This window comes from Camelus bactrianus, chromosome 27 (genome assembly GCF_048773025.1).
Source record: "Camelus bactrianus isolate YW-2024 breed Bactrian camel chromosome 27, ASM4877302v1, whole genome shotgun sequence".
NCBI lineage: Eukaryota > Metazoa > Chordata > Mammalia > Artiodactyla > Camelidae > Camelus > Camelus bactrianus.
This window is the reverse complement of record NC_133565.1, coordinates 25,275,106-25,563,463: the sequence shown is the minus strand read 5'-3', so window position 1 is coordinate 25,563,463 and position 288,358 is coordinate 25,275,106. Positions and strand designations below refer to the sequence as shown.

Sequence of the window (288,358 nt, the reverse complement as noted above, 5' to 3'; positions counted from 1 at the left end):
AAAAGAAGGCAGACAGCCATCACCCAGGCCCTACACAAGAGCGCCCCAATTTCAGAACACCCAGTGCACCAACATCTGAACTTACAAAGGAGATAAATTGGAGGCTGATGATTAGCATCACAAAATGATTATTCTCTTTGTAAAAGGCTTCACTGCAGGACTGCTTTAAATAGTGCATTTAAACCATGATCTGATTTGCTAAATTCGATTTATACACATCTACTGCCTAAGCTGGCGTGCGGCTGTATTTACATGTCTTCCCTTGGCACAGAGGAGGGGAAAGGCCAGCCATTATTTGGGCCCTTTAATCCTTGTAGATAGTAACTAATCTGGGGAGCTGAACCCTGTTTTTCTTCCACAGCTGAGGCTTTAGCTATAAAGTGGCCCTAGCTCTGCACCCTGCTTTTCCTGGGCAAAGCCTGCCCAAAGACAATGGTCAGGATTTGGCCGGGATCTGTTGGGAGTCCTTCTGTCAACAGAGGTTCCTCACCAGGAAGCAGACTCCCCACACACACACAAACAGGGGGTGACAACTTTCCAGTACAAAGTTTCAGAGAATCTGGCCTGTGGCAGGCTCACTAAATTAATTCAGCACGTACAGTTATCATGCCAGGGGTTCAAAGGATACCTTTTGGAAGCCATAGAAATCTGCTAATCTGTGTAAGTTCTGGGGATATGATAAGCCACATTCTGTGATTTGTGCTTAAGCCACATGAACCAAACATAGGCAGGCACAGAGGGCTGGCTCTCCACCCAAAGAGTACAAAAGAATGGGTCCACCAGGTCTCATGGCAGCTGTGCTGGGGTCATTGGTAAACCCTCCTTAGTTCACATAATTGGACCAGCAGGTCTTACTGACAACATCGTCCCTTCAAGAGAGAAATGACTCCTTCTCATTAGGTCCAACAATGTGATAGGTCAGTTAGGAGCTGGAGAACTGCCAAAAGGGGAAATACACTACCCAGTTCACACCATTTGCTAAAAGCGAAAGGTCTAGGGAATCCATGGGCTCAGGAGTATAACATTCAAAAGACAAAGTCCTCCCAGAGAACTGAAACCGGAATTTCTCTCCACCACCATCCCTATCTCTTCAATACCAAAGCCTTTAAGAGAGAACCACTCACTCATTCATCAAATATTTACAGACACCCACAATGATGAGCCCGGCCCAGCACTAGGAATCGGGCAAAGAAAGGAACAAGACAGCTGCAAGTCTGAGGAGTTTATAGTGGGGGATGGAGGGGTCACTAAACACAACTAAATTATTGTTGAGAAGCCTACTAAAGCCTGATCATGAGAGGAGAGAAACTGGATTGGGAATCAGGATCCCTGGGTCCCACTCCGTGGTCTTGGGGAAATTTTCTTAACCTCTATGGGCCAATTCCTCATCTGTGACAAGAGCAGTTAACCTACATAATTATCAAGCTTTATATTTTCTATAAATTTGATGTTTGTAAAAATGTTCATATCTCTAAAAATCCTGATGGACTTCCTTTTTTGAACATCATACTTTCTTCTTTGTCTTGACTGCCAGGAGGCTCAGAACAACCACAGTATTAAATCATAACATCTATTTTAGACCAGAGCTTTAGGTCAGAAGGTTAGGGGTAGGGTAACAGGAGAGCCCTCATATGTGAGCCCTCACATGTGATGTAGGGATGGGGATGTGGGGATGGGATTCAGGACAGGCTTGGTGCTTGTTTGACAGGTAAGACAACTACGATGAATCCCTGTATTTGTTGTATGCAAGCCCGAAGCTTGTGGTTAAGCACTCGGGCTTTGGGGCAGACAGCCCTGAATCCCCATCCTGGCTCTGCCACACCCTAGCTATGGCCAAAATCACAAAAAGGGAATCATCACCCTGTTTATCAAGCTGAGGCTCTAATGCACGTGCAATGCTTAGCACCCGGTCAGGCATAAATCAGGACTCAAATACAATGAACTTTACTGGAGTTTCTTGGTCAGTTTGTACAAACGCATACGCGTGGAACCTGCCTCAGTGCGACGGTGGGTCAACCGGGGCAGTTAGAACCATAGCGACTGAGCTTAAATTATTCAACCAGTTTGGAGGTGCGGCGCGCAGAAGAGCCACACTCTGACGTTTGGGCGGAGGCCTGGAGGGGCGAGATCAAAGTTGCTGCTCCATCGGGCCAGCGGAGGAAGCAACGGACCCAAAGCAGCCCGAGATGATGCAAACGGAGCCTCCAGGCCCGACCTCAGCCCCTAGCCACACCAGCGACGCAGAGGCCCTCGCCAGGCTGCCGCCTGCCTCGGCGGCGGGGCCCTCTGCTCCTTGGCCCGGACTATGACTGCGCTCTGGACCACCCGCGGTCCCGGGAAGGGTGGCCTCGGCCTTCGACACTCAGGCCTCGCGGTTTCAAGAAAAAGCGGGCGTTAGCCACGCGCCTGGCATTCTCCGGAAACAAGAGTGCGAAGCGCCCGAGGTTCCCGGCTCCAAAATAACAGTATTCCTTCCGGCCGGCTCAGGCCTGGTAGCGCCCGCTCGGCCAGGAGAAGGCCGTCTCTGCCCTAGCCTGATGCAGGTAAGTGAGGCGGGCTCAGCCCAGACGCCTCTCTTTCCGCAGCAGCCGCGACGAGCACCTCCCTGGCCCGCGGCTCCGGCCGGAATCGCACGTAGCGGCCCGGGGACGCGGGCAGCCGCGACGGAGGGTCCGTGGGGTTAGGTGAGAAGGAGGACAGCGGCGTTCTCTCGCAAGGCCCTGTAGGTTAACGAATACCAGGAGGGCCTGCCCGGCGCGAGCGCTGGCCGAGACACCGTGGAGCCGGGCGCGCTCGACTCGCGTTCCGCTTCTGTGGGCCCGCGGCGCAGCGAAAGCTAGGAGCGGCTCGGCGGGGCCCGGCGGCGCCGCGACCTACCTCGTGCCCACGCAGCCATCTTGCTGCCGCTCCTCGCGCTCTCAAAATGGCCTCCCGGCCCCGCGCCTTCCCCGAGCCGCGGCGCAGGCCGGGGGGGTCACGGCGGTGGGCCTGCCGCCGCCCTTCCCGCAGCCCTTGGCCAGCGCCTTTCCTTGGCCCGGCGTCTCGTTTGTGCGCCCCCGCTCCCTCGCTCTGGGGCCTGCGGGCGCTTCTGGTTACGAAGGCCGTAGGCCCAGGCAGTTCCCTGGTGTACACGACGTGTGACTACCTAAAACGGATTCTGGCTTTGCTTAGACTCTCGCCCCGCTACGGACCCCGACTCTGTACCGGTTACTACCTTTTCTGCAGCCTGGGGAGTGGGGGTGCGGGCACAGGCCCCAGCCCTTCCGGGGCCAGCCAGACGCCGGGCGGGCGGCAGACAGCCGCCGCGCATCCCCTGGCGGAGGGGTAAGGCTCTGCCGACTGCTCGGTTTGGAATCCTGCGGTAAACCGACGAGGAGAGCCCGGGTGTCTAAGGCTTGTCGGAGGCCGGAACCGCCAGGGCCGCGTTTACCTGGCGCCTACTGTATGCTACACGCCGCGCTCTGCGTCAGCTCTGCCGAATTGTATCCCAAAGCACAACAATCCAGTAAGTGTACTGTTAATGCCATTTCACTGGCGTTGGGGTTGAGGGTGGCATTGGGTCCGGGTTTAGGGAGGAAGGGGCGCCTTTCTGGTGACCCAGGTTAAAACACAGGCGCTGCACCATCTTAATCTTAGAATCGCGCAACCTCCGAACTGCCAGCTGGCGAGCCCGTTCTTGGAGACACTGGGGACACAGTTGGGGTGCAGTTAGACAGCTTCTCCCACATCCTGGCTCTGGTCACTCACCTTTCATCAGGTGCGCCTTGCTACGAGAGAGCCGGTGCCCATGGCTAGTTCGTGCCCGCGAAGAGAGCGCCGGGCACAGGTGGAACAGCGCCTAGGAGGGTAGCGCTTGCTGGAGAATAGCTGTAAAACAGAGCGAAGACATCAGGCGCCCACCCCTCACCCCCGCCCATGCCCGCCCTGCAGCGCGCCCTGGTCCACTGGAAGGTCGGGGCAGGGGGCACATGCGTCTTTCAGGTCATGACCACAGCCCTGGGAGGCTGCTAGGCTTCTCCACACCTCAGTCTCGCCCGCCCAGGACGCGAGAGGGAAGGAAGCCCGGTGGGGTACTGGCTAAGGGGGATTCTGTCCCAGCCCGGAGCTCCTTACTCGCCAGAGGGCCAGGCATCCAGCCACTGTAAGGATGCTGCTGGAGGCCGCCCTCCGGAGCGAACTCCTGCTCTCTCGGAGCTGGAGCTCCGGAAATGGAGAACCGTGAGGTAGGGCACCTTGAGCCCAGCGCATCGCTCAGAACCTGCCAGCGACCACCCCGGGACGAGGGCGACTCTGGCTCCCCATCCCCCAGCAATGTTCATGAATCCTGAGACTTAGAACCTGTCAGAGGAGCGGGGATCCCAGGCGCCAACTGTTAGAAATCCCTAACAAGGACCTTCTGGCGACGCCCTCTTGGTGGAGAAAGTCAATCCCTACCCGCCTCCCTTCAAGTCTATAAAGACACTTATATGTCCTCCGCAGCCAGCCAAACTTGGAACTTTACACGGGTTCCAACACCCCGCCCCAAACGGGGCCCTCCTTGGAGTCCTGTTTCGCTTCGCAATTCAGGGGCCCAATGGGCATGGCAGGCAGTGGTCAGTTCTTTCAGGAGATTCTGGACATCCACCGCTGCTTTCACTCTGTCTCTAGAGGGTGGAGGTTTGAATTTCAGATCTAAACATTCATGTGCACCCCCTGTCCAACCCCAGAGAAAGAGCTATCATTTACTCAGCACCTATTGTATACCAGGCACTTCATTTGGGTATTTTACTTAATTTTCATTTGACCCCTGGAGGTACGGGTATTATTATCCCCCTTTCACAGATGGGGAAATAGAAGTGCAGAGAGGTGATGTAACTTGTCAAGGATACATTGAGTTGTAATGGCTTAAGCATGTCCCAAAACCCTGCCTCACAGGTGTGAGTATCCCTCCCCCACCCCGCAGCTGCTGCTCTTCTGGAATTTGGATTGCTGGTTTATTAACCCTGTCCAGGATAGTCCCGAGTCTTGTACTCTAGTGCCTCAATTTAGGATTGTCACTCCTAGGGTAGAAAAGGCCGTGGAGGAGAGCAAGTCTTCCTGCTAGCCCCATGACTGGTGATGGGGAATTTCTGGGTCCAGAACCTCAAGGGAATCTGGTGAAGCCTCGTGCTGGCCAATAATCCACTGCTGATTTTTAAAATCCCAGTTTACACAGTCAAAGAAGTGGGTGACCTGTATTATGATCAGGATAATTCCAGCAGGAGAAAATGAGATGAAAGGGCAGGGAGGGCATGATATTTTTACACACAACCCCAATGAAGACCTGAGGGGATTCAGGAGCTAAAAAGAGGAGCATTGCGAGGAAATGCCCATCGTCATTGGTTCCCCAGCAAGAGATTTCATCCCAATTGATAATCAGACAGGAAGCTGTAACTCCCCCAGCCTCCAAGCTGAGAGGTGCTTTTTCTTTAAATGACATTAACATGACGTTAATGCTTCTCTTCTTTTAAAGTGAAACTTCTATAAGAGACAATCTCCACTTAAAAAATTATGTCCACTGAGCCAGAGGTGAAAGAAAGAAAAAGCAAAATGGAAAAAAAAAGTTCCGGCTTTTTCAGAAGAGGGCCAGAGAGACAGCCCCCACCTAACTGCCTAACACAGCAAAAATGGCAGCTGAAGGTTGAGATAGGGTGGATGCAACTAGACTTGGGAGACACCAGGAATGGGGGTAATAGATGGGACAAAGGTCTGAAGCCACACTCTTCAGAGGGCAAGGGAGAAAGGTCCTTTTCAAAATAAACCCAAGTCAAAGAGTGTGAGACCAGCCTAGCCTGGGGGAATGGCCATGGTGCCCAACCACCTTTCCAGCTTGCAGTCTATCTCCACTTTAACAAGACAGAGAAGGCTCAAGAAGTGCCACCTGGTACATTCCTGTGACACACAAAGAACCCGGGTTTGGCCAGAGACAGGGGAGAGCAGCTCCACTTACAACACCCCCTAATTCATGGAGGGGAACAAAAACTAGGTTGCAAGCTGTTGGAGGGAAGTGAGGCTGACCATTGAGGGGCTCCAGTGCCTGTGCAGATGGAAATTGAAAGGAAGTTCTAATTAGCACAAAGCCGGCACCTTCCATTAATAGCGCTCCATCAGCTCCTGGATGCCACTGATGGGAGGCAGGTTGGAATATGTGAGCCTCACCTGTCCCCCATCATTAAGAGACTCTTGGGTGAGATCAGGGCTGTCCTGATGGAAGACCACCCCAAGCCAGCCACCCCACCAAAAAAATCTAATTACAGATCTGACTTCTGGGCCCATCCAAGGGAAAAATGTTTAATACAAGCCCAATGCAACTGCAAAAGTGAAATCTAAAAAGTCCTGGCATATAGTCTATGTATATGAAATTCTAGATAGGTCAGAGGAATCCATGATAAGAGATGTCAGAAGGGGATTGGGCAGGGACTGACTGAGAAGAGGCAGGAGGGACTTTTCTGGAGTGAGGGAAATACTATTTTGAGTGTTGGTTACATGGGTATAAATGCATTGGTCAGAACCCATAGATCTGTACACCTATGATCCATTTCTATATGAAAATCATGCTTCTAATAATATATCTATATGAAGGTGTGTAAGTATGTGGCAGTATATCACACACATATACATACAAAGGTCTCAACCCCTGACTGATTTTCCATAGCCTGTGATCTCCTTGATGTAAAGGTTTACACCCTTTTCAAGGGTCACAGTGGAGAAAGGGGCCAGAGCACATGGGGAAATGGGGCTGTGTACATCTCACAAACACACGGACTTGGCTGGCTGGGCAAGGAGGAGGAATGTCTGAATTGAATCAATTAGCTGCAGAAAACTTCAGAAAAGAAGTAAGGCCCTTCATAAAAACAAAGCCCACTCCTTAATCCCCAAAGGCAATCCTCTCCCCCATTCCCATGGCCATTCCTCAGTAAACAAAGAAGTCCCTCCTTCCACATCCACACCTCGATATTCATTATGAGCTGACGTTAGAGACTGCATTCCAGCCTCCCAGAGTACCCTAATGACTGGAAACCCGGGGGCAGATGACTAAGGGTGTTTCCTCTCTTTCTCTCCCTCTGCTTTCTCTCCACATCTCCTCTTCCCTTCCCACCCATGGCAGTCTGTTCTTTCTCTCCTCCCTTTTCTCCTTTCCTCTTCCTTCTTTTCTTTAAATTAGTGAATAAGCAAACCCAAGGCAAGCAAATCAAGGCAAAGACATCACTAACTGTACTTTGTTCATTTATTTTGACAAGTGTAGTTTAATTTTAATTATTTATGATAATACTTCATAGTAGACGAGTAAATGTGCTGGGGTATATTTGGTAACATTAATGAAGTCTGCCTAATAGGAACCTTCACTCCAGCATCCCGCCTGGAGAGCTGCCTGCTGGAGAAGTGGGGTGAGACCGCTGGTCTGTGGTAGGGTTTGCAATTTTTTGTGGGGGCGGGGATGGGGTGGGGAACTTAATGGGTTTGAGGATTAGCAAAGGGAAAATTAACCTGATTCTAGAGAAGAGGCAAATACACAAGCCCATAATCGTGTGTCAATGTGGATTGTGTGTATTTAAACACCGAGAGAGCACACTTTGTGATAAGGAAGCCCAGGCGTGCACACATGCCACATGCATATTTACACATGATTCTCAAATGTGCAAATCAGCAGAGGCCCAAAGAAACTAGGCTCTGGGCAATTAAAAATTGAAATAAAAATGGAAAATGTGATACACAGAGTTCTATATCTCTTCAAAGTACCTTTCTCCTACTTATCAAATGCCTCAAGTGGGCAAACATGGTGCAAAATGTGGAAGATAATGAAAAGGGTAGGGGGTTTCTTTAGCTGGTGATTACTTGGGAATGCTCCCTCCAACACACAATGAACCATGAAAAACAGGTCTCAATCAATGCAACATTTAAAATGGGAGTGAGTGATCTTTTTATAGCACCCCCTCTATCCACCGCCATCCTTAATATAACTGATTGTCATATAATTGTGTGATTCGGTATATAGACCACATATATACAAGAATGGGTATATTATATATTACGAATGTACAGTTATTTGGTTCAAACACATAGATACCTGGTACTCCTCAAGACATATGCTCTAAGGCATTTACATTATTATTATCTACAATAATGATAGGCTTGCCATATTACAATTAATGCTTAATTTTGAATGTAAAGAAATAGTTGACCCTTTACTTTAAAATAATAGTTTTTAAAAAGTCCCTCAAGTTCCCCCGTTTCTCATCTCTACCTTGTTTGCCCATATCCAAGGTGGTTTAGGGATATTTCAAGAGACAGAAATGGGTTATCTTGAGACCAACTGCACCGCCTGCCTCAGGTTAGAGTCCAGGATTCTCCCAGAGTTTACAGGCTAGATGTGGTCCGGCTCTGGGTAAAGAACTAAAACTCAGTAATTGCTGGTTTCTCTTACTGGATGATTCCAGTGGGAAAAAGCAAGGCTGCTACACAACCAAGGTGTGCCAAAGGCTCAGAGAAAGGGCCCCTTTTCTTGCCACAGCCATGTGTATGAGGGAGGGTTAGTAGAATCTGCCTGCACCCATGAGATGCTTGATAACAACTCCCACTCTCCAAGCAGAGAAATGTCTTGGCCATTAGAGCAGGATCATCAGCTGGAGGCACCTGGCTCCCAGCTTTCTCGCCTGGCCCCAAGCTCCTCGAACCCTTCTCCTTAAAGCCGTGACCTGGCTCTGGCGTGGGAAAGGCAGTTTGGAGCTTTTCACAAATCCAGTATCCCCTTGAACCAAAACCAATTAGCTTGGCCCAAGGTCCTGTCATTGAGGCTCTGGCCCTCTTTTCAAACCCCTGCGGCTCAATTGCGGTGAGGGGCTGGCCAGTGAATACCGGGACCACTTAAAGTGGTGCTTAAGCCAGACCGGCCTGGAAGGAAGGAGCCAGCGCTATAGGAGCTGCAGCGGCCCATTCTCAGAGCCACTGACCAAGGTTTTGTTCTAGCCACAGCCCCCACCCTGACTCTATTTTGAAACATCCTCCCTTCCTCTCCAGTTCCCAGCTGTCTGGAAGAGAGATGAAAAGCTAGCTCTAGGGAGCCATGAGACACCCAAATTTGGCTGCCCCAGACAAAAAGGACATCCTCGAGTTCTGAGTTCTATCCCTAATCGTCTTACCCTCCTTGCTAAGGGAGAAGGAGCTCTAACATTGATAGGGCATCCACTGTGCGCTCAGTGCTTTCCATTATGAGCCCATGTTATGGATGAGAAAACTAAGACTCAGAGAGGGGAACTGACTTGCCCAAAATCACAGCACTTAAGAGCAAGGCAATTTGGGAAAAACCACTGAGAGTGCCTGAACACCATCTCTTAGGAAGAGGAAGCTAGAAGAGGATAAGAGATTGACCAAGATGGACCTTTGGGCCAAGATGAGAAAGACAGAGGGGAGTACCACGGCTTGGGGGGAGGGGTGTGGAATGGGAAAACTCCCGAAAGAGCAACTCCCAGGACAAGCTCAGGTCTCTACCAAGACCCTGTCCGCATCATCCATTATCCCCTTGCCTGACCCAAGCTGAACTGATTCTAGGCAGAATGTGGTGGGAGTAGGGATGAGGTGGCACACTCTTCTTCCAACAACTCCCCCTCCCCCAGTCACCACCTTCCTGTCCAGGCGGAGTGAAGACTCGCCCTCCGTGGTGGGCGGCACTGCCAGGGCGCCCTGGCCGTCGCCATGGTGACGCATCCCACCCTAGGCCAGAGCTGATTGGTCACTATCCAGGCTGTTGGAGGAGGGCTAAAGTCTAGCCGGGATAGGGGACCGAGGCACTCCGACACACACGCGAGAAAGGGAGATGCCAAGAGGGAGATGAAGAGTATTAAAATGGCGCCGCGGCCTCTATGGGGCCGCTGGCTGTGGGTGAGCATACCAGGGTTGGAGAAATCCGGGCAGTTTTCTTGACCGAGCCTCGTCACCTGGGTCCTGGAGGGCGCACAAATCCCGCAGGAACTGTCCCGGGTGTCGGGGCTGACCCCTCCCTGCATCTCTCCGATCTAGTCTTACAGGCCAGCACACCCCAGCTGACTGGGCCCGCCCGGCGCGCTGCATGTTCAGGGCCGCCGAGCGCGGGCGGATTAGTACTCAGCCCGCAGACCCGAGGGCGCGGGGCAAACACGTTTGGGGGTGTGAGGGCGGGGCGGCGGCCGCGCCTCTAATCCCGGCGCTGCGTGTGGGAGCGGCCGGATCAGGGAATTAGCGCTGTAACTTCGGATTAGTAACGCTCGCTAAATGAGCGCCTAATTCCGACCCTTCATGCTTTTCAGCGTCGCGGCTTGGCCCTGGGAGGCCTTCTGGCCTCGCTCCCTCCGCGGTCTGGTCCCATTTCCCGGGAGGTCGGCCCGCGGCCGGAGAGCTCCCTGACCAATCTAGATCAGGCTCTCCCCGCGCTGCAGCCTGATTTTCGGCGGCGCCCAGTGATACCAGCTTTTCATTCGCCGGGGCAGAGGCCCTCCGTGTCCCACAGTTGTTCATGGTTGGGAGTTCGTGGACAAGTGAGAAGGAAGCTCTTGATGCCTAACTCACCACGGTGGCTGCCGTTATCCATGCCCCAGCAGTGGCTTGCTGTGTGACCTTTGGCGAGCCACCGGGCCTTATCGAGCTCGCTATTTCTAATTGTCAAATGAAAGTGGTTTAGGTGAAGAGCATCTTTGAGATCCCAATCAACCCGGGCTTCCAAACTGTAGCTTCAATTGCGTTCTCAGGCTCCCTAAAGCCTTTTTGAGTGGGGTGAGGGTAGCAGAAACTTGTGGCAAAAATGAAGCTCAAATATGGGGAGACTAGTGGCTAGAGGAGGCTTGGGGAAAGGCCTCCCTGGGGCATGGGAGGAAGAACTGAGAAGGTCCAAGGCCCAGCCGGCTCCTCCAGGCCCCGGCAAAGCCAGATGAGGTTTGATGGAGTGAGGCACCGATTTTGAGTCTGAGACTCAGGCTTCAAGTGTCCAGAGGGATTTGAACATAGCTTTGCTAGGGGTGGGCACTCATACCTGAAGGCCCAAATCCGGAGGCCCAAAATCCTGCAGGTTTGCCTCTATCCGAGGGCCGATTTTGGTGGGTGTGGGGCAGGGTCTGTGAAATCAGGATTCCAGCGCTCTCTGCCTACTGAAGCCCCGCCGAGATCCTGTGCCTGTCTTGGAGGTTTGCATCAACGAATTTTTCGTAGAAAGCGGAAAGAAAACCACATTCTCCCCCCAGCTCCGACTCCTCCTCCCCACGACTCTGATTTTAGGACTGCGCAGAAGGTTTGGGACACTGGTGTTTAAAATTTTTTAATTAAAAAAAACCTCATTTGAATTGTATAGATACAGTGGTGAGGCAAAAAAGCCACCGGGCTACCGGAAAGACTAGTTCTTCCAAAATATCAAAGGATAAGGATGATGGGAAGGGAAGATGGAAGCCCCAGACCCAGGGCCAGTTGGCTGGGAAAGGAGGCAGGGAGCGCTGCTCTGGTTTCATCCGAAATGGGGTCACGATCAGCGCATAGGCTCCCAGGTGCTCTGAGAAGGGAGGGGCTGCCCAGGGGATGCTGCCTATGGACTACTGGACCCTGAAACAAGATAGTCACTCTTTGCCTGCCCCTTGCCAGGAAAAAGGGAAACTGGCCTTTGAAAATGGGGGAGAGTGGTGTCACACAGGATCCATGAAAACTTCTACCTGGTGGTTATCTCTAGGGAAGAGAACTGGGACAGAGGGAGGGCAACTGGACTTCCCTGCCTGGTCTTTTGTTTTCTTCTCATTTTAATTTTATTTTCAATAGCTAACACATTCACATGGTTCAAAATTCAAAAGGTGATACAGTGAAAAGTCTCCCTCCACCATTCACCTCAGCCTCACAGTTCCTCTCCCCAGGGCCAACGGATTTCCCTTTTGTACTGTTTGAATTTTTGCTTTTTACACATGTAACCTATTTTCAAAAAAAAAAAATTAAGCAAAGGCTAGAATAAAAGGCTTAGAGGAATGACAATGGAAAAAGATTTCTGTTATTAAAAGGGAACTGGGTAGGTCCTGGGTAGGGGCTGGGAAAGATGGACCGTATAAATAACTGAAGGAGAGGCTCTGGAGAATGAAATGGGCAAAGAGGGGAATAAGATCTGGGCCCAGCTCTGTATGTCTGAGCTGTGAGACCCTGGAGGAGTCACTTTAGGCCTCCAGATTTGTTTCCTCATGTATGAAAGGGAAATGGGATGGAGAGTTATGTCAGAGTGGTGGCTTAAGTCCATCCCAGCCTACCTGTCATGGCACTCACACACCTACCTTTCTAGAAAGCCCCCCAACCATCGGGGGTCTGAACCCACACTGGATCCTTTCTTTCCTGAGGCTTGGCAGGGTCCAGGGCTGGGTCTACAGCCACTGATCCCCAGGAGCGCAGGCGGTTCCCCAAGCTTCCAGGGAGCCCTGAGCTTCAAGACAAGTTGAGGCATGAGGGAGGAAAGTGACCTGGAGGCAGATAAGACCTCAAGAGGGACCCCAGTGCTATGTACTGTGGGGGACCCAGATGCCCATGCAGTGAGCAGGGGCTCATCCCACTCCCCACACCCAGCTAAGATGGGCCAGGAGACTGGCCGGGTGTGCTGCATTGGGTTGCCATGGGAACAGAATGCAGATTTCCCTCAATTGCTTTTTTATTTGCTAGACGTTGTAATACATCTTATGTTGCGACGGGGCAGGCAGGGAGTAGGGGGTGGGATGCGGGAGAGTAGGGGGAATGCTCCGGGAGCCTGCATTCACCCTAACCACTCCAGGAAGTTGGGGAGGCATGAGTGGGAATGGCCGAGCCAGGGCTGGTGCAGAGGTGGCGAGGGGTTGAGCTTGGTCCCTCCCGCCCGCTCGCTGGTGCTTGGTTTGTATGCAGGGCAGGGCCGGGCCGTCGGGGAGGGAGGCCCCCGCCCAGGCCCCTAGCCATTGAGCACACTCCTCGCCAGTTCTGCTCCGCTTCACGCTGCACACAGACCCCCCAACTGCACACAAAGGCAGCTGCCAGAGCCCGTGAAAAGTGATCAAATTATCAAGAACTTGACCTCACCGAGGGGCGAGGCTCCGGCAACCCCCAAGCCGTATGCTAATGATGCTCAGGGGCTGACTCGTCGAATAATTCGATAAAGGCCGCATTGTTAGCGGCGGGGCAGCCCCCTGCCCACCCTTTCACTCCCCACTACTCCCACCCCCTACCGGCCGCTGTCTCTCTCCCACCACATTTGCATCCCAAAATCCCCGTCCACAGCTCCGGGAGAGGATTGTTCCAGCCTGATTTATGGGGTGAAGGCGAAGGCTGGCGCCTTCCCCGCCAGCGACCCCTCTGCAACCCCAACCCCCTCCCTTCCCTCGGCCCGCTCCACTTTGGGGTTCCTGCTTCTGCGCTGGGGAATGGGGTGGGGGCGGAGAAAGAGGAGTAGGGGGAAAGCTGGCAAGTTCCTCCAGAGTAGGGAAAGTGTCCCCAGAGAGAGAGCCGAGGTCAGGTACCTGGTCTGGGCGCGGGCGCTCCGCTGGGCTGGAGTCCTCTGGGCCGGCACTGGGCTCCTCTGGGTTCCTCTGGCTCGTGCGGGCCGGGGCGGCCGGCGAGGCGGGCGCTCGCACGTAGAAGTTGTGAGAGTCATTTCTACTTTCGGTTATCTAGCTTTATGACGGCTCTGTGGCACTCATACAGCTAGATAACCAAAGAGAGAAACGGGCCTCCCTTCGCCACCGCCGCTGCCGCGCCGTTGGCCCCACGTGCCGCTGCCCACTAGGCACGGAAACTGGAGCGGGAGCCGCTGTCGGAACCCCGGGCGCACGCGGAGGGCCAAAGAGGACCGACAGACACACAGACACACTGACTCCTACAACCAAGGCCGGCAGCCCCCGCCCAGTTCCCTCCATCCCTCCTTCCTTCGCCCTCCTAGCGCATTCTTCCCCGGTTCCCCATTCTGTGCGTCCGGGCACCAGCGCTGGCTGCCCGCTCCGACGGCGTCCCGGGGCGCACTGAGGGCACCCGCGCGGTGCGCTTCGGCAGCCTCGGGCGCCCCGGCCGCCCCCAGCGCACTGGACTGCCAGCCCTTCTCTTGCAGGCTAATCGCCCCGCGGGGAAGTGACGTAAGTCCAGGGATCCGCCAATCACAGGCTCTCATTCAAATCCCAGCCCCCTTCCCGCGCTCCGCACCACCCAGCCTTACAATGGCCTCGGCATTCACAGCTTCCCCTGCGGGAGGGCAGGGAGCGCCCCCTCTGCTCTCAAAAGCATTAAGGCTGCCCGCCTGGGTGCGCACCGTCTGGCCTTTCCCCCAACTCCTCTGCCTTCCCCTAACCGACAAGGAGGCTGGCAGCCACCGTGGACCATCAGAGTTAGGGAGCTACGATGACAAGGTTTGAGGATGCGCATGGTGGGGCGTGGTAAAAGGCCTCTACAGGGCAGCCAAGTGCGCACTTGGGAGGCCCAGAACAGAGAGTAGAAGCTTTTTCACCTTTAACTTCCCCTTCCGTCTCCACACACCCAGCACCTTGCTGTAGATTCAGCCCACCTACTGAGACAGAGTGAGAAGGGAGGGAAGAATTAAATGTCCTGGTGCGCGTGAGTCGGTGTCCCACCCATTAGTGCCTTCCAGGTACGCAGAGGCTTCCGAGTTATGCTATACTCGGGCCAGGCCCTGGCACTCAGTACCAGGTTGCTGGGTCCCTCTTCTCTCAGCAAGTCTAAGAAGGTACAACCGATTGTGCCTGGCCTCTAGGCCAGAACTGGGATGCCGGTTAAATTCATGTTCCACGGAAAAATAAAAGCACAAAGCCTTGCCTCAGCCCTCCTTCTGGGGCTCTCAGCTCACACCTGGGCTGCTCACTGCAAGTGGCTCAACAGGGGGAAGAGGTTGCCACCCAGGATCTCCCAGAATCACGGCCACCTAAGCCTGACAGCGGACCTGGAGGCCCCATTGCAGCCTTCCAGATGTGAGTGACCCATGTGTGCCTCTTCTAGCTCACCCTAGCCATCACCCCTTTCCTCTTTGATGCTATGGCTACTCTCCAGCCTTAGGTGCTGGGATTCACCTTTCCACACCAGCCATCTCTGGGAGGCAAAAGATTAAATATGAAAAATGTGATATCTTTGCTTCCAGATGCCCCCAGAAAAATTTAGTGCAAGAGCTAGTGAGAGATTCGGCAGTGGAACAGGCAGGTGGATTCCCGGCTTTCAGCAGTCAACACACTGGTTTTCTCCGCCCAGAGACTTTGCCGCTGCTGAGCAGAGGACCTGTGAGGTAGGGCAGAGGTTCCCATCAGTGTTCATGTTAGTGGACCCTCGGGCGCTAAGGCACTCTCAGCCAGGCAAACTTCCAAAGGATGCATTCCAAGGAAGAGAGCGAAAGAGGGTGGCTTGGAAAGGATTTCATGATTTTTCTAAATATCCCTTTCTCTCCTATTCTCTCCTAAGAATGACACGTCTCCATTTTGTTAAGTTCTCAATTTTCTCAAGTGCCTGTTGCCCCACTGCTTGTCTGAGGTTTGTTCTATTTTCACCCTGACCCTAAATCCAAGGCAACCTGCATCCCACTCCCATCCCAGTCAGCTTATGGCAGACCAGGCCTGGCATATGCAGATCCCCTCCAAGTCCCATTTTGCATACACATCCCTTTTTCAGAAGGTGAACGGTGGAGAAAGAGAGGCTGACAGCAGGAAGGAACCACCCGAATTTGGGCCTGAGACAGTTAATTCCAAAGGATTACCATAATTGGGAGGCGCCCCTTGCTTCCCCTCCTCCTGCATCTCCAAGAACCTGCACTGTCTCCCCTTCTTGGTGTGTGTGTGTGGGTGGCCTCCAGAGCCCTAGTCCTTCTGGGCCACCCCGGGTGGGAAGGGTGGAGCTGCGGAGGCAGGAAGGGGTGGAGAAGCACGGTTCACCTGAGAGAGAGGAAGGGGAGAGAGGGAGCGTGGGGGAAGAGAGAGAGAAGAAGGAGCCCCTCGGAGTGTGATTTAAGCAGGATGCTGCACAAAATGGCTCCTCAGCAAGGCTCACGGTAACACAGCGGCGCCGGAGGCCTGACTGGCAAGCTGAGGGCGGGTGGGGGCTCTGGGAGAAGGAATTAAAAGCCTTATTTGGATTGAGTTCAGATGCGAGAGACCACTGTGATCAGGGCCACATTTCTGCTACCCTTTTTGGGAAACTGAGTCCCTTGGTGGGGAGCAGGTGAGGTCAGCCAGCAAGAATCCCACGCCCTGCTTGAGTGGGACTGTCCCAGCATGAGTAACCCCTCCACCTCCACCTCCAGCACCTGGCCATCGTAGCACTACTCCCAGGAAGGAGGTCATAGGAAAATCAGACCTTGAGGACATAGGCTTCGGGGAGGAGGCTGCCCTGGTGGGTCAGGGCTGACTGTAGTCTCCTTGGACCGGTGGCTGGCCTCCATGCACAGCTTAGACTCGGGCCCAGGAAATGATTCATGTGATGCCGGGTGGAGGTGCACTGGGTGGGCCTGGCACTGCCGGCTGAGAGCAGGCTGATTCTAAGCCTAAGTGGGGAGAACTCAATCAGCCCTGGCCCTGAGCACTCTCTCGTCTGCGCACATTGAACTGGGTCTGGGTTCTATGTGCTTTGTCTCATGCCAAGCTCCTGGCCTTGGCCCATGGGCTCCAGCACAGGCCCTAAGGTTACAGGAAAGCATGCACTTGGTCTGACTGAGTGCTGGGTGCTGAGTGGTGGTGGCTGGGCTCTGGCCATGGTGCTGAGAGCCGCCTGCCGGGCCTCTTGTGCCACCACTCCCTTTGCCCCAGACTTCCTCAGCCTCCTCCCCACAGTCCCAAACCAAGTTGCAGGGGTGCCAGTAGCTACCAGAAGAAAAGAACAACTGAAGAGAGAACCCCATTGGCAGGTGGCTCCTCAAGAGGAGGCTTCTCTCCTTGGCATCTCCACTGAGGGCCAGAGACTTGATTTTTCATACCTGAATCTCCACCGAAGGACAGAGAAGCTCCTGCACCCTCCCCTTACACACCTGTATCTACAAAAATGCCCATTTCTGCTGTAGCCACACATGTACCCTGTACACCTTCAGATTCACACAACCTGAAAATCCATCCTCCCACACTTGGCCCAAACACCCATCTAGCAGCCAGCCTAAGGCAGGTGGCAGATACCTTGCCCGTGCATGCACACATGTACACAAGGGTCCTCATACCAATTGGCACCGTCAGTTGTTTGGGCACTGTCTGAGATGGATTTGGGCCAAGTTCCTGTCTCCTCTTAGTGGTTACACAACTCAGTGAAAGGGCCCTAACAACTTGCAGGAGCGTGCCCCCCCCCCACACTTCAGCACACATTGAATTAACAGGTTAAATGGAAGGAGAGTGGGCATTTCTGACCCTAGCCAACAGCCCTATGCAGGGACCCAGTATTCTGCCACCAGACTTGCCTTCGTCCGGAGGCTAGGAGCCTGAAATGGATGGAGCTCCCCAAACTCCAGCCCAGGCAGATGCAGCTATGGGACCTGACATTCAGCCTGGAACTAGTGCTCCTTTCCTGAGCCCCTCTGGGCCTTAATTAGGAGACAGTATCTCTGGCCACAACCTAGGCCAAGTCCAGCATGCCCTTTCCCCACTACCCCCTCCCTCCCTTGCTCCTTCCACAGGGGCAAGCTTGGATTAAGCTGATTTTCCTATTGTCTGGAGTCTGGAAGTCCAGCACTGGACTAGCTCAGATAGACACAGCTTCCTGCGCCCAGGGTCCCCAGGGCCTCCACATCCACTTTCGTGTACATGCGGTCAGCCGGGCTGTAGTGCTCTCCATGGCTCCCACATCCAGCCTCCCTTTCCTCATAAGCTAAGGCTTAGGCATCCAGGTGTGGGCTCTGGAAAGACAGGCTGGTCAGGACCGGGGAAACACCCCTCCAGAAAAGGCTTGGGCACGGCAGCACCCCTCCCTTGGGGTCCCAAGCAGCTGGCATTGCTGATAGAGACTCCTGTGGTGGAACTTTACATGGTACCCCCACCTCAGTGCCCACCTATCCTACCTTCTGGCCTCTGTTCCTTGGTTGAAAGCCAGACCCTCAAATTCCATTCTCTCCTTCCATATAGCTGAAGAAACCACATTCTGCAGCATATGGGGTGCTCAAAAAAGGGGCTCCTTTTCAGCCCCAGCATCTCTATTTCTCTCCAGTCACAAATAATCGACAGTGTATTTCTGGATGCATGCACTGCTCCCATGATCTGACCTGGAGCCACTCCCAGCTACTGCTGGGGGCCAGCCCAGACACCCCTCCCCAGGCTTCTCCCAGAGAAGCCCCGCACCACAGCATCAACCTCCATTGCCATTTTCATTCTTTCCTAGCTCACTGGTGTCTGGTCTGGAGGAGGCTGCAGAGACACCCTCAAACAGATCCAAGAGGCCTGTTTTGGGACATGGAGGGGGGAACAGAGCAGAAAGGATTTCCCAACAACTTCCCATTACAGAGGGGGAAAGCGAGCCATAAATCTTGTCTAGAGTGGGTGCTGTAACGTGTTGCATTATTTCTTAAATTTTTTTTTTTAGGAAGCCACTTTCTGGGTTATTTTTTGTGGGGGAGGGGATAAGAAGAAAGGAGAGGGGGCAGAGGGGAGGTCAGAGGAGGTCGAGGGACTCCAGAGAACCTCACTTCGGAAACATTCTTTCCTTTTTGCTAAACCTGTCTGCCATTCCACAACTTCCATGGTCCTCGCACCCCTCCCCTCTCTGCACACCCAAAGTCCTCATCCCTGGGTACTTCCCACTGCCCCACGACCCTTGACCTTGGCCTTGATTTGTTGGTGATGATGGGTCAGGCCCCAGAGGTTGAGCCTGCCTTCCACCTGCAGTCACAGCGCACCCCTCACCCCGCCCGGCCACAACGGGAAGCCCAGAGCCGCCCGTGCTGCCCAAGGGGGCTGAGCAGGGATGTCCCAGCCCCCTCTCCCAGTCCACACCAGCTCCCTGATGCTGCCCTAGGAGAGGCTACCGCCCTAGTGCCCTAGCCCCCCATCCCCAGCCTCACTGAGACACAGCAGGCAGCGGCACTTACGGACCGGTAAGGGGGCCGGGGGCCCGCAAGGCAGCGGCGGGGGTGGGGCGGCTGCGGGGACAGCGGCTCCGCGGCCACTGATCCGGCGCGTCCCCGGGCTCAGGCCCAGCTCCAGCCGCTCTCCAGGCGCCCCTGCCCCGGCGGACGCATGGCCGAGAGCCGCGGGAGGCGGGCACGGCAGCGGCGGTTCGGGGGCTACTGGCGGTGCGCGGCTTCTCTGGGCTCTGAGCGGCTCTCAGCGCCGCCTTCTCGGGCGGGCACGGCCCGCAGTGACGTCAGCGCGGCTCCCCCCGCCCCCCCTCCCCTCACCCCGACCAGTGCGGAATGGAGGGGGCGGAGGCAAGCTGCGAGGGGCGCTCAGCCCCGCGCCCCAGCGCTTCCTTCCCCCGCCCCGCTTGCCTCCAGCTTTTCCCGGGGAGTCGCGGCGCCATTCGAGCCCTTCATTCCCTCCGCGCCGCCAGGCTTGTCCAGAGACACCAACAACCTGGGAGCAGTGGGTTGGAAGCCTCGCTGGCAGCTCTGAGCTCAGGGATCCGGGGAGAATGCTTTGGGGAGAATGGAGAACTGAGAGGATGGGGGCGTCTACTGTCTGGGCTGAAAGAGGACGTTCTGCCTTTTCCTGAGGGTATGCACGCTGTATTGAACGGTCCCAGAGCCCCCAAGTGAGCTCGGGAAGGATATTTTAGCTCGGGGAAACGTGTCCCGTGCGGAGCTGGGGGTGTCCTCCAGTCTGGATCCTGCTTCTCCAACGCCCGCGCACCCCCCACCCCCCACCCCCGCCTTCTCCGCCCTGGGCTGTGCACCTGCAAACTCCTCGCCCTTGGCCGTCGGCGCCCCAGGGCCGCTGTCCAAATGCTGAACTCGGCCTCCTGAGTCTAGGCTGGCTCCCTACGCCTGGCTCCCCTCAACCAGCATTGCTCACAGAGACCGGCAGGGGGTTCTGGGGCACCCAGCGCGGAGCCCCGGGAAACTTTGGTGCTCCACACTGATGTCAGAAATCTCCAGGGAAGGAGGCGAGCGGTCAAGGAGAGGCGGGAGCCGAGAGGGTATGCAGAGTAGCGCGCCTTGTCGGTAGCCCTGCCATGCCGCCGAACCACTGTCTTGCCCGCGCGCGCTGACCGCTTGCCCCGGGTCCCCTCTGCATGTGTGTTTCTCCCGCCACCACAGCAGGGGAGGTCCCTCCGGCTGAACTTGTCAGCGGGTTTCACCATCCATCACGAGCCAGACAGACAGGCCAAGTTCATGAGCAACGCTGTTAACCCTTTGCAAACCAAGCGCCTCCCATAGGAGGGATACGCCTGGCTGGGGCGCGCTCTCTCCGATTCTGGAAGCATTGCCTCCCAAAAGCAGTGGCCGCCACAGCTCCTTTCTTCTTTCCTACTTTTCTCTTTCCTAAACAACTTGAGGAACATGCTAGAAGAGGGAAAGGATTTGTCTTCCCACCGCACCACCCTCAACGCATTTCCCGACTATTTTTTCCTGTCATTGTATTTATTCTTTTGGTCTCTATAACCTCTCCAGTTTTCCTCTTCTAAATTAGTTTGACATCAGTGTAACTGCTTTCCTAAGTAACTTCCCTTTCTTCCATTTTGTGACAGTTCATTGTGGGAAAATGAGAAAGTTAAAAAAATGAGCTAAAAAATAATTGGCCTTAATTTCTACACTTAGAGGCTTGACATTAAAAGAAAAAAAAAAGAGTATTCTCATTAGAAGAATCTCGATTGCTGGTTGTATGGGGTGGGGTGAGCTGGGTAGGGAGGGCACCCAGCCTTCTTAAAATGGGCAAAGAAAGAAAAAAAAAAAAAACCAAAAAAATCTGTGAAGAAAGGATCAGAGAGGGACACCTGCCCAGAAAGATCCTGCTAGAGGAGCCTCAGAGAGACCCAGTGAGGCAGAGGACTAAGACACAAGGACCCAGAGAGAGAGAGTGCATTTATAATTTTCAGTGGAGAACTAGGGCAGGGCCCAGACACTCCCTCCCCCCTCCCCACCTTTGGGCCCCCATTCTAGCATAAAGCCCAAGAGAAGCTTCTCCTAGCTTCCTCGGGCAGCCCAGCTCCTGAACCTGGCCCAGAGTGGAAGCCTGGGGCAGGGGTCCCTGCCCTGGGCAAAGGCTCGGCCCTGCTGGGGAACCCTAGCCATCTCAAGGAGAACTTTCTCAGCCTCTCCCCACGGTCAGGCAGACCTGGGCCACTCTCCCCTCCCCCCATTTCCTATTGAATTCCTGGCGTCTGGTAGCTGGCGGCGACCTACCAACTTTTCCCCTGGGCATTTTCTCACCCCCTCCACCCCCCAGTGCTTTCTTTTCTTCTCCCTGCACTCTTTTTGAAAGGAGGCACCCAGGCCCAGAACGTGTTCTGCAGTTTAACTACTTCCAAATTCTTTGTTCAGGTCACCCCGGGACTCCATTGTCCGCTATTGAGAGCTGGGGCTGGCGGGCGGGTGCGCCTCTGCCCGGCAAGCCTGAATCCATTAGGCTGCTGCTCTGGCCCCTGCCGCCCATTGAGGCGCCCGCCAAACCCGGGCGCCGACGGCCTCCTCCCGTCCTCTCCACTCCCTCTCTCAGCTGCCCTTTTTGGAGGCCACAGTGGAGTCACAGGATGCTGCAGGTCCACACGGGGCTTTTCTGGGTCTCACCCCGTCTGGAGGGACTGCTCACGAGTGCAGGCCTAGTATAATTCTTGCCAACTCTGTCCCAGCCTGCACACCCTCACCTGAGGGCCTGCCCAAATCCTGTTGCTTGCCAGCTGGGCAGATTTTGAGGTGGCAGTAGCCACAGCTTCAGGAATTTGGGTAGAGGGAACAGCCGGAAGCATACCTCCTCCACTCCTCCACCCTCCCTGCTGTACTCTTGCAGCCTGAATTTCCCCTTCCTCTCTCCTCCAGGGTCCAGTTGGTTCAAGCCTCTCCTGAGTTGAGGGTGTGAAAAAGGTGGTCCAGTTTTAAGGGAAGAAGCACAGTAGGGTGCTCCACCCCTGTCCTGCACCCAGAGTGTGCCACATGTTGCCCTCAAGGGCTGGTCTCCCCAGCATGACGATTCTTCCCCTAGCTCTCTGGGAGAAGGGTAAGAGATGCTCTGGCTTTAGGCATGACTTCCAGGCCTCTAGGATGCCAGGGCTGGTGCCAGGGCTGGCCTCTCTGGGGCCTCACCTCCCCTGCCTCAGGACCTGAGGAGACAGGGAGCGTGTGAGCCCCTCCGGGAACTCAGCTTGGTGGTGCAAGCCTGGGGATCGGGCACCAACGCCTGTGTCATGCCCACCGCCCTGGTGAGCATCCCTCAGGTCCTGTGTGTGTATGTGGGTGTTCCCTCTCTGAACCCCCAAAAGTCTAGGAGAAACTGAGCGTTCAGCTTGAACCCATAGAAAAACATGGAAGTTCCAAACAAGTGCCCAGGAAAAGGTCGGGTGCTGTTAGAATATCTTTTCCCGGCTCCGGAAGGTTCCCTTCGCGCTGTCTTCCTGCCTTCCTAGTTCAGAATTGTGAGGTTACTGAATCCAGGGCGAATATCGACACCCAGCCCTAGACGTCAGTCAGACCTTTGGTCTGACCTGCCCTGTCGAGTTCGAGGATCGGCACCCCTTTCCTGGGAGCAGAAGTCGAGGGGAGAGGATGAGCTCATAGGCAGGGCGGGGGTAGGAGGGCAGAGCCCCTCACGGAGAAACCGGGAGGATAAGGGCGCGAGGCGCAGAGGAAGAGCGCTGGGTGGTGGGCCATGCAGGCCAAGATGGGAGGGAGGGTGGGAGGCCTCCTCTGCACGGTCCCTGCCCCCGAGGCCCCATGACTCGGACCTCCGGGTCTAGACAGCGGGGGAACAGTGTACAGAGACTTCGAGGAACCAACTACGCCTAGATGGGTAGCGGAGGAAGCCAGACTAGCGCCCCTGGCGTCTCTGCTGGAGCTCGCACAAAGCTGCAGGGCCATCCCCCTTGCCACAGGGTTCCAGACCTGAAGCTGGGAAGGCTAAAGCCCACGTACCCCGAAGACCTGGCCGTACATCGTCAGGGCTCTGGAAGGACACAGGAGTTACTGAAGATATCCCAGACTCCCACACCAAGTCCTCATCGTTCTGATCTTTCCATGCATCCTGGGTCCTCTTGTTAACAGTCCTGACCTCTCCACCCTTCGGAGCGCGGCTCCTCGCGCTGTCCAGCAGCGCCCTCTGGCGGAAGTTCTCTGGTAGTACAGGCGCACTGCGGCCAGAGCGGGAAAAGCCTACCTTGTGGTTTAGGGTGAGTAGAGGGATCAGAGATGCAGTAGCCTAACGAGAACTGGGTAGAGAACTTTTCCCAATCCTGGCTCCTCTCAGTCTCTCAACCTGCATGCTGAGCACCCGCACCTGTAAGAAAACCAGCAGTTAGGTAGTGGGGATACCAGTGAGGCAGCCAATCTGCAAGCCTAAATCTCACTTCCGCCCCTACCTGGGACTGGGACCTCTGCTATCCTTGCCTCCTTCGGGTAAGTCCCATGGAGACTGAGGTGGATCGGGCAGGCTCAGGACCTTCCCCAGGGTTCTTGCATCCAGGCAAGCTGTGCCACTTGTCCCCATGGCAGTGTCAGTCCCTTCCCAGCTTTGCCCTCCGCACCTCTGAGCTTCCCTTTCAGTTAGAGCCCCTCTCATACCTGTAGGACCTCAGTAAAGTGAGTTTCTACTACTTTCAGGATAAAAGCCCAGGTTCCTCAGAGGCATACAAGCTCCCCCTGTGACCTGACCTGTGTCCCCATCTGTATGTCTCCCCTGACACTCCCGCCATCTGAGTCTTCATTTCCCCAAGGCCCAGACTCTCACCACTCACTCCCTGCCTCTGTGTGCACCTATAGTTCCTCTGCCTGCAATACTCTTCTCTCTTAAGTATCTTTAAGATTCTAGGCAGATGTCACCTCCTTCCTAAAACCTTGTGACCCAGACATTTCCTCTATGACCTCTTCCTTCAGATAAAAGATGAGACAGGCCTAAGTGGCTATGTTTGCATCTCCTGCATTCTCTCTTCCCACTGACGACCCATTGATTATATCAAGCATGGCCACTGGCCTGCTGGGGCTAATCCCTGGTGCAACCTGAGTCTCTCCCGAGCACTGAAGCGAAACTGAGCTGAGGTCTGCAGTGGGCCCAGTGGAGTCTGTGCTGTGTCAGTCCAGGCGATGAGGGAGCAGAGAAGCTGAGAGCAGAATGGAGCAGATGGAGAGAGAGGCCAGCAGAGAAAAGGCCATGGGGCTCCAGAGAGAGAGTACCTGAGACTTCCTCAGAGGGCTTCTGCCCCTCCCTGGCAGAAGAGTCTTGAAGTAAGCACCTTTCCATTGGCCTGCTTGGAGTACAATTCTGTTCTCTGTCACTGCCAGATCCCTGACCCAAGCCCCTCCTGTCAAGCCTGGCCCTCCTTCCTCGTGCGCCCTCCTACGTAGGCAGCACCTGGCAGTGGGCACATCTCACGGAAGCAACCCTCCTGAGGCGCTGGCAAGATTCACAACTGGCGTAATAGTAGTGTTTCAACTGAGCCAGCTGCAGGGCGCCACCGTGTGGCAACTGGGACAAGCACAGTCTGCAATCCACTCCGTAGCTAGCTTGGAATGATGCGCTAATAGATTAACGTTTAAAATGTTTTAGGATTTGCGTTTTTCAGATTTGTTCACAGAGTGTGAATTTGCTAACAGTTAACTGAGTGGGTATATTGTACCAAACACTGTTCTAAGCACTTAATGATTAATCATCACTGCTGTCCTCCTGCTCCAGCGGCTCTTCTGTCATTCAACAGATACGGAAATCGAGGTATGGGGAGGTTAAGTAATTTGCCCCAAGTCACAGGTAGTCAGTGGCTAAACCAGGATGAGAACCCAGAGTCCAAATTCTTTACCGCTGTATTACACTGCCTCTTAGTAATAGTTTTCCATTGTCCTGTGTCCTGTTTAAATAATCCAAATGTCCATAAAACCAACCAGCCAGCACTTATCAAAGTCTGTTGTAAGTCTCAGCTCATCTATTTCCCCCACATGACTGTGAGCCCAGTGAGGGAAGGAACCGTGTTTTATTCATCTCCACATTCTCAGCTCCTAACACAGAAGATATGGGCAATATCTAATGAAATGAAAAACTACACCCTTCTAGAGATAAGAAGCTGCCAAAATACTGTGCATATTTATGCTTATTTTCATTATTCCCATGGCAAATCCTGGCATCTCTCTTCCAGAGACGGCAACAAAAGTCTTTGAATTATTGCATATAAACATCCTCACACAGTGTGCTCTAGGGCAAGTTTTGGAGGAAAAAAAGAGGGACTTCCTTGTGGACCACAAGCTTCTCATAAACCAACAATTTGGTAGCAGGGGTACTAACAAAAGTCATGAAATGTCAGGTGCTACTGCACAAGCTGGAAAGCCAAAATGACTTTATCCCGACTCCCTTGCAGCTTGTACTCTGGATAGAAGCAATTTTCTAGATGGAAATGAGGCAGAGGCCATCTTCCACTTGCCTCTGAGCAGTGCTGTGGAGATGGGGTACTTTTCCACCAAGATGTTCCAATGTGCAGTCCTCAGCTGCCTGAGGATCTATGGGCATTTTTTCATTGTTGATGGTGGTGACTTTTTGATTCCACAACTCAAGCAGTGTGTCCTTGAAGACAGCAGTTCCATGGGCTACCTCTTAACTTCCTACCTTCCAGACAGTGATGGAAGTGTAGCTCCTCTGGCAGCCCAGCTCTGCCGCATTCTGAGTCATTCGTACCAGTCAGCTTCCAACTGCTTCTCCAGCCCTTCCAACAGTTTTGTAATTGCCTAATTCTCTATATTAAATTCTTTAAAATTTCTTTCCACTTAAAATATCAGAATGGCTTCTGTTTTCTCTGCAGATGCCTGATTGATATCACTTTTGTTCCTTCCTTTGTTAATTTCGCAAATGTTGCTGGCAAACAGGGCACAGATCGGGCAGTGCCATGGTAAAGAAACAGCTCCCGCCTTCAAGGAGCTCCAGCCTCCTGCTAGTCTCCCAGAGCTGTGTGATGACACCACCCTGGGGCACTGTGTTCAGGTGGGCACTGTAGTGGGCGCTGCAGTAGACGCTGTTGAGTCCCCACCCCGATCCCCTCCCATCCTCTTACAGGAGCTGATATTCCAGCCCCCAGCACCTGCAGACTCCTTCGTCAGCCACATGATGAAGAGCTGAAGTGCCTGGGAGTTTATGCCCCACCTCCTCACCAGCTCCAGCCCCAGAGCAGCTTGTAGCCAATGATGTTTTGTGCAGCAGAACGAAAGCCCAGCTCCCTCAAGGACAAGCTGTGAGGTGTAACTCACACCCCTGAGCCTTCTGCAGGAATCGGCTGAGGCTGGGACATCGGAAATCCCATCTTTGCTGGACTTACCTGTCCTGCTTCCCTGACTCCCTTCTCTATCCTCCTGGAGAACTTTGTTAGCCTGCAGATCCTGGCCTTGGGGTCTGCTTTGGAGGAAGCTGACCAAAGATGGCACCTTAACTTAAAAGGAGCATTGACAGAGTGACCAGGCCCCTGGGGACTTTGGTCCCCAGGCTGTGTAAATAGCAAGGCCTGGGGGAAAGTGTTGGCCTAGAAAGAGAAGACCAAGGGGATGTGTGTCCACTGAAGGTCAAGCCTGGGGAGAAAGCAGGCAGGACAGCATGGGAATCCTCTAGAAGCCGAAACTGCCCTGCGATGGTTAATTTTGTGTGTCAGGTTGGCAGGGCCAGGGCGCCCAGCTGTTTGGTCAAACACCAGTCTAGATGCTGCTGTGAAGATAAATATTTTTAAAGATGTGATTAACATTTAAATCAGTGGACTATGGGTAAAGCAAATTATCCTCCATGATTTGAGTGGGCCTTATCCAATCAGTTGAAGGCCTAAAGAGAAAGAAACTGAGGGCCCCCGGAGGGGATGGAATTCTGCCTCCAGACCACCTTGGACTTAAGACTGCAACTTCAGCTCTTCCCTGGATCTCCAGCCTTCCTCCCTTCTCTGTGGATTTCAGACTTGCCAGCCCCCATATCTATATAAAAAGATCTATCTCTCTTCCTCTCTCTCCTTCTCTTCCTCTTTCTCCCCCGTCTCCCTCATATATATGTCTCTCAATATATATATCCTATTGGTTATATTTCTCTGGAGAACTCCAATACATGCCTCAGGCTTTAGGTTGATAGCACTGTGGTGGGGTTTCCCACAGGAAGGCAGGCAGGCCTGGACAGTGCAGGTCCTGGGTGGTGGTAGGGCAGACCAGCACCCCATGGACATGCAGGTCAACGGCAGGAACCAATCTCAAAGGTTCACTGAGGGCAGGACTGCCACCCCACGCCCCAGCTGATAGCTGGGCGGAAGCCCTGGGGCAGTGGAGCAGGGTGGCCAACTCCAGAGCATTTCCTGGCATCACCAGGGAGATGTGTATTGACCTCTCTGGCATCGGCCAAAGAGGGGGCTGGAGCTCCCCAACAGCACAATGGGGCCCCTGAGCCTGAGACCCATGTTCTCGAGATCTCTGCTTTCATCTCCACCCACCACTTATTTGCTGTGGGACTTATGGCAACTGATAACTTTTTTGCACCTGAATTTTCATATCTGTAAAATGGGGCTGTGGTGTTCCTTCCTCGTGGGGGTTATTGGAAGGATTAAAAGGGATCATTGTGAGAAAGCAGTGAGGATAATACTTGAATGTAGGTGATCAATCCATGTTAGCCACCAGCTTTTACTATAGCCACGGCCCCACTCTCCTTCTTAGTGTGGCCTGAGAGACTAGGATTACACAAGTCAGAGATTTCAGTAACTTGATCTACCCAAACAGGAAATGGGCTTCCTGCTGAGGTAGTGAGGTCCCTGTTGTTGGAGGTATGTGAACAGAGCCAAGAGGATGGTGAACCAGACAAGGATGCCCTCAGGCCATAGCTCACCTAGGACTTCAGGAATCACGTTAAAACCTGTGTGTTATGCATCCAGCCTGTGCAGGCCCCTCTTGATTTTAGCTTTTAGTGGGTTGCTGGTTTCCATCTTCTTGCTTTCATGCCCCGATTTTCTCTCTGCCAAGTCCTTATGACTTGGCTGCCTCTCTGTCCCTTTTGATTGTTGAAGTCACCCTCTCACTTAAGGCCAAGGGATGCCAGCCAAGACCTGGATACCTCCCTTAGGACTGAAACAAGGAGTTTTCAGGTCCCTGCTCTGGCTTCAGAAGGAGCCTGGTAGTTACTCTCTCTCCCTCCCTGAAGACATCTCTGCCTGTCTTGGTGACTGCAGTCCCCACACTGTGACAGTCCAGCTTTGACAGCTTGTAAAGCAGAGATTGCCATCTGAGCCAGGGCCACCATGGACAGTTGTGCACATTGGGTACTGCTTTACTCCAGGGGGTGCCATTCATATGTGCCCTGGTCCTTCCTCCCAGGATTGCATATTGCAGAGGGAAGAGAAACATATCAGAACTTTTAGGTGAGGAGGAATGTCATTTTAAAAAATATGTCAAAAATTTGGGAAATAATTTCCTTTTTAGAAAAATGAACTCCTGCATTGTTTAGGCCATACAACTATAGAGAAAGTAAAGGTGGACTAAATCTTCTGATGGGCTGATGGAGAAGATTTTGATTCTCAATGGTGTGTGCAACTGACAGGGTAGAGCAGGAGATGTTTATATCTGTTAAAAGGAGATCAGAGAAAAACATTCAGAAAGTGGGTTGTCCCAAAGAGTGGGCGAGCCTCCTGGCTGCCACCTCTGATTGTCCAGAAGGGGTCGAATGCACAGTGGAGGGCACCAGGCAGGCTTGCTGAGGCCAAAGAGGGTAAAAAGGCAGCAGGCCCCACCACCAAGTAGGAGTGGCAGGCCAAGGGGTGACTTTGGGCCCCACATAATCTCCAACAGTCTTCAGGAGCAAGCGGCCCCAAAGAATACCAATAATCACAATCATATCCCCTGTAAAGAGGGGGAAGAAAACAAAGTGGTCCAGGCCTTTGTGCTGTCGTGGCAATCTGAACATGCACTCTAAGAACAGTGCATTCCCTGGCAGGGACCATGTCCTTTTATTCACGTTGCATCTTCCGTGCACCACACAGTTCCAGGCACGGAGTCGGCACTTAGTAAACCAGGGTTGATTTCTCCCAAGGTCTCTCTCCTTGGCTTGTAGATGGCCATCTCTCCTCCCTGTGTCTTCACATGTCTTCCCTCTGTGCGGTGTCCTAATCCCCTCTTCCTATAAGAGCACCAGTCAGATTGGATTAGAGCCCACTCTAATGACCTTATTTTCACCTAACTACTCCTTTAAAGACCCTGCCTCCAAATACAGACAAATTCTGAGGTCCTCGGGGTTAGGACTTTAACATATTAAATTGGGGTTCAACCCATAACAGAAGAGCTTCATGCCAAGCCCTTCATTTTCCACCTTGGCTGGTGAACTCCAGGCTGCCGGGACCAGTGTGGGCTTGGTGATTGGGTTTTATTTACTTTAATGGAGGTACTGGGGATTGAACCCAGGACCTTGTGCATACTAAGCACACACACTACTGAGCTATACCCTCCCTCCATGGGCTTGAGACCAGAGGGATTATCACAGAGCAAAGGCCGTCCCCATCCATGTCCTAAGGTGTGCGGTCCAGGTCCATAGATCTTACCTGGTGACCAGGTCACCAGACTTTCTTACTCCTTCTCCCCCCATTCCCCACCACCATCCTTTTCTGAAGCCTGATGTGGCCCCTCGCTCCCTGAGGGACCTGCTGTAACTTCCTGATCCACACACACCAGTCCCCACCTCACACATGCTCAGAAAGCTGCCATCAGCTTCTTTCAACCATCAAGTCCCACATTCTCCCTGGAAACTCAGACTGCTGCAGGCTGACATTGGCCTCGATTTAGGCCTGGTTGAGGAGGGAGATGCGATGCTTTTGCATTTCTCCCGTCCTGTCCCTGCTCTGTGGCCAGCCAGGGCCAGCCACGGGCATTGCCTCACTCCACGCTAGAGAGGGTCATAAGGCCCATCTCCCCAAAGGCCTATTTTCATCTGTCCAAAGTCTTTTTGTTCTAGAGGCAGGCTAGTTCTAGATCAGGAGAGATTTTGTGGCATAAACTGGGGCCACGTTGCCAGCAGCCTGTGCAGGTGGCATCTGTGGGTGTTTGTGTCTCAGCTAAATCGAAACGCAGTGATGCCACCCTTCTGTGCCACAGGGGTGGCTCCCAGCCCTGCTAACCAGTGAGTCATTACCTTGGCAGAGCCCACGGATCCACACAAACAATCTGAAGTGAGGAAGGCCAAGTGAAGCGAGAACTCGGTGGAAAACAGCTGAGTGTCCAGGCAGTCACAGATATTCTTGTGTAAATGATTATGTGTGGCCACAGAAAAATAATCACTCCATAGTGTCAGGTGAAAAACAGGGTGTGGGTGCCCTGCATATACTGAAAATTACAAATATAGCATCTTCATAAAGCGCACTCGGCAGAACGTCAGCAGCAATTATCCCTGCGTGATGGGCTATGGAAGGTTTGAATTCTCTTCTTTTTGTTTGTCAGTGGGGGTGGGGGGGTGAGAGCCAGCTTGGGGTTCAAACAGTCTGGGCTGGCCTCATGGACTGTTAGGACTTACAGCCAGAAGGCTATTTTTATGTGACCTTTAGGAACTATGATTCTAGTTCCATAAGCCCACCAACTAGGGTTCTAATCACCGATTCTAATGTGTGTAGGACGTTTCCCCACACCACCAAGCAATTGTCGGACACCAGCTAGGTATCTTATGGTTCAACTCAGTTCTGCCATTATCTCCCCGGAGATAGCATCAGATCCCACAGGTTAAGGGCTCAGTCCCACAAGACCACCCTCCACTTCAGATGCCCATTGCAAGTCCAGATTATTGCCTGGGCTTCTAACCAACTGGCTATAAATCAGAGATTCCCATGGCCCCCTCCTTGGGTTTGATTAATTTGCCAGAGCAGATCACAGAACTCAGGAAATTAGTTTACTTACTAGATTACTGGTGTATTACAAAGGATATTAAAGAATCCATGACCTGATGAAGAGATACACAGGGTAAGGTCCTGAATAAAAGAGCCTTTGTCCCCTTGGAGTTTGGGGAGTTTGGGGCCCGCCATGGTAGTGTATGGAAGGGTCCTGATTCACCAACCCAGAAGCTCCCTGAGCCCTCTCCTTCTGGGTTTTTATGGTGGCTTCATGACATAGGCATGATTGATTAATTCATTGATGATTGGTGACTGATTCAAACTCCAGCCCCTCTCCCCTCCCTGGAAATCAAGGGATGAGACTGAAAGTTCTACCCCTCTATTCAGAGTTGGTTCCTCTGGCAGCCAGCCCCCTATCTTTAGAGGATTTCCAAAAGTCACCTCGTTAACATAAACCCAGTAGTGGTGAAAAGGGGCTTATGAATAATAAGACACCCATTTCATTTTTAGGGCTCTGAAGTGATTTCAGGAACTGAGGACAAAAGACCAAATATTATAACAAAAGATGTTCCCATTGCTTTTATCACTCAGGAAATCCCAAGAGTTCTGGGAGCTGTGAGCCAGGAACCATGGATAAGGACTAAATGTACAGTTCTTATAAATCACAATATCACAGGTACCTTCTGAAAGTTTATAAATTCTCACTTTCATGGTCCTTACAAGGGGTCAGGTATTTGCCAAAAAGTTTGCTTTGATTTTGTTGCATAGGTACCCCGGGTATCCCCATCTTACAGATGAGGAAACTGAGGCCAAGAGAGGTTGATAACTCATCAAAGGTCACACAGTGCTAATAACCCAGCTTTTAACCACTCATTCTGACTACCCTTCAAAGTTCCCTTTGGTCTTGGGGATGACCTCTCTTTTTCTTCCCAATAGAGAAGCCAGCTGCTCAGGGTGCGTGCTGGGGGCCTGCTGACATGCAGACAGGCCCGGGTGGATTGACAAACTGTGTGATGTGTCCCAGAACCCGTGTGAGATGTCCTCAGGGACTCTGAAGAGTACCTAGGGGTGAGGGCTAGGGTCACAGAGGAGGCTGCAGGAGTGAGGATCATTAATCCTCACAGTAATTCCATCTGCACCCACAAAGTGGCGCCACGAGGAGAAAGGGCTTAACTGTTTTTTATTCTGTTGTATGAAACTTTAAAAAAATTACAAAAGTGACACATGCCTCTCATAACAAGGCAGAGGCATGTAAAGAAAAGACTTCATCACCTTCCCCCTCTCTTCCCTCCACCCAGGGAAGCCAGGTTGAATCTCTCCACTCTCTTCTCCAAGTTCCAACAAACTAAAAACACACAGGTGGAGGACTTTTTTTTTTTCTTTTTTTAACTTGGCTTTGTTTATTTTACTTTTTTACAATATGAGATTGTCCTATACTCAGTACTCGGCAACCTTCAGTTTTTATTGGACTGAATATCACAGGCATCCGTCCAGATAAATGAACAGGTGATTCTCATTATTCAGGAGTCACGCTCTATAAAGTCGCGCGAGATCAGGGAAAGTAGCGAATGCTGAACCAGCGCATTTGGGTGGCAGCATCGGGTTAGGTTCCTGCCAGCCTCAGGTCACCGCATTTTTCTCAGTCGATCAATAGGTAACTATATAACCTTGTTTGGGGGATGTTTCTACTTAAAGACATCTTCTTTAATATATATTGTTAGTTCATTAACGTTGCACTCAGGGTCAACAGCACTATGACTCATGCCTGAACTAATCTAACGGCCGTGTTTTCTCCTTAAGGCCCATCGGAGCCAGCTTATACTAAGGAACACCAGACCGCACTTCATTTGTCACTGTGCTTGGCGGGATGGGGGGAGGTTGGGGGGAAGGGAGCATTTAAAAGGGTGAAATCTCCTACAGAAAGCACAAAAATGTGAGGGAAAAAAATGGCCCTGGGTAAACCTCCAAAAAGACACTTGCTTGTAGTCCGAGAACTGGAACATGAGGGCAGAACTCTGGCTTGTCGGACCTCAGCTGGAAACGCCAGCACCCCGCCACTCAAATTTTTCCTGGCTCTGCCCATGTTCAAGAATGACTGTGAAAATCTCTATTGCTATTTAGGGTTACCAAATATATTTTAACTGCCTATTGCTTTTGGGGTTACAAATACATTTTAGAGAATAGGTTAATTCAGAAATACAGAATCCATGAATAATGAGTATGGATTGTATATTGATTAAATATAATTTTCTAAGATTTCTACAATTTATCTGTGGGGGTTTTTTTTTTTGGCAGGGGGAGGGGTGGGTAATGAGACCAAAAAATAATATTGGTTACTTTAAAAACAAAAAAAAGGGCAGGGGTGGCGGGGAGTGGTTGATCTATCGCCTCTCTTGTTAACTCCATTTCCGTCCTGGTCCTCCATGCAGAGTTAAAGTGGAGGCAGCCTAGCTGGTCCCAGGAGGTGGCCCTTGGCATGGGCCATGGCTGGGAGATGTCGGAGGCCACAGCTCTCCCCACCAGCACACAAAACTCTAATGAAGGTGGGGAGCTGAACAGTGTCCTGAGGCTTCTGTACCTGAAGACCCACTTGGTTATGAGGGAGACAAAGGAGGCATTTTTCTTCTGTTTTACAGATGAGTAATGGCAGTTTTCAGCCATCCCTGCCAAGGCCATGTAGTGCTGGGTGTGGCCTGCCACCAGCTCGAGCCTTTCCACCTGATGCTTCATGGTGATATACATATGGAGCCAGTGCTGCTTCAGGGCCCCTGGGGCCCAAGCCCCTGGAAGAGAGTGGATTTTCTCTTCCCTTCTGAGTGGGCCTAGCTAGAGACACTGGAGAGTGTAAGGGGCTGCCCCAAAGAGCAGCAGAGCCTGCAGCATGGTCGTCTCTGAAAGAAGTGAGTTTAAATCCTGACTCCCCCTGTCCAGGCTATGTGACCTTAAGCAAACTATGCTGGATCTCCCTGAGCCTCAGTGTCCTCAGGTCTAGAAGGGGAAAGTCATGGCCTCATAGGGAGCTTGTGAGGTTTAGCTGTGGTGACATGCGCTAATTCCCTACTCAGAGGAGACTTTGGTCATGTGCCCACTTCCCCCAAGCTGGCCAGCCCAGCAGCAGGGCAGGTCGTGGCTGGACAGGGCCAGAGAAGGTGGCCAAATGCCTTTTCTTTATTTGGCCGATCCTCCTGAATGCAGTGTCCCAAGAATGAGCCATTTCATTTGACAGTGAGAGGAATAGTCTATGTCCCATCCAGGCCAGACCCCAGCTCACTCCAGGGCACAGGGGCAGGGGCCTTGGGACCCCAGATACCAAAGCCACCAAGACCCCCACAGCCTGTCGAGCTCTTTATTTTACAGAGGGGAAGGCCAATCACTTAGGACTTTTTTGGCTACAAGCACCAGAAACCTGATTCAAACCAGTTTTGGCAGATAAAGGGAATTTATTGGTTCACACAGCCAAACTGCAGAAAGGGAAGGGACAGCCGGAACCTGACGTCATCAGAGTCTTGCCCGGCACTCCTCTCCTCTCCTCTCTCTGTGGGTCAGACCAGCTTTCCCCACATCACAGGTGCACAGCAGCAGCAGATTTGAGACCTGACCCTCTCTTCTAGCTAGCATTGAAAAAAATCCCAGGCAAAGAGCCTGATGGGCCCCCTTTGGATCACCTGCCACCCTTTGACCAGTCCCTGTGGACAGGGCAGGGCCTTCAGCTCTTTTCAGACCTCCAGTGGGAGGCAGGGTGTGTACATGGAGTGGGTGGGGGGCACTAACACAGCTGATCCTGCCGGAGGAATCACACTGCCCCCTGCAGTCAGGTTGAATGTGTGTCAACCGTGGTAGTGTATTCTGTGTGGAAGGGGAAAATGGCTGATCTTTTTCTTTTTTAAGTTTAGTTTAATGTATTATTTTTGAACAGTAACAAGTTCAAAATTCAAAAGCTACCGCAATATTGAAGTGAAAAGTCTGCCCTTGTCCCTCACCCCCACCCCTCCTGGCAGCATCGATGGTGTTAGGTGTCCTGCATTCCTGGGAAGGCAAAGAGCCTTTGGAGCGCCCCTCAGGACTTCCACGGTGGAGGTGAGGCCACGGAGATGACCAAGAGCCCATGTTTGCCACTCCCATCTGGTCTGAGGGCACCTGCCTCTTGGCGGGCCTGGCCTCCCCTCCCCTTCTCCCCAGCTGAGCCCCGAGAGAAGCACTGGTGACCCTGGGGCCTGGAGTGTGGAGGGTCCCAACTGGGGCCGGAGTGTGTCAGCAGCTTCCACGATGCCCTGCCCTTTCCATCCCCACCTGCTGGGGCTTAGATTCCATTCGGGGATCTGGCCTGATCATGGCCTCCCCCATCCCTAGCTCTTTTCATCAGACCCAGGACTGGCAGGAGGCTGGGGCACCTTGACTGTGGTGGTCAGAGTCTGCCCTCTGCCAGGTATGGGTTGCTGAAGGGACCAGACATACTCTGCCCCACTCAGGAGATGCTGACCAGAACAGCCAAATCCTACCCACCTGAATAGTTGAGGGGTGAGGAGCCCTGTGCCAGTGGGTCAGGGCAGCCATCTTTGCTCTCTGACCCTTGCAGAGGCACAGTTTTCTCCTGGGGTCCTGCCTCTTAGATACCACTTCAGCAGCCTTTGCTCACACCTGGAGTTGCTGAGTCTCCCTGCAAACCCAAAGAGGGCCAGCTGATTCCTGTCTTCTCTTCCTGTGGGTTCCTGGGGTTACATGCCTTGCCTGGGGTCCCTTACACCAGGCCTACCCCTTGTCTGGAGCCACTAGGCTTCCTCAGCAAGGTCCCCAGGGTTCCTCCGTTTGCCTGGTCCAGGCCCGCCCTCCTGCCAGCTTGTGTCCTCTGCTTTCCAAGATGCTGCTGGCCCCTGAACTGAGGTGCTCCAGATCCCAGGCCCTGGCATTCAGCCACTCTCCCCTGCGGTCTCTTAACTTCTGTGAGTAGGGATCAGGTGGCAGTGGTGGTTTGCTTGCAGTTTTTAAAGGTAGCCAGGAAGTCCCTCTCCTGGATCCCCATTCCTGGAAACCCCCAGAAACTGATGGAGAACTTGGCCAGAAACATCAGTGGAGCATTCGGTCTCCTCAGAGCATGGGCCAAGTCCATGGTGATGAAGAAACAGCCCGTGCTCTCAATGCTGGGAGCCAGTGTGTGTTTCCCAGATGCCCTTGTAGCTAGAGTTCTGGTTATGATTTATACTCTGCCTGTGAGGTACACTTGTAAGAGATTTGAGAGGCCAAAGAGAGGCAGGGGCCATCTTCCTGTGGCCTTGGCACAAACTAACACGCTCTGGCTGACAAGACTATTGTCGCAGCCCAACTCAGTGTGTCAAAATCCAGTCACTGGATTTGCATTATGGTGGCAGCAACAGTGGTAGCCGTAGCAACAGTGGCCTCCTTTCCTCTAGAACCTGGCTCCAGATCCCAGCTACAGTGGTGTGACCTTGAAGCAAGTCACCTGCTGACACCCACTCCACCAGCCCTTCCAGCCCTCTTTATTCATGGCGGTGAAGTTCTGTACCACATCTTTTTTTTGCTTGAAATAACCAGTGTTTCCTAGTTCCTGCTTTGAACTCTGGATGATATGATGGGCGTGGGGGTGAAAAAGAATTTGTTCTCACTGGGGAGATTCATTGGTTCATGCAACAAATACTTACTGGGCACCTCCTTCCTGCAGGCACTGTGCTAGGTGCTGGGATGTAAGGGAAACCAGACCCGGTTCTCAGGGAGCTCACAGCTGGGGGTGGGGGGAGAAGCTAAACCACCACGGTCATGTGATTCTTACCACAGGGTGCAGTGGGAGCCCAGAGGATGGTCCTGGCACGTGTCAGGGTTCAGTTTCAGGAAACAGAGATGTTTCCAGATATTTTCATACAAGGGGGACTTAATACAGGGAATTAGATGCTTACAAATCTTTGGAGGGGCTGGAGGTTGGGCTCTCAGCTGGGCCTCCAGAATGACCTCCGGAACTGGCCCTCTAGCAAAGCCACCATCCTACCACAATTACGGCCGTGCCTGGAACTGTTGGCTTTGCATCCATGTAGCGCTCTGAGCAAGCACTGTGGGCCGAGCTGCCTGAGCCTCCCAGGCTGGGATGGCCTGCTTGCCTTGTGGGTGCAATAGTAGCTCTGGTGACCTTGGGCATCTTGTGTTCTCAGATGAGAATGACCATGGCCCCTTCACGCTTCCTGAAAGAGGATGCAGTGGGGATGCTCGGTCACCATCTGGTTTGGATCATTCCTATGGACTAAGCCTCACTTCATTGATGTTTAGTCTCTTTCAAACCTGGCTGGTCTACAGCTACCTTGGCTCAGATACCCACTGGAATCCAGCCAGTTGTGGCCAGGGGAGCACAGTCAGTTTTCTGGGGAGTGGGACTTCGGGCATGGCAGGCCCTTGTGAGCCTCCTGGCAGGACCCTGTGGCCGCTGACCCCACCAGATGCTAACCTGAGCTGCTTCCCCACTTTGTGCTAGGACAGTGATGATTATGTGATCACAACTAACCTCTGCTACCTGAAAGTATTCCTGGAACAAAGCACGAGATAAATAAATAACCAGGACAATCTAAACTGAGTGGCACTTTACAATTACCAGACATGTCCGACATTTCCCATGAAGGAAAAAAGTCAGATTCTTCTCTCAAAGCCCTGACAATTAAATGGAAAGGCAAGATGGACGTTTTCTTCTAGAAGCAGGATGTCGGTGATGGTCCCCTACACGTAAATACCTGCTCTCAGGGAATCTTGTCGTTTTTCCCCCATTGAATGAATGACTTAAACCTTTTTTGGACCCTATGGGGTGGGGTCTGTCCCGTTTTAACAGGAGAGTAAGACTATCTCCACAATAGTTCTTGGTGCTCAGAGTTTAGCCCAACGTACTCCTCCTCAAAGGAAATGTCTCTGCAAGAGAGAAATATGTGTTTATTTTAATCTCATAGCCTATATTTTGAGTTTAAGATCTTTATTGACAAACAAATTGCAAGAAACCCACTTACTGTCTCCACCTGCGGGAGTTGTGGAGTGGCTGCGGTGGATCGAGCCTCTGTGGGCGGTGCTGTGCTCATCCTGCAGGGGGCACTACTGAGCTCATTCCACAGTGGACGCTACTCACCAAGCAGGATCTGGCAGGGATCTAATAGGTTAAGATGTGGGATTCGCAATTTTGCGGCTGGCAACACAAGCCGCTGGGCCCTGGCCAGGGCTTCGAGCCCGTGAACATTTCAGTCCTTCAGGAACTGAGGGTTCTGCTCTTCTCTGTCTGGAAGGACACATTGCAGTGATGACATGTCCCCCAGGATGGATCTTTGTGGGGACTTTTTTTTTCAGTGATTTGTAGAAATGTCACTTTCAGAAGTTGACATTTGTTTAGTATGTGAAGTATGTGTAAGTATGCAAATGTATGTCAGAAAAGGCAGTTCAATTGCCTTTCTGGTGACATACACATGTGGATTGAGATGCTTGGGGCTGATTAACATCAACATTTTTCAAAATGCAATTGTCTTATTGACTGAGAACCTCATCTTTATCTTAAACTAGGATACATTAACTGAATGTTTCCTTATTACATACTGTTCATAACGTTTCATTCTTCCGACAGAGGAACTTATTATCAGCTATGGATTTTTGTAAACTGGTTGAATTTCTTACTGGTGTTTGTTATTTTTAAATTTTACTTGTTAAATTAAATTATATATTGAATGTATATTTAACATATAAATTATGTATTATATAGTTGTATATATTAAAATTTTATTCATGATGTGATAGTTTTCAATTTATGGTAGAAATAATTCAAGTTTTCTTTTGAAATTCTTTTCTGTGTCAGAGGTATCTTGAAGATCATAAACCATTGCGGAGCTAAGGTAAAATTACACAGGTTTGCGAACTGCAAACTCTGCAAATGGAAGAATCTTGTGTATGGCCCGGTCTCATCTCAGTGAAATTTACTTCAGTGAAATTTAGCTAAAGATATTTAAAAAGATCTCAATCATTTGTTCAGCAAATATTTAATGAACACTCAACCCAAGAGAGCTCTTTCCATCACAAGTGACAGGAAATCCAACCCAAATGAGCTAAAGCAAAAAGGGCTCCTGCCATTGGAAATTTCAACACTGGTTGGGTATTTGATGATATGAAGGAAATACTGTTCACTTTTTCCGTGGAATGCCTGATTGGCTTGGCTTCATTAATAAGCTCAGTCCCTCGCCAGGAGTCAGGAAGGGACTATGGGTGGGTTGAAGGTGGAGGGGACTTCAAACGTCCACTTCTATGTGCCAGGGTCTATGCTAGGGACACACATGTGGACAAGGTACAGTCTTTTCCAGTCAGGAAGCTTCTCATCCACAAAAACAACGATTTTCATTTCCATCAATTCTCTTTTTTCCCTTAAGCTACACAGGTTTGACATAACCAGTTATCCCCCTGAAATATGAAGCATATTTTGAAAACAGCCTATGCCTCTCATCCTGAATTTTACACACACTCCAGTTTGATCTCAGATGTAGACGGAGACCGGGCATGGTAGGAGCTGACCTCAAACAAGCCCTCCCTTTCCCATGGGTTTTTGCTAGAAACAGCTCAAAAGAGATTGTTGCCCTCTGCCTTTGGAAACCCAGGAGCATAGGTCTGGTTATTTCAGGGACAAATGCCCTGGAGGTGCTCACAGCGCTGGCACAGCTTTCATGGAGGCACTGACATAAGAATAGTCACCCTTTACATTTTGTGAGCAATTACTCCAGGCCAGGTGCCATTCTCAGTGCTTTACATGGAGGACTCATTTGATCTTCACAGTGACTCTGTGGTGTTGGTGCTATAACGGCTCCACTTTACAGATGAGGAAACGTAGGAACTGCATGGTAAATATTTGGTTAAAAGATTCCCCGATCTTTCTTCATCCTGTTCCTCTTGCTCAATTCCCTTGGGGATCCCATTGGTAAAGCACAAAGGAGGAGTCTCATGAAAAATATAAATAAACTCACATGCTGCTTTCTGACAAGTATCGGCGGGGCAGATGTTAGCGTGACCTGGTGTATTACGCCAATCACTCTGGTGTGGGCCACCAGATGGGGCTTGGCTTTCTGTCTTCTCAAACTTGCTTTCTTGCCATGGGGTGTTTAGTGAGCTCACAGAAATGCCTGGTGGGTTGGAATCATACAGTGCTTGGCTTGAGTCCTAATCCAGGCCCTGCACTCACTGTGTGTTTTTTGGGGTAAGTGAGTCAATCTCATACCTGTTACTGGAGACTTTCTTTTCTCCTTTGTAAAGGGGGATAATAATAGTACCTATGTACCAATAGTACTAACGGGGTTATTGAGAGGATTAAAGGAGATGGTACTCTAAAGCATTTTTCCTGGTTTGTTTGGCAGTGGTAGCTTTTGATAAAGGTTGAACGGAAATATTTTCTCTCAGAGGCAAAAACTGCCGAAGTTGGGCTTGGCAAAAATGACAGAAAATGGTCCATAGGAAGTAAGCTCACTAGAGGGACCCTGGAGGAGCAGGCTGTGACTGGAGAGTCCCTTAGTCAGCATCAGTGATGTACAGTCTGCACCAACCTGCATCCTCAGCACCAGCTTTAGAGCCAGGATCCTCAGCCAGGGTTTAGTGGGTGTTTACTGTGTAATGTGTTACTGAAATCCTTGCTGTTAGAGCAGGTTTCCCTAGGTTCAAATCCCAGGGGAGCCCTACCACTTACCTGCTGTAGGGCTTTAGGGACCCTACTTCATCTCTCTATGCCTCAGTTTCCTCATCAGTAAAAAGGGATGATAACAGTATCTCTATTCTAAGATCAGTGTGAGGATTAATTAATTTAAATACCAGGTTCTGACATCTAATGAGTGCTGGTTGTTATTACCAAGCTCCAGCCAGGCCCTGGAGCAGAGCATCCAATGAGACACAAGGTCAGTCTTCCTGGGAATTTACAGCAGTGGAAGGGGAGATTTTAAAAAATCAGCTTTTGTTGCAACTGAGGTACATCCTTTGCAGGAAAGTACAGAGTGTTTTGATTAGGACGGGGGTTCCTAATGAATGTGTCTCTTGCTATCTGGAAGGAGAGGTCCAGTGAATTGTAGGGAAATGTATGTGGTTTTTCAGGTATTACTAGCAGAAACAGACTTTTCTTGAAGAACACATTCACGAAGGAGCTCCCCAAAAATGCAGGAGGGAAGGTGGAGGAGCTGGGCTCAGAATCCTGGAAATAGTGCAGCTGGGCAGGAGGAGCTTATGCCTCTGGGTGCCCTCCCTCAGCAGGAATCAGTGTCAATCACTTTTGTCTGTGTTGAAGATTCTAATTCCAGGGTACCAGACTGACCTGAAGTAGCCTTCGGGGAGGGGCAGGCATCCGAATGGACATTCCCTGGCACTGAACCTGGGTGGAGGGCTGTTCTCCCAATGGATGTCAGACAGGCCTGGCAACAGCATTTCTGGAAGTGACATTCAGTTAGGCCAGGAGAGCTTAGCTTTTATGTGCTATAGACATCTAAGAATGAGGAAAGCGAGGCTCAGAGAGATTTGGGTTAACTCATTATAGGAGATCTAGTAGTGTCCCAACACTGTTATTTTGAAGTACAGATGAGTATAAACAATATTTTGAAAAATATGCAGCAACTGTAATGTGTTATGGGAGTATCTGTGATTGCTATTGGGGAAAAAGTCTCAGGTATTGTGAATACTACTGTGGCTGGTTGCCTAACCTCATAACTGAGGGAAATGCTAAATTGCATATTAGAAAAATTAATGAAAATGTTTCCCCTACTTAAGAGACTCCCTGGTTTAAGCCGAGAGTCTCTCCTCTTGGCATTTTTGTAAAAATCTCAATGGTTTGAGGTTAAAGGGGAAAAAACCTAGGTTATAAAATGATGAATTTTCAGTTGATTGTATTTTCTTGCCAAAAGAAAGAAACAAGCAAACAAAAACACATTTGTGTCTATACGAAATACACCCAGAACAGTGTTCATACATTTAAAATAAAGGGAAAATGTATGGAAGGAGCTAGTCTCCACGTTACTGTGTGCCCTTCCCAAGCCTTCGTCTGGAGATTCTCTCAGCCTCTCCGGGAGTGATCAGTCCTCAGAATATGCATAAGTGTGTGTTTTCCTGGGTATCTCCAACCCACACCCCTGAAAAATACCGAAGTCAATTTCTCAGGTCAATTCACGTGTCTTGGCACACGCAAGGGCTGAGGGGTGGGGACTGACTTTCACTGAGGCCTGAATTTTGTCCCTAATCAGCTGTGTGTCCTCAGGTCGGTCTCAAATCTCTCTGAGCCTCGCTTTCCTCATCTGTGCAGCTGGGTCTCCAGGATCTAATCCCCAGGCTCTCGTTATCCACAGGGACCTCATTCTGCCAGGCACTTTACAGTTTATCAACCACAGAGCTCAGAAAGCAGAGCTGTTGAGGTACCTGGAGCAACAGAAGGTGGATGCAGAGACAGGAGACCGCGAATCCTAGAAGGCCCCCACTGGTGGCTCCCCAGGCTGGCGGTTGGGGAGCTGGACGCGCTTGGGCTAGGGCTTAATGCCGGTGGGCGGCAGATTCGGGTTCAACGAAAAGCAGCATTTTTACCCATCAGAATTGCCCAGGATGAAGAGAGGGTGGGGGCATCTGTTCAGATGCGAATCTCAATCATTCCCACGTATCAACTGATTTAAAATCAGGGTTTCCACATAGGATGCCCCACTCTTCCGTCACTAGCGTGGGATATGCGCCCGAAGGTGAGCAATTTCGCAAGTAAGTACTGGGTGGGGGCCGTTACTTCCGCAGATCTGGGTGTTGTCTGATTTCAACGTGGGGTGAGCGGTAGCGTTTCCTACTGTCCCAGCACTTAATTTTAGAAAATTCTAAAACGTACACAGCCCTCTGCGACCGCGGCAGGACTCGAACCTGCAATCTTCTGATCCGAAGTCAGACGCCTTATCCATTAGGCCACGCGGCCGCTCGAGAGCTAGTGCTCTTTGGATAATCTAAAAAGTATTATTACCGCCCACTGGTTTGCCTGGGACCAATCCACCTACTTCTTGAGCAGGGGAGGTTGGACCTTGGTTCCCGGAGTTCCGCGGGGAGTGCCCACCCGGAAGTCCCATTCCCCCCCCGCGGGCGGACCGGCCCACTTGTAGCTCTCCTATTGGTCGCGCCGGGAGTCTCCCGCCTGCCTCTCGGGTAGCCGCGGGACTGAGCGGGGAGCAGACGGGAAGTTGCGAGTGCCAGTGAGGCGGACTAGTCCGGTGAAGGCCACAAGCCACCCTGAGGCTGCAGAGGCCGCGCGGAGGGAGACGTCGCGTCGCCAGCTTGGGGTCGGGAAGCGCCGGGCGCACTGAGGTTTCCGGCGGGTTCGGCTGTGGCGGGTAGGCCAGGTTGCTGAGCGGCGGTGCGGCCCCTCCCTTTCCAGTCAGGGAGCGAGGCCCTGAGCTGGGCGGAGGCTCGTCCCAGGACGCACCGCGGCGCCGCCGCCGGGCTTAGGCGAGCGGCCGGGTGGCCGAGAGCGCGGGGCCACTGCCGACGCCCCCTGCAGGGCGCCTTGGGCCCTCTGGGCCGCGACCTGCGAGTGGATGGGGGCCCTGCGGGACGGCGGCGCACCCGGCGTGTTCGAATCTGGGCGCTGACACCTAAAGGCGCTAGGCCTTCTGACCGCGGCGGTCGCGGTGACGGCAGCCACCATTTGCCTAGCACTTGCCGAGGGCCAGGCCGCGCGACACGTTCGCCCTTTGTCACCCAAACAGCAGTCCTGTGTGATAGAATCAGTAACCCCATTTCACAGAGTAGGAAATTGGGCTCTAAGGAGCTTGGCCAAGGTCACACATCTCTTAAGAGTCAGAGCCGGGAATCAAACCCGCGTCGTATTCCAGAGTCTGCACTCTTAACCTTCGCCTTTCATGATGAACCTACGTGAACCTCAGTTTTCTCAGGAGGGTTATTGATGTTTCCCGATTGTTTTATAATTAACTGAGAAAATGTACCTAAAGGCGCCTGGCACGCTGCCTGGGACGCAGTGAGTGCTCAAGAAACGATGGCTGTTAATATGACACGTGTTAACGTGTCTAATAAGTAACACTGTATCATCTATCTCCTTTAGGATTTGTGGGTGGAAGGCAGGCATGGTCAGAACCGTTTCACTGACAGGAAAACAGAGACAGGACCTGTCTCTCTCCACGTCTTTCAACCAGTAAAAGCAGCCAAGCTGGAGTCCAAAGCCAGGTGTCCTGACTCCCAGCGGGGGGCTCCCTGCACCAACCATGAGCCGCCTGCTCTGGAGGAAGGTGGCCGGCGCCACCGTCGGGCCAGGGCCGGTTCCAGCTCCGGGGCGTTGGGTCTCCAGCTCCGCCCCCGGCCCCGGCCCCAGCGACGCGCAGCTGCAGCCGCAGCAGCAGCAAGTGTCATCCTCGGAGGACGGGCAGCTGCGGCACAACCCATTGCACATCCAGATGCTCTCGAGAGGGCTTCACGAGCAAATCTTCGGGCGCGGCGGGGAGATGCCCGGCGAGGCCGCGGTGCGCCGCAGCGTCGAGCACCTACAGAAGCACGGGCTCTGGGGGCAGCCGGCCGCGCCCTTGCCCGACGTGGAGCTGCGCCTGCCGCCCCTCTACGGGGGCAGCCTGGACCAGCACTTCCGCCTCCTGGCCCAGAAGCAGAGCCTGCCCTACCTGGAGGCGGCCAACCTGCTATTGCAGGCCCAGCTGCCCCCCCGGCCCCCGAGCTGGGCCTGGGCGGAGGGCTGGACCCGGTACGGCCCCGCGGGGGAGGCCGAACCCGTGGCCATCCCCGAGGAGCGGGCCCTGGTGTTCGACGTGGAGGTCTGCTTGGCAGAGGGAACTTGCCCCACGTTGGCGGTGGCCATATCCCCCTCGGCCTGGTGAGTAGGGAGTGGGGTCAGGGGATTTTAGCACACGTAGGGGGCCCAGCTTAATAGTTTGGTTCAGTGCACATTTGCTGAGCTCCCACTATGTGTCCGGCCGGTGCTCTTCCAGGGGCCGTAGATTAAGTAATGAACTAAGATAGGCTTGACCCTAGCTTTTACAGAACTTACTTTCTGGTGGGAAGATATGGGTAGTAAACTACACCTAAGCAAATGTCAGGTGGTGATAGGGGCTCTGCAGAGAATCACAGGATAGTGTCGCGCTCGAGACTGACTGGGAGAGGAGCTTGAGATCACCTCGATTTGTGCCTCTACCCCTTCTCCTGATAGCTTTCTGAGGAGTTAGTCCAGGACACTTGAATGGTGTTTCTATTTGGGGATGCTATTGGTTATTTTGGGCAGGAGAATTCTCCCTTTTGCGGGAATGTCCCAGGCAGTGTAAGACACAGCATCCCCAGGCGCTCCCTTAAATGCCAGACCAAATCCACCCCCGCCCTCAACTCCAACCTTTCCAAATCTCAGATAGCAGTCCCCTGACCACACCACCCCCAGCTGAGAAGCACTGCTTCATGCCCCCAGCTTCCCAAGCAGGCATGCAGGCATTTTGGTCCCCAAAAGGTATATCCAATCTCTCTTTTCTTTTAAAATAACTTTCTAAGTGCTACCCAAGTTTCTTTTTCAAACAATGATGGCAGTACTGTTTCTCCCCTTTTTTATTCTTCATTCCAGGATTAAAATACTATTTACAACCTTAATGCTTTCAGGCATGGCCAGCAAAAAAGTTGGCAGTTTCTTTATTCCTATTGGAAGCTACATCTTTGTAAAGAAAGCTGCGAAATGTTAAATATGCAGTTGAAAATGGTGAAAACATGGCTAAATAGATAAGGTAGGCATTAATGGCTGAAAAGAGCAAAACTAGATGATTCTTTGTTGATTTAGTTCCAGTTAAGAGGAGCATCTCAGTGCTTACTCTGTAACTTGATGGTCAATATAGAGGGGATACTGTCCATCATTTGAGAAAGTAAAGTAGGCTGTAGTGGCTGAAAGGAAATTAGGAAACAAGTGACAAGAAAGGCATATTTTGATCTCTTGGTCATTTTTGGCCAATTTACCTGAAGTCCCCCTTTTCTTTTCTCTTCCTCCTTCTTCGTCCTCCTACTTTCCACCTCTTTTTCCTCTCTCTCCCTGTCCTTCCCATCCTCCTCTCATTCTCATTCCATTCTTGCTAGTGGTGTTGGGGACATTGCTCAGTTTGCCAGATGGCAGAAGTCATGCTAAGGCCTGGGCTCCTACTAGGGCCTTCCTTCTGGGAGCCTGGCTGTGGTGGGGGCATGGGTGACCTGAGCACATCCTTGCCATGTGGCTGCATCACATCAGGTACCTGGGTACCTGAGCAGCCTGCAGTTTCCAGTGGGAGGGGGAAGCCTTGGACAGCTCATAGAACAGCTTCCCAAAGGCTGCTGGTAAGGGCTTTGGTCATCAGATCAGGGGAACATTGCACAGGCTGTCACCAGTGATCTAAGATTCACAGGAAAAGTGTAGTGTTAATGGCATTGGTTCTGAGTCATCTTAAATTTGCCAAAGGTGTTTGCATTTTGGTTTTCTTTTTTATCACAACTCAGTTTACCCAGATGGTTCTCATGCATAGCTGCAGACCTGGGCTTTTTACTGCAGCTCAAGCCCCTGTCATCACCTTGGCCTCAGATATTTGACATTCTTTAGCCTTTACTTCTGTGTTGTTTTTAAGGGCTTTGAGGTGCTGAATTGGAAGGGGAGGAGGTTTCAGGTTGAGTCCCTGAACATATTCCCACCATTTGGAGTGTGAGTTAGATTTTACCAGGTTTAAAGCTGGGAACCTCTTTTTGCTGGTTGCCTTCTCCCACAGAGAAACTCATTTTATGTTTGTTGTAACTGTTGTGGCAGATAACCCCTCCTCCCCTCCATAAGGGAAGCAGGGAGCTCCTTCGCAGCTGTGGTGGCCACACATATGGCCTCGTCACTCACTTTGATGCTGAGTGGCCTTGGCCCTTTGGTGTAATCTGTGGTTTGCAAAAGGCTTCTGCTCAGTGGCCATTTTCCCCACACTTAGCCTTATGGGTCTTGAGCAGACTCCAGCCTTGTCCTGAATCAGTGTCAGGCCCCCAACAGGCAGCACACATTCCCTGTCCCTCCTACCCCAACCCCTAGCACATGTGCGTATATTTCCTCCATTCTGGCACTTTCCCTGGTCTCTCACTGAGGGTGGTTGCTCAGAGGCATAGCACCTTCTGTAAGGTGCATGATTTGCTCTTTGTCCTTCAGAGTCTTTTCAGCTGTCAGATGATTCATCCTGTACATGTGTGCAGCATTTGTCTTTTTTTTTTTTTTTTGCCACTTCAATTAAAAAATTCCACTTTGGGTTCTTTTATAATCACCTCTCTCCTTTACTTGTACTTTGAACATTAGCCGTTTTTTGCTTTTGGGCACGAGGAGTTGATACTGTTTATCAAGACACCTCGGAGCCAAGTATAGACTTGGTGAACCCTGGACCTAATAAACCCCTCGGTGGCCCAGGCCGAACGCCTGTCCGGGACTCCTGGTGCTGGGGCACTTAGCTCCACTTCTGTCTATGGAAGCTGAAAAGTAAAGAAGTTTTTGTAACTCCTCCCTGCCCCCAGCCCCACACCCCCAAACCACCCCACCTGAGCTCTAGCTCTGTGAGGGTTAGGAGCACCCCTTGGTCTCACTTGTGTCCCCAGCTGCTAGTGCAGGAGCTGGCATGTGGTGGTAGGTGTGCAGTGGGTGTTGTGGGGCAGAACTTCAGGGCCTCCAAGCTGAATCTGCCTGTCTCTCGCCTCCCTCAGGTATTCCTGGTGCAGCCGGCGGCTGGTGGAAGAGCGTTACTCTTGGACCAGCCAGCTGTCGCCGGCTGACCTCATTCCCCTGGAGGTCCCTGCCAGTGCTGGCGGCCCCACCCAGCGGGATTGGCAGGAGCAGTTAGTGGTGGGGCACAATGTTTGCTTTGACCGAGCACATATCAGGGAGCAGTACCTGATCCAGGTAAGGTTCCTGGGGCCAACTGCAGATTCTGGCGTGGGGTGGGCTAAGAGCCCTGATCTCAGTGGTGAGGGAAGGCATTGCTTTTCCTGGCCAGTACCTCCATTGCCTTTGTAGCAGTGACAGGGCCTTCTGTTGACCAGCCCTGCCTCTGGTCCCTGTGCCAGCTGTTCTGTCATTAGGATCTGCCTGGCACAGGACCTGAGTTGTCACAGTACTAATGGCCCTTATCTCTGTGGCATTTTAGAGCTTAGCATGGGTCTTTGAAGGCTCCGGGACCCACAGCCTGGGCTCACATTTTGCCTCAGCCACTGATGAGCAGCATGAGCTTCTTAACATCCCTGAGCCTCAGTTTCCTTATTTGTAAAATACACTACCTCATAGGTTTGTTGGGAAGGTTTGAACAGTACACATGGCAAACACTCAGAACCATGTCTGGTGTGTAGTTGTGGCAATTCTTAATTTTATGAAAAGTGCTGTAGGAGAAAGGCAGGGCAGCTGAGAGCAGCCTTGGCCTCTAGCTGAGGGTGCTGAGGCTCAGACAGCCTTGGTGACTTGCCCAGGGCCGCCGAGCTTGTGAGTGGCAGGTCTGGGGCTGGGGGCTGAGCCTCATCATTTGGAAGGCTTAGTTTCGGCCACTGTCTTCCCAAGATGCCCCTCAGAGCTGTTGCTAGATGCTGGCAAGGACTTGTGTGTTGGGATTGAGCCAGGCCTGCATCTTCAGGAGTGGCTAGAATTTGAGAAGGCAGGCCTCTCCTGGGTGGAGGGGAGGCCGAGGTAGGGTTGGTGGGCCAAAGCACTGAAGCAGTGGTGGGCTGGCTCTTCAGCCGCAGCCTCTCCCCTCCTCAGGGCTCCCGCATGCGCTTCCTGGACACCATGAGCATGCACATGGCCATCTCAGGGCTAAGCAGCTTCCAGCGCAGCCTGTGGATGGCAGCCAGGCAGGGCAAGCACAAGGCCCGGCACCCTGCACAGCGAGGCCAGAAATCCCAGAGCAAAGCCAATGGCCCAGCGGTGAGAGCACACGGGGAGACTGGAGCAGGGTGCTTGGGACCCTCTCACCAGCCAGACTGTCTGGCTTGAGGCCAAGCTGATCTGCTGTGGCCCTTGCTCTGGCCTCCAGATCTCATCCTGGGACTGGCTGGACATCAGCAGTGTCAATAATCTGGCGGACGTGCACAGTCTCTATGTGGGGGGGTCCCCCTTAGAGAAGGAGCCTCGTGAGCTGTTTGTCAAGGGTAGCATGAAGGACATCCGTGAGAACTTCCAGGTATGGTGGTGGAGAGGGGCTCTGGGGAAGTGGGCCATGGCAGACCTCTAGCGACCCTGGGGAGTACAGCTGACAGACCTGACCCTGAGACCCGGCGGTGGCAGTGGGATGGCTGCCCACCCAGTGCCTTCCTGTCGCCTGTGCCAGGACCTGATGCAGTACTGTGCCCAGGACGTGTGGGCCACCTATGAGGTTTTCCAGCAGCAGCTACCGCTCTTCTTGGAGAGGTGAGGGAAAGCCCCTCTGGGAACCCATGGGGGTCAGTGGGTTCCCGGGACCTGGGCCCACTGTAACCAGGTGGTGACGGGCTTTCTCAGGCTGGGGCCTTAGCCTTTCTGGGCTGAGAGGATGGAGCCTCTGTCCAGTGATGGCTACCTGGACCTTGGACTCTGGGGTTTCTACAGAGGCCCTGGAGGGGAGGACTGAGGCTGTGCTTGTTTCACGTGCATGGTCCTGGTTTGCTAAGCGCCGTTTCTATGCCCACACCCTGAGCTAGGGGCTTCACATCCTTCTTGGTTATGTTTACTAGTGAGACAGTCTTATGATGTGGTCGGAGTCGTAAGCGTCAGCCAGACCTGGTTCCAGTCTTGATAGTATCCAGCTCATTTGACCTTGGGCAAGTTACTTGGTTTCTCTGAGCCTCAGTGTTCTTATCCGTGAAACATACACAGATGTGCCTGACTGCCCCAGATGTGAGGTTCTTGTATGATCTTTTGTGTGTATGGGCTTGTTAGCACAGTGCCTGGCACTTAGTCATTACTCAGTATATGGCAGCCATTTTCATTTTTGTGATCCTAAGGATAGGGTGATATTCCTATTTTATAGATGAAGGAACTGAGGCTCAGAGAGATGAAGTGACTTACCCAGGGTCTTATAGCTGGGAAGTGGTAGAGCTGGGGTTTGAACCCCTGTCTCTTGGACAAGTGAGTGGTTGGGTTGAGGCTTGCCAGGCTGGCTCAGGGAGTGGGTCAAAGCCTTGCCTCCTGTGGTCATTTATGGCAGTCCTGGTGTTTGTCCTCAAGGTGTCCCCACCCGGTGACTCTGGCCGGCATGTTGGAGATGGGTGTCTCCTACCTGCCCGTCAACCAGAACTGGGAGCGTTACCTGGTGGAGGCACAGAGCACCTATGAGGAGCTCCAGAGGGAGATGAAGAAGTCGCTGATGGACCTGGCCAACGATGCCTGCCAGCTGCTCTCAGGAGAGAGGTAGCCAGGCCTTGGGTGGGCAGGATTCCCCTGCAGAGGATGAGCAGGTGGGAGGCCTGGCCTTCAGCTTGGCCTTAGCCCTGCCCTGATGGACTGGCTGTGCAGGTATAAAGAAGATCCCTGGCTCTGGGACCTGGAGTGGGACCTGCAGGAGTTTAAGCAGAAGAAGGCAAAGAAGGTGAAGAGGAAGGAGCCGGCTGCAGCCAGCAAGTTTCCCATCGAGGGGGCTGGGGCCTCTGGGGATCCCAAGGATCAGGAAGGTGGGGAACGTGGGTGGGAGATGGGGCAGGGATGGGCCTGGGAAGGTCCTGGGACCCGGGGATCCCTTGGAAGGGGTCGTTCCAGCCTTCTGGAGTTGAGTAAGCTGGGCAGGTCTTTCCTAGAGACCTTTCACTGGTCCTGATTGTCCTCCCCAACCCTGTGCAGACCCCGGCCCCCCCAGTGAAGAGGAGGAGTTTCAGCGAGATGTCACAGCCCGCGCCTGCTTGGAGCAGCTGAGGGAGACCACAGAGCTCCTGCCCAAGAGGCCCCAGCACCTTCCTGGACACCCCGGGTGAGCCTTGTCCCCCTAACATGTCCAAAGGCCACCCTTACCTCTCCACCGTGGGACACCCCTATTCCGGGCCCAGCACAGTGGATGGCGTGCATTTAGGCCTTTACTAGCTTATTGCCATTTGTTCCTGCCGTTTTCCAATCCTGCTCTCACTTGTTTGCTCTGATCCCTGGGTCACTGGACTTACTCGGAACAAGTGCACTAAGCCTCCCAGCAACCACTGAGGGTGCGAATAGGAATATAACTCCTCCTTTCCAGTAGCTTCTCCCAGAGAGGAGCCAGTTGTGCGGACCAGCCAGCACAGCTGATGTTTATATCTATGGTGAGACAGAAGAGTGATCAGTGTTGACAGCGCCTAACTCTGCCTAGGGAAATCAAGGAAGGCTTCCTTGAGGAGGTGACCCTTCATTCGAGCCCCATGGAGTGGCAGAGTTGTGAAAATAGGGGCAGCCGAGGTGGACAGCAGGGTGCCAACTTTGCATTTGCCCGAGAGTGAGGCCTCCTTAAATTTTGTGCCCTGGGCACCTCACTTGCTGACCCCGGCTTTGGCTTGGTGAACAGCACGTGAGAGATGAGCTCTGATGGCTCTGGTGTGTCTCTGGAGCAGTGGTAGGAGGGCAGATCTACTTGCTCCTCTGGTCAGTTTCCCTGCGTGAAATGGAGCTTGGGAAGGAGTCCAGCCCTGGGCTATGCTTGTGGGTCCTGGCTTCTAAATAGAACAATGGGGCTGACATAGGATCTTTGCTTTTGAGATATTCGAATTATTCTAGGGCACTCCATGGGGGTCCTGGCTGTATCCCAGGGGGAGGGGATGGCAACTGTAGGCTGAGGTCATCAGAAAGCCCTGAGGCCTTGGAGGGTAGATGGGGAATTGTCCTGGTAGAGAGAGCCTTCCCCGCTGTCACATGCTGTTCTCGCCCCACTGCTATGACACTGCTCTCTTCTGGTGGAGCATAGGTGGTATCGGAAGCTCTGTCCCCGGCTAGATGACCCTGCATGGACCCCCGGCCCCAGTCTTCTCAGTCTCCAGATGCGGATCACACCTAAACTCATGGCATTGACCTGGGACGGCTTCCCTCTGCACTACTCGGAGCGGCATGGCTGGGGCTACCTGGTGCCTGGGCGGCGGGACAACCTGGTTAAGGTGCCCACAGGCACTGCCCTAACGTCGACTGAGGTGGCCTGCCCCTACACGTGAGGCTCTGGCTCGGGGAGGAAGGGGTTGGATTCTAGGGACCCCCTCCCCTTGCTGGAGAGACCAAGCCCAGCAGCTTAGACTAGTGGAACAAGCTTGGGTCTGAGAGTCTGGGTTCTCGTTCTTTTTTCATTGGCTGCCCTTTTTCTCTGGGACTCAGAGCCCTGTAGGGGTTGAGGGCGTGGTGCTTGGAGAGGGCAGGACTGAGGTCCTGCTCTTGGACCCAGCAGCACAGCTGCCCCCACAGGAACATGCAGAGAGGGAGGGCTGTTGGAAGACATAAGGGAGATGGGTGTGGTTGCCTTTTTTTGAGTATAATTTATTGAGCACTGATTACATTCTGCATTAATAAACCTTTTACAGTGCTTCCCTCCTCTGTTCCCTAAGCAGCCTCACGAGAAGGATGGTTATCTTCATTTTAGAGTTGGCAAAACAAAGGCCTCGGGAGGTTGGTTGCTTGTCTGAGGTCACAGACCCTGAGCTTTTGACAGACAGGTGTTGGGGAGAAGCCACAGCACTTGAAGCGGCCCAGAATTGAGAGTCCAGGCTCCTCAGAGCAGCCTGAACCACCAGTGGGGCCTTCGGACAAAAGAGGCAGGGATCAGCCCTGCTCCTTTGAGCCGAAGGTTGGATGAGCGGGCAGGAGCCAGCCTGGGGCAGGGCGCGGGCCCTGACTTCCCATTGCTCTGCTCCCAGAGCTTTCCTGGGGAGGTGGTGGCTCTGTGATTAGAGGATTCGAGCTGGCCCAGGCCTCAAACCCAGCCTGCCATCATTGAGCTGCTGTTTTCAGTTTGTCACTCCCTGTCTGTAAACCAGGGAAAGTGCTGTTCCCTTCTGCCTCAGAGCTGACTCTGAGGACTATACAAAGGGAACCGTGGAAGGCCCCCAGCGAGCTACCTGGCCTGGAGGGAGCACCCAGTAATCAGGCTGCTGTTCTCTGCCCAGAGCCATCGAGTCCCTGTACAGGAAGCACTGTCTTGAACAGGGGAAGCAGCAGCTGGAGCCACAGGAGGTGGGCTTGGTGGAGGAGTTCCTGCTCACCGACAGCAGCACCATGTGGCAGACGGTGAGGGTGGGCTCTGAACCTGAGCTCTGGGGAGGGAGCTCTGTTCCCTCAAGGAAGGAGCAGCCTTTTGGGTGGGGGTGGAGCCCTGGATGTGCTAAGTTGCTTACCCCAGGCTGTCCTGGGCTGTCTGCGTGTCGCAGGGAGGGGCTGGTGGATTTGGGCTGACCCAGCCCCCTGCTTCACTCCCTTGGTACCTGGGCCCATCCAGGTGGAAGAAATGGGCTGCTTAGAAGTGGAGGTGGAGGCCAAGATGGAGAACTTGCAAGTGGCGGTGCCAGGTCAACCCCCAGCTCTGGTGAGCTGGGCGCCTGCTCAGGGGTTCTCTGGGTGGGTGCTGGGTGGCAGGGCCCTCCTCTTGTGCCCAAGTAGCTCTTTCCCCCACAGAGAGTTCTGTGGTCTTGGGGGGTTGGGAGTTGCTGCCCTACCCTTGGGTGGCCATACACTTGTTGGAGGCCAAGGAGGAAGCTTGTCCATCCTGTTGTTTCATAGCTTACCTGCTCACCATTTCAGGCCCATTTCCCCACCCTCCTACCCCATGGCCCTCGCTGAATGCAGGTGCTGGAGCAGGGCCTGATCTAGTGTGTGGCCTCCACAGACTGCTGCTGGTGGCCCAAAAGCCAGCCAGCCAGCCTATCACCATGGCAACGGACCTTACAACGATGTGGATATCCCTGGCTGCTGGTTCTTCAAGCTGCCTCACAAGGTGTGTGTCCTGGTTCATGCCCTGTTCCGTGGTGTCCTCGCTGTGCTCAGTACCCACAGTAGGCGTCCTTAGTGACTCAAACCGGGAGACTGCTTTTTTTTTTTACAGCAATGATGGTAGTAAGTAGTGGGGCAGAGTGTGATCTCAGACAGATATCGCCATCTCTCTGAGCCTGTCTTTTCCTTCTGAAAAATGGGTGGTGAGGGGCATGGTGGTGGCAGAGACCAGGTGTACAGGGCATTGGTTCCCCAGCCAGAGGTCTGCCATGTGCCTCTAGCCCCTGCTTCCTTTGCTTTCTTCAGGATGGTAACATCTACAATGTGGGCAGCCCCTTTGCAAAAGACTTCCTGCCGAAGATGGAGGACGGCACCCTGCAGGCTGGCCCAGGAGGTGCCAGTGGGCCTCGGGCTTTGGAAATCAACAAAATGATTTCTTTCTGGAGGAATGCCCATAAACGTATCAGGTGGGCTACCACAGGAGGGCAGAGACATGCTGCTTGTTGGTGCCCCTGGCCAATTACTGCAGTCCTGGGACTCCCTTCCCCTGCCTCCCACCCAGGGGCCCCTGACTCAGCCTGTGCTGAAGTAGAGGGGCAGCCCAGCTGCGATCTGAGGCCAAGCTACTTGTGGTCCTCGTGCCACAGGCAAGTCTCTTTCCCTTTCCAGCTTCAGTTTCCTTGTATGTAAAGAGTTGGTGATGGAGGACCTCAATGGCCCCTCTCAGCTCTTTAAGACCCCTCCCATGAAGGGATAGTAGCCTGTAAGTTCTCTTGGGGGCTGGGAGCTGGATCCTGTGGCTGGGAATGGCAAATGGATCGAAGGCTAGTTCCAAGGCAGTTGCAGCTGCCAGCAGCACACTCTTTGAGTGCTGTGATGGGTTGGTGAAGTCTACCCTGAGCGTGGAAGAGGCATTGGTGGCAGGGCTGGTGTTGGATGCCCCATGGATACTCCAGGATGGGGGCAGAAGCTGCCTCAGATGCCTGGCCAGTTGCCAGATGGCTTAAGCTCCTGCATAGTAGATGCCAGGGCCCACCCTGAGTCAGGTCAGTGGGAAGAGAGTTGATGCCAGGCAAGGAGGGGGCACAGCAGCCCCCAAAGCTGGGCAGATGAGGGCTGTGTTTTGATGGGGAATGGATTCTGCTCCCCATGGCTGTACTGAGCAATCTGTCCCCACAGCTCCCAGATGGTCGTGTGGCTGCCCAGGTCGGCTCTGCCCCGTGCTGTGACCAGGTATGGCATGGCAAGTGGTTGTGGGAACAGGAAAACTGAGTGGGGTGGGTCCTAGGACCCAAGCAAGCTATTGAGACTCATGTTCTTCCACTCCCTCACCCCATCACCCCCACCAGGCACCCAAACTACGATGAGGAAGGCCGCTATGGGGCCATCCTGCCCCAGGTGGTGACTGCCGGCACCATCACCCGACGGGCTGTGGAGCCCACGTGGCTCACTGCCAGCAATGCCCGGGTATGTGTCCTCTGTACCTCTGGTCCCCACCTCTCTTATGTCTCCAGAAACTGGGGTTCTGGAGGGCCTTTACTGAGGAGCATGGAAAGGAACCTTAGTTCTGGGTCAGGCAGAACCCAAGTTCAAGTCTGGCTTCATAACATTTTTTCAGCAAAGGTGTTCTAGGCACCTGCTCCTGGCCAGACATTGACAAGACATGATAGGCACAGCTACTGTGGAGTCTAGACCTGGCCAGGCATGGAGCAGGGACTCTGCCTGTCACTCCCATTGCTGCTAGGCAGCCGCCCCTGGAACTGTGGAGTTGAGTTTGGGGCAGTGCTGTCTGGCCTTCCCTAAAACCAGCCCCTGAGGAAAGGCCCCAGCATTCTGTCTAGTCAGGCTCCAGGAATGGGCGAGAGGAGTCTCACTGGAGTATCTAGGTAGGGCCTGACCTCACTCTTCTTGCAGCCTGACCGAGTAGGCAGTGAGTTGAAGGCCATGGTGCAGGCCCCACCCGGCTACGTCCTCGTGGGTGCTGATGTGGACTCACAGGAGCTGTGGATCGCAGCTGTGCTTGGAGATGCCCACTTTGCCGGCATGCATGGTGAGCAGGAGCCAGGGCTGGAGCAACGTGGAGGCAGCCGGATGCCTCGCTGGGGAGAATATTTCTGAAGCCTCCTTTCTCACTCCTGCCTCGCTCCCCAGGCTGTACGGCCTTTGGATGGATGACACTGCAGGGCAGGAAGAGCAGGGGTACCGATCTGCACAGTAAGACCGCTGCCACGGTGGGCATCAGCCGTGAGCACGCTAAGGTCTTCAACTATGGCCGCATCTACGGGGCAGGGCAGCCCTTTGCTGAGCGCCTGCTGATGCAGTTCAACCACCGGCTCACACGGCAGGAAGCAGCTGAGAAGGCCCAGCAGATGTATGCGGTCACCAAGGGCCTCCGCCGGTGAGTGTGCCTCCCCTGTCCATGTTACCCCCAGGGCCTCAGGCTTGCCTTCCTACCTTTACCACCCTGATCTTTTCTACCTCTTCCCACTACCTGAGCCCTCACCTGGCCCCTCTCCCTCTAGACCTCTGTGACTTAGCTCCAGGATGGTTTGTCCTTGGGTTGCAACATTTGTTTGTTTAATAGTCAAACATTTTTCCTCATAAGGTTAAAACTGTACTTTTGTTATACTGTCACCAAGTGGTAGCAGGCTGACAGCTCTCGCCATGCAGAATAAACAGTAATGTGGGGGTTGCACTCACATGCCTACAGGGAATGAGAGCGAGTGAAGCAGGTGGTTTAGTAAAAGATAGCTGACAGAAGGGCGCTGTGGGAAACCAGAGACTTAAAACTGACTTAGCTGTAGGAGAGCGCCTTACCAGGCTTCCAGTTTGCTTCCTCTGATAGTACCTATTTTATGCTCAGGGCCTTAGCCGGCTCCTAGGAGGGGTCCTGAATCAAGTGTGAGGGAGGAGAGGTACATTGACAACTTGCTTGGGTATAATATAAAGTGCCCACATTTAATTAACGGACCTCCCCATGAAAGACTGAAAGTGAAGGATAATGCGGAAAAGGAGAGCTGAGTGTTGTCCGGAGTAGGTGAGAGGATGCGGTGGGGTTGGGGCGGCGTGCACCGTGGGCAGTGTGTGCTGATGGAGCCGAGGGCAGTGATGGCAGAGGAAGCTGGGCCTTAGTTGTGGAGACATTTGAAGGCCTCACAGAGGAGTCTGGACCGAGACATAATTTGAACAGGTGAGTGAGACGGCTCTGGAACCATTAGGGAATGAGCCTGGTGATGTCTGAAGTTGCACTGAATGAAGCTGGGAGTCTAGGGCAGTGGGAACTGAGAAGGGTCAGCTAGGCCTGGCTGTATGTTGTCTTCTGCTTCTCTAAATGTCCTCTCCCCTTCGAGGAGCAGCCTGTTCTACCCCCTCTCCCCCGCAGTCCGGGGTGGTCCTCCTGGACTCATACATGGCATCTGTTGGTCATTGGGCAGTGCAGTGTCTAAGGCACTAGGACAATAGTAACAGTAATGGCTTTTGTGTTAGGGTCTGTCCTTTATTGGGCTACCACGGTGTAGCCCACAGGTCCTCGGTTCCTATCTGGGCTCCACCTCTTCCTGGCTGTGTGATCCCAGCAAGTCACTTAGCATCTGTGAGCCTGTGTCCCCCTCTGAAGTAGAGCTTGTAGGGGGAGAGGCATGACCCCAAGTAGTTGTGGAAATGGGAGTGAGGTGGTACTGGACACGCCTAGCACAGAGGATGTATTCCCCAGGAATGACCGTTGTTGACACTGCCCCCCAGGTATCGGCTGTCAGATGATGGCGAATGGCTGGTGAGGGAGTTGGACCTTCCCGTGGACAGGACTGAGGATGGCTGGGTTTCCCTGCAGGATCTGCGCAAGATCCAGAAAGAAGCTTCAAGAAAGTGAGAACCTTCTGTGCATTAAGGATGGAGAGGGTCCAGGCTAGCCCCAAGGAGAGCTGGGATGCTTTTATTAACTCTTGAGATGCTGAAAGACAAAAGCTTGAGCTTTGTTTTTGGTCCCCCAGGTCACGATGGAAGAAGTGGGAGGTGGTAGCTGAACGAGCATGGATGGGGGGCACAGAGTCAGAAATGTTCAACAAGCTGGAGAGCATTGCCATGTCCGACACACCACGTACCCCAGTGCTGGGCTGCCGCATCAGCAGAGCCCTGGAGCCGTCTGCCGTCCAGGGGGAGGTATCTTGTTACCTTGGAACATGGGGAGAGGGGTCACAGCGAGAGCCGGGCTCCTGTACAAAAGTGAACTGCTCTGTGGCCTAATCCTTCCTGCCTGTGCCTACCTTCCCTCCAGTTTATGACCAGCCGTGTGAACTGGGTGGTGCAAAGCTCCGCTGTGGACTACTTACACCTCATGCTTGTGGCCATGAAGTGGCTGTTTGAGGAGTTTGCCATCGATGGGCGCTTCTGCATCAGTATCCATGATGAGGTGCGCTACCTGGTGCGGGAGGAGGACCGCTACCGCGCTGCCCTTGCCCTGCAGATCACCAACCTCCTGACCAGGTAGGTGGGGCTACTGGGCTGGCCACAAGCCAGATGTGTGGGGCTTGGACTGGGCTGAGCATGATCTGAGTTTTTAATCTCCCTGGAAATAAATGTTTCTGCTTTTACTTCTAACTTTAAAAAATTGTAGAAGTCTTAAAAAGACTGTTCTCAACATTTAGAAGAGATTTTTTTTGTCATATACTAAGATTAGGTCACTGAGGAGATAGGAGAGGTCAGGGGAAGGTCAGAGTAGTTCGCAAATTGTGCTTCCCTGCAGAACACACCTTCCTGTTTTGAAAATCAAATGAGAGGCTTTTCTCAATTCATAGAAAATCGAGATGTTTTTCTTTCATTTGTAAATGTTAATTAAGTGCCAGAAGTTTGTTATTCTAACAGAAAATGTTATTATTGAGGTAACTCAAATGTGATTTTTAAAGTATTTTACATTTTTTAATATATTGAGTTGCATTTCCTTACATAGTAAAATTCCTAGTTTATATGGTTGGGTTAAATGATATTACAGTTCCATGTTGATCTGCCACTCAGAACCAGTTTGAGAACCGTGATCTGTCCTGATTAATGGGTAAATAATGAATGTTTACAATACTCAACACTGTCTCCACTGCCCTCCTAATCATTTCCTTAACAAAGCTAATGAAAGTCCCTGTATATTCAAACTCTGGCCCAATAACTGGAAGAAATTTTTTACCCCAATAAAGTGTACCAAACTGGGGGAAAAAAGGTGTTTTGAGCCCATAATTGTATGTTATCAGTGGGACGTATTTGGCTGCTGGATAAGGGGCAGTGCTGGCCCTTCAGTTTCTTCTCTAAGTGAACACAGAGTTGGTTGTGTGGAGGCCCTGCCCTAAGGGATACCAAGTAATTTCTCTTGGAGTGACGGGCCTTTTTCACAGAGGACACGACTGAGAGATCGGGTCTCTTTCAGGTGCATGTTTGCCTATAAGCTGGGTCTGAACGACTTGCCCCAGTCAGTCGCCTTTTTCAGTGCAGTCGATATTGACCAGTGCCTCAGGAAGGAAGTGACCATGGATTGTAAAACCCCTTCCAACCCAACTGGGATGGAAAGGAGATATGGGATTCCCCAGGGTAAGCACAACACGTGTGTTGCCTGTTACGTGTGGGATATGAGGTAGTCTAGAAAGTGGTCTTGGACAATAGGAAGCTTGGAGCACCAGAGGAAGAGACGCCCCTTCCTTGTGCTGTGTACGAGGCTATTTCAGTTTATAATGTGCCCTGGGTCCAAAGTGAGTATGATGTGATGTTAAAAATCACAAAAGGATGTGTTTCTAGAAAGCTGTTCATAGTAAAATGAAGAAATATTTGAAACTCTGGCTTCTTGCATCCACAACAGAAATGTTTAAAGGTTTATTGTATAAAGTCAAAGTGTATTCTTAGGTGAAAAAACTGTGCTTTGAATGACAAATCAGAAAACTTATTTTCTATTTAAAGTGTATCTAAGACAAACTTAACCATTCCTGGCAGTTACTCTCAACCCTTCCGTCCTTTTTGACCTTAGCATGAAGCTCCTTTTCTCACTCCTGAGCTCTTAGTTACAGTTCTTATGGAGACATCCTAACTAATTTGCACTATTTTTCAGGTGAAGCGCTGGATATTTACCAGATAATTGAACTCACCAAAGGCTCCTTGGAAAAACGAAGCCAGCCTGGACCATAGCTCTGCCTGGAGGCTCTGTATTTGCTCCCATGGAGCTTCATTGGGGCGGTGCAGGCTCCTAAACTCAGGCTTTCAGCTGTGCTTTTTGCAAAAGGGCTTGCCTAAGGCCAGCCACTTTTCAGTAGCAGGACCTGCCAAGAATGATTGCCTCTAACTAAAGGTGCAGTTGAGTTCAGTGGGTTCAGAACCAAGATGCCAACACTGGTGCAGGCTGTAGGACAACGGGGCATTGTTGCTTGTTGGGTAAAAAGAAAGCAGAAGCCCCAAAGGTCGCATTAACTCAGGCATTTCATTTCTTTTTTTTCTTCTTGGCTGGTTCTTTGTTCTGTCCCTCTTGCTCTGATGCAGTGCCCTAGAAGAGGGAAAAACGTAATGCTCTAATGTGATAAACCTGCTCAGAGGCAGTGGAAATAAAAATCCTTTATCTTCTCATCAGAGCCTGTGTCAGTCATGCTTTCTCCCTTTCCCCACCCACGGGAAGAAATTAATGTTGAGGATGGGGAGACCTCTACAGTAGAGTAAGGTAGTGCTACCTGCTTTCCTTTGGACTTTTGTTACACCTGGGGAGATGGATGGGACACGATGACAGAGAAGGGGCATCAAAATGCTACATAACTCCCCTGAACTCAAGTGCCAAGTAGGCAGAGGGAGTGGATGGGGCCAGGTGCATTATGGCCTGGAGTAATAAACTAAAGAATGTAGGTTCAAAATTTTTGAGATGCTAGCTAGAAAGCTGGGGTGTTTTATGTAAACTTCCAATTTTTGAAATGAGAATGGGCCACTGATTTGGTACTTCTATTTTGGACAAACCAGAGGTGTTAGAAATCTTAAATGCTAGAGGCAAGGAAACACTGGGTCCTGCTTCAGTCGGGTTCACAGTACTACTGTACCTGGTTTGTTCCTCCTCCTCTAGTTTTGCCAGAGGGGGAAAAGGAGGATAGGAAACTGGCATGACTACCTGAGCTAACCATAGAGTGACCCTACTTTGAAGGAGGGAATGATAGAAATGGAAGTAAACTGGTTTCTGAGCCAGAATGTGCGGGCTCATAATTTTCCAGTGGTTCAAAAAGGCACAGAAGACCTGCAGTAAGACCTTGTTTTCGTCAGCCCCTTTCTGGAAATGTCTACCCAAAATGTACAGGCCTGGGCAACTTGATATGGTTCAAGCTTTATAACCGTTCTCTTAAGAATGCTCAGCTTCATCTCTGACCACCTTTTGGCCCTTTCTGAGACTAATGTGTGGCTGCTCCCAGATACACAGGCTACTGACAACCACTTAGAAGGGGTGGCCGGGCTTGCTCCACTCCAGTCAGACGCAGGCACTGACCTCTTCGTTTTCATCCTCCTCATCCTCTCGAAGAACCACGTCCAGGATGTTTCCTTTGATCTTGAAGTCCCGTGAGGTGCTGAGCTTTATGTGCTGCATCAGGTTCACCTGTGGCAGGATCACAAACCGGGCACGTTTCCCTGCTGATAGATCCTGCCCAGGACAGCCTCAGCCATCTCTGACAAGCCCTTCAGTTCCTACTTAAAGTAAGCAACCACCCACTTGACCTTTTCCATCAGTTTCCTCACATGAATGTGGCTTCGGGCCATCAGGTCAGAAATAGCAAAGAAACAGAAAAGAACTGCAATTCTTTGCCCCATTGTAGTTGTGCTGCTTCAGGCCAGGTCCTCTCACAGTGTACACAGAATTGGTAGAAAATAGAGTATGTTTACCTTGGATCTCTTAGAAAGGTGGATGAGAAATTTTTCATACTGTTCAATGGCAAAGATGAGATTAGGGATTGGCTTGGTTTCCCGAAGAACTCTGGCCTACAGGGCAAAGAAGAGAAGACCTAAATTTTGGGTTCAAGGGTTTCTGAAGTCCTCTGAAGCTGTCAGTAACAGAACTGTTCATGGCTTTGGGGGGAAGCTAGTCAGTTTTCCAATCGAATGCAGCTTTACTTATACACCAGTAATGAAGTGGTACTTCACAGTCTCATCAAAGGACCTAAATGCCAGTGGAGATTAGCAAATCCTTCCATTTATTTCCTAAATATTTGTTATCTAGAGACTGGCCAAGGGAAGGACTGTTGTGAGAAATTTGGTTGCCTCTCTGACTTGATATTCTTGTAACAGTGAGCCCATTCTGCACCAGCTCTACTTCCTCTAATTTACATATGAATTTTCACTGCTGGGATTGTATCTCTTTCCCTTCAACTTGAACTGTAACTTGTAGATCCTTCCATACACTTCTTATGAATACAGACATGTTTCTGTATTAAAAAAAAAAACTACAGATGAGGACATTGTTCTCATCTTTTTTTCTTAACATCTTGGAGAGAATTCTGCATCTGAACTTTTAGATTTGTATCTTTCATGTCTGCATAGTATTCTACAGTATAAATGTACTATAAACCCATTTAGCCAGTCCTCTATTAGTAGGTGTCTAAGTTTTCCCAATATTTCATTTTTATATACAACATTGCTAGGACCATTCTATACATAGGCCTTTAAAAAAATTTTATTTATTTTTTAAATGGCCGTTTCTTTCTATTTATTTATGGGGGGTTAGGCTTGCTTATTTTTAATGAAGGTACTGGGGATTGAACCCAGGACCTCGTGCATACCAAGCACGCACTCTACCACTGAGCCATATCCCCCCCACCCCCAAATCCTATATATATAGGCCTTTATAATTTCTATATCCTAAAAGTGGAATTGTTACATTAGAGAGAGAGAGAGAGACATAAACTTTTCCTAAAACCAGTTCCTCCACAATGGTTATCCTAAGCTATTTCTATTTTTAAAGAAAGCTCAAGATTTTCTGGTATTTCCTGAATAAAGCACGTATTTTTTTTTGTTTAGAGAAAGATGTTCCACCTGATCATATAAAATCCATGAGCCGAGAAGCAGCCATGCACAAGCACTTTTCCCCAGCTTTATATAATTCACATACCATACAATTTACCTGTTTACATGGTAGTTTAGTGTTTTTTTGTATATTCACAGAACTGTACAACCATCACTAGAGTCAATTTTAGAACATTTTCACCCTCCCCCAAGAAATCCTGCACCCATTTTAGCAGGCACCTTCCCAGTTTCTCCAGTACCTCACTGCACTCCCCAGTTCTAGGCAACAACTAATTTAATTTGTGTCTTTTCAGATTTTCCTTTTCTGGACATTTTGTATAAATGGACTCATATAATATGTAGTCTTTTTGTGACAGGCTTCTTTCACTTAGCATAGTATTTTCAAGGTTCACCAACAACCACATTTTAATGGTTACTGTCAGCAACTTACCATGACTGTGGCACCAGCAGAGGCTTTCTCTTTTTTCTTTTCTCCTGTATATTTTAGGCTCTTACTCTTCTTGTTCTAAGAAACAGAAACAATTTCTCATTCCTGAAGATTTTTCTGTAGCGCTAGCAGGCTAGTGGTAGTTTTCTAGGAAGGTGATTAAAGAAGAGTGTGGGGACTCATAAAAGAGCCAAGTCTGGGTGAAGAGAGAATCCTGTAGCAGACGCTGGAAGATGGGGAATATTCTGTGACACTTAATAATCCTAAAATAGTTTTCTATTTCTTTTTGTCGTTGGAAGGTTTTACAATCTTGCTCTTAGAAGCACCTGGCAGTTAGGGCAGGACCAACCATTGTTATACCAGGCCAGCCAAGGGACTATTGAGGTACAAAAGGATGGTAAAAATGGGGACTGTCAAGGCAGTAGTAGGAATAGGTAGTTCCCTACTGGGAAGTTAACTAAAAGGGTTGCATAAAGGAGAGGAAGCTGGAGAGGCTGTTCTGAGGCCTGAAGTCTTCGCACTTGGAGGCAATCACCAGGATTATCTTACACGGGTCACAGGGATGCTTATTTCCCTGTTACAGATAAACAGAGAATAAAGAGCTCCTGGATACAGAAAGAACCAATAAGAAAGGGAACCAAGAAGTACAGGATTCTGATAAGGCAGAAGAGAATCAAGACACGAGTCAGGAGAGACTGAGGAGAAAAGCCACCCAAGTATGAGGTACGCAAAGAGGAATCTTTTATCTGAAGGGGGAGTTCTATGCCCTCTAGGAATGAAACTTACCATGCTCCATGGGGTAAGAAAAAGAATTAAAAGGAAACCTGTAAATCAACTAGACTTCAATTAAAAAAAAAAAAAAAAACCACATCATTACCAGTATAATATCTGATGCCTCAAAAAACAGACAAAACAGAGACCTGCACATGAAGAGAAATTATACCATTAGAGCCATGTGAGAAGCAGGAGGCTTGGTCCACAAGCCATGTTCTAGAAAATAAGAAAACGTATGGATTCCAGAGGGGCTGGTGTGCAGAAACCTATTTTGGCCCTGGAAAGCAGGGTAGAGTGTGAAACCTTTTTAAGGGAGGGGCAGAGAAGCAGCCATAGATAGAGCTCATGTGACCAAATGGAAAGTAAGCCACCATCCTAAAGGTTGTACCCAAGATGGGACCTTATTGAAACTCCCTAAATCAACCCCATCTATTGCCCATTTCTGCCAATTCAGGTAGGATTAAAACTGTAGCTGGAAGAGAAGCGTCTTTTAAAGGTACACAGTTCTGAGCAGGATGCTAAAGGTTTTGGAGCAATAGCTTTCATCACTTTCTTCCCACTGAGATCCAAGGCTATGGGAAAAAAGAAGGGGCTAAAAGAGAATAAATAGCTCTCTAAAAGATGCAGCAAATACAATCCAGATTTCTAGATAAAAGTTGGAGTTAATGGAACCATGGGCTCTTGCCCGAGGTCGCTCATCAAGTCCATCTCACAAAGAGAAAAATGTTTGCCTGTGAATCAGCTGACTTGTCCAGTAAGGCTTTATGTCAAACACAGACTGGGAAGGGGGAAAATATCCAGGGAATACATAACTGGTTTTTGTGTAATGTAGAAACAAATGTAACGCAGAACGAGTTTTTGTGTAACGTGGAAAAAAACCAGTCTAGAAGGCGCCTGGTGATATGCAGAAGAAAATGCTTGAGCGTGGAGTCAAACACAAAAACCCAAACCTTCCAACACTTTACATGTCCATGAGTATCAAGTATTAATTCTAGAGCAGGGGCTGGCCAACTACAACCCATAGGCCAAATCTAGCCCACCGCTTGTTTTTGAAAATAAAATTTTATTGAACACAGCCAAGCTCATTCATTTGTATATTGTCTATGGCTATTTTTATGCTACAACAGCACAGTTTAGTTGTGACAGTGACTGTATGGCCTGCAAAACCTAAAAGCAACTTACCATCTGGCCCTTTACAGAAAAATATGCTGGTCCTTGTAGAGTCAAACCACTTGGGTTCAAGCCTCAGCTCTGCCTCTTGCTATCTGTTCTTGGCTTTTTAAATAACTAGTATTACTATTTAGCAGAAGAATGTTCCATAGAGTTCAGCTTGGGAAACAATGCCATAAGACCATATTCATTTTATTAGAGCAGCTAATGTTTAGAGAACACTTGCCTGTGTTGTGTGAAGCGCTTTTCATGCATCATCTCGTTCACTCTCACTACACTTGCTGCTGCTTTACTCACATTCCCAAAGGATGCCCAATGGCACAGATTTGGAATCACCCAGAAGTAAACTAAGTCACCAAGCCCAAGCATGCTTGTTTCTTCCCTGCTCCAGGTATAAGCATATCAAATGCTTTCTCTCTCTAAATCGTTAACATCTTTTTCTTCTTTAAAAATAAAAAGACTTCCTTGCTGTAAAGACTTCAAGCTTTGGTTTGTTCTCAAATAGGCACCTCTGGCTTCTGGTAAGTAGAGAAGAAACTTTATATACACGCAGCTCAGGTGACCTAGCAGTCCCCCAGGAATATAAGGAGTCCTTTCTTACTTGAAGACATATTTTGGTGCAGACTCTGAATAACTTACCTGTACATAAGAAATGAAAGAATAGCACAGAGGGGTCAGATGTGAACCTGAGAGCTTCACCTGCAGCAAAGGAGAAGGAAACCAATGTAACTAGGAATAAGATGCTTCCCCCATTCCTGGGAAAGGCATTCTCAACTCACCAGCTTTTCCATATTTTTTGGGATTCCTCTGGGGCTCTGACACACCTGGAGATACTAACAAAAGAGTTCAAGTTTTAGCATGCCATCCTATATAATTGTCCCATGAAACTACAGGTAGTGACTCAGTGAGCAAATGGAGTGTGACTTACTGCGCTGACTGGGGAGGGAAAAGAAAACAAGCTACTGGATTTATAGAGAATCCTAGACTCAAGGCTTCCTTTTTCCCCTCCTCTGAGTTCCAAAGCTTCCCAGACAACAGGCAATGAAAAGTTTCTGTTTCTGACTTGTTTAGTTTACTGCTTTAAAAGTCCTTCAGGCTGAATAGTTCTTGCATCTAGAAAACTAATGACTTTGCTGTTTTTCCTTTAAAAAAAAGGCAATAAAGATTAGACGTTCTCAGTATTTCTACCACAGAAGCTTAGTAGCCACACCATGTAGTCAGAGCTGCACCTTCTAGCTGCACTGCTGTTTGGGTATATGGTGTGAGCTGGCTCACCATCTTTCTTGGATTGTTGATGCCTTTCTAAGTACTCATGTGGATCATTGGTAGAATCAGAACTAAATTACCTAGTTCCTATCACTCTCTGAATGTCTGCTGATAAACAAAATATTGCCAAGTGCAAAAAGTTTCTAGTTAACAGATACTAAGAAGCATTAACTAAAACTCAGGGCAAGTATACCTTGTATTAAAAAAAAAATAAACTTATTCCCTACCCTAGTACCTGACTTGTAAAGCATTTATCTACTTGTTAAAGGAGCAAATACCTTTCCAGTGTCCAGACTGAAACAGTCTACCTTTTTGTGCAGTTGGAATCAGATTAAGTTCTATGGCTATAGTTTAGATTGAGTCTTAGAAGGTGTTTGAAGAGGCACTCACTCTCAATCAGGTACCACATACTCAAATGCCAAGGAAATAAAGGCCTCTTAAAACAGATGCAGAATTATGCCATCAACTGTTTTTTTCCGGACCAGGAGATACCTGCTACTTACTGATCAACCTATGACTTGCAAAGATGTAGGCAAGAGCTCTGCACAGGAGCATCCTGCAGCAGTGGGTCACATCCTGGCTGGGTGGGGCAGAACAGTGGTGGTGACCCTGATCTTGTCTCCCATACTCACATATCTGACAAGTGCTGTAAGAATGGTGTACATTTTGCAAAGATCCTTTAACAAGGTGTCCACACAGCTGCCAGATGGCAGGGCTGTCTGCACCAGCTCATGGAAAAACGTAAGCAGAGTTCCCAGTTGTATGATGATGGCCTTCTCAATGGGATGATTTGGTAGAGTTGCCTGAGAAGAGGTCTCTTCTGAAGGAAAATGAAATCGGAACATTCAAACCCAACTGGCCTTATTTTCCAGTTGAAGTGCAAGAGATTTAGAAACCAACTAAACATCATTAGCTAAGAAGTTTGTAAGGAAAATGAACATGTAATTCATCATGCAGAGCACATCAATAATCATGCTGTCATAAACCATACTACCTTCTACTTCTTTCATTACATTGGAAATCTAGCACAAACAAATGAACAAACAGCTCAGGGCCTCTGCTTTTATGTAGTAGTCCAATTCAGATTTTGGTTGACTTTGCTTTGATCACAATTCCTGGAACCCCTCCCTCAACTCATCTTACCTGGTATGATTTCTTGGCTCACTTGTCCCTTAAGTCTGGTGATCAGCCAGTCCACTTCTTCTAGGACCTTCTCAGCCTGACTCAGAACAAGTAACTGAAAGAAAAGAATGCCTGACATGGCTCACTGCACACAACTGACTGCTGGTGTAATACATCAACATGGCCACCTGCGGGCAGTTACAGGCCTCAGGACAAGAGCCACTATAATTCACACTTTACAGGCAATAAAATGGAAGATATGACAAGGCTATTTCCCGAGGGGTGGGGATCAACACTTACAGACACAGTAGGGGCAGCTGTTTTCAAATTCACCACTGCAAAGTGGTTTGTTTTCTCCACTTCTACATCCTAGGGAGGGAGGTAAGATGTAATGGCAGTAAGGCTGTTCCCCTGGCCTCTATCTCCAACTCAGGGTGTTGTGTTGAAGGCTTACTCTGGTACCTGGTCTATGTCTCCAAGATGTCCATGGATATCCTGGGACAAGTCACGTAGCAGGATGACAGGACTCTTATACAAAACATGGAGGCTGAAGAGCAAATTCATCAAGCCTTTGCAAAGTGAGGCATCCTCTAGGAGTAGGAAGGAAAGAAACTTAAAAGGTAAGTTATAATCTAGTCAGTCCTTTGGTGGAGAGGGGGGGTGCCTAATTGGAACAAGTAGCTTGTCACGTCTTGGGCACAATATCCCTGCACACACTCCAACCAAGGCATCTCTTCCACAAACGTGCACTTCTACCCCTGGGACCAAAGAAATGTTCTCTATTATTAGTCACAATCACTGTGTTAACTAGCACACAGATCAAGATACAGAACACCAGCAGCACCCAGAAATGCCCCCTCTCCCCCACCAAGGAACCTGTTATTCTGACTTGCAACCTCACATCTAGTTTTGTCTGATTTTGAACCTTATCTAAATGGAATCATACAGTAAGTACTCTCTTTGTGTCTGTCTTCTTTTGTTCAACGTTATGTATGTGAGATTCCTCCATGTTGTGTGTCCGTGTAGTTTGTTCATTCTCATTACATTAGTGGAATACTGTACAGCAATGGTGTGTGTACGGCACAATTCCTTTATCCCTTCTACTGCTGATGAACATTTGGGTTTGGTTTTGCCGATCAGAATACCGCGGCTGTGAGAACTCTTCCACCTATTTTTGCTGGGAGTGACACTGCTGGATCATAAGCATATGTTTATTTTAGTAGTCAGATATTATACCAGCTGACACCTCCAGCAGCAGGAATGAGAGTTCAACTGCTCTATATGCTTACCAACACATAGTATTGGTATTGTGTATTTTTTTCATTTTGGCCACTCTGGTGAATGTGTAATTTTCTAAATGTTTTTGGGTGGTGATGATTTTATATAAAGCCTAAAAGGAAACATGGCAGGAAACTTACCCCAGCTGTTTTCCTTGCAAATCTTAGATGTCCAGGATAACATCTGCACAAACTAAAGATCATTCAGATATTAAAGAAACATGCCAAAAGAGATCTAGGTGATGTCAGACTAAAAGAGCCCATGACCCTTCTGAGCCTAAGGAAAACACCTGCCAAAATATGTGCCTGGATCTAAAGTGGTAATCTACTACAAATAGCAAAAAAATAAGTCCAAAGTTATGAGAAATAGTGATACTTTTCTCAATATAGCACATGACTTAATTCTCAACGTCTATGCCCTCAATAAGGGCCAAAGGTCCTGGGGTCTGGGCTCTTACCTCCCTGAACTTCCTCTACCCCTACCACCATGGTCTAAAGCACCCACCTCCTCTTTTTTTCCTTCTCATGCCCCACACTCTCTGCATTTGAGACATCTTTAAGGAGTAAGCTAATAGAAAGGTGTAGGAGAGAGAGATCCTGGCCATAAAGATAGAAGAATTCGCTTTTAGGAACCAAGAGGCCACAGGAGGTTAGAAGGGAGCAGGAAAACAAACAAACAAACAAAAAAAGGCAAAACCCCAGAGCTTTGAGAAGCTTAAGGTCTTGGGATAGCAGGTCCTACGTTGCCAGATACGCACACAGCTTTCTGCTTCAGCAGTTCTTTGGGATAGACTTACAGGCACAAAGGCACTGAGATGCAGAGATACTTCAATGTAAAATGACCAGTAAGAATTCAGTTTTTGATCTACTGGGGAAAAAGATAAATTCACAGGCTAATAGAAAGTTTTCTGTGAACTGATAGAAAAAGATTTCCAGAATACAGTGTTAAATGTAATAAAGTAATAAAGCAAGAAGCTGAACAAGCTTTTGTGTGAAGACGAGTAGGCTCAGGAATAAGAATCTATATTCACATTTGCTGTACAGGAATAAAGAAACTCTTTACATAAGAAACTAAAAGAAGGTATTTACTTATTTGAGGGAGAAGAAGAACTGAACAGGTGGAGGATATGGATAGGAGGGAGACCATTTACTGTAAATCTTTTTATAATTTCTGTTTTTCAAATCATAGGACTTTATTACTCATTCAAAACTAAATTAAAAAATTTTAAAGACTACCTGAAGTTATGAGGGGGTGGGTGGTGAAAATTAAATTATAAAAATTCCCCGTTTATATTAGCCTTTCCAAATCTATTTATTTTCCCTCAAATGTCCCCATGTTCAAATTTGCTGTCCATGTTTCTTTCCTAGTCCTCCGGTCCTTACAGCAAAAGCAACAATATGAATGAATTAAACTGAAAGTAAAGTGGGATGCGTTGTTTCAATCTAGGATGAAGTAAGTAGCAAAAGGGACTTTTTTCTGGCTACCTGGAACCAGGACAACAGGAAAGTCAGGTCCGCTTCTCAGTGCTCAACTCCATAATGCACCAGGCTACCGTCTGGTCAGCTCTTCCTAAAGCAAGGGCTCACACAGGAGGCTTCAATCTCAGCACTCCACCTTGCCTCCTCACAAACCAGGAAGCAGATGTGGTAGGACCACACAGCCCTAGGCTCTCAGGACACTCTTTACCATCCTGTAGGGAAATTACTCCCGAATATAACAGACCCACAAAATGTGGCCCTTCTCTTATTCTATATGCGTGAGCGCAATTCTATGTATATGTCCTCACACCCATATACATATACCTCAGACCTATCTGGGAGGACTGATTCTGTTTCAGGACTGTAACCATGCTTTCTGACTTATCACCTTTTGTTGAATCTCCACCAAACTCAGGGGCAGCTCAACTTGCTGAGAAAGCCTACTGCTGAATGTCAGCTACTTTCTTGGTAATTAACACACTTTCAGAGTGGAGAAAAACACAGGTTAAGAAGGCTGAAGTCCCCAAAGATAAAATTTTTTTCTATAGTGCTTACAGTTTACTCTTGACAGGTGGCCAAATTAACAAAAGCAGTAATTACGTCATGGTAGAAATCCTATGTAGGGAAGGGGATATCTTATACATCTTGTATTAATTCAGGAACATAACTGAATATATCACTTTAAATAAACCAGACTTCAAGAGGACATACTATTAAGACGTAATACTCCTTGCCTCCTGAGGGATGCTATGAGGGACTGAACAAGTGGTGCTCATACCTGAGGGGAGGAGGGCTCCAGCAGCTTGGACAAGTTGGAGAGAACAGTGATTAGCAGGAGGGCTTCTTTGCTGTTAAAGTCCTCCTCTTGGCTGCTAAGTAAATTCAACATGGACCTCTGAGAAAGGAAAAGTATGTACAGAAACATTAGCAGACATGTTGCTAGCAGGGAGAAGAGACATCTAGCTAGAGACTTCCTAAGGCTGGGACAGAAAGGATTCAAAGCTACTAAAAACCCAAAAGGATAAAATCTGAAAATAAACCTGAATTGAATAGGTAGTTTCCTACCCTGTTTTTTAATTGTAAGTCTGAGAGTTTTCTTAAAAACTATGGACCCCTTCTCCTCCAACCCCCTGCCATCAGAAGCCCGTCTACTGACCTCAGGGGTAGACCACGCCCCAGCGCCAGCATTTCCTACACACTTTCCCTGTTTTCCTTTTCTCAGTTCTTCTCACCATCTGAAACACTTTATATTTTGTCTGTCAGTCTCTTTCCACTATAACATAAGCTCTGCAAGGGTAGGGTTCTGTTTCTTTTATTCCCTGCTGTATCTCCAGTACCTGGGACAGTCCCTGGCACATAACAGGAACTTTAAAATTATTTATTAAACAAATCCTCTGTGATAAAAGAGCCTAATATTGTGACAACTAGTGGTTAGGAACTAATAGGCTTCATTGTCCAGTCTTTATGCAAACTGACAAAGCCAAATTATACTCCATAAAGGACTCCTAGCTATCTCTTTGTATCAACCCAAACAGTGATTCTTATAGGTAATAAATGCTGCAGATTGGGGTGGCTTAATCCACAACCTCCCAAGAATCCTTTTAGATGCATTATCTTTCATTCTAAGGGCTATGTCTTATTGCTTGGATGATGACCCAGAAGATTCCTGTCCTACTTGCTCACTGTCTGCCCATTCTCACCAGCTGGCCCTGCTAATAGACCCTTTCCAGGGACCCTCACAAAGTACGGCAGTTTCCCAGGCATCTCACCTGAAACTGCCGGATCTGGAATGCTGCTCTTTGAGTGACACTGGCTTCTACCTCTTCTTCTTCCTTATCTGTGGCATCTAGGAAAGGAAAAGAACTCTGCCTTCCTTGAAATAGGCTCGGGCTTTTTTGTCTTTTCATAGCTAAAATTTTAGGAGGCCAAAACAGTCTGGAGGCAGATTTAATTATATTCCTAACACTCTACGATTTCTTAATACTATATTCCATTTTCCATTCACTGTGGTTAAATGTAATCCAGTAAGGACCAATTCTGAATCCACTAGATGTCACTACTTAGCAACACTAGGACTGTTCTCAGGTGTCCTCTGGTAGGTTAACAAGTAGAATCGAGGTTTGGTTAAGAAAGAGAAACTCAGATCAAGCCAACTTATCAAAATTGAAATGCCCACCCAGAGCCCTGAGAAACTGATGAATCTTGGGCTGGTAGAACTGCTGCACAACACTGAGTATCTTCTGCAAACCCTCCAAGCACAGCAGCGAGATGCTCTTTCCTTTCTCTTTCTTTCCTGACTCTTCCACTGAAGTAGGAATTGAAGTGTATCTCCAAAGCAAGACCCTGGGAAAAAGTGATATTATTTTCAAAGTCAGGTTCACTGAGGTACAATTTACATGCAGTAAAATTCACACTGTGTAGATGTATAGTTCTAGGAATTCTGACTAACTTACACAGTTGTGTACTCATCCTCACAATCAAGATACATCCATCACCCCAAAAGTTCCCTTGAGCTCCTTCCTTTGTAGTCAATTTTCTCCCCCTGATTTTCCAAGCAACCACTGATCTGTTTCCTGTCTTTATGGTTTTATTTACAAAAATATCACATAAAAATGGTATCATTCATTATGTAGCCTTTAGGGTCTGGCTTTGCGAACAACATACTCTTTTGAGAGTCACCTATGTTGTTGCATGTATTGGTAGTTTGCCCCATTTTATTGCTAAGTAGTATTCCAGGGTAGTATTCCAGGGTATAGATGTACACAGCTTGTCCATTCACTACTTTATCCATCCATTGATGGACTTTTTGGTTGTTTTCAGATTTTACTATTACAGATAGAGCTGCTATACTCAAACGTTTATATGGACATCTGCTTTCACTTCTTTTGGATAAATACCTAAGAGTGGAATGGGTATATCATTATGGTCAGTGTGTGCTTAACTTTTTAAGAAACTGCCCAACTATTTTCCAAAGTGGTTGCACCATTTTATATTTCCATCAATAGTGTGTAAGAGTTCAAATTCCTCCACATTCAGGACAACACTTTAGTATGGTCAGTCTTTTCACTTTTAGGCATTCTAATAGGTGTTCAGTGATATCTCGCTGTGATTTTAATTTGCATTTACCTAATGATTAATTACATTTACCATCATTTTATGTTTTTGCCATCTATATATTCTTCTTTGGTAAAGTGTCTGCTCAAATATTTTACCCATTTTTTAATCCAGTTGTTTTCTTAGCAAGTTCAAGAGTTATTTACATACTCTGGTTACCAGTCTGTCATCAGGCATGTGTTTTTGCAAATATTTTCTCCTAATCTGTGGCTTGTCTTTTTATTTCCTTGAGTGTTTTTCAAAAAACAGAGAGAAACTTTTTAGAAATATTGACTGTGTTTCTGGTATTACATCTAAGAAATTTTTACCTAAAACAAGGTCACAAAGGTTTTTCTGTTTTTTTCTAAATGTTTTACAATATTTAGTTTTTCATTCATGGCTCTGATCCATTTCAAGTTAATTTTTTGTATATGACAAGAGGAATGGATAAAGGTTCATTTTTTCACATACTGCTGTCCAACTGTTCCAAAATCATTTGCTGAAAAAGACTTTTTCTCCATTGCATTACCTTGGCACCTCTGTCAAAAATCAAATGGTCATACTTGTGTGAATCAATGCTGAACCATCTATTTCTGTTCCAATGATTCTGCCAATACTACACTCTCTTAAACACAGCAGTTTTACAGTTAAAACTTGAAATCAATTGTGGGAGTCTTCTTTGTTCTTTTATTTCACATTTTAGTTATTCTAGATCGTTTACTTTTCCACATAAATTTTAGAATCATCCTGTCAGTTCCTACAATAAAGCTTAATAGAATTTTGATTGGAATTGTGTTGACTCTATGGATCAACTTTGGAAGAATTCACACTTTGACAACACTGAATATTCCAATCCCTGGACACTTTATCTTTCCATTTACTTGGGACTCTGTTGGTTTCTCTTAATATTTTGTAGACTTTGTCACATAAATCTTGCATGTTGGTGAGATTTATCACTAAGCAGTTCATGTTTTGTGATGCTACAGTAAATGGTAGTTTTTTAAATTTCAATTTCCAGTTGTTAACTGCCAGTATGTAAATAAAAATACAGTTAAAAAAAACACTGACCCTGTATCCTGCAACCTTGCTAAACTTACTTAATAGATCTAGTGGCTTATAAAAAAATTCTTTGGAATTTTTTATGTAGACAATTATAAAGTCTATAAAGACAGTGTTTTTCTTTCCTTTCCAATCTGGATGTCTTTTATTCCTTCTTCCTGTCTTACTGCACTGGCTAGGACCTCCAGTATGATTTTGCATAGTATATGGTGAAAGCACAGGGCGAGGGAAGTATTTATTGAGTCTTTCTTCATTATGTATGCTGTTAACTGTAGGGTTTTGGTGGATTTCCTTTATTGGATTGAGAAAGTTTTCCTTCAATCCTGGTTTGCTGAGAGATTTTATCAAGATTTATGTTGAATTCTGATTTCCTATATCTACTGGGATAAACATATTTTTTTTTGCTTTTAGTCTGTTGACATGGTGAATGATACACACTGACTTACAAATTTTGAGCCAAACTTGGATCCCTGGGGAAAACTCCACTTAAATATGTTATCCTTCAAATAGCTGGGGTGAATTTTCCAATTTTTTAAACAATTACATTCGTGAGGGAATTTGGTCTGTGGTTTTCTTATAATGTCTTTGGCTGGATTTGGTTTCAAGGTAATTTACACTGGCCTCATAAAACAAGTTGGGACATGCTCCCTCCTCCTCTACTTTCTGGAAGAGTCTATATAAATATTAGTAATACTTCTTAAAATATTTGGTACAATTCACCAGTGGAGACATCTAGGTCTGGAGTTTGTGTCAATGGAAAATTTTGAATCACAAATGCAATTTCTTTAATAAAGATAGGATTACTCAGGTTACCTACTTCTTCCTGAGTGAGCTTTAAAGAATCTGTTCATTTAAGTTACCAAGTTTATTGGCATAAAGTTAACATTCTGTTATTATGAATTTTTAATGTCTGCGGAATCAGTAGTGATGTCTCCTCTTCCTCATAGACCTGATATTTGTAATTTGTGTCTTCTCTCTTTTCCCGATCAGTCTGGCTAAGTTTTATTACATTTATTGATCTCAACAAACTAGCTTTGGTCTCATTCATTTCCTCTATTACTTTCTGTTTTTATTTCAATTATTCTGCTTTTATCTTTATTATTTCCTTCCTTTTGCTTACTTTCATTTTAATCTGCTCTTCTATTTTCTTAATGTGAAAGCCTACATTAAAGATTTTACTTTTTTCTAATATAATCACTATTGTTCTAAATTTCGACCTAGATGCTGCTTTAGCTGGATTACTTAAAATTTGATATGCTGTGTGTTCACTTTCATTCTGTTAAGATACGTTTTAATTTCTGACTTTCTCTTTGACTATGGGTTATTTAGAAATGCATTTAATTTATAAATATATGGGGATTATCCAGATATTTCTGTTACTGCTTTCTTGCTTAGTTCTGTTATGGTGAAAGAACATACTGATCCCTATTTTTAAAATTTGTTGAGTTTGTTTTATGGCCCCAAATATGGTCCATCTTGATGAATGCACCATGAGCACGTGAAAGGTATGTGTATTTTAAAACTGACTGAAAGTTCTATAAATGTCAATTAAGTCAAGCTGGATGATAGTGTTGTTCAAGTCTTCCATGTCCTTCTTCATTTCCTATCTACTAATTCTATTGATTACTGAGAGAAATAGATTATTATTTGTATATTTCTCCTTCAGTTCTATCCATTTTTGCTTCAAGTATTTTGAAGTTCTGTTGTTTGGTGCATGTACATTTAAAATTGTTATGTCTACATGATGAACTATTTAGTCATTATGTAATATTCCTCTTTATTCCTGGTAATAGAGTAACATTTAAAAAAATTCCTTCCCCTCTAGAATAACATTTTATACGTGATTAACAATGCACACCAAAATAAGACTAGGGAAATAACCCAACACTAGTGACTGCCCTTTCACTTTTAGGGCATACCCAACTTCAAACCATCTTCATCGCCACCCTCAACTTCCTCTCTTGGAGACTCCACAGCAAGTGGAACAGTTTTCTAAGGGTAAGTGTAGCTTACCGAGTTATGTCACAGAGGTTCTGAAAGACCTTCTCTGGGTTTTGGCCATCAGGGCCACTCACGTGCCCTGTTTCCATTAGCTGCTGTACCTTCTGCAGAGCTACATTCACTGCATAGCGCATAAACTCATTGCTGGACCTCAGAACAGACAGGCTCTCTTCATGACTTTGGCTACTGTCCCTAGAGAGAGAGAGAAAGAGAAAGATTCCCCTACTGCTATTAGGACATGGAATTAGGTTTTCTGGGCACTGTTCAGAATAGTAGCACCCAGCAAGCACTGAACGATAGACTGACAGATTCTAGGTAGTCCAGGACAGAATCAATGCCATGGCTGCCCTTCTATAAATACCGTTCTCAGTGTTACCTCACCTTCTCCCCGCATTCCCCAATCCTCCTACTTTGATAAAATTTAAATGTCAGTCTTAGTTTTCTTAGTATTTTCTTTGTTATTGTTCTGTTTTATTAATTTGGGTTCTTCTTCTCTTTTTATGCTAGAATGTTTGAGCTACTTAGGGAGACTTTCTCAGAACACATTTTCTTTTCACTCATTAATCTATTGTTTCTGAGTTTTCCTTATAATTCAAGGTACCTCTTTAAGTACCTATGTAGGATCGTTACACTTTCATTTCAAGAAAATTACAGACCTTCTGACTTACTTCCTACTGTACATATGTTAAGAATTGTGAATCCAAACTAGGTAATATCAGTGACCCTGGTAGGTGTTTTTAATTTTCACTGTGCTGCTGTCTTTAAGCACTCTGTTAGAATCTTACCTGAAAAGAGCGGTGAGGAGATCAGATACAAATTTCATGGACAAAAAATTATCATTTGTTTTGTTGGCCATTTTAGTTTTGCTTTTACCAGCTTTTTCATTAAGGATGTCAGACAGTTTCTTGTAACACATAAATAAGCTCAGAACCTCCTCAAACTTATTCTTACTGTGTAAAAGGAAAAAGAGACCACCAAGGACAAGCATCAGAATATTGTGGTTAACTTGCACATACAGTGATAAGGAAATCAAACTGCTTCTTTAGACACCATACTTTCAACCCAGCATTACAAATGAATGGATTTTCATTAACATAGCACTCCCAGGTGATACCTATCTATCTGGGTTATTTCTTTTCTTCTTATTTATACCAGACACTGCAGAGAATGAGTGTTCAATACTACCACCAATCAAAATTTCTCTATTAAAATCAGTTCTTGAGTTTAGGATCTGGGGAATTTTGAATAAATTAAACCCTGCTAGCGGGCCAAAATTCACCAGCCTGTCTGGCATATGCTTTGGTGTTCCTGGTAGAAAGAACAGTTTGGTCTTAGGCTAGATGTCCATCTAAGAGATAGTGTCATCATCTGTGGTCTGTTCGTATCTAGTATATTGCTGGAGTTTAAGAAAAATAAATAAATAAATAAAATGAACTATTCATCAAACTACAAGTAGAGTCACAGCAATACCTTACCTGAAATTACTTATGGAGAAATTATATTCTATTAGAACCTCACAAACTCCCATAACAAGAATAGCGCAGATATTATTTTTGATGCCAATACTAGTGCTCTGAGAAAAATCTGCTGATTTGTCCTATAAGACACAAGATAACAATTAATAAGCTACTAAACAGCTCCATTATTCAACACAGCTGAGACTTGGTAATTACCAGTTCAAAGTCCTCTAGTTCACTCTTAATCATTCTATTAGTAATAGACTCCAACATATCATCTAAGTCTTGGTAGAATCCATCTTCTTCTTCCTCCTCCTCCTCTTCATCCTGACGCAGGGGCATCACTCTACTCTTATACCAGGCCAAACAATGCTGAATACAACATAAAAGATAATCCTGTAGAAGAAAATAATAATTGAACATTCTTGTTAAAGGCTAACCCATGAAGCTGTTAATATAAATAAGAATTACTTGTTGATTAAGGCTAAAGTAAATTATTCATTAGCATTACAAATTAAGTCAATATGGATTAACAAAACTGGGGAAAAAATAATTGAACTAACAGAGGCATTGTTTTCTGACCTTTCCCAAAGGTGATGGCTTCATAAACAGCTGACACCTAAGAATGTAGCATCAGATGTGCTATCTCTGATCTGGTACAAACACCACGGAACCAAGCTGTGAAATTAAATTCTATCTAGCTCCTTTGAGTCCCAGAAGCTATTCTAAAGACAGGAGTTTATCTTGAGGGAATCTCTGGGAAACAAACATACCATCTCTGAGCTAGGCTGAGGACATCTCACTTTTAAGTGACTTGGGATGAAGGAGTTTCAGTTTTTTTCTTTCTTGCTTGTCTTTCTGAGGCTAGACAACTAGAATAGAAAACTAACCTAGTAGGGGAGGGTATGGCTCAGTGGTACAGTGCATGCTTAGCATGCACAAGGTCCTGGGTTCAATCCCCAGTGCCTGTATAAAAATAAGTAAACCTAAAATACTTGGTGGGGTGGGTATAGCTCAAGTGGTAGAGCACATGCTTAGCATGCATGAGTTCCTGGGTTCAATCCCCAGTACCTCCTCCAAGAGTAAGTAAATAAACCTAATTACCCCCCCACCTAAATAAATACTTTAAAAATTAAAAAAAAAAAGAAAAAGAAGAAGAAAAAGAAAAGAAAATCAACCTATCCTAGTTTTTCTCAATGTTAAATAGAATGCCAATTCTAGCTAGCTCAGTCTAAATCATACTCTCCAGACTAACGAAGTAGGTCCCCTGGGTTCATGTACTTCTGGGTGACCTCCTTCTCCCCATTTTAAAGTATATTTATTTAGTATAGGCAATCAAAGAACCATAAACAGGAGATTATGATGCTCCCTGGGAGAAATGATGGATGCCTTGATTTAATAAATTACTGACATGCAGATATTTTACCAATAGAACCAAGGTGATAATGAGTCAGAAATGATAAGCAGGGAAAAGTTAAAAGAGTAAAATTCATTGGGAGTATCAGTAAGAGTTTCACATGGGAAAGTATCTCTTTCTGAACATCAACCATATCAACAGGGCTGATATTTTACTTGAGAGTAAAAATAACTGTTACAGGAGGAAGAAAAAAAGCCTCACCAGTGGTTCCTGTAGAGAGATATGATCTCCTTGGGTCAGAACACAAGCTTCTAATTTCAGAGGAGGTAGCACATCAGGTTCTGGCTCATAGAACTGCTTTAACTGTATATGGTAAAGAAAAAGACACCAGGGCTCATGAAGGCTTTCCACTTTTTTAATTGGTCAAGCTAATGGCACCTTTAATGTCTAATGCTTTCTAAGACATTATTTCCTAACTGTCCAAAGAACATTGCAGCAAAATTTGTGTTGCTCTGGCTCACCCATACCCTTTGCCCTTGCTTCGGGCACTATACTGAGATCTTTCTTATTTCACTTCCATAACCGCTCCTATAAAACATACTCGCACATCAATTCCCAAATTTATATAGGCAATCAACATTTCAGTATGGCCTGATGGTTAAGAATACAGGCTCTAGAGTCAGACTGGCTGAGCACAGAATCCCAGCACTACCACTTATTAACTCAATAAAGGTGTCCACTCCTTGGTTTCTCATATGTGAAATGAGGATTATTACTATATTATAAACATAAAAGTTTGTAAAAGGATTAAACATGCTAACACATGTAAAGAGCTTCAACTCCTATTTGGCACATAAAAGAGATCAAAAAAATGTTAGTCATAGTTTTTTTTTAAACTTTTCAAGTCTGTAGAATTTTAGTCCACACACTAACCTGAGTTGGGAAGTACTGCTCTAAGCTTTCAGTCATAATTTGTGACTCCTGTTAAATGTGCAAATGTAGGTAGACTGATTATGACAGCTTTAAAAGATACAATATAACTAATGGGATATAAATTTTATATAGGACCAGGTCCAAGGCCCATTGAAAAGCTTTTGATGAATAGTACAGGACCTTTCAATAATTTCTATATATCTAGGATCTTATTTTCAAATGGAGCTTTTTCGGCAGAATTATCACAAAGCAATGGCATAAAGCGGGAGATGAAGAGGGAAGAGGGTGGGAAGGAGAGGGGGAGAGAGAGAAGTTCCATTTAGAGCAAAATGGTGGATTAGGGTCTAGAGAAACCTCCTAGTAAAGAATAAAAAATTTTGCATTAAAAATCTTATACAGATGTATTTATTAAATAGACAGTTAAGATAGGAAAGTAAAAAGTATCATGAAATCAAAGACAAAGCCTAGGGCCCTCAGGGGGTGAAGGTTGTACCAGAGACCTTCACATAAAGCTTGAATTCTCAAAAGGGGATATCCTTAGTGGATGAATCTGAAAAATAAATCCACCACATTGAGGAAGATGGTAGAGGGATATGTACCTACCTGACCCTTCACTTTAGGTGAAGGGAGGAAAAAAGTCTCCCCTGGGACTTTCTAACCACAAGCTACTAGAAGTGAACTCTAGCAGATGGGCCTAGAATTCACACTACTTGTGTGGTCTGAAAAATCATAAGCCAAAAATTTCGTTTAAAGAAAGCGTGTAACCTCAAAATAAGTAAGGGAAAAAATGAAATAAGGGAAATAAAGAGACAATTTCAAATTTTATATAAGCCAGATAAAGAGGGAATATTCCCCCAATCATTTTACTACGCTTATACTAAACCAAGGGGGATCAGTATGAGAAATGAAAATTACAGGCTATTCCCTCGTAGAAACAAATATGTAAAAGTCCTAAATGAAAACCAAACCCAGAAATGTATTACCCTGCAAATGCAATGTTGTTTTAAAAGGTCAAGTAATGTAATTCATAAAAATCATATGGTCATAATGACAGACACAAAAATGCATCTGATAAAATTTAACATAATTCAAGAGTAAAATAACAAATCTGAAATGACAGAAGAGTAAGTAAACGTGAAGACATATTATGAGAAAATATCAAATCTGAAGAAAATAGTGTAAAAACATTGAGGAAAAATGAGCCAAGTCTCAGAGATCCACGGGACAACATGAGGCATTCCAACATACATACACCACCGAAGTCCCAGAAGGAAAGGAGAGAGAGAGGAGGAGGAGAAAAAATATTTGATAAAATAATGAGTGGACATTTCTCAAATTTGGTGACAAGCATCAACTTATAGATCCAAGAAACTTAACTCCAAATAGGAGAAACACGTGTTTGGACTCTTGAGCCAGAAGATCTGAGTTCAAATCCCAGATCTTCATCTTAACTGTGTGACCTTGGGCAAATTAAATTACTTAACCTTTCAGAGCCTTAAAATATAAATCTAATCTTGTAATAACCTTTAATGAAAAAAAGAATACGAAAATGAATATACGTATGTATGTGCATGACTGGGACACTGTGCTGTATGCCAGAAACTGACACATTGTAACTGACTGTACTTCAAAAAAAAAAATACATATATATATAAAAATCTGTAAAATGGAGATAACAGTTCTTATTTCACAGAGTTTTGTGAGGACTAAATGAGATCATCTACCATACAGTACTTCATAAATTGCTTGGTCGTCTATAAATGATAAATATTAGGTACTGTTGTTATTACTGTTAGTACATAATAGTATCTTGAACTCTCTCAATATATAAAAAGATTCATATATGAAATATTTAGCCATAAAAAGGAATGAAGTACTGATACATGGTACAACATAGATGAACCCTGAAAACATTGTGTTAAGTGAAAGACGTTAGTCACAAAATGCCACATAATGTATAATTCCATTTATATGAAATGTCCAGAATAGGCAAATCTATACAGAAAGAAGATTAGTGATTGCTTAGGGATAGGAGGCTGGGGAAAGGAAGGGAAAATTAGGGGGTGGTAGCTAGAGGGCATAGGGTTTTTTCCCTGAGATGATGAAATGTTCTAAAATTGACTGTGGTGATGACTGTACAACTCCATGAATATACTAAAAACCAAAGAGCTGTATTCTTTAAATGGGTGTATCTACAATATGTGAAATATATTTCAACAGAACTATTATTAAAATAATTCAAATAAATGCTTAATGAATAAATGTTGAGAGTAAAAGGTCTTATTTATAGCAGATATTTTCCAGCTGAATTCTTCTCCTCTTGATGTCCTTTGAAATATTTTATAAATTAAAACGGAGAAGTACAGAAAATAACCTAATAGACACTCAGGGATATGTCACTCAGATTTAACAAATGTCAGTATTTTGCTGTATTTACTCCAGATCTCCCTTTTTCTTCTTTCAGAAATAAACACAACGGATACAACTGCTGATAGCCTTTGTACAGCTCTTCAAAATGTCCTTCTGACTTAGGATGTAGACTGTTAACTGAGAGGGATAACTGTCACATGATGGCAGTGTGGCAGGTAGATAAGTGGTGGTTAAAATAAAACAACCTGAAATAGCATCACACACCCCAGGCATGTTCACAGTGTACCAGTGTTCTAGTTGGGAATCATTTTATATTTTGAAAAGTATGAAATACGTCCATTGCCTCTTAATGCCTTATTATCTGTTTTTCCTTATATCCATAAAAATATACCCTTTTACCTGTGAGAGCAGAGTTTGCATGACAGAATTAGCCAGCTGAGAATTCCTTCGAAGGACATCATAGAACCCCTAAGAGGAATCAGAGAACAAGTAAGCTCTTTTTCAGAGATACTAGTGATTTGGACAATCATAACTTTAAAAATAAGCCTATTCTCAGTCCTTTGAAAAAGATGGAGACTGTATTTGCTAGAGGGAGAAACAATTCAGAAAGTTTGGGTTATTTGCCTAAGCTAAAGAGATCTCTGATCACTGAGATATGGATTATAAACTGACTACAATCCCCACAATTTTTAGCCACCAGGTCACTTCTGGCTTTAGAGTACTTTTCCCCTTCACAGTCATGGATGTCCTAGGCCCTCATTCTTTTCTCTTATTCTACATTAGCGGACTTCCTTTTTAGGACATTCTTTCCAGTTAGTCTCCAGTGCTTCAAAAGTGCCTCCTGGCCCTAAGCACCACAAAATGTGAATAACTGTGACATTTCTTCCCATACAAAATTTCCCAGGCTCAGTTTAAAACTTCTCAGATTAAAATCCTGGGGAGAATTTTCTTTTGGAACCCAAGAAAGGGATTATATAGTTCATTTGTGAAAAAAGCAAATGAGAACTGATCAAAAAAATAACTTTTTAAAGAAAAAAAAAGGAAGATTAGCTCTATCAAGTATTAAAATATTTTATAAATGTATGATAATAAAAAGACATGGTCTTGGCACAAAAATCTACAGACAAAATAAGGGAATAACATACAAACAGAAAAAGACTTTGTACACATAAAGGAGGCAATAATGTCTGAAAAAAATGGCTAGCCTTAGGGAAAAAAATTAGCTCCTTACACATTATATCAAAAAAATTAAAGATAAATCAAGTAGCTAAACATTAAAAAAAAAAAGAGCATAAAAAAACTAGAAGAAAAATGTTAGTAAATATTCATTGGAAAGATACGGACTCTCTATACATAAAAGTAATAGTAGATATTTCAGAGGTAAAGATTACAACCAAATTGTAAAATCTAACTTTGTAGCTCTAAAAAGATCATAATTTAAAAAAGCAAATGCCAATCTGGCTTGTACTTAGAACAAATATGACAATATCAATAATTCATAAAGAGTTTTTACAAACCAATGACACAGTAAGTCTTTGATGAATAAATGAACATCAATATTCTAACAGATTTAGGTCTATGATCCATTACAAGGTAATTTCTAAAATTTGGAGCTAGATAAGGATTGAATTTTTTTTTTCATATAGATGACTGCAGAAAAGAGTTAACAAATTAAAACATTTAAGTTGTTTCAACTATTCTTTATGATTCCTTACCTTAAACGACTTTTGACTAAGCAGCACTAACTACTGATCCTAACTGCATTAAACAAGAGCATATCTATTATACTTTTATTATCAGAAAAAAAATTATTAAAATAAAAAGGATTACTAGTTGGGGTTGGGGGTGGCTGTGGGTACTATAACCCTTTCACTGTGTTGATTTACCTCATAAAGCATGAGTCGAACATCAGCCTGCTGGCCTAAGCACCTCTTCAAACTATCCATGATCTCAAGGCAAAAGGTTTCATTAGCGACAGAATTGTAACGGCTGTGAACATCCACACAGATCTGAAAGGAAGAGAGGCCATTCTTGTCTATCTTACCAAACTAAGTAGTTTCCATTAAGAGGGTACAATGAACTGATGTTCTTAGTGAAAGAATCTTACACTTAGCTTTCCCTATATGCCAAAACCCAGGTCTGAGGCAGACATTATAATCATTACTAGGCCATGGTAAGTATCGCTCTTATTCTAATTTGGAACAAGAGAAATTTTCAAGCATTTAAAAAAATTAACTATCCTCCATTCCTCAAGGTTTTCCTTGGCAATGTCAGCTGCTTAGGAAGGCACAGGTTATTTCATGCCACTAGGATCCAGTAGTCATAATAAACTTGATTTTACTTAAAAGGTCAAAAAGACTTTCTTAAATGTCTTCAGTAGCTGGAAGAACCAAGTTCTTTTTGGTTCCATGAAATCCTGAGAGGTTTGAAGGTAGGTAGTTTTGTTTGGATCTGGACTTGACAAAGAATAATACTGCTTGTTTGACTTATGAAATGAATCAGCAACTGCAGACTAAGAACTCCTAATCCTTACTACAGGCATCTCAGTGAGGTAGTCAGAACTCACTGAGGTCAAATTCCAGTTCTACTCTTTTTTGGCTATATCATCTTGGACAAGTTATTTAACCTCTCAGTCTCAGTTTTCTTATTCTTAGAATGGAGATAATAACAATACACAAATGATACCCAGTGTTCCTAATACTTAATTTATGCCATATGTTATAAACAAAAGTTTCATATAGTTATACTAGAGCAGTAAAGTAAGGACTCCTAATGAAATTGTTATACAAATATGTCTCTTATTTACAAATCATATAGTACTGAATTTAAAAAGACAATTTCATTACCACAAAGCCCAGATTACCAAGTTACTGTAAAATTTTTGCTTTTTAAAATTACAGGGCTTAATAGATGTTCATGTGCAAGCACAACTACTATTAAAATTGTGGACAGTAACAGTATCTAGCCTCAGAATTGCTGTGAAGATTACATAAGATAATAAATGCAAAGCACTTAGCATAGTGTCTGGTATAGTGCTGTCCAATAGAAACATAATACAAATCACAAATGAGAGCCACATATGTAATATTAAACTTTCTAGTAGCCAAATCAAAAAGGTAAAAAAGAAACTGGTGAGATTAATTTTAATATTTCATCTAACCCAACACATCCAAAATGTTATCAACACGTAATCAACACATTATTAATGAGATATTTTACATTCTTTTATATTACACTAAGTCTTCAAAATCCAGTGTGTATTTTACATGTACAGCACAACTCAATTTGGACTAGCCACATTTCAGTCAATGTTCAGCTCAATAGGGGCTACCATATTGAAGAGCAGTTTAATATACAGCAAATTTGCCATTAATGGTTAGCTGATATCATCATCATCATCATCTTCAGACCCTCAGTTTCAGGATCATTGGTACAACCAGAACAGGAGTAAAGAAAAAAGCCTGCACATCATCAACTCCTGGATCAGTGCACACACTATAAGCTGTTGTGAAAAAACCCTTACCTGGCTAACACCAATAGACTGACTGCACTGAGAAGATGACAAGCTGCCTAAAACTTTAAAGTTCTTCAGGAGCAGCAAAAACCCAGCAACTGCAGATTTTCGGGCATCAAGCTGGCTAGCTCAGGAACAGACAGAGAAGATGTTACCAAACAGTACTGATTTCACAGGAATAGGCTTCTGCGTGAGAAAAATCTAGTTAGTTCTGTACAGAGAAGGACTATGTATAAACAGTGAAGCACAGAGCAAAATAAATTGAATTTATGTACTCAAAATAAGGCATCAGCTGTTCACAGCAATTAGTACAGCAATTCAGCTGGATTTTTCATTATCTCCTTAACCTCAGACACTGTCTATACTTTCTTCTATCCTGCTACTGACACTCACTATGTGGGAAATGAGAGTTAAGAGTGCTGAAAGACTGTACAATGGGTTGATAACTCAAATGTAAGTAGTAAATAGCAAAGGTGATTGTTAGTTTTCCCTGTGTCAGAAGGAGCACTTCCCTTCTTCATAGAGGAAAGCAGTACTTGGTGCCTTGTAAACCCTCCATCCAAAAAAATCATACACTCATCTCACTGAGACTCAATGATTAATTCATGTTACAGATGCTACAATATACAACCTTGCCCTGTCACACATGCCTTTGGGTAAGGAATAACAAAAAACTGTCAATTCTAGAACTGGGATAGTAACACATGGCTACTTACTAGTTGTTCCTCTGAATTTCCATGAGTGTATTATAATTTGGCTAATGTGATATTAATTTGGTATCTTATCCTTAAAGTAACAAATTCTTTCCACAGATTACTTGTCTCATAGTATCTTTAGGAGATGGTATTATCACTTCTAGCTTGGGATAGAAATTTGCATGACTGCTGTGAACAAATTGTACTAGAGATGACAGCAGAGAGGACTTTAAGTAATACTAGAAAGCATCACTTCCTAGGGTCTCATGGGATGCTACATACCTGGCAAACATAGCTTTCCGAAGGACAAGTATCAAGGAGTCTCTCATTGACATGCTGACTTTGAGAAGGGGCTGAAAGAGGAAGAATCAGTAGGTAAAAACAGCAATTTGTTTATTAGCCTTAGCACTTTTCTATTCAATTGTGTTACCATTTGGCTTATATAAGAAAGACTGGCTCTTTTTTATAAATATGTTCTAAAGTTTGGTATATTTAGTAATAAGGACAATTTATACTTCGAAATACTAAATTGAAACTGGTTGTGAATACCTTTAAATCTATTGTCCTCAATTAAAAATTTTCTAAGTCTTTCAGTTACTTCACTAACTTGAAAATGAGTCAAAGGAGAGAGAATAGTACTATGAAGAGGGGATAAGCTTGGGAAGGAGAGTCTAGCTCAGTGCTCCTGCCCTTTTAATACAAAGTTTTGTGTTTTAGAATCAAAGGAAACAAGATTTCTTAGACATACATACATATTAAGAAACACAACAGACTTCCACTAGACAGTTCAACCTCAATTGTGGTAAGCTCTTTAGAAGTCAAAAGATTTACCTGCACTGCTTTCAACAGCCCTTGTACAGTCCGAAGAGGCAGAAAGGACAAATAGTCAAAAGCTTCTATGACTTTAGAGGAACAACTCTGAAGAACTAAGGGTGCACACATGATGATATCTGAAAGCAGGTCTGAAAAACAGAATCTATAATCAGTTGCCTCAAATAACTAAAAAAGTTTCAAATAAGAGGAAAATAAATATGGGGAAAGAAACAGCAAAAAGTTTTTTGTTTCCTTTCTCAAAGAAATTGAGTATACTGCAATATGGATTTCTACTGGTCCTATATAATTTTAAGGTCAATATAACCAGGACACTAAATTTCTTCTGGTGACAGTATAAGACTACAAAAACTAAATTGTATAAGAAAGGAAGAAGCCCATTATAACTGCCTAAACAAGTAGCACACAATGTCCTCATATTTCCTAGTTGAAATAAACCAATAAATATTTATGAACTTTTATTATATACAAGCATAATATAGTCCTATACAAAATAATACAAAAGCATAAAACATGGTCTCTTCCTTCAAGAATGTTTAGTTGGAAGTCAAGAAAAAATATTTTTAAAAAATGAAAAAAAGAAATAACAGAATAATACCAAATACCTAATAATTCCAAACATAGTTTATTGTGTAGCAAATGGTAAAGACAGAGTTTAAACAGGAGTTCAAAGGAAGAGATCATTATGAGTTGGTGTGCTTTAGGAAAGCAAAGCAGAGAAGGTAAAAGATGAGAAACATTTAGATGCACAAAAAACCACTGTAAAGGGAAAAGTATGACTAAAAGTACAGGAAAGCACAACACTGTAAACTGACTATACTTCAATTAAAAAATATTAACAACTTAAAGGCACTTAACCTATGTGTAACTGGATTCCCAGAAGATTGTGTGCATGCATACATGCATGTGTGTATGTGTAAATGAATGTGCTGATGGGGAGGAAGATGACAGAAAAAATTTTTTGAAGACATAGTACCTGAGAATTTTCATACTTAATGAAAACCATAATCTTATGGATCCAAGAAGCTTGACAAACCTCAACCCCAAGAAACATGAAGGAAACTACACTAAAGCACATCATAGTTAAATTGCTTAAAACCACTGATAAAGAGAAAATATAAAAAGAAATGACATTATATAGAGATGAATAAAGATAAGAATAAAAGGAGTGCATATTGTAGAATTCTATTTACACAAAAATTTTTAAATGGCGTTTAATTTATAGTGACAGAAGGCAGACCAGACTAGACATGGGAGGTGGGGAGGAACAGGATGGAGGAACAAATTACAAAGAGGCACCAGGAAACGTGTGTGGGTAATAGATATGTTCATCTTGAATGTGGTGATAGTTTTCGTTTCACAAGTGTATACATATGTCAAAAGTTATCAAACTGTTAATACTCTAAATATGTGGATATTATTACACTTGTATTACACCTCAGTAAAGCTGTAAAGAAAGAAAAAAGTAGAATAAAGTGTCAAGTACGGAGCTTTGCAGAACCCTGAAATTTAAGGATAGAAGAAAAAGGAATCACTAAAAGAGAAAGAAAGACATAGGCAGGATAAGATATAAACTATCAGTTATCAGAGAACCTACCTAAGAAAGTTTCAGGGAAGTTGTAAACAGTGTTGAATGACACAGCAATTAAGAAAGTTGGTGACTAAGAAAAGAATAGGGGATTTAAGCATTAGAAGATACGTATTAAAAGAGCAAAAAATTCAGAGGTCACCAATGAGACGAGTACTGAAGTTAGAATGTCAAAGGTTAAGAGAATGGGAGGTCAGTGAGCGGTAGCTGAAGGACAGCACTCTTTTGAGAAGTAATAAAACAAAAAAAAAGAGAGAAAGTTGATGTAAGATACAAGTTTCACTCATCAGTTATATATTCCTTTCCTTCTTGACAACCACAGACAATATAAATGGATTTACGTTTTACTTGCATCATAATAAAAAATACTACATTATACTACTATATCGTTAAATTTTTTTTCCCAAGACCAAAAGCATTATGACATTTAAATGAAAATAGTCCTGACAATTTTATCCACTCTTTCAAAGTTCAATACCTAGAAAATGACTGATGGGGGAGGATGCTCTGGTAACAACCCTGTTGAGGACTTGCTCCAGAATTTCTTGTCTGATCATCTCATGGATCTAAAAAAGAACAGGAGAACCGATCAAATAGTCCGTGGTGACCTTCAGCTTATAATTGTATCAATGTATGTTAGGAAGAATGAAGAACAGTTCAGTTCAGATATGGGTAAAAATGGACTGTTCATTTCAAAGACAAATATAATGTGAATCATCAGGAAAGAATCACTCAGTTTTACCCTCGTTCTGTGCTCAGATGATTCATTAGCAGGGCAAACTTTTACTAGTCTAAAAGAGATCACATGAAAGTACTGCTACAGATAAGGTCCAGCATCAAACAGGAATAATCCTACCTAGGTATCCATTACACACCAACAACCATATTTCTGACAGCTTGCACAACTTTTATTTTAAAATTTAAAAGCCCACAAAAATTTCTGAAAATCTAGAAAATCTTCACCAGCCCCTTCCTCAGTTTCTAGAAGCATAGCAGGGTTGCCTAAAAAAAGATCTGTTTTGAATTTTCACTTGAATTTTAGTTAAATTTCTTATCTGAATTTGATTACTTTGAAGTACAGAGTAATTTCTTTCAGACCTTAGACTAGTAATTAGATTAGTAAATTACATGTTCTACAGATACCTTGACAAAGCAAACATCTGTGTGAAATGAAGTGGAACTTTCTTAGTTTTAAAAAAGATTAATTTAAAAACAAAAACTAAGTCTCTTATTCTAAGAATGTTTTTAATCAGATTACTGTTAAGGGTCATACGTATCTAACACACTTACAACTCTCAAAGATTTTTATATGGCATTCACTGCGTAGTTCTGAAGCGGACGTTAGACTTACATTTAAGTCGGCCTTCAAATAACATTATCAGCAGACACTTTAGGTGTGCAGATACGTTGAACAATTGAATGTCAAGAAGATGACTCAGAGGAATCACTAGCAAAGCAAATTTGTTTAGACTCACATATAGTCTTTTGTTTTACTTAAAAGGAAACGAGTTTTTGAAAGCTATTTCAGAAATTAAGATTGAGATGACAGTCATTATATGATAAGAAATTAAAATATAAATTCCCAATTTGGTGTTCTTCAATAACAATAAATCAAAAAGCATGATTCTTTAAGCTTAATGTCCTAGAACAACTCTAACAAGATTATTTTTTGTATAAGGGGAAAAAAAAACCCCAAAACTGAGAAATGATTAACGGCTAGAGGAAGAAGAGGAAATCATGAGGAAGCTAGCTTATATTCAAACTTCCAAGAAATGGTCAGAAAGAACAGAAATTAGAGTACATAAAAAACTCATATAAATAAAGAGGTCTTTCACCAAACTGAGTCTGTAATGTTTCAATTACTATCCCAACCTCTGTTCTGGGAATCTAGTACATATGCAAATTGCCCTGTCCCCTAAATTCCCAGGTAGATGCTTTATTTATAGTATAATTTAACAAAATTAAAGAATGGTTGCCAAATAGAGTCTCACCTTGAAAGTTTCCAACAGGATATTAGCTCCCAGTTTGCATGCATGCTGGTTTGGCATTCTAGAAAGACCTGAGCTGGTTTCAATAGTTTTTCCATCAAGAATCTTCTTTGGCCCATAGGAATCCATTAAAATGAAGCCAAGTACTACCAGGCCTTGAGTGACATGATCCCAACTATGAACACTGAAAGAAAACAAAGTTTAGCTAAAAAGAAAACTTAGTAAGATACCTTACCTTTATATTCTTTGCCATGTTACAGATTGCCCAAACTTGACCTGGATAAGCAACACTCCACGTGAACCTTTTCATGTATCTTTATCTGGCAAAATTCTGAATTCCTGGCTGTACAATAATGGGAATGGTAGGCAAGCAATCACCACCTACAGAACACTGGGAAAATCCAGAAACTACAGAATATTCAAAAACTTACAGAAGAAACTGGAATTATTTCAATGTACTGACCATTTGAGATTTCTATTCAAGATTTTGACCAGAAGTTAACTGCTGCTTCTTCTTTCCCCCATGACACTGACAACACTTGTACTATACACATGCTTACAAGTTCGCCTCCATCTCTACACGGAGATTCTCTAGAGAGCACAATGTTGTCCTATTTTCACCCAGAGAGCCTAGCACAAAGGCTAGCATATAGAAGGCACTCAGTAAATACATGCAGTAGAAATATTCATATCATATCATATTTATATTTATAGTATGAAATGATCAATGACTGAGTTTCAAAAGCATGAGTTAAAACTACAGAAAAACTTCTGTAAAGCAGTAGATACCACTTAATGTTACCCATTATAGTGGAAATGATGTTTATAATAACCTTTATATCACTATATCTACTGGCTAAACAGCAACAAATTATAATGCAGCACTAACAAATGAAGGTGATAGTTGTGAATAGATTCTCGTAACATTTTGACAGATTTTATTAATAGTCACCACACTCTGGAGATCGGGAATCAAAATAACAGACTGAGCACAAGCTCCATTCTTCCCACCCCAAATACCTACAAAATGACTGAAAAGATACATACACCTGTGTGTGTATGGCTGTATGTGGTGTGTTTATGCACTACTCTATAATAACATGGAAAAGTAAGAGGTGTTCTTGACTGACTAGAAATTATGCAGACTCCCTAAAAAGTGAAAAGAATATAAAAATGAAAGAGGAAGCCACAGACCCCATATTGCAAAATGAATGGATACTTCCAAAAGCAGATGTCAAGGGCAGATACACTAGCAACTGGAAGGACCCCTGGGACAACTCCTGTGATGACTGGTTGGGATATCCCAGCAGGAATAGTTGGGCAGGCAGAGGCCTTTTTCTCCAAGACCCCACTGTACCTCCAGTTTATGCCAAGAAGTGAACAATCATGAGGCCTGTCCTTAGATGGTATCTGTGTATAGAAGAGCTTGGGCCTGAGAGGCGGAGTAATACTCTGAGAGGATGGCAACATGCTATAGGATCAGGGAGGATCGACACCTAGAAAATCACCCCTTGGTACATCCTGTCACTATCCTCAAATCATAGAGGTAGAATGTGCTAGATATGGCACTCTCAGACAAACTACCAGGGAACATCAAAAACATCACATCTGAAACTAACACAATATTGTAAATCAACTATACTTCAATAAAAGTTTTAAAAAATATATGATGAGACAACAAGTAATCACCAAATATAAGAAAACAATACCACCATGAAAGAGAAGCACCAGACTCAACAAAGAGAACTAACCCCTGAGGGCAAGGTTAATGGAACAAACTGAACATTTAAAAAGTGTAATGAAAATCCTCAGAGAAATAAGAAAGCATATTATAGCATGAAACAAAAAATGAACTGTAATGAGAAAAGAACCAATTGGAAGTTTTGGAAATAAAAAATATGGTGGCTGGAGTGAAAGAAAACTCAACAGACGGACCTAGAATAAAACGGGCAGAGCTTAAGAAATAATTAATGAGATGAGTAAGCTAAGAGATTTTTGTAGAAGCTAACATGAAAAGACAAAAATATGAAGAGCATTAAAAAAAATCAAGATACAGTGCACAGATCAAGAAATTCTAACAGTTATTTGGAGAAAACTGAGAGAAAAAGGGGAGAGAGTGCTCAAAGGAAATAAAAGAAAAACATTAGAGTTAAGGAAAGACATGAATCCTTACAGTAAAAGGGCACACCAATTATCAAGCAGAAATGAATTAAAAAGGAACTTACATAAACATAAATTGTGTTAAATTTCAGAACATCAAGAATAAAAATAAAGTCTTAAAAGTTCCAATGCTGAAAATAAGATTATCTAAAATAATACAAAGAATTACATAATTATCAGACTTTTCACCAGCAAGTCTAGATGCAAAAAGACAATGAAAAATGATCATAAACTTAGAATTTTATATCTGATCCAACTATCATTGTTCAGTTGGGAGAACAAAATAAAGACATTTTCAGATACGAAAAGTTTACTATCTAACAACCATATCAGAATGGATTACTGCAAAAATTATATACTTATGGCATACTTACAAGTGAAAAGTATAAGATTCAAAAGATAGAGGTAAACAAAGAAACCAATAAAATGTATTATTAAGTGTAAATAAATTAAGTATTGTTTACTAGTAATAATCTTAACAAGAAGGAAGTGGAGAAATTGTGTGCTGTGCAATGTTTCTATCTTGAAGGGAGGAGACAGTTATAGTCAGTTTGCTACAAAATGTCTATCTTGTAACATGAAAGAGCTCATATATGATTGGTAAATAGGGGAGTAAGTATAACCTGGAAGTTGTATTGGTTCATAGGTGATTTTTTTCCTAGTACATTAATGTTTTGCACCTCCAAGTATCAGCAGGTAAACACAAAGCATGTCAACAGAGCTGAACAAAGCAAGTAACCGAGACAAACCACTGACAAAGCATGACACATAAAGATTGTCGTAACAGCTAGTGCATGTTCTGAAATTAAAATACCAATCAGGATGGTTACCAGTTTTTCCAATTTGGTTTAAAATGGACTTGCCTAAAACTGCTAGTCAGTTGTCTAAAACTGTTAATTCAATTCCATCCATCAGTCCCAAACTCCAGCAGTCAAAGTAAATAAAACTTTGTTTTTAACTTTCCTAAAAAGCCAATGAAGACTCAGGCCGATAAAGAGTTGTAATAACACGAAAGAAGCAAAGATACTCACTTTAGTTTGTATTCTCATTATCAAGGTGGTCAAGAAATCAAGCCTTGGGATTCAAGGATCTTTTAACATAGGAAAGCTTGCTTGACCAATTTTAAGGGATTTAAACCTTGATATGTGAAGTCAACAGCTGTGGTCATCAGCTTTCTCCGATGGGCCATAAGTATAGTACCACATACATTATCTAACACTAAATACCTTATGAATCTACTAGGGGTATGGTTCATAAACTCACCTATTCTTTACCACTTCCAAGATCATGTTTGAAACACAGTATCTCTGAGGAACCAGATTCTGAAGAAATTTTGAGCCTTGGAGAAGCTGAAGATCCTTAAAGCTTTTTATAACTGAAGACTTTAAAAGGTCAAACACCTAGAATAATGAAAGAAATAGGAAAATGAAGCAAAAAATGGTAGCCCATACTACAGAACCTTAACTGTATAACTCTTCCTACTTGCTACCATACTCATATCCTTATGACAACTGTTGTATTAGATGAGTATGATACAAAAATTATGACTCTCAGTGGGAATTTAAAAGAGTTGAGAACAGGCTAAAAATCAATACTAACATTACCTACTACCAGGGAAACATATATGAGAAAAAAGTGTAAAGGATTTTATATTTTCATCCTCAAAAATAACCTATTCTCCTTAATTTCAACTCAATCAGAAACAATTTCTTAGAAAGCTAGAACATAACACAACTGCTATGAATACCCAGTTAAACTGCCCACTCTTGCTACTTGGACCGTGTGCTATGTTTCCACCTTTATACTCACTTCACCACCTGGCTTAACACACAATATGCAATGCAGGTATAAACCAAGTATCTGAAGAAGTCTTCAAGCAGCCCCCAGGGAATAGTGTGGGCCTACATGTCTTACAGAGGAATTTGCTGCTGGCAGGATGGGAGTGGAATGTTTTGGAGGGTAATTAAAAAAAAAAAAAAAGAACAACAGGCTCTTGTCCTCCTTATCAACTACAGAAGGAACCAAAAAGTCATTTATAAATACCTGTTCCTCAAATCTTTGTATTCTTGTTACAGAGAGCAAGAGAGCAATGCTGAAGGGACATATATTACTACGGAAATCTCCTTGTTGTCCTGCCTAGAACATAGAAGAGATAAACCAAAAAAGGAGTCATTACTTACATCTTAAAAGTATAACATAGCCACTTAAACACAGGTCCTTAAATGGATCAGAAACCTAAACATAAGAGCTGAAACTATAAAACTTTTGAAAGGAAATGCAACAGAAAACCTTTAAGAATTTGGATTGAAGATTTCTTAGATATAATACCAAAAACATAACTTATCTAAGGAAAAAACTGATAAATTGGAGCTCATTAAGAATCAAAACTTTTGTGCTTTTTCACTAAGAAAATGAAAAGACAAGCTGTAGACTGAGAGAAATATTTACTAATTATATACATGATAAAGGACTTATACACAGAATATACAAAGAATTCTTAAAATTCAGTAAGACATGCAATCAAAACATGGACAACAGATTTGAATAGGCGTTTCACCAAAGGTATTAGACAGCTAAATAAGCACATGAAAAGATGTTTACTTATCATCAGTCATTAAGAAGTGAAAAGTAAAACCCCTCTAGAGATACTGTTTCACACCTATTAGAACAAAAATACCTATAACAAAACCTATAACAAAAATACATATAATACAAATGTTGGCCAGGATGTGTATGAACAGGAACCCTCATACAGTACTGGTGGGAACATAAAATGATACATCCACTTTGGAGAACAGTTTGGTAGTTTCTGTAAAATATAAGCATAAATGTATGATACAACTCAGAAATTCCACTTGTAGGAATCTACTCATAAGAAATGAAAACATATGCCCACACAAATATGTGCATGTGAATGTTCATAACAGCATTACTTGTATAGTCAAAAAGTGAAAACAACTCAAATGTCCATCAACTGGTGAATAGCTAAACCAATTGATAAAAGCCATATAATGGAATACTATTCAATAAAAGGGAATAAAATACTGATATATGCTACAACATGAATGAACCTTGAAAACATGTTAAATGAAAGAAGCCATACACAAAAGATCACATATTGTATGATTCCATTTATATGAAATGTCTAGGAATTTAAACCTATAGAAACAGGCATGAGGGATCTTATAAAGTGATGAAAATGTTTTTTATACATATATATATGTACAAAAAACTGAATTATGATGATGGTTGTACAGCTAGGTAAAAATCACTGAATTATACACTTAAAATAGGTGTAATTTTATGTCATGTAAAGTATACCTCAGTAAGTTTAAAAAATAGGTCTTTGAGCCCTAAAAGAAATGATAGCTAAGAAATAAAAGAAAAAAACAAATATAAAATCAAAGATGAATAAAACAGAAAACCAACAGACAAAAATAAGACAGTGGAGTAGATAAACAAATACAAAGCAGGTTTTTTGAGGAAACTTTTTTTTTTTTTTTGAGTAGAAGTACTAGGGATTAAACCCAGGACCTTGTGCATGCTAAGCAAGCACTCTACCACTAAGCTATATCCTCCTCAAAGCTGGTTCTTTGATAAGACCAACAACACAGTTACTATAAACCTAAATAAGAAGAGTGAACAGATAAACATCAAGGTCCTACTGTACAGCACAGGGAGCTATATTCAATAACTTGTAATAACCTACAATGACAAAGAATATGAAAAAGAATATATATAACTGAATCACTATGCTGTACCACAGAAACTAACACAACATTGTAAATCAACTATACTTCAATTTAAAAAAAAAGAAAAAAAAAGTGAACAGATACAGAGAAGATAAAGGAGCTTTAAAGTCTAGCTCCCACATCATGGTCTTTAAATATCCTTTCCTACAAAAGGGACTCAAGGCTCCTTGGAGAAATCAGGGTGAGACAAGGAAAGTACAGATGAGCCTTGGATAGCTTACACCAAAAAAGTGCCTGAAGATTAATGGGGTCATGTCCAAAGGACACATAAGCCAACCTGAAGGATCCAGTTGGCCAAATATAGGTCACTTTCAATGGTGTATACAAGTGCACTGAATTTTTAAAAATTCATGGTTATATAACAATATCCAAAAAAATAGGGAGGGGGAAGTTTTTTTCACAGAGGATGACCAGCTAACAATGTAGAAAAAATGAAAGAATTAAAATTTTCTAATTTTAATTCTACCATTTTGCAGCTCCCAGTATAATTACTGATTTAGGCCAATAATCATGAGCACCAGGGAAAAAAAAATCCACTGTGTGAAAGGCTGATGAGGCCAAATCTAGCCCACCACCTATTTTTGTACCATGTATTTTAGCCCATAAAGTTGGTTTTCACATTTTAATTGTTGAGGGGGAAAAAATCAAAGGAAGAATAATACTTGATGACACATGAAAAACAAATAGAACTCAAATTTTAGTGTCCATATAGTTTCACTGGCACACAGCTGCATTCATTCATTTAAGTGTTGTCTCTAGCTGCCTTCTTGCTACAACAGTAGGGCTAAGCAGCGGTGACAGAGACCATATCACCTGCAAAGCCTAAAATAGTATCTGGCCCTTTAGAGGAAGTTTGCTGACTCCTTCAAGAGAAAGTATACAACATCACTTATGACATATTCTTGCCAAAAATGTTTAACTTGAATCTAATCACGAGGAAACAAATTCATTAATGTGACACACAAGAAAACTGGGCTGGAGGCTTCAAAAAATTTAAATTATTAATCATTATTCTTAGGAGATAGATGTGGAAGTACTCAAGCATTGCAGTGTCATGATTTCTTCTTTTAAATGGTTCAGGAAAAAAATACTTGAGAGAAAGTGAGATAAGGTGAATGTGGCAAAATATTTAAAAACAGTTCAAAACATTTCTAATTTTTACCTTCCTACTTCACAAATATTTAATGATGAGTGACTTAGTTTCATAAAACCCTATAACATCTACTAGAAATAGACAATTTTCCAAATTCACGAATGGTGAAACAGAGGTCAAGATGGAAGCTCATTTAAGATAATGATGGAATTAAGATTAAATTTTGAGTTTCCTGAAGTCTTCATTATTTTTTATCTTTTTAAACACTAGAACATTTAAGATGTGGTTTTAAAAACTTGCTTAAGAATGTAGTGATATCATATATCTTCCACTTTCAAAGTGAAAAAAGAAATCTTCTAAACCCAAGGTCATTCTACAATATTTCTGTATATTTGCTTCCCATCATTAATTGGCATAATAGAGGCTTGAGTTACACCCGTGTTTCATAAAGAGATCCTGGATCACCTTAAGAGTTTGGTGCTACCTTTAAGTGTTTCAGTAGTTCTCTGCCTAGTTCATAGTCCAACTTGATGGCAAACACGATATGTAGAATAACAGTGCCTTCCACATGACGAAGTTCACCCGACGGCGCGGTAACAAGATCCAACAGCCTAAAAGATTCAACAGAAAGGTATAAGCTATAGTTTGAGCAAAAGATAATAGTAGATATAATCAGATTTAAAAAAAAGGAAAACTCAAGCTGAACTAATATGATCACTTGAGGCAGGCAGAAAGTACAAAATCAACTGTCCCATTCTCTGCTCCTTTTTACAAAACTTCTTGAAAGAACTGTCTATAGTCATTATTTCCACTTCTTTACCTCTTCCTAATTAAGTCCAATTCAATTAGGCTTCTGTCCCCTCCCTAACCTTCCTTCCAATGCCATTTGATTATTCTTGCAAGGGTTACAAATGACCTCTACATTGCCAAAACCAATAATCAAGTCCCATCTTAATTAAAGCCTCAGCAGATTTAACACAGTTGACCCCTTCTTTCTTGAAACATTTTCTTCCCTTAGCTTCTGGAGCACTGTCAGTGGTCTCTATTTTTGCTGGCTCATCCTCCCTTTAAAACGGTGGAATGCCTCTGAATTCAGTCTTGGGTTTCTATTATCTTCACAACTGTCTTAGGTGACCTTATCCAGTCCCAAGGCTTTAGCCTCCTCCAATCTGTATCTCCAGTCCTGATTTCTCCCTAAAATCCCAGAGTGCCTGCTCAACGCCTCCATATGGGATACTAATATATATCTCAAACTGACATGGTCAAAATTGAGCTTATTTTCCCCTAAATCTGTTTTGTCAGTCTCTCCTAACTCAGTATATAAGACCACCTTCTAATCAATTGCTCAAGCCACATAACTGTTATTCTAGATTAGAACCATTAGGCTGAAGTAGGATTAACAGCATGAATTCTGCAGCCAAACTGCCTGGATTAAAATCCTAGCTCCATCAATTTATGGCTATATAACCTTGGGATATTCCTTAATTTCTCTGTGTACTGGTTTCTGCATGCATGAAATAAAGGCAAAATTGGGTTGCTGAAAGGTTTAAAGTGCTTAGAACATCACCTTGCACAGAGTCAGCACTCTATAAATATTTGATTTAAAAAATCCTTTTTCTGTCATGCCATGCTGTGTTCTGCCTCTGTACTATTCAAAGTTCTTTTCCCTGATCTGCATATTGTAGCTCTTACCATTCAGGCTTCAGTAAGAATAGCCCCTTCTCAGAGAGCTTTTCCCTGGCCACCCAATCTAAAGTAGCTATGCTGTCACCGTCACATCATCCATTTGAAATATCTACATAGCACCTTCTACTCTAATATTTTTCTTGTTATTTATTTTTTTCTCTTCTAGCTAAAATTTAAGCTCCAGGAAAGGAGGGACCTCGTCTGACTGGTTCATTACTGAAGTCCCAGGGCCAAATAGTTCCAGGCACAGAGCAGGTACTTAATAAATAGCATTTAAGCCTGCAACTCACAGAACAATTATTGCTGTTTTCCTGGAAAGATTAAAATGAAAGAGCTGAAGAAACTGTATTATTTTTTTTTAACATTGTTACTGAGCAGCTAAGAGGACTGGGGAGATTCTGTGCTGAAATGAATGTAGGGACTGAAGGGTTAGATGAAAATGAAGTAAATAAAATACACAATGAAAAGATAAATTTGGAAAAATGATTTTCTTTCTATACTATATTACTCACTCATCACCACTCTGTTCCTCATTGTGTTGTTTATCTAGCTTGTTGAAGAAAGCTATGATTCCTTCCAAAACCCTCTTTCTGCTTCCCTGAAAAAAATACAAAATAAGTAAGTTCTCCCCATAAAGGGCAAGTTGAACTTAAAGTACTTTTCAGCTTAAAGGATTTTCAAGTATGAATTTAAATAGATAGACAAATTATAACCTAGAGTTACACTAAGAATTTATAGAACACTTTCATGCTGAAATTGTGTTTTGAATACATTTTAATGTCAGACTTTAAGGGACCTACAGTCCATCCTTTTCAAAATCTTTAACCCTTTCACTATCACACACTCTCACTCAATGTGGTAGAACAAGAGATAATGTATGTTCACTTTGGCTGGGGACCACCTTTTTACTAATCAAAGTAAAATGAAATGAAAACATCTATGCCTTAGTATGTAAACCATGAGTATGAATAAGCTGAATGGTGCTAACTGATCATCCCACTGGAGTTAAAAAAAAATTTTTTTTATTTATACCTTTGAAGAGAGAACCAGAAGCTGATAGACCAAAGGTGGTATTTCTTGAAGATTCAACTTGGAGAACATCCTCAACACTTTTTCCACCACAAATTCCAGCTCTTCTGCAGTCAGAGGGACATCCCTATGGATCAAAGATTCTAAAGGTCAGAGCCAAATTAGGCTCTGGCCTAATTTGGGAGATATTAGAATATTGTAACTACCCCACTTGATTTTTCTCTAACACATAATCTTAAAGGGGGCAAATAACCGTACCTTATCAAAGTTATCTTGGAAAAGAAAATCATGAAGTTATACTTTAAATAACCAACTAAAGCAAAAAAGAATGGAGGGAAATTCTATAACAGAAAACAGAGGTACCAACACTCTTACTCAGGACTCAGGGGAAGGTGGTATTTAAGCTTGCTAACATTTCACAGCAAGATATGAAGAAAAAAAGGAATGAGGATGCTTACTTGAACATGGAGGTAAGCTGGATTACATGTTGATGATTCCATCTGATCCAAGAAAAAGACAAATAAAGTTTATCTCATTTTAACTTACTCACATATTACTTTGTAAAATTAGTAAGGAGGGAAAAAATTAGGGCCATTTCAAGTTTGATTTGAAACAAGATCAAAGAAATGACATTTAAAACAATGAAATAGCAGCTTTAACCTATCAGACTGGCAAAAATCAAAGGCTGATGATATTCAATGCTAGTGAGATTTTGGGAAACAAACACTTCACATACTATTTTAGAGGATGTACACTGATATAATCCTTCTGGGAAGACAAGTTGGCAATACTACTTATCAACTTTAAAAACGCACAGACCCACCCAACTTACTAGTAGAAATATATTCCATGTACATGCTTATAAAAGATCACCTAGATATATAAGAATGTTCATTGCAACACTTTTTATAAAAGCAAAGAGTCAAATAACCAAATATTATTTAACAGTAAGAAACAAATAACCTAACAATTGGATATTAGCCAAGTAATATAACAGACTACTATGGAACTATTAAAAAGAATGATATAAAGTGATATATGCTCAGAGGACTTTCAAGTATGAATTTAAATAGATAAACAAATTATAACCTAGAGTTGCACTAAGGTAACAGATGTGTTAAATGAAAAATGCAAGGTATATATTGTAATGTGTAATGAATAAACTCTTGTGTAATTAAAAATAAACAAATAAATGGATAAATATACATGTGCTGATTGATATATGCCTAAAATTATTTCTGTAAGAGATCTTATTTAAGGAAACAAAAAAGTGGTGGTTATCTCTGGCTAAGATAATCTTGGGTATTCCCTTCTGGTTCTTTTTAATATACTGAAGTGTAATCACAGTATTATATAACTTAGTATTCTCTTTATTTCACTGACTCTGTATCTGTATCTATATATATAGTGGACTAAAAAAACTTCAGTGATCTAAATTCCTGAAATAAATGGTAATTCTTTTTTCGGTCACTTGTAGTCCTGAGAAAGTTCTACGTATTAATGAGAAAGACTCACCTGCCAGAACAGATGGTGTTAATCAACTGCTTCTTACATTCTTCCCCACTCAGTTCACCTAGAATTATAAAATACATTGAGAAATAAATTCAATTAAGTGAAGAGAGAAAAAGCCACTAAGATTGGAAGAAAATTACCTTTTCCATAAGCCACAGTTTCCTTTTTGGTAGCAAGGGCAGTGAGAATGATGGGTAATAGCTCCAAAGATTTTCCATTTGTTAGGTTGCCCTCCTTGATAGCACCAACAAACTCATTGGCTAATTCAATCAACAATGGTCCTGGAAAACTGTGAACCTAAAAGTTCACAGGATTAAAAAAAAAGTTACACAGAAATCTAAATTTGATATCTCTTTCTAAGAAATGGTCTTTTGCTGAACTAACAAAACTGGCATTGAAACCCAGAACTGGTCCTATAAGTGATCCAAGGAATCATTCTGCTCTGGTATAAAGTTATAACTGTAAAGGAATTCAAAGGTCAGAATCCTCCACCAGTTCCCCCATGTTTTCCAATATGCCAGCTCAAAGAGATACATGTCCATGATACCAGAAATGTAATGTAAACACCTAGGTGATTGCCCATCCACCAACTATTTTGTTTTATAATAGTTCTTATTCATAAATAGGAACTATGCTAGGTTTGGCACACTTAAGTTTTCCTTCCCTCAACAAATTATAACCCCCTCAACAAATTACAACCCCCTCAAAATCCACCCAAAACCAAAAAAAGTTTCTGTTTTCCATCTTACCTCCAACATTAGTAATCCTATGATTTCTGATGCTACTTCTTTGTGCAAATCCCCTGATTCCAACAACTGTATACAACAACTGTATATCTTAAGTCTCCTAAGAGCTCCAGCTTCCTCAGAACAGGGGAAACCTTATTGTTTTAAACAGGTGGTACAGAAACAAAGAAAGAAAAAAAGGAAGAAGTCTTACAAGGTTGAACAGCAAACAGAAAAAAACAAAAAGCTTTGCAGTTGAATATAGGAAAAGAATTATCAAACTATTGATTACTATAGTGTTTAGAACAGCAATATTTAGGAGCTCTGAAAAAGTATTTAGTTTAGACAGAAAATTGAAATATCACCCTTTTCTACTTCGACACATGTCATTAATTTTTTTAAATAATTTCATAGTGCAGAAAAAGGAATACCTTCTAACATATCTTATAGCTTTTCTGGGATGCAGTAACCCAAATTAAGTGTCTTTCACCTCAAAACAGCATCACTGAGTGATGTCAGAAGGAATGGTAGAGTAATAATAAAGACTTTGGAAAATGCTCTCCTCCATAAAAGCAACAAGAACACTGACAAAAATAGTGAAAACCAACATGTTTAGAACTCTGGAAATTAACCAAAGACTTGCAACAATCCAGGAAGAGTTTATTTAAGATAAACAGCTGAACTTCAGTAAGAATAGCAAGCTCTGCAGTGTTTCAACATGCCCTCATCCCCCCCCCCCCAACTTCCTCCACCAGCCCTGTAGTCTTTAAAATCAACAGTTCACACTCATAGTAAAAGCCATCAGCCAGCAGACTCTGGAGGCACCAGAATATGATTGGAGCTCCATCAAAGCCCAATTCCCAGGTAACTAACACTAGCTGACCTGTCTGGCTATTCCCTGGAAATTTTCACTAGCAAGGCCTGTCTTTATTTGACCTAACTTAGAACTTGCCCAGTTCAAGTAGCCTTTTACCAGAGACATTTGTCTAAATCAGTTGCAACTGATTACTATTTCAGCTGCCTTGACAGCAGTTACGGTTGGGCAAGCAACAAGGTGACCAAAAATCTTAAAAGGAAATCCTGGAGAATATGTGCACAGGGGGCTTTAAAACATTCTGATATATTCCTGGAAATCTAGAAAGCCATGTAAATACTTAGGGCTGTCCACATGGACATGCTATGTCTATGGCCAGGCAACACCCAAGAGGACCCTAATTTCTCACATCTGGCTGACCTTGAGGCTCTACACAGAAAGGCTAAGGAGGAGTTATAAACTACCTGTCTAAGAATTAAAGGTGTGCCCCTGACATGCACAGGGCCCCTCAGCAAAGGCTGGGAAACTCACTGGCTCCAGACATTAAAGGAAATCTTTGCCCAGGCATTAGCTGACCACAAAGCTAACCAAACAGAGACTTCAGAGGCCACATAGAACAGTGCCCATACACAACAAACAGCACGTATTTTATAAAATTAATTTAGAAGAGCCACTATAAAAACAAAAGGAACACCAGATCAGCATCAACAGATCTGGGGGAGGGGAATGCTATGATTTCCAGAGTTCCCACAAATATCATTTGAAATGTCTAGTTTTCAACAACAAAAAAATTGTAAGACATGCAGGGAAACAAGAGTATGGCCTATACACAGGAACAAAAGGAATCAATAGCAGCTGTCCCTGAGAGAGCCAAGACATTAGATTTATGAAACAAAGATCCGAAATCAGCTATTTTAAATATGTTCAAAGAACAAAAGAAAACCATGTCTAAAGAACTAAAGGAAAATATAGGAATGATGTCTCACCAAATAGAGAATATCAATAAAAAGAAATTATGAAAAAGAACCAAATAAGAATTCTGGAATTAAAAAGTACAATAATTAAACTGAAAAATCCACTAGAGAGGCTCAATAGATTTGAACTGGTAGAAGAAAGAATCAGAGAACTTGAAGATAGAGTAATTGAAATTATCCAGTCTGAGGGACAGAAACAAACAAACAAAAAGTGACCAGAGCTTCAGAGGCCTGTGAGATACTATCATGAGTACCAACATAGACATAATGAAAGTCTCAGGAGGAGAGGAAAGAGACAAACGGGAAGAAAGAAGAAATAATGTCTGAAAAATTTCCAGTTGTAATGAGAACACTACTCTATACATTCAAGAAGCTTAATGAACTCCAAACAAGATAAACCCAACAGATCCATACCATATCAAACAGACTTGAACAACACACTAGATCTAACATCTATATAGATACACATCTTATATAGAACACTACAGACGACAACAGCAGAAGACACATTCTTCTCAAGTGCAAATGGAGCATTCTTCAGGATAAACCACATTATTAGGTCATAAAAATTCTCAATAAATTTAAAAGGACTATAATCTTACCATTTATGCTCTGTGACCACAGTGGAATGAAACTCAGAAGAAATCTGGAAAACTCACAAATATGTGGAAATTAACATAATCTTAAACATCAATGGGTCAAAGAAGAAAGCACAGAGAAATTAGAAAAATACCCTGAGATGAATGAAAACAAAAACATAAAATTCCAAAAGTTACTGGATGCAGCTAAAGCAGTGCTTAGAGGGAAATCTATAGTTGTAAATGCCTATATTAAACAAGAAAGATCTCAAGTCAATAACCCAATCTTTCACCACAAGAAATTATAAAAAGAACAAACTACACTCAAAGCAAGTGAAAAGAATATAAAAGTAAAGTTAGACATAAATGAAAGAGAGACAAGAACAACAATAGAGAAAAATCAAGGAAAAATACAGTGATGCCCACTTTTGCCACTTCTATTCAATATAATATGGGAAACCAAGTCTTTTTCTTTGAAAAGATCAACAAAATTGAAATACCTTTCAGACTGACCAAGAAAAAGAGAGAAGAATCAAATTACTAAAATCAGAAATGAAAGAGGAAGCATTACTACCAACTTTACAGAAACAGAATAAGGGAATACAATGAATAACTATATACTAATACATTAGATAATTATACAAAATGGATAAATTGCTAGAAAGACATAAACTATCAAAATTGACTCAAAAAGATAATAGAACATCTCAACATACCTATAAATAAAGAAACTGAATTAGCAACCAAAACTCTTCCACAAAGAAAAGCCCAGAACCAGATGGTTTCATTGGTGAATTCACCACACATTTAAAGAATTAACAGCAATCCTTCACAAACTCTTCCAAAAAACAGAAGAGGGAATATTTCCCAACTCTTTTTATGATACCATATTTTATTCATACCGAAACCAAAGACATCCTAAGAAAACTACAGATCAATATCCTTTATGACTATAGATGCAAAAATCCTCAACAAAATACTGGTGAACTGAATGCAGCAACATATAAAAAGGATTATACTCTATAGCCAAACTGGATTTAACTCAAGAATACAAGATTGGTTCAATGTATGAAAATCAATGTAATACACCATATAAATAAAGGATAAAACCCACATGATTATCTCAGTAGACACAGAAAAAACATTTGAAAATTCCAATATCCTTTCATGATAAAAACACTTGACTAAGAATAGACAGGAACTTCCTTAACTTGAAGGAAAAACCCATAGCTAAATCATACTCACTAATAAAAAACAGAAAGATTTCCCCTTAAGATCAGGAACAAGATAAGGATGTTCACTCTCACCATTTCTATTCAACACTGTACTGGAGGTTGCAAATGGGGTAGTTAGGTAGGAAAAATACAGCTCAGAACTCCTGGGCTCAAACAATCCTCCTACCTCAGCCTCCCGAGTAGCTGGGACTACAGGCGCACAGCATGGCACCTGGCTAAAATAACAGTACTTTTCAAATTCATACACAGATTCAAAACAATCCCTACCAAAACCCCAGCTTCCATTTTTGCAGAAATTGACAGGCTGATCTTAAAATTCATATGGTAAATCAAGGGATCCAAAATAACTAAAATCATCCTGAAAAAGAAAAACAAGTTTAGAGGACTCACACTTTCCAGTTTTAAAGCTTACCACTACAAAGCTATTTTAATCAAGATGGTATACTTGGAAGCAACCTAAATGTCCATCAACAAATGACTGAATAAAGAAGTTGTGGTATATACACATACAATGGAATACTACCCAGCCATTAAAAATGAAATGCCATTTTCAGCAATATGAATGGACATAGAGATTATCATATCAAGTAAAGTAAGCCAGAAAATGAAAGACAAATACCATATGATATCACTTGTATGTGGAATCTAAAAAAAGACACAAACAAACTTGTTTACAAAACAGAAACAGACACAGAAAACAAACTTAGGGTTACCAGAAGGGAAAGGTGAGGGAGGGATAAATTGGGAATTTGGGATTTGCAAATACTAACTACTATATATACACAAGAGATAAACAGCAAAGTCCTACTGTATAGCACAGGGAACTGTATTCGGTATCTTGTAGTAATCTCTAATGAAAAAGAAAATATATATATATGTGTGTGTGTGTATATAATTGGATCACTATGCTACAAACCAGAGACTAACGCAACATTGTAAAACATCTATACTTCAATTAAAAAAAAAAAAAAAAAGACGGTGTGGTGCTAACGTAAGGAGAGAAGTATAAATCAAAGGAATAGAACTGTGAGCCCAAAAAATAAACCCTCACATTTACGGGCAACTGATTTTCAATATGGGTGCTATACTACTGAAAATGGGATAAGATGAAGTTGGACTCCTACCTCACACCATATACAAAAATTAAGTGAAAATGGATCAAAGATCTAAATGTAAAAGGTAAGGCTATAAAACTTTGAAAAGAAAGCACAACTATAAATTTTTGTGACTTTGGATTAAGCAATGATGTTTTAGATATAAAACCAAAAGTACAAGCTACAAAAAAAAAGGCATGAAAATTAAAAACTTTTTGCATCAAAGGATACCACCAAAAAAGTGAAAAGACAACCCAGAATGGGAGAAAAATTTTGTGAATCATGTATCTAATAAGGAACATGTATCTAGAATATACAAAGAAATACAACTTAGTGATAAAAAGACGACCCAATTTGTAAAAGGTCAAAGGATGTGAACAGACATTTCTCCAAACAAGATAAACAAATGGCCAGTAAGCACAAGAAAAGATACTCAACAACAGTAGTCATCAAGGAAATGCAAATCAAAACCACAATGATACCAATTCACATTCAACTAGAATAGCCAGAATGAAAAAGACGGACAATAATAAGTGCTGATGAGGATGTGGGAAATTGGCATATTTATTTAGCTTTGGAAAAAAGCTTGGCAGTCCTTAAGTAGTTAAACATAGAGTTATCACATGATTCAACAATTCCAATATTAGATATTTACTAAAGAGAAATAAAAATATGTCTACACAAAAACTTGTAGCAGTATTCATAACTGCCAGAAAGTGTAGACAACCTAAAATGTCCACCAACTCATGAATGGAAAAGCATAATATATTCATACAATGGAATATCATTCAGCAATAAAAAGAAATGAAATACTGATATAAGCTACAATATAGATGAATCTTAGTAACCTTATGGTGAAAGAACCAGTCACAAAGGACCACATGTTGTATGATTCCATTTACATTAAATATCCAGAATAGGCAAATCTATACACAGAAAGTAGATGAATGACTTCTTAGGGCTAGGGTGGATTAGAGTTTAGGGAGGTGACAGCTAAGGGATGCAGTTTCTTCTAGGTTTTATTAAAAAAAAAAAAAAAACTCTAAAACTGATTGTGGTGATAGATGTGCAACTCTGAATATACTAAAAGCCACTGAATTGTATATTTTAAATGGATGAACTGTATGATGTCAACTATATCTCGATTTTTTAAATTGTACACTTTAAAAGTGTGAATTTTTTATGCTCAATATCACTAATTATCAGAGAAATGCAAATCAAAACTACAATGAGGTATCACCTCACACCAGTCAGAATGGCCATCATTCAAAAGCCCACAAATGATAAATGCTGGAGAGGGTGTGGGGAAAAGGGAACCCTCCTACACTATTGGTGGGAATGTAGTTTGGTGCAGCCATTGTGGAAAACAGTATGGAGAGTCATCAAAAAAATTAAAATTGATTTACCATATGACCCAGCAATCCTACTCCTGGGCATATATCCAGAGGAGAGGGATCCTTAATTCAAAAAGACCTGCACCCCAATGTTCATAGCAGCACTATTTACAATAGCCAAGACATGGAAACAGCCTAAATGTCCATCGACAGATGATTGGATAAAGAAGTTGTGATATATTTATACAATGGAATACTACTCAGCCATAAAAAAGAATAAAGCAATGCCATTTGTAGCAACATGGATGGCCCTGGATAATGTCATTCTAAGTGAAGTAAGGCAGACAGAGAAAGAAAAATGTCATATGATATCACTCATATGTAGAATCCTAAAAAAAAAAAAAAAAAGACAAATGAACTTATATATAAAACAGAAACAGACTCACAGACATAGAAAACAAACTTATGGTTATTGGGGGAAGGGGTGGGAAGGGATAAACTGGGAGTTCGAGATTTGCAGATACTGACTGATATATATAAAACAGATAAACAAGTTTATACTGAATAAACTATATTTGGTATCTTGTAGCAGCTTACGGTGAAAAAGAATATGAAAACAAATGTATGTATATTCATGTATGACTGAAACATTGTGCTGTACACCAGAAATTGACACAACATTGTAAACTGACTAGCTTTCAATTTTAAAAAAGGGTGAATTTCTTAGTATGTGGATTATACCTCAGTTTTTAAAAATATCATTAGCTAAATATTGTAACCTTTACACCATCAATTTAACAGGATTAAAACGGTTATAAGGTAGTTTCCACAAATATCTGGTAATTCATACTACTTTTAAACAAGGATTTTCAAATTTATATTTTTAAATAAGGTAAAAATAGGTTAGTTACAGAAGTGGGAGCCATGATAATCTGTTTCAAGTTTGTCTGCCCAAGAAATAAATTACTCATTCCTTTCACTTACTCTTATTCCTTTCACTTAGCATATATATAGGCAGCTGCTTCTAATCTTTCATTATTTTATTTTCTCTGATATTTCTATAAACAGTCATTTAGCAAGTTTCCATAAAGGTTCACTTAACCAATTTTTAGTTTTTTCATGAATAGGAAGATGTGTTTTTGAACCCTTGCAAGCAGAGACACAATTTACTTGAGGGTGTAAGAAAAAGAAACCAAGTTAAAATAACCTGCTAAGAGTCTAAAGCCACTTTTAATTTTTGCTTGTAGAATTTTATTCTACTACAACTTATAAAAGCACTGTGAGTCACAAGCTGCAACAATGCAGAACTGGCCCTTGTTCAAGATATGGAAACAAATATGCCCCACTGGGAATTAAGAATTTCTATATAAGTCACCTAAGATATTCCATTTCATTAAAACCCAGAACTCCCTAGCCTCTTGTTAAGCATGGATTAAGTATTAAACATTGCTACTCTCTTCTCCACAATTTTAAAAACACAAGTAAACCAAAGTGGATTTTATGAAGTGTATCCTTTACAGGCTTCAAAACCAGCAATACAATCTCAGGTAGCCACTTCAACTCCCTTGAGTAAAATTATTTCAGTCCACAGGACAAGAGACTACTGCTTTAGTTGATTCTGTAAAATCCTCAAAACACAGAAAATTCTCAGTGGGGCTTCAAACAGTAAGAGAAGTAGCAATATGTGCCAAAAGTAAACAAATATACCAATGAACCCAGAGAGACAGAAGTGCCATTATCATTACCTTTGAAGATGGCTCTCAGGAGTGCTCCAGCAGCTCTTCCTTTCACTGCCTGATTCTGAACGAGATTAGCCAGCTGCAATCAAAGGAAGAAAACGCTGCAAGTCCCTGGCAACAATTACTCTATCCGAATGACCTAAACTCCCAAAATGAAAAACACTCATCTTTCAGGCCCATATCCTTAGAGACTCCATATCACAAATAACATTTATTTATATATAGCAGGGTAGATCTTAACATGATGCTGGGCTGTCAAGACTGAAATTTATTCATATACTCATTCTACAAACATTTAGTATTTAATCAGCACTAGGTAATGAGCTATGTTCTTGCGGGGTATATACATTCATTCAACAAATATTCTTTGATGTTCTTCTTCCTAGGCATTGGCGACACAAGGATGAATGATAATTTGACTCAGTTTACAGTAGAGCAGGAGGGAAAAGAATGACAGAAAAAAATTTTTTTTTGAATTTGTAAGGGAAACAAATAAAAGACTGAGACAGACAAGAGGAAAGGGAGATAACTTCAGCTAGAGTAGTCAGTGAGAAAGCTTCTCTGAGGTACCAGTAACATTTCCATAGAGACTTGGAGGATGAGAAAGAGCTAGTTATGCAAAGGGGAAAAGGAGGCTATTTTAGATAAAGGTATTGCTATGTGCAAAGGCCTAAGGGAGCAAAAAGCTTGGCATATTAGATAACCTGAAGAAAAAAGAAAAAAAAAAAAGACCAATTTGGCTGAAAAGTAGTAAGGAAGACTTAGACAAGATGAGTTTGGAGAGATGGGCAAGAGCCAGATAAGAATCTCATAGGCCATGGCAGGAAGCTCAGATTTTGTCTAAGTGCAACAGAAGTAACTCATGAGAAAAGAGGAAAATGATAAGATAAATTGCTTGTTTTTTTTTTTTTTAAAGAAATTAGTCTTACTCCTTATGTAGAGAATAGGCTGTGGGAGGGTTTAAGAGTGAAATAGAGAGACCTGTTAGGAGATTGCTACAGTGGTCAAATGAGAGATGATAGTGGCCTACACCAAAGTCACAGCACATGAAATGTTACAAGTTGAATTGTGTCCCCTCCCCACCCCAAATTCATATGTTTAAGTTCTAACCCCCAGTACCTTAGAATGTGATCTTATTCGGAAACAGGGTCATTGTAGGTGTAATTAGTTAAGCTGAGGTCATATGGGTGGGCCCTAATCCAGTATGACTAATGTCTTTATAAAAAGGGACGTTTGGACACAGAAAAATATACACAGTGAGAATGCCATGTGAAGACAAAGGCAGTGATCAGGGCGATACAAGCAAAGGAATGCCAGAGATTGTCCAAGGTCCTGGGTTCAATCCCCAGCACCTCCATTAAAAGAAAAAAAGATGGTTAGCAAACCACCAGAAGCTAGGCAAGAGGCACAGAACAGATTATCACAGCCTTAGTAGGAGCAGGAACCAACAAGGCCTGCACCATGATCCTGGACTTCGAGTCTCCAGAACTTGAAAAACCAATGTCTATTTTTCAGGCTACTTAGTTTGTACTACTTTGTAAGATGAAGAAAAGTATAGTCCCCAACTTATAATGGTTTGACTTAGTGATTTTTTTTTACTTTATAATGGTGTGAAAGTGATATGCATGAAGCATAACGTGTACTCCAAATTTTGATCTTTTCCGGGATTGGCAATCTACTACAAGATCACAAGAATAAACAACACATACATTTACAACCATTCTGTAGCCATATAACCATTGTTTCTTACTTTCAGTATAGTATTCAGTAAATTACATGAGATATTCAACACTTTTTTACAAAATAGGCTTTGCGTTAGATAATTTTGCCAAACTGTAAACTAATGTAAGTGTTCTGAGCACATTTAAGGTAGACTAGGCTAAACTATGTTTGGTAGGTTAGGTGTATTAAATGCATTTTTGACTTACAATATTTTCAATTTAAAATAAGTTTATTGTGATATAACCCCATTGTAAGTTGAGGAAGATCTGTAGACTGAAGATATATTTAAAAGCTTGAATCAACAGGACTTTACTATGGTCTGAATGTTTATATACTATGGAATAAACTTAAAAACAGGAAGAGCTGAAGGAACTTCTATAACATTCATTCAGTGTCTATCGGATGCTTACTGAGTGTCTATTAAATATCAGACGCTTTACATACATTATCTCATTTCATCCTCACAAAAAAGAAGATAGGAATTCTTTTTGTGATAAGCGTGAATCAGATTAGTAATTCATAGCATCTACCACAGATTTTGTTCTAGTTCTTATTGTTGCTTATCTTATTTTATAGTGTAATGTTAAAGTCTCTTCAAATTCCTTTTGGAAGCAGGTAAAATTTAAATTCTAATAAATAAACAAACAAATAAACAGCTGGTTTCAACCAAACTGTCTACAGGATGATACAAGTTAGAATTCATACAATGAGCAGTCTCAAAAAGTGCCACAAAAGCAATTCCTGTATAATTTCAAAGAAAAAAAAAAATCAGAGCACATCCCTACATCAACTTCCAGTTAGCATCAGATAACAAATATTAAGAAGCACCTAGCTTTAATGACCACAAAACTAGCACATAAAAACCTCCTTAAAAACATAATACTCAAGTCTTAACTTGATGATACATATACTAATGTTTAAGGTTAATCTTAAGGAGAGATTTCCATGCAGGGATCTGAATAAGCTGAGATCACTTATTATGGAAAAAGGAGAAGCATATCATACGAGTAAGATTAGAAAGAATAAACAGCCTAACATATAAGGTAATTACTGTCCCATTTTATAATCATACACTTACAGTAAAGATACACCATAAAGTTTGTTGGTTTTTACTTTTACTAATAATTTCAAAATATTTTACTGCTTATAAATTTATCTTCTTTAGGGAAAAACAAAGAAATCTGTCTCACATCAATAATATAATATAGATATTACCTTCAAATAGGATTGTTCTAAAAACTATAAAAGTATACTAATTTGCTTATATATATCCAGTTGTATAAATGTTGTTTAAATGTTATACAGTTGTATAAATGTACACAAATGCCCTTAAGTTGTCCACTTCTTTCTCTCCTCCATTTCTTTACATCTATGAATTGTTTTCAATCAGTTCTTGTTTTCTAAGGAGAGGGGTAAATAAAGTGGCAGAATTAATTTTTCTCTCTAACATGTCCTTTGAATTTGTCATCATGCTCGACATTTGCTTTTGGCAGAACATGCTTTCCAATACTCACATCATCATCTTTCAAGGTTTGAAGAAATTCCCGCAGTTTGTCTGTTGTTTTTTCTGCTGCTAAAGATAAAATTTTCTGGTCCATTGTTGCACTTATCAAGGAACTGTAAGAGAAAAATGTCAGAGCCAGATGAGACCTCCAGAAGTAAACAAGTTTGATTTTTTCCCTTCCTATCTGTTAACTATTTCACACTTAGTACAATGTACACAGTGGGTACTCAACAGGCTAAAGACTATTAAGTAGTATGAGTAGACCAAACCAAAATATTCTTGAGAATTCCCCAGAATGCTCTTATTAGAATGTTGTATCCCCAAAGAAGGTAAGAATATACAATGGAGAAAAGACAGTCTCTTCAATAAGTGGTGCTGGTAAAACTGGACAGCTACATATAAAAGAATGAAATTAGAACATTCTCAAAAGATTCATCACTAGAAGTGAAATAGAATCAGTAATAATATAAAAAAACCAAAAAACCTCCCTGCAAATAAAAGTCCAGAACCAGATGGCTTCACTGGAGAATTCTACCAAACATACAAAGAACTTATACCAAACCTTCTCAAACTCTTCCAAAACACTGAAGAGGAGGGAATACTCCCAAACTCATTCTATGAATCCACCATCCCCTGCTACCAAAACCAGACAAAGACACAACCAAAAAAGAAAATTATAGGCCATTATCGTTGATCAATATAGATGCAAAAATCCTCAAAAAAATTAGCAAACAGAATACAACAACACATAAAAAAGATCATACACTATGATCAAGTTGGATTCATTCCAGGGACACAAAGATGGCTCAACAAATGCAAATCAATATGAGCAAGTATCACATGATCATCTCAACAGATGCAGGAAAAGCATCTGATAAAATTCAACACCCATTTATGATAAAAACTCTTACCAAAGTGAGTATAGAGAGAACATATCTCAACGTAATAAAAGCTATCCATGACAAACCCATAGCCAACATAATATTCAATGGTGAAAAGTTGAAAGCCTTCCTGCTAAAATCTGGAAGAAGATTTTAGGAACAAGACAAGGATGCCCATTCTCACCACTTCTACTCAACACAGTATTGGAAATCCTAGCCATAGTAATCAGGGGAAAAAAATAAAAGGAATCCAAATTGGAAGAGAAGAGGTAAAATTGTCACTATATGCAGATGCCATGATACTATATATAGAAAACCCCAAAGGCTCCACACAGAAACTACTGGAGCTAATAAAAGAATTTGGCAAGGTAGCAGGATATAAGATTAACATACAGAAATCAAAGATTAACATACAGAAATCAGTTACATTTCTCTACACTAACAATGAAATATCAGAAAAGGAAAATTTTAAGAAAATCCCTTTTAAAATTGCATCAAAAAAAATACCTAGGAATAAACCTGACAAAGGAGGTTACAGTTATACACGAAGAACTACAAAACATAAAGGAAATTAAAAATGATTTAAAGAAATGGAAAGATATCCTATGCTCTTGGATTGGGAAAATTAATATTGTTTAAATGGCCATACTACCCAAAACAATCTACAGAATTAATATAAATGCTCCTCCTTTCATCCCCTGCTCACCAATCTTTTGTTAATTAATACAAATCCTTCAGATCTCAGCTCAAGCCACACTTCCTTAGAAGCTCAGTATAGGTTAAACTAGGCAACTTTCAAGGCAACTGTAATGTCTCTTACCATCACCATACTTTTAACATTACATCTGTAATTATTAGATTAAGAACCACATCTCCCACCCTACTAAAAACTCTGCAAGGCAAAGGGCCATGTCTGGTTTTATCACTGAACCTCCAGTACTTAGCACAGTCCCCAGTTCAAAACAGGTACCAAATAAGTACTGGTTGAATAAATGAATTATTGAACCCATACAATGGGCAAGACCCTGGACTTTAACTAGATCCTCACATCAACTCTACCAGGTTGGTGTTATTAACCCCAATTTAGATGAAGATCTTTTGAGACTCAGAGAGATTAAGGAATTTCCCCAAGGTTAGACGGCTAGTAAGTGATAGAGGCAGAACTGAAACCCAAGCCAGTCCAGCTCCGGACCCCAAATCCCGTTACTTCTACCTACCACCTACCTACCACCCGGTTAGGGCCTGGATGACAGTAGAGGATGTAGGGTACACCGACCAAAAAATACGTCCAACCCTAAGGGGAAGATGATGAACTCTATATTTCAGCAGGTACATTTGCTAAATTCGTCCTAAAACCAGAGGTGAGTAACAGACAAGTAAGTGGCTACGAAGTCCCTATGCGCACAGCACATTCCCTGTCAAGACGCTCTGAGATCCGCGAAGCACCAATAAAGTGAAAAGCCGCGCGGGTTTCGGGCGGGGCTCCTGAGAGAGCAAGTAGTAAACACAGTATAACAAATAAACTATAAAATGAGGCGGCTGGTGCTGTGCTCTGTAACTGAGCTACAAAGACGAAACGAGGTTAAGAGAAATTTCTCAGGAGGAGAAACTGAACCTTGACTGAGAGGAAGAATTTAATAGGAGGACTCAGAGAGTAGCACGCCCCGGGAGCAGGGAACTACGAAAGCCAAGTCAAGGGAGGCGGCGGGGCACATCGACCCTTCCGGGCGAAGGAAAACACCAGAACGCCACAACAGAAAGGGGGGTGGCCCTCGTGTTCTTCCAGACCCGCCCTCTCCCGGGGGCAGAGTCTCACCGCCCCTGCCACGCGCGAAGCCACTCTGCACAGAAGGGGCGGTGGCCCTCGTGTCCCCCCAGACCCGCTCCCTCCGGGGGCAGAGTCTCACCGCCACTGCAACGCGCGAAGCCACTCTGCACGGTCACCTCAGCCTCAACGTCGCCACAAACTTCCAAAATGCCCGCTCAACTCAACGCCGCCGTACTTCCGTTACCCGGAGCAACGGGTCCCGCCCCCACACGGCTCACTTCCGCCGCCCAGAAGCTTGCGCGTGGGGCGTACCATTAAGGCAGATGGGGAGGGGGAACCGCCTCCTCGGACGTTCCTACTGTAGGGCGGGGTCGCACACTGCAAACTCGAATTTGGTACTGCAGAGTGAGCATGCGCAGTGTGGACTGAGTGTAGCGGTATCTTCCTCTGTTAAGCTTTCCTTGTGTACTGTTGGGGAAAGAGTCAACGAGAGAGAGCGGATGAGTCAAGTGATGGCTCTGCAAGTCTTTGCATTGGAAGTGACTGGAAGGCAGAAGTAGGTATCCTACTCCTTGTGCTTGTGGAGGTGCCAGTAAAGAAAAAAAGAAAAAAAATGTTGCCTGCCCTTCCAGTTCTACAAGGATCAAGTCCTTAGCCACTGCAATCGCCCATCTCATTATACCTGAGAGGAATTCAGGATGGAGAAAAACACAAAACATTCTGTGCCTTGGATGTACTGACCCTTGGGTAGTTATAACGCATGTCTAAGGAATAATTTCAATGAACCCAGACTCTTGAATTGTCCCATACATAGAAAAGCACTTAAATCATTAATTTGAAATGTATGGGTTTTTGTGATTAGCAGTTATCTTTTGATGTTCGACTAGATGTCCATCCCCACTCCACCCCCAATACACAAAATCTTATATATATCCTGGCTCCCCCCTTAACCTCAGAGCAAATCTTCAAAGCTATCAGAGAGGCTGACTCCTGGGCTACAGTCCTCAGTAAGGTCCTTGGATAAAACTTAACTCACAACTTTTAGGTTGTGTGTTTTTCTTTCAGTCAACAGCCCTAAGATGTAAGTCACATGTGGCCAGCCAGGGAGCTTTTTGCATGGGAAACCTCATCATTTAGAACATAGCCTGGCAAAGCAGTAAATTCTTAGAAAATATTTGTTAAGCGAACAACTGACAATGGAACAAAGAGCAATGGGGGAGGGCTGAGAGTCTGTATTAAGCTGAAGGGGCAGCTTGTACAAAGGGCCTGACAGCAACACGCACTCCAGCCTTTGGCTAGTTCAGCAGGTAAACCTGCTTCGAATGAAGGTGGGAAAGCAGGGGCTTGGAAGTCCTTTTCACATCAGGAGCAGTGGGGAACAGCTGAAGTGGAAGGGCATGATTGTATTCACTTTGTAGAACAGTATTTCTGGCAGGTGAGTGCTACAGAGATTGTTCAAGAGAGATAATGGGGGTAGGGGGATTGAAGCAGGACCTCTTAGGAGGCTATAAATTGTCCTGGACACAAGTGGTGGTGGTCCAAACAGTAGCAATGGGGACAAATGGAAAAGAGTGGACCCCATATGAAAGAGATTAGGAAGTAGAGTGCATTGGCTTGGGGAGAGATGGGAGGAGTTGAGGAGTACTCAGGCTTGAATGACTGGGGTAGGGGGTGGGTTGATACTGCCAGTAGACTGACACATAGGGAAAGGCGCAAGTTTGAGGATGATGATGAGGCCTTCACATTTGAACTTGCCAAATGTGAGGTGCCCTTGGGATGGCAGGTGAAGGAATGCTAATATCAGGGGACATTCAGTTGGGAGCCTGACTCCCAGTTTCCAGGAGTGAAGTGGCTCTAATTCTGGGAGAAATATAACTGCTGGAAGAGAATGATGCCTTTCAGCTGTCTGGGACTGCTACTTGCTTATGATCCCTTCCTTTTCTGATAAGGGCACTAGTCTCGTCATGAGGACCCTACTCTCATGACCTTGTCTAAAGCTAATCATCTGCCAGAAGACCCACCTCCTAACAGCAACAAACTGGGGGTTTTAGGGCTTCAGCATAAGAATTCAGTGGGGGACACACACATTCAGTCCATAGCAAACACACTTTCTTCTTTGGTGGTGGGGACTTAAAGCCAACTTCCCATTTGAGAGCACTCATTTGTTTGTCCTCATATTATTAAACCTACTTAATTCAAAAATACTCTTTGAACAAGCATACTGATTGATTTCATTGTTCTGCTCCTCATTGCTTTCATCTCTGGCTCCTCCCGCTGCCCCACTGCTGTAGTGCAGACTCTTCTTTGTCGACTAAGCGTGCCTCTTGGAGGAACTGGAATTTTTTGGAGCACGAGGTGGCTGCCAGCCCATGCTAGTCAGGGCAGTCTCATTACCACCGTGCAATTTTAAGGAAGGTGCAGTATGTCCCTCAACCTTGGTTTTCCAGTTTCTTAAAGGAGGGTTTGAGGCCCAGGAATTCCTAGGGTCCTCCAGGCCCAGGAGAATTAGGACTGGCCAAGAGGGAATGGCAATGACCAGACTCTTGTCCCCTGAAGCTGCTCTCAAGAAGGTGAAATGATGTCACCTTCCCCAGGAGCCAGGGGCAGGTGTGACTTCCCTGGGCAGCAACATCTGTGTCACTCTCACTTCCGGAGAAGGGGGCAGCCTTGTGTGTTGAATGATGAGAGGGCTTTAGAGTAACCAGGACTCCACTCCGTGCCAGCTGTGTGGCTTTGGGCAGGTCCCCTCACCTCTCTGACTCTGAGTTCTCTGTTCCGTGAAAAGGGGGGATTTACTCTCTACTTCACATCTGAAAAGACTGGATGAGGTAATGCTAGTAAGGCCCCTGCCACAGTAGAGAATAGGGGCACAGTAAACGCAAGCCCCACCGCCCCCTGCCTCCAGCCTGGCAGAGAGAGCCAGGGAGCCCAGAGTGGCTGCCAATGTGGCCAGCACAGGTGTCCCGGCCAATGAGGGCAACTTCCCCCCTCACACAGTGGCACTATTGTTCCAGCCAGAGGAGCTGGGCATGGACGTGACTCCGGGGAGTGGAGAAGGGCAGGGCAGAGGCAGAGAAGGGCTGTGAGCAGAGGATAATGCCTCAGAAGGCTCTGCTCCTTAAACAGGGCCTTGTGGCCTGCCAGCATCCTGAAAATCTCTGTGGACAGCAGCCCACTCCCATCAGGGCTGTGCCATCAATGCAAAAGGTTCCTTGGTGCACAGGAATGTTCTTCTTTGTGCTGGACTCCATGACCCAGCTTTGACAGAGCCTCTTCTGGGGCCTCCATATTTCTTTCCTGTGGTAACCCCCTACCTCCATTATCTCCCATGAACCTTGCACTCTGTGAAGTACCTGGAAAAAAAATTCAACATCCCACCTATATTAGTTTGCTAAAGCTGCCATAACAAAGTGCTACAGACTGAGTGGCTTACACAACAGAAATTCATTTTCTCACAGTTCTGGAGGCTTGAAGTCAAGGTATTGACAGGGCTGGTTTCTTCTGAGACCCCTCCCCTTGGCTTGTAGGTGACACCTCCTTCCTGTGTCTTCATCTCTTCATGCCTCTGTAACTGTGTCCAAATTTCCTCTTCTTATAAGGACAACAGTCATATTGGATAGGGTCTACCCTGATGACCTCAATTACCATAAAGTACCTTTTCCCTTAATTACCTCTCAAAGACCCTACATCCAAATATAGACACACAGGACTTCAAAATATGAATTTAGGGGAAGGGGTACACAATTCATAACACCATTTTACAAGTGTAACAGCTGAGGCCAGAGAGGGTCAATGGCTTGTGGTAGGCAGGGCCAGGCCTAGAATCAGGTCAGGATGCCCTCCCTCTTTGTCCTCCTTTCTCTGCTGCTCACACCCCCAATCAGGTCCCCACTGCCCTGCCCCCAAAAGAAGATGAGGATGGTGGATGAAGGTAGTCCTTAATCTACCTCGCCACCAATCTGCAGAGCTGATGCGAAGTGAGAGGTCAGGCAAGGGGACTGCTGGGCACAGGCAGAAAAGGGAGAGGCCAGAAACTCTCTAGTGCTCTTGGGATTCTTGTTAAAATACAGGTTCTGATTTAGCCTGTCTGGGAAAGGGCCTGGTACTTTGAATTTCTATCAGACTCCAAGGTGATGCTGATGGTAACTTTGAGTGGTAACAAGGTTTAGACCAGCCCTGCCCATTAGAAATATGATAGGAGCCATTAACACTAAATTAAAATTAGAAAATTAAAAATTTTCTAATGACCACATCAAAAAAAGTAAAACAGGTGAAATTAACTCAAATATATTCTAAACCCAATATATCCAAAACATCATTTCAGAACACCAAGCCATATAAAAATTGTTAATGAGAAATTTTTGCACTACATCTTCAAAATCCAGTAGGTATTTCATATTTATAGCACATCTCACTTCAGACTCTAAGTTTTTCTCAAAAGTACTTGATCATAACATTTACAGTTGAAAAGGTAGAATCACACACTTAAGTGTTTCCAAACATACTGAAGAATTTTCCAATAACTTAATCTAGCTATCAGGTTTTAAATTTAAATTTAGTTAAATAAAATTTACAATTCAGTTCTGTCACTTTATCCCATTTCAAGTGCTGAAAATTTGCGTGTAGCCCGTGGCTTCTGTATTGAACAGCACAGGACTAAACTGCCAGGGAGCAGAATGATAGAAATGAGAGATTCCCGAGCTCCAGGGAGGACTTGGGAGAGAAGCAGACCAAGAGCCAGTCAGCACCCAGAGAGGGAGCCCAGGCTGTTGGAAGCAAAGGGCTTCTGGTCAGTCAGCTACATCCCTAGATCCAAGCCCCAGACATCATGATCGGCTCTAGAGGAAGGTGTCTGAAGAGGTAGGGGTGGGGAGAGGTTAGGTGCTGGTCCCAGGGCGCTGCCCATCAAGGGCACTCTCAGCAGCCTAAGGGTATCTGAAGAGGGCACAAGAGGATGAAGAGATCCTAAACCTATCCATTTAGAGATGTGTTGGAAAAGAACTACTTCTGGGGAAAACCTAAAAGCATTTCTGGGGATTCTGGAGAATGCCCCACGCACAGGAGCTTGGCTCTGCCCCCAGGCACCTCTGGGAAGCAAAACCAAGACCAAGGATGACATTATAGATGACTGCTTGGGGCTCTGTCCTTTAGTGGAAACAGGGAACTCTCTGCCTGTGGAATCCTGGAGAGACAATATTAATATTCTAAAGGCATTACCACCACCACCCCTCCATGAGGTAGATTACCAAAACAGTGGCTGGGAAGCCACCTGGGGCTGCAGAGGGGTTTCTTGCTGTGCAGAGAGTTGAATAATATGAGTCCCCTCCACCCAGATGCCTATTGTTTCTCTATTTGGAGTAACTGCCAACATTTACTGCACATTTACATTTACTGAGTGTCAGGCATGAGCTAATTAAGCACTTGGTTGCCATTTCATCCTCACTAAAGCCATGAGCCTGTCCTCTCATTATCTCCAATTTTCAGGGGAGGAAACTGAGTCACTGAGTGGTGAAGTCACTTCTCATAGCTAGAAGGTGCTGGAGTTAGGATTTAAAAATGGGCAGCGTGGTTCCCAAGCAGCCTCCTATCACTTCAGCCTACTGCCTAAAATCAGGTCAGCCTGTCTTGTCCTTTCCCCACTCAGCTTTAAGCAGCTACATTTCCCACCCGGCCCCACTCCTTGGCCCCTACCTTGCCAGGCCCTGCTGGGCTAGGGGGAGGGTGACAGGCCTGGATTCATCACAGCTGCCATTTCATCTACAATCACATTTAAAATTTCCCTCCACCTCGTGCACATCTTACCCTGGGGTGTGCTTTCTCAGACCACCGCGTGATGAGAGAGAGGACAGGGAGAAGGGAATGAGGCTGACCCAGATCCCACCCCTACAGCCCGGCTTCCACATGGCTGAGCAGGAACTCCAGAGCAGACGCACACAAAGGAGGGCTTTGAGGGGCCTCCAGCCAGGCCCAAGCTGATCCCCTCTCCCCCCGGATGCGTCACTTGCCCCAATCTGGGCCTCCCTGTGAGCCCGATTTAACAGGAAACTGTGGGCCATGAGAGGTTCCTTGTGACACACTAATCCCAGCCTGCTGACTGGACCACGCCCCCAGTGGAGGCAACCTCCAGGGTCCTGGAGGACACGGGCAGCAAGTACCCCAAGGAGAAGCTGCTGACTTGACAGGTAAGTCAGTCGCAGGGGACTGGCTGGGCCAGGGAACCCAGGACTGGGGTGAGGAGATGGTGGTGGGGAGACCATGCCCCACGCTGCCCAAAAAACTGAAATCAACTGGCCATTCTCTGGGTTAGGCTAGACCAACCTGATGCCAGATTTAGCAAATAAAAGTATAGGATACCCAGCTAAATATGAATTTCAGATGAACAACAAATACTTTTTGAGTATGAGTAATGTCCCAAATATTGTACAGCCTATCCTTACACTTCAAAAAAAATTTTTTCATTCATCTGAAATTCACTTGTAATTGGGCATTCTGTAGTTTATCTGCAACAGCCTTGACCTGGAATGAGGATGGGTATTTTTTCATTGTAAACAGCTCATAAATCAATATTTTAAAAAAATCACAGTTAGTAGACTGGGCATACTTAAAAAAGAGTTGCTGTACTGGCTTAACCCTCCATTTCTGTGATCTGGGATCTTGACGTGATGATCTGTTTCATTAGCTGGGGGTGTCTAGCCACTGTCTTTCCCATCTGAGCTCCTTTCCTGGGGAGTTCTATCAGCCTCTCCATTTCTGATTCAGCAAAACCCAAGTGACAGCACGGCAGCATTTCAGGCTGTTTTGTATCTATGCCCACATATCTGGAAGTCTACTGCCAGAAAGCTGACTTAGATTTGGTTCCTGTTGGTGGATTACAGCTCTCAGAACTTCCCTTGCTGGGGCTGTGGAGTGGGAGAGGCAGGAAATGGGAGACCCTCAGACATTGCCTGGAATCCACTAAGTCTCTCTGTGCAAGTTGGGATAATGATCAGTATGATGCTAAGAAAGAGAAGAGGAACAATGTTTTAGAGCAAAACACTGTGCTAGGTACCATACAGAAATTATATGATCTTCATCACAACTCTATTTGGTAGGTATGGTTATTATCCCCAATTTGCAGAAGAGGAAACTGAGGCTCAGAAAGGTTAAATAACTTGTCTAAGGTCAGACAGGTGGTAAATGACAAAGCCTGATTCAAACCGGGGTCTCTCTGACCCTAAAGGGTTTTCTGTGACACCAGCTCTTCTAGGGACTTTGTCTGGAGATGTTCTAGGTGTCAAATCAAGTCTTAGTGTCAGGCAGACATAGATTCAAAACCCACCTCTGCCATTTATCAGCAATGAACAGGTGACAACAGGAACCAGGTCAGAGGCAGGAGCAGGGGATGTTTAGGTGGGAGAGGAGAATATCTGGAAACACCTTCAGGGCCACCAGGGGTGCTGCTTTAAAGTGCAGATGTCCAGGCCCCAGACAGACCTCCTGAGTCAGAATCACAGGTGCAGGGCCCAGGCATCTGCATTTCAAACAAATGCTTCACGTGATTCTGCTGCACTCAAAAGTTTGAGATCCATTGTTCTGAGACAATAACAGAACAGCTTCTCCTTGCCACTGCAGCCCTGACTTCCTCTCCTAAGGAGGCTGCCTGGAGAGGCCAGGACAGAAGTGAGGTTCTTTTTCTCAGTACTCCGAGTCTTCCAGAGACAGCATGTCAGAGGGGGTGAGTACCCCTGTGCCCTGGGGCTCCCCTCCTCCTTCCACCTTCCCTCCTTCCTTCTCTCTCTCTCCCATTTCTCCATCATCTGGTCTGCCTGGGGTTATGGGCCCTCATCCCTACAACCTCTCTGTGGTCCCTGACCCCACCCAAAAGGACACAGTTTAACAATGACCTTGGGCAAAAGCACTAGTTTAGGGCCTGAGCAGGCCCATTTGACTGGCTTGCTGAGGCTGATGGGGATTTCTTCCTGTTTTTTCCTGGCTTCTCTCTGCCCAGGCGGGCACATTCCGCTTGGTGCCTGAAGAGGAACAGGAACTCCGTTCCCAACTGGAGCGGCTTACAACCAAAGACCATGGGCCTGTCTTTGGCCAATGCAGCCAGTTGCCCCGCCACACCTTGCAGAAGGTAAGATGGCCCCAGGTATGCAAGGGGGCAGGCTAGGGAGGCAACAAGGAGGAATGTTGACAGCATCCTCTTTCCTGTAGAAAGAACCCAGCACTAGCTCTCCAGGTCATCCTGGACCTAATGGACTGGCTTGTTCTAGGGGCTATCTTGAAGGTCAGAGCCAAGGCAGCAACCAGGGTGAGCAGACATCCAGGCCAGCCTATTCCAAGACTACAGCACCAACAGGGCTCCCTGAAACCAATGCCAGGACCTAGAGCCTCTGAACCAGGGACCATCCTAGACTCAGATGTGAGAAACATTGGTTTGCAAGTGGCTTTGGAGAACAGGGATCCAACTGCTGCCCACAATGGATAGGAAAGGGCCTGAGTTCTAATATCAGATTGACTTCCAACTTGCTGTGTGACCTTGAGCAAACTGCCTTCCCTGTCTTGGTCTTGCCTTCAGTATGAAAGAAAGTTGTTGGACAAGCTCAGAGATTATCAGACTGTGGGCTGGCAGAGAGGTCTTGGGGTTGAGCTGGGCCTGGACTCCTATCCATCTCTGTTCCCTGGGCACCTCAAGGGAAAGGTGCTCTGAGCTCCCCTAGACCTGCTTTCCCCCCTCATGCCAAAGAGAGAATTAGCTGAGGAGTTCTCCAGGCTCAGCCAAGGGGAGGAATGTTAGGCAGAGGGCAAGTTGCCATTTGCCTGGTATCTTTGTTTTTGAAAAGATCAGAAATGAGCCTGGGAGGCAGCAGAGTGAAGTGATTAAGTCCAGCCTGTATAGGAGTCCCAGTTCTACCCATTTTTATCTGGGTGATCTGAGGCAAGAATATCTTGACTTCTATGAGCCTCAGTCTGCTCACCCTGAGAAATGGGGATAGGAATAGCAACCTTACTGTGATGGGTTGTAGCAAAGATTTAATAACATAACATGTTTAAAGGCCTTAGCAGTGTGCTAAGTTAGGGCTCCAGTAAGTGTAGATTTTGGACTATCTCCTGCAAACAAACCCGGGATGAGCATTTTGACTCATTTTCTCCAATGACTGTAATTTGCAATCTGAGATGCTGCCGGTGCTGATGCTGCGCTTGTGGGCAGAGAAGCGATGGCCCCAGCTGCCGCCCCCTCTGCCCCTCAGCGGGTCTGGCACCAGGAGGAGACTTCCACACCAGTGCCTACCTGTGACTTCGTGCCTGCACCCCACTTCTGTTCCAGGCCAAGGACGAGCTGAATGAGACAGAGGACACTCGGGAGGAGGTGGTGCAGGAGCTGCAGGAACTAGTGCAGACAGAGGCAGCCTCTGGGCAGGAGCTGGCAGTGGCTGTGGCCGAGAGGGTGCAGGGAAAGGACAGTGCTTTCTTCCTGCGTTTCATCCGCGCACGCAAGTTCGACGTGGGGCGAGCCTACGAGCTGCTCAGAGGTGAGGCCTGCACTGGAAGGACAGCCCTGGGAAGGCTGAGGGGGGTGGGGAGTGAGGGGGTAAAGGAGGGAGGTCATGAGGATGGTATTGACCCTCACCCAGGAACTGAGGAGATGGACCCCTCCACTTCCATCCAATTCCCTGCCCTGCGCAAGTCACTCTGCGCCTTTTTTATCCTTATCTGTAAAATGGGTGTGTGAGTGAAATAGCCTTCAAGATCTCTTTCAGCTTTGACAATGAATGAATGCGCCTGGCAGGACAAGATTCCTAGAGATCTAGCCCCTCTCTCTCCTCTCTCCGAGTCTGGGGACTCAATAAATAGAACTGAGTCACCCAAATTGTGTGTCCAAGATGAAGGAGTTTCCTTTCCCTTCCCTCCCCTCCCCAACCCATTCAGCCTAGGTTTTGGCTCTGGAGCACTGCAGGGAAGGCGGGTATGAGCCTGACTCCCCGCAGGTACCCAAACGTCATGCAGAGTGGAACTGAAGATGGTGCCAGCCTTGGGAGTGAGCCCCAAGGACAGAACTGCCCTGGCTGTGCCCACTGGATGAAGACAAGTGTCCCAAGGAAATCAAGTTCTTGGGGCCGGTCGAGGGAAGGCGTGTCTGAGCAGGCCCTCTACAGCCTAATGAGTCCCCTTCTTCCTTATTCTTTCTTTCTGTAAATGTTAATTCACTGCTGTGCTCTGCCAACCACTGTTTTAGGCCAAAGGATATATCAGAGAAGAAAGCCGACAAGAACTGCCTGCCCTCGTGGGCCTTATGTTCTAAGGGTGGAAAGAATAAACCAGACAAATAAAATAAAAATGAATAAGACTGTTAGAGAGTAAGAAGGGATAATGATAAAAATAAAGGAGGTGGATATGAAGGACTGAGGGGTTGAAGTTTTAGGTGAAGTGGCTAGGAAGGCCAACTTTTGAAGAAAAATTCAAAGGAAATAAGATACCTGGGGGAAGGGCAGTAGGGCAGAGGGAACAGCCAGGATGAGGGCTGGGTGGAGGGAGCGTGCCCGGAGTGTTGGGGACGAGCAAGGAGGTCAGGGGCTTTCCCTTGGCAAATGCTCCCGGAAGACCTCCTCTGGACCTGGCCCCTCCAGGGTTGGAGTGGAGACAACCGCAGAGGGGCGGGGACCCATTCAGGATGGGCCAGGATGGGGTTAGTGGGTGGTAGAGGTGCAGCTGGAATCAGAAAGGGCCTCTGTGTCCTGCTAGGGGTTTGGATTTTATCTGGGGGTCTTCTCCCCACCCCCACTCAGCTGATCCTGTGTTCAGCTGAGAAACCTGTGCCTCTACCCACAGGAAAGAGAAAAAGAGCAAGTAATCATCGTCCTCAGATTTAGAATCACACCTCTTGTTTGTCCAGTTTACAAACGATGTTCATATCTGAAATCTTTTTTGATTGCCACAGTAATCTGGTGAGAGAGGCTGATATTATCCTCCCACTTTTGGGGAGAGGAAACATGGGGCACAAAAAGGTTGAATATCCTGCTGGGTTACACACAGCAGGTGTGTGGAGGAGCCAGGCAGGAGTCCAAGTCTCTGCACCCCCACCATGTGCCACCCCTGGATGCGCTGGCTCCCTGAGGAGCCTCCTCTGCTCTCCTCTGCCAGGCTACGTGAACTTCCGGCTGCAGTACCCAGAGCTCTTCGACAGCCTGTCCCTGGAGGCCATCCGCTGCACTGTGGAGGCTGGCTACCCTGGTGTCCTCTCCAGTCGGGACAAGTATGGCCGAGTGGTCCTCCTCTTCAATATTGAGAACTGGGACTCTGAAGAAATCACCTTTGATGAGGTCAGCTGGGGCTTGCCTAGCTCCTCCTATCTCCGGGGCTGGGTGCCTTTCCCCAAACCTGGCCTCCATTGGACCTTCATTCCTGGCAGCTGGAAAACCCAGCAGCTCTGTAGGCTGGGCCCACTGGCCAATACATGGCTGCCCCTGGTATCCCTGCCAAGTGGGAGTGACAGCTATGGGCCATGAGCTGGGATCAGCCCTGCCAAATGCTGAAAGCTGTGAGCGACACAGAGAACAGGGCTTAGTGGGCTGGGAGAGATTCTGAAAAACACAAGTTCCAACCTATTAAGCAGCCTGAGTTCTTTGCATTTGTATATGTATGTGATTTCACTTGTCAAGCCCTTAAGAAAGCTGCCCTAGTTGCAGAATTGGGGTTTGTGCCACTAAGCCTTAAAAAAAATACAAACTCATTTTAGAAAATGCTATCTAGTCACAACACCATTTATTTAAAAGTCCATCTTTTCCCCCAGTGACTTGAGATGCCATCTTTATCATATTCTGCATCTTCATATATACGTGGGTCTATTTCTGGATTTTCTACTCTGTGTCATCTCTCTATTCATGCTCCAGTACTGCACTGTTTTCATTATAAAGATGGTATAGAATGTTTAATATCTGTTGGGGTTAGTTCTACCCTTAATGCTCCTCTTTTTCAAGGCTTTTCTAGCTATTCTTGTGTATTTACTTTCCATTATGAATCTTAGAATTAATTTGTTTAGCTCCAGGAGAAATGTTAGGAGTTTTTACTGGGATAACGTTAATGTAAATAACAAACTTGGAGAGAATTAGCATCTTTATGAATGCAACATCCTTGGCCAGTGGTACTATCCAGACAAGGGATGACCTCCCTTTCACATTTTGAGCTTTCAGGAGTGTTTTAAAGCTTTCAAATGTTACGCACATTTGTCATTAAGTTTGTCTTAAGTATTTATTTTATTGTTGTTGCTATAAGTGAGGCTTTCTCAGCCATTATATCTAATTGGTTATTTTTATATCTGTGGAGATTATTGTTTTTGTATGTTAATTTTGTATCCTGGTATTTTACTGAATTCTTTTGTTATTTATGTCAGTTTTATAATTGATGCTCTTGAGTTTTTCAAGAGCACTATCCTATTAACTGTAAATGGAGCTAATTGTTTTTCTTTTCCTTTTCTACTTCTTATGCCCTTTATTTAAAAACAAAATGAAACAAATTTGATTGCATTAGCCAATACTTCCAACACAGAATTGAATTGTGGTGGGGAAAGCGAACATCCTTATCTTGTTCCCGATTGTATTAAGGATGCCTGTAAGTGTTTTCCACTCTGTAAGATATTGGCTTTAGGACTGAGGCATACATATGTATATAAAGAGGAGACTTACAAATATTTTTTACTACATAAGTGATATCTACTCATTTTAGAAAATACCAAAAAAAAAAAATCACGTTTAAAATTATCCACAATTCAGAGAAACCCAGAGATTTCTACCACTAACATCCTTCCAGCCTATGTTTTCTAGAAACCTAAAAACATATGTGCTTGCACATGTGCGTACACACACACACACACACACACACACACCTTTTCTTATAAAAATGGGATCATATTCTACAATAATATACCATGAATGGATATCTTTCTGTACCATTAGTCTTTTTAATGGGGGTGGGTAATTAGGCTTGTTTATTTATTTTTGGAGGACGTACTGGGGATTGAACCCAGGATCTTGTGCATGCTAAGCATGCACTCTTCCACTTGAGCTATACCCACCCCTGTCATTAATCTTATATATCACTGTTCCAGAATACTCCATAGCATGAATATGCCATAATTTCACCAGTCCCTTATTGCTGGGCATTTAGGTTGTTTCACAATTACAAGGGTACGGGGATAAACACTCTGGCATCTTACCATGGGTATGACATTGAAGATTATTTTCTTGGGATACATTCACAGAGGTGGACTGACCCAGCTCAAAGCCTGTGACAAATTACCTCTGGTAAAGAGTATACCAATTAGCTCTCCCCTTGGGACCTTGAGTCTTAACTATCTTTGTGGGTTACAGCCTGTTCATTCTGTGCCCAAGATCTTGCAGGCATATTGTTTCATCCTGGAGAAGCTACTGGAGAATGAGGAAACTCAAATCAATGGCTTCTGCATCATCGAGAACTTCAGGGGCTTTACCATGCAGCAGGCTGCCGGGCTTCGGGCTTCCGATCTCAGGAAGATGGTGGACATGCTCCAGGTGAGGCCTCAGAGCCCTGTCCTTTAGCAGCCTCTCACAGGCGGCGAGGCTGGGAGGCTTGGCCCGGTTTAGCGGTGCTGGCAGGGACCTGAGAAGACAACCACTTAGTGCCAAAAAGAGCAATGACAGTCACAGCCCTGACCACACACACTTTGTAGTGATCGATAGTTTGCCAAGTATTCACATTCATTAATTCATTTACTCCTCAAAAGCATTCTCTCCCTGCTTCCCTGCTTCATTTTACAAACGTAGAAACCTAGACAGAGAGATCTGAGTGACTCCTCAAGGTCACATGCCTGTAAAGTGGCAGAGGTGGGACTTGAACCTACACCTTCTGACCTGGGATCCCATTCTTTGTCCAAATACGTCATGCTGCCTCTCTCTGAAAGTGAATTTATCCTGAGAAAGGGCTATCTCTAACTCCCTTGACAGCTCAGTCCTATATACTGACGTGTCAGAAGTCCTTTCTTAGAGCTAATCTTAAATCTGCTTTCTCTGGGAGAGGAGGGGTGAGAGGTGGGGGTCATGGCAGGGGCTGAAGGCCAGTGAGGCATAACAATAGTGTCCCTCTGGTCTACAATAGTTTTGCAGTCCACTCAGCACGCGAGTGGGTTTGAAAAAGTTCAGTCACCTAAAAACCAAGTAAGATTACCATTTAATTTCTTTACTCCACATGCAGTTACAAGGTGTTATGCATCAGCAGGGAGAGGATTGGGCTGCGTGGCTTCTGGGGTTTCCTTCCTGCAGTTTGGGGCTGCAGTGAAGCCAGAGCGCCCCAGTTGCTGGCACAGATGGAACTTTCCATGGGCAGTCCTCTGGGGCTACAGTGTGAGACAACTCTGTCCTCATGTCATGAGGAGAGGCAGTAGGGGAGTGAGTGGGAACCCGTGAGGTCAGGGTCTTGTGGTGGGGCACTCTCTGTCCCTGCAGGATTCCTTCCCAGCCCGGTTCAAAGCCATTCACTTCATCTACCAGCCGTGGTACTTCACCACAACCTACAACGTGGTCAAGCCCTTCTTGAAGAGCAAATTGCTCCAGCGGGTAAGTGTGTGGCCACATAGGGAAGATGTCCAATGATCGTCTGGTGTGTGTGAGCGAGTGAGTGAATGGGGCTGTAGCAGGAAAGGGTTCATGAGACCAGAGGGATGAGATAGGAAGAAGAGAGGACCCCACCTGAGTCCTCCTCTGACACTGTACCATGGTCCTGAACAGAGTGGATCCCACAGACAGCACAACAAGAAGGACTGTGGAGAAGGACATCACTAGGCAGAGATGGCATATGTGACTTTGTCCTCCTGTCCCTCTTCTTTACCTCCAACTCCCATCCTTAGAGCATCCCCTGCTCAGCTCTGTCTCCCCTGCTTCCCTGCAGGTCTTTGTCCATGGAGAAGACCTCTCCGACTTCTTCCAGGAGTTCGATGAGGACATCCTGCCCTCCGACTTTGGGGGCACACAGCCCAAGTATGACGGCAAGGCTGTTGCCGAGAAGCTCTTTGGTCCCCGGGCCCAAGCCGAGAACACAGCCTTCTGAGAACGTCTCCTGCCATCCAACCTGTAGTTAGTATCCTCGGGCTTCTCCTTAGCTGTCCTGGACCCATAAGGCTGGGGAAAAGACTGCTCAGGGGGACTGTGGTTCCCCTGAACCTCACTAAGCTTGGGTGAGCTCAGGTGTCACCCTCCTCCCAAGTTGGGGAGCAATAAAGCAGGGGAATTCCCTTGAGCAAGAATTGAGGAGAGTTCTATTCCTACCGCCTCTGAAGCTTTAGGACAGACTTGTGTAGGGCTGGGTTTCAAAGACTCTAATCAAGCTTCTCAATGATTTCCTTTGTAATAGAGTTTTGCTATTTAGGGTCTATGAAAATAGGCAAGGAGACTGGCTTAAAAGTCTCTCCCCCAACCCGCCCCCAGTAAAAGTATAAAATAGAAGATAAAAGGGGGAGGAATATAAAAGCAAGTGATCTGGCAGGTACAATATTCTTGGTGGCTGATAGGCAGGCTAAGGGGTTTCCACCTGGAATTCCAGGGTGGAAGCAGCATTGAAGTGGCTCCATTTTGGGTTGGTCTGGTCCCCTTGGTCAGGTGCAGTCTGACATGTGTAGTGATGGTCAGAAGCTTGGACCTCTTTCAAGGGTGGCAGTTGTGTGCCCCTCCTTCCATCCATGGGGGTCTCTCCACCAAAAGCTCCCTCCTCCAGACCCCTTGCCTCAATGGATGGTTTTACTTAGATTGACAGATGGTATCTGTTGCTCTGGTTGAAGGGGACTCAGCAGCATCACCCCAAGAGATCTCCTAGAATATCTGGAGCTAAGAAGTTTAGTGTGAGAGGGCACAAACATGCTGCTGAGGGGGTCAAATGAAAAGAGAATGAAGAGGGACAGTGTATATAGCTCAGTGGTAAAGCATGTGCTTAGCATGCACAAGGTCCTGGATTCAATCCCCAGTGTCTCCATTTAAAAAAAAGAGAGAATGGAGACTTGCATTTGCCAAGACAGAGGGCACTGGTGACCCAACAGCACAGGTTTTGGTAGAGAAGGGGCAGGGATGAGTCTGAGTTAAAGAAATTAAAAGGAAGAGCATTTTTCAAACTTTCAAGATGTACTTCTAGTTGTTTTGTAAGAGTTATGTCCCAAATCTGAGGGAAACAGTGGCTGATCCCTCTTGGATGACTCCCATCTTTCCTGGGCCCCTAATTGCCAAGAGCCTTCCTAGTCCCACCCTCTGATTTGTGGGGGCTCTAATTTATAAATGAGATCAAGATTTGGAGAAAACTGCAGGCAGAGGCTCTTGGGGCAGCTTTGGCTCTTATGCAGATCCAAGTGGGATGCCAGGGTCCCCCCTAAAGACAGCAGGGCTAGCTCTGACAGGAAAGCCGAGGTGCTTTCTGAGGAAGAAGCTGTAAGGTTGGGACACAGTGAGTCAGTCCTGACTGTGGGCTGCCACCGCCCCCTGCTGGCCATGTCCTTGCACTGCCCCTCCATGCCCAGAGACAAACGGCAGGGACAGACTGGGCAGGAGCAGGCTGAGGCTGACCTTGCCAGAATGAGGGTGCCACCTTTGGGAGAATATGCCTGAAGACTATGAATTTTAATGTTAAAATCTGATGTGCTCGGTCTCACAAAATCCGAGCTGCCTGCATGCTGGATTCCTACAAGTGGCCACCACCCCCACATTAATGAGAGCGAGGAAGAGGGACAATAAAATACTCTTGAAAGCCACCAGATATGGGAAGGGAGACAACAAAGCATGACTTTTATGACAACCATTTGCTGAACAGAACACTTCCCTTTCTGGAGACATCTGGGAAGAGGCAGGGTTTCTGTCACGTGAAAGTAATTTGAACAGCAAAAGTTGGGAAGTCACAATGATGCATTTCTGCCATCTTCACGTGGACCTTTGGGGAAACATCGTCTGTTAGAGACAGAAGCACTTATTAAGGTATGGGTGGAGGTCTCAGGAAGGAAATGGGCCACCAGCTTTAGAGACCCTCTGAGCAAGACTGGCCCCTGCTTAGAGGCTTGAGTTTACCAAAGGGGCGCTGGAGGAGGCTAGTGCTGCCTGGTGTCCTGGCAAAGTCTTCCTGGAAGAGGGATGCCCAGGTCTTAAGTCAATCCGAAAAAGAGCTGAAGAGTCACCTTCAGGGTGAATTGGACCTCCTTTCTTCCCACTTTCAATGGTGGGCATGGCTCTGGTGTTGAGGAAGCTCAGCAGTGCAGGGTCTGGAAGCTCACAGGATACCTGGGAGCCTGACTACTCAACGTGTGCTCCCAGGAGGGCGTCTGCCCCACGTGGGAGCTTGCTAGTGATGCAGTATCTTAGGTGCCGCCTCGGATCTGCTGGATCATAATCTGCATTTTGATAAGATCCTCAGGGGACTGCACATTGAAGGACCAATCAGAGAGTCCAAAGCAGTGGCTTGCAACCTCCTTGCAGGTCCTCCTGGGGAGCTTTATGACTATTGAGGCCTTGGCCCCACCCAGAAATTCTCAAGTACTAAAGCTGGGGTGTGACCTGGAGAGCAAGACCTTTCCCAGCTCCCCAGGTAGCTCCAATGTGTACTGCTCCAAGTCATGTGTTTTGACATAGGGAGGAGGTGAGAGTTTAAAGGACCCATAGTTTTAATATTGGATTTAAAGGCAAACTCTGCACTTCGCTCTTCTTGAGCAGAGAGCAGGACTGCAAAATCCCTGTGGGATGGCAGCAGCTTATGCCTGGCTATCTGTCCCAGAATTAGAGCAATGTCCTCCTGGGGCCGTGACCAGAAGTCGCCCTGCCTTCAGGCAGGAAATGTGTAAGTGGGCACATTTAATTTCTCAAGGTAACCATATTAAGGCAGGAAAAGACCATGTCTTCTTTAAGGAGAGATTGAGCAGTTCAAGGCTAGACTGCCTGTAATGTCTTCCCAACCACTCAGCTACATGTAACCTCCTCTAAGGAGGGGATACCAAAGAAAGAAATGAGGAAGGAGGCTGTCCTGCAGATGGAGGGCCATCCAGTTAGATGTCCGGTCCTGCCCATGGGAAAGTACTCCCTGCAGGGCTAGAGCTGAGGGGCCTGTTAATGAAAGGTAACAAAAAATATATCAGCCCCCTTGGGAGAGCGAGTGATTGCAGATAAATGTCACCAAGAACAAACCTGTAAGGAAGCATCAGGAGAGGCACAGCTGTGTGCCAACCACACGGGCAAGCTGCGGGCGTCGACCCAGCTAACACCCTGGACCTGAAGTCTCTCCCAGGTGGTGCTTTTTATAGGTAATATTCTTTGCAAGTTGATTTTCTTAGATCAAAATGGTCTGGCTATTTTATAGGGGATAGGAAGTGGAGGGAGGTGTGGGGAAGAAGCTTGCTCACCTGAAAGGGACGTACTTTGAAATCTGACATTGGGCATTCCTAGGTCATGCTAATGCACATCCTCCAAAACCAATACTCCCCACCCCACTTAGCTTGTCAAAGGTTTCACATGGCCAAGGAGGGAAGAAAACTCCAATTGCAAGGTTCTTGGGGTGGGGGCACATAGACGGGCACAACTCTCCTGGCTGGGCCAGTGACTGACCCTGGGAGACCCTTAGTTTGGATTCTGACAGACACAAAGGAGAAGAAAATGCCACCATTACTCCACCAACCCAATATAATCTTAATTTAGGTCACGTTCACCTAGTCCTTTCAAAGAACACTATTAGAAGAGTATGTGAATCATGCATGGCAACCACCATTTACATCTCACCTTACATTTTGTCTACGTGGTTCACTTTATAGAGCAAGGGATTAAAATGCTGCTTTCTCTGTTATCTCAGGCCTTGGCTTTCTTGCCTGGAGATAATGGCCTTGCAAAGACACCTGTGGCCTGAAAATTTCTTTGGTATTTGCAAGGCTGGGTTAAAATCAATTGTGATGAGAACTTGGTGTTTTGCCCATTTCTTTCAAGCTCATGCTTTGATGAAGACACAGGAAGACCCTTTTAGATCGAAAATCTCCACTAAGAAGGACACACAGCCACAGTACATTTTTAGTCTTTTATTTTTTTAAGTAAAGAAATTCCACTGAATCAAAGATAACAAAATTACAGTTTTTGTTTGTCATGATTTTTGTTTACCACCACACAGAATCAAAATAGAACCGAAAGTAATATGAGAACATAAAATGATCAAGGACACCTTGATTGTTTAGTATCATTTCTTAATAAAGGTAAATATCCTCATATTTAGAAAAAATTGCATTGCTAGTTGCAAATCTTAAACACCTCGGTGCTGGAGGATCCTCTGTTTCCCCCGCGCCCCCGTTAAATCCAGCAGCACGGAGGCTTTCAGAACACAAACTCAAAACTACATCATCTTCAGGGCAGCATTTGAAGTTTCAGAAAATCCCCCAAAACGAAATCAAACAAAACAAACATAAATTAGGAATGTGAAAGTGATGGTTCTCAAAAATCAATCTGCAAGCAGATTTACCAACAGAAGAATGTGGTTAATGGGAGTCTAACCAGGAAAGGGGGAGATGCAAACTGGCCTCCCCCTCCAACGCCCCCCCCAACCCCTGGTGTCGCTAAGGCAGCTGCAGTGGCAGAAGTCAAAAGCTCAGGTACAGTGAAGGTCTTCCTGAGGCAGTGGGAGAGACCCAGATCATCTGAACTGGTGCGGAGAGGTGACAGGATTCTACATGGACTTGTGCTTTAGGATAAACCAAGGAGGCCAAAACAAAAACCAAACAAAACCTAACTCCTACACCCAGGAACTTGGTCCACCCACGCACGCAGCCTGGGAAGCAAGTGGCTGGCGCTGGGACTGAGGGCTCAGCAGTTACTCTGGGTAACTGTGGGTGGTCTGGAAGGAGAATGCCTATGGAGATGAACGGTACTTCTGCAGGTGTTATCAGGGGACTGTCCCCAACTTATGGCGATAGATTTCTTGGCAGATGGGGTCCAGAAGGGGGAGAAGGTAGGTTAACAGATGTCATTACTGATTGGCAGGAGTTGAGTTAAAAGACTTAATCCACTGGTTAGAAATTAACTTCAGCTTATTCATTCATATATGAACATTTTACCCACATACATGCTAGGAAAAATGGTTTAGAAAACATGGTGTGTGGGTGGGCCTGACTCCTTCAAAAGGGGCAGCTGTCTACTGCCTGGGGTCTGAGAATGGCTGGCAAGCTGGGCTCTGCAGCCTGCTTCCGAGGGCCACACGGTGGGGATGCCCAGGCTGCAGCATCCGCAGGCAGTGGCAGCAGCGAGGAGGGAGCTTTCATTGTGGATAGCATTCCAGTTCTCACTGCCAGTAGGGACCAGTTCCCCTGCAAACGCCATTTGGCAAAAGCAATCAGAGTTTACAAAGACAGGGGCACTTCCCTCTGCTAATAGAGGGAGGAGGAAACCTTTCCCTCGACTGCTGGACCTCTAAATGCCACAGGCAGGCCACTTATCATGGCTTTTTGAAGCATCCAATGAATCCAAAGTGGTTTTGAACACAGAATGAGGCCACAAAGGAAGAAAGGCATCAGAGATGAGGTGTTTGGCCAGTTTGGGGTCACTCATATTGTTGAGGGGGTTGAGGGGGTCTAACGTTAACAAGGAGCATACAGGCCACATGAAGGAATTCTCTGGTTTTGCTGTGGCTTTGCCTCAAACATCTACAGTAGAAGAATTGAATTCCAAAGCCACAGTATTGTTGTAATACCAGGGGATACTCTAGAGGCGAGTTAAGGCTTTCTGGGCAAAGAAAACAATTCCAGATGATATTGTGAGCAGATGCTGCAGGGAAATGCTTCTTAATAACTCTCCTGTCCTGCCTTAGAGGACAAAGACCTGAGTTCTTTTAACTCAACGTGATGTTTCAGTGATCTTTACTTTAGCTCCAAGTCAGAACCGGTGCCCAGGGAAAACAAAAGCCTCTCACATCTCAGACATCTGCTTGTCTGGCAAACACAAACAAGAACACATGTATTGTTTCCCCGGAGCTGGCAAGATGGATCTCAAGCCACACAGTGACAAAGAGAGCTCTCATTCAGATGCCAGGCATATAAGCTCAGCTACCCAGAAAGTTCAGCTTTAATGAAGACCATAGTTTTAGAATGAAAGCCTTAGCAGGAAGGATTTCTGCCCTGGGAACTCTCAATGTTTGCCTGAGTCACACAGAAGGATGGGGATATTTGGCTCGTTCCAACGGTCAGCACCTGTCCCAGTCATAAGACCACCCTCGGCACAGAAAGGATACTGAGATGACAGTGGAGGCTCTGAAGAGAAGCCAGTCAGAGACACGGGGCTTTGGGCAAAATCAAGGGTCTTCAGCAACGAAGGCTCAAAGCAGTAACTCCCTCTTCAAGTCCCCTCTCAAGATAAGCCTGAGGCCTTGACATATCTGTTTCCACTTGCAAGAGCTGTAGAAGGCAAGTGGGAATGTTCCGGCAAATGATGTGTAAATAGATGAAGTGGACTAAGAGATGGTCTAAGATGAGGTAACTGGGGCTCAGAGAGGTGAAGGAGGTGAGGTGATTGCCCACAACCCAGTGTGAATTAGAGACAGTTAGGACAAGAACCTGGGTCTCCTGAACCCTGGTTCCATCACACCATGTCAGGAAAGGAATGCTCCCCTTACAGGTATATTCCCACTCTTACAGTGTGTGTAAACACTGCAGCGGGGTTCAAAGAATATAGTGACAGCAAACAACTTTCTGCTTTCATTCTGCTCTGGACTGACCGGTGTAAACTCACAGCAGGAAAGGTAAGAGGTTTTCTTCAAGTCTGTTAAACTCCCTATTAACATAAATGCATCATGGAGACTTGAGACCATTTTTCAAGTCAGATAATCCTCATTTGGGCTCAGCTAATCATCATTGCTTTCATACTGTTTAGAGGCAGGGAGTACAACCCAGAGACATGTTAAAACATGTTCTTCCTGCGATACAATTGTCTAGGCTCCTGCAATTTATATCCTTCATCTGATTTTAAAATATAATGTTCAAATACTCTGACAATTCAGCCTTGTTTGAGCCCAAATAGGACCTTGATTGCAAGAAGAGCTCTCACGTTATCATCAGAAAGGAATGACTTTATGAAGAAAAGCAAAGAAAGCGGGAGGAAGGAAAAAGCTGACCTACATATAAAATGATGCTTCCTTGTTTATTAGGCGAGCTTGCATCTCTGTAAATTCAATGCCTCTGTGCTCCCATTCAGGGACAAACAAGAATTTTCCTGTTAAGATAGCCACAGTTATACTCTCATTGCCATGCCTGAGACCCTGAAGCTTGAACAAAAGGGCTTCAGTTGATTTCATTTGAGCCAAAATGGAATGCAAGGGCCATTCAGACTCACACACTAAAAAGATTTCAGCTGGAACACGGCCCCCACAGTCCTGCGGGGTAAATTCTGGTTGTGGAGCAACAAAAGCTATGCCCTGAGCCCTGCCTCTCCTCCGTGGGCATCAGAACTGCCGTGCAGACCAGGCTCCAAGGACTTCTGCCCCTGCCCTGCCATGTGTGTGACAACAGCACTGTCTTCTTCTCAATGGAGCTGGTACCTGGCCACTACTTTGTCAGAATAGATAAGAGATGAGACCTAAGGCAAATGAAAAGGAGCCTCTTGCCTCCTGGGATGGTGATTCAACCCCACTGAGTTATTGCTTCGTATACCTAATTTCACAAAAAAGTCTCAAGACATGAAGGTAGTAATGGAAATGGGACGATGAATCTTCTAGATTACAGCTGTGGTTGTTGGTTGGAGGGAACAGTAACAGAGGGGAGGGACTAGCTTCCAAATTGAGGGGTAGATGATAAAGTGCCAATTTGTGCCGAAAGAAATGAAAAAGAAATGCACTTGAAAAATAACAACTTAGGGGGGAAGTCACAATGATGAATTTGGTGTGTGTGTGAGAAATTGTACCGAAGCAAAGTGGAGACCACAGAAGTCTCAATCTTTTCAGATAATGGCTGTTTTTGATGTTACTAGTTAGAACGATCTGGTGATTGTCAGAAAACAACTTCTTCGGGTTACAGACATTACTGTCACATGACTTGGACTGATGCCCAAACTACATCCACCTGTGGCCATGAGGGGTGGCCTCCAGGCCCTCAGGTGGCTCCCTTTACCCTTTAGACATGCACACACAGACCCACTATTTATATTCCTGTCTGTCCTAGAGTAAAGGAGAGGAAGCAGGAACAAAAAAAAATTTTTTAAAGTATCTAGGTCATTTCACTCGTAATCCTGCTTAGTTCCAGATAGCTAATTTTTCAAAGTGCCGGGTTTTTAGATATTCAAGTACCACAGAATTGGAGGATAGGAGTACTTGAGACCTGGAGTGACTTTTCATTTGAGAAGACACACTCTGGAAAGCTCTAGCGAACAGACTACAGATATAAGCTATTAAAAATCTGGTTTCAAGATCACACCGTCTTCAGTTGGAAAGATATTTCTCCAAACTCAGATCCAACTTTTGAATTGTTTGGTATCAAAAGCTGGCGTGAGAGAGGTCTGGGTTAAAAAAAGAATAAAATTATAACTGAGTGCTTAAAAAAAAACACCCCAAAACCTCTTTATATGAAGTGAGGGACAAAAAAGAAAAAGAAAAGAAAGGCAAGTGGTGATGTCTACAAGCTTAGAATAGCTCCCAGGGTCCCCTGGAGGGATGTTCTCTCAAACCTCAGTAAACTGAGTTTGTCATTGAACTTTAGAACTGGTAGTGATCTCGGCAATTTACCTGGTCTAAGTCCCCCATTTGACAGGTGAAAAAACTAAACTTCAAAGGGACTTTTCCAGGGTCATATAGCCAGGGAGAAGCAGAGCCTCAGCCCAAAGTCTTCACCGCACCCAGGCCCTTTCTGGGACGTCACACTAAGATCACACTAGGGCAGCTGTGCTCGACAGGCTTTGCTGCTTTGGAGGCTCCTGGGAGCTGAGAGACACCTCCGACCATGAATTTGAATAAAACGAGTTACTGAGATGTTTCTAAAGGCCCCGCACAACCGTGTTTCTCAGATTTGCCTGGTGATGAGAATCACATGGGGCACTTGTCAAAAATTAAAATCCCCAGGCCCCTTCCCAGACCCACTGAATCAGCTTCTTCAAGGGGAGGGACCTGGGAGGCTGAATTTTTAACAAGCACCCCAGGTGACTCATCATCAGCAATGTGTGGGCAAACTGTCTTAGAAAAGAGTGAGGGAGAAACTTGGCTCGTGACTCAAGGGAATCTTCTTTGCCATGTAGGAGGCCACACTCTGGCCCGGGAGGCCAGGGCTTCGGGCTCCCAAGCTGAACCTCATGTACGGCATTGGCTCTTTTTAGGGTCTATGTAAGGACACATATAAACCACCACAAAATAACACACATCCTTCACTGCTCTTGGGGAAAAGCCTTTTGATTGGCAAAGCAAAACTGCTGTCCAGACACATTTTTAATAGGGAAACTAGATGTAATTGGCCTGAAAGCAATCAGATGCTGAAACTGGACAGGAGGGTGAGAACCCTGTTGTTTGTCACCGTGGCTAACAAAGCAATGGAGAAAACCAGTAATTAAGCACAAAAATAGCCTGGAGCTCCCAGGGACAGCCACCTACTTCAAGATAGGTGTGCCTGGTGGGTTGCCCCCGCTGATGGTGAGGTCAGATCCAGGTCATTGAGGGAGATGGGAGACCTGAAACAGCCGGTGAGGGACATGAGTTCCAGAGGAGGGCAGCTGGAGCGTGCCAGAGTCTGGGGGGCCTCACTCCAGGTCGGCCTCCACCTGCTCCGTGTCAGAGCACTGCAACTTGTTACGTTCCCACTGGCAAATGGCATTGGCGTACTCCACCACCAGCTTATCCATCCATGTCAGGGGCTCAGGGAACAGCACGGAACCCTCAAAGAAGCCCAGGTGGCCCCCGTGCAGCGGCAGCACAAACATCACGTTCTCCCGTTTCTCTGCAGGAGAAAGGCAGCTGAGTGAGTCACTGGCCTCTCTCAGCTCCAGGGCAGGAGGTGCGAAAGCGAGCTGGCCAGGCTTTCCCCACAGGTGAAGGTGTCACCTAAGTGGGCATCCGACTTCCACTCCCTCTGCCTCATTCCAAAGTGGGAGGGGGATTCGGTGGGGCAGGCGAGATGGTGGCATCTAGCAGGTTTGGGAAGAGCAGCTTGGCTTTGGGGCAGAATGGGCCTCAGAGATCCTTAGAACTCTAAATGGTTCTCAAACTTGGCTGCATATTAGAATCACCCGGGTTTTTAGACAATCCCTATGTTGCACCCAGACCAATGAGATTCTGATTGAGGGGGGCAGTGGGTGACAGGTGAGAGGAGAACCCAGGCATGGGTGTTGCTAAAACTCCCCAGGTGACTCAATTGTACAGCCAGGTGCTTCCCAACTTCGTGCATCCCAATCACCTGGCTACCACCATAAAATACAGATTCTGCTTTAATAGGCCTGGGGAAGGAGCTGAAATTCTGCAGTTCTAACAAGCTCCCAGATGATGCCAAAGCTACTGGTGGGGGCCAGGCTTTGAGAAGGGATTCACAGCGCTCTCTTATTTGCTAGAGTACCAGTTGAATTCAATGGAGTCAACGATTTTTCATTACAGACTTTTAAGACTGAAATATAAAGCTGCAAGTTGTGTTAAAAGATGCCCAGGCTCTCAATGGCACATGCTAAATGGCCATCTAAGAATTACTAACCTGGAGCTTGACTTATGAGTCTATGTTTAAGTTAGTCCCACATGGGCTAGTTAAAGCCATTACTGAAGATGTGTGCAAAGTGGACAGCTAGGTATAGTCAGGTACCACATGAAGCATCTGTCTTCCCAAAGGGATAACTGACAAGGGGCCCCTTGCTGGCTGCTCCAGGCCTCTGAGGCACTTCCTGGCATGCACATTTCTGGCTCTACAGGGGCTCTTATCTTGTCTGACACCCTTTATTCTTCCTTTTCAGTTGCTATTTCATAAATTTCTGTGTGACAGCATTAATGCTATGGATGTCACTTTAGATGTGCAGAGGGAAACCAGAGTGGCTGTTTCCTCTCACTGCTGCTCCCATGGCTGGGTGGGCTGCTTTTGTGCAGGAAGCCTGTGGTCTGATCGGGTTGACAGGAGACAGCTTTTATCACATAACACACCTGTGACAGACGCGTTCTCTCTGAGCAGCGAACGAAGCTGTCTGGGCGTGGCTCCTTTGTCTGCTTGCTATATTATCTACTCTTTAGCTTGGGGTCATGAGAGAACTAGAAGTGGTCCTCTTCCCTCTGGTGCACATATATTTACAAGAGGAAACATAATCACAGAGGACTGTGCAAGGAGCAGCTTTGGTCAGATTAGATCTGGATTATAATGCAAAGTAATTTTGGATTGTGGCTCCAGTGTTTCCTTCTGCTACCCTCTTTTGAGCTTCTCCTGTAGCTCCTACCTAGCCTGGCATGCGACTGTGCTGGCCTGAGACACAATGTCATTCCCATGAGCAACCTTCTTTGCTTTTTCAGTTGCTTGTATTTTTAATCCTCAGAGCAGATGAGGAGGCTGTCTGTCAAAAGAGGTAGCAGAACTGGCTTTTTTGTTTTGCTTTTCAAGTCAAGCTGTAAGTGTAAACATCTCTTCATGTCAAACTCTCAGCCTTAATGGAACTACATCCCTGAGACAATAATTTCATAGAACACCAGGGGACTCCCCACACCTGGCTATGGATATAAATGATGCTCCTGTCTCTTGCACCAGGACAGAACACAAAAAGGCTCTGCCTAGGCTCCATCACAGTCCCGGGACTATCAGGCTAGACTAAATAAGAACACTGCCATGAGATGTCCTGGTCTCCAGGAGATGACAGCGTGGTGAAGGTGACAGAATTTACTGTGGCAGTTTGCTGAGTGGTTGAGGGGGCAGCAGGAAGAAAGCACTTACCTGAAAGAGACTTTGGAATGGTTAGAAGACTTTCATGCACCAAGGGGTCATCAGCTGCATTCACCAGCATGAGGGGTACATAAATCTGAAACAAGAAAATAAGGCAGAATTAAATGATCAACTCCCTTTATTTAGACCCCACTGAGCCAAGGTTCAAATTCACTACCAGACATGTCTTGGAAGCCAGAGGAAGAGGGTCAGCGCTCAGTCTGCTGAACAGCTGGATTAAGGATGCCTTGTGTCCCTTGGCAGTGGCAGCAATGGTAACTGCTGCTGTGATGACAACCCTGGCGGGCAGGCAGTGCAGGAGCCAAGCTCGGGGTCCGAGGTGCCCCACGTGCTCTGGTGGGCGCGGGTAAAGACTCCATGGCGCTCACTCGCGAAATATTTCTGATCATCTTCACAATGTTTCAGATTAGCCAGACCTTTCAGGAAAATGGCTTTACAAAGAGTTGCGCACATATTCATTCAATTTATATTGTGGGGAGGAAAAAAGGAGTGTACTCCACGCTAGACAAAAGAGTCTTTCTAGAGGAATCTAAAAGTTGAAAACAGGAGCAGGCTGGTGGATATTAGGAAGCTCCTGGCAGATTTGCATTTAACATCTGTTTTAGCAAAACAGCAAAAATAGCGTCTTTTTTCATTTTAGCAGATATGATGCTGATGGGGTAATGCAGACATTACTGAACAGCCATGCTCAGGGGTGAAATGACTAGTTGTCTAAACTGGATGTCCCTGACATTGGCTCTAGACAGCTCAATGTTTCAGTAATGGCTTAAATGACGACACAAAAAGCCTGGACGATGAAGTAGGAGGGATGGCTGATATGACAGACGACAGGACAGAGAGTCACAATGATCTGCTTTAGCTGGGGGAGTGGTAGGCCACACCAACAGGAGGACACTGACAGGGATAAATGGGAAGCCTGTGTCTGAGTAAAAAGAGTAATTGTTCAAAGACGGAATGGGAGAGACTGGTTTGGTGGTGGCTCAGGTAAAAAACATGGGGGTTATCATTGGCCACAAGCTTAATACACACACAGTTTATTGGAGCTGCTGAAAACTGCATTAATATAAACCAGTCTACATCATTAAAAGACATGCTCCTCTATCATTCTCATACAGAAATGCACCAATTTTACTCTGTGCTTGCCAGATCATGGCAGGAATTTTGATTTCAATCCTAGGCACCACACCAACAAAATATACAGTGGCCCCAAAAAGGGTCTAGGATTGTAAGAAATCTACACGGATCTCCTATGAGGAACCATGGCAGGAATCAAGCAGGATCGTACTGTCAAAGGAAGAGTAAGAAAATAATGAGTGTGGCAGCAGTTTTAAAGACTTTCACACAGATAGGGGAGCAGGCTGGTCCTCACTGCACTAAGGCGCAGCTCTGGGATTATTACATGGAGGTCACAGAGGGGCAGAGTTTGGTTCAATAATAAACCCAAGTCAACAACTAGAGCGGTTGGAGCCAAATGCTGGCTGAGCTTCCACCAGGGAAACTTCAGAGGGATGCCTGTTAGACCCTGGGTTGAGCTGGATGGAATGACGCTAATTCTGAGATGCTGCCGCCTCTGAGTCAGTGTCGCCACTCACCCTGTGCAGGTACCTCATGCAGCTTTCTTCCTCGTAATATTCCTTCAGGGAGTTATAGCCATGGAACTTCCTGGACACACACACAAAGGAAAAAGACAAGATTGGAATGCTGAGTTGATTTGAGTACAGCACCAGTTCCTGCACTAATTCATAATGTCAGTGGAATATACACAAGTAACCAGAGTTAGGGGTTAAGAGCACCCAGCTTTGGCATGCGGGTTCAAATCCTGGCTCTGCCACTTACCTTGTGACCTTAGGCAAAAGGTTTAATCTCATTGAGCTTCTCCTCTGTAAAATGGAGTTTAGGACAGGCTCTGTTTTAATGGCACCATGAGGTTTCTGACATTAAAGTGACATTTTAATATAATAGCATAATAACTGGCCCAGAGTAGTTACTCAATAAGTGTTATCTATAGTAATTATTAGTGTTTATTACATCTTTTTGACATAAAACCAGATGTCACCATAGACACTAAGAAACTGCAATTCAAAGGCATGTACTAGAACTTTGTTTTCAACAGAATGCTTCCTGGCAGAGTGACCCAGGTCACTGTGAATTGGAATGAAATATGCACTGGATAACAGAAATGAGACGGGGATTCAAAGTTACCCCCATGGAGCATCAGTCAGAGACACACGGACATTTAACGAACCCTTCAGTGCTCCAGCAGGCAGGTCCTGCCGCTTTGCCCTGCCCTGTGCTCAGAGAGGCCAGCACGATTCAGCCTGGAGCTCTGACACCAGCAGGCCGAGTCAGCCCCAGCTCAGAGGATCCCTGAAAACCTCATTTATTTCTGACCCAGATTAGGGCCTCTGGTTTCTGAATGGTGAGTTTCTTTGGACTAGGGTCTTCAAGATATCTGGGCTCCCCTGAAGCTGTGGACCTCTTCCACTACCAGGTTCTTTAGACATCTCTGCTGGGAAAGGACCCAGAATGCTCAGGCTGGACTATTAAGCCAAACATAATAGGAGAGGCTGAGTGCAGAGAGCATCTCGAGGACATTTGTCTCCATGAAGTTAGTTCCTTTGTGGTCTCAGTGCTCCAGAAAGGCACTCCAGTCTTTCAGTATTACTAGCAATGGGTTAATGGGCAGGGTGCCCAAATTGGTTATGATCATGAAAAGTGCTACTATCTGGCACAATTAAAAAGGAAGAGTGTTAGGAAGAGTTGAAGAACACTCTCTTTTGGGCTTAAAAAAATTTGGAAGATGAATGAGATTTGAGTAAGTTTGTTTTTTTTCTCATTAGGGTAATGTGTACATTAAAGTCACACGCCCCACTGTAAGTGAGGGTGGGTAAAATTAATTCTCTCCTTCTGAACATATCAGGAATCTCCTCATTTCCTTTGAGTAACTGTTTATGAGTCTATTTCAAGGTTACTTGATGTAAAAATGTTCTTAAAATCCCTTAAGGAAGGATGTACAGATCCCACACCCTGAGGTCAGTATCTGCCTACCTATTGGATGAACGCTAGCTTGCTTTTGATCATTAAATAAAAAGGATGACTTTTTTTAAAGAGAACGATGAGGTCAGAGATCAACTTTACCTTTTCCAGCTAAGGCTAACCTCCATCAGAAACTACTGGTGCCAGGAAAGGGGACACTGTTAGTGTTGGGACCTCAGGTCCCGGAGGGGCTAGTGGGGACAGGCAGGGAAACGGTTAACTGAGTGAAGGGGCGGGGCTTGCATATTACACTCCAGAGGAGAGTCTTCACACCCTTAGAGGGAGAAGCTGTCCATTTTTCTTGCAAAACACAGCTCTCTTGGTCTATTTTTGATGTTTCTACTTTTGATAGAGACACAGACAGGTACAAGAAATATTTTCTTTTCCTTTTACTCCACTGCCACATGTAGATTTTGTGGCACCTGATCCCCGTACCGGCATTGAGGCACAGCCCGTAGGGTGAGGACTGCGGACAACTAGAGTGTGTACACTCAGCGCCCTTGTTCAAGCTCAGCTGCGCCGTGTAGGAAGGCAGAACGAGTGATCAGAGCCTTTTCCTATTTTTTCAAGAGACATTAGAAATTTGGATTTTCCTCTGAAATCTTCAGTTTTTAGACAGTGGACATATTAAAAAAACAAAAAATAATAACAATGCTCTTCACCCTTAACACTAAAGCGGGCAGAGGAAACCCCTGGTGCTGGGAGGCGCTGGTTCACTGCCTCCCGCCTGGCACCCTGCCCCAGAGCGTGGGCACACCTCATCACGTTGTCATCGATCTGCATCAGGGATGTGGCCGTGTACAGGCGGCTCAAGTCTGTGTCCTCCAGGCTCCGGGGTTTCTTAACATGGTCTCCAAAAAGAGCTTGCCTAGAAGAGACAAAAAAAAGCAGACAGAGAATAAAAAGCAGATGATAACCAAATCATCACACTGTACACTGAAATATCTTGTAATTTTGTCAATTACACCTCAGTAGAGCTGGAAAAAAGTTTTTTTTAAAAGAAGCAGATGATAGATAACCACAGTAGAGGCAAGCCAGGAGAGAGTCTTTGACAAATTATATGTGGGGAACTTAGGAATAAATCACTTTAGCCTTCAGAATGTCCCAGAGGATAAGGTTGCATTGTTGACTTTTGAATAACTGAAGAAGTATGAACGTCAAGACCTTATTTTCCTTTTCAGGGGCAGCTCAACAAACTAAAGAGTGGATTTGAGCCTAGGCGACTATTACAAAACCTGCACTGCTGGGAGGTCTCAGGATGGGCACTGTGGCCTGGGGTGGGCTATCAGCCACACTGGGGGTGGAGGGGGGCTCAGTCCAAAGTTGTGGAGGCCCTATCTTTACACTGGTGTTGACACTTTTGTCCCCTTTGGCAAAACCCCTTTCCCTTTATGAGCTGTTTGTGTCACTTAACAAGGAAGATAATGGTTTACCCATTTAGCATTTGGGCAAATCAACAGCTCTAAAAAGCTAATGTGCACTCAGAAGAGTAATCATTTCCAGTAAGAAAAAGATCCATATGAGAGGATGACAAGAAAGGTAGAGGTCAAAATGTGCACATTTCAACTTCCATTCCCAGCAAGGGCTCCCGCTCACACAGCTGAAGGAACACTGAGTTTGCTTTGAGGTTTGGCCCTATGGTGGGAAAGATTCATTATGAAAACTGAATGTTCTGGTATCCATTCACACCCTCTCCCAAAGAAGAGGAACAAATTTCTTAAATTTTTTTTTCCCAAAAGAGTATTAGGGTTACATACGTATAGGATAGAATTCACAATTTCAAGTGCCCTGTTACACAGTGCTGTATGTCAATTATACCTCAATAAAACTAGAAAAAAATTTGAAAAAAGAACAGACAATGCTGATGAGAAAAGAATGATAATAAAAGTGCCCCCCAAATTTCTAGACATTTGGCTTTTTCATTTTTATTATTTATTTATTTTTATTGCAGTATACTCGGTTTACAATGTTGTGTTAATTTCTTGTATACTGCACAGTGATTCAGTTATACATGTATATATTCCTCTTTATATTCTTTTGCATTGAATATAGTTCTCTGTGCTATATAGTAGGACCTTGTTGTTTATTTTATATGTAGTAGTTAGTTTCTGCAAATCCTGAACTCCCAGTTTATCTCTCCCTCCCTCCCCGCTAGTAACCATAAGTCTGTTTTCTATTAGACATTTGGTTTTCCATGGTATATTTAAGAAATGTAAATATACTTAGAGTACATCCAAAGGACTCTCTCATTTTGTTAAGAATTACACGATGGACCTTCTGGACTAATTAATCAATGGCAAGACTGGGCCCTGTAGCAAAACAAATGTTCCCTGCGAGAAGTCCACTTTCCATTCCAGAGGTGTGGAAATACAGAGGACTTGGACTTGGTGTCTGATGGCCTGGTTTTACCCATTCTGGAACCTCAGCAAATCCCTGGACCCATCCAACCTCAGCTGAGGCACACCCAGCTTAGGGCCCAGCACACAATTGATGCTCAAACACCATGAGCTCAGTGGAAACTCAGCCAGCCTGTGTCCTCCACCCACCCAACACGAGGTCTGGGGACGTTCCCCGCAGCCTGGCAGCCTGAGAGGCCTGTGAGCGCCAGCCTTGCCTGGGCGCCATGTGAACCCCACCCACAGGAAGCCCAGTCTTCCTGTGCAGCTGGCCACCTAGTACCAAATTTTCTTTTAACCACTGAAAAAAAAAAGGAGTAAGAAACTGACCATTCAGTTAGATTGCTTTTCCTAGGATGGTGTCAAAACCCCTGTAAAATTGTACTTTTTGAGTGCCCCTTATGTACCAGGCTCTGGGGAAATCAAAACATCAAGCCTTCCAGTGCTTTCCAGTTTAGTTCAAGACACAGGATTCACACTGGGGAGGCGGCAGAAAAACAACTTGGGGGAGGAGGAGCTGGCTTCACGGAGGCAGACACCTGAGAGGAACCTAAAAGGATGCACTGGGTTTGGACCAGCAGAGATGATGGGAAGGACATTCTCAGAAAGGGCAGAAGTGGTGTGGGAGAGACCAGAGGGCATGTGGGTCTCTGAGGGGCCCAGTCCAGCTGGAAGGGGAGGGAGGTGTGGGGAAAGAGATGATATCACAAACAATAACCACAATGATGAAATCATCACTGGTATTTCTTGAGCGCTACTGCAGACCAGGCGCTGCTCTAGGCACTTGTCAGGGGCTAACCCACCAAAGGATTCTGAGCAGGAGACAGGCAGGAAGAGTATGGTGGATACACAGACTCTATGCTTTGCACCAGTGGCTGGACTCCTGCCACAATGCTGCTTGGTCAGAACCCCAGGGGCCAGCAGAGAATGATTCTGGATCCCCAAGCTCAAAAGCACCCTAAAAAGAAAGCTTCCTAAACAATGATGAGCCACCCTCAGGACTGCCCTCATTTGGGAAAGAATGGAGTAGAACCGGTTTCTCTTTCCTTCTGGAGTATTTGAAAATTATGGAAGCAGAGAGCGATTTGGTGAACTTGGTAGCTTAGGACAAGTTTGTTTCTAACCAAGTCACAAAGCAGTCAGCTGAGAGTCTGTTCGATCCCTGACTTTTTTTTTTTTTTTTTTTTTTTTTTTCTGGACAAACCGGAGCTTTGTCTTTTAGTGACTCTGAAATAAGCTCAGAAAGGCCCTGTGGGTCTCCCAGGGGAGGAGGGAAGGCACACACCTGTGGGAGAGGATGATCTTCTTCATGTTGTCTGCCATGAGGAAGTTGTAGAAGCGCCGGCACTGGTCCCACTGCATGAAGGTTTCCTGGGCCCTGGAAGAACCACAAGCCAGAGTGAGAGCGACTGCGTCCAGGGGAGGACGTGGCTGTGCAGGCGGGAGGCAAGGCTCTCGCCGCTGGGGAGGCCGGCTCCCTACGCTGGAACGTGGGCTTCAACGTGTGGTCCTCAAACTATGTGCAGAAACGCTGTAACAGCTTCGCTGAATGTGAGGCCCTGGCCAGAAAGCTCTCTGGGGCCACAGGCTTGGTTGGTAACCCTGCCGACTCCCTCTTTCATCACCTGGGCTTCTCGTTGTCATAGGACCTGCCAGTACCAAAGTCTGCTTCAACTGTCATTTGAGCACATTCCCTACTCAGCTTCCTACCCTGGAAGCAAGTGTTCCTGGCTTAACAACAGGCGAGTGTAAGGGGAAGGTGGGTGCGGAGAAGGACTGTGTAGGGAAAAACCTAAAAACATTTCTTTTTTATCACTTATATGTGGAATCTAAAAAATACAACAAACTAGTGAAAATGAAAAAGAAGCAGACTCAGAACAAGCCAGTGGTGACCAGTGGGGAGAGAGAAGGGGGAGGGGCAATATAGGGGTAGAGGGGAGAAAAAGGGTTATTATGGGATTATATGAAATCATGTACGTGAAACTTTTGAAAATTGTAAAGCACTATACTGCTGAATTCCTTTTGTTTTTTTGGGGGGGCAGTAATTAGGTTTATTTGTTTATTTTTCAATGGAGGTCTACCACTGAGCTATACCCGCCCCCATAAAGCATTATAGAACTTAAACAATCTTTCATTCAATAAAATTTTAAAAATTGGAAAGGAAAAAAACACTTCTTTTGTTGCCATTTGCATGGCAAAGGAAAATCATATAATTTGAGCTTTCTTTTGATTAGCCTTTAACATTTAAGGGGCAAGAATGGAAGAAGTAGTGAGGCCATCGACCCCTTCCAGGCATGGCTGCTGGGGCCATGAGTCTTATGGCCTCTAGAGCTAGTGTGTGTAGCTGGCACAGCGAGGCCTACTGAAGTGGGGGTCACTAGGCAGGTAACAGTCCCACTTCCAGATCAGGAGACCATGGACTCAGAGGTCAAGGGACAGAGCTGCCCTGGGTCACACCAGAACAGTCAAGTCCAGCTGAGTCCAACCTGGCTCTGGCGCCCACGTTCGGCCACCACCACCTTGTGCGGCGGGAGCAGACAGCACGGCCAGCCTCTTCTACACGCCTCTGCGACCAGATATCCCTGCCCATGTGTCAGGTGAACAAACACTGATGTGGTAATTCCTGGGCTGCCGCTCAGACCTCCCTGCTCAATGCTTTCTTCCCTTGGGTGTGAACCCAAACACAGCTGTCATGGAGTCCATGCTAACCTTCATTTGGCAGATTTCTGAGTCTCGAGGCCTGATTACACCCTGGGCACAAATCTGGGTGTCACTATTCTCACACAGAATCCATTGGTTTCATTTCCCAGATGGCCAGAGAGGGGACTCTTGAGAGAGGGAGGGTGGTTCGTAGGTATTAAAAAAAAAAAAATCCAGGGAGTTATTTATAAAAGTAATTTCCTCAAAGCTGCCACACTTCAATTTTGGAATAGCAAACATTTCCCATAATATCACGGTTAAAAAATAAAAGCTGGTGGAAAGTTAAAAGGGAAAGGGTTTGTGGATTTAATGGTCTGTGACATGCCCACAAAACGTGGGCCAAAGCTCACAGTGAAGATTAATGCTGCCTTCAAAGGTTAAAGGCCATTTTATAAATGCTCGGCGGGTGGAGGGCTCCCAAACACTGCGGGACCAGGAAGGACAGGTTGGATCACCGTGGGCAGGGCCCCAGCTAAGGCAGGACTGTGGACACTTGCCTTTTGGTCTGAGGAAGGAGGGACGTGGGGTCACTCAACCCGTGAACCATAGCCTGCTGCCTGGACAGCTCCCTCTCCTCTGACCTAGGACCCAAGCTGCCACTTCCTCAGAGAGCCAATAACCCCCAAATCCTAGCTTTCTCTTGCCCTCATCCATTTCTCCCTTTGCTGACTTCCTGAAAGCTCTTGTCAGGATCTCCTTCATATTAGCGGGACTGCAGAGGCAGAGAAGGGAGGAGACACTGATGGTAAACTGAAGCCAAGAGAAGATGCTTCAGTGCTGCAGATTTCTTGACTAAATAATCCTAGAAGTATCACTCACTGAAAGGCTCTGGGGAATCACAGGGGCCCAGGGCTTAGGGAGGAACTGGGATAAGGAAGCTGGGACCCATGTTTCACCCAACCAATGCTGGCTACCATTGATTCCTCATATCTTTGGTTTATCATTCATTATATTTAAGGGATGTCTTTTACCACCTTGGGGTATAAAATTAAGGGACTGAAACTTAAACTTAATTTTATAGTGGCTTAATAAAACATAACAAAGATCAATGTATTATTTAAAAAATATTCATTTCATATATTTTAAAAAAGACCTAACTTCTTCAGTACCACCACCACCACCAGATGGAAAAGAAATAAAAGACAGGGGAACCTACTGACTAAAAGAAACTTAAGAGACAAATCAATAAAGGTAATGTGTGGACATTTGCAGATCCCGATTCAAACAAACCACCTATTAAAAAACTTCCATGAGGCGATCAAGGAAATCTGAACACTGACTAGAAATGGGATGATATTAGGAATTACTATTAATTTTTGGTGTAATCATAGTATTGTGATTATGTTTAAGAAAAAGACCTGAGTCTTTTACTGCTACATAGTGAAATATTTACAGATGAAATGATATGTCTAGGATTTGCTTTAAAATAATACAGTTTACCAGGGAGTGGTGAGTGGACGGGGTGTAGAAGAAATAAGAGTGGCCAAGAGTTAAGCATGGTTGAAGCTGGTGATGGGTACACAGGGTTCAATATCCTAGTTCTTTTATTTCGTATGTGTCTAAAACATTCCATAATGATGAAGAAGAAAGAGGAGAAAAAAGATGAAAAATAGAAAATCTTTTGGACTATAAGCTACTGAAAATTAAGATCAAAGTCAGTTTTAACTGTTAACTGTGAGCCTCAACAACCATTTCAGGGAAGGCAAAAGACCAGCAGATCATCGGGAACCACTATACATACGGCTCCATCAAGAGCCTCACTCAGGCAGCTCTCATCGAAGCCAAACTCCAATTTATCTGCCCTGCTTTTGTAGTGAGAGGAGGCAGGAGACAGAATCAGGCTAGAGAGGCAAATGAGCCCATGCCATGGCTTGGGGCTGGCAATGGGATGAACGTCTAGCAAGATGTCCAGGCTACCTGGCTGGCAAGAGTTAGAGCAGAGACTTGAACTAGGGCCTGCCTAACCCCAATGGGTAGTTCACTAAACTGTAGAAGCCACTTCATCTCTCCAAGCCTCAGTTTCCTTATCTGCCAAGTCAGGAGGTTGAACTAGAGGAATTTTCACACCTAGATTGCTCTATGACTGAGGTACCTATAGTTCTATCCCAGGCCTGCCACAGGCCACCCTGGTGTCCCCGGGGTCCTTTCACAGCTTCTGTTAATGGTGGATGAATTCCGTAGATGGGTGGTTGTGGTGAGTGGGGAGCTGGCCAACTGGTAATGTTAAGAATGGGTCTGAATTCTGGCCTTGGCTGAAGACCCTCGAGGGATAGGCAGGCTTCTGGGCATGAAACTCATGAGGATGGAGAGAATGTCCACCTGGGAACCAGATGACTCAATCAAGAAGGTTTAAAGAGAATTATGGTGGAGGCAGGGGGAGAACACTCAGATGAGACTGTGACATAGGGTACCATGGTGGACAGACTTCAGCTTTGACAGGCTGATGAGAATAGCAGTGTCATGAGAGCAAATGGGAAAGAAAGGGGAGGGAAAGATGACATTTATAGTCTCAGATACTGACATGCCAATGGGAAGAGCACATACAGGTGAACTTAACTCAGGAGTCTGTAAGATTTCAGAGGTATCAGTTAGACTTGCTAAGATGGGACCAGGACTGGAAAGAATCCTGTGATGGACACTGTGCAGCTATTCAAAGTAGGGTAAACTTTCAGAAAGAGAAGGAGCAAAGTGCTATATGACAAGAAAACACAGACCAAGATGGAAAAACATATGGCAAATGTTTGGGTGAGATCTGCCAGGTCAGATGGAAGAAATGAATTTTCATTTTTTGATGCAAACCACAAAATGGGCACCAAATCCAGGGGACTCCAGCTCTGCAGACACTGAATGAATCCTTTACATGGCCACGCAGGAGAACTTTCAAGTTCTTGACCTCCCTGTGGACAGCTATGTTCTCCAGAAGAGAGAAGGGATGGCAGGAAGTGCTCCCCAGGCTGAGCCAGATACTAGTCCACCAGGAGAGACCAGCTGAGAGACGCGTGGAACTGGGGAGAACGCAGCCAGGTCATAATCACAGGAAGGAAACCTTTGTATAATCCAGAGTGAACTTTGTTGGCAGGTTTCATAGACTCAGCAAGAACCAGGATGACTCCAAAAGGGATGATGCGCCCTGAAAGTCCTCAAAAAGTGTTTCTGTCATTGAGATCACAAATGAGAAGAGGAGAGTACCCCAAGTACGGCTTCTCTGGGAGTCTTATTCCATACTAACGTGTATGGACTTTTAAAGAATTTTATCCATCGATCTACTTACCTATCTATATCAAAACAAAGTTCCTTTAAAATGCCTTTATTTCTAATTGATGTAACATTAAATGATAAGATATTATCCATACTGGTTTCCCGGCCATCTGCTGGTGAGAGATTTCTCTCTGCACAGTTAAAAGAATTTTAAAAGGTGTTGTGCAAGGAGATGGATTTTTAAATCACTTAGAAGAGGGTCCAAACAAAACAGGGGTCTACAATTACACTCAGAGCAGTCAATTAGGCAAGAAATGGCTGAGCCAGCCAACCACTTTATGCTACCGGGGTGCTGCTTAGAGAAAGCTCAACTTTCCAACTCACACCTTGCAAAATGAGTGAACAAAGCACCAATTAAAAGGAATTAAAGTCAGAAGAGAATGAACGTGGGAAAGAATGCATCTAACACCCAAAGGAATTCAAATCTCCTGGCTCATATAAATTACATCTCAGAGTGCTGAGAGACTGAGAATACTGAACAGCTCTCCTGTGGTCTTTGAGAAAATATGGAGGATGAGAACGAGAGAGAGAGGTTCTCTACAGCTGGGATGGGCAAGCATGACTCTAATATTCAAAAAAAAAAAAAAAGCAAAGAAGGCAGGGGCCCTGCAAATTAAGATTGGTGGTGAATTTATTAAGTATGGTCTGAGGCAATAGTAAAAAATACCTTGAAAATAATATGCTAATGAAATCTCAAAGTACATTAAATATTTTCCCACAACAATGTAACAATTATTTTTATTTGGGGATGGAAGGGATTCCCTTCCAGGATTTACCCATATGCAATCATTAAAATTTTTTTAAAAAAACCCGTGGTAATAAACACATATCAAAAATTGATCATCTTAAACCTTTTTAAGTGTATAGTTCATATGTGTTAAGTGCGTTCACACTGTTGTATAACAGATTGCCAGAACTTTTTCATCTTGAAAATATGAAACTCTACACCCATTAAATGACAACTCCCCATTTCCTTCTCCCTACAGAGTTTTACATAGTTGCCTTCTCCACTACTTTTAATATACACAGTCTGTCATTTTATAGATTTTTCTTAATTAAAAAAAATAAAAGCAGCTTTGTTTTCCACCAAATTGGTGGACACGTGGGCTACTTCTAACTTGGCCCTACAAGAAGAGTCCTGCTGCAGTGGAGGCCACACCAGGACCAGCCTTGAAACAGCGTGGCCTCTGGGAGGAAGATGGTGGCACCTCTGGACCCAAGAGACTAAGGCAGAAGGCGGCTCCAGGCTGGCAACTGGTTGTCCTCCAGAGGCAGGGCCAACCTGCAGAGAGGTCATTACCTCCAGCTAGTTCAGCCTAAGCATGCAGGCAAAAGAAAACCTCTCTATACCCTCTTGGGGACTGGGCCCAGCTTCAAATGATTGATTAAACCAGAGAGTTAGGCTGAGTCTGACCACACATGTTTCCAGGGTTAGCCGGCAGCTGTTTGTGCTGAGGAAACGTGTTAAGTCAGCTCTATACCATGCAGTTTCGGGGCACTTGTCTCCTTCCTTCACTGGTGCGGCATGTCGGCAAACGTGGGCTTGTTTAACAGCAGCTACTTCACTAACTACAGCAAGCGGGCGCTGGCTTCTGAGCCTACGAGGGGCTGTGGCTAGCGGGGAGGGGCACGCCTGGGGCCAGAAGCCAAAGGGAGGGGATGGATCACTGACCAGTGGTCTGTAGGCTCAACTAGGAGAGATTTACCAGAAGCATGAACTCCTGTGTGGCCCCTGCAGAGGCAGGCGAGCCCTCCCTGCTCCACCTTGGCGTAAGGGAAGCATGGCTGCCATCATCCCCGTGCTGAAAAGGCTCATCGCCCTCAAGCCTTGGCAGGAAAAGAAAAGGTTACACTGGTTGAAAGTAAGGCACTGTCTTTCAGCGAGTAGAACTCATTAAAATGTTGAGGGGACCTGAGCCCCCAGCAGCTCCAGCACACACAGGGTGATGGTGTTGCTTTGACCTGCTGCCCGTTCCTGTGCGTAGGGTCATGGGATCTTAGCCCGAGCCTTAGCTGTCTGAGCTCTAGGGGATAAAGTTGCCTCCTTCCTCTGCAGGAGCCTAATGCGACAATAAGTAACTATGGGTACGAAGAGCTCTGAGGCCTTAAAGAGGAGTAAGTAGACCATGTCTGCAAAATGTACAGCACCTCACAGCTGCTGGTTAGTTTCCCAGCTTTTAAACCTTTGCCTTAGTTTGAACACCTTGGTTCGTCAGACGTGTGGGTCTATGCGCTGGCCAGCAGCAGATGGCGCTGCTGCAGCAAAACGAAAGGAAGCTGTTAAGATTCTGTGCGTTGGAAAAAATGAAAACAAATGGGTCCTACATCCTCCTGCTTATCAAATCCAGTGCTCTCTAAACACAAAGTCAGTGTTCACAGTAATTTCACCGCACTTGGTTGAGGAAGGGACTCCAGTGAGCCCGACTGGACAGAGGCTAGAAGGCTTGCCAAAACCTGGACCACTTGTCAGGTGAGAGCAGGCAGGGCCTCCGGCCAGGCCCTGCTCCCTGGGTCCTGGGGGGGACCTTTGCTCACCACTCTATCATCCCAGTCACCGGAAGGATGGGACTTTGGTTAACTCTGGTGACGTAATGGCTATGAATTGAATATTTCTAGTCAAGCCAAGATAAAGGTGCATGTCCTGGCTCACCAGAGTGCGGAAGGGAGTGAAGGAGAGAGTTCCCATCAGGAAGATGAGGGAACTCAGTCCTGCAATACTAGAGCTGGAGAGACCACTGAGGTCTCTGGGCCCAGTAACTACTAAACGTGGCTAAATCTCAGGAGTCACTTGTGAAATGTGTTCAAATGCAGATTCCTGGCCCCATGCCCCAGATTCATGACTCAGGATCTCCAGGGGTGAGGCCCAAGAAAGTGAATTTATTTCTAATGTGATTCTCCAGGTGATTCTTAATGAAGTGAGGCAGTCACCAGTTCACCAGATTGGTCTTTGTGATCCACTGACCTACTTATCATATTACAGTGAGTAATGATGATAATGAAGAGTTCCTGATTTACTTTCTACGTGCCTGGCTCTGTCCCAAGTAGTTCATATGCCTGCACTCATTTGAGCCTCACAATGGTGCCGTGAGGGAGGTACTATTTATTATTATTGTCATCCCCATCGGGCAGGTGAGGAAAACTGGAACCTAGGCCTTGGCCCCGGAACTCAGGAAAGGTTCCAGCAGGGATATGTTTCATGTCTACTTTTGGGTACATTTAAATTCTCCTTTTTGGCCAGCTTTAAGGCTCAAGCAGAGGCTGAATTCTGAGCTTTCATTTGCCCTTTGGGTGTGTTGACTTCAAATTCCAGTAATAGATATTTTTAGAAATAGCCTCTATCCATCAGAAAATGACAAAATAGGCTTAAACTACACCATGAGAAATAATAGGTGAGGCAAAAAGGAAGGATTCATTTATTAACAATAAGGGCTGCTTGACTTTAGACTGGATCAGTCAGGGAGTCAGGTTTTTTTTTTTTTCACTTTTTTGTATGATTCTGGATTTCTTCAAGAGATCTTTAATAACTGGTCATACCCATTTGTAATACAAAAGACATTATCATAAGGAGTAAATACAGAAAAAAATATGAACGCATGTGAAGAACCTGGAGAGTTGTGTATGAGTATGTGTGGATGAGTATGTGTGAGTGTGTGTATGTGGTGACTCTGGAGTGATCTAGGAAAACACTGATGTTGGTGGAGGTGGTTCAGAGCAGAGGATAATGCCCTCCTAGGACTCATCCTGCAGGGTTCTGTCAGCAGGAGACTGAGGGGACAGGTAAACCTTTACCCAGTAGGGCATCTCTTTTGTGTGATTCTGGGATGCCTGAGAGAGATGACAATTTGAAGGTGAGGGCACAGATTAAATGGTTTCCTTTTAATCACAGATCCCTTCCAGATGCCATCTGAGACTCAACTCTTTGGTAAATAGAAGGAATCTGGGATCATAAGGCCCAGCTCTCAGACGCTGGTTTGCCAAGTCTCCTGTGTTTTCATAAACCCACAGTTCCACAGAACTGCTGGAGTATGATCAGATTATATCATCTCACAGAGACTCCAAAGGGAAACAGTAGCTATTAAGGGGGAGCTTTGGCTTATTCAGTTACAGATCTGATCCCAAATACATCTGCATATCCTCGGCTTAGGGGGACTGGTAGGACAACTCCAGTGGATGGTGTGGAAGTAAAACGAGGTGACTCCAAGACCCAGAAACTTCTGCTCAGTATGCCACAGCATTTCCCCTCATCTCCATGGGCCAGTGTCTGGTGACTGTGCATCTCAGTAAATGAGTGCTACCTGGAGGACCTGATGGCAGAGAGACGTGGGAACACACAGCCAGAATCACTCACCTCAGTGCGCTGTAGCCCTGGCACATGCTGACGCAGCACAGGACCTTTTCTTGGTTGGCCTGGGTCTCCCCCAAGTATTTACACACGATGTTACCACCCAGGCTAAAGCCCACGACCACCAGCTGGGTCAGGGGATATGTCTTCTTGATGTAGTTTACCATGGCTCCAAATTCCCAGGTGCAGCCTGTGGGCAGAGAGGGAAGACCACTCAATCATTTCAGCTGCAACAAAAATTGGAGAAAATGTGAGTTGAAGGTTTACTAAGTGGGTGTCAAGATATTAAGAGAGAGAGAGAAATATTTATGGATACAACCAGCCCTCTGTAACTACTGGGTCCACATCTGCAGAGTCAACCAAACACAGGTTGAAAATATCCAGGAAAAAAAAAATCCCAGGAAGTTCCAAAAAGCAAAACTTGACTTTGCCATGCACCAGCAACTAGTTACATAGTATTCTCATTTTATTAGGTATTATAAATAATCTAGAGATGTTTTAAAGAATACAAAAGGATATGCTTAGGTTATATGCAAACACTACACCATTTTATGTAAGGGACTTGGGCATCTGGGGATTTTGGTATTCACAGGGTCCTGGAACCAATGCCCTAAAGATACTAAGGGATGACTGTATAGGTGTGTGTGTGTGTTTAGAGAGAGACACGTACGTCCAGACTTCTTTCTGGCTACCTGCAGAGATGTTCCCAGATGCCCCTCCGTATAAGAGGAAACACAGCATTAGCAGTGCCCATGAGGAAAGGGACCATGGCTCAAACACATGGGCAATGCTCTTTTAAAGGTGGGTTGTGAGAAATCTATCTGGATACTCACGGAAATCAAAACAGATATTCAGGGTGTGCACGAGCACATATGTTCGCACACAGATGTAAACAAAAGCAAGAGCAATTCTCTTTGGGATTAGCTTCTTAGGCTACAAAATAGGATGCTATACCCCTGTGTACAGTGATTCACGGTGTTAAGAAAAGTACCAAGTGGCTGTTATTTACAGGACCGTCTTGTCAGCATGGGGAAAAGAAAGGAAGACAAACTTCAGTCCAGAGGGATGGCCAAGATGCTCTGTGGGAATAGGATAAAAGGTTCTTGGTGACGTAGGGACAGGGTGCAGACCTATTCAGAAACACACAGAGGAGACTTCTGAACGAGAGGGTGTTTGGACCCAGTTTGCCCAGGGGAGATGATGTCAATCGGTATCCCCTTGGGAGGTTGGTGAAGTCGTGTTATGTCTCAGCAGCTCTGCTAAGAGGAGGAGCTTAGTGGTCATACACATGAAAGGATTCATCATATCTTTCTAAGGCCCAACCTGACTCTGCAGGGAGACAAAATAAAACCTACCAGGGAAAGTCAGGGACTTTGCCAAGAAGCATCTTTAAGAAAGACCAGCAGGATGACAGTCCAGATTTTGTTCATTGAAAAAAAGGAATGAAAACAGACTTGTCCCACATCCTCCCACTTAGATCCAATCCAGTTCAGAGGTTTGGCCATCCCTAACAGAGTTGAACAGCTCCTCCCCTAACCTGCAAACCATGGGGACACGAACTTCTGAGCCTGGACAAGTTCCCCTGTGCATCTACCTTCCTCTCACAGTAGGATACAGCCTAGGCTGGGCCAGCACAACCTCATGCAGGGGTTCTCAACCCACAGTGCACATCGAATCACCTGGAGAGGGTGTTAGAAATGGGCATCCCTGGCCTTTACCCTTAAAGAAGCTTATGTGGTAAGATGGGGGCCAGGCCCAGGAATATGCATTAAAACATTTTTTTGAGTAGGTTATTCATGCACATGGCACAAAATTCAAATTAAAAGATATGGTAAAAGGTTCTTTCTTATATTCTTTTTAAAAATACCAATGGCAGCAAACATACTGTTTAGCACCTTTTTTTTTTAACAATGTGTGTCTTGGAGCCACTGTGTAACAATACACATAAAACTGCACACTGCATTTTTATTTTTATTTTTTAATGAGGTATAACATACACTCAGGAAGGTGCACAACTGATGAAGCTACACGTTTACACCCAAGTAGCCACTGTGCAGAGCAAGATGCAGAATATTCCTGATGCTCCTGAAGGCCCCCTCATGCCTCTTTCCAGACAAGATCCCCCAGACTGACCGATGATCACAATCTCAAAGTGTTGGGAGCTCCTGAGGCTCGAAAGGTGGCAAAAGATGCTTCAGACTAAGGGAAAAACTAGGAGCCAAGAGCTGACCCCTCACAGCATGGAGAGACTCAGGCATCACTCTGAGAAGGGAGCATGTCTCCCTCTCCAGTGAGATGTAAGAGATCCAGTCTCCTATTTCTCCCTCCTGCACCCAGCAGAGTCTGGGGCACCCTGCAGGCCTTCAATAAATAGGCCTTCAATAAATAGCTGATGCCTTGAGTGGATTCTGATGGCCTCTGAATGGGTCCTGGTGAACCTCTGAATGGCTCCTGAAGGAACAAATGCTGGTTCAGAGGGAACCTTGACTCTTAACTTTGTAATCTGAAATGCCAGACTTTTGTCCCTACCTAGGTCATTTATTCAAGCTTCCCTTTTTAAAAGGGTAGCAATAGAAGAAATGTTATCTCTCTAGGGAATGAATGCTCAGTTTAAAATGGGGAGATGTGACATTAAAGAGCAATCTTCAAACACACTCAGCTGACATCACAGCTACTCAGTCACGCAACAAATAAAAAATTCACAAATCCTGTTAGAGATATTTGTTCACCTCTCTTAGGCCATTAAGTGGCCTTAAAAACACAGCCTTAATGAGGCAGTCTGGCCTCATGGTAAGTAAAAGATCTCTGTGTTCACACTGCTTAGGGTAGGCCCACTTAGTGGCCCCAAATGCTCCCAACTTCCCAATGATGACAAGCAGATCCTGTACTCTCTGGGCTCCCTGCTGGAGGCTCAAAGTCTGCCGGAACAGGATGGAGTCTGGCAATGGGTACTTTTAACAAACACTCCAAATGATTTTTATCCTGAGGGAACTTTGGAAAGTAACTTGGGCAAGTTACCAAACCGTTTTGGGTCTGTTTCCTCATCTGTAAAATGGAGGTAATAAAAGTGAACACCTCCCAGAGTTGTTTGCAGGACTGAGTAAAGAGACATAGGTAAAAGGCTTAGGCCAGGGCCTAATGAGCATTCAATGTTAACTATTATTATGTCTGTTAATTCTTTTTTCTTTTAATAATATCATTTAAGTCCACCCATGTTCATAGAAGCTTTATTCACAATAGCCAAAGGTGGAAGCAACCCAAGTGTCCAACAACAGATGAATAGATAAACAAAATGTGGTACATGTATATAATGGAATATTATTCAGGCTTAAAAAGGAAGGAAATTATGACACATATTATGACACGGATGAACCCTGAGGCCATTATGCTAAGTGAAATAAGCCAGACACAAAAAGACAACTACTGTATGGTTCCACTTATATGAAGTACCCAGAGTTGTCAAATTCATAGAGACAGAAAGTAGAATGGTGGTTGCCAGGTGTCAGAGGCAGGGGGAATGGGGAATTGTTGTTTAATGGATATTGAGTTTTAATTATGCAAGATGAACAGCGTTCTGGAGATCGGCTGCACAACAAGGTGAATGTACTTAACACTACTGAACCGTACACTTAAAAATGATGGAGATGGTAATCTTATATGTATTTTACCACAATTTAAAAAAATCATTTAAGCAAGGAATTGTAGCTTAACACTTGAAAAGGCCAATCTAGATTCCTAGATTTTTCTCCAAAGTAGTGTTCTTTGATCTGATTGCACATTAGAATTACCTAGGGATCTTGCAAAACAATAACAAATATTAATGCCTGGGCTCTTCCCAAATTAATTAAGTCAGAATATATGCGGGTAGGACTCGGGCATGGGTGTTCTTTTTACAGGATTTTCAGGTGATTCCAAGGTGCAACCAGGGCTGAGAACCACATGTCTAGGGAACAAGGATCTCTCTGGCTCAGATCAACAGGAGAAAGCATTTTTTAAAGGCATGCTCTCTGTCTCTGGACCAGCCCTTTACAGACTTCCCTTTCCACTTGCAGTAAGCAACCTTCACACATGGGGGCACTGCTCTGCCTTTTGCAAGCTTCTGAAGCAGGGCTGTTAGCCTGGCAGCACCTTTCCAAACTATTTTCTCATAGCCAGGCTTCCGCAGGGGGCAAGCCCCTGCTCAACCCAACCAGGCGCCTCTTCTGGGTCCATCAAATTCCTAACAAAAACAACTTTAAAGCCCTAAATACAATTGCTTTCTGGTAATCTTTTTTGTAGAGTGCATCAGAAAAGCTGCATTGATTCATTGGTTCTCAAAGCATGCTCCCTAGGCCAGCAGCATTAGCAATGCCTGCAGCTGTTGAAAATGCAAGTTCTTCAGCCTCACCCCACCAACTGAATCAAAAACTCTAGGGGTCAGGCTTAAATGGAGGGCTTATTAAGACACAGATTGCTGGGACCCACCTCTAGAGTTTCTGATTCAGGAGGTCTGGGTGGGATGAGAATTTGCATTTCTAACGAGTGCCCAAGTGGTGTTGGTCCAGTGACCACACTTTGAGAATCACTGTCCAAGTTGACAAGAAAGGTAGGTGAAATCCTCAATTTTCTGTTTCTTTTGTCTTTTAAAAGGGCAGTTTGGAGAGATGCTGTATGTCACTCATAGTTAAATAAGTGCAAATTAAAACAGTTCTCAGTCCTTTTCCACTGCCCATATTAGAAAAGATCAACAAGTTTGCAATACACAGCACTGGGGAGGGTATGAGTAAAGGCTCGCTGGTCCATCCACTGATGAGGGAGTAGGCACTGGGATAGCCTTTAGAAGGCAATGTGGTAACATCTTAATGCTTTTAAAAGGACAAACCTTTGGTCCTGCAATTTCACTTTGGGGGACTTCATACTGCAGATATGTGAAAAGATATATGCACATGTGTGCAAAGATATATGTGCAAGAATTTTCAATACAGTTTTATTTGTAGCAGCAAAGGACTGGAAACAACCTAAATTTCCATCAGTAGAGGACTAGTTAAATTTCTGTGAAAAAGAATGACGTGGCGTTGGATATGCTGACTTGGAATAACTCTGAGCCACCTTACTGAGGGACAAAGTCAGGGATGGGGCAGTGGGATGGCAACATTTCCTGTGTGTACTTGGGTTTTAAAGGGATTATATGCGCACACATACCTGATTGAATATTTGCTGAAAAACTGTAGCAGGTATTGCTTTTCTGGAGAGGAGAACCAGGGGCTTGGGTGGGAGGGAGACAGTTTGACTCACTGTATATAGATGTTTGCACTTTTTGAATGTTTTTACTGTATATATTTTTCACTTTTCAATAAAAAAATCCAGCTGGTTTAAAAATCTAGTAAAAATAAAGAATAATTTCTTAAAAAGATGTGTAAATCTCCTTAGACCAGTTTTAACTATGCTAAATACACCCAACATACCTCTCATGCTGGAGCAGTGACTTGTGCAGCTTGTGATGGGGACATTATTCATGCATAAGACATGGTGCTGAGGGACTTATTTTCAATAAGTTACTACCACTGTTTCCTTGAGATTCTGTCTGATTTCTATTTATTTATTTTTTATTTTGGGGGAAGGTAATTAGGTTTTTATTTATTTATTTTTAATGGAGGCACTGGGGATTGAACCCAGGACCTTGTGCATGCTAGGTACACACTCAACCACTGAGCTATACCATCCTCTTACTGCCTAGTTTTTTTAATCCCTTGGCTAATTATTTATATCTTTATGTTTTGTTCTAACATTGGATGAACCTCTGTTAGATTCACCACTGTATCTGTGGGGCCAGGCGCTTAGCAGGTACTCAATCACTGTCACCTAAATGAATGGGAAAGATGTACTATGTTCCAGGTCCTGTGCTAGGAACCTAAACACAGATGAGGAAGCAGATTTAAAGGGACAAAATGACTTCCCCAACCTCACACAGTGAGTGAGAGGGAGGACCAGGCTTTGGACCATGTCTAACCCCAAAGCCCACGTCCTTTGCCTGGCATCCCACATCTATGAAAGTAATTGTACTGCCGGGATTTATTGTTTAATTGTTAAAAGTCTTACTTTCTCACCACCGGATCCTTTTAGTCCTATCTATCTTGATCCAGGTTTGAGACTGATTATTTGAGACTTAGAAGAGATGTTCAGATGTCACTGGGGCAGTAACAAAACTCGGATTTTGATAAACAACAAAGTCCTACTGTACAGCACAGGGAACTATATTCCATACCTTGTAATCACCTATAATAAAAAAGAATATGAAAAGGAATATGTATGTATAAGTGAATTGTTATGCTGTATACCAGAAATTAACACAACATTGTAAATCGACTACAGTTCAATTAAAAAAAAAACCTCGGATTTTGTAACTTCAGATTTGCTATACTACTGAGGAGCAATTACAGTTAATTGGGTAGGCACTTTGGGAGCCTCAATTTAAATCCAAGCACTTCTGATCTGGATAAAAGGTGAGCCCTGCCTAATCCTGGACAAGCTATTGAGTGTTTCATGAAGAGCTGCCATCTCTATCAGGCAAGGAAAAGGCAAGAATGTGGTCTCTGCCCAGCTCTGGCATCAGCCTTCTGGTAGACTCTGGGTCTTCCTGGGGTCTCCACCTGATGTCAGTTACCAAACGCCCTCAGTGTCTGGGAACCCCTACCTGGGCTCTTTTATTAAGAGCTACAGTGATCTGTTTTTTAATATTAGGAGGATTTTAATGAGGTTCTAAGTATTTAATCTTTACAGGATTAGCATCAGTAACAAGATTTAGGTATCTAATCTTGCAGCAGCTTTTTAAGGAAAGATGAAATATGAGACACTAACCTAGCCTTAGAGAGATGAGTGCTACAGGACTATCTTGGAAAAGCAAACTGCTGAGGACAGGAAAGACATTTTTCTTGTACCTCCCACTCGTAAACAAAGACAAGGCTAAGGCTGCCTGAAAACTATTATTTCAAAAGCCACTTCTCCCCAAATGGCACTAACATGACTAAGTAGGTTCAAATACAGGGACACAGAGACGTGGTGTTCCTTGTGGATGGAGACTTTGAGTCATCTCTATATCCATGCTAGGCACATGGTGGCTGTGCCAACAATGTTAGCTGGGTAAGAAGGAAGTCTGAATCATGTGGAATGGAAGCACACAATATGGGCCAGTGTGACTGTGCAGGGGACAGGAAAGAAGTACCTAAATATCTTTCCCACTAAATTTAATCCAAGAGAGTGATTTGGTCAGGCTAGCAACATGGCTCGCTGGCGGGTAGTTGGGAGCCTAGCAGCCCCTGTCATTTTCATAGTGAAGATGAGTCATTTTTTAGAGCTGTGGGCAAGCTATTGCAAAGTTGAGTCACTTAGGGAGAAAACAGCTCTAGAAATAGAAGTGAGAGCCCTCTGCCCACCATATTAGTTGGCCTTGCCCTTATCTCTGAAACAAAGATTTTCACAAATGAGTTTTTTTGGTTTTGTTTCCCTAGGTGTAGAAATGCCAAAAACTGCCCTCTTCTGGCTGAAGGTTAAATATTCAGATCTCATCCCAAAAATGCAGACACGTCAACGCTTCTTCTCTACAGTTCCTCTCAATATTACTCCTCAACATGTCCCCTTAACTCTGGGCCCCTGGGCACCATCTCAGTGCTTGGTGATTCTCAGTAGATGGTCTTGCCAGATGTTTTACTAAGATGCTTGAGCTTCTGCAAATTCATTATATTCACTTTCCAACTCTTCCTCTCTCTTTACCCATTTCCTCTTCCTCTCTTCCCACCATGTCCTTCTGCCATTATAACACTTGACCATCACAGAGGGAACACAGTTCATGGCTGGCATCTGGAATAATGAATATGATTCGAAATGGAGCCCACATAAGTGGTAGATACGACAAGCTTATAGAAACATCTGTGTTCATGATCTAATCACATATCTTTAGATAGATTGAGCAGTAAAAACAAAGTAGAAGTTCCTTAAAAATCACTGTCTTAAAAAAAAAAATCACTGTTTTCAACTCCTTATGGCAAGATGTCTTGGATCACGGGTGATCTCTACAGCCTGCTGGATGGCAGGGTGACCAGACATCCTAGTTTGCCTGAGAGAGTCCTGGAGTATGTCTGTTATTCTGATGCAGTTATTCACTCACAGAAGTGACCCAGTTGGGATGCTAAATTATATGGTTGCCCCAGGTACAGGGCCTCCCTCCCTTCTAAAACAGAAATGCTGCCATCTAAGCAATGCAAAGTTTTCTGATCTTACACTGAGGTTCCAAAAGACAGTTTGAAAAACAAAAATTCCAGTATTAAACCCAGCTGGACACTAATGAGCTCCTCCGCCAATCATGCTATGATTTCAGGCCCCTATTCTCAGCTTGATGCCTCATGTGAGAGAGTCAAGTGTTTTAAAATAAGGGAAGAGCCCACTTCACTGTTTTAACTCACAGGAAAAAGTAACTTAAATCATTTGAGACCATTTTCTTTTCTCTCTAAGTGAGGCACTAGATGCAGGAAATTAACCAAAAAATAATGTAAAAATTGAAAGCGAAAATCTGGTCCTTGTCCTCAAAAAGGTTCCTGTTGGTAAGTATTCTTTTGGGACAAGCCCAGCCGTAAGTGCAGACTGATGGGGACTGCTTCCCCGATTCTTCCATGGTGAACGGTTCCTCACTAGACTGGGAGCTTCAAGAAAGCAGGGACTTGGACTCCAGCCTGTATTCTCATCACAGGATCTGGCCCCATGAATGTCTGCAGGATGTGAGATAAACAAAAACCAGAGCTCAAACCCACCAGGCCTATTTCTGTGGCTCAGAGAAGCTCCTGGCTGCTCTTTTGCTTTAAACCTAAAATGCATCCGACTGGGAACTATTTCCTGACTCCTCAGAAGTATCAGCAGGACACAGCCCCTTTCACAGAAAGGCAATGGAGGCTGTGGTTCAAAAGCCTGGGCTCCAGGACTTGACTGTTTGGGCTGGAAACCTGGATCGTCCACTCATCAGCTTTGCCATCTGGAGCAAGTTATTCAACCTGGCTGAACCTCAGTTTCCTCATCTGTAAAGGGGTGGGGGGTGACTGATTTAATACATCCAATAAAGTACTTAGAACAGTGCCTGGCACACAGCAAGTGCTATGTGAGCAACACCTACTAATAAAAACAGTAATGACCACTACCACCATAGCAGCGACAGATCTTTTTAAACGCTTGACTGTCTCCCTGCTCCCCTATATTCTAATACGCAAAATCCTAAATAGAAAATGAACACCATGGCGGAGGTGGTACTGAGTTGGGGTTAAGAATCACGCAGTTTGAATGCTGGTTCTGCCACTTACTTGTTGTGTGACCCCAGGCAAGGTACTTAACCTCCCTAAGCCCGGGAAGTGGGGAAATCAACACCTACCTCTGAGGCATCAGGAGGATCAAGGGAAGAGAGACACTCAGCGCGTGCCTGGCACTGTTAGTGTGAGATAAGTGGTAACTGCTGTCATGCAGGATTTTCCTTAATTTATCTTTCAAAGGCAGCATGAAGGATTCTCAGTCACAAGAATGTATAATATCCCATTTAGAAATTCTTCTGTTCAAGAGAGATTTGTTTTCAACAGTTTCTAATCCCATCAGCGAAGACGCCCAACAACAAGGGATTAGCGCCTCTGTGGTTTACAGTGGAGTTAGTTTGATGAGTGGGAAAAGGTCTTTTACAATTTTCTCAGAAAGAGAGTTCTGAGCTGGTGCAGAACAGGAAAAGAAGAATGAAGGCTTCACACTGATGCCCTCTTTAGTTTGCCTCTGGTCAAGATCACAGTTTCAAAAGGCCAAAAGGGTACCACAGTGACTGGAAGGCCTGCCATCTGCTCCAGGGGCAGCACGGTTTGCACAAGGGCAGGTCACATAACCATAAGACACACCTGTCTGAGATACACTAATCTGCACAGTATCACCTTACGTCCACATCCCTCACCTCTGTCCTTCTAAGAAGAAGTGAACACCTCCTATGGGCTAAGCAGGCGCGAGGCACTAGCAGGGAGGTTGATTCTGGGTTCATCTCACTATTCTCTCTACTTTTGTATATTGTGAACATTTCTATAATAAAAAGTTAAAAGGAAAAACTGAAGAGGAAATAATGGACGTGTAAGATCTACATCTATGGCTCTCAACCCTCGGGGAACCTTACACTCCGGGGGCCGGACTCCAGCATTGGTATCTTTTAGAATTTCCCAGGGGGATTTCTAATGTTGATAACCACTGACCTCCACAAAGGGAATGAGAAGTTCTTTACCAGAAAAATAAGGGAAGACTTGAAGGGAAGTGCCATGTTCCTGGATGAGAAAATACTATACTAATAAACTTTTCCTAGAAGAAAACATAGGCAAAACATTATCTGACATAAATCTTAGCAATGTTCTCCTAGGGCAGTCTACCTAGACAACAGAAATAAAAGAAAAAATAACAAATGGGACCTAATTAAACTTACAAGCTTTTGGACAGCAAAGGAAAGTATAAACAAAACAAAAAGATAACCCATGGAATGGGAGAAAATATTTGCAAACGATGCAACTGACTATTTCCAGAATATAGAAACAGCTCATACAACTCAATAACAACAACAACAAAAAACCCAAACAACTCAATCAAAAAATGGGCAGAAGACCTAAAAAGACATTTCTTCAATGAAGACATACAGATGGCCAATAGGCACATGAAAAAATGCTCAGTATTGCTAATTATCAGAGAAATGCAAATCAAAACTACAATGAGGTATCACTTCACACCAGTCAGAATGGCCATCATTAAAAAGTTCACAAACGATAAATACTGGAGAGGGTGTGGAGAGAAGGGGACCCTCCTATATTATTGATGGGAATGTAGTTTGGTGCAGCTATTATGGAAAACAGTATGGAAATTCCTTAAAGACTAAAAACTAAAAATAGACTTAGCCTAAGATCCAGCAATCCCACTCTCGGGCACAGATCTGTAGGAAACTCTAATTCAAAAAGACACATGTACCTCTGTGTTCATAACAGCACCGTTTACAATAGCTAAATATTGAAGCAACCTGAATGTCCATCGACAGATGATTGGATAAAGAGGTTGTGGCATATATATGCTACTCAACCATAAAAAATAATAAAATCTGCAGCAACATGGCTGGACCTGGAGCTTGTCATACTAAGTGAAGTAAGCCAGAAAGAGAAAGACAAATACCATATGATATCACTTACATGGGGAATCTAAAAAAATGACACAAATGAAGTTATTTACAAAACAGAAAGAGACTCAGAGACATAGAAAACAAACTTATGGTTACTGAGGGGGAAAGGAAAGTGGAGAGATAAATTGGGATTTGCAGATACTAACTACTATATATAAAATAGATAAACAACAAGGTCCTACTATATAGCACAAGGAACTATATTCAATACCTTGTAATAGCCTCTAATGAAAAGAATATGAAAAGGAACATATGTACACATGTATGTATAACTGAAGTATAACTGAATCACTAGGGTTGTACACCAGAAATTAATAACACACTGTAAACCAAAAAAAAAAAAAAAAAAAGAAAACCTAAGCAGTAGACTAATTCAGGAATGAAAAAAAAAATAAACTTTTCCATATTATACATTAAAATTTCTATTAAAAATTGTGATTCACCAAAATCTACTTTCCCTCCCTAGGAAGAATGCCCCTCCACCGCCTGACTGAAGTTAGCTTTGACCATGGAAGGTGCTTTGGCCAATAAATTGTGACCTTGATCATTTCCAGGCAGAAGATTCAAGAGCCACGCTCTTTCCACTCTGAGGTGGATAACGCTCCAGCTGGGGCTGCCCCTTTGCCCTGGGTCCTTGAGTTAGGGTGGTGATGGGGCATATAAGATTTGTAGTGTGAGGAAGAAATACATCTGTCTTTAAACCACTGAGATTTGGGGGTTGTTTCCACCACAGAATCTAGTCCTTCTTGACTGGTATGGAAATTCAACACAGAAGCTGACAAAATCATTCTGAAATTCAATTGAAAAAAATAAACATGCAGGGAGGGAAAAAACACATGCTGAAGAAGCAGTGAGCCAGGGTGAATCCTATCAGCTATTAGGCCATATTACAAAGCAACAGTAATTAAAAATGAATAATATTGGGTTTAGAAATAAAAGTCGACAAATATATTTGTACTGAAGTACATGAAGTCCATAAATAGACAGCTATTCAATACATGACTGACTGTGATGAAGGTCTTTCAATTCTAGTGTGCTAACTGTTGAGCTGCCTCAGTTTACCAGTCAAAAGTGACAAACATGGGCTTTGCTCTAATGTATCAGGCCACCTTTGTTGAAGGATTGCTCCTTACTCACCAGTCCCTGGAAACATTTATTAAAAACCCATTCTTTAATTTTTTTATTTTTTAAATTGAAATATAGTTGATACATAATATTATACAAGTTATAGGTGTACAATGCAGTGACTCACAATTTTTAAAGGTTATACTCCATTTATAGTTATTACATTTGCTATATTCCCCATGTTGTACAATATATCCTTGTAGCTTATTTTATACCTAATAGTTTGTACCTCTTAAGCCCCTACTGCTGTATCACCCCTCCCTCCTTCCCTCTCCCCACTGGTAATTACTAGTTTGTTCTCTATATCTGTGTCTGCTTCTCTTTTGTCATATCCACTAGTTTGTTGTATTTTTTAGATTCCACATATGAATGATATCATACAGTATTTGTCTTTCTCTGTCTGACTTATTTCACTTGGCACAATACCTTCAAAGTCCATCCATGATGCTGCAAATGACAAAATTTCATTCTTTAAAAACCCATTTTTTAAACTAAAGTCACATCAACAGACTTAAGGAAGCACTAATGCTTTCTCTTGAAGCTACCAAGGATATTTTCTTGTCTGGATTTCAACAAACTGTCTGAGTTCTGGATTTTTGACCTAAGGTCACATTTGTTTGATCTTATCACCCCAAGGTTAAATAATGCACCTCAACAGTTAAAAGACGTACAGATAAACCAAAGAACTAAATAGCACAGCTAGAAAAATCACCCGTATCTACTAGGTCACCTGTCTTTTTGGAAAACTACTAAACTATAACAAGCTATAGGAATTTACTTCTAAAATTGTGATGAAACAAATGGTAACAACAATAAAAAATGAAACAAATTACTATGAAAAACTTGGGGATTGAGCTTGCCCTTGATGGACTCGCCTCACCCCATGAACTTTCCTCACTCATAGCCCTCTCCCCAGACCAGATGGGCCATGCTCTTAAAAGGCAGCTGTAAATGCTATTTCTCCCACAGCCCACTCCCCTCTGTATATGAGCTCCAACCTCTCCTCACCTTGAGGACCTGGCTCAAATCCTTTTCCTGGGAGAACCAACCCTTCCTTCCACGGGAGCCTGGACCACACAGACCCAGCTCTTCTCCTAGGATTCTGGAGGCCAGGGCAGCCTGATCCAGGCTCTTGTCTCGGCTCTTCCATGTACTGGCTCTATGCCCTGCCCACGTTACCTAGCCTCTCTGTTTCTGTCTTTTCATCCCAATTTTACAAGCTGCTGTGATGATGGAAGGGATTACGTCCATGTGAAACAGTGGTGCTGTGTTGGGCACACAGTAATGCTGGCATTTCTTGTTGCTGGCACATTGTGCTGCTCGCTCACATTCCCGAGTTTCCATCCCAGGCCCTGCGGCCAAGCCACGACTTCCCATGCTCTACTTGTGCAGATGATTTGTATATCCAAGTTCAGGACCTTATAATTGTTCCCCATAGCTTTCATTTTTGTTAGATTCTCCCTGTTTTTGCCTTTTGGATCCAAACCTGTTCCCCACCTACTCACTATTTAAATGTGTAAATCTGGATCTTCACTTATATCTTCAGGTCATTGACCAAACTTAGGACAGAACAGAGTCTGTAAAGCGGGTGTCTTAGGTGGGAGTACACACAGAGGAGGAGTGGGATGGGGAGCACCCAGCCTGGCCCAGAGCAGGTGCCCTGCTCATGCTTCCCTACCTGCCCTTATACTCCACCAACGGCAGCATAAACTGGAACAACCTCACTGGAGGACAATCTGACAATGAGTACAAATGTGCATAAAAAATGCCAACTCTGAAATTCTATTCCTGGAAATTTACTCCCAAGAAGTCATTAAAGAGATGAAAAAATTCCCTGTAAAAGATATTTATAGCACATCATTATTTAAAATACTGAAAATCTTTAAATAATCTAAATGGCTACAAAGAGGAATGGTTAAATAAATTACAACAGGGTAATCGTAGCTCTTAAAGGCAACATGGCTCTTAAAAAAGATTAAATGTAATGACTCTGCATCTCTCTGTTAGTGAATACAAAGTTATTTAAATTAAGTTACCATAGATATACACATTATGACTGCACCTAAATAAAAACTATGCACACATAGATAAAACAATGGAAGGACAAAGAAATAGAAAATTAGTTATGGTGAGAATGTAGACATAATTTTCAGTTGTTTCCCATGAAAACACACTATAATTGATTTGGTTATAAAAATCCCAAATGTTGGTACACATACAGACACATATTTTAAGTGTTTATTATTTATGTTTGTATATATAATCTGAAGGGAGAGCTAAATAAGAGTCAAGAATGAGTGAGTGGTCCAGAGCACAGAGCCTTGGCTAACACAGTACTTCAATTAAAGGTAAGAAGCATTTGTCAAAACATGAGCTCAAGTTCTTGTCCTCAAGGAACTTGAAATCCAATGAGTTGTTAATGTGCCAGATTTCCTTCCCCTGACATCCATGTGCCTCATCACAACATTTGCCTTCCAGTCCCAAGAGTCCTGAGCGTCAGGAGGGCACAGGGGACAAGGGCATTAACTAACCAGCAGGGGACCTTGGGTAAGACCTTCCCCTTAGAGCTTCAGTTTTTGCCTCTCTCAGTTTCTGCCTCTATGGGAGAAGATGGAGTGGTCCCACTGCCCGTCTGAAAGGCTGATGTGAGGCATGGCTTCACAAATGCCCAGTACAAGTTGGCTGCTATTATAATTGGGTGCCCTGCCATCTCCTGTAGATGGGCATATATTCTAAACTTAGAAAAGTAAGGCAGAAGCAGAAGTAGCAGCACTCCTGCAGTGGGAACAGAAATGAGGGCTCCTCCACAGGGCCATGCCCCAAGCTTACCGTAGGTGAACATGCGTGGCGAAGTCAGTTCAATGTTGGGCAAGGCACCCAGGTGGTTCAGCACAGCACACCGATAGCCGTTTTTCTGGGCATAGTCGACAAAGGTGCGGATGTACTGCTTCTCGCTGTGATTGGCAATTCCAGGGCAGATGACCATGGTGATGTCATCTACAGGGTGGAGAAAGAGATTCTGAGATAGCCAATAAACAGTGACATGGTAAATGAACACAATTATACTTCACTGGCTTAGAAAGCAGTAGGAGAGAATTTAACAAGACCCTTTCACTCAATTCTCTGGGAAAGAATATCTTTCCCTTCTAGCTGGAACTGTCTGTATCAGTGCTTCTCAAACAATTTATGGTGAAGGGTCAGCGGGTCAGTTTTTAAAAGTTCCAATCCACTGTGGACAGACACTTTTGAAAAATACAATAAAAATTAATTACTAGAAAAATGAAATAATAATTACAAATCTCAATTTTTTATTATTAGCTTCAACAGATATAAAATCACCCTGTCAAAGTGCTATATGTTTCTGAACATTGGTCTTAATTTCTATATGAAGTTCTGTATGAATGAATGAATGAATAGAAAAATAAAAAGCAGTGTTTGCAAAGATCTCTTTGATCCAGCAGTTTTACTTTCAGGTATTTACCCTATAGGTACACTGTACATATGCAAAACAATGTATGTACAGTACAGATTGCAAAGGCAAAAGATTGGCCATAACCTAAATGTCCAGAAATAGGGGTCTTGATAAGTAAATTATTGCATATCCAAATGATGAAATATTACGTAGCCCTTAAAAATAATGAGACATCTTGGGGGAAGGTATGGCTCAGTGGTGGAGTGTATGCTTAGCATGCACCAGGTACTGGGTTCAATCCCCAGTACCTCAATTAAAATAAATAAGTAAATAAAGAAACCTAATTACCCCCCCCAAACAAAAACAAATTTAAAAATATTAAAAACAGAAAATAAATTAATTGAAATATTAAAAACAAAAAATAAATAAAATACTTAAAAAATAATGTGACATCTTTGTATACACTGATACAGCAAGCTCTCCAATATGTATTAAGTAGAAAAAAACAAGGTGCAGAAAAAGGTTATGATATGCTACTGATTGTGTCGGGGGGAAAAGACATCTATGTTTATAAATGCATCCACTAGCTCTGGAATCATACACAACAATCCTAACAGTGGGTACCACTGGGGAATAAGGGTGGGAGAGAGACTTATATTCTCACTGGACGTCCTTTAGTACCTTTTGAATTTTCTATCATGCGTATTGCTTACTTACTTGAAAATATGAATATGTATTTTTCTTTAAAAGAAAAGTAGTGGTGTTTAGGTTATTAAATCTAATCATAAATTTTCCTTCCAAAAGTTAAGATAAAAAAAATTTAAACATTCTTATGTAATATACATACAGAACTTTAAAATTTCTATAAACCTTGACCTTGTAATTCTAATTCTTGGAATCCTGCCTTAAATTTTATGATTAAGGATACTTACCAAGCAATTATTTAAGAATAACACAATTACAAGCAGGCTAAATGTCCAAACCCAGAATGATTAAATTATGGTATGACCACATTGTAGAATATTAAGCAATCATTAAACATTTGTTATTGAAGACTTCTAGACTTTTAATAGATATGGGAAAATGTAATGCATAATAATTTAAATTTTGGAAAGACTTGGTGTAGAATTGCCAAGTAAATCAAACAAAATGTTAACAATGGTATGCTGGGTGTGGAATTACAGATGATTCTTATTTTCTTTCTTTCTTTTCTTATTTTCTTTCTTAAATGTTTCTCTCTTATCTGCATTTTCTACAGCAAGTATTTATTCCTTTTGTAGTCAGAAAAAAGTCATAAAAAGGGAAAAAGGCTGCTTTTCTTAGAGCATTTCTTGGAAGCAAATACTGTCTTCTAGAACCACCTCCATCAATCCTTTCTGGGGACAGGGGTGCTAGAAAGACAAGGATGAGTACAAAAAAGAATCAAAGTTTCGCCCATTTCAACTTTCCATCTCAGTTCTGGAGGAGCAGACTGGTTAAATTAAGTTTTGTGCTTTAGCAGTAGAAGGAGTCAGAGCGTTAGAAACAAGGGAAAAAAACGTTTCACTGGGTATGGTAGAGAAATAAATATTTGAAAGATCAGCTACCAGACTTATAAACACAATGTGAACTCCTAATCTATTCATTTATTCATTCCTTCTGTGACTGTTTATTGGACTCTGGGGATTCTTATCCCCAGACAGATAATAAACAACTACACAGATAAGTTTAGAGAGTGGCAGGTACTGTGAAGAACTAGAGCAGGAAGGCATGATGGATTTCCCAGAAAGGAAACACTAGTTAGAGGAATCTGGGATCATCCCTCTGAGGAGGGGGCACTGGAGCTGAGAGCTAAGTGATAAGGAGGCAGTCACGTGAAGTTCTGGGACAAGCATTCCAGACAGAGGGAACATAAGCTGAGTTGTCACCAGCTACTCAGCAGTTCTAAGTGCTTTAAATAACTGAGAGTTGTAATATGTTTACAGGAATTTACTCTTAAATATTTACTGAGCTCCTATAAAAAACTAGGTGTTTTGAGTACTATAGAACTCAAGAGATACATTCTCTTCTGGTTGGAACAGCACTTAAAGGATGCTGTCATCTAATTCCATTCCCTCAAAGTCCTCATTGTAAAGCTTTTTATGAATGTTTATTGTGCAAGTTGGACAGAGCAATCTGAGTTCCATCAGCAACAGAAATTGTGGCTATTTCTGAGAAATAGGTGTTCCAGATCCCTAGAAACCTAAGCAGAGGGTATTTCGAGAGTCTTTGTCGTCTGCTGTTACCCAGCAAACAAGACCAGCCTACATTGCATCTCTAAGTCTCAGTTTCCTCATCAGTAAAATAAGGAGAATAAGGCACTGGCTACTGTGATGACTAAATGAGATAATAGTATATACAAAGCACATACAATAGTCTAGCTTCTGCTGCTGTCATCAAACCAGAGGCCTGGTCCTGCGGAACCTGGGCTCCAAGTTCATACACCAAGCTTCTGTATTTCACGAGAGGATTTAAAAACTATTCGACAATGCTTTCTGAAGAACCCTGCACAGTGCCCGGCAAGCACACACAGGAGCCAGTTCTTGCTCGTTACTCCTAAGTGATGCAGACCCTCAGCAGACTTCCTACCCGCCCCAAGCATTTACACCAGCTCCCTCAATGATTAGTGCCCATCCCGAGTGATGGCTCAATCATATGACCTAGGCTAGCTCACCTCCCACACAGTGCTCAGCCAAGGGCTCGAAGAGGTCAAAGGTCGAAGTGGCTCCATCAGACATGGTGATGAACTTCCGGTGCCCATATGGGTGTGGTGACCTCACCCTTCCCATCTTCCCATACAAAGCTGTTTGGATGTGTCCACTTTTCCCCCAGATCAACGGTGGAATGTATCTAAGAAAAAAGGAGAGGAGAGGTCAATTTCCCCATAATCCTTGAATAATGCTCTAAAGAAAGCTTTCAGCAAAAGTCTTTCAACCTATTAAGTTTTCCCTTGATAAATTCTGTACACTAAGCACAAATATGTGATTTTTTTTTCTTAAACCTTACATCCATGCCACAACTAATCCCCTTTCCACATTTTTGCATCAGATTAGCTTTACAAATCAACCAGGACACGCTTAAATAGACAGGATTTCAAATTTAGGTGTTAATTAATTCAACGCGGGTTATTTCCATAATGCAGAATAGAAAGCTAGCAAGTAATACGTTTTGAACACATGTTATTTGACAGAGTTAGCCTCATTATCAAATGAGCTAATGTATATAAAATAGCTAGCATGGCGCCTACGCGCATTAAATGCTCACTTCTCTGCCTTCCCCACACAAGGCGGACCACAGCTGCAGGGGTTACTCCATTAATCAAACTTGCTGCTTCTGTTAAACTGGGAAAGGCTGCAAACCCTTCTAAGAGTCTGTTGAGTGCCCTGTGCATGTGTGTGTCAGGGATGGAGGGCACTGTACGCTCTGGAGAATGTGCTGGAAGGGAAGAGCAATATAAATATTTGTTGGATTAATGAGGATAAAGGCTTGTTAGCATAAGCAAGGCATGACACTACCTTAACAACTGTCCTTTGTGAAAACAGAGTGACTCTGGGCCTTGGTAGGAAGTGCAGAGATCATAAACTACTTATTTACTGGGAAAACAAGGTGCTCCAAGTTACAATTAAGAAATGATTATAGTTAAATAAAAAAAAATGATTATAGTTCACAACCACAGTGCAAGATGATCCCATTTACTGAAAGTGCTGTTGGTTTCTCTTCCTTGGCTTTGAGCCCAAGCTTGATGATTGACTAGGATTTGTGTTCTATATAAATGAGAGACATACAATATAAAATGGTAATGACATCAATCCTTCATCTCTGCATCATATCACAGTGATTTGTGCCTATCATTTCTGTCAGACCAGATGATCCTAGAAGCTCTTCTTAAATTGAACCAGATTTACTCTTTTTTTTTAATCATAATTCATTAAATCTACAAATTTAAGAGAAGGGAGATTATCATCTTAAGCAAGCCAGTTCCCAGACAAGCTTCCTCTTTGAGGGCAGGGAGAAGAAGGAAGAATATTTTAAGATCTAAGGACAGGAAACCACTTGCTAGCATAACACCACAGGTGCAAATCTCAGTGCAGAGGCCATGGCCTTTGGAAAGCAGGCGAAGGCATTTATAAGAGATGAGTGGATTTTGACAATAATAAAAAGCAGGCTTGTAAAAATAATGTCAATTGGACAACTGAATACTAAACAAGATTTAGATAACAGAATTTATAAAGGGTTTCAGACTACCAAGTTGGGCAATAAATTGTATGTAGTGGGAGGGGTGTGATCCAAGAAACCAAACTTCTGATTGCTCCTGGAGGAAAAGCTTGAAGAAAATTTTGTTCATAACATAAATTAAAAATAGAAATATGTTGATGTTAAAAATGTCAGAAGAATGGGTTAAATCTCATCGGCCTATCTTCTGATCTGATTTAGAATATGGTATAATTCTAGAAGCTATGATAAAAGAATAAAATTTCCTTTTGGCTATTCACAGATTTCCCACAGAATCATGACACACGGGCTCATCCTGAGGCCACGCTCCTGATTCAAGGGAATTTTGGCAACTGCCCCACCAAGTGGCCTCTCACTGAGTCTTGTTCCACCCACCAATGGAGGGATAATTAACACACAAACCTGCCCCTCCACCCCCTCATTGTTTGAGTCTCAGTGGCTTGGCCTAGGAGGCACACCACAGCCTGGGGCCTGCTTACCTTTCTTATCCAGGCTCCAAAAAACCTGAACCACCAGCCTGGCTGCCTCCACCCCAAACAGGCACATCATGTACTGGGCTATTTTTTCCCTCCCTCCGGTGGAGGCACTGGGGATTGAACCCAGGACCCTGTGCATGCTAAACATGCACTATACCACTGAGCTATACCCACCCCTCTGTACTGAGCTATTTTACCCCAAGTACCTTTGCTCAAGCTGTTTCTCCTGTCCTTCCACACTCAATTCTTCTCCTGCCCAGCTACTACATGTGTTTTAAGAGTCACTTCTAATCAGGTTTTTGGGGGAGCTTCCCTTCTTTGTGCCCCTGGCAAAGAACCCTGCACAGAACACCCACGAGGCTTGATTTTTAAAATACACTCTTTTCAAGCACACTCCTCCCCGCCACCCACTGGAGCCAGGCTTATTATCCTTTGTGTCAATCCCCAGGGCACTCAACACACACTCAGCTTGTAGGGAGGGCTTGCTGTTGAACAGACTACAGACTCACAAATCTGAAAAGACAAAAATATGCTTAAAATATCATATGCGCCATAGTCATGTGAATTCAGCTGTGGCATGATTGGTATTTGGCTACTGTTCTCTTTCCAGGCTACTGAGCACCATTCCCAGACTGGGCTGGGATAAAATTCTCAAGTTGTGTGAGTGTGTGTGTGTGTGTGTGTGTGTGTGTTGCGTGTGTGCATGCATGAATAAGCGACTACCTCAGGATCACTTGAGACTTGCTTAATTCAGCGTAAGGTCAACTGTGCACAGTGGAAGTTTGACAATGTATAATTTTTTATGACGATACCACCTACTGATAAAACACGGTTTTTAATTAACTTCGCAATAACACAACACTGGGGCTTATAAAATTGAGTTTTCGCATAGCATATTTATTGTCATGGAGTTTTACTGTTTTTGTTTGTTTACATAACTTATCCACAGATCTCAAGAGAAACATTAAGAAACAAACAAAAAAACCAGAATAGGTGCCTAGTCACGTGGTTTAGGTCAGGGAAGAAATACAGAGCAAAACAATAGAATATTTTCAAATTTATATAAATGTGGGAACAATTAAGAGATGCTGCTGAAACGGTACACAGAGGGATATGTTTTACTCTACCTATGCAGTAGTTTGTCTGAAAATACAGCTGCAAATAATTCCACCTATTCCTGTCCCTGCAAACAATTCTTCCCATCAGGAAGTAGACACCTCTCCACCCGCCATGAGTCTAGGCTGGCCTGCGACTTATCTGGGCTGGTAGAACTTGGTGGGAGGACTGCTGTGCAGATCTGGCCCTTCTGAGGTCTGGCGGCTTCTGCCTGTACCTACTCGGAAGCCTGGTGCTTTGTTATAAAGAAGCTGGGTCTTGATTACCCAGTAATGAGGGGAAATATGGAAGGGGCCCTAGAGGTTGAGAAATAAAACCTAGAACTACATGCATTCTAAATTTTATAGTATCACCAAACTGCCTCCCACAAAAAAGGGACTAATTTACATTCCCACCAATCATGTAGCAAAGTACCTGTCTTCCTCATTCTCATCAGTCATTGGTGTTTTCAATCTTTTACAGTTTTGGCCACTTTGATAGGCAAAGAATGAATATTTCATTTCAATTTCTGTTTCTTAAGGTTTGTCCAACCTATGTTAAAAAAAAAGTTTCTTATCTGAATTTGCATTTCCCTGATACATATGTTTATTAGTAATTTGTATTTCTTTTCTGTGAATTTTCTGTTCATAGCCTTTGTGCATTTTTCTATTATGTTTTTCTTTTTCCGTTTTTATTTTTATCACTCCTATATTGTCTTTATATATTATATTTTGGAAAGGTTTTCTCCCAGTCTATTGTGTATTTTAAATTTATCTTTTATATAACTTTTATATTTTGTGGTTAAATTTGTTAGTTTTTTTCTGTTAAAACCTTTGTGTTTTACATTTGGTTTTAAAAGGAGCTGTTCCAAAGGGTAGATAAGTTATCATGTCCATGAGATTTTTAAAACCTTATATAAATATATGTTATATATTATTTACTATATATATAGTAAAATAGTAAAAATATGAAAGTGAATGATGAACATCAAAATTCAGGTTAGTGGTTATTCTGTGGAGTAAGGGAGGCTAGTGAGTTTGTAGATTGGTATACCAGGGGCTTCAAATGTATCTGTAACATCTTATAATTTAAATGAAAATATGAGACAATTATGGCTAAATATAAGATCTGATAACATTAGAAGATGTTCACATAGGTGTTTATATCACATTTTTGGCGTTTGTAACGTTTAATAATAAAAAATATTTTAAAACTTAAAAAAATAAAAAGAGCTATTGCAACACCCAATTATAAACATATTCTCCAATATTTCGTTCCGTTATTCCTATAGCTTTTAAAAATGTATTACCCTTAAATCCACTTATTTTTGTAAATGATGCGAAGTAGAGATCTAATTCATTTTTTCCGGGCAGCTAATTGTCCTTATACCATAAATGGCCCATCCTTTCCCTACTGATTTCAATTGCTATTTTAAATATATACCAAGTTCTCAACTAAATATTTGGATTTGTTTCTACATTTTCTGTTCTGGTTCACTGATTTCTTGGTCTGTTCTTGTGCCAATACGGCACCACTTTAATTAACATGGCTTTATGGACTATTTCGAGAGTTGACAGTAAAGGCTCACTTCACTCTACTTTTCCAAAATTTTTGTTGGCAGACTTTTGGCATTTTATTTTTCAAATGAACTATATGATGAGCTTGTTTTATGAAAATTTGGGGTTTTTTAAATTGAAAATACACCAAACTTATATACTACTTTGGGAAGAACTGACATTTTTACAATTTTGACTTGTCCTATTCAGAAACATGGTGTATCTCTCCATTATTCAATTACTTATGTCTGACAGTAAAATTGCTTCATGCTTCAATACGCAGTTTTTACCACGCTAATTTGCCTGCATTTCTACATTTTTAAAGCTATTCTTAGAGTTAGCATCTGGCCATGTTTTACTCCTAACTCCCAGAAAGCAGAAGTGATGTCTTCTACTTCTTATCTAGATGGTATTTTGTCCAGTGTTGTGCTGTGGTCCATGGTTAATAAATGCTCGTTACTAAGAAAGAAGCTAGAAGACCACAACAAAATACAGAGGCCAGCATGTCTTTATCTTCTGAACCTTTTTATGATCAACCTCTGGCTCTACTAACAGAACTGCCCAATGGGAAAGAACACAAGGGAAAATCTGCACCTCCTCCCCACCCACACCCCTCCTTATACACACAGAAATATGTACACACTGCCTTTGGGCAGATGGAGTTCACATGAGCAAAGACAGATGGTTGCTGGGCTATTTAAAAGAGAATTGGAAAAAAAGCTGACTAATGCTCATCTTTGCCCTAAATCTGTGGGCGACCAATTCTTCCTTATGGGACTTGGGTCCCTTGGTTGTAGATCAAATCACTTTATAGCTTTTAAACGCTGGCTTAGCTGTTACTCCCTTTGATTTTCCCCAGTACCTCTCTACCAAATCAGCCGAGGGCTTGGCACACAGTAGGTGTTTAGGATACGTTGTCTGAGATTAAGCTTCCCACCATGACTCCCAGGAAGTCCTTCCCAGTGAACCAAATGCCCATCAGCAGCTGCTCCTTGGCATTTTGAGTTTGTATCCAACAGGACGCTTTGGTTAAAGCAACAAAACCCAACTCTGACTAACTTAAGGAGGGACTATTGTAGAGGGATGCTGGAGTGCTCACCAAATGGACAAGAGGCTGGAGAACCAGTCTTGAAGAGGGCAGGGGGCAGGAAGGAAACCAGGGGGCTGCTCTAGGCATGTGCCCTTTACACAGTCTGCAGCATCACCCCTTTGAAAGAGTCAATGTCCCAGGAATGAGGTGTCCAGAAAAAGGAATTTCAGAGTAGGTGGGCAGGACACCTTGATTCACTACCTACATTCATCGGAGAGAAGAACTTCCCCCAGAGGAAATCTGTGTGTCCTTGGAGAAGAAGAATGGATGCTGGGCAGCAGGAAAGTGACAAATGTCCCCTACAAGCTTTTTAGCTGGACTTGGCTTTAGTTTAAGAGGCTTTTTCAGTGCCCCTAACACCCCACTGCCCCATCAAACCATGTAGTTTCCTCTAGTTCTTTTAAAAGTCACCTCTTTCTTTCTGTCTCTGTTCCCCAAACCTGGTCCCAACTCTTAGTATTTCACATCCTTCTCAAAGGTGTCTACTTTGAAGCATCTGCTTTACCTATAACACAATGCAGATCAGAAACAAGCTACCTAGTGTTTTTTCCTCATATATCCATCTCTGTAAATGCAAATTTTATATTAAAAAAGTTTTTTTTCTCTAAAGGAGACATCTAGGAAAGTAGAGTTTTTATAACTCCTGGTCTTTACTGGTCTTAAAATAGCACACTTTGCACAACCCATCAATTTACCCCTGCTGTCTTTTTGAGGTAAAATTCACATAACATGACCATTTTAAAGTAAACAAGTCAGTGGCATATAATACATTCACAACATAGTGCAATCATTACCTTTATTTAGTTTCAGAACATTTCATCACTCCAAAAGGAAACCCTACATGCGTTAAGCAATCACTCCCCATTCTCTCCCATCCCCCACCCCCACCCCCACCCTTGGCAACCACTAATCTGCTTTCTGTCTCTAAGGACTTACATAGTCCGGATATTTCATGTAAATGGAATCATACAATATCTGCTTTTGGTCTTGCTATTTCTCACCAGGCATTATGTTTTTGAGGTTAATTCATGTTGTAGCACATATCAGTACTTCATTCCTTTTTATGGCTGAATAGTATTTCATTACATGGATATACCACATTTTGCTTAACCATTCATCTGTTGATGGACACTTGGATTGCTTCCACCTTGTGGCTATTAAGAATGGTGCTGATATGAACACTTATGTACCAGTCTTTGATTGAATACCTGTTTTTAATTCTTTTGGGTGTATACCAAGGAGTGTTATTTCTGGGTCTTCTGGTAATTCTATGCTTAACATTTTGAGGAACCTCCAAACTGTTTTCCATGGCAGCTGCAACATATTACATTCCCACCAGCAATGTACAGGGGTTCCAATTTCTCCACATCCTTGCCAACACTTGTTATTTTCCATAGAAAAAATTATTATAGCCGTCCTCATGGGTATGAAGTGGCATCTCCTTGTGGTTTGATTTGCATTTCCCTAATGATTAATGATATTGAACATCCCTGCCATTTTGACTCTAGGCTTTCTTCCCCTTTAGCTCTACTTCTGTCTCTATCTCTAATATTAATCACAATTTAAAAGATAAACTAGTTGATAAACATATGCATACTAATAGCCTCCTGTTCATTTCACAACGGCTATTACTGATAGAATCAAATTAGAATAAAACTGGCAACAGGTAAAACTGCATGTGGTATAATTTAGTACTGTCTAAATTTTGACAAAAGAATCCAGTTTTCACACAAGCATTTAGACTTGCAAAACTTAACCTAGAGAATTTGTCTTGGTGAGAAGAATAGCCACAAGAGAACTTTCTAGAGAAGCAGCTATGGTCAGTAACATATAATATGGGCAAAAAACTGATCCCATGCTTTGTAGTAAAAGTTGAATAGAAAACAAACATGATGAAGATAAAATTTAACTGTATTATATTTTAAAATCATCATGGAATCAAATTGGCTCAATACAATTTGTTCCTGAAAATAATTTCTCTAAAACTCTTTAATGTTAGCATAACTCTGATGAAAATATTTGTATTCCAAATGTCCTCTCCTAAGCCTCTTCCTAATGGGAATGCAGGTGGTTAGAACCCAACTAGAGCTCCACTCCTGAATGCTCCTCCTTTCCAGCCCAACCCAGACAAAAGACTTGGGGCCAGCAAAGGAGATGATATGAACTAAAAAATAAGGAACCGGGTGGAAGAGAAAGTCTCAAATGCAAGGTCCACACAGGGGCTGTGGAGATCCATGGATGTCATCTGAGAAATCTTGCTCTCTTCCATAACAGGGAAGTGATAGGACCCATGGTTTCACAGAGCAAAAGGGAATGCGAGGAAAGAGTTACCGGGCTTTAGTTATCTGCAAGGATGAGACACATGTGAAGGCAAAGGCCACTGGACTCTTACTAGAGCAAAGGAACATCACCTGGAGTGAAACCTGGGGCCTCTCCCTTAGTGACTTTGGGCACATTAAGGATGTTCCCTCAAGCTCTTTACCAAAGGCAATCAAGAGTATTAGAGGTACTAGTTATGGCTCCAGCACCATGAATTTATCTACCTCCTTCTTGGAACGCAGAACATTTTATTTAGCTAAAGCACTTCACAGTTTTTCAAAGTCCTTTTTTGTACAGGATTCCATTGGCCTTTGATAACAAGTTTGTGAAATGGGCAGCTGTTGTTAACTGTGGGGACCCTGAGGTCCAGGGAGTTAAAGGCTTGGCCATGGTCCCTCTGCTAATCAAGGGCAGAGTTAGGACTTCAACTGAGGCCTTGACCACTGCGTCCAGTGCTTATCTGGATGCTAAAATAGGCCTGATGAGGACAAATAGATGCTTTCATTCCAGAGCCTCCTATGACACAATTAGTCATCCTTTAAAAATATTAGTTATCTATAGAACCATTGTAAATGAGGCTTAACATATCTTACGCAGTCAACAGCCAGCCTCTAGCTTTAAAAATGTCAATTTAGCATGTGTGTGTTCCAGAGTTGTCCATTTTTAAGGCTATGGCCAAACAGCGGCTTCTCAGCAACAAGGAAAGCCCTGGTAGTTACTCCCGATACAAATCCGCTCGTTGAAGAACACCGAACTAGGACTCTCAAGCCAGGCGCTGGCAATAAACAGGAGAAAGGGCAAACACTCCAACCGCGCTCTGGGGCTTTGGCCAGCACAACAGTCATGGCCAAGGGGTCATTTGACAGTGACCCATTCTCCTGTTTTAACTTTTGCTCTCTCCTCCTCAGGGTCATTCTGTTAGCATGGTGGGGTCGTGTCTCACCCATAGCTTGATCCTCAAGTTAAAAGGTCAAACTATCAACTATAGTCACATCACCCCCTGAACACCCTTTGGGAAGGAACATACTGTTTCTCGGTAAGTTGAGCCCAGGCATCTCTCTTTCAGGGCCAGGCAGATGGTTGGGATTACGTTAAACACAGATGGCATTGGGGGCCCGAGGTTAGGGCTGTGTTGTAAACAAAAAAAGCCCAAATCTTTAAATGCCAGGTGCAGCAAGACGCTCCCTCTTGCAGGAGAGGCACACAGGCCGTGGCTGCCAGAGGGGACGAGAGACTCCCAGCTCACAGGCAATGAGGGCCTGCACCAAGGAAGTGAGTGTATGTGCACGTGTGTGGGTGTGTGTGCCTTTCTTGGTGTAAAGAGCTGAATCCGTACAAGTTAAATTGTATATGATGCACCTCCACTGAATATGAGAAAGAGGATCAGGGTAAGAATTAAACATGTAATGTTTGAAAAGAATAGTAATTTAATTTACCCCCTGCCTAAATTCCAGGCACTGGGCAGAAGAAGGAAGTCCCAGCACAGAGCAATCTGCCTGCAGGAATCCCCTAGGCATCCACAGCACCTCTGGGATTCACCTAGAACTCACTCTCGAAGTTTAAAAGGTCATCCGGCAAGATGAGTGGCTGCCTCCTCAAGAAGTTTGTGACTTCCGAATGTCAGCATCTGTTGTGGGAAGCCCAACGAGCGCACAGGCCCTGCCTCTGTTCTCAGCACAGGTGGCTCACTCCACAGGCGCGGCTCTGTCAATTGACACCCTGCTCCTTGGTTTCCCTCTATGTCCGCAAAGAGCCAAGCCCGAAGGGACACCTCAGTGACAGGGGCAGAAAGCAGGGGGGTTACGTCGTCCCGGGAAGCCCTCCCAAGAGAAAAGCTCCCTCTGGTCAGGCCCACAGGGCGTTGCCTCACAGCTGCTCCAGTTTCTCTCCTGACAAGCTCGGTTTTGAGTGGCCGATGATGTCCTCTGCTGGCCTTCAGCTGAGACGCCGGCTGGGCTCAGGGCAGGTGCTGGGACTCTTGGGAGACATGGGCTCAGGATGGCTCCTCAGCTTCCACAGAGAAAGCCCTTCTCAAGAGGCCCTCCACCCTGCTCAAAGCATACCCTCAGGTTAAAAAAAATTTTTTTTTTCCATTTCAGGAAAAATATTTGTCCACTGACAAGAGAGATGACCTTTACTCTAACCAAGAGATTTGTTTGGAGAGTGACCACATGGACCAGGAATGGCTCTAGGAGCACGTGGCTGGCATCTGGGACCCAACCAAAGACATTATCAGGACTGAGCCTGCCTCTGCGTATGTTTTCTTTTGGCTCTTACATGTTGTCAATAGAATCCAGAGATTAGCAAGACACAGCGCCTGCCCTTGCAGGGTTCACAACCTGGGGGTGGGAGCACATGAGGAATACACAGACGACTATTGCAACAGAGAGGAGGAGTGGGCATTGGGGTCAGAAGGCCAGGATGGGATGATGTTATGGGGAGATGTGATCACGTGGCTAAGAAGTACCGATTTAACCCAGTACATGATGGGGAGTGTTAAGGACTGAATGTTTGTGTCATATGTTCCCCCCTCCCCCAACGTGATGTTTTTTGGAGGTGGGACCTTTGGGAGGTATTTAGGTTTAGATAAGGTTGTGAGGGTCGAGCTCCCATGATGGGATTAGTGTCCTTAGAGGAGGATGAGAGGCCAGAGCTTTCTCTTTCTCTCTCTCTCTGCCATACAAGGGCACACTAAGAAAGTGGCCATCTGCAGGCCACGAAGAGGGCCCTCACCAGGAAACAAATCGGCAAGCACCTTGATTTTGAACTTTCCAACCTCTGGAACTATGAAAAATAAATATCTGTTGTTTAAACAACCCAGTCGACAGTATTTTGTTATAGCAGCCCAGGCTGACTAAGACAGGGGGTTTAAGGTTCTCCAAGAGTGGGGAAGTTTCTGAACATCCAATCTGAGTCAGGGACTGGGCTGGTCACACCTCTCATTGAATCTTCACGACACTTCTGAGCGATTGTATCACCCCCATTTTACAGATGAGAAAAACAGAGTCTTGATTGGCTTGGTATCACAAAGTCAGGATTAGCAACAGATATCTGATTTCTGTCCAGAGCTTTTCTTATTAGGGTTAGGAGATTCATCAGCTCCCTCAACTGTAAATTAAAACAATTAAACATCTTTGCGTCTGTTCTTTCCTGTCTGATCAACTGTCAGAATGTTATATCAAATCATGTTTCTCCAAACTGATAATTGAATTTGTTGGAACTTCTCTTCAGTGTTCTTCACATACTTTAAACAAAAAACATTTCTTTGATTTTACATGTTTTTCACAACTGCAACCAACTCCTTTATGTTAGTGAAGTTTTTTTTTTTTCTGCAGGAGATCCATTTGGAGGGTAATTAATTTATTATTCACATTTGATTATTTCACGATGAGGCCAGAATGTTAATAAACTCATTCTGAATCTCTCCCCAAAGATAATGAGACCCAACAGAGTCATGACCATGAGTGAGCACAAGAGGTTGGAGTGGCTTCTGGAAAGGGGAGAGGTGTCTGATTTGGGGAAGCAGTCTCATCCTACTTTAATGAGTGAGAATAAATTAATCAGCGGTCGGGGGGTGGGGTGGGGGGAACACTGGGAGCAAAGCTTTGTGGCAGCTCCAGAAGTCAGAAAACTGACTCAGGCCTTCATATATGTGTGTGTGTGCGCGCGTGCATGTACGCGCACAACCTTGTGTGCACACAGAGGTGAGGAAGCAGGGAAGGGGCAGAACCCTTTGGAGTTTAGGGAACATTTTGTAGACGCTTATCCTGGACCCTGAACTGTCAGAGCCTCCCCTTCATTGACCTTGAACCCAGGAATCTTGCTGCTCCTACCATAGACCCCTTTGGTTCCCTTTGTGGCCTCTCTTCCATCATCCAGCCTAGCTGACCTGAAGCCAGCAGGTCTTTTGTGAGCCCACCCCACTGGGCCTCACCCTCCTCCACTAGGACACAGCCCCCCGGGAGCCCCTTCTTTGCAGGAGGCCAAGATGTGGAGGAGATCCTGCACCATGTCACACCAGTGCTGGTGTGGAGGCAAGGCTGAGGCTGGGAGACATCATTAGCCTTGGAAACAAACATCTTGGGCCTTTTATCTCAAAATGGCAAGTAGCTTATTCAGCTTCCCCAACACCCATTAACAGGCTCATCGGAAATACGCTTTGAACACAGCATTTTTCCCCACCAGAGGCAACTGCTTCTCCCCAGCTGTCACCCAGTACATTTTCACTGTTGCTGCTAGATGCTCTATTCCTGAACTGCAGGATTATGCACAGGAAAATTCCAAGGCAGAGGCTGTTTGGTTTCCTCCAAAATGACCCAAGTGGTCTGAGGAACTGATAGAGAAATCATCTTCCGCTCCTGTAACTGGTTTCTAAGTACAGGACACCGGGGCATCTATGACCCATCGTGTGGCTGTGTAAGCCGCGAAACATGAATGTTAGCAAGGACAAGTTACAACAGAACCACTTAAAAAGAAACCACACTTTTTTGCTTTAAGGAAAAATAAACTCAGTTTTAAAGTTCAAAGAAAACCAGTTAAAGCTATTCAGAATTGTATTCAGATGTTAAATATATCACATCCAATTATCTTCCTGTTCACAAACTGCGTATAGCACTGGTCACAGTCCTCTGTACACAGAAGGAAGGAGGCACAGTCCTCTCTCCTTATGTATAGTGTGACCTGGTTTTGACATAATGCTTTACGTGGGCTTGTAGTTTATTACGAGGCTCTAGGGTTCCACTGACAAGTGCCGTCCATTAAAGAACTAGTCCTGGCGAGAGGCAGTCAAGTACTAGTTACTTCGCTAGGAGACTGTATCACAGTCTGGCACCCAAGATGCTAAACTATACCCCACTGCCCTCCGCCACCTCACCTTTCTTATTGCTAAATCAGGGATTGGAAAAAATTGCCTATGCTGACCAAACAGGACCTTTGTTTTGTCCCTGTCTCCATGGTCACCCCTCTCCTTCCTGGAGGACATGCATGTAGATGTCTGCACTTTGCTCAACCACTCTTGGCAAACACCAGGCCAACATCACCTCAGGCCGGGGCTGAGCAGCAGGGAAGATGAGAGCTGAACTATCACATCATACCTGATACTATTCCTGTGGGGGGGGCAGTACTAGAATAGTTAAATGTGAAGTTCTGGATTATCTACATGAAATGTCCTTTTAAGAGCACTTAAACCAAGAGATTACTGTAAGAATTAAAATGTTAACATTCAACCTCGGCTCATATCTTGCCTTTCTTTGATGTGCAGAAAAGAATCCACAATGACGTAAGAACAATGACGTTAGAAAAAAAGATGGGTTCTTAAAATATTTAATGAAAAATACGCTTCTTTGTCAGTAATTATATCTATCATTACTAATACCCCACACTCAAAACCTGGCTCTATTCCTGTTCCCAGGGAACTCACGGTCATGAGAAGGAGATAAGTACAAAAGTGTATAATGCTCTTTACAGCTCAGAAGACGAACAAATGAATTTGCACTGGAAAACTCAGCATTGCAAACATGCTAATTCTCCCTAAATTATCTATAAATGTAACAGAGATGCAGTAGAAAATAATAGAATTTTCATATCTGTAATTAAACAAGCATTCTAAAGTTCATATGGAAAAATGAACCAGCTGTAATAGCCAAGGAAATTATGAAAAGAAGAGTAGTGACGGGGTACCAGCACCAGCTCTACTGCCCAAGTAAAACTTACTAAAAAGCTACACATCTGCTAATGGTATATATTCAGGATTATCAACAGAATGGAACAGACTGGAAAAATGCCTAAATACATCCAGGAAATTTAGTGGGAGAAAAAGGTGGCATTTCAGTAAATGGGGTAAAGATGGCTTGTTCAATAAATGATGTTGGGCAATGGGTAGCCATCCAGAAAAAAATTAAGTTGGAGCCACACTTCACACCAGGACAAATTCGAGAGAGATCAAACATTTCAAAAGAGAAAATGAAAGCATACGCGTGCTGCAAGAAAGTTTGGGTTTTTTAAAATAATTGTACAATGAAGAAGACCTTTCTAAGGAAAACAGAAATCCCAGAATCCAAAAGAAATGATCCAAAGATTTGACTATGCAAATGTTAAAAAAAAATTCTGCATGGCAAATACTACCCTGGGCAAAGTCACAAGACAAATGACAAACGGAGAACAAATATTTGCAACTCATACCACAAAGGGCTAATCTCCCTAGTCCATAAAGAGCTCTCTCAGATGCTTCTGAAAAGACCAGCAACCATCACAAAAATGGCAGTGGCTACCAATAGGCAGTTAAGAGAAAAGGAAATAAAAATAGCTCTTAAATGTAAAAAGGATGCGCAGCTTTTTCCATACGAGAAATACAAATTAAAACCACAGTGAGAGAATACTTTTTACCTATCAGATTGGCAAATGTCAAAGAGTAGCAGAACCCTTAGCAAGGTTTGGGAGAAACAGCACTCATTCTCTCGGTGATTGTGGGGACAGGCTTGAGGGCACTGTTAACACAATGTTTTGTGCACATCCTCTTTGACCCAGCAATTCCACTTCTGGGAGTTTATCCTACACAGACACGTGTACATTATGATGCAAATGCAAAACTATCTGTTGCAGCATTGTGAAAGCAAAAGGTTAGAAATAAATGAAACCTCCCTCCAGAAGACTAATTAAACAAATGATGGTCCATTATGGAATCCCATGTAGCCAAGACATACATGGAGGAAGCTATTCCTACATTCATATGGATGAATCTCTCAGCGGTATTTCATACAGAAAAGCAAAGTACAGAAGAGTATACAGCATGCTACTCTGCAATAAAAGGAAAAGAAGTATGTGTGAGTGTGTGTGTGTGTGTGTGCATAATTGTTGTCGCATAAAATATGTCTGGAAAAATAGTCAAGAAACTGGAAACACTGGTTGAAGGGAACTGGATGGTGGCTGGGGGAGTCTTTTCACGGGAATGTAACCTATATTTTAAAAAATAAATATAAGCTATCTAGGGGTTAAGGATGTTTATGACATACTTAACTATTATAAACTACTCTGATTGACCTAACAGCCTGCTGATGGTAAGAGTAACACTGAAGGAGAAAACAAAGTCACAGACTCTCCTGGTTAATGAGAAAACTACTGGGAAAATGCAGACCCTGCTTTTTGAGCAGAAATGTAAACGGAAGGAAATGATGCAGCTGCCCTGGAGCTTTCAATAAGAGGAACACAGTTCCAAAAAGCTGAAAGAAGCCACTGTTGATGGCTGTGGTTTAGCCCTGTTAAAACAGCAGCCCTTTCCTATGGCATGAGAACAGAAAAATATTTCCTCAAAAAGTCAACAACTCCACCCTTGTGACAGCTCACAGCAACTTAGGCACTAAACCTTCATCCCGGTCCACACGACAAGAGAGCATCACAAAACCATACAGATAAGCATATTCTAGAAAGTTCTGCTAAAGCAACACACACCTATAAAAACCTCACTATCTGATGGCAGAAAACAGTGAGTAACAGAGGGTGACCAACGCATCCCCGTTTGTCTGGTACTTCCCTGGTTTTAGCATCAAAAGTCCCATATTCTAGGAAATCTGTTGGCCCTGGGAAAACCAGGATGTTTGGTCAGCCCAGCAACAGAGGACAGGATCCCAAGTTTAGCAATTCAACTTTCTCACCTTGACAGTTTTGGTTTGGGCCATGTCATCAGAAACACAAGCAATTTTAAGATGAAGTCACCTGAAAATGTGACCTCACTGAAGCTAACTATCAATCATCAGTTTCCGCAAAGACTATTTTAGGTCTTTTATCTTTCAAGAAGTCTCTTGCAATGGAAGTTTCCCAACAAAGGTGCTCTGAAGGTCTGGTGCCTACATAATAAGTATGTTGGAGTGCTACAGATCCACTTGTCGATTGTTAATGGGTAAACCATTAACACAAGCATCTAAGGAAATATTTGCACAGTTCTTAAAATGGGTAAAATGAGGTCAATAGAATTAAGATTCTTGGCAATTAGGAGATTATCCTATAAAAAGGACAAAGCTTTAGTGTTCAGCCAAGGAGGAAAGGATCTAAATCTGATCTGGAATGTCTCTGTGAGCAAGAGGGAATTAAGAATTTAAGCCCAAGATAATGAAATTCTTTTCAACTTTAACTCACTATAAATAAGCTGTGCTGGCTCCAGACTTTCTACCCAGGAGGTGCCTAGGGGTGGCCATCTGACTGAAAGGGAGTATGCAAAGCTGCATTTGCATGGTGTTTTACTTAAGACTCAGAAAACACCAATTGTCCATATCCAAGACCCTTGCCCTAGCCTCCCCTTTGGCACTGCCACTGCAAACAGACAGTAAAATAAAAAGGAGGCAAGAGAGGAAATGGGAGGCAGAAGAGGAGTTTACATACTGAGTCCTTTGCTCTTCAGATCAGTAAAATAACTCCATATAGTGCACTGTCAGAACGATGTGAATTCATGCATTTCTGTAGAGTACTTCTAATTATTTAATATGTCCTTGGTACACTAGGACAAAATAGTCTATCTTGCATATATATACATATACGTATATGTACTTACATATATAGGATCAGGCCTTTATTTGAGACAAAGAAAAGAAAAATGAAAATTACTGTTAGGAAGTGAATATGTATGACTGCAATAGAGAGGGAATTGGTATTATTTGAGAGAAAAATCAAAAGTAGATTTGCTCTGACTTATCAGAAATAATTAGGAAGCAGAGTTGCACAGAAACCAACAAAAAAGTGCCCCTAGAAAATTTCTACAATGAAAAAGTTTTTAAAAAAATGATCCTTTTTCAATACCTCCTAACAATGAAGTCTCAGAGAAGTAGAGCCTCAAATGTTCATTAACCAAGAGTAATGGATGACTACTGGCAGGAAACTAAAGATCTGGACTCATTCTGATGGGAACAACATTTCAATAGGATTCCTGTCTGGAGTTCATACTCTGGTGAGTGAGGAGAGAAATAGAAAAACCACAGAAGATGAACCCATTATGATCTATGGAAAGGTCACGGGGTTTCTGCCATTCTCTGATGAGTGTCTGAAGCAACTTCAAAGAGGAAATGCTCAGAGAGAGCACCACGGGATAGGTGAGTCAACTCCTATTTTTGACTTGGTGTTGGAATGGGTGTGACGCTCTTCTCCAAGTTTCAGGTCTCTCTCAAACCCACGGAGAACAATAACATCCAGTTCTTATTAATCCTGGTAGCAGCTGGTTGCAGAAGAAAGCTGTTATGTTTCTGTCTCTGGGGAAGAGAGAACCCACAAGCATGTGGCTGAGAAACTGATTCCCTTCTCCAGACCCTGTAGGGGCTCACAAGTGTCTCCTGCGTCCAGTAAAAACACCTCAGCTCTCTGCTTTTGTGCTTGTCTACTAGCTTAGCACTCCATCATATTCCTCCTAAATGCCTTCATCTTTAGCTGTACCACGATCCACACCCACAAACCTGCTAATGAATGAAAAAGCAGAAGCCTGGTTTCCCACAGGGAATATGTACATTATAATAGAAGGCTTCCAGAGATGGGCCACCTGCTACCCATCTTTGCTTTCTAACCAGGACCTGGTGATGGAAACTTCAGCGAGGCCCAAGGGAAGGGCAGAGGCTGCAAACTGCCCCTTAAAGCATCTACCTGGGGTTGCCCTAATTTAAGACCAAACAATCAATCCATCTTCTTTCAGAAACAGCATAGTGACTTCCTAATAAACAAAATTTGAACAGAGCCAAAGGTACACCTGATTCCCTGGAGTAGCAGTACCCTGGAGCAGCACTGACAGCATAAGCTGGAGACAGTGTGGTTTCTTTTGCTCAAACACATGGCATTCGCCAAAATGGGAACATCTCACATCTTCACCTGTCTATGGAAAACAAGAGACAGAACAGCACATTTAAGATTTGGAACCGCTAGGGATCCTGTTCCGTCTGGTCGAGAGTATGGCTTTTGATTTGGGGTCCATGTACTTCACTGATGAAGAAAAGAGACAGATACAAATCCCTGTAGAACAGGATGAATTGTGCTAAATGGACACAGAAGATACATGCTGGGGGGGGCATGGGTAGGAGGATGGGAGAGGGGCTCGTTCTGACCAAAGAGGAGTAGGAGGAAGTCAGGGAAGGTTTCTCAGAATAGAAGCTACTTAGATACAGGATAAGAGACATTTTGATGGAGAGAGAAAGAAGGGATTTGGGGGAGCTGGGGGTGAGAGCCTCAGGCGCAGGCACTTAATGGGCCATGGGAGAATGCCGTGGGTGGTGAGGCTGGGCTGGGGTCACACTGTAATGCCCTGGGTGCTGGACTGCTTGAGGAATCCAACTCAAGTGGTTCTTGACGGATGGGTGGGTCAGAGTCAGACTCCGGACAGCCCTATAAAGCCCAAGGGAGTGGCAGTTACACAGGTGAATATGTTTGTAAAAGGCTCTGAGCTGTATACTTAAGGCTTGTGAATTTTACTATATGTAAACAATAGGTCAAAAAGGGTCTTAAAAGAACAAAAGCCCAAGGGAGCGCATGTCCCCTCGTCCTAGAGCATGGGGGATGAGAAGAGTTAGGAGAGGGCAGATAGACAAGAAAACCCTTCTCTTTGGGTTCTTGTCCTTACCTTGTAGCCAGGGCCCCCAACCCCAGGGTCCTTCCTCTAAGAAACTCTTCCAATGCGTGGTGACAAGGCAGTGGTCCTAGACTCGGGGGATGTCAGTGCTGAAGGGCACTGCAGGAGAGCTGCCTCTTTCATTTTACATAGAAGGAAACCAAGGACCAAAGGGCCTGTTGCTTGGTTCAGGGTTCCGTGGCTAGTTTAGAAGACGACCTCGGTTTGCATCCTAATCCACATTTCAATTCAAGGCTTTTTCTCCACACCACTACTGCCAATAGCCATTAGGAAATGTGAATGGTTTACAGAATTCTGAAGCTGTTAAAAATCAAATCAAATGTTAGAAGATAATGGAGTAATGTGGGTAAATGTCCATGGCATGCTAAGGGTTAAAGCAGGTTACTAAATGCTGCCTACGCCACTGATTTTATTGGGGGAAGGTATATGCAGCAGAAAAAACCCCACAGGGACGATGACCAAAGTACTAATGGTATGTTTCTCTGAGAAGGAGATTTATAGGTGACTTTTGTGTGCTTCACTTTATTTTCCATTTCAAAAAAAATAAAAGAATATACATTCAATTTTTTTCTTCAGGAAAAAAAATGGAGATCTGTATCATCATCTAGATTTTCTCATAATTCTGATATGAGCTTCTAGTCTGCTTGTTTCACTGAAAGCAAACACCTCCTGAGAACAACAGAAAAAAGAATCACTAGGTAAATATTGATCTGTTGCTAAGTGAACAAGAGACGCATCATCCCATCTAAGACAAGTTTTCCTCTTTGAAATGAATTGAAAGATTCATTTCTAATGTATCTCTGGATAGATGATCTCAAAACAGACTTAGAAACTGACTTTAAAGCTGAAAGGAGGGAAAAAAATCCCTCTTCTCCTAACATGTTTTCAGTGTTCACCTTACACCAACTTTTTTTCTATACGAGAACAGCAAGAGGTTATGTTCTGATTCCGCACATAAACTGTAATAACCGGCCGATTGCAGTCAGGGTTGCTGAGTAACACATCAGCTTGTTGTAAAGCTATTAACTGAAATTTCTAGCCTAGATGATTGTTTATGAAGGTGGCAGATAGGCTTCCTCTAGGAAAAAAAAAATCTTCAAAGTCCCAGGAGAAGCACTTTTATCCCTAACAGATGTGTTTCCTGCCCTCAGCTTCAGATATATGGGAGGCTGTTACAGATCTCTGCCACCCAGAGAAAGAACATCAAGGACAGTGGCTTCCGACAGAGTGATTAAAATAGAACAAGGGTCCTACAGGAATCGGAAGGCCACTCTGGCGCCAGTCCTGCTAAGGACTCATCGTGGGCTGGCCCCTTACTGCTCTCTGCCCCACGTCTCTCACCTGCACCCTGAGAAAGGTCTCTGTCCCCCTCCCTGTGGAAAAGATGGAAGCCAGTTCGGGGGTCAGACTTGAGTTCAGTCTCCCTTTCTGATACATCCTCAAAATGAGAGGAAAAATGAATCCAACCTCAAAGTTGTTAAGAGGACTCAACAGCATAACACTTCTGAGAGATAACTCAAAATTTTAAATGCGGTGATGTGCAAGAGTCACAGGAAAACATTTTGGTGATAACGTGACATGAATGCAGGATAGTTTTTCCCCCAATTAGACTCTAAATTAAAAAAAAAAAAAGAAGTTAGTTAAAAGATGGATGGGGAAAAAGTGAATCCTTTTGCCCTTTAATAATCGTTTGTCACAATCAAGTCAGAAAACATTTAGCTGCTTAAGCATGTTACAGCGCGCTCTATGAGGGCTGGTCCTCTGCTTGACGGCACAGGTCTTGGAATTACATAGTTTATGGGGAATCTGTCCCTTCACAGCCACCTTCAATCCATGGCAGAGTCCTAAACATGCCTCAGCTCTGCCTTTAGCCTAGGCTGACTTCCACCCTCCCTAATTTGGGTTTCACTAGGAAGAGGGGTGGCAACTGGTTAATGTAGGGGCTGAGGGGTTGGCCAGAGCCATGGGGTCCCAAGGAGACTCTGCAACCAAGGACGCACTTCCATACCAGGAGGGTGGGTGGGGGCCGTTGCAACAGAGATCATGTGGTGTCAGGCCAGTGCCATAGGCTCATCAAGAAAGTGTGCCAGGAAGGGGAAAAGGCAAAGAGAAACTATCAGACTTATGTTTCTGGGTTATATTTCAAAGGAAAAGAAGAGGTAAAAAAAAAAAAAAAAAAACCTGCCAAAATCAGCTTTTTTTTTTTTTTCTAACACTTTGTACAATTAGTATAGAATCAAATCTTGTGTGACATTTTTCCAGAGCCTGGACAGGAGCAGTCTCCCCAGGGCTTCCTCTAATTACTCAGGAACCAATGCTGACTGGAAACTTGTATTCATCTGTCTATAATCTTGTAGGGCTTTCAATGCCTTGGTTTTCAAAAGCTCTCTATGAGAGAAGACCCAGGATCTGGGTCTAGCAGGGTCCCCCTCAATCTGAAAGTAGCTGCAAAGGTTCCTTGCCAGTCCAGATGAGTGAATTACCTAAATTAAGTACTGAAGAAAAATGCTGGACAATTTTGAAAACATACAGATTCTGTGCAGACTCTTTAGGGAGGAGATTTTCACTGCAAACATGCTTAATAAGAAGACCATGCGCTTGTCTGATGACTGTGGAACCTACTGTAATGTAAAGTCCCCTCAGCAGGGGTGGCTCCAAACCCAATATGATGACACTTCTACTGTACGTGGTGTTAGGCAATATGACTGAGTTATATCTCTCTCAACTCGACAGTCACTTTTTGGGGGGTCATGGCATTATTGTTACAACTATAAGCAAACTGTACACAAACACCCCAAACACCCACAGTCCACTGCTCTTCATCCTTGGCTAACTGCATATAAAAATTAACTAGACAACCAAATAGGGCAAAGCAAGAGCCCAAACTCTCAGATGCCTGTGCTGCCTGTTTGCTCTTAGAAGAAAATCATTCACCCAAATGAGGGGGTGAGAGGTTATACCGGGATAGAGGGAAGTGCTTCTGCTACTATCCACCGGGTATTAGAAACCCTGTTAGGTGCTCAGGGGACACAGTTTGGATAAGAAAGCTCTCCGAGCAGCTTCTGTCTGTGAAGGCAGACCTAGCAGAAGGAAATAAGCTTGAAGAGGCACAAGCGAGGTGAAGGAGCAATGATGAGAAAGGAGGAATGAAGTCAGATCCGGGAGAGCATGGAATGCTTCAAGTGAGAGGCTCGGCCCCAGCCCTGAAGGAAGACGAAGTTATTCTGGAGACGTCAATGGGGGAAAATTTCACAACGCTTCTCCTGAAAACAGTATGTGTCCGTGGAATGCAGGTTTCCTTTGTTTTACAATGATGGTTTCCTCTATCAGAAGCAGTGCTCACACCTGCCACCTCCAAAATATAGACCTGGGGCTCCTGCAGGGAAATCTGGTTCACTCGGAATGAAAACATTCTCTTTAAGTGGGGTTCTCTGAGCTAAAGTTCAGTATAGCTTTCAATAAGGCAGATGGAGAGTACCCCACTGATAAGCCTGTGCTTTTTTTAACTTATTATTTTGGGTCAGGAGGGTTTCTTTATCTTAGAATTGGCAACAGAGCATTTGCTAAAGGGCTAGAATACTGTCCGAATTTTCTGTCTCTACCTAAAAAGGACTACTGTTTTCTGCAAAGTCCTTGTCACAGATGATGACACCACACCGTGGAGAAAGGGACGTTTCCAGGCAACAAAAATCTGATTCTGTCTCCTACCCGCCAGGATTCAAACGCCAGACTCCTCCTGAGACTGTGGCTATTTTCACACCAATGCCACCACTTTACACAGATGCCTTGAGGCCACCTTGTGAGAAGGTTCTTCTCTGAACACTGCACAGGTCAAACAGATTAGGAGGTGGGTTTGAGGTCTACTCACTCTTTGGTCAGAAGAGGACAGGACTTGAGCAGAAAGCGCGAGAGCCCCGAGTCCTGGAAGTAGAGGTCAGGCGGGGCTGTGGGGCTCTTCAGATTCAAACACCGGACGATCACGTACAGCACAGCGGCCACGGCAGCCAGCTTCACCCCGTCAAACACGGCCGGGAGCTCGGGGGTCTCCAGCATGGCATTCATCTTGATCTAGGGAGCAGGGGTACACGTCTAGGTTTAGCAGCACGTGGGGAGGGGAAGAGCCCATCACACTAAGAGACAAAGCCCACGATGGCATGTCATGCTCCAGATGTGTGCACAGAAGCCACCCAGGCAGATTCCCATTGGCGCCTTAGAGCCGCCAACAAACTGGCAACAGCCCAAATCACAAACGGTGCTGGGCATTGATAAACTGGGCTGAGTGTTATTTTTTTAATCTTATGAACATTTATTTCTAAGATAAGCAAACTGGAAAATACTGAGAATAGTGTTGCGTTAAGAGCAGGAGAAAGAAGTCCAGTCAGAGAGGTACGAGTGGGACCGGGAGGGCCTGCTTTTATTTCTGTTAACAGGCAGCCTCGAATCTCTGTAGACTTAACCCGCACCTGGTGCACCAGGTGTGCGTGAGGTGTTGGGTTGACAGCCTCCGACAGAGACGTGAGGTGGGGCTGCTGTTGCCACGAGGTGTGGCTGTACTGCCTGCTGGCCCCACCTCTGTTTTCAGAGCTGGAAGGGCCTGACTCAGCCATCTGCCCCCATGGAGGCAGCTCTGGTGCTGGAGTCAAGTTCAGACTCAGCCCAGGTCCCAGTGTCCTTGCTCCTGAGGGTGGCAGACAGTGTGAAATGGAATTTGGCCAATTTTTTCCCCCACTGAAGGCACCTGGCTGTAGCCATTAGTCCAAAATTGGACTAAAAGTGAACCAAATTCAACTGCTAGACCAAAAGTAAAAACTGGAGTACAGAAAATGTATATGCATATCTGGATTTTCATTCTTTTAGGTAGCTTTATCTTGTACACAAAACACACACACACACACCCCCAAACCCCACCAAACATATACAAGCAAATGTCGACAAGTAACAAAAATCCAGTCTTTTCCTTGCTGCACGGCAGAAAAACAGAACATCAGCTGTTACCCTAGAAGTCAGGGAAACCACAAGCTAACAAAGAGGAGAAAATGGTAACTCTGGCAGCCACGGTAGCTATGGCAACAGCTTCCCCTGGAATGGTTTCAAGTAGCCTCTGCTAAAAACAGTCAGCACGGGAACTCTGGTGGCCAGCAGTGCAGACAGAACAGACAGGACAAAGCAGTCTCTCAAAAACATGTTTGGGGCATAACCACATGAACTCCCTTGAGACCTACAGCCAGGCCAGGGAGGTCTCAGAAGCCCTTTTCTAAAATCAAGGTGAGTCTGGCAAACACTGGACCCAAAAGCACTGCAGATGACCTTTGGCAGGGGTTCCCAACTCAGTGAGGAAAGGCAATCAGAGATCCCAGTTCCTTAACTCCTCATCCGGGCAAGAAAATAATTTTGAAAAATTTATGTGGCATAATTTAGAATCAAGGCTGGACCTCAGAATATGCTTTTCAGCTGTATGAACCTTTGAGCCTTTATTAACTGATGATTTCCTTAAAACTTAACTTCTGGGGACATGTCACCTCACTCCTGGGGCCATGTCCCCCCAAAGCTGGCTATTTATAAACCCCTAAAACAAAGATTTTTAACTTGGGGTCTGTGGGTTCCCTATGGGATCCTGGGGTCCAGGAACCTCCTGAAATCATACATGAAAGGGTGTGTGTATGTACAGTTTTCTGGGGAGAGGATCTGCAGGTTTAGTCAGATTCTCCAAGGGGCCTGTGACCTAAAAAAGTACACAGCACCACACTCAAAGATGCTCCACGGGTTCAACCCGTGGCCCATGTCCTCATCTCTCCAGAGCCCTGCCACCCATGCTTGCCAAACCGATGAGAAACCAATATCCAAGATGACATAGCTTGTTAATAAGGATTCTTAAGTGTAGTGAGGGAAGGGCCCAAACCAAAATCTAGCAGGAATTCCAGCTTCTCTGACTTGATGCTGGTGATAAGGAACTGAAATAGACATCATTCTTGACCCCTTTCTTACAAAGAGCAGAGGAATGAGCTGGGTGGCTTTACCAGTTTCCGGGCCAGTCTAGAGAAGCCTAATTGAATTAAAAACATAAAGTAAGTCCCTCCCTCCCGACTTGTACTTAACTAATGTAAGGGAAGGTGGGGAGAAGAAGCAAAAACCCATGTCTTGGCAATACATACCTGTGTCGCCTGTTCCTCTCCACTGCCAATAAGAACTGATCTTGAAGAGTCAATTGTGTGGCTGGGCTGGTCAGGGCAGATCTCTTCTTGGAATTAATCTAAAAGCTGGAAAGATTGGATGATGATGTTTTTAAGGTTGAGAAGGAAGCAATTTAATGGCAATATAAGCACAGTCAAAGTTTTTCTGCATTCAACATCTTTAGGGAAAAAGACAATTTCTTTAGTTAACATGTGTGACACACTCTTGGCCGTTTGGACGGACCTGCTGGGGGAAGCCTTTGTGAATCCAAGGACCGAGAGGTACTTTGTGGTTTGCACGACGAGTTACCTGCTGCGTTCAGAACTCTGGCTAAAGCACACTGACCCTGCTTTTCCCCTTTATCTCATAACAGAATCTTCAGACATGCCTGACAGGTACCATCTCTGTGTGACCAGTGAAATAGCTCAAGCCAGGTTTATGTCAAGACAGCAGGCAGGTGACTTGTTCCATCCCTTCCAAACATACAGCAGTGACAGAAGAAAAACTTGAGCTGAGGAAAGTAAAAGGGCACAGATGGGCTCAAAAACTGTAGTTTCAGAAACAGAAGAGAACTGAAAGTCATGGGTTGGGGAGCCGAATCACCTGCAGGGTCTTGTCCATACAGGGGGCATCTGGAGGCTGCTCAGTGTGAGACAGGGAACCACAGCCGGGCCCACTGGGCTGAAGATCTATGGCTTCCAAAGAAGCAGAGGAAACAAAAAAGAGAAAGGGGGAGAGAGAGCGAGCCAGTGTTTATAGCACTTTCTATGTGCCAAGCTCTGCTCTTTAGACTTTGCATATACTAATGCATTTAGTAGTACCTCTGAGGTAGGAACTACCATCATCCCCATTTTACAGATGAGGAAACTGAGGCATAGAAAACTTGAGTAACTTGCCCAAGGTCACACAGTTAGCAGGCAGAGAAACCAAGATTCATATCAGGCTCCAGGAATCCTCCTATGCTGTGCTACTTGAAAGTAGGAAAAGTAAAAGAGAGAAACAAGAAAGAAAATGGATGGTACAGAAAACCACAAATGAGACATCAAAAGTTTGCTCAAAGTCATACGGCTGTAAAATAGGAGGGTTGGTATGCAAGGCCAATTTTTTTCGATTCCAGCACACCAAAATGATTTAAAAGGAAAATAAAAGCCAGTTAAAGAGGAGATTCAATTAACCTTCAGAGTAGCCTTGCTCAACTTCAATTTTTGATTATTCCTTCCTATTCTGAGACAAATTAGCCACAGAGGACCAGGCTTTGTTGAGGTGGGGACTAAACAGTGATGTATCCAGCTGCATCACAAGCCACTTGACCTTTCCAGGGCTCGGCTGCCAACTAAACAATCAGGGATGTGCCAGATCAAAGATCTTAGACTGGCAGCCCACAGGGCAGTGTTGTATTTGGCTGGCACTTTAAAAAACTGAATTTATTAGCTTCCAAGTTATAAACACCAGATTTTCAGATAAAAATCTGGATTTCTGGTTTCTCTTGCAAAAAAAAAAAATCAGAAGATTTGGCAAGATTTTGCCAGCATTCTCACATGGCAGCAGGGAATGAAGCTGAGTGGGGCTGCCCCCTCTACGCAGGCCATGCTCTCTCCAGGTTGCCACAGTCCCCACCACTCCCTATCATGGTCCTCAACACTGACCCCTGGCCGAATTAAACATTGATGGTACCTGAATGGTCCCCGTAGGCATGGAATATCCAATCCCTTGAGAAACTTATCTAAGGCAGCCTTGGATAAGTCTGTATTGACTGAAAATTCAAAATACACACTTTCAGTATATGTATAAATGAGAAATTAATAAAAAAAAGAATAACAGAAAGGCAGAGTAGCAAATAACAAGATACAGTATGTTTTAATTTACTGATATTTGCATTGGTGTTTATTTACACCTTTATCCTTCCTACAAAGTATTTGAGATAGCTTCCACAAAACGCTGAACAGACATTCACAGAGAGATTCAGAAATGCAGCTGACTGCTGACGGCTTCCCAGGAAGGAATCTCTCCTTCTTTCTTCACAATAGAAACCTGGAAAATGTGCCTACTTGGAAAAAAAAACTACAGATCCCAGGCTTCCTTGCAGGAAGGCGAGTCTGTGTGAGTAAATGTGGGCTAATTCTAGAAGGGCTTTCTGGGCAGATGCCTTAAAAGGCAGGGAGTTAACTTTTCTTCTGCCCTTTTGCCTGGAATGCAGGCAACATGGCTGCAACTCTGACAGCCATCCTGGGCCATGAATTGACCTTGAAGTAACCTGAGGAGCCACATTAGGAGGACAGCAGAAGAGAAAGACAGAGGCCTGGGGTCCCTGATGATTCCATGGAGCCACCATGTCAGACCTGGACTGCCTGTTTCTTTTATATGAGAGAATGAAACCTTGCACGTTTAAGCTAGTTATTTCCAGACTCCTTTAGTCTGTAATTTCTAATGACACAGAAGGAAGTACTATCTCCCCAAATCTTTATGGATGCTACACTGGCTGGGTTATTATTAGAACATAGGCAATTTTCCTTTTCTTTTCCAAAATTCGTAATGACTACACATATTTTTATTACCAAAAAAGCTTTAAAAGAGCAACTAACAAAATCTAAAAAGAATTTAAGAAACTCTGGACAAGGAAAATCTCTGTGTCAAGATATACAACAATTAAGCATAGGATTTAGCCTAGAATGTATCTGAGATTTCTGACTGCCAGGGGGAAAAGGGAAACCTAGTCAGACCTACGGTTCTCCAAAATGCAGAGCTCACAGGTATTATGTTCTTCTCATCCAGAGAAAGCACAGCAGATACTCAGGGAAAACAGGGCTTTCCTGGCACAGATTTATTGAAAAAAACAAAAACCAAAAAACTCTGCAGGCCTTTACATAAGGGGACCTTGAGTGACGTGATAGGCAGTGTCCTCCTATAACTTTTTTAATAGCAAATGCAATAAAGAAATAATTTCAACTCCTGAAAAATGCCAAGGGTTTAAAATTGAATTCAATTCATAAAGGTAATCCTATGAGAGGTTTCTAAGTATTAGAAATATACAGCCCTGATCCAAGTTTGCACTGAAGTCCTGAGGACTGGGGCAGTTCTACTGCATGTCGTTAGGGCCACCTCCCTTGAACTTGAGCAGGCTTAAGGACCTGACGATCTACTGTGTGCCTGGCACTGTGCTAAGCATTGTGTAGAACCACGATTAAGTACGATTCTCATTTGAACTGGGGAGGAAAGAAGTTTATGTTAAGGCTACATACACTTTAGAAACATGGAGACAAGAATAAATAGTCCATGAAAAAATTAACTGGGAAGGACTTATGGAGCAGCTAGAACTAAAACTGGGCCTTAGAGAAGTATGGGATTTAGAAGAGTAGTACATAAGCGTGTGTGTGTGTGCGTGTGCGTGTGTGTGTGTGTGCGTGTGTGTGTGTGTGTGTGTGCGTGTGTGTGTGTGTGTGCGCGCCTTAGGACCCAGGCTCTTCTGGACCCCTCCTTAGGTACCTGCAGAGATGGTCCAAATGCATGAAGATGGGATGTGGACAACCAAGGTGGCCTCCCCGGGGGAGGAGATGGCCCTTCCTGACCTGGAGCACGCTCCCTGGGGGCTCCTCACAACACCTCACTGACTGTAACCAGTCCAGGCAAGTCTGAGCAAGTTAAAAATCACTCACAATCAGCTAAGGCAATTCTGCCCCAGGACATTAATTCTGCCCTGCTGAGAATCATTCTTGTGGAATTTTCAAAACTTTTCAGCTGCTTACAAAACTCCTTGGCCAACCATGTGTCTGCTGGGCTCCCCTGCATGTAGAAAGGGAGCATATTGGCTTAAGAAGCGTCCGATGGGGATCATCTAATTCATGGCTCATATTCTGCAGCTGGGGAAACTAAGACTAAGGCCCAAGAGGCACAGCCCCCTCCATCCATCCCTACGGGCTGTGTGACAGCAAAACAGGTCCAACTGCAGGGGCTTCAGATCCCTCCAGCCCTACAGGTGGGATTTATCATTGGAGGGAGCTGTATCTGGAGGCTGCGTATTCAGGCCATCGTGGTGCAAAATCCTGAGTACATACAGTGTAGGTCTCTGGCTGTCCTCCCTGCCTTCAGAATACAAGGAGTGCATTTATCCCACTGAAATTCTGACCACTAATGAGCAGTCGGTAGGGAGAAACTGAGTCCATGGAAGCACCCTGCTCCCCAACCACTTCCTCTCTAGCTTCAACATCTATTGGGGCTTCTTGCTTAACCCAGTCCACAGCCTGATGGTTACAAACTCCCCAACTCCTCCATGAAAGAAAAAAAAAAAACTGTGTGTGCATGCGCACGCATACTATATACATTAAACCAGGAATTAACTGACAACTGTAGAATAAAACTCTTGATACTCATTTTACTTTATGGTGTTTTCTTTCCAAGTTCGACCTGTCACTAAAAATTAATGTTCTGAACTTGTTCCAGACATCACAAACGTTGCTTCTATTGTACTATTGTGTGTGCCCCCTCTCCCTTTCTGGGCAGGTAAAGTCCAGTTAAAATGAACGTCAGGCGGCCTAGGGCTGGGGATGTGGAAGACAAAGGAAACATCTCACCCCACCTTACCTCCGTCTCCACGACGGGCTGAGCTTACTGTGTACCTGATCAGTGCTCCTCACCCGGCGAGCCCCACCCTTCCCAGCTCCCACCACGGCCGTTCTATGAGTGGGATTTAGGGGCTGTAAATGATGGTTAAAATTCCATTTTCGTCTCTACAGTAATGAAGAAATCCAAGGTGCTGCCAAAGGCCCAATAGTAAAGGAAGTTTCAGTATTGCCCTCGGTCTTTGAGATGTGCTCCACTGGCATCTCCACCAGTGTGAAGGCCGGGGCTTCTCACTGCTCTCCAGTGACTAAGGGTGTTATTTTAACGAGGCACAGATTCTGCGAGATGCCCCAGTCTGGGGGTTCTGAGACCTGGGTCCTAGTGCCTGCAATACCCCTTCTTAGCTGGTGACCTTGAACAAGTCACTTAAACTTTCTGGGCCCTAAAGAACTCATTTGTAAAATGAGAGGATTAGATTAGAAATAGATGATGCCAAAAGCCTCTCTCAGCTCAAAATTTCTGAGATTCTAGGGTTAGAGTTGCAGTCCTTGGCTAAAGAGAGCAGGAAATGCTTTCTCTGAGCTCTGTAACAGAAGATAGCCCTGTTTTCCAGTCTACTTAGTGGAACATTAAACAAAACTCCTAAGAACCAATAGCCCTAAGGGCCTTTGTTCTTCCTTCAAATAAGTTAAATAGTTATAGATTTTTCAGCTGTGTCATTTATGCCCATAATTCTGTCATATTCATGCCACCTCCATGAGTGAGTGATGATTTCAGCTTTGGAATATTAATGTTCATTGAAAATCTAAAACTTAGAGGGTGAAGAAAAGAGACAAAACCAAGCAGAGACTTCGAACACAGAAAATTTCATTACCCAGTATTGTAAGATGAATATTGTTCCCCCAAAATTCATGTCCACCTGGAGACTGTGAATGTGACCTTATTTGGGAATCAAGTCTTTGCAGATGTGATCAAGTTAAGATGGGGTCATACCGGTCCGAGTGGCCCTTAACTCCACGCCTGGTGTCCTCATAAACAGAGGAATCTGGACACAGAACACAGAGGAGAGGCCATGTGAAGATGCAAGGAAGGACTGGGGTGATGCAGCTCCAAACCAAGAACCCCAAGGACTGTCAGCAACCACCAGAAGCTAGGAGAGAGGCAGGCCCAGACTCTCCCTCAGAGCCCTCAAGAAGGAACCCACCTGCCGACACTTGATTTCAGACTTCTAGCCTCCAGAACTGTAGCAGAATAGGTCCACATTATCTCTCGTGACTCAGCAGTTCCACATCTCTGTCCTTTAGAGGCTGAAGAGACCCTCTGCCACACCTTCTCCAAAGGTGCCTTTGTTACCCAGACAAGATCCAACCAATACAGACTGTAATCAGCTAACAACATGACACCCGCAGGCTACTTGCTAACACCGGACATACTGTACTCTATGCACAAATATTCACTGGCTTAGCCTCTTTGCCTCTGTGGTTCAGCTATCAGGACCATCCTTTACTCTCCTGTTATCAAGAAAGTGAGGGAGCCCAGAGACCGAGATATTGTGGGGCGGGTGGGGAGGGCCCTCTCTTCCTTACAACCTAGAGGATCCCACTGGCAAGTTTCAACACATATGTGGGTCCCACGGCAAATGCTTCTTAAGGAAGACCAAACCAAAATCCTAAAGGATTTCTCTCTTCCAATTCCAGTCTGGTTGAAGTGGATTTTGATTAGGTTCAGGACCCAGAGTGAGAAAGCCCAATATCAAGTCCTGGCCCCACCAGTCCTGGTGCTTGTCCTTGGGCAAATTTCTTACTTTCTCTGGACCTCATCTGCAAACTGAAGGTGTTAATGCAGAGAATTTTGAAAACAACCCCTGGCATAGAGTAAGAATCTCCAAAATATTAGCTATCCCACCACCACTGTTAAACTCCCCTCCATTTTGCCTTAGTAAATGCCCTAATTGGACGGGTAGAAATTACCACAAAAGATACTCTTTCCCAGCTGAGACAGAGGCCTCATCAACAATGAAATAACTAGAGGATCCACTGCTTGGGCCTCCTCCAACAAGTTTAAAATTAATCCCAGGACACACTCTGGATTCTTCTAACACGGAGCCACATTAGACTTAATAAACTGCTGGATAACAAGCATTCATCATCAAGCTCCATTAACAGTTGCAAGATGTGTTCTTGTTTCTGTGCTAAAAGGGGTCTGACGCGCACAGCCTGGTCCCCTCCTTCTGATACATGCAGATGCCCTCTCTCCTGCCGAAGGGCCCCTCCTTCCCGAGGGGAGACTGTTCCTTCATCCGTACCTCCTTCCTGAAGGGAAATCCACCCTTGCCTGGCCCGGCTCTCCTAGCAAACCTCTTCAATGCCTTGAAATAAAACCCTAAGCCATTATTTCAATGCCTTGAAATAAAACCAGGGGAAAGGGAGTGGGAAGGGATAAATTTGGGAGTTTGAGATTTGCAAATGATAATCACTATATATAAAAATAGATGAAAAACCAAATTTCTTCTGTATAGCACAGGGAACTATATTCAATATCTTATTATAACCTTTAATGAAAAATATGGAAATGAATATATGTATATACACATATGCATGACTGGGACATTATGCTATATACCAGAAATTGACACATTGGAACTGACTATACTTCAATAATAAAAAACAAAACAAAACAAAAACAACAACAATAACAAAAACCCCCTAGGCCGGCACCATAAGCCTCAGGCAGGCATCTGTCCTCAAAAACGGCCTGTGAGTAGTGTCAGGAGGACAGCAGAAGTCCACGGCATGTTGCCGACAAAAACCTCACGTCATCCTAATCTGTCAGCCTTTTTGGTGGCAGTTTAAAGTAGTCAACTCTAAAAGTAGGCAACATGACACCTTTGGGGAGAAAGCAGGGAGGAAAAGGGCCAGTTTTTTCCCCCTTTATCTGCCACTTAACTAAAGAAATCAGAGCTTTTGTAAGAAAAAAAAAAAGTCACTCTGCAGACGAGGAGAAACAAGCCTGGAGCAGACTGCTAGAACAAAGCCCACCACCTGACTTGAGGTGTTTCTCTGCATTTGATAGGTCCTAGTCTACCCAGAACTGTGCTCTGGGCCGATCTGGGCGCCATTCTGACCTCACAGTGAGATTTAAATTCCTTGGGTGAGCGCCTTTGCCAGCAGCTCACAGAACTGCATCTCAGCACAGCCAGGCTGTTCCAGTCCTGCGTGTCCTTTTTGCAAGGAGAGTTCTGTTGCCTGAGTCTTCAGGGTAACTGGTTTGAAATCCTCCTCCAACCCCGACCTCACCACCTCCAGCCCCAAATGATGGAAAGCCCTGGCAATGACAGGGACAACCTCGTTTTCAAAAGATGCCAAGAGACATTGATTGATTGTTTAATTTTTGAACATTAAGCATCAAGTACCTAGACCCTGTCCTTCAGTAGATCCAACCAGGGAGCAGCCCTGGGGGTTTAGGGCGGGGTTGTGGTGCTGGGACATAGATGGTGGCAGGAAGACTGAAAGCAAGATCTAGTCCCAAGGCTCTTACAGAACAGGTCCTATAAGGTGAATGGACTGTTGTCCTAAGTCACATACAATTTGGTAAAGAGAAGGGAATTTACAGATAATTAAATGCACTTACGTTAACAACGTGCTTGGCTGTATTCAAACTTAAGATCTTGAAATTGCCTTTTTTGCGCAAACTCACTCATGTGGTAACAGGGTAACAGTTTTATTTAACCATATTCTTCCACAAAGTCATAAGGTCACACACTCCACATGCTGAAATTTCAGAAAATGTCGTACAAGGTTCTGGTAAAAGGAAAGTCACCCTACATGAGAGAATGTGAACCTTATGTTTAAACATCAGAAATGGCTACTAACCCATGGGCTTTCACAAAAGAAAGTCACTAAACTAAAAATAGCTAGAGATTGAGTCACCAGTTAGGCATGCACATTTAATTGAGCACTTCTATATGCCTTTACGAAAATACTGAAAAGGAGCTGGCCTCTCCCATTAGCAAATAGACTTGCTCAGAGAGCAGTGCTTTCTACTGGAGGACAATGGGTAAAGCACTCAATAAAATCCCAAGCAAAATTGTTTTTTCTACCATCAAGAAACCATTCAATCCATACCTGAGAACAAATCCAAAATCCTAAGCCAGGTGTTCCCTCTACAGAGATTCTAGAATTTTCTAATAGGACAGATACCTTAATGGAGAGATTTGATAGCTCTAAACATTGTGTTTAAAAGCACACTGTAATTAAATTTTGTAATATCAAAAGCAAAATCTCAGTTTACCAGAACCCAACAAACCCAAAGCCTAGTTTACTGAAATTTTTAAGAGACAGGTACAACTAAAGAGATGGGCATCTCCAGATTTACTGCACAGAAGACGCTTCTGGGACATATGCTGGGAACAGTAAGGATCCCATTCAGTCTTCTATGTCTGCACACAAGCTTCCAGAAGGAGGAAACTGGGGGATGGGGGCTGGAGGGCAAGACCCAGAGCCTGGCACAGCCCTTGACTGAGGAACCACTGACCCCAAGGAACTTACTAAAGCAGAGAAGGTTTCACCCAGAGCTGCAACAGAAAAGGCCTTACAGCTACCTTCAGTTAACGAGAAAATAAAAATAATCAGGAGTCCCTACTCCTGAGCATTCTGGTGTCCTGAGGGCCCAGAGCCAGATCAGTGCACAGCGCTTGGCTAATACACACACTTTAAAGCTGTAATGGGAGCATTACCGCATGTGGCCCTTTATAATTCTGACACTTGCCTTTCACCATGGCAGGCAGCAAGAAGACCCCAGCAACAGGTTAAGCCCCTTGTCCCTCCTCTACGGAGAGATACTTCTGCCCTGGGCAGGGCTGAGCTCCTCTGCTGCTGGCCTCCCCCAGCTCTGTGGCTCTCTGATGATGAATTCTGCCGGCTGTGAGAGCAGTAGCTCCCCTCCGGACTCGGCCTAGAAAGCAGGAAAGGTTCTGGCCTTCCTTTCCTTTCGAGACAGAGAGAAGGTTCTAGGGGCAAGAGCATAGACAGTTTGCATGAATGTTAAGGCATGCTTTACTTATCTCTGTTTTATATACCTCGGGCGCCCTGGGTAGAAACTGGATCTCCTGCCTGCTTGGAGCAGTAGGCTGAAAGGTCACGTGGATTCCACTGTGACAAGTGCCCTAAGTCCTAGAAGACAGACTCCACCAGCTACAAACAGATAAATACGAAGGACCGATTCACTCTCAGGCCCGTAGGCCAAAAATGAAAGACAGGGTATTGCCAGATAGTCACCCTTTTAAGGGGGGCTGAACAAGCCAGCCCCAATCCTGGGCCTCTGGGAAACCCCCTACTCAGCCTCTGCCATCAGTCCTGAGATTCTGAGAGCTAACCAGACCCTTGCCTCCAGCTTCTAGGTCACAACCCAAGTGGAAGGACCCAGACATGCTGGATTCTGGATGTCAGAAGAGGGAGGGGATCCCTTTTGTGTCTCCACACAACTTGCTTCCAATGGCATCTGGAGTTATTCTCCCCTCTGAGCATGCTGTGCTGTGCAGCTTGGGGCATATCACTTGCCCTCTCTGGGGATTCTGAAGCTTACCCTAAGAGCCCCTATGGTGTAATCAAACGACAGAGATTTTATTTTTCTCTCCTAGTTTATTGAGATATGATTGACATACAGCCTGTGTAAGTTTAAGGTGTATGGCATAATGATTTGATTACATACATCACAAAATGATCATCACAAGTTTAGTGAATATCCATCATCTCATATAGATACAAAATTAAAGAAATAGAAAAAAACTTTTTCCTTGTGATGAGAACTCAGGGTTACTCTCTTAACATTCATATATACCATACAGCAGGGTTAATTATACCTATCATGATGTGCATGACATCCCTAGTACTTATTTATCTTATAACTGGAAGTTTGTACCTTCTGACCACCTTCATCCAATCCCCTGCAACCCCCTGCTCTACCTCTGCCTCTGGTAACCACAAATCTGGTCTCTTTTTCTATGAGTTTCTTTCTTTCTTTCTTTTTTTTTCCTTTTTCTTTGTTTTTGAAGTCAAATTGACCTACAACACCATGTTAGTTCCTGTTACACAACAGAGTGATTCAATATTTCCATACTTTTCAAAATGATCACCAGGATAATTCTAGTTACAATATGTCACCATACAAAGGTATTACACAGTTATTGATTATATTCCCCACATTGTATGTTTCATAGTTGTGACTCATTTATTTTGCAACTGGAAGTCTGTACTCTTAATCTCTCTCTCACCTCTTTCCTCCCTCCACTCCCTTTCTTTCCAGCAGCCACATGTTTGTTCTCTGTATCTATAACTCTATTTCTATTTTGTTATATTTGTTCATTAGTTTTGTTTTTTTAGATTCCACATGTAAGTGAAATTGTACAATATTTATCTTTCTCTGAATGATTTATTTCACTTAGCATAATACCCTCAAGGTCCATCCATGTTGTTACAAATGTCAATATTTCATTTTTTATAGCTGAGTAATATTCCATTGTGTATATATGTTAAATCTTATTTATCCATTCATTGACTGATGCGCACTTAGGTTGCCTCCACATCTTGGCTATTGTAAATAATGCTGCAATGAATATAGGGGTGCATATATCTTTTCTAATTAATGGGGTTTTTTTTGATACATACCCAGGAGTAGAAATGCTGGATCATATGGTAGTTCTATTCATAATTTTTTTTGAGGAATTGCCATTCTGTTTTCCACTTGGCTGCACCAATTTACATTCCCACCAACAGTGCACAAGGGTTCCCTTTTCTCCACATTCTTGCCAACACTTGTTTGTTATTTTTTGACAATAACCATTCTGACAGGTGTGAGGTAATATCTCACTGTGATTTTGATTTGCATTTCTCTAATGATTAGCAATGTTGAGCATCTTTTCATGTGCTTGTTGGCCATCTATGTGTCTTCTTTGGAAAAATGTCTATTCAGATCCTCTGCGCATTTTAAAATCGGGTTCAAATGACAAACATTTTAGAATCACAGGACTTAGGTTTGAGTAACCTGGGGTGTACTACCTAAATTTTATGAACGTTTACTTTTTCTTCTATAAAATGGGGTAGGGGAGGTTACATTACAGGCCATTGAGGGAAAGAAGCTGATGAAAGTATGTAGGTTTTAAAAAAAGGTTTATAATTAAAAAATGCAGATATATTCAAGATAAGGCTTATAAAATACTTTGAGCTTTTAGGGGAAATATGCCTCATTACCTATTTCAAGATTATAAAAATGCTGGTTTTAAAGAAACAGCTAGGGAATTCTAAATGTGTGAAGAACATGGGAATTGTTCCCCAGGCAGTCTTGAGCTTGACTTTATCAGATCCTTCTGCTAAGGACACTGAAAATCTAGAAAAACAAAAATCCAAAGGCTCTGAGATGAAAAGGGCAGTCTTCTGGGTTCATATATTTTGAGGTCTTAGCTGCATAGATGGCTTTTCCAAGTAAAGAGACAGAAGTAGGTTCACACCCTCAAACGTTCCTGCCTCCCCATGCAGCCAACACAAACATCCCACTGTTGTTCTGGGCCTTTCTCCCTTGTGCCTCCCACTTGGGAAGCGAGCTTTCTCAGCCTTCTTTAAAGCCCCAGGGCAAGTCCCAGCTGTCACCCCTAGTCACCCAGCAGCCTTCTTCCTTTGGTTTTTGTCTAAATTTTGCCTGAATCAGGCAGGCATTTGCTCTGAGTCCATCTCCATCTCCCTCTGCCTCACATGGAGCAAAGACTCAGCCACGAGCTCTCTTTATAGGAGTTCTTCCTCTGCCAGGCTTTCCCTCTATGTATCGGTATCAATCATCAGCTTCCTGGGAGGCGAGGAACCAGCCATCAAGGAAGATTACTTAATTGGAAATGAAGGAAATGCTTCTCCATGATTGGAAAAGAAAGTGATCCTGTTTCCTCCAAATTGATTTACTTGTATAAGTTGGGAGCACCCTCATGGATAAAACAGTGGTTTGTAAACTAAGAGGACAGACCACCCTCCAAAAAGTGTGTCAGTATCACTGGGGGGATATTTGTAAAACTATACACTCCCTTCTGACTCTCTACCCTGCTCCCCACGGACACCAAAGGCATCAGCTTCACTGTAAGTTCTGTGAGGACTATGAAAGAAGTATAATACATGGCACCCGGGAAATAATTAAAAACAATGCAAACCCATGTATAATTAAGTATGAAATCCTGAAGTTGCATATATAATACTAGAGGAATTCAAACAAAGGAGGCAGAAGGAAGAAAGAGGTGGGCTTGGATGGCTGGAGAACCACGGGAAGGGATGGAAAAGGAGAAGGGGGAAGGAGGTGTGGGTGCAGACCTCAGGCTGGGCTCATAGGCTGAGCCAAGCTGGTGAATGCTGGGCAGTGAGGAGACTGGCAGGCAGGGCAAGAGGGACGGGTTTGGGAGCAGTGGGAGTGAGTCATTGTGGAAGAAGCTTCAGGGCTTTTCTTCCAGGGGGAATTCCAGACATCAGCCTGGAAGATGGCGCTATAGTGGGGCTCACCGAGGCGGCCCACTGGGGGACTGACATGCCGCAGAAGTTGTGAGAAGCCTTTTTTTGGCTTGTGCAATCTCACCCATGGAATGTTAGACAAACGTTGTCATTCACCATCTGAATGTCACCCCTATCCCCCCATGGTATCCAAGTAGTTTTTGTACAACCTGCTGAACGATACAGGGACACTCATCTGAGGGCCAGCCCCTCCAGGCCCTGAAAATCCAATACTTTCTCATAACTAGAAAATCTGCAAGCCTTTTCTCCACATGAAAGTGATGATTCATATACCCTTAATCTCTGTTGGGGATTTTGGTCTACGTCCTTCTAATTGAATCCTCAGTGTAAAATTCTACGCAAATTTAAATTTAGGGCGTGGACCATGGGGTGGGCCCTCTGTAAATATTTATTGATTGACTGAGCCTGTGGAAAAGGTCTGATGTATTACCATTCTGATCCCTTGGGCAGAATTTTCTCAGGTGGAGATTATTACATTAGGCAGAGAAGTATGGGCCATTATGAGTAAGTGCCACCCTACTGTGGGTCAAGAGAAAAAAAGCTCAGTGTGCCCTGGGCTGGTAGTTGTTTTGGATATTTTAAAGAACATCTTGAAGTTCAGGCAAATAATTATCCATCTGAATGAAAGTTTTCCACTTTTCATCACTCAGAGAAGCTAATGTCCAATGCCATATTTCTTTTTGCCTTTTCCCCTGTTTGTCTAAAGGTTCAAAGAGTTATAAATCCACCTCGGAAACAGCTCACAAAAAAGAAAGAGAATTCAAAGCAAAAACTGGGCTGTTCTATGTAGCAGAAGGAAGGGAAAATGCCCAAAGGGTTTTCAATAGGCAGAAAACTACCCATTGATAGTTGGCATTCAGATAAATGCCGAAATGCCTTTGGAAGACCCACGAGTTCTGCTTTTCACTCCAAAATATCCAATGCCACAAAATTGTCTATGGCATTTTCCATCTGACATGAGCTTATTTGATTCAGAAAAAATAAATCTGAATACAATTAATCCTAGGTTAACATAGATTAAGAGGTTAGTGGAATTAAAAATAGGGATCTAAGAAAAATAGAAAAATCCTTCCTCAAATATCTGTGGTATCTGAAACAGGTTTGTATAAACAGGTCAGATTAAGTGTTGTTATAAAGATTCCTATTCCACTGAGATGCTTTCTGTGGGTATGTCCTGATGGCGGTGTAGAGAGGCCACTCACAATACGGTGGACAGGCTTTGGGGACAGATAGGTCTGGCCTGAATCACAACTCTACCACTTGCTGGTTGTATGACTTCGGACAAGTTTCTTAACCTCTTTGCACTTCTGTTTCCTTACCCATTAAAATGGGGATGAAACGAGTGTTCTGCTATTACGGTAAAAATTTAAAGTGCAAACACAATGACTTAGCAATGGTATATTCACCAGAGAAGGCAGAACAGAAGCTTGCTTTATCCAATAAGACTAGAGGGTCCCAGTGTGGGCAGAGTCAAATGTTTGGGTTTTCAAGCCTGGTTAGTCCAGTTTTTGGACTTGCCTAGGGGTCATCACTGCCAACCTCCATTTAACCATCTTCTGTAGGTGACAAATAGATCACACATGTACTACATGTTTCTTAGCTTGTCTATAAACCCCTTTCCCCCTGAGAAAATATTGTTTGTGAACCACAGGTTGAGGATCAAAGACCCTCATCCTGGGATCCAGGAAGTGCTCTCTGACTGATGCTAACTAACAAGGCATCACATCTTCAAAAGGAAGGAGTAGAACCACACAAAAATAAAATTCCTATTTGTGTAGCACTACAGTTTATCAAATGCTTATGATTTAATACATTACCTCAGTTCATCCTCAAACATGTCACAAAGTGCACTGGTGTTGACAGTGGAGCCCAATACATAATTTACTGTTTGTAAAGTGTGTCCTCAGACATTACCTCATTTGGTACTCATTTGGTTCTGAGAGTTATTATTCATGCAAATGAGGAGTCTGAGGCCTGCAGATTCCACCCGGTGCCAGGCCTGGGAAAGGCTCTGGGAAAGGAACGAGGCACCTGCCATCTTGGGACCCCTTCACAGAGCTGGATGATCCTGACCCCTTTCGCCCTGTTGACAGATGCTCTGGAAGTCCTCTCCCATCCAAAGACAGCCTTAAAGAAATTTGCATTCCTCTCACAAGCTCTTTGGTGGCAAAGTCAAGATTTCTCTTGCAATTGCAGTGTAACTCCAGCTTTCTACGTAGAGTCAATAGACTGCTGGGTGATATTAATGATAGACCAAGGGAAAGGGACTGCTTTCTAAATTGGGAAAAATAGCCTTGGCTATAATCTACTTGGCATGTCCCATCATCCTGCTATTTAGAAGGGCACATTTTTCAGTGTCATCGACAAGAGTGAGTGAGCACTCCATTTACATGATCAGAATAGAAAAGGGAATCGCAGCCAGGGTATTTGGAATCTGAGAAGCTGAAGTCGACAGTGTGAATACAGTCTAGGCCACACAGGGAGCTAGGGGTGAGGGGCTGGGAGCCCAGCAGGCATTCATGGAAAGCCACCTCTGGGCCAAGGATGGGGCCAACAGTGGGGCAGACGATATCCAGGCTCCAGGGGAGAGCCTGATGGCAGAGTGTTTACTGAACAAATGAAAGACTCCAGTGCAATCATACCATCCTAGGAATACTGTGTTTCCCTCAATTTTTAGAATGCAGTAATGTCATAATTGGATACTTGAGAAAAGTTAATAGGATGCTAAACAATACATGTGGAAATCTGCTAAAATGCCTAGATGCCTCTGTCTGACGTTAGATTCCTACACTGAGGTCTTTCAGACTCGCGCTAGCAGTCCCCCTCTAAGGGGAAAAAACAGTCCCACCAGATCCCCTGGGGACTTTTGGTTTGATTCTTAAATTTAAATTGAATTACTTTTATTCAATTATTATTTACTATAAGATTTCTTAAACTAGACATAAACTTCTTTTGGCACTTTTACAATTATGGAGACTAAAACCAATGTACAAATAAAATACAAATAAAACTACCCAAACAGTGTAAGTCAGATTAACTACAGTAACGGAATGAGGCTGATGCCATTTTTCAGATTTCAAATCCCTGCGACAATGTCAAGTGCTCCCACCCGCTTCTGGGCAGATCCTGTGAGGACCACGCGCAGTGTGGCGACCTCAGGGTTCTCACGCCCCTTTCCCCTGCTGGGACTGCTGCTGCAGCCTCCATTGCACACTTGGCTTCACCTGACGCCATCTCATCTTCTTCATGCTAAGTCCCTCTCCATAGTTTTCTCTGTAGCTGGTACACCTGGCTCTAACTCATCAGAAATTCACACACAAATAAGGGGCGCTGAGGTGGTGTGGCTGGACCCTGATACAATTAGGTTATCTTAGTGACCCAGCATAGGCTTTTAAAATATTTCCAATTATCGTTAACATAGAAACCAAAAAGTCTAAGCGTTCTTAATTTAAGGAGCACTTGAAGAAACTCAAGAATATATCCTTGGCCTTGGATTGGGAAGTACCCCTAACATAAGAAGCAATGTCATGGTGCTACTGGTGGAGAGCAAACTGTGCCACGGAGACTCAGAGGAGGAGTCCCATTATATCTCAGAAACAATATGAGCCACCACCTGACATACTGAATCAAGACTTTAATAAGCTTAAGCATACACTTCAAATGACGTGTAAACACATCCCGTGCAAGAGCCTCAGCCCCACAGCTTGCTGAGATCCCGCCTAGTCTCCCCTACTCCTCCTCGTCCTTCAGAGCCACAACGTGGCACTTTAGACATGAGCAAATCCAGACTTCACCAAGTCCAAGAACAACTTCCAATATCAGCTCACGTCACTACAAGATGCTACAGTTGCGTATCGATATCTTGTAGTCTGTACCACCTGAAAAAAAGCTGGGCACAACACCACACCAAGTGATGCCACAGCTAAATGAATGGCCTGGTTTCCCAGCAAGGGAACAGCTGGCACTGTTTAGGGAAACTGAAAAAGTGGAACCTTCCTTGAAGACAATCCTCTGCTTCAGGCCCTCTCATACATTGATTCAATTTCCATTAACTCAGCCTTTTCATCAATCTAAATATGTTCTGTTTAGAAGGTCACTCTTTATTCTGGGATACTGACCTTCCCACATTTTTGATGTTAAAACATCTTTTCTTAAATGATGGCCATGATGGGAGGTGACAGGGCTTTTTTGTTGCCTTATTTGAAAAGCTTGAAATTTGGCAATCCTATGTTGGACTTCCTGACTTTTTTTTTACTGCTCTCACTGAGATGACTAAGTAAACAGGACACAAATACATGCCTGGAGCGACTGTGCAGACTTGGGGAGGGGGATGTTTTTCAAAGCTTCTATCTCTTCTACCCTAGAGAGACTGGAAAGAGGCTGACTGATAACATCACCTCCCTCTCCTCCTATTACATAACAGAGCATCTATGGTACAACTGATTGATAACGTGGACGTCCAGCAATGAGCAAAGATCAGAAAGTAATAATGCTAGATTAGACTGGCTGAATAACATCTTGAAGATTTAATTCAATTTCAAGGTGACTCTAAATTAGACTCGGAGGTAAATAAAAGCAAGATGAAAATTAAGGCACATTTGAAGAAAAGAGAGAAACAAAACAACAGGCAAGATCTCAGAGCCACAGAAGACCATAAGAACATGTTTAAATCAGTGTGGTTACACAAAAGATAAGTGCAGCCCTAGAGAGGTTACACAAGAACCCCTGTACTCTTAGGGTCATCACCAGTGAAAGCTCAGAGAGGCCGAGAGAGGGTCAGAGACCCTGGAAATGCTCAAGTGATATGGAGAATGGGAAACACGCCTAAAGAGAGCAACAAAAATCATATTCCCAAATGTCTGGGAAAGATGCTTCGCAGAGGTGCAGGTGTGAGAGCTGGTTTTTCCTGGGGTGAGAGAAAGGAAGGGGTGGGGCATTTAACAAAGCTGTCTGAACAGAAAGTCCCATCAAGAAGGGCAGGGTTTTTTTTTTTTTTTTGGTGCCCAAAAGAGAGGAGGACAAACAGAGCCAGGGCTGGGGTGCAGGAGACAACATTAGCTGTGGGAGAGATGCTCAGGTGTATCAGGAAGGCCAGGAGCTTTCTCTGGGGCCCAGCAAGAGAACAGCTGGCACTGTTTAAGGGCACATTCTGTCCAAAGGACAAGCAAAGGGCCTAAGGTCCAATGCTCCTCATTTTCCAATGCTCCCACTCTCCCTTCATGGATGACCTTCAGGAGAAACCCTGCACCTCACCCACACTCTTCTCAGGCTCAGAGCTGCAGGACGTAGAGAAGAAAAATATTTGCCCTCAAATACCCACAAAATGCTTTAAGATCTCCATGTGAAGCTGTTGCCTAAATAAAACTGGTTCTTAGCAGACTTAGAAAGAGAAAACAGATATCTAAAATAGGCTACCTTCATAAAAAATGATGTGGAAGCTCTTTCCATACTGCAAAGAAACACTACGTGAAAAAAGGCAAGGTTCCAAATAGATGTATAGTATGCTACCATTTGCATAAAAGGGAAAGATAGTCCTAATCAATTTGCTAATAGACATGGTATCTTGGCTGTGAACAGAATATCTCTGCAGGATAGAGAAATCAGTAACACTGGTGGCTCAAAACTAGGTGGCAGGAGTCAGGGGTGGACAGAGATGTATTTACTACCTAACTTTTGTGCCTTTTGAATATTTTCTTTCATCATGTAATGCATTAACTATTAAAAGTTTTTGAATTAAAAACATTGAAATTTTTTAAATGTAAAATAAAAACAAAATGGTCTTTATGCAACAAACCAAACATGCTTGTTAATCTGGACAGCTGTCTTCCTGGCACACACCAGATGCTCAGTTTGTTGAACTTAATGAACCTCCACTTAAAGACAACAAAAGAAAAGCAGAAACCAGGCAAACCCAAGGGTGCCAGTGTTCTAATTCTCTAATAAGCTCTTTATCTGTCTGCTACTTAACTATCACCAAAAATCAGAAAATGGGTCCTCGTGTAACAAGCCCTACACCTAACTGGGTCCAGAGCACAAGCTTCACAGATAACAATAGGTCCAATCATCCGTCCACACCAGCCATTTTATAAATAGAAAATGTTTCATCCAAAAACATGATGCCCTGGAACCAAGACAACAAAAACAAACGTGCAGAAATGAAAATGATCCTTGACGAAGATAATGCCAGCATCTGCAGGGTATCAATATAGAAATAGAAGCATGAAGGTTAAAAATGTCATGTACTGGCCTAAAAGGTTGGAATATGCAGAGTCACTATAAAATCCTAAAATCCTAAAGCCAGAGCACATCTAGAGGCAGCCTGAACTCCCTGAGCTTGGTTTCCGGGGACAGTGTTGTCCAAGATGAAACAGGAAGGCTTACAGCCCATGCCCCAGTTACCTACACTCTTAAATTGGACAAGGAGTACTCAAAACCCATACTGCAATAAAAATCGTAAGGTTCTAAGCAGTAGGTCATAGCAGAAATTTTGCTACGTGAAATTCCATTATACTGGAAGGCTCTCTCTCCTAGGACTTTTCAAAGAGCCCGGTTTGAGGCAAAAAATAAGACAGACTTCACCCCAATCTTCCGTAGGACCAAAGAAATTGTTTCATGCTCTGGGCAGGAGCTCGGGGCAAGGGAAGTGAGGAACCACTATACTCTCTGTGGGCCCTACCAGAGATTCCCAGGAGAAAGGTGGAAGCAGAAGAAATAAGGAATAACAGCAAATGAGAAGCCCTTTCACCAAGACGTTATGAGAAAAGAGAGCCAGAGAGAGAGAGAAAGGGGCTCATATTAATACAACAAGAAACTAAAACAGTTATTCTAAGATGGCTGAGCTCTAGAATGTCCTAAACAAAAAACCCAACTCAGAAGGAGCTCAGGAAGGTGCTAATTGATGAATAGTGATCATCTTTGGTTCATTCTAGAAAATGTAAAAACAGAGACGGGAAAACCAAAAGTGACCAGATTCCCACAATAAATAAAGGTGAGACGTACCTTCTAGTTAAAAGGGAACTGGATGGCAAACTGAGAGTAGATATTTGTCAGACTTGTGAAGGTGATAAAGGAAATGAAGGTGAAAGTAAAAAGGAAAGGGAATTTCCCCCAATAAAACGAGAAGAAAAGCCTGTTCCACTGCACATCGTGCCATCTGGTTTATTTCAAGCTCAAGAAAAGAACAGGGGTTAAAATGCAGTAAAACCAGTGAACAAGTGAGATTACCAGCAAGAACTGGTCACACACTTGTGTTTCTGCCAGGCCAGGCAAGGCGCTGTTGGTGCTCCCCCTGCTCCAATGACTAAGTAACTTACTTAAATGCATTTGACACACGATCCCTGAACTTCCGAAAAGCACTTAATACCGTGGCTCATGAAATCTTAATCTAAAAATGTTCACCCATTTATAATCAAGCTGCATCACACTGACAACTGGGAAGGAGGGCTGAACAGAGGAATAGCTATTTGGAAGGATGCCATAGAGACTGGTATCATCAGGGACATTGTTTATCACTTTGAGGGATTTTTCCCCCCCTTTTTAGAGAGAATGAGATTTGGAGTCTAAAAAGGGCGTAATTACAAGGGGAGTGCTAACAGAGAAAACAAATTACCTGATTCAATACAAGACAGAAAAATCAGAAATAAAATGCAGTGTAACTCGGAAAACCCTACAGATGTCTGTGCTACAATGAAATCTGCAATATAGTTAATAAACTAGGGGAAAGGAGGCAAGGGGAAAAATAGCTCCTGAAAGAAAATATTGGGTGGTAGGTAGGAAGAAAAACTATAAGGCAACAAAAGATTGTATTTAGCAAATCCACAGTGGTTACTGTGTGCCAGGCACTGTTCTAAATGCTTCAGATACAGTAATCCTCAAAACAATCTTCTAAGCACCATTATTATTCCTGTTTTATAGGTGAGTAAACAGAGGCGCAAAGAGGTTAAGTAACTTGCCCAAGGTTACAGCTAGTAAGAAGCAGGGCTGGGATTCAAATCCAGGCACTCTGGCACCAAAATCTGTGCTCTTAATGTCTCTGCACTCCCCTAGAATTTGAACACTCAGAGTGAGATAAGTAGGCTAGGAGTAAAATACAAGTCATGCACTGGCTAGATCCAGGGTCAACAGATCATCCCTTAGTCATGGCTCTGTGATGACCCGCCAGTTCTGTGACCTCCCCGGGCCTTCACTTCCTCACCTGTGCACTGAGAAGAAAGATTAGATAAGCTCTGTCTAAGGCATCTTCAGCTCTAAAACAATGTCCATGCTGATGGTCAGCATTGTAGGGCCTGGTCTGTTTTCTGACTGGTTATTCAAAAGCTAATTCATCCTAAAACAGGCAGCGAGTTGTGTTAAGGTTCTTCCTCTGCCTCTTGACCTTCAGAAGATTATTATGTCCTCTCTATTCAGGCAAATGACAAAAGGTAGTGAAAGGGGTCCTGTAAGATTTCTCTCTTGGACTCTACTCTGGGCCAGATCACATTAACTCTGCCAAACCTACAGTCCACCCCCATCCCCCAGGCCCCTCTCATGAATCTGATCTTGGAATCTGCCTTTGGATCCAGTTACTGGAATGCAGGTGAAACTGACACAATGGAGGTGGAGCAACCAACCAAAAGAGAGGAACTGGGAAAATTCAGAGAGGCCCATGGCAGTTCAAATTAAGGAGTTTGAAGATGGCTAAATAAACCTTATCTTGGTGGTATGGTGCATTCTCTTTGCTAACACCTAGTCCTGAGAACTGAGACCACAAAATTCATTATGGATGAATTCAACACCCACTTTAAAACTAACGGACCCCCAGCACTATTCTTCTCAAGCTAGGCATTAAAGATCACCCGAAGTGCATCTGTGAGTGGAGAAGGGCCTTACAGATGGGTCATGCAGTCCTCCCTTGGGAGTCCTTTCTAAGCATCCCTGACAGGTGGCTGTCACCTGGCCTCTGCCCGGTCACTTCCAAGGTCGAAGTGCTGGCTGTCTCTCCTGGCAGGGCCTGTGCTGCTGGACAGCTCTCGCTGTTGGGAAAGCCCACGAAGCGCCTAGAACAGTGCCTGGAGTGGGGCCAAGCTCAATAAGTGGGCGCTGCCTCCCTATAGCTAGAATCCATCGGTTCCCCCTGGAGCCCAGAAACGCAGAGGCCCCTAGGATATTCGGGGCTGTAATCAGGCCCCTTGACCCTTTCTTTACAAGTGTGTATCCCGTACCTCCAACACAAAGCCAGCAGACCCCATCTCCAGATCCCCGAGGTCCCAAGAATGAGCACCGGTAGACGGATGGCTGGCTGGGAGGCCGCAGTCGGGGATGTCCCCAACCTCAGTACCTGAGGCTGGAGGGGACAAAGGGCTTTCAGGAAGGCGCATCCCACCCGATGCGTTCCAGGCTGCCTCCCTCCCCTCCACTGAGAGCCGGGCCTGGGGACCCCCGCGGCGCCAGGTGACAGGCCCCCGAGGATCCCGGGCGCGCAGGCAGCGGCGCGAAGGGCCGAGCCACGACAGAGATCGCGGGGCTCAGGGGTCTGGCCCGACTGATCCGAGGCTCGATCGCGGCTTAGCGGAGTTCTCTAGGCCGTGGCTTTACCTGTGCGTGGTTGACTACAGCGGCCCAGCTCGCCGTCAGTCAGGTTCCCTCAGCTCCGCGGTTGCCGGCGGCGCTCATGGAAATGCAGCCGGAACCCCTGGCCAGTGCAGCTCCCGCCGCTACCGGCCCCGCCCAAGCAACTGCCGCCACGCCCCTGACGACGGCTTCTGCCACGCCCCAACCAAGGAAACTCGCTCGTTCATTGGGCGGCCCAGAAGCTGCTCTACGAGCCCAGCGCGGTCGCTACACCCAGAGGGTAGCCCATTGGCCAGCGGAGCTGCTTCTCAGAGTGGAGGCGAAGCCCTTAGCGAAGAGCTCCCCGACAATTGGTTATTCTTGACGTCTTAAGCCGGTCGGCCAAGACGCCAGAGGGTGAAGCCAGCCCGGAGGGGGCGGGGAAAAGGGGGGGGGGGCTAAAAGATGGTCGTGTTTGATGTTAATGCGAGTGCGGTGCAGAGAGGGAGGCAGTTGTGACCGCAAGCTGATTTTGGGGGCTGGGTAAGGTCAAGTGTCGTCTGGGGTTGGGAGGGGGAAGGCCGGCTGGTAGCTCAGCTGCTGGGTCTGATGGCTCCAGGCCGACCAATGGACTCACCTGTAGTCCAGGATACCGGGGGCAAAATTTGAGATTGTGCCTCGGGAGAGAGAAGGGAGGATAGTGAATCACCAAGCCGCAAGGAGAGGAAAGGATGTGGAGGCCTCTGGCCCCTTCCAGCTAGAAAAGAGTAATAGGGATGTGTCAGGCTGTGTGAACCTGTTATATTCCCACTGCTCTTTCAGGCCTTGAGACGACCCTTGCCCAGTTGGAGGCAGCATGGAAGAATGTAACCTTTGGAATCAGATCTAAAGTTGAGGTCCCTGTTGTCAAGTACAGGTTGCATGGCCTCGAGCAAGTCACTTTCCCTTTATGCATGCATCCTTATTTTTTTTCATTTGGCAACTGGGAGTAACAGTAGTTGATGATAAGATTAAATAACTCTGGTAAACACTAACAGGGCCTAGCACGCAGTGGACATTCAATCAAGACTGGTTGGTTCCCCACCCATTCACCCGTCGATTTATGGAATTTGGTCCAGTTCTAAAATTCTGTGAGTCTGAAACTGCTTTTACAATGGCATGTACTTTTACCAAGAATAGAACACTTGACTGGCTTGAAATGCAACTGCTTTACGGCAGACAGGGCCACCCTACCAAGGCACAGTAGGGCATGAAGAGAGACCAGGGCATGAGATGGGAATAGCAATTTAGCCAGAGAAGGGAAATGGCACTTGTAGCAATGTTAAATTTTTTCCAATATATTTCAGGATTATGACAAGGAAAAATGGAGCTTCCTTTTTGCTGTTTACCCATCCAAGGATCCAGTGGCTCAAGTTTCATGGAGTGCGACCAAATATCCCTTTGAAAGCTGATCAGCACTGGACCAGAAACCACTGCAGAAAATCTGTCAGGACCTCCTGAAACCCAGTCCCCATTGTGAAGGTATGAACAGGAATAGCCCCTGAAGCCTGAATTTAGCCCCATATTCTTAGGTCTGTCTTTGAGAGAACCCACACCCAGGGTGTCCTAGGGTGGAGGTGGAGGTGGAGGTGGAGGGAGAATCCTTTGCCATTGCTGTATTTTTCATTCGTTGTCATGTTACCTAAAGAAAGTTTTACCTCATCATTTAGTTATTTCTGTATATTCTGTTACATTTGGGGAAAGAAAAACCCAATCAAAGGATTTTAGTGTGGGCCCCCGATAGTTTTGACTCTTTGGGTTAAAATAGTTTGGGATTCCAGAAAAGAGCTTTAGATCTGTTGCCAGTGGGATGTGTGTGTGTGCACGTGTGTGTACATGCACTTGGTTCTGCTCCATAGTTTTCTACTTTTTTGTGTCTTTAAATAGTACTGCTTGGTGGCCGTACACATGTCTGCACACATGCCAGGGGAATAGGCCTGGCCCAATACAGGTTTTTTCCTGCTTGCACTTACTAAAGGAGACTAAGATGTCTTGTTAGGCCCTGAAAGGCACAAAGTGGCTCCTGAGATCCAGGAAGATTCCTCCAGCTTGATTCAGAGCCACAGAAAGCCACTGTTGGGAGTAAATTGCAGATGGACCTACCATTGTGCAAAGGGATTCCCCTTCCCCACCCATGTCAGGAACATAGTTTCAGCCAAGAGTTCCAGAAAGGGATGTCCATCTAGTTCAAGAATTCTAGAATGCAGTTGTGTCACCAAGGTTCAAAAAAAGGTGCAGAATGAGCCCAAGCAGAAGAGGAAGAGGGAAAGAACAGGTGCATCTTCTTCGCAGCTCTGGCTGGCTTAAATAAAGATCCACTATCCTCTGCAACACATAGAACTGTTTTCTTGTTGGTCTCTGGTTTCTGTCTATAAAGCATTTCTGTAGGAGGCCATTTAGGAGGCAGAATGGACTCATTTTTGCCTTTAGGCTTAGTACCCTGTCAGGATTGAGGATTTGGTGAGGCTTGGCCTAGGATAATGAGCAGTTAGGATATGGCTGTGAAGTACATTTCTGAAAGCATTAAGAGTGCCTTGTTATAAAGAACGAGGGACAGCGTGTGCACCCACTCATATTCGGGAATGACTACAGCTCCATCACTTAACTGAAGTGGCCCTAAACTCACCTGGGGCCTCTCAGCAGGATGTGCGAAAGTCCTCAAGGTCCTCAGAGAGACAGCAGGCAGCAGTTCAGAGCAGAGAGTAAGCTCTATTTATTCTCTTCTGGAAAAATCAGTGATTTCACTCTGTCATTTTCATTATTCTGTCTCTTTAGTGGAGGAGGGAAAGCAACAGGGTGCCTCTGCTGCTGGGGCTTGGATCCTGGCAACACCTCTCCCAGCCTTGTGACCCTGGGCAAGACCACTCCTCTCTGTGCCCCATTTCTTCTGTAAAATTCCGATGACAGTAATTGTACTTCCCTCTCGGGGTGCTGTGAAGAACAAATGAGTTAGTAGACGTAAAGTGCATCAAACAGTGTCCGCCGCATATTTAGCTCTTAACAAAGTTTTGCCATAGTTATTATAGGAGCCCGTTTAAGAACCTTTCTCCGAGTGCGGATTCATTTTCTAAGTTCTGTCCCTCCAAAGTAATGGTCACAGGATTCAGGATTTGTTTTTATATAGACTTTATTTTTTAAAAAATAATTTTAGATTTATAGCAAAATTGGGCAGAAAGTACAGAAAGTTTCCATTTACTCATCCCCCCAGCAGGTGCAGGATTTTTTTTTTTTTTACTAGTCATATCTACCACCTGGTGAGAGAAGCTTTTCTGTAGGAATATCGTTACCATAGAGGGTTCAGAGGACTGAGTGAAGGTTTTTGAGACCAGACCTCATCAACATAACCACTCTGAGGGTTATGGGGAAGTTTGTAGCTGAGATAATAGTATAGTACTAGAAACTGCAGCCTGGGGGCTCATGAAATTCCTCTTGAGACCCAAAGAGCTCAGGCTCTGAGGAATCCAAAATTGTCACTTTATTGTCACACCCAGTGCTGCCTTGTGTAAAGTCTAGGCGGTGAGTTCCGAAGGCCCCATGGCCAGGCCTCCTGGCTAGCTGCTGACTGATAACAGAGATGAAGTGTGTTTAGAAGTTCTAAGTCCTGGCATGTAATGGTTCCATGAGGACAAACTATGATGAAATTCATAGTTAGCCTCTTTTGTTATTAGGAAAGCTTCCTGCTGGTTAGTCAAACAGTGACGAATAATAACCTTGCCAATGATCTGAGCTGCTTCCTTAAACCTACATGTGAAGTCGTCTATAATACAATCATAGGGTGGTGTAGGCCTAGGGCAGTCTTGATTTATGTCGATTGTCCTGGCCAAATTTTAACAGTGTCCCCCTTTCACCCTCAAATCGTCTCAGTTTGGATGATGAATTATATGGTAACACTTATATGTACATACATAGAACCCAGGACTGAAAATGCTCATGAAACACACACACACACACACACAACACACACACACACACACACACACACAACACACACACACACATACATACGGGAGAAAAGCTGTTCCAGCCTTATAATCAGATACATACAGAGTGTCAGACAGGTGGTTGGCTAAAGATGACTTCTTCTGAGTCACGATGCATTCATCTTCTTGATATCACCCTTAATTACAGTAATAAAAATTGAGTTCTTCATGCTGTTAACTCAGAAGGAGTCAGTAAAACTTGTGCATTAAGTAAGTGCTTTGCACAACCTTTCTTGCATAATTTCATCTTCTTGAGCTACTTTTAAGCTGTTTACATCCTAGCAGAGATCCCTATCTTGTTTTACCATATATTTGAATTAACAAGAGAATAAATATTTTAACAGAGCAAGACGTTTAGGATGAGAGAGAGAGAACCATAAAGCAGAGTCCCATCCGTATATAGGACAAAGGGGAAATACTTGAAGAGATGACTAAAAGGACTGAGCAGTAAACAATAAAGTGTAATCAATATCATGAACAATTATTCAGAGGAGGGGATAGTTTCTTCTGATTTAGATTCTAGGAGATTTGAGCTGGTCCTTGAAGGTCTATGGGCTGAAGTCACAGTGACGGTGGTGTGGCATTCCAGGTAGGTGACGACTACAGGGACAGAAACCTCTAAGTGGAAGAATACCAGTCAGTTGTCTAGAGCAGAGTCCAAGTGGAGAATCAATAAGAGGGAAGATGAGAAGGTAGAATGGGCCAGTGACAGAGGCCAGTTAATATCGTCGTCTAGGTTAATGGCTTCATCTTAGCTGCCTGAGTATTTGGATATCCTACCGCAGTGCCCAGCAAGCCCCAGGCATCCTAATCTCCAAGCACCTGCATATCACCTTCATAATTCTGACCATATCTCTTTACTATCTACTTATTATTGACAATCATTTCATTAAATTCACTCACTTTTTAAATTAAATACATTCTTCAGCATCATCCTAAATCAGTGGTTCTCAACTGGGGGGCAATTTCAACCCCCAAGGGACACTTGGCAATGTCTGGAGACACTTTTTGGTTGTCGCAGCTGAAGGGAGTGCTGCTAGCAACTTGTGGGTAGAGGCCAGGGCATCTGCTAAACAGAACAGTCCCCACAACAAAGAATTATTTGGCCCAAAATGTCAGTGGTGCAGAATTTGAGAATCCCTGTGGACCTAAGCAATAACATCTACAATACTGCAGACTTGATGTGCTAGTTATATTACATTAAAATAATTTCATAACTATTAAATTTTAAAATGTTCTTCCATGCACTACTTGACTTAAACAGATGTTTGTACACCCATGTTCACAGAAGCATTATTCACAATAGCCAAAAGGTGGAAACAACCTAAATGTTCATTGATGGATGAATAGATAAACAAAATGTGGTACATACATACTACAGAATGTTATCCAACCTTTAAAACGAAGGACATTCTGACACATGCTACAAAATGGATGAACCCTGAAGATTTTATGCTAAGTGAAATAAGCCAGTCACAGAAGGACAAATGTTGCATAATTCCACTTATATGAGGAACACAGAAAAGTCAAATTCATAGAGACAGAAAGTAGAATAGTGCCTACAAGGCACGGGAGACGGGGAAGGAGGTAATAGGGAGTTATTGTTTAATGGGTACAGAGTTTCTGTTTCGCAAGATGAAAAAGTTCTGGAGTTGGATGATGGTTATGGTTGTACAACACTGTAAATGTGCTTAATACCACTGAATAGTACATTTTAAAACGGTCAGGAGGTTAAAGTTTATGTTACGTATATTTTACCATAATAAAAAAAAGTTAAGTTATTTTCTCAAGATCACCTGTGAAACATCTCACTCCACTTTGGAAAACATGAAACCTACACAATACATGGTCAGTAACTTTTGTGGAATAAAATTATAGGAACTTGATTTATCTTCTTCTAAGCCATAAGAAGCAACTGAAGAACACATGCTTTGGAAGCAGAAAGATCTGAATTGAAATCCAGGCTGTGGCATTTATTAGTTGTGTTTTCTTGGGGAAGTCAACTAAGACTTTATGAGTCTTGGTTTCTTCACCCACAATATGGAGAAAATAATGCCTAATTCGTGATGTTGAAAAATGAGATAATGTGTATGAAACACTTATTTTGGTACCTAGTATATGGTAAGTGCTTTATAAGTGATAGTTACCATTGTTAATCATAATTACTTTTTAATAGCTTTATTGGGATGTAATTTATATACCATACAATTTACCCATGTAAAGTGTACAATTCAATGGTTTTTAGTCTATTCACAGGGTGTGCAACCATAGCCACAATCGATTTTAAAATATTTTGGTCACCCCCAAAAGAAACTCCTTATCCAGTAGAAGTTACTCCCCATTTCCCCCAAACACTCATTCCATAAGCTCTGGGCAACCACTAACCTACTTTCTGTCTCTGTAGGCTTGCCAATTCTGGACATGTCATATAAATGGAATAATACAACATGTGGTCCTTTGTGACTGTCTTCTTTCACTTAAAGTAATGTTTTCAAGGTTCATCAACATTGTAGCAGGTCAGCATTTTATTCCTTTTTTTAAATTGAGTTATGAGTTCTTTATGTATTCAAGATACAAGTACCTTATCAGATATATGATTTGCAAATATTTTCTCCCATTTTGTGAATTGTCTTTTTGTATTCTTGATGATGTCCTTTGAAGCATGAACGTTTCAAATTTATTTATTTTTATTTATGTATTTATTTTTGTGATTTTTTTGGGGGGGAGAGGTAATTTGGCTTTAAAAAAATTTTTTTTTTTTATTTTAATGGAGGTACTGGGGATTGAACCCAGGACCTCGTGCATGCTAAGCACACACTCTACCACTGACCTATATTCTTCCCCTCAAACATTTTTAATTTTGATGAAGTCTAATTTGTCTATTTTTGCTTGTGCTTTTGATATTGTATTTCAGAAGGCTTTGCCTAACACAAGAGCCATGAAGATTTAATTGTATATTTTCTTCTAAGAGTTTTATAGTTTTAGCTCTTACAGTTAGGTCTATAATCTATTTTGAGTTAATTTTGGGGTATGATGTGAGGAAGGAGCCTCAACTTCATTCTTTGGCATGTAAATATCCAGTTGTCCCAACGCCATTTGTTGAGAAAACTAGACTTTTCCCACTGAATGTCACCCTTGTCAAAAATCAGTTGACCAGAGATGTATGGGTTGTGTGGGGAGACGTATGGACTCTCAATTCTATTCAATTGATATATATGCTTTTCCTTATGCCAGTATTATACTGTCTTGATTACTGTAGTTTTGTAGTAAGTTCAAAATTGGTCTCAGTGTGAGTCCTTCAACTTTGCTCTCCTTTGTCAACGTTGTTTCAGTTATTCTGGGTACTTGAATGAATTTTTTTCTTCAGTTATTGAACTTTTGACCACAGACTTTCCATTAGTTCTCTTTTATCATTTCTATCTTTTTACTGAGATTCTCTATTTAATGAGACATTGTCATCAGACCTTCCTTTACTTCTTTAAACATGGTTTCCTTTTAGTTCTTTGAGCATACTTATAACAATTGCTTTGAAGGCTTTGCTAAGTCTGACATCTGGGCCCTCTCAAAGACAGTTTCTGATGCCTGATTTTTTTTTTCTTGTTTGATTTTTTTTCTTGTGTATAGGTCATACATTCCTATTTCTTTGCACCTGTTGATTTTGTTGTTGTTGAAAATTGGATATTTTAGGTAATATAATAACTTTGGATATGGATTCATTTCCCCTCTGGGGCTTGTTGTTATTATTGTTTGCTTGTTTATTTGTTTAGTGACATGGCTGGGCTATTCTAGTGAAGACATTTTTCCCCACGTTGTGAAGACTCTGATGTCATTCCTCAGAGGGTGCATCCTTGTGTATGTGCACAGTCTCGCTGAGACGACAGAGGTCATAATGGGCTCTCTTTGTCACTTTACCTGATTTCTCTGTTAAGCTTTCTCCCTTTAATGGTATCATATCCAACTGTTAGCCTCCACCACCTGCTGGCTGGTTACTCTATTTGACAGTGTCCTGAGGCATAAATTGCTCCACAGTCTTGTCCAATTAAATTTGGGCCTCTTTGCAGGGGTAGTCTTTGGGGCTTATTCCAACCAAGAGGGCTCTTCTTAGCCGTCTCTTTCCCTTGTTCTCTCTGGTACACTTTCTAGCTAGTCTCAAGTTTAACTTACTACTCTAATGGAGCTTCCAGACTCCTCTTACCTGTTTACCAACAAAATGTCCATTATTTTTGAGAGCACCCTTACACTTGAACTTCCCCACAGTGTATTCCAAATAAAGTCAGTTCCTTTGGGGAGAGCTTTAGAGCCCTCTGTTCTTATGGCCTGCTTCTCCTCCTAGGCAAAACCTCTGTGCTAAGAGAGTATGGGGAGGGACATGAACTTCTTATCTTCAGGTGACAACAATGCTTTATGACAAGGATGCTGGACAAGGGCAATAGCCTCTAGTCTTTTCAGCTTGCCTCAACCTGTATGGACTCTCTGCCCTGTGATCATGCTGGAGCGAGGGTGATCAAGGCCCGAGTGTTCTCAGCTTGCCATGCCTGGGGTAGAGCTTATGCCCTGTGAGTGGGAGCTGAGTGTAGGAAGAGAGCCCCAGACCTCTGAGCCAGTTTTGCTTGGGCTAGAGCTTTTGCAACATGGAGCTGGAGGGGATGAGAAATGCTGGAAGTCTGCCCCTCGCAGGGAGATATTACTGAGAGCTAAGGGAAGAGGGAACTCTGTGTTCTTGACTTCACCTGCCTAGAGCGGAGCTTCCGTCCTGTTGAACTGGAAGGGGGAAGAAGGGAGAGGTCTGAAGCTCAAATGTCACTGACTCTCACTATTCTTCTATCTATCTATCTGCTTATCTGTCTGTCTATCTGTCTGTCTATCTTACCTATTTTCTTCCAGTTTTATTGAGATATAATTGACATACAGCACTGTGTAAGGTATACAGCATGACTTGACATACATCATAAAATGATTACCACAATAAGTTTAATGACACAAAATTAAAGAAGTAGAAAAAACTTTTCCCTTGTGATGAGAACTTTAAAAATTTACTCTCTTAACAACTTTCATATGTAACATATAACGATGTTAATTATATTCATCATGTTGTACGACTCACTTTTCTTAGATTTAATAGATTTTCTTTAATAGATTTTCTTGAATAAAAGTTTCTTAATTTACTGTGGGCTCTTTAAACAATTTTCAGAGGCTACAAGTTGTTGTGTTTGGGGTTTTAATTTTTTAAGTAATTTTCACCAATTATGGTTGTTTCACTGGGGAGAGAGTTCACGGAGACTGTTCCAGCAGTCATATGCTCTGTTGTAATTATTTTTCATGAAGTAGTGTCTTGATCAAGTTAGCCTGGACCGTGTTCATGGTAATAGTGTAGGGGAGACTGGAGCCAGGTAGAAGAGTTAGCAGGTGATTGATTAGTTTATGTGTAAAGTGATAAAGGTATGAACTTGATGGAGTAAAAAACAAGGACAGAGTGATGTGGTTACAGAAAGATTCATCAGGTCCTCCTGCAGATTAAATTTGGGGTGCAAAGCAGAAGGAAGTGTCAGAGAAGACTCCAAGGTGATGCTAATATGGAAGAGGAAAGGCAAGTCTGATTTAGATCTGTTGTGGTAACAGATAAATATTCAAGGAATAAGGCAAATAGTACACTGTGTCCAGAAAGGCAGAACTGGTGATTAGGGGAGATGTTGAGTTTTGTAGGCAAGGGTTTTTGGAGTCAAATTTTCTATGTAAAACTTTGCAAAGTTGCCCACATACATGATAGTGGAAGTCATGGGAATAGATAAATTTCAAAGAGAGAGGAAAATAGATCAGGTTACCTTAAACTTGGGAGAATGGACATTTAAGAGGCAACAGAAGGAAAACAGTAAGGAGATTGAGAAATTAGCACAAGAAAGATGGGAATAATGACAGCCCACCCTTATTAAACACTTACTGAGAGCCAATCACTGTTATAAGAACTTTACATGCTTTCTTGAATTTTACAATAACTTTACAATAACTCCACAGGGTGAGTATTGTAATCCCCATTTCCCCCAGATCAAGCCACTGAGGCCAGAGAGGTGAAATAATGTGCTCGATGTCATACAAGTGGTATATAGTAGAGCCAAAAGTAAACCCTAGGCAGTCATGAGCATGTGTAACATTCATACCAAGTGTGCACCCAAAGTGCTACCAATGTTCATGGTAGCACTATTTGTAATAGTCCAAGACTGTAAACAGACCAAATGTCCATCAAGACTAGAATGGGTAAGCAAACTGTGGTATATTCACATTCAATGGAATATTATACAGCATTGAGAATGAACAAACCATTGCCATAAGCAACAGCATGGACATAATGTTGAGCAAAAGAAGCCAGTCTCAAAAGAGAACATGTTGTATGAGTCTGTTTATATGAAGTTCAAAAAGGCAAACGAATCTATGGTGTGGATAAGTCAGGGTGCCTCTGTGGGGCAGTAGAGACTGGGAGAGGGCATGTGGGGGATCCCATAATATTCTGTGTCCTGACCTTGGTGGCCGTTATACTGGTGTGTTCGTTTATGAAAATTCATCAAGCTGCACACTTATGATTTATGTACTTTGGTGTAATAGGTAATACTTCAATAAAAAGTTTACTAAAACAAAAGAAAGCAAAATAGAACTAGGCCATATGATTGGAGGACATGTCCTTTTAACCACTGAGCTGTCAAGACAGCAGGTGTCCTGTTTCCTCTTCAGCAAAAAAAATTGCAAAGAAAAATGTAGAGAGGATCCTATAAAATTATAAATGTAAAACAAATTTAAGAGATAGATTGGCCAAATGCAACATACTCGTCTTGTTAAAACAAAGTATAAAAAATAAAATAAAATAATGAAACAATTGGGGACTTTGAACAGATTGTGTTATGGATGATATTAATGAATTGTTAATTTTAGGTATATCAATTGTATTGTGATTTTTTTTAAGTGTTTATGTGTCTGAGGTACATACTGACATGATTATTGATGCAATGATGTGATGTTTGGGATTTGCTTCAAAATAACACGATGTACTCATAGAGGTAAAACAAGCCTGGGCAGGAGTTGATTGTTGTTGAAGGTAGAAGATGGTTACCTGGGTTTCAGTGTAAAATTCTCTCTGCTTGTGTATATGTTTGAATATTTTTTAGATAAGACTTTTTTTTTTTTTTTTAAAAAAAGAGGAAACTAACATTCAATGTGCCGGCAAAGGCATTGATTCCCATGGCTTCATATTTTTAAGTTTGTATTTCCACGGAGAGAGACAGGAGAGAGTAGGCACCTAGTCATGGAGACCAGGGGAGGAGGGATGGTCTGCCGTGCCCATTGCTTGATTCTAGCTCTGCCCCTGCTGCTCCACTGGACCGGCTCTGATGATGTCACCATAACCCCCACTCACTGTCACATCTTTCAGATCCCCTTACTTGTTTTCTTGGTGTCTTGGTGACTCTGGTGGCAGGCACCTCTGCTTTTCCCTGCCTCCCCCATTAGTCTGTACTGTGGACCCTTCTTCCTGTATCTGACTCTTCAGCCAGGGTTCTGTCCTCTGCCCTCTGCTCTTCTCTCCCCTACACCCTTCCCAAGTATTTTCATCCTCTCTTAGTAGCTTAAGTGGCTGCCAGGCTGTCTTCCAAAATGCAATTTTAATCAACCAACTTCCTTGTTAAAACCCTGGAATGCCTTCTGTTACCCAAGTGATAACATTCAAACTCTTACTGGAGGCACAGGAGGTCCTTCAGCTTCTCCTTGCCCTTCCACCTCCTCTCTATCGTCCCTGTCCAGCCTTCCCTCCTCCTATTTCACACTTCCGTGTTATCCAGTTACATCATCACCATTTCCGGAATATGCCATTCTGTTTCTTGCTCCCATGCCTTTGACCTCATCTGGAATATATACCTATACACTTCCTCCCCTGGAAAACCCTATTCATCCTTTGGGACTCTGCTGTGAGGTCTTTTCATTGATAAAGTCTTTCCTCATCTTCCTGTGGAGTTTATTCATTCAAAAAATATTTGTACTCAAGGCCCTGTGCTAAGGCTAGGTGCTGAGGTCAAGAACTCACACAGTTCACACTTTACATCATAGCTCTTATCTCACCAGTACTATTACTTTTTTACATAATAGCCACTCCTATTCTCCACGCCTTGAGGCCGAGGATGGTGACTTATTCATCTCTGTACCCCAGTGGTACTAGGCACTAAATATGTTTGTTTAATTGAACTGAAGTAGAATAATTACTGAGAAAGACCTTTGGGTTTGACCATTCGAACATTTTTGATAATGTTTGGGTGTCTGTGTGGTAAAGTTTAGGGTCAGAGGTAGATAGACTAGCCCTTTTCCCCAGGGATTAAGGAGAATGCAGGAATTGGCCCAGTTGTGGGCCATGTGCTTGAGAAATGTATCCATGAGAAGAGGCAGGAAACAGGATGGCAGCAAGATGAGTGACGCAGGCGCCCAGAGTATTTTAAAAGACATAGGGAGGAGCTAGTGGGAAATAGACTTAAGATGCTGGGGGAGGTGGGGGTGGGCAATGATCCAGAAGCAAGATGACAAAAGTGACTAGGGTTTTTTTGAGGAGAGGGGGGACACATGGGCCCTGGACATGCCTGGAGACAACTCTTCCCCTAAGGTAGAAACAACAGTAGAGAGAGGATGAGTAATAGCAGGCCCTTGGAGTCCCTGCTCATGCCAGATCCTTTCCCTCTTTATTTTACTTAATCCCTGTACAGTCTTCATTTTCAGATGAGGAGAATGGCTCAAAGCATTCCACCCTGGTTATACGTTAGACTCACGTAAATGGTAAATTTTATGTTATATATATTTTACCACAATAAGAAATGGCTATAGGTATAATACAGTTACCTTTCTGTGTGTACTGTGTGTGTGTGTGTGTGTGTGAGAGAGAGAGAGAGAGAGAGAGAGAGAGAGAGAGAAAATGTGTACAAGAAAAAATCTGGCAGGCATTTATCAACATGTCTGCAATGGTTATCTTTTGGTGTTCAGGTTACAGATTTCTTCCTCATACTTAATGTTTTTCTGTATATTATGGTTTTTGGGTTATGAGTAAATTCTGCATGTGTAATCAGAAAACAATAAACCTGATTTAAAAAGAAAGGATTCCACATTCTCTGAAGAAGAGGCAACTGTGATTATTAAAGAGACTTGACCTAGTCAAAGAAGCAAAATTAAAAAAATTAAAAGGAAACTCTTCTCCAATAAGCATGATTCATTCAGTCAACAGTAGAAATCAGTAAGGTGAGACGGGCCAGCTTTAGGTCTCCTCGGTGACATATTCACGCCCATTTTACAATAGAACATCTGAAACTAGGCTTATTCTCTCTTTGGCAGAGTTAGAACCACCACCCCCCCCACCAATCCATTCTGGAATGTCTTGTCTTTAAAATCAATTCCTCAGCCTCCTCCAGACTTACCCCTAGTGCACATCATGCCCAAATGACCTTAATATTCCTGAATGAACAACACCTCCACGGCCCTCACCACCCTTCTTCACTCACTGTGTTTTTTCTTGGACCTCAGCATGGCCTCAGGACTCCAACAGTCTTTCCTTTCAGTCCTGGAGTCCAAAGGCTTCTCTCTTTCCATTTATGGCTGTATCTTCGAGAATTCATGTCTTAAACATGCCCTCAAATTTTGGTGGTCTCCATGAGCCTTGACCTTGCCAGCTCTGCCTGTTTCAGCTCCTCACAGCTGGGTCTACTTGTCCCTCACCCCAGCTCTCAGTCATGGCCCCATCATCCCTTACTGGTGGAGCTTTGGTCTGACGGACCTGGTGGGGCTTAGAATTCAGTCTTGCAGAGACAGCCTTTTCATGCACTGCTGGGATGTATAAGCTTCCAGGAAAGTCATTTGGAAATTTGAAAGAAGATCCTGAAAATGTTTGTAGCCTTGGAAACTCTGACCTTATAATTCCATTTCCAGGACTCTATCCTAAGGAAATATTCTAAACGGATGGACAAGGATTAATGCAGAAATATGAACCATTTAAATTAAGTTAGCAAAACAACAGAAGCAGCCTAGATGTCCAAGAGCAGAGGATTGATCAAATTAAGCAAATCCTAGTACATACATATTGTGGACAGTTATGCAGCCATTAATATGTTTGTGAAGTATCATTAATGCCATGGGAAAAATACTCTTGATCAACATTATGTATTTGGTTTGATTTCAAGTGAAATAAAAAAGTCACAAGACAAAACCAGAAAAGAAATATGTCAAAATATTAATAAGTTGTCTCTGGGTGGTGAGATTATAGCTACTTTCTGCCCCCATTTGTCTCTATACTTAACTTTTCAAGTGTTCCATGTGAGTATAAATCACTTTTATAATCTGAGGAAAAAGCTCCAAAAGACATTCCACATATAGAAGAAGAAATAACTCAATTACACTTGGACTTGGTGTCGTAGTCTGAAGGGCAAGGCTCCCAAGTATATCAGGGTGGCCTGTGTAACTTGTGTTTTGTCTTTTTGTTGTGGTTTTTTTTTGTTTTTTTTTTTTTGAGAGATTCCTGTTTATGTCGGGGTGGAGAGCAGGTAGGTGTTAGGGTTTTTGAGATCTGTGCTCATCTTTTTTTTTTTGGACGAGGAGGTAATTAGGTTGGTTTGTTTGTTTATTTAATGGAAGTACTGGGGATTGAACCCACGACTTCATGCGTGCTAAGCATACACGCTACCACTGAGCTATACCCTCTCCCAGTGCTCATCTTTATGGAGCTCTAATCTGGAGGAAACAGCAGAATGAATCCTTTGTTTCTGGGAGTTGGTGTTGAAAAACAGGCCATGAGGTGGTTCTCAGGGACTTTGGGAAGTAGGGACCCAGGGTTGCTATTCAGTGAGAGGCAGCTGCCTGAGCCCAGGTCCCTCTTTGAATGGGAAAGGCCTGAAAGAACTGGGGATCCAGAGTCAAAGCACTGGGAGCCTGGGATGGGCCCCCACACACATGCAGGAAGGCATGTTCCTTGGAGGGCGCCAGCTAATCCCTGGGCAGGGACAGTGGGGTGAGGTTTTCCTGTGGCACCTGTGACTAGGAGGAAGCCCTGCAACAGGAGACTCGAGTTCCCGGTTTCCGCCAGCAGCGGAGTCGGGTGGCCGATTCCTCTGCGATAGCAGCTTGTTCTCCTACCTGATTTCTGGGGGTCAGCCACTGTCCCCTGTGCTCACCATCTGTGGACTGGCATCTGTGACTCTTGTGCCATTTTGCATATCACAGTGACTCTTCTCAACCCATCCCCACATTAGAGTCAAATTCTCCAACTCTTATGTTTGAGGGGTTTTTCCCTTTTAGCTCCATCTGAACCATTGTCTGCCCAGCATGGCGACAACAGATCCAAAGCTTCCTCCCCAAGTTGTGAGTTAACGACCATCTGACCCATCTTGTGAATTTTGGTCAGATTTCCGGGGCAGGGAATTGGAACAGAAAGTAATCTAGAGGGGTCCTCCCAGGGGTATATCATAGCCAGTTTGGGGCTCCTCCAGGTTTGGGAGTGGCAGGTGGTCAGGACTGTGCCAGCTTGCTCTAGCGACAGGGCACGTTTTGCTGAGGCTGCTGGTGGGTGCCTGGTCTGAGTTAAGGAGAGATCTCCCTCTCCCTGAATAGCCTGGCATATGAGCATTGCTGGTGCTGGCCTGGGGGCTGGGACTGAGGAGGTGCGAGCCTGTACAGCAGAGATGGAGCTCCACCGAACAATGAAGCGGAGGGTGCTGGAGAGGAGAGAAAATTTCCATTTGGCTTTTCCAGCCTCTTGCCATGTCCCCAGAGCACAGCAACTTGGCAGCTATCCGAGTGCCCGATCCCTAGTCTTCCTTCATGAATTTTTCATTTCAGGCAAAGAGCCCTTATCTCTCACTGGGGCTGCTTTGGAGCCTGCTTTCCCAGCAGCTGGAGACAGAGCAGATGAAGCATTGCATTAAGGCCAGAATTATCTGTCCCTTGAGAGAGGAGGAGCACTCTGTGCTCCTGGAAGGACAGCTCCTACACCTGCCCCTCATTACTGTAGGACTTGATCGTTCATAATGAGGTTGGTTGCTGTTTTATTGAGATACTGTCAAGGGCTGACAGAGAAAGGCTTTGGGGTCAGCTACTGTGGTCCTGCCTGAAGGGTGAGGTCTCTCCTGGTGTCAATCTTTGGACGTGAGGTGGGTCCACAGTAGAAAAGAGGCACCGAGAGGAAACTTGGCCTCTCATGATCCAGATTTCCAGGAGTCCAGATGTCTCAGGGTATACCCCAGTGGTGGGAGGTTAAGGATGTCATCTCTCCCTGTGCCCAACCCCAGGACTGTCCTGGCCCAGAGCAAGAGAAGCCCCTGCTCAGTACTTCCTCAGGTTGCATCCCTTCCCATGGGGGAAGGAGTCTATACACCCACCCTATTATGGGTTGAATTGAGTTCCCTCAAAGATATGTTGAAATCCTAACCCTCAGTACCTCAGACTGTGACCTTACTTGGAAATAGGGTCATTGTAGTTGTAGTTAGTTCCCATGAGACACAGACACCTGGAAGGAGATGGAGCAGAGATCAGAGGGATGCAGCTACAAGCCGAGGAGCGCCAAGGATTCCTGCAAACCCCCAGCAACTAGGAAGAGGCCAGAAGGATTCTCCCTTACACATTTCAGAGGGGATGTGGTCCTGCTGATACCTTGATTTTGGACTTCTAGCCTCAGAACTGAGAGACAATAAATTTCTGTTGTTTTAAGCCACGCGGTTGGTGGTACTTTGTTACAGCAGCCCTGGGAGACTAATACACACTCCCGGACTAGACTCTGGGTACCAGGATTCCTGCCCAACTGGCACCAGGGCTTCCATTTGTCCTCTTGCCCAGGGCCCCACAAATATAGTGGGGCCTGAGATTTGGAGGTGGGGAACTCAGGAGTCCTAGTCCTGGGGTCCCTGGTGCAGAGGGAAGAGGGCTGTGACCTGCAGGGAACGAGCTACACTGGTGAGCTAGAGTTCTAACTCAGGGTGCCCTCTGAGTCTTTCCCTTTTGTTATTCTTCAGCTTCTAGGACAGCCTTGTTGGAGAGTCCCTGGCTGATTTTACCGTTTACAGCATAGCAGGGATAAATGACCATCGTTGAAGAGGGAGCAGTGCCACCCTGAGTCCAGGGTGGGAATGGCAGCAGGAAGCGTTGAGTGACCCCACCCCACCAACCCCCACCAGGGGGCCTGCCTCTCAGAGCCTGAAGTACCAGATAGGCTCCCTCCTCGATTCCACAGCCACAGCTACAGTAGAGGTTTTACTTTTTTTCTTACCCAAAATAGCATTTTCCTCCAAGAAGCTCCCCAGGGAATTCTCAGCTATTTACAAATGGTGAAAAATCAATCCTCAGAGCTCCCAAGGAATGCAGCCCCCAGCTTCCCAATGGTCCCTGTGTAACCCCTGCTTCTCCCCATCCCCAGAACCGCCCCCCACCCCAATTCCAAGTGCCCTTGTAACTTTGAGATGAAGCCATGAGTAGCTTAGAAGAGCTGTCCTGGGGCAGCCTCTTGAGCAGCACTCCATGCCCTCAGAGGGGGTTAAATAGGTCTGTTTTCCTTTGCACTGAACTTCATTTTGAATTGTACCAATTATAAATTAAACTGGATGAACAGTGTGACAAAATGCCAATGCTTGTTTGCTATCTTTCCTGGCATTGCCCTCACATCAACCCTGATGGGTAGAGATTGTTATCGTCCTCATTTTACAGACAAGTTGAGGCCCAGGGAGATTAATGACTTGCTGAAGGTAACGCAGTAATAAGGAGCATTGTTGAATCTGCCTCATCTCTTTTTGTTGCGCTGTTCTATCTCCTGGAAGCATCTCTGAAGGGATTAAACTTTCAAATCCCTGCCCCGATCCCTGCCCTGGGACAGCATGCTCTTTTTTTCTGCTACTTCTTAAAATGTATTCTATTACATTATTCAAGTTGCAAAATCAGGACATATTTATTGTAACTAGTCAAATATCTCTACCACCACCTCCTAAGGTGAACAGTATTAACAGTTGTGTGCATTTTTTGCTATTACTTTCCTTATAGAGATACGAATAGAAATTTGTAAAAATACGTATCTGGATTCCCCACTTCCATTTACAAAGTTTGAATCAAGAGCGAAATTCACATCATCCAGTTAGCTTGTGACTTACTTTTTACTTGGTAGTAGACCATGGTCATTTTTACAAATAACATTCCTAATAGCAGTCCAAAATTTCATAGCACAAACATGCTGTAAATTACTCAGTCCTCCCATATTGGTGGACATACAGGTTGTTTCTACCAACATTTGCTATTGTCAATAATATTGCAATAAACGTCTCTGTAAATACATTCTTAGAAACCAGCGGGATGTATTCCTTAAAGTAGGATTGTTAGATCAAAGTGTTTGCACATGAAAATGGAACAAACTAAATTTCCAACAACAGGAAATTGATTAGCACACATCCCACACAGTGGGATGGAACTTTCCTTACAAATAATGATAAATTTCTGTTGGTTTTTAAAATGTTTATTAGATACTGTCTAGAGAAAAGCCATGTTATAAAACCGCACATGTAGTATTACCCTATTTTGTAAAAATACGTGCATAGAATAGAAGACTTTGAGGAAAGATAACTGAAATATTAACATTGGTTATTTCTGAGTGGTGGGGGGTCACAAGTGACCTTTATTTTCTGATTTTGCATCATCTATCTTTTCTAAAATGCCTGCAGGGATCATGTGCTGCCTGTGTAGTAATGTGTTCATCGCTTTCCCGTTGCAGGGGGTCAGAGACCAGCTCAGGGTCTCAGCTGGTGGGGCTGAGGCTATTTTAAGGCTCCATGGGGGAGGCAAGGATGCCGAGCATCCTGGAAGCTAGCTCATGGTTCAGGAGAGTGGTGGCTCTGGCAGTCCCCTAGGAGCAGTGGGGTGAGCATCTTCTCAGCCTTCAAGGGCGGTGGGGGTGCTCTTGCTCTAAGGGAGGCCCCCACAAGTGCGTCCTGGCCTCCGTGTTCTTGCCTTGGCTTCTGCTTCACGCTTGTCTCTATCTCTGTTGCTGTTCCCCACGCCTATCTCGTCTCGTCTCTTGAAGGATCTGCTTATGACCAGTTCCTCCATGGCTTCTGCAGGTGGGTCTCTTGGTCTCAGCCCCTCTCTACCACCTGTGTTCCCCTTCTCAGAGAGTCTTGCTTTCTCTTTAAACCCCTCAAGAATGACAATCTGATTGGGTGGCCAGTACTGGGAGCTCCGGTTGGACGTAGCTCTCGCAGCAGTCCAGGTCAGCCTCTGTTAGAGACCCCTGACCCGGCCAGTGGTGACAAACATCCCGGGTGGTGGGATTATGCTGCCTGTCATTATCTGTGACGACTGTCACGGCTGGATTAGTGTTCTAGGGCTGCCGTGACGAAGTACCACAAACTTAGATAACAGAGATTTGTCGTTTTATTGTTTTGGATGCTAGAAGTCTGAGGTCCAGGTGTGGGTGGGATTGGCTCCTTCTGAGGGTGGGGAGGGAGAATCTCATCCATGCCTCTCCCATGTTGCTGGTTTGCTGACAATCTTTAGACTTCCTTGGCTAACCACATCACCATGATCACTGCTGTCATCTTCCCTTGGTGTTCTCCCTCTGTGTGTGTGTCTGTGTCCAAATTCCTCCTTTTTAGAAGGACATGAGTCATGTTGGATTAGGGATTAGAAGACATTTATATCAGACAGAACTTCTTTGGCTGCTATGAAATTCTAAGACAAGCCTGCCTGCTGATTCGATAGTAATTTAGAATTTACTTCATCTCTAGCTCCCGCAAATGGGCTATTCCTTTAATATGTCATCATAAATATATGTCAGCTGATAGCTTTGTTATTAAACACAACTAAAACCATTCTTATGATTTCTCAGGTTTAATCGCCTCCTAAACCATACCAAACCCCAGACAAAAAGTCCCTGGCCTATGGGAGGCATGGCCTGCCCCTGAAAGGAGTTATGCCACCAGGCTCCCGTCTCTCTAAACCGTGAACTATGGACTAGCTCTGAGTAATCTAGTTGAATAACATTTTGGGGGAAATCCATTTCCATCCTCTGGCCTAGCTTCCATTTATGGTCTGGTTCCCATGGGAAAATGCATTCCGAATTCCCAACAACTGATCTGCATGTGAACTTTCACTCTGGAGGTCAGGAACCAGAATGTGTTCCCTTGTAGCTCAGCCTTCGATGGCTTCCCGTGAGTCCTGTCCCCTGTCCCCCTTCTCCCCTCCCACCTCCTCAATACACACATTCCACCCTCATATGGTACCTCTTCTCTGAAGCCTGAACCACATCTTTTCTCTCCCTCTCTCAAAGCCCTGGCTCTTTGGGCCTGGGTTGCAACGCCTACCTTGCTTTGCTTGGGTTCTAGAGAACTGTGTGCAAGGGTCCTGACCTCTTACAGGATCTTAAAATCCTTGAGAATGAAACAGTACTTTTTCATCCTTATATCCTTCTAGGAAGAATGAGAGGAATACAGCATTTCTGAAGCTATGTGCCAGGCTCTTTCTTGCATACTTTCTTTACTTCTCCCCCAGCACCTAGCCTAGGACTGGCACATACTACATGCTCAGTAGACAACTCTTAAATGGACTGAATCCCCTGCTATGACAGCCTTCATGAAGGCTTCTTTCCCCCGGCTTCCTCCTGGCCCTGCTCTCCCAAGCTCCTGGACTCATGGGTGTTATTCAGACTGCCCTTGCCTCCGCCAGGGCTGAGGGAACTGAGCAGGAGGCAGGATTCGCTCCCTAGGGAACAGTCATCTGGTGTCTGAGGGAAAGCCAGCCCCCTCCTCTCCACCTCCTACCCCAGCAGATGGGACCCAGCGAGTTTGCTGGCTTCCCTGCTCCAATGAGAACAGAACAGATTTGGTCCCCAGGACTCACAATGTGAGAACAGGTGTGCTGGGTAGAAATCTCAGTTTGCCAGCTCAGGTGCACATGAGGTTTAACTTTGTTTCTCATAAGTCAGCTAACATTTGGAGATTGTATTATTTCTTTTAACTGAAGTATAATTGATTTACAATGTTGTGTTAGTATCTGGTGTACAGCAAAGTGATTCAATTATATACATATATACATATCCTATTTCATTATAGCTTTTTTTTAACCAAAAGAATTTAGTGTGTTTTCATTTCCTTTTTTTAAAAGAATTGAAGTATAGTAGATTTACAATGATGTGTCAATTTCTGGTGTACAGAATAGTGATTCATTTATACATATATACATTCCTTTTCATATTATTTTTCATTATATGCACAAGGTATCTCTGGAAATATCCATAAGGAACTATCATATTCCATCAAATCAAGGTGCCATCAATTGCAAAAAGCTCCACTGTTTTGTGTACCAAAAAGAAAGAAAAAAGACTGCTAAATGGAGAGGCAAAAGACACAGAATAGCCAACACAATATTGAAGGAGAAGAACGAGGTTGGAGGACTGACACTACCCAACTTCAAGACTTACTATAAAGCTGCAGTAATCAAGACTGTGTGGTATTGGTGAAAAAACAGACAGACCAATGCAATAGAACAGAACAGAGAACCCAGAAACAGACTCAAATAAATGTAGTCAACTGATGTTTAATAAAGGAGCAAAGGCAATACAATGAAGGAAAGACAGTCATTTCAACAAATGGTTCTGTAACACCTGAACATCACATCCAAAAAAAAAAAAAAAAAAAAAAGAATCTAGATGCAAATCTTAAACCTGTCACAAAAATTAACTCAAAGTAGATCACAGACCTAAATGTAAGATACAAACCTATAAAACTCCTAGAAAATGCCACAGGAGAAAATCCAAATGACCTTGGATATGGCAATGATTTTTTAGATACACCAAACGTACAATTCATGAAAGAAATCATTGATAAGCTATACCTGATTAAATTTAAAAACTTCTGCTCTTGAAAGACACTGTCAAGAGAATATGAAGAGGCACAGACTGGGAGAAAATATTTACAAAAGCCATTTCTGATAAAAGACTGTTATTCAAAATATGCAAAGACCGCTTAAAACTCAGCAATAAGAAAATGAATAACCCAATTTTAAAAATGGGCCAAAGACCTGAAAAGATATACAGATGGCAAGTAAACATATGAAAAGATGTTCCACATCATATGTCATCAGTGAAATGCAAATTAAAACAATGAGAGACCATGACATGTCTATTAGCATGGCCAAAATCTGGAATATTGACAATACCAAGTGCTAGTGAGGTTGTGGAGCAGTAGGATCTCTCCTTTCGCTGCTGGTGGGAATGCAAAAGTGGTACAGCCATTCTGGAAGACAGTTGGCAATTTTTTAAATAAAATTAAACATACTCTTACCCTATGATCCATGAATTGTGCTCCTTGGGATTTGCCCAAAGGAATTGAAAATTTATGTCCACCCAAACCCCTGTATACAGATGTTAATAGCAGTTTTATTCATAATTGCCCAAACTTGGAAGCAACTAAGATGTTTTTCGGTAGGTGAGCTGATAAATTTGTGACACACTCAGACAATGGGATATTATTCAGTGCTAAAAATAAATGAGCTATCAAGCCATGAACAGACAGAGAAGAAACTTAAATGCATATTACTAAGTAAAAGAAGCCAATTGTAAAAGACTACATACTGTATGATTCCAACTATATGACATTCTGGAAAAGACAAAACTATGAAGACAGTAAAAAGATCAGTAATTTCCAGGGGTTGATGGGGGAAGTGAGGGATGAATAGGTGCGGCACAGAGGATTTTTAGGGCAGTGGAACTATTGTGTATGATACTCTATTGGTGGTTACATGTCACTATCTATTTGTCAAAGCCAATGGGACGTATACTACCAAGAGTGAACCCTAATGTAAACTTTGGATTTAGGGTGACAGTATTGTCAGTGTTGGTTCATTGATCATAACAAATGGAGGACTGTGGAATGTTGATAGTGGGAAAGGCTGCACTTCTGCGGGGAAAAAGGGCTACATGGGAACTGTCTGTACTTTCTTCATAATTTTGCTGTGAATCTAAAACTGCTCTAAAAATAAAATATTTTTTAAAAAAAGAGACTGCCAATGAACTATCTGCCATGATGCCACAATAGTCTTCCTGCATGACCAAAAATCAGTCACACTAGCCCTTCACTGCTTTGAAATTTCTTGCATCTATTCTGTGAGATCTGGCAATTTCCCCTGCTTTAGGTTGCATTGTCTAGCGAGCCTCTTGTATAAATCTTGATGTGTAACATCTCTTTGCCTACTTTGGGTTTCTTCCTTTCTTGAGTTTTCAAAGTGGACCAAGCATGGACCAACAGCATCAGTATTACCAGGGGACTTGTTAGAAATGCAGCATCTTGGACCTGTACCAGACTTAGTGAATCAGAATCTGCATTTTATCCAGATCCCAGGGGATTCATGTGCACTTTGCAGCTGGAGAAGCACTGCTGCAGGAAAGCACCCTGTGGTTGTTCTGTAACAATAGATGGAATTAAGGTCATTTCTCCAGCAACTCATACGTTTGCTTCACTAATAGCAATTTTACACCTCTCTGTTGTTTTCGTGACTTTCTGCATCCAGAGTGACCTTTCATTTCAGTGCTGAATCAGAGTATAATCCTTTTGAAGACATTTTCAATAGCAATTAAACTCAGCCCGTGTAGTATCAGCAGTGCACATAAATCTTTTAAAGTGGTGACAATACAAAGCTATAACTAAGTTTGCACGTGTGTGGGCAATGGCATCGTCGTGATGAGAGCCACCTGGCTGACAGTTATTGTAAGACACATCCTGATTTCAGAGATGTTAAAATATGAAAAAAGATGTGTATTTTAAAAGTCAATGAAATATGATAGAGTCGGTTGCTTCTGGGAAAGGAACTGGATGGCTGGAGAATGAATGGGAGGGAGTTATTTCATTGTATACCCATTTGCATCTCTTGAGTTTTGAGCCCTGCAAATTTATAACATCTCACAAATATATCTATACATTTATATTTTAACTAATACGCTTGGCTCCAATCTTAACAAAATCTGCTTTGTGATACGAGGACCCAAGACCAAAATCTCTAAGTCACCCTTGGCTCCTCAGTGGTACTAGACATTGCTTTTAATGTAACCTAAGGATTGAGTTGGCTTTTTGGAAGGCTCCCTCACACACTAGTAGTTCATTTCGAGGCTATAGTAAAAAACAAACAAACAAAAAACAAAACCTCTAAAACTTCTAAGTCCATAAGGTATTTTTTTTTTCTTTTTTGGGTGTGGTGGGATAGGTGGAGTGAGGGAGGAGGTTTACATTTATCCTTGTTAAACAGGATGCTGTTGATGTTAGCCCATTTTTTTTTTTTAACTTTGGTTTTCAAACTCTAGTGTGCATCAGAGCCACCTGGAGGGCTTATTAAAACAGAGATATCTGGACCCCATTCCCAGAGTTGGTTGATTCAGTAAATCTGGAGTCCGGACCAAGAATTTGGATTTCTAACAAGTTCCCAGGTGTTGCTGATGGTGCTCGTCTGATCTAGCTAGCCTGTCCTTTTGAATCATGATGTCATTCTCCAGACATTAACTGTCCCTCCCAGCCTGTCTTCAGTCTCTTCATCTAAGTCATTGATAAAAGGTTGAACTGGAAGAGACTGAGGACCCAGCTTTGCAGCAAGAAGCTTCAGGCTAACATGGATCCACTCATCAGCCCTTGTAGGATATGATGGATTTCTGTCAGTGAGAAAGCCAGGAGCCAGGCTCCTCAGCCTGTTCCTAGAAACAGCACAGAGAATGTTGTGAAAACCTTGCTGAAATCTAGGCAGGCACAGTGTTCATTCTTGTTCACCCTTTTGAGGGTTGTTGTCATGCCCTAATTCAAGGTTGTAGGATCTTAGGCAACTGCCTTGTCTTCCTCCTCCATCTCTCTTGGGTGTGGCAGGGAAAGCTCAGGTGCACACATTTGAGTTAGTTGTTCTCCGTGTCATCCTTGGTCCATTAAAGATCCCTCTCCAAACCAATGGTCCCAAACAGACCCCTTGTTTTAATTGATTATTCCCTGTGCTAATCAGAATAGGCCAGGATTGTGCTGCAGCCTCCAAATCCCAGAAGCTTAAAACAACAAAAATTTATTTCTCATTAAAACTAACTGTCCAATGCAGGTTGGCAGGGTGGGGAAAGGGGGGGGGGTCATATCCTTGTCTTCACTCAGAGGTCCAGGCTGATAGATGTTTCTTCTCAAATTGTGCTTTTACAAGCATTTACTGTAGGGAAATAGAACATTGGGTGATCTCCCACTGGAAATTAAATGCACTGGTCTACTCACGGACATAGAAAATAAACTATGCTTACCAAAGGGGAAAGGGTGGGGGAGGGATAAACTAGGAGTTTGGGATTGACAGATACACAGTACTGTATAGAAAATAGATAAACAACAAGGACCTACTGTATAGCACAGGGAAATATATTCAATTTCTTGTAATAACATAATGGAAAAAATCTGAAAAAAATATGTATATATATGTATAACTGAATCACTTTGCTGTACACTTGAAACTAACATTGTAAATCAACTACACTTCAATAAAAAACAAAATTAAAAAAAAACCAAATGAAAAAATGCTCTGGTCTTGAACTGGCACACATGACTTCCATTCACGGCCCCTCAGACAGAACTAATCCCACAGCCCAGCCCAGCTACGGGTGAAGGTGGGCAGAGGGGTGGAATTCTCCCATGTGTTTGAGAGGAAAGGAGGTAGCCTATGGGTGAGGCCTAGAGGACTCTATGACATTTGCTTTTATCTCCCTAATGAGGCCTTCTCATGTGTTTGATGTGTTTCCTTTTATTTGCATGTGCTCTCACAGAATGTGTAGTGTTGTTTTATGGGCATCTGCTCTTAATTTACATAGATGCTATTGTGCTGTAGGCCTTATTCTATCTTTTTTTTCCTCGAACATTCTGTTTTTAATATCCATCCAGTTCGCTAAATATGCATCTAATCCATTACTTCTGATGGACACATATACCACATTTTATTTCTTTACTCCCCCAGTGGTGGGCACTCAGATTGCCTCTAACTCTTTGCTATTACAGTGCTATCATGAACATCCTTATATATATACTACATGAAATTATAAAAGAATTTCTTTGGGAAATTTACCTAAGGGCAGAATTGCTGGTTACTAAGTGTGTGTATTACTCAGCTAAGTAGTACCAGATTGTCCCTCCTGGACACCTACCAGCAGTGAATCAGGGTTCTTCTGCCTCCAAATCTCTGCCAACCTTAGACGTGGTCCAGCTTTCTAATTTTAGCCCTTCTGATGGGGATGCAATGGTGAATATTATTGTTTTAATTTTGTATATCTTCAATTACTACTACATGTGGTTGGAGTGTGGCAGAGGAGAAGCATCTTCTTTTTCTTTTCTTAAAATTCAATTTATTTAAACAAACATACACACAAAAACAAACAAACAAAACCCAACAACAATCAAAAGTTCAACCATTTCTCCTACCCTCCAATAATAATTATTGGTCAGAGAATGTAATCTGTGTAATGATGATGCTTTGGTATTTATTAAAGCCTCCTTTGCAGCCAAATACACAGGAAATGCTTTATAAATATCCTGTATGTGCTGGAACAGAGCATGCGCTCTCTGATTTGGGTTGTAGAGTTCCATGTAATCTCATAGCTCAAGCTTGCCAATGTTATGTTTTGGGTCTTCTAGAATTCTGCCTTGTTATTGTTGTGGGTCAGAAATTTAGGTGTGGCTTGATTGCATAGTTCTGGCTCATAATCTCTCATGAAGTTGCAGTCAAGATGTTAACCAGGGCTGCAGTTATCTGAAGGCTCAACTGGGGCTGAAGGGTCTGTTTCCAAGATTACTCAGTCACGTGGTTGTTGGCAGGTGGCCTCAGTTCCTCACCACGCGGGCCTCACCAAAGGGCTCCTTGAGTGCTCTCATGAGATGGTAGCTGGCTTTCCCCAAACAAATGATCCAAAAGAGTAAGAGCAAGGAAGAAACTACAATGCTTTTAATGGCCTAATCCAGGAAGTCACACACTGTCACTGCCATCATAGTCTGTTTATTAGAAGTGAGTTGCTGAGTTCAATCTACACTCAAGGAGGGGGGACTCAGTCACTCCTTCAGGGAGGATTATCAAAGAATTTATGTGTATATTTTAAAACCATCCTATTTACTAATATTCTCTCTTAACAGTTTGAAGATTCTTATTTTAAATTCATTTTAATTTTGCTTCATGTGATATATTTTGTTCCATTTTCTGTGTGTGTGTTGTCTTTTTGATGGAATATGTGCCTGTCGGGTATCTGGTATTTTGGCCTTTAAGTCCGTGTTTCCATGACAGTATTTAACACTCTGTCTTTTGGGGATACTTGTGCTTTAATCTTTGCCCCGTGATGTTTAAGGAGAGTGGCTTGGATGAAGCCAGGCAGGGAGCCCCAGGCATGAGCAACTGCTGCAGATCCCCATCCTTCCTCTTTATTTGTTGCAGGGCCACCAAGCAAAGCCCCTGCTCAGGGATTCGCTTTTGAACTTTTGGAAAGAGGCAGTGCTGTGAGGAGGAAGCTTCCCCGAGGGACACTGCCAGCCCTGATGATGGGACAGAGAAGGAGGGAGAAAGGAATGTCTGAGGGAAGCTGGTCAGCCACACCTGTGGTCACCAGCTTCTCACCCCAGCAGAACTACTGGGGTGTCTTGATGGCACCCCACCCACACCTGAAACCTGAGCTATTGCTCTGGCTTTGGTCACACAGAGGCCATGAAGCAGCAATGACTGTCCCAATCAATGTGGGGAAGAAGCAAGAAAAAGTCTTTTTTTTTTTTTTTAATTAAAAAAATTTGGGGAGAGAGGGGGAGGTAATTAGGTTTTTCTTTTTTAAAATATTTTTAATGGAAGTGCTGGGGATTAAACCCAGGACCTTGTGCACACTAAGCACACGCTCTACCACTGAGCTATACCTGTCCCCTGAGAAAGTCTTAAAAGATCTTCTCCAACCCAGCCTCCCACTGATGTATGGGGCAGCTCTACCCCCAGGTTGATGCCTCGCCCCCAACCCTCCAAATTCCCACCACACACACACTAGTTTACCACAACCTTTGGTCTTGCTGGGAGCTCTCATGATTTTTAGGTTTGTTTCTCAGATCCAAGCCTCTCTCTGCTTCTGCAGTTTATTTAGAGTTGACTTTGTGGCCCGCAGAGAATCAGGTGTACTTCCACCCCCAACCCATTTCCTCAGAGTCTGTACAAAATAATGGGGTAGATGGGCCACACACACCAATGCCTGCTGGAGTAGACAGATCACATGAATGGATGAAACTGTCTGCGGGTGAGGCAATAGGGAACGATGGAGCCTGCGGTGAAATGGAGTCTGCATGTACATGCTTTACCTCTTGGGCAGTGATACCCAGGCAGGAATGTAGGCCAGTATCCTCACGAAGCTACAAAGGCAGATTTGACGGAGAATTCATTTATTTAAAGTGTCTGAGGGTTGAATTCAGCTGGGAGTCACTAGTTTGGCACCCTTCGCTTTTTTAATCCCTAAAGATTCTTTTCGGATTTAACAAGCCAGAAGTCTTGGAGTCTAGAGTGTTTTCCCCCAAGTAACCTCTCAGGGGAGAACTCTCTCAAAAATGGAAACACGTCCTGTCTGGCATACCCTAGTCTTCTCCAGCCCACACTGGAGCCTTGTCCCAGTTCACCAGCCCACAGTTCTTAGTATCTGCTGGTTCCTCTTTTGGAAAATAACAACATTTGCCTATTTCTAGTCAGGTGGAGCCTCGCCCATTCTTAAAAATTTCTCAAAGATTACAAACATTGGTGGGGCCTTGGAACGCAACCAAAGCAGCCCTTGTTGACCTTGGAGGATTTAAAAAATGTTCTTTTTTAAAAATAAACCTCACCTCACTCTGTGCTTTATTTTCCCCATCATCCTCTCCTTCTGATATTCTATCATCACTTTAAAAGTATTTGTCTTGACTCTAAACTTCAGATCAGGTTTTGACTTCTTTCTCACACACCCCCCTTCCCCAGCCTACATCAAATCAATATAAGATCCCACCACAGTTGTGTGATCTTAGGCAAATCGCCTAAACTCTCTGCACCTCAGTATGCCCTGTTATAAAGTGGGGAAGTTGAACTGGCTGGTCACCAAAGTTCCTTCTGGAGCTAAGTTTCAGGGTTAGGGAACTCTGACAATTGGTTAAAAAACCTCGGACCCTTATCCCAGAAAAACAATCACATGGCCCATACTGGCTTCCCTTGTTTTGTCTGCCAAGACCACCATTCCCCCTTCTTTCAGGGGACACTTCTCCCTGACTCCAACTATTTGTCTCTAAATGGGCTACCAGTAAAAGTACTCTGCCCAGACGAGTGAGGTGTCAAATCCTTTTCTTTCTTTTTTTTTTTTTTTTTTTTTGGTTTTCCCCTTTCGAATGGTACTAGAAGGGAAAATTTCTTTTCCCCTTTGGCAGAGAGCCAAAGATATCAGTCCAGATCTGCCTGGAGCCATTTTCCTGCCTTGCAGAGAAAGCCCCTTCCATGTAGGCCACCGGGAAAGAAAAGATTGGAGATTGGTCGGGGTAGGGGGAGGGTGGGAGAGATTCCTCCAGGCCTTTCAGTCCTGGATCCAGCTGTCCCTGAAGCTAGCCCATTCTGACCCTTTCTATCTATTGGTTCAGTGAAACAATACATTTTTTTATTTGTTTTGGTTTGTGTGAGTTTGCATAACTGGCATTTACAGCAGAACGCATCCTGGTCAGTATAGACAAGACCTTGCCCTGATTTTTACCATGAACCTTTACATGTTAATACTGTCCTGTCCCTTGTCCTTATTGTCCTCACAAGATTCTAGCTCAGCTCTTTCAAGGCACCTTTAAAATGTCTTCTACGACTCCTTACACAAGTATTCAACTGTTTTGATGTGAATTAAATAGAATTTTAGTTATTTTCTCACATACACTCAAATTATCATCCCCTCCCTCCCCCAAATCTGTATGATTTTGGAGGACAAGGACACTATTTTCTACTTTTTAAAAGCTCCTGAAAAGTGCTCTGCACCCGGTCGGAACTCGCAAAATACTGGGGATTGTGGTGACAGTAATGACCATGTCATCAGAGGAACCCACTAACTTCGTGTACTGTAACATTCTTAAACCCTGCGAGTCACACGGATGACAAGGTCACGTGGAAACAGAGACCCTTCAGCCTGGAGTCCAGCCTGGAAGTTAAGGTTGCTCATGACTCCCCACAACACCTCCTCCTCCCTGGGGAATTTCAATCAGCCCTGGCTAAAGAGGAGAGCTGCTTCTGGAACTTACCCCACGAACTGAGCCCTGGACAGTAAGACCCTAAATACGGACAGCAGTGGCTACAGTCTGTTTTTATCACAAGTGCCAGAGGGGCCTGTGGCTAGTAACTTCTGGTCCTAAGGCCCTGGGAAGCTCCAGAAATTAAAGCGAGGGAGCTGGGTGCACACATGTACACACACCAAGGACGTTGTCAGCAGACAAATAACATGCTTTATCTACTTATGTAATTGCAACTTTTCAAAAACATTTTCTCAAGTACATTTACTGTCATTAATTTGTGGGGAGATGGGGTGGATATGTGAGGGTGTGATACCGTGAATAAAGTGTTCTGACTTGCAAGAGTCCCTCCTATCTTGAGAACCTCAGCTCGGGTGGTTGAGGGGAGGTGAGAAAGCAGTGGGCCATTTGAGCCACTAGAGGGCGCCAGGGAGCAGGACATCTCAAATTTGGGTGCGTGACACAGTCCTCAAGACATCTCAAAGGCCAGAAGTGGGGCCTCTTTTGCAGATAGAGATCGAAGCTCGTGGCCACCAGCCACCGGTGATTGAGTGGAAACAGAACTGCACCACCCAGTCTGTGCTTTGGGCATTCCGAGGCTTCTGCTACCAGGAAAGGCCCGGAAGTTCCGCCTCTGTGGTTAAGCTTTAGTGATGTCTCTTAGCTTCATTACAATTCTCTTTGTCCTAGCCAGTTCTCCAGACCTAAGCCAAATCTGCGTTCTTTCCGTCTCACTCAGGCCCTGGGGGCAGGTCCCCCAGGCAGTGAGGGGATTAGGTAAGTGTGAGGAAGGAGAGAGAAGGCAGCCATTTCTACCTACAATGACCTCATTGTCTTCCTTGAAGGCAGCAGCAGGAAACCTGCTTCAGGACAAGAGCAACTTCAGTTTTTCCAGGTGAGTGGGTGTCCAGGAAGTGCCCATGGAGCTGCCTCCAGGAGAATGAGTCATTTATTGGGAAAATGGTAAAAGGACTTAATTACCAAGACTATGGAGACATTATACCCAAGAACTGGAAGTATGTCTTTTTCCGATGCTGCTCTAATGTTGTCACTGGCAGGGTGATCCACTGCAGAAGCCAACCAAAGGATTCCTGACCCTAAAAAAGCCTTTTGGGCAACAGACTATGGCCTGGAATAGTCAACAGACAGACCACAGCCCGGGATAATTAACACACCAAAGGTGCTCCCCTGTGCTTTGAAAGGTCAAAGGAAACTTTCTCCCTTTTAAAATTCTCAACCCCAAACCCCTTCTTAATCTGCAAATAATAAATGCTGGAGAGGGTGTAGAGATAAGGGAACTCTCCTACACTGTTACTGGGAATGTAAATTGGTGCAGCCACTATGGAGAACAGTTCCTTAAAAAGCTAAAAATAGAGTTACCGTATGATCCAGCAATCCCAGTCCTGGGCTTATATCCAGAAAAGATGAAAACTCTAATTTGAAAAGATACATGCACCCCAGTGTTCATAGCAGCACTATATACAATAGTCAAGACATAGAAGCAGTCTAAGTGTCCATCAACAGATGAATGGATAAAGAAGATATGAGATATATATATATATACACATACATATATAGTGGAATATTATTCAGCCATAAAAAAGAATGAAATGTTGCCATTTGCAGCATCATGGATGGACCTAAAGGTTATCATACTGAGTGAAGTCAGACAGAGAAATACAAATATCATATGATATCACTTATATGTGAAATCTTAAAAATGATACAAATGAACTTACTACAAAACAGAAACAGACTCAGACATAGAAAACAAACTTATGTTACCAAAGGGGAGAGATAAATTGGGAGTTTGGGGTTAACAGATACACACTACTATATATAAAATAGATAAACAACAAGTACTTACTGTATAGTATAGGGAACTATATTTGATATCTTATAATAAACTATAATGGAAAAGCATCTGAAAAAGAATATCTATATCTATATATATCTGAATCATTTTGCTGTACACCTGAAACTAACACAACATTGTAAACCAACTATACTTCAACAAAAAAATAGATAAGGTCTGTGGAATGAATGACTGTTTCACTGAGAAAACACAGGACCTAGTTAAATCCTGAACTTCCTTCTCTTCTCCTTCAAAGTTTTATGTTTTCTTCCCTCCATCCTTCCTCTCTCCCTCCCTCCCTTCCCTTCTTCCCAGCTTGCTTCCTTCCTTTCTCTCTCTTCTTCTTTTTTTCCCTACATACCATAAATGTCACCTTTTTAGAGTGTACAATTCAGTAGCTTTTAATATACTCATGGAATTGTGCAACAATCACCCCTATCTAATTCCAGAGCATTTTAATCACCCCCCAGAAGAAACCCTGTCCCCATCAGCAGTCACTCTAGCTCCTCTCTGCACTCAGCTCCTGAAAAATGCTGATTTCCTTTCTATCTTTATGGATTTCTTATACTGGACATTTCATATAAATGGAATCATACCATATATGGCCTTATGTGGCTGACTTCTTTCATTTAATATAATGTTTTCAAGGATCATCCATTTGTAGCTTGTTACTACTTTATTCCCTTTTTATTGCTGAATAGTATTCCATTGTGTAGATATACCACTTTGTTCGCCCATTCATCAGTTGATGGACATTTGAGTTATTTCCACTTTTTGGCTATTATAAATAATGTTATAAACATTCATGTGCAGGTTTTTGTGTGAATATATGTTTTCATTTCTCTTGAGTAAATGTGTAGGAGTAGATTTGCTGGATCATCTGGCACCTCTGCTTGATCTTCTGAGGAACTTCCAGACTGTTTTCCAAAGTAGCTGCACCATTTTATATTCCCACTAGCAATGTATGAAAGTTCCAGTTCATCCACATCCTTACTAATACTTTTTATTGTCTGTCCTTTTGGTTACAGCCATCCTAGTTGGGGTGAAGTAGTATCACATAGTGATTTTGATTTGCATTTGTCCAAGTGGCTGATGATATTGAACATCTTTCATGTGCTATTGGTCATTTGTATATCTTCTGTGAAGAAATATCTGTTCAAATCCTTTGCCCATTTTTAAAATTGGGTTGTCTTTCTGTTGTTGAGTTATAAGAGTTCTTTATATTCTGAATATTAGACTCTTACCAGACAGATGCTTTGCAAGTATTTTCTCCCATTCTGAGGATTGTCTTACTTACTTTTTTGATAGTGTCTTTTGAGGTATGAAAGGTTTTAGTATGATAAAGTCCAGTTTGTCTTTTGTTGCTTGTGCTTTAAATATCGTATATAAAAAACCATTGCTTAACCCAAGTTCACAAAGATTTACCACCATGTTTTCTTCTAAGAGTTTTCTAATTTTAGCTCTTCCATTTAGACTTTGGTCCATTTTGAGTTAATTTTTGAACATGGTATGAAGTAGGGGTCCAACTTGATTGTTTTCGTTTGGATGGCAACCTGTCCTAGCACCATTTGCTGAAAAGACTTTTCTTTCCTCAATTGAATGGTCTTGGCACTCTTGTCAAAAATCAATTGCCCATAAATATGTGGAGTTACTTCTAGACTCTCAGTTCTATTCCCTTGATTTATGTCTATCCTTATTCCAGTACCACATAGCCTTAATTAATGTAGCTTTGTAGTAAGTTTTGAAATTGTGAAGTGTGAGTCCTCCAACTCTGTTCTTTTTTGAGATTGCTTTAGCTGTTTTGGACCCCTTCCTTGCATTTCCTTATGAATTTTAGGATCAGCTTGTCAATTTCTGCAAAAAAGGCAGCTGGAATTTTGATAGGGATTGAGCTGAACCTGCACATTCATCTAGGGAGTATTGGCATCTTAACAACACAAGTCTTACAGTCCCGGAATATGGATGTCTTTCCACCTATTTAAATCTTCTTTCATTTCTTTCAATGATGTTTCATAGTGTTTAATATAGAAATTTTATGCTTTTTAAAAAATTTGTTCCCAAGGATTTTATTCTTTTTGATGCTCTCATAAATGGAATTATTTTCTTAATTTTATTTTTTGGTTGCTTATTTCTGTTGTATAAAAATGCAGTTGGTTTTTGTATATTGATCTTGTATCCTACAACCTTGATGAGTTCATTAGTTTTCATAGTTTGTGTGTGTGTGGGTGGGGTTTCTTAGGATTTTCTGTGAATAGAGATAGTCATCTCTGGATATCTGTCAATATAGTTTTACTTCTTCCTCTTCAATATGGAGGTATTCTATTTATTTTTCTTGCCAGGTTGCCCCGGCTGGCACCTCCATCACAATGCTGAATAGAAGTGATGAGAGCAAACATCCTTGTCTTCTTCCTGATTTTAGTAGGTAAGCATTCATTCTTTCACCATTACGTGTGATGTTATCTGTGGGTTATTTGTAGGTGCCCTTTATCAGGTTGAGAAAGTGAAAGAGTAGGAAACTAACTAACAAAATGGTTTCCCTGATGCTAAAGCTGTTTACTGATTGATTCTGACTTAACATTTTTGCAACTTGTTTTCCTATTTTCTCTGACAAACTCCCATCTTTGCTTCACTTGCTCAACTGCTTTTGTGCTTAATAGCCCCCAGCCTTTCTGAGACAGGAGGGAAGGGGCCATTAAAAGAATGACACAGAAGTTAGCAGCAAGATTGTGCAAGATTCAACTCCCAGTAGACCTTGAGCTTTATTATACACTCATTGTAATATATTAGCATGCTAAATGGCACTCTCACAGGTGCCATGACAGTTTCAAGGCTGACCATAAAAGCTCAAAAAGTGGGTGATGGCCAGTTTCCTGGGACTCCCAGCCTCTTCACCAAAGTAGTTGGACTAATCCTCCCACCTGTTAGCATGTGAAATGACTGAGCCCATAAAAAACCAACAACCCCCATGCCTTGGGCTGATCTCATTTTTCCTAGCCAACCCCACGACCTGAGATCTTGCTCTCCCTTCTGAGTAAGATGGCCCGCATTCTGCTGTGGAATGTGTATCCCCTAGGCCTTGCCTCTTGCCTTTTGAGATGATCTGCATTCTGTCTATGGAATGTGTACCTACTTTTACTTTGAACTGAACACCCACCCCCATGCCTCGTGCCCTCTCTGGCCTTCTGAGATGGACTGCGCTCTGTCTATGGAGCATGTATCTCCCTGAATAAATCTACCTTCACTCTACTATGGCTTGCTCTTGAATTCTTTCCTTCTCAAAGCCAAGGACACTTACTTGGTGAGCGTGTCCCAAGGACTTGACTGAAACCTGGGATACAGCCATCCTCTCATGCCCCATTTTTTCCTGGATCATTTCCATTACACTCTCCATTCCCTATACATTCTTTACCCAGTATACCTTATCCTTTAACCTAGACGTTGTGTTCCAGAAAGGTGGTCATGGGCTGATAGTCTCAGGAGAATGAACAGACCCTCCGGAGTTTCTCCATGATGCCAGATGGATTCATCAAGATTAAGAAGAATACAGCACCCTGGAAAATGCCCTGATTGTTGTCACCTTTCTGTTCCATCCAATTTGTCTAAAAACCTCAGGACACCGACCCCAAGATGGATTCACAGTCTCTAAGGCATTAGCTTCTGTGACTCCCCTTTGCCTGGCAAAGCAATAAAGCTGTTCTTTTCTAATTTTCACAAAACTCTTCCTCCAAGTCTCAATTCAGCTATCAGGGTACAGAGGCTGGTTTTTTAGCAAAAAAGTTCTTTTCTATTCCTACTTTGTTGAGCATTTTTATCATGAGAGGGTGTCAGATTTTTGTCAAATGCTTTTCCTGCATTGGTTGAAATCACTGTGTGGCTTTTGTCCTTTATTCTATTAAAATGGTGTATTACACTGATCAATTTTTAATGTTAAACCAACTTTGCATTCCTGGGATAAATCCTACTTGGTCATGTTGTATAATCCTTTTTAAAGGCTGCTAGATTTTACGCATTCTTTCTATCTTATGTCATATGTCTCCTTTTTCCATCCATTAGTTTTTACCCATGTGAATGAAAAATACTGCCTACCATCAAGCCATCACATTGAAGCTGCCCCTGACTGTGAGCCCTGAGGGAACTCAGGATGGAGACAGGATGCCCATCATCAGCCACTGCAGCCATCCCCCAACAGTGCACCCTTAGGAGATTCTGGATGGGAAAGCACAGGGTACTGGCCCTAGAGAGTGGAGGTGCATATCAAAGGAATGATTTCAATAAGCCCAGATTCTTGCATCTTCCCATACATAGAAAAGTGCTAAAGTCCTTAACTCGAGATGTCTGATTTTATTTAATTAACAGTAACCTTTTGATGTTCTGACTACCTGGTCTTTCTTGCAAAAACTCCTATATATCCTGGCTCCTCCCTTACCTCTTCAGAACAGTCCTTTAGAGTGATCTGAGAGGCTGTCTCCTGGGCTTGAAGTCCTCAGTATGTCCACTGAATAAAACATAATTCTCAGCTTTTAGGTTGTGCATTTTTTAGTTGACACCCAGCTTCTTAAAATATATTTGCATTTAAAAAATCATCCATGTACACCATAGAGAAATAGTAGTGCCTTCAGTAAACCAATTATAACATGAAATATCAAAGTCTTCTGCATCATAGACCCCAGTCCACAACCCAGAGGTAATCATTTTGGCATCTCTGTTTTGTGACTCTGTTTAGGGGCCTTTGTTTTTCAGAGCAATTCTGAGTTCACAGCAATACTGAGCAGAAGGTACAGAGATGTCCCATATACCCTGGCCCCCTACACGTGCATAGCCTCCATTATCAACACCCCCCACCAGAGTGGTATGTTTGAAGGAGAATTAATAAAATGGCCGCACTTAGGCTAACAGATTGCTTATTCTTATGCTTGCCCTTAGAATGATCAGCAAGCCTGACTGACCCGTTACTACTCACAGCTCCAAGCCCATTGTTAAAACTAAAGCTATTGATTTTACTATTTCTGCTCTATCCCAGTAATTAAAAGTAACAATCATGCTTGGTTTCTGAGTCCTTCTCCAGGGAGAAGGTCACAGGACTGTAACCTCATAAAATAGCCTGAATTACCAAGAAGACCAGGCCTTGGGTGCTTATAAGATAAAGAGATGGAAAGAGCGACAACCACTAGCCTCTATAGAATTGGTCACCTGGAGACACCATGATGCCACTCTGTCTTATGAGAAGAAAATAATTCTGTTGATTGTTATCGATGCTTTATTGTCTGAGCTATGGCTATATAATCATTCTGCCCCATCCTCAAGATGGGTTCACAGTTTTGAAGGCACTAGCCTGCTGTGAGTCACCTTTGCCTGGCAAAACAATAAAGCTGTCTCTTTTCTTCTAAGTTCCAAAACCCTGTCTCTGAGTTATTTGGCTCCTCAGGGATGGGGGCCCATCTTTCAGCAACACATTTGTTAATACTAATGAACCTATGTTCACACATAGTAATCACCCAAAGTCCATAGTTTACATTAGGGTTTACGCATGGCATTGGCCATTCTATGGGTTTGGACGTACTCGTAATGACATGTATTAGCCATTTCATATTTCTTGATTTATCAACATTTGATTGTATCTAGAAGAAGTAATTTTCAAGCTCACACTCTTGGCTCCCTTCCCACCTTTCTTCTCCCCTAATGTCAATTATCTGTTTGTTTCCTCCTAGTGGTATGATAGATTGTGTTTTCAAAGTTGACTGCAACAATGTCTCCCATCCCACATTCTCCCTTGCAATATTAATTTACCTTTCTTCCATCAAGAGGTGGAGTCTGTTTCCCCTTCCTCTGAATTTTGGCTGCCCCTGGACCCATTTTGATCAATGAAATGCAAGAAAAGGTACAATGTGTACCTTCCAAGGCTGGACCTTAAGAGATCTGCAACATCTGTCTTCACCTTGAAATGTTTCTTCTTGGAAACTTGTCATCATCCTGTGAGGAAGCCAAAGCAGACAGTAGACAGGCTGACATCCAGCAGAACACAGCTCGACGTGTAACATTGTGGCCAGGGCTCCCCACTGAGCTTTAAGCTGGCAATGAACATCCCCTGCTAGTCATATGAGGAAGGCTATCTTGGAGCATCCAGCTATTCCAGCTTCTCAGCCAACGCTGCGGGAAGCAGAGCCACCCAACTGAACATTGCTTGAATTTGTGACCCATAGAATTATAAACAAATAAAATGATTGCTGTTTTAAGCCACTAAATGTTGGAGCAGTTTGTTACACAGCAATAGGTAGCTGAAACACATGGCTAATTTATAATTTTAAATTGTACCCCTAAACTTCTATTTATTGATTCCACTATGTATAATAAAAATTTGTTTATCCTGTTGTGGACAAAGAATGTGGCCTGCCATTTCTGCCATTTCAGTACAAAGAATGTTGTGGCTATCAAGCCTGCAGCCACTGGAGCTGCCCTTCAGGTCACACCTGTGGGATGTAGAAAATTGGATACTGGCCCTAGACAGTTAAGATGCATATTGAATATTTCAGTAAACCCAGACTCTTGCCTCTTCCCATATGTAGAAATGCACCATAATCATCAACTTGAGATGTCTGTTTTTGTGATTAGCAGTAATCTTTTGATGTTCAACTACATTTTTTTTTTTCCCAGTAAAAACTCCCTTACATCTTTGGAACAGACCCTCAGAGCTATCAGAGAGGCTATATTCTGGGCTTAAGTCCTCAGTAAATCTGCTGAATAAAACATAATTCTCAGCCTTTAGACTGTGCTTTTTCCCCCCTAGTTATCTCCCCACATTTCCCAACCTCTGTGGCTATATCATTACTTCTACTTTGTCAATGTTTTAAATATGTATATTCTATCTTATACTTAAGATAAACTATTCTGTGCATATAAACTCTGTGCAATGAACTATTCTCTGCATTATTTAGCTTTGCTCTTTCAAATATGGTAGCTACTAGCCACATGTGGCTATTGAGCACTTGAAATGTGTCCAGCCAATTGATATGTGCTATATATGTAAAATACACACCAGATTTCCAAGACTTAGTGCTAAAAAAAAGGTAAAGTATCTCATTAATATTTTTTGTTGATTAAATGTTTAAGTGGTTTTTTGAGTATGTTTGTGTAAATGAAATATATTATTAAAATTAACTTTACCTGTATAAGTGGTTTGGGTTGCTGTAACAAAATACCACAGACTGGATGAATGGTTTAAACAACAGAAACTTATTTTCTCACACTTCTGGAGGCTGGGAAGTACAAGATCGAGGGACCAGCAAGTTTCATTCTGAGGTCTCTTCTCTTGGCTTGTGGGTCAGTGCCACCTCTCTGTGTGCTCCCAGGACCCCTTCTTTGTGTGAGTAAAGAGAGAGCGAGAAACCTGTTGTCTCCTTTTTCTCCCATCTCCCAGCTCTGTTGAGATCAACATGTAACGTGTAAGTTTAAGGTGCGATATCACCTTATCATCATCACCTAATCAATGTGATGACCTAGTACACAAGTACCTTGTGAAATGATTATCATAAAAGGTTAGTTAACAGTTCTATCACCTCACATAATTACCGTGTGTGTGGTGAGAACACTTAGGATTTACTCTTTCAGCAAAGTTCATGTATAGGATACAGTAGCTCCTATAGTCATCATGCTGTACATTATCCCCAGAACTTACCCAACTTACGCGTGGAAGTTTGTACCCTTTGACCACCCATTCATTTCTCCCACCCCAACCCCTGGCAACAACCATTTTACTACCCGTTTCTACGAGTTCAGCTTTTTTAAGAGTCCACACACAAGTGAGAGCATACAGAATTTGTCTTTCTCTGTCTGACTTACTTCACTCAGCATCATGCCCTCAAGGTTCATCCATATTGTTGCAAATGGCAGGGTTTCCTTCTCTTTTAATGGTCTGATAATTTCCCCTTGTGTATATAAACCCCATTTTTCTTTATCCATTCATCTGTTGATGATACTTGGGTTGTTTCCATGTCTTGACTACTGTGAATAATGCTGCAATGAACATGCAAGTGCAGATATCTCTTTGAGATAGTGATTTCATTTCCTTTTGATAAATACTTAGAAGTGGGATTGATGGATTATATGGTAGTTCTACTTTAAATTTTTGAGGAACCTCCATACTATTTTCGGTAGTGGCTGTATCAATTTATGTCCCCACCAACAGTGCCCTGGTGTCTCATCCTCTTATAAGGACACCAATGCTATCAAATTAAGGCCCCACCCTTATGACTTCATTTAACTTAACTTACTCCCTTAGAGGCCCCATCTCTAAATACAGCCACACTGAGGGTTAGGTCTTTAACATATGAGTTTGAGGGACACAAACATGCAGCCCATAATATCACCCATATCTTTCTACGTTTGTAATGTGGCTACTAGAACATTTAAATTACATATGTTGTGCACATTATATTTCGATTGGCAGCACCAGTCTAGATGTTGGCTTTAAAAATTGAAAACCAACTGTAGTGGGCTGAATGGTAACCCCCCTGCCCCAACACCAAATATGTCCATGTCCCAAACCTGTGATTGTGACTTTATTTAGAAAAAAAGGCTTCACAGATGTAATTAAGTTAAGGATCTTGAGGGGAGGAGATCATCCTGGATTATCTGGATGAGCCCTATTTGCAATGACAGGTGTCCATATAAGTGACCCACAGAGGAGAAGACACAGAAGAGAGTAGGAGGCAATGTGACCACGGAGGCAGAGGTTGGAGTGATGCAGTCACAAGCCAAGGGCTACTTGGAGCCACCAGAAACTGAAAGATACAAGGAAAGATTCTCCTTTAGAGCCTTTGGAGAGAGCTGTCTTGCTGACACCTTAATTTCAGACTTCTGGCCTCCAGAACTGTCAGAGAACAAATTTCTGTTGTTTTTAAGCCACCAAATTTGTGGTCATTTGTTACAGTTCTAGGAAACTAATACATAAATATATTATCATTTATAGTATTAGGACAAAAAATTGTGATTGGATCCACAAAGAAGTAAGTGTAATTCTTTGCACTACAATTATGCTTCTTGAAGGAGAGGTTCTTAGCATCAAGGTCAAATGGACTCTTGTTTATTACACTCCCTCTATTTCTTGAAATGAGCTCGTTTCAGATCAGTGATTGCTTTGGAGCAGAGAGGACTGACTGGGAAGGGACATGAGAGAATTTTCTGGAGTGATGGACATGTTCTTCATCTTGATAGTGGTGTAAGTAAGGGGTAATGGAAGTACACATTTGTCGAAGCTGATTGAGTGGTATTGTTAAGATCTGAGTACTTTTCCACATGTATGTTATAGCTCAATTTTAAATAAATAAACTGCTTGATTCTGATAGGGTTTAGGGCAGGTTGCCTCCAAATATCCACTTTGGCATATTGACTATTTTGAATTAAAGTTACTGGAGAAAGAGCCAGTGCAAAAAAGGACACTCTGACCCTCTCTTTGTTCCCCTGAAAACAGGAAATAAATCTCCCACATGAAAGGTACCCTCCCTGCACCAGGAGGTTAAGAGACATTCTTATCGCCTGTGATAGGGAATTCAGGGCTGAGAAGGCCAAGTAAACAAACTCTGCTTTGTTTCTTCACTAATTAGTACCCAAGCCTAAATTTGTCTTGTCAGTTTCTCACAGTTTTTTGTTTTTGTTTTTGTTTTTTTTTTTCAGTTCATCACAAATGTATTGTTTCTTTGTCTAAAAGATATAAAATCTAACCTGCTTTGGTCATTTCTTTGCGTCTCATATTTCTGGGAACTCCCATACATACAAAATTAAAGTTTGATTTTCTCCTGTTAATGTGTCTCATGTCAATTTAATTATTAGACCAGTCAGAAGAACCTAGAAAGGTAGATGGAAAGTTTTTCCTCCCTGACACTTTATATATAGGTGGTGACTTCCTCTTATCACTTTTTGTTTTCCCTAGAGTTTTAAAATTGCTTCTCCCCCTGCTACCTTTTTTTTTTTTTTTTTTTTGGCGGAGCAATACTCATCCTCTTTCATAAATATTATCTGTTGGTTGAAACCCACTTTCTCATTGAAAGCACTCTTCATGTAACTCCTTGACTTCTTACTGTAACTGAGCTACTCATCTATAGGTCTGTGGACAACTGTCATTCTAGGATTTCTTTTCCTTAATTCCTTTTTCATTTTGCTGGAGTTTGTCCTTGAATTTTTTTTTTCCAGAAAAGGCACATGGGAAGTCAATGTTCTGAGTGTTTACATTTCTGAAAAAATTTTTTGTTTGCTCTTTTGGCTGAGCATACAGCTACAGAATCAAAACAACATCTCCTGAGGACTAGGAAGGCATTGTCTCTACACCTTCTAGAATCCACTACTGCCGCTAAGGCTATTTATTCTTTTGCAGGTGACCTGCTTTTCCCTCCCCAGAAACTTGGGATTTTTTCCATTATCCTTAGAATGTTGTAATATCATGGAGGCTGTGTCTAGGCATTTTGTTTGGGTTTTGTTTTGTTGCTTTGTTTATCTTACTTGAGACATGAGCCTTTTCAATCTGAAGATTTTGTGACTTTCTTCAGTTTATGGATATTTTCTTCTATTATTTTCATCCTCACTATTTCCTTCCTCTCTTCCTCCTCTTTCTCTGGAACTTTCAGATGGACTGCCCTCCTGTTCCTTATTCCCCCCCCCCCCCTTTTTGGAACTTCCCTATCTGCCAGTCCTTGAAGTGCTGGAATTTCCCCAGAGACCAGCCAGAACATGTCTTATCATGCCCCACATCCTCTCGAGATGATCACATCTATTCTACAGCTTTACTTCTCTCCTGTTTTGAGGCCTGTGCCTTTCTCCACAAGTCTCATGATCTCAGACCCAAATCCCTTCTACCTGCTCAGTCCACACAGTACTTCACAGATAACTTAAAATCTTAGGCAAAATCACTTTCTTCTCACTTGTAAAAAATCAAACACACTTATGTGTCTCCACGCCTCTCAGTACTCTACTAGGATGCTTCTGACAGTTCTGGTCACCATATGTGTGTGTATATGGGGGGTTGTTCCCCATACTAACCAATGCTGTGACACCAGCCAGATGTCCTATAATTAACTCAATTCTGACACCATCTACCTGGAGATAAGCATCAGAGCCACAGGTTAAGCCCCTCCCACCGCCAGACACCCACTGCCAATTGCAAGTCCAGGTTGTTACCTGTGCTTCTGACCCACTGGCTATAAATTGGAGGTTCTCACCATTCCTTCCTTGAGTTCAGTTAATTTGCTACAGCAGCTCATAGAACTCAGGAAAACAGTTTACTTACTAGTTCTTGGTTTATTACAAAGGAAGAAGAAACAGCTAGATGAAGAGATACACAGGGCAAGCTGCAAAAGGGTCCTGAGCCCAGGAGTTTCTGACCTTATGCAGTCTGGAGTGTGCCAGCCGTATTGGCACATGGATGTGCTCTTGTTCACCAACCCATCCTTTTGGGTTTTATGGAGGTTTTGTTACACAGGCACAGTTGATTAAGTCACTGGCCATTGGCAACTGAACACACTCAGCAGCCCCCTCTCAAGCTCCACCCAGGTTGGGGCTGAGGCTGAAATTTCCAACCCACTGATCACCAGTTTGGTTCCCCTGCCAACCAGCCCATACTAGGGCTTCCCAAAAGCCTCCTCATAGTATAAACTCTTGTGTGATTGAAAGGGGCTTGTTATGAATAACAAAAGGATCTTTATGGCTCTCTTCACTTAGGAAATTCCAGGACTTTTGGGAGCTCTGCACCAGAAAGCCAGGGAGGAGAGACCAAATATATATTCTTATTATAAATCACAATATCACACCACTCCTTCGCCAACTGTCCACATCCTTTGCTCCCTGTGTCACTTAATGGCATCACCACCCAGGCAGCTTCTGCAACACTGTGAGACGCTGGGTTCTGTCCCCTGGGTCTCTGGAGAGTCTCCTACACCTGTGCCAGTCCCCACCTTTCCGTGCTGCAGGGTATGGCTTGGTTCCTGCCCTAGTTCTTTAAAATCACCTCCTATGGGGCTCCCTCTCTCTGTCCCACTGCTTCCGTTGTCCTCACTTTTGTGGAAATGAGAGAAGAGATAGATAGGAGGAAATGAGGAGGAGAAGGGAGTAGGAAGGAAAGGAGGAAGGAAGGGAAGATTAGAGACTGGAGGGATGGGCCATTCCTGAAGGAGGAAGGCTGCCAATGCATTTTTAAACTTTAATTTAATTAATTTATGTATTTTTAAAAATTTAAGTACAGTCAGTTACAATGTGTCAATTTCTGGCGTACAGCACAATGTCCCAGTCATGCATATACATACATATATTCGTTTTCATATTTTTTTCATTAAAGGTTATTATAAGATATGGAACACAGTTCCCTGTGCTATACAGAAGAAACTTTTTTAAAATCTGTTTTTATATATAGCAGCTAACATTTGTAAATCTCAAACTCCTTTTGATCCATAGACTTGTTTTCATGCTGCTGCAATTCAGATAAAATCACACTCACGGACAGCCTTAAAGGGGAAAAGAAGTCAGCAAAGGGTGACCAGCTTGCTGAGGAGTGAATGTAGACGGGTCAGGGAAGGAGAGGAGGACCCGGAAGAGGGGAGAGAGTTCCCCAGCTCACTCCATGCAGGGCCTTTCAGAACAATCTGGGGGAGCCCCTCCTTCTCAAAGCCCCCCTCACATCCCTATGTGAGCAGAACTTGCTGGGACCAGGAGCCTCAGTCCCAGAAGCCACACAGATAGTGAGGACAGTTCAGATCTGGGAATACAGTAAAACCCGAATTGGTTCTAGTTGGAGAGGACTGGGGTGGGAGGAAGAGAGAGAGATTTATTTTAAGAGATGGGCTGATAGGTCTGCAATTTCTAGGGCAGGCTGGCAGGCGGGAAACTCAGGCAGGAATTGGTGCTGCAGTTTCTTTTCTTACCCAGGAAACCTCAGGTTTGGCTCTTACGGCGTTAGATTGATGGGATGAGGCTGACGCACATTATGGAAGATCATCGCCTTTACTAAATGTCAACTGATTGTCACTGTTAATCATATCTATAAGATAGCTTTACAGAGGCTCCTAGATTCATATTTGATTAAATACTGGTTACTATATGCTAGCCAAGTGGATGCATAAAATTAACCATCGTAGTAGGTAAGGTGGGGAACAGAGCAACCAGATTTTGTGTTTCTACTTCAAGGCATCAGAGAATCACAGGGAATGGAAAATGGCGGTGTCTTCACATGACTCACCATTTTGAATGAAAGTCAAGAAGTTTCCTAAGGTTTAGCTCCTGTTGATTTGAACTCTGGTTAGAGTTGGTTTCCCAGAAGTCCAGGTGCTTTCCCAGGACCAGTGCTTTTCAGCTGGGTGTTGGATAATTATGGAATGGAGACAGATTATTTTCAGTGTTTGAATTTTAAGAGGAATAGGCAGGACAGGCCAATAGGCAAGTCATGACACCATGTTGGGGTTAACAGTGCTGGGTTTGCTGGCGTCCACTAGGTTATGACGCAGTAACAGTTCACTCCCATCTCAGTGGCTTACCACAATTGTGGCTTGTTTCCCACTCACATTGTATGTCAGTGGCTACAGCTCTGTTCATGTGACTTCTCATCCAGTACCCATGCTGAAGGAGGATCTCCTGTTTGAACCTGGTATTCCCACGGCAAAAAGGAAGACCAAGAATGTTGGAAGAGTCACGCGATGCCTCTTCACGTTTCTGTTGGAGCTGGCATAGGTCACTTGTACTCCCATCTCACTCACAGCGCCAGGTCTGACAATGGGGTGGGGAAGGTATCCTCTTCCCTTAGGGGGGCCCCACAAATCTCATGGTGGGGCTAAACAATCCCTTTACAGGAAGCGGGGCAGTGGATAATGGGAACTGTAACACAGTATCCCATGCCGGGCTGGCTTGCTTTAACAGCGTAATTTATCGAATGCAGTTGACAAGTGAAGAAAGTCATTTTATACCAAGGAGTCCCTGGGAGCACAATAATAAAACCTGGTGGTACTGACCTGGGTTCTTGGCCTCTTTAATCAATGGAAATTGATAAGAGACCAGATGAGAAACTCAGGCAAGGCTTTACTGGGATTCATGTTGCAGCATGAGGGAATGACAACAAGTAATAGGGCCCTTGCTCACTCCTGGAGGGTGGGGCCTAAGCTGGTTCCTTAAATGGGAGTGAGGGTAGGGGTGGTGCTGTGTGCAGGGAACATGCGGAGTCCCCTGCTTTTGCTCCCGTACCTGAGAAATGGCCGTTGGGTTTTGGCCTTTTTGTACTTTGTTATTCATAATTTGCCCCAACTGTGCATGAATGCAGTTATTTTAGTCCCTTATAGTTTCTTTGTATTCTATTGCTTGAGGAGACATTCGTCCAGGTGCAAGCATTACACTAAACATCCCAGGTCCCAGCTTATCCCACAGGCACTGGGTAACAAGATCCAAACTTGAGCAGAGGGCTATCTTTCCAATATCATCAGTTCATGATATTCTAGCCATCATGTCAGAAGGAGGCTGCTGGGATTTCCCGCTGGCCCAGGCTCAGGGCACTGCCCTCCCCGGGGTTATGGGTTCAGCCTGTCTGGGATCTTGGTGGTAGGGTTTTTTTTTTTGGTGTTTTTCTTTCCTAATAAACAAAGCGAGGGGTCAGATGGGATGAGCTGGCCACACTGTCTGAAACCTCCAGAAGTGCTGTGGTTTCGACTGCTGTAAACATCTGGATGCAAGAGGCCGTGTGGGCAGATGCAGACTAAGAGGAGACCCACACTCTCCAGAAGCCACAGGCCCTGACTTCCCTGCCTCCCTGCAACCTTGTTTTGGCAAAAGAATCAGATTTTTAGAATAGTAGACTTTCAGATCAAAAATAGAATTATATAATCATAAAAGACAAGATTAGAAAGGACACTGGATATCATCTGGGTGTAGCCTCTTGAAAAAAGAAAGCCCAGATATGGTAAGTGGCCAGCCTGAGGTCCCCCAGGGAAAACTGGGCATGCTGCATCCCATCACCCCAGCACCTAGCGCCCAGCAGGTACTGGGTCTGTGTGTGCTCAATGAGGGAAGAATAACAGAGTAAATTCATCCATGGATCCCACTCCAGAATTTCCAGGCGACAAGGCTCCCAGTGAAGGGTCAGGCAGCAGGGTAAAGGTCTTCAAGATCTGAGATTCCATTTGTATATCGAGTGATGTGTGATGCTTCTCCTGATTTGTGACTCCAGCTTTTCCAGATTGTGTCAACTCAATGGAAAAGCATTTTGGATGTCCCATAAATAATCTTGATCCCCACACCCAGCAAGCAAATCAACACATAAAACTCTGGAGCCTGCGGGTCTGGCATTTCTGCTGGGAAATGGTGAAGCATCAGTGGAGCGGTCTGGGGGAAGTGAGCCTCCGAGACTTGACTTCTGTTTCCTTCATCCAGACTTTCCCAAAGCTGGTGCTCTGAGATTCCTCTTCAGAAGGCAAATGCTTACAGGTGTGAATGGAATGTACGAAATGCCAAATTAAATAAAATTCAACAGGTTGTGTTAATACTAACAAAGCCTACCTTTATTGAGTCCTTACTACCGGCCAAGCACTGTTCCCAATGCTCTAACTGTACTTACCTAACAAAGCACCCGAAAGGTAGATACTGCTATGAAAACACTGGGGCACAGAGAGGATTAGGAACTTGTCCAAGGTCACACAGCGAGAAGAGAGTAAGAGCTGGGATTTGAACCCTGACAGTCGGGCTCCAGAACCCACACTCAGCCTACACCCCATTCCTTCCTGCAATGATTATCACTACTGATTGAGTGCTTACCTTGAGGGGAGATGGGGGGAGCATTCAGCTAGTGCCTTAGAGCTATCTTATTTCATTTAGTCTAGAACAATCCCTTCAGGTATACGGTTACATTCCCACTTAATGCATAAAGAAACAGAGTTGGAGAGACTGAAGGACTTGCCCAGGGTCCCAGCACTAGTTGGTGGTGGCACTGGAATTCCAACATGGGTTTGATTCCCAAATCCCTCCTCTCCCAGGTTCTTAAATGTTGACAATTGTTGAAAGTGGATGGTACAGCCAAAGGGTTTAATTGTACTATTCACCTTAGTTGTGTGTATTTGAAAACTGCCTTAGGAGAAAACAAACAACAGCAACAACGAAACAAACCAGCTATGCCCTTAGCCACCATGTTGTCCCCGTTTCACAGGTTACTGTGTGTTTCCTTGATGCGCAGGAAGGAAAGGTGGGGAAGGTTAGACCTGGGTCAGTAGATTTTCTGTTTCAAACATAGAGCCTCTTTTGTTTTCTTTGAGCATTTTATGAGACAGGGATTCTGAGACCTCTCTTTGGGAAGCTGATCTCACTCTGTGAGGACACGGACACTGCTGGAGTCTGTACCATCAGAGAGCTGCCTTCCAGTGGCTCTGGTCCTGGGGCTGGGTATCAGCAGGAAATCAGGAGAAGGCGGGGAGCCAGGTCCCATGGAGAAGGCTGTCAGAGGACGTGCTCCAGACACTATCCAACCAGGCATTGAGGAAGCCTCGCTGAGCAGTGGCCAAGGATACACAGACACACCCTGGGGTACGGGAGAGGGTCCGCGAGCATTTCCAGGTCACTGCGGAAGGCAGATGTGCCCAGCCAGACTGGGACTTGAAATTCCCCGAATTTATTACCACAATTTATCTTCATTATATATCTTTCCATTTGCAAGACACTGTCCCACACAGCAACCCATATCATCTTCACAGCACTCAGGTAAGGGGGGCCATGTGAGTATCACTTCCCCCACTTTACGGCCGAGAGAAGGATTTACATGAATCATCAAGAACACACCTTCAAGGCCTCACAAGGGAGAGCGGGATGCATGCCCAAGGCATCAGGGCCTTTGCCGTTCTGTTACCCAGCGCCACTGGGGGTTGGAATCTTCTATTTTGGGGGATCTGTTTGGTCTAGAAAATGTGAGTACTGCCCGAGGTCACATGGGTATGTTTGGAGGGGGCCGCATAAACAGGAGGGGTGGACAGAGCTGGTATGAAATGCCTGCTATCGGGAGAGACAGGTTCTTCACGCAGGCTCTGGCTTTGGATGGTAAGAGGCTGGATTCTTGAGCCTGTGAGGCTGAAAGTGGAGGGGGGGGCCATAATCAGGGAGGGAGGGAACAGGTCCAGGAAGGGGTTCAGGGGACCCTGGGCTCCTGACTGGGTTTATCAGGCGTGTCCCTCAGTGAGCCCTGCCTCCACTAGGGGCCGCTGAGTGGAGGGACCGCCTGAGCCTCCAGGCTGACTCACTGCTGGGCCCCCCCTCTCCGGGGTCCTCCCCTCCCACATTCCATCGGCCACTGTTCCTTTTACTGTTGTTTACTTCTGCTCTCAAACCTCCTCATTATTGTCTTGTGTTATCACCAGGGGTTTTACTGTGAGTGACACCTACCTTCTTTGGCTCTTTGTTCCGTGACTTTCTTAAAAAAGAAAAAAAAAAAAGATAAAAGAAAAGGAAAGGAAAGAAAAGGGAAAAATAAGTCATCTGGATATTTACAAAAAACAAAAACAAAGTAGGGTCCTGTCACCTAGGCTTGGAAAGGTGTGCGTGGCCACCAATTACACTTCTGAATAGAAGGAGCAGAACTGTGATTCTGGCCTGATATTTTTTGTTTGTTTGTTTGTTTTGGTAAAATACGCATAATATGAAATTCACTATTTTAACCATTTTAAGGTGTACAGCTCAGTGACAGTACATTCACCGTGTTGTGCAACCAGCATTGCTATCTAGTTCCAGAACATTTTGTCACTCTGAATGGAAACCCTCTTATCTATTAAGTGGTCACTCCTGGCTCCCCTGTCCCCCATCCCCTGACAACCACCAATCTGCTTTTTTTCTCTATGGACTTGCCTGTTCTGAACACTTCACATACACGGACTCACATAGTGTGTGGCCCTTTGTGTCTGTCTTCTTTCATTTAGCAGAGTGCGTCTAAGGGTCATCCATGTTTCAGTGCACATCAGACTTCATTCATTTTTATCCCTGAATAATATTCCTTTGTATGAATAGATCACATTTTGTTTATCCACTTCTTGGAGATAAACATTTGGGTTGTTTCCATCTCTGAACTATTGCGAATAGTGCTGCTATGAACATCTGTGTGCGTGTCTTTGTTTGAACACCTGGTTTTGATTCGTTTGGGAATATACCTAGGAGTGGGACGGCTGGCTCATATGATCAGTCTATGCTTAACTTACTGAGGAACCCTGTTTTGATTTTTGACATGTAATTTGAATCTTAATTTTAATGTCATCCCCTCATAGAAAACATGTAGAGAGATACCAAGCCATGTTTCAGGAGGGCAGGGGTGCCAGATCATAGTGGTACCGGAGTCGCCTGCCAGGCCAGAGCCACCTGCAGGGGCAGAGAGCCTATCTCCCCCGTGGGGCTGCCTGCACCCCCTTCCCGCCTCGGTGCCAGGGGGTGTGGACAACAGTGATGGTAACGGTCAGCATGTATTCAGCGTTTATTCTGTTCCAGGCACTGTTTCGGATAAGAAATGTGAACAAAAGGGCACTTGTCCTTTTATCTGAACCCCTGCCCATGGCTACCCTCACTGTCCATTTTTAGTATCATTTCAATTGTCTAATAAAAATGTCCAGGTGTGTATGGGGTTGTGATGTTATTTCATAAGCTTTGGCTTACTACGTCTCTCCCCGCCACCCCAAGTCACTGTGGGAGGACTCATGTGTCTGGGGCCCTGAGACATGCAGGAGACACAACATAGTATAGTGATTGCTGACATCTGGGCTCACATGTGGCCTGCACCACCTTCTAGCTGTGTCACCTGGGTCACCGTCCTTAAACCATGCCTGAGTTATCCATCTAGAAAAATGAGCACATCTTCATAGGGCTGTTGTGAGGTTCATAAGCCTTAATACATGTAACATGTATGTGCACGTCTGGATACCCAGAACCTGTGAATGTGACCTGATTTGGAAAAAGGATCTTTGCAGATGTATTTAAGGTAAGGATCTTAAGATGAGATCATCCCAGATTACCCACACAGGCCCTAAACCCAGTAAGTGTCTTTACAAGAGACAGAAGAGGAGGAGACACACAAGGAGAAGGAGGAGAAGGCCATGTGGAGATGGAGGCAGAGCTTGGAGTGATGCAGCCACAAGCCAAGGATCGCCTGGAGCCACCGGAAGCCGAAAGAGGCAAGGAAGCATTCTCTCCTTGAGCTTTTGGAAGGATTGTGGCCCAAGTGACCCCTTGACTTTGGATTCTGGCTTCCAGAACTGTGAGAGAATAAACTGCTGTTGTTTTAAGCCACTGAGTTTGTGGCCTGTTATTCATTACGGCAGCCACAGGAAACTAACACAGACTTCAAGTAGAGTTCTTGCTAAGCGATCTATGGGCGTTAGCTGCTATTATGTAAGGCTTAGCTATGATATTGTTCCCTCGGTGTGTGAACTGTAGTCCAGGGTTCGCTGGGCTTTCACTGGGACTAGGGATGGTGTGGAGATATGCAGCTTTTGAAAGGAAGTGGTAGCCCAGGCTTCTGTTCCCAGATGACACTCCTGCCCAGGGAACCAGGGATTGACACAGAATTTCAGTTCACCTCTGGACTCGGGCCAGTTACCCCAGCATCATGGATCATCTGGTCAAGGAGGTATTCTAGCAGGGGCTGTGGCTGTGGCTGCTGCTTTGGGGGGCCTTCAGGGATGGTGGGGAGGTTCATGCCACACTGCTCAGAGCCAGAGGGTAAGTTCTGACCTGGTATGCCCGCGGTTATCTGATTCAGGGCCCTCACTCCTGTCTAGAGCCAGGCAGGAAATGCTGGCCTCCAGCTGTGTGCAGCTTTGTTCCTGGGGGAGGATGAGGCTGAAATTCTAGGAATTTCCAAATGGATGGGGTTGGCCTGAGGGAAGCTGATGTTAAAGGAATGTGAGGGGCTCGAGGTCTAGCTGGGAAGGTAGTGGAGCTGTCTGCTCCCCAGTGAGCTGGGAGCCTCTTCCGGCTTCAGCAGAAGCAGCACAGGCTGCTAAAGCTCTGTTCATCCCTCTGCAGGGACTGTGCTCCCAGGATTTCATAGCACTTAACCGCATCTCAAGAATTCGGTTTGCTCGGTGGATGGATTGCTGCTTTTCAGACACCAGCTGAAAACGTCAAGTGCCTAACACTGGTCAGTGAGTCATTTTATAACTAGAATGATCATCCTCTGGTTTATCCTCTCTCCCCAAATTTAGGTTTTTGTAAATTAAGTTTCCTGAAGTGGTTACACATAGAAAGGAAGAAAAGGAGGAAAGCAAACTCTCCTCTCACATGGTCCAAAGAAGCAGCTGCTCCACAGTCAGAGCTTTCTATTGTCAGACATGGATTTTAAGTCATTAAATGCATTGCCTCATTTAATCTTTACATCCACCCCATGCAGTAAGTGCTATTACTTTACTGCCCTTCTTAGGGATGGATCCAGGTCTGTGAAGCTTATAAAATTGGGGGGCCCGCTTTTAAAAAATTAAATTGCAGTTAGGTAACTGTAAATACAATATGAGGTCCAGAGTCTTGGCAAATGAGGGGTCCAAAAGCATCGTTAGCTTAGCAAATGCAGAAATTGCATCTGTGAGAGGCTGAGTCTGTTGTCCAAGGTCACAAAGCTTGTAATCAGTAGACAGGGAATTTAAAGCCAGTTCTGCCTGACTCTTCAGCAACACACTGCCCTTCTCTGCGAATGAGAATATACACACACAGCATGGACCATGTGCCAGCGCTGTTCTAAGTACTGTACATATTTTAAATTATTTAATGTTCACAACAACCTTGTGATGAAGGTATTATTTTTACTCCCAACTTTTGTATCTGAAGACATTGAGGCACAGAGAGGTTAAGTAATTTGCCAAAGATCATGCAGCAGTAGATAGGAATCCTGAGAGACTGGTTTGCTGAGAAATATAGTTTGATTTTGTAGTAAACAGAACCTAGAAGGTTACCTTCAGTCTCCTTCAGTATTGAATGCTCTTGGAAAAAAAAAAAATTGAAACTGAACCTTTTGATTTATGGCTTCTCTAAAATTTTAATCCCTAACCCCAGTTAAATTCTTGGGTCTCAGTCTGAATTTAAGGCAACTTTGTCAAGATCCAGGATTTAAAAGAGAATAAACTGTACCTTAAAAATATAGAGTGGTGAGGGTATGGCCCATGTGGTAGAGCGCATGCTTAGCATACATGAGGTCCTGTGTTCAATCCCCAGTACCTCCTCTAAAAATAAAATCTAATTACCTGCCCTCCACCAAAAAAAAAAAAAAAAAAAAAAGGTAAAAAGTAATATATAGGGTGGTAAGTTTATCAGAACTCTTATCGTCAAATGATGTTTCACACTCTTTGACACATACAGACTCTTATGGAAATCTGCTCTGAGGAAATCATCTTAAGGACAATGCATTATGCATAACAGTGTCCATCACAGAGTAAACACTGGAAAATAATTCAAAAGTCCCACAATAGTAGAATGGTTAAACAAATCATGGATGAAACACTGGACAACAAGCAAAGGTGGTGTTTACAGACTTACAGGAGAATGCTTACGTTTTTAGTTTAGGCTTTAAAAGAAGTTTATAAAATTTTATACAGAGTTTACTAGCTGCATATTGATGCATAATACATTATTATAAAGCGTAGTGACTTAAAACAACTCACACATTTATTATCTCACAGTTTGTTTGGGTCTGGAGTCTGAGCACAGCTTAGTCGGGTCCTCTGCTTCCGAGTTTTTCATGCCTTCTATGGATTATCACAGCTAATCCTCAGAACAAGCTAGGCAGTTGCTTTTATCAAATCCATTTTACAGACAAGAAAAAAGAGGTTGAAAGCAGTGAAGTATCTGGCCTGAGGCTACACAGCTCGGAAGTGGCAGAGCCAGGACTCCAAGAACAGACACCAGTCTCTTAACATTTTGTGCCGATGAAACTAGAAGCTCCAAGAAGTGTCTTAGACCTCTCGATGCCCCAATGTCCTGGCTGAAAGGCTAGTACAGAATGGCCATGCAATGTCAGTGGAGGAATCGAGGAGGGGCTGGGAGCATTTTGAAAAGATTCGTCTCTGGCTGATGCTGGGGCTGGGAGGAGAAACCACAGGTAAAAGCTTGTGTTCCCTCTGCAAATGGGCCTCTGGGGTGAACCTGGTCTTGCAGGAAGCTGGATTCTAGATCCAATCTCATTGCCATCAGGCCCCAGCCCAAAGTCCTGCTCTGATCAACCAAGGACTGGGCCCCTTACTCTTCCGAAGGCTGGCATTGGAAGTCATGTCATCATGGAAGGGTGCGGCTTTCACTTGGTGCTGGTGTCTCCAAAGATTGTAATAGTTTTTCTCGTTTCTACAAATAATCCCAGGCCCCTGGGAATAGGATTCCAGTCCAAGATCCATCATCCATCACTTTTAGCTGGGTGACCTAGGGCACGTCCCTTCTGGACCTCAGGGTCCCACCTGTGCTTTGTCTGCACCCTTCCTTGCCCAGCAGTGCAAGCCAGTGCATGTGTGTGTGTGTGTGTGTGTGTGTGTGTGTGTGTGTGAGTGCTTTGTCACTCCCACGGCTCTAACGCCACTTCCTGTCACATGCCAGGCATCCTGCTGGCATTTCATTTATGTTAACTCACTTCATCTTCACAGCAAACCAGCGAGGTACTCACTATTACCCTTGGGCTTTGTTTATCCAATTCAAATTCTATTTTTTTAATATATAGTAATTGAAACAACTCAAAGCTTTAAAGCTCCAAAAAGCACACTCTGAAAAGCCCCCCTCCTTCCCCTAACCCTTAGCTGCCCAATTTCCCTTCCAGGCAGCTACCCAAACAGCCCATTTCTTGTTTATCCTTCCAGAGACGCTTCATGCACAAACAAACAAGCGTGTACAAATGTTACGTCCCCTCTCCCACCTTCCCGAATGGTGGCACGCCATCCACACAGTCTGCACCTCATAGCAAAGTACCCGATCCTCATTGTTTTAAATGAGAGGACCCTGAGGTTACGGATCCTGGATGGGGAATCAGGTCTGTCAGAATGCAAAGCCCAAGAGGCTCTGACTCTGGGAGGGAGCATCCGCTGGCTAAGGGTACCTATTCAGGGCTTTTCCTCAATGGGCCTGAGCAGCTCTGATCGTCACACCTCCCGGTGCCAAGAGAGCTGGGAAAGAACCAATGGCCCTGCCTGGCAGAAGGTTCCAGGACCTGGAGAAAAAAAGAGTTTTGTTCTTCACCCTCTGAAGACTGGCAGAAGTTGGCCTGCCTGGCCATGCTGCCTTTCTCTCTGCTCTCTATAAGAGCAAAAGAGTCTTCTCTTCCTGCCAAGACCTGATGGCAGTCCGGCGGGTCCTGTGGTGGTCCCTCCAAGGCTGCCGCTCCCACGCCTCACCTCCTTTGATGGCCTTGCAGGCCGTGGACAGCTGCGGTGGTCCCTGCCAAGGCCTGGGGACCCGGCCTCCCTGAGAATGTGCATCTGCTCCGTGTCTGGATCTAATTGCTGTGCTGGGAAGGGACTCTCCGTGCCCGAGGTCCGCGCCAACCGGCCTTCTGGAATTGGTGTTGGGATGGGGAGGGGGGGACAGGGCCAGCCAAGGCTGATGAGGAAATGTCAATTGTAGTTAAGTGTGTTTTTATGCTTTTCCCTACAAAAAGCCCCATTTGTGGCTTCTCTGTCACCCGCTGTCCCCCAGGCTCTTTGTTCCTCAACAACACTCAGTCTGAAAGGTCCGCTGGGAGGCTGCCGGCAGCATCCGGTGCACTTGCTTCCCAGGGAGCCTCCTTGGTCCCAGCTACTGGCTGAGGGAGGGAGGTGCCGGGCTGGAGGGAAGTGCTGGGAGCCGGGGGTGTGGGGGTAGCTGCCCACTGCTGACAGCTCTGATGTGGTTTCTTCCCAGGAGAGCCAGTGTCCCAAGCCAGGATGGACTCTTTTTGCTTTTAGAGCCTGGGCTTCCAGGCAAAACGGCCTGCAGCTGTGTCTCTGAGCAAATAGCAGGAGGGAGGCTCCTCTGGGCCTCATCCTCCCAACTGTGAAATGGGCACAAGAAGGAGATTTGATGACGGTGAGGGAGCTCAGATGAAACAGGGGGAGGGGCAGTCTCCAGCCGGAGTCTTTATGGGAGAAATTTTGCTGGAAGAGCAGAAACAGGTGGGGAGAAGAGAGGCTTTGTGTCGGCTGGGGTCCACACGTGCGCCCTGGGGGAAGTGGGCCTCTAAACTGGCTTTAAGGAGACAAACCCCTGGGGCATCTTCAGCAGTGGGCCTGCCCCTTTGGTGGATGGCAAGGAGGGGCATCCAGGTTCAGAGTGTAGGGCCCGCCCCCTGAACTGAGCAGCACAATGTGAGTTCAAAGGGGCTGCAGGGACGGCTCAGGGAGGTAATGCAGGCTGGAGATTTCAGTAACAGCAGCAGGAAAAACGGTTGGGGTGCTTGGAGTGGGCAAGAAAGAGCCTGTTGGTTCTCTGGGCGGGGAAGGGGGTGGGGTGGCAGGACAGCAGGTGGGCACGTGTTCTCTGGGAGGCGCTGGGGAAGCCAACTGGGGACTGTCACTCCCAGGACACAGGAGCCCGGTAACAGGTGTAACTCTGAAGGGGGAGGGTCTTGGGAGACCCCCTCCCTCCACATTCACCAGGAAGTTCCCGCAACTGGTGGGCATCTACTTGCTACTTCAAGGAGCAAATGGGTTCTCACAGTTCTGCTGAGGTCCCTGGCACTGAAGGCTTTAGAGCTGCTGCTGGAAAGCCTAATGGAGAGAGGCATGGAGGGTGCAGTGTGTGATTCCCATCATTTGTCCAGTCTCTGAGACACTGTGGTCTCTGTCAGATTGTGTCAGAATGTGTCAGAATGTGTTGCCGTCTGCCTTGTTAGCCCTGGATGAACTTGTTTCTCCACTGGGCTTTGAGCCCCTTCTGGTCACCTTTATGTTGCTTTGGCATTCAGCACCAGGCCTGGCAGATGCTAAATGCATATTATGAGGATGGTGAATTTAATGAATCATCTGATTTTCTAGGGCCACTCTGCAAGCGTGGATAAGTAATCTGGATCAACTGTGGCTTGTAATTTGAGAGGTCCAGCTGGTTTTCTGTATCCCTCCTCACCTCACTTCCTTCCTTTCCCATTCTAGCAGAAAGAGGTATTTTAGTATAATAATGCAGCAAAATCAAGTTCAGAGGCAACATGAAAGGTCTGCCTGAGCAGCTGACTCTCATCTTGATGAATCTAAGGATTTGAGACTTCTAGAGCCCCCATCCCTTCCCACCCGCCTCGGATGGAACCAAGAACAATATCCCAGGTCTCTGGACCACATAGGCAGCTGCCAGGGTGGAGTCAGGCTTGCAGAGTGGGTGGAGAAGATGAAAAGGGGAAAGGAAGTGACACCAGAGAGGAAAAGGACTGCCTGAGTCTCTGTCCAAGTATGCCCTTACAGGAAAAGTAATGTTTTGCACCATCCAATGAAATTCATAATTAACTAATAAGATTTGTTTTCCAGGTAAAGGGCAGAATCTATAACATCTTCTTGAGAATTGTGACTAGAGGGTAAAGTACCAAGTGTATGGCTAAGCTTTCATCAGTGGAAGAAAACTAGAGAAGTGAGCAGTCTGATCCCTGGGGAAGGGGTGGGGGTCAGGGGGGTCAAGGCCCAAGGTCCCCATGACTTGAGCAAGGAAATAGGACAATGAGTGAAGCAGCTGGCAGACTAGTCCTCTTTGAAAGGAAGGCAGGTTCTGGGTATAGCAAGAGCTTGAGGACTTGATGCTTCTGTAACACTTACTGAGCACCTACTGTACGCCAGGCACTGATCACAAAGATGGCAAAGAGCATCATTTCCTTCAAGGAAGTAACAATCCTGTGGATAAAGAAAGGATATGGGAACAAAACCAACTTTAGCTCCTTCTCTGTGCCTTCCCCTTGTGGGTTACAACTTCTTCCTTTAATATTAACCTTTTGAGAAATATGAGAATCAGAGGAAAGGGACTGGCCCAAGGTGGGCCAGCTTCATGAGTGTGAGACCTGTATCATCTCACAGGGCCCCTCACTTAGAAGGACCTATGCTTGGTTTAGAGCTCTGCTGTTGTCATCCTGAAATTTTTAATAATTTTTAACAAAGGGCCTTGTACTTTCATTTTGCAGTGGGCCCCATACATTATGTAGCTAGTCCTCATTACCCCACTGCAAAAATGGCAGCGCTAGGTTCCATCCTGTTTCGGAGGATGCAAAACTCCATGGCCTTCTCATGTCCTAATGTTGCCTTAGGGCAAGTAGGCACTCAAAACCTCTTAGTTCCCTCCTGCCTCTTCTCCTTCAAGTATCCAGGGGGGCTGGGCCGAGGTGAGGGAGAGCTTCTTTGCAGAGCCAGGAGGCGAAAGCACACAGGTTCCCAAGGGAGCGCCCCTATTTTCACACCTCTATCTGAATGGATCAGCTGGGTCCCAGAATCTTTATTGCCAGCTTCCTGGATGCCTCAGACATCTCAGCATTACATTCCCAAATGCAAAGATCACCGGAAGAACAACCTCTCTCCACCCACCACCCCCAGACTGAGGGGCAAAGGAGGAGGAGGAGGGCCCCCCTCGGCTAAGAATGCAATTGCGCCTTTAAAAGTGGTCATTTCAAAGCATCAGCTGGGTCTTTGTGTGTGTAGCTGAGAGCAGCCGTTAGGGAGTCTGTTCTTGCTGTGACCATTTCTAGTTCCCGGCAGCTCAGGGGGCTGGGGGCAGGATGGTGTGAATGCTAACTCAGCATCTGAGAGGCAGCCTCGCAAGTTGCAGGGCCCTTAGGAACATTGTTCCGTCTTCTTTAAGGGTTAGGTGGTGCTATTTCTGAGAATGAACGTTTGCCCTTTGGAAGCATGGGGTTCTCAGATTCAGCAATGATGAGCTGGATTACTGGGAAAATGAAGAGGCTTTTCTGCAAGTCATCTCACTGGTGAGACTTTGAAGGGGTCTGGGCTTTGTGAGCCAAAGCTCCCCCAGCCAAAGGCCACCACACTGTCAAACAGAAGTCCCCAACGCATTAATCAACATTCTAGATTCTAGAAAGACAAACAGATTCTAGAATCTAAATTCTAGAAAGACAAATAGAAAGACAAATAGACCTATGGATATGTTGGGGGAAGGAGTGGACTCTGGCTCAAGGCCCGTGTCTCAACGAGTTCCTCTGCTGAGGTTAGCACACCTTGGAGAGTGAGGACAGGAGGGGACAAGGCTAGGAACTGGCATACCTCCACCCCCAGCACCGTGAGAAGAATTTCATGTCTTAGGATCAAGAGGTTGGTAGCGCTAGGTGAGGGGCTCTAGGCTTTGTTGAGAATTGAAGGGTAAAACAAAATTCATTAAAACCCATTGTTGAAGAGGAAAAAAACCTTTCCTCCATTCTCTTGTGATTGGTTCCTGGGGGCCTGTGAATTAAACTGACAAAAGACAGATTAACAAGAATTTATTTACACATAGGAGTGCTAAATAATGAGTAATCCAAAGTGGGATAGAATTAGGGGCTTGTAGATCTAACTCAGTAGGGGAAAGGGGAGAGCGGGAAAAAGCTCCCGTGGAAGGAATAGATTTCTCTAGGAGAACTAAGGGGACATAAGAATGTTTGTGATAATGTTTGTGTGTAAATGTATGAGTGAGCTTTCTATCTTCTTTAGGGCCCTAAAACTCTTCCAGAGAGGGGTTTATGGTAGGTTTAATCTTGGTCTCTTTCCTGGGAATAAACCCACCCCAAAGAAGGAATTTATGGCAATCCTCATTTCTCAAAATGTTCTGCTTTGGGTCAGGGAAACTCTGAGAAGGCTTCTTCTGCATCTATTGTATCTCAAATGTCTTCAGCTCAAAAAAAAAAAAATCTTTATACCAACTCTGGGGTTCTGAGTGGGTCCTTACATCACATAGCTTGGCAGTGGCTCAATCAATATTTGTGAATGAATGAATGACCAGAGTAGGAGTTAGATAGGGAGGCTGTTTGATGGCCGCACATGTGACACTGGGATTGGGGCAGGAGATGTGGTCCAAATTCCCCTCCGCTGGTGAGGAAGTTGCCCCATACAGCCAAGCTGGGCTCCCTCTGGGCTCAGCGGCATATCTGGAATCTGGCAAAGTTTGAGCAGACCAACTTGTTCACCTGGCGAGTTTACAAACATTCATCTGACATCTGCTAGTACTTGGGAGTTGAGTTCTAAGAGGCTTTGAGGCCAGAGCTACAGAGCTGTAGGTTTGGAGCAAGAAATCAGAAATTTTAAGCCTGCTACTCAGTTCATTGAGAGTTAAATAACAAAAACTCAATCAGGTAATTTTAAAGATCTAATTTGCTTTATTAAGCAATTCATGAATTGGGCAGCATCCCACATAGCAAGAGGAAAGGAGCTCCTCTGAACTGGAGAAAAAGAAAGATTTTTAAAGGTGGAGGGGGGACAGGAAAAGGAAATTATTAGCCAGAAAATGCATTGTTTCAGGCAAGGTTGCCTTTTGGGTGGAATATCTCATTAGTGCTGACCAAACAATTTCAAGTTGGTTAAAGATTACAATTCTGGGGGGAGACTGTAACTGCAATTAGGTTAGGTATTAATTCTTGGTTTGCTAAGGTGGGGCTTTAACACAAGTGGTTCCATTTTGGGCCTGTTGTTTCTTGTTTAACAAGAAGGTTGATTTTTTCTTGGGAGAAATGGCAAAATGAGTGTCTGACAAGTTCTCCTGGGCTGCTGGCTTGAAAAGGAGGGCAGTCGTAGGAGAAAGAAGACAGGTCAGGGATCTTTGCATAGGTGCCTGTATCCTTAAAGGGGGGCCCTTCCAGCTGGAGGATGAGAGAGCGTTGGGTGGGGGGGGGTAGGGGGGTTAGCCAGTGACACACCCTCTGGGGCCTGTGGTTTACTAACCACCCCTTGACCCTGCCCAACCTGGGCTCTGGCTCCAACCCCCACCTTGGATTTGATTTCCAAGAATGGACTTGATGTTCTTCCGGAAATGGCCTTGCTCTGGACTCAGGCAGGAGATGGGTTGTCCAGATGTCCAGCTGGCCCGGTTAGAAAGGCTTTGAGCAGAGCTCTATATAAACAAACCTTTCTAAGGCATTTCTTCCACATCCTTTCTACTCTGCAGACCCAATCTCTGACCCAGGTGTGGGTGTGTTTCTTTTCCACACCAGATGCTGACTCCTAGAACTGCTCTGGGCCAGCCAGGCAACTTCCCTTGATGCCAGTTACCTCCTGGGAAGGAGGCAAACTTCGAATGAAGAAAATAAATGTGCCTGACTAGCAGCTTGGTAGAGTCACCAGGCAGGTAAGATGTGAAGCTGGGGCTTAAATCCAGGTCCCAGGTCTAAATCTTTCTGTACAACACCCAGCTGCCTGTCTCAGAGGAGCAGACAAAACCGGTGAGGAGGCATCTCAGGGCGCCACTCAATGGTGAACAGGAGTTCTGAGTGACAGGGCTTTAGGAGTTCAGAGAGGGGGAAATTAGTTAGGGTGGAGGGAGTCGCCAGGGAAATTAGTGAGGACAGTGGTCAACAGAAGCCCCAACAGAAGTAAGGAAAATCATATAAAGGAACCTCAGAATTTGGCCCACCCTTTTGGTTTCAGTGAGAAAACACTTTTACATTTTTAAACTGAAAGCATATTTATTCCCCAGCACTGGCCCCTGGTCCTTGGCCTTTGGCTTAAAAACAAAAGGAGTTTGTTCAGTCCCTGGGCTGGGATGTTTGCTCGCAGATCATGATGTGTGCTTAGAGCAACTGGTCTGGGGAAGGGGGTGTGCGTTTAGAGAGTGTGAGTGTGGGGCTGTTGTGCAGTCTGCTCCAGGTCACGTGATGCCTGCATTCACAGATGCTAAAGAGCAGAAGACAAGGGGCTAGACCGAACAAATTCTTCCTTCCTTTCCACATTGATGGAGTTGGGCAGTGTTGACAAATATGTAATATAAGCCAGTATCTTAGAGATAGTGTAGACCTCAGAGATCACACATGCACTTTGCCTAAATCCCTCCAGTCACAGGAAGCCCACCCTCCACAACAGCAGTCAGTCTCCCAACGCATACACAGCTGGTATCATTGGAGAGCACCGGTTTCTTTTTTGAGCATGTTCTGGATGTTTCAGTTTTATCCTGTATTCTCCCTGCCCTAGAATCAGCCATTTCTCCAAGGAACTCTGATCTTTTTAAATTGGAGAATGGTATTAGAGACCAAAGTCTGAACACCTAGGTGCTCATTGCTACATCACTGTTTCTAGGCCCTCTTAGCAGACAGAGCTAGGAAATAAATATTTGTATTATAACCCTTGTATACACACATATCTATAATTATTTCTGTACCTATCCATCTGTATTTGGTTGTTAAACATGAATTCATATTAATATCTCTGATTAATCTAACACCATGTGATTTATTCCAGCCTCCTTCCTTGCTTATCTATAGCTTCCTTCTCCAACAGTGAGAAACCTGACTCCTACTATCAACCATCCGTTTACCCATTTGTTTAAGCCCAGTGTACATGCACATGTTAACCTGAATCCCCATGAAAAATAACTTTACTTTTACTGACTTTACTGACTAGGGTTCAAGGATTATACAGTTCCTTTTGTCTTTAGCTTTATGGTTTCCAGTCAAAACACTGTTTTTCAAAGTTACTTAGGTCAGTTTCTCTCCATACGCCTTCACTCCTCCCCCACCAACTACTTGCACTGAGGTTTTGTCATACATTTGCAATAAAATTAGATTCTTTGGCCACAGTCTGGGGCTCCCTAGCATCCTAGTTGAATTTTTAAAATGTACATATGTTATAGTTCACTCTTTGTAAAGTTCTGTGGATTTGTCAGTTGGGTAGCACCATGTATCTACCACCCCAGTATTATGCAGAATATTCCATCACCTAAAAATTCCCCCATGCTTCCCCTTTGCAGTTAACCACTCCCACTTCCCCATGCCCCTGGCAAGCACTCATCTGTTTTTCATCCCTATACGTTTTAGTTTTCCCAGAATGTTATGTAAATGAAATCATAAAAC

General features: G+C 44.3%; 4 protein-coding genes, 2 long non-coding RNA genes and 2 other non-coding genes across 13 annotated transcripts; 4 read left to right on the top strand and 4 right to left on the bottom strand.

Moving 5' to 3' along the window:
• Nucleotides 1–42,732: 42,732 nt before the first annotated feature.
• Nucleotides 42,733–42,805, bottom strand: TRNAR-UCG (transfer RNA arginine (anticodon UCG)). The gene has a single exon. It is a non-coding gene; the product is annotated as a tRNA-Arg (tRNA).
• Nucleotides 42,806–43,026: 221 nt separating this feature from the next.
• Nucleotides 43,027–60,342, top strand: POLG (DNA polymerase gamma, catalytic subunit). Of its 4 annotated transcripts, none has more exons than XM_074354277.1 (23): nt 43,028–43,214; nt 43,943–44,719; nt 47,566–47,761; nt 48,608–48,772; nt 48,882–49,028; nt 49,176–49,255; nt 50,051–50,233; nt 50,339–50,439; nt 50,660–50,786; nt 51,744–51,980; nt 52,927–53,047; nt 53,256–53,342; nt 53,643–53,750; nt 54,053–54,213; nt 54,926–54,979; nt 55,096–55,213; nt 55,661–55,796; nt 55,898–56,144; nt 57,488–57,610; nt 57,736–57,904; nt 58,020–58,228; nt 59,157–59,317; nt 59,829–60,342. In XM_074354277.1, the coding sequence occupies exons 2-23, from the start codon at nt 44,103–44,105 to the stop codon at nt 59,903–59,905; spliced, it is 3,624 nt and encodes a 1,207-aa protein (XP_074210378.1). In that variant the 5' UTR covers nt 43,028–43,214; nt 43,943–44,102; the 3' UTR covers nt 59,906–60,342. The 4 variants fall into 4 exon arrangements, with proteins under 4 accessions (XP_074210379.1, XP_074210378.1, XP_074210376.1 ...); XM_074354275.1 differs by having other exon boundaries at nt 50,339–50,493; XM_074354276.1 differs by having other exon boundaries at nt 43,034–43,188; nt 50,339–50,493.
• Nucleotides 59,573–117,043, bottom strand: FANCI (FA complementation group I). The gene is made up of 38 exons (XM_010955063.3): nt 116,902–117,043; nt 114,124–114,226; nt 110,894–110,966; nt 103,144–103,274; nt 102,535–102,691; nt 102,398–102,455; nt 101,341–101,382; nt 100,886–101,009; nt 100,366–100,451; nt 98,652–98,778; nt 95,366–95,458; nt 94,586–94,722; nt 91,166–91,346; nt 89,653–89,740; nt 87,587–87,717; nt 87,038–87,108; nt 86,070–86,184; nt 84,433–84,555; nt 82,946–83,014; nt 79,505–79,606; nt 78,103–78,282; nt 77,905–78,026; nt 77,215–77,379; nt 76,442–76,621; nt 72,453–72,619; nt 72,046–72,122; nt 71,055–71,171; nt 68,939–68,990; nt 67,983–68,110; nt 67,821–67,889; nt 67,542–67,635; nt 67,031–67,218; nt 65,912–65,965; nt 65,772–65,831; nt 63,192–63,266; nt 61,625–61,720; nt 61,233–61,340; nt 59,573–60,257 (listed from the first exon to the last, which is right to left on the bottom strand). The coding sequence occupies exons 2-38, from the start codon at nt 114,205–114,207 to the stop codon at nt 60,195–60,197; spliced, it is 3,987 nt and encodes a 1,328-aa protein (XP_010953365.1). The 5' UTR covers nt 114,208–114,226; nt 116,902–117,043; the 3' UTR covers nt 59,573–60,194.
• On the bottom strand, nt 62,479–62,550 carry TRNAT-GGU (transfer RNA threonine (anticodon GGU)). Its single transcript has one exon. It is a non-coding gene; the product is annotated as a tRNA-Thr (tRNA).
• A 7,311-nt stretch (nt 117,044–124,354) lies between the features above and the next one.
• Nucleotides 124,355–132,064, top strand: RLBP1 (retinaldehyde binding protein 1). The gene is made up of 7 exons (XM_010955062.3): nt 124,355–124,476; nt 124,750–124,878; nt 126,073–126,277; nt 127,887–128,065; nt 130,133–130,291; nt 131,222–131,332; nt 131,664–132,064. Exons 1-7 carry the CDS (start codon nt 124,465–124,467, stop codon nt 131,820–131,822), a joined length of 954 nt encoding a protein of 317 aa, XP_010953364.1. The 5' UTR covers nt 124,355–124,464; the 3' UTR covers nt 131,823–132,064.
• Nucleotides 132,065–135,786: 3,722 nt separating this feature from the next.
• ABHD2 (abhydrolase domain containing 2, acylglycerol lipase) lies at nt 135,787–225,464 on the bottom strand. The gene is made up of 11 exons (XM_010955060.3): nt 225,332–225,464; nt 202,643–202,747; nt 200,359–200,558; nt 177,802–177,977; nt 174,527–174,694; nt 159,379–159,562; nt 150,358–150,450; nt 147,434–147,544; nt 145,233–145,302; nt 143,632–143,716; nt 135,787–141,675 (listed from the first exon to the last, which is right to left on the bottom strand). Exons 3-11 carry the CDS (start codon nt 200,550–200,552, stop codon nt 141,479–141,481), a joined length of 1,278 nt encoding a protein of 425 aa, XP_010953362.1. The 5' UTR covers nt 200,553–200,558; nt 202,643–202,747; nt 225,332–225,464; the 3' UTR covers nt 135,787–141,478.
• Nucleotides 186,823–188,131, top strand: LOC141575284 (uncharacterized). Its single transcript, XR_012502757.1, has 3 exons — nt 186,823–186,932; nt 187,351–187,576; nt 187,996–188,131. It is a non-coding gene; the product is annotated as an uncharacterized LOC141575284 (long non-coding RNA).
• Nucleotides 225,465–225,697: 233 nt separating the features above from the next.
• On the top strand, nt 225,698–267,222 carry LOC105069052 (uncharacterized). 3 transcript variants are annotated; one of them, XR_006724912.2, is made up of 5 exons: nt 225,698–225,829; nt 226,633–226,807; nt 259,764–259,846; nt 261,478–261,671; nt 263,227–267,222. It is a non-coding gene; the product is annotated as an uncharacterized LOC105069052 (long non-coding RNA). The 3 variants fall into 3 exon arrangements; XR_012502746.1 differs by adding an exon at nt 256,415–256,464 and having other exon boundaries at nt 261,478–267,222; XR_012502745.1 differs by having other exon boundaries at nt 261,478–267,222.
• Nucleotides 267,223–288,358: the final 21,136 nt, after the last annotated feature.

Bases quoted from the DNA above. Each gene is read 5' to 3' on its own strand.
- POLG (XM_074354275.1), top strand. From the start codon at position 44,103: ATGAGCCGCCTGCTCTGGAGGAAGGTGGCCGGCGCCACCGTCGGGCCA. The intron at 44,720-47,565 runs GTGAGTAGGGAG...CGCCTCCCTCAG, and splicing joins GCCATATCCCCCTCGGCCTG to GTATTCCTGGTGCAGCCGGC. The intron at 53,343-53,642 runs GTGAGCTGGGCG...TGGCCTCCACAG, and splicing joins CAGGTCAACCCCCAGCTCTG to ACTGCTGCTGGTGGCCCAAA.
- FANCI (XM_010955063.3), bottom strand. From the start codon at position 114,207: ATGGACCAGAAAATTTTATCTTTAGCAGCAGAAAAAACAACAGACAAA. The intron at 72,620-76,441 runs GTAAGCTACACT...ACTTTTTCCCAG, and splicing joins AACCTCTGTGACATAACTCG to GGTCTTGCTTTGGAGATACA. The intron at 68,991-71,054 runs GTATGAGCACCA...AATGATCTTTAG, and splicing joins TGGAGCCCTCCTCCCCTCAG to TTTGTGCAGATGTTATCCTG.
- RLBP1 (XM_010955062.3), top strand. The intron at 124,879-126,072 runs GTAAGATGGCCC...CTTCTGTTCCAG, and splicing joins CCCGCCACACCTTGCAGAAG to GCCAAGGACGAGCTGAATGA. The intron at 128,066-130,132 runs GTCAGCTGGGGC...TCTGTGCCCAAG, and splicing joins AAGAAATCACCTTTGATGAG to ATCTTGCAGGCATATTGTTT.
- ABHD2 (XM_010955060.3), bottom strand. From the start codon at position 200,552: ATGAATGCCATGCTGGAGACCCCCGAGCTCCCGGCCGTGTTTGACGGG. The intron at 177,978-200,358 runs GTGAGTAGACCT...CTTTTTTCTTAG, and splicing joins TGTCCTCTTCTGACCAAAGA to ATACATTCCACCGTTGATCT. The intron at 150,451-159,378 runs GTGAGTGATTCT...TGGTTCTTCCAG, and splicing joins CAGGGCTACAGCGCACTGAG to GGCCCAGGAAACCTTCATGC.